At 41.8% G+C, this 288,358-nt stretch overlaps 1 protein-coding gene across 2 annotated transcripts; it reads right to left on the reverse strand.

The window, feature by feature from the left end:
- Positions 1 to 539: 539 nt before the first annotated feature.
- Positions 540 to 150,373, reverse strand: LOC129562439 (ras and EF-hand domain-containing protein-like). 2 transcript variants are annotated; one of them, XM_055435518.1, is made up of 3 exons: positions 150,111 to 150,373; positions 46,996 to 47,243; positions 540 to 945 (listed from the first exon to the last, which is right to left on the reverse strand). In XM_055435518.1, the coding sequence occupies exons 1-3, from the start codon at positions 150,347 to 150,349 to the stop codon at positions 659 to 661; spliced, it is 774 nt and encodes a 257-aa protein (XP_055291493.1). In that variant the 5' UTR covers positions 150,350 to 150,373; the 3' UTR covers positions 540 to 658. The 2 variants fall into 2 exon arrangements, with proteins under 2 accessions (XP_055291493.1, XP_055291495.1); XM_055435520.2 differs by lacking the exon at positions 540 to 945 and adding an exon at positions 32,717 to 33,301.
- Between the last annotated feature and the right edge of the window lie 137,985 nt (positions 150,374 to 288,358).

Here is a 288,358-nt window from a genome sequence, read left to right on the forward strand (position 1 = left end):
TGTCACCCTCAACAGAGCCCAGGTCATCAGCCACCCAGCCTCATTTCCCAGCTCAACTTAAAAAGGAAGGCAACAGCTTTTCATTCAAGGGTCATCATGGTAATAATTCATTCTGAGGTAAAAAGGAAGTTCAAATTAAGCCTAATGAGATTCCAAGTTTTCAACAGAGTATGTTTTTAAAGTACAAGCAGAAAGACTGATCAAACTTTCAATGAAGTATTTTCTTTTTCAAACAAGTAAAGTCCAAATTAGGGAGCACAGAGGATTACACCCTATCAATCTGTAATGTCTGATACCAGAAAAGTGTTCTCATTAAGGTGAAGCCATTGTAGATATGCTAGAAATTAAATCCATACAAGGTACAGACTTAAAACACTTTTTAACCAATCACTCTGCTCTTAATAGTACAAGGGAAGTCATCAGTCATAAGCATTTGAAGCACTTAACATTATTGGCCCTGGAGAGGGAGGTGGCAGCCCACTCCGGTGTTCTTGCCTGGAGAATCCCATGGGCAGGGGAGACTGACGGGCTGCAGTCCATGGGGTCGCAATGAGTCGGACACGCTGAAGTGACTAACACTAACATTATTGGCAATTCTGGAAATGGTACAATGTTTAGCTCAATAAAAAGAGACAATACCTGATATGTCCTCTGGAGCTCAGAATTCAAATATGCAGATTGGCATCCACCGAGGCCTAAAGATGTGTTCTCTGAACCAGAAAGGACTCACCGTGTTGGCCAGTTCTAGATAGCTTCCTCCTACGGAGTTGCCAAAGCGTGGGGACTGCGCAAGCAGCTTGCTGAGCGCAGCAGCCTGCTGGTGCAAAGAGCTTCCCCCATACTCCAAAAGCTTCTGCAGGGCTGGCTGACTCTGCAAGTCCGGGCTCTGGAGGTCCCTGGCTCCCGAGTCGTACTCCCAGCTCTCCCTGGCTGCTGATAAGGCACCTAGGTCCAGAAGAGACAGCAGGGTGGGGGTGGGGGGGGAGATGTTTCCTGCGTTAGCCTGTGGGTGGCCAAGAGGCAACGATTTGGAAATCCACGCGTCAGAACACAAGTGGCGCCCGGCTGCACACTAAGCATTTTCCCTTTCAAAGTGACACATGGGGTGCCTGGAGATAAAAGCCGTTTCAGGCAAAGCATTTAGAAATAACTACCCAATGAATATGCGCCTTCTCCCAGTCCAACAGAAATGTTTAGCGAAAAGCACCGATGAGCCGAAAAATGGGAAGCCAGATCACAGCTACAGCTGTCTGTGATTTAGTGTTCTGTATGATGAGCCTTCTGTCATCCTTTTCCCTACTTGAGCAGGAAGGAAGCAAGTGGAAAGATAGAAAGTTAGATACAGCACTTTATCATCATTTTCTGGTGTCGACATACTCTTACCTGGAAGAAACTACGGGAAGCTAGACTGTATCTGCCATGCGGTTGCGCTCTCAGCAACAGAATGTGAACACAAGTGATAAACATAGCTTCAGAGCCTAGCTCATAAAACCCCCAGAGTGTGATTCTTCCTGCCCTTTGCCTCTGGCCTGGTTCAGATGGGCATGGCACCGCTGGAATCTGTGTAGTACAGATGGCAAAGCCGCATGACAGAAGATGCCTGAATCCGTGAACTACCTCCTGCAGCAGGGCTGTCTGCTGAGCCCAGGTACCATTTTACCTTTATGTGATCAGGAGAAGGAAACTTCTTTTGTGTTGGATTCACCATATATTTTTGGTTTGTGAGAGGAGTTAGGATTACCTTAACTATCACAGCAGATTAGAACCTAATAAAAGAGCTAACCATTAGAACAGCACAGGAAAGTACAGTGAAAAGTAAACCTAGAGAAGGTCTAACCCAACAACCCTCATGAGGGATGAGGGGTGCTCAGGGAAAGACTTACTGGAGAAGAAAGACTGATGCTTCAGCTGCTACCTTTGCTAGAAAAAATTAGACTTGGGGCGATGCTTGCTTCTTTGTGTTTACTTTTGATTTGAAGTCCCTTGTGGGTGCAGCTGGCTGGTGGATAGTCAGTCACATGCACCTGTCTCAGCTGCAAGAGAGGCTGGGAAATGTGTTTTCTGGCTTCCTCTTTGGGGAGATAGGACTTGTAAGATGAGACCTTTTCCCAAGAAAAGGATGAATATGCAAAAGACCTGGGCAGTCAGAAAACTTGACAAAGAAAGGGCTACTCACAGGCACTGTGCTAGGTGATGGGGATAGAGCAGTGAGCATGAGGAACTGCAGTCCCTGCCTGTGGAGTTTTCATTTCAGTGGGTCTTGATACATGACTTTTAATTGCAAAAAAAAGGGATCCATTAAAATGATTCCATTTGTACTATAAAAGGAGAACATATGCAGGTTCCTCTGCAATTTACTTGAGTATAATTGCATTCAGAAAACTACAAATTATGTACAGCAGGTTCTGATGTGAATCTCCAATCTCCTCTTATTGGGGATTGGTGAATCTCACCAAGGTAGTTAGGAAAACTGTCTTGTCTGGAACCACTTCAGATATTTTTCCTCTACTGTTCATATTCTGCTGATCTTCTTTAGTCAATCTGACCCAACACTCTTTTCATACAATGATATATAGCAGGGTGACATGTCTTTACCAAAGCAAACAATTCTGTTATTATGTTTGCAACTGCCCAAAGTTTATTTTAACATTAAAGTCTATTTACTGAATTCCAAGGGCGGCTTTGCTTTCCATTTCAACACAGACTTCAAACTGCTTGTCCTGCTTCTGTATGCTCCACTGAACGCTCTCTGTCTGCCTGGCCTCCTCACATTCTCTGTCCTGGCTCCAGTAATGTGTGGCCAGAAGACTGAGCTCAGAAATGGGTTGAATCAGTGGTAGCCTGGTAGGTCACACATAAGGCAAGTAGCATAGGGTTGGGCACTTGTCTTTTGTGTTTGGCTATGGTATCCCCCGGAGAAGGCAATGGCAAGCCACTCCAGTACTCTTGCCTAGAAAATCCCATGGATGGAGGAGCCTGGTGGGCTGCAGTCCGTGGGGTCGCTAAGGGTCGGACACGACTGAGTGACTTCACTTTCACTTTTCACTTTCACATGTTGGAGAAGGAAATGGCAACCCACTCCAGTGTTCTTGCCTGGAGAATCCCAGGGACGGGGGAGCCTGGTGGGCTGCTGTCTATGGGGTCACACAGAGTTGGACACGACTGAAGTGACTTAGCAGCAGCAGCAGCATGGTATCCCCAGCACCTTGCACATAGCCTGTGACGTATCTGGTGTTTATTACACATTTATTGAATGGGTTGCTGAATCACCCACAGTTGTAGTACCCCAGGATTTCACTTCTTAATCAGGAAAAGCAACATGAAGCTTAATTTAAAAAATCAAAATAAATGATACACTTAAACTTTCTTTATGCAAAGTTGTTTATGAGAACTTTGTTTAAAACACACCAGCTCTTGGATCAGACAGATCAAGGAAGCTTCATTTGAATTTATTATGCTGTATTAACAGACCCAAACCCAGTTTCGGGCAGAGTCATATCATCAGGTTAGCTAAGCTCCATGTTAATCAGAAAGATCAAAAGGTCCTCACACTATTACCTTAACAACTTTTGCTGACGTGATGCTGAGAACGCAGATCCTCTGCCAAGGAGCCAAGACAATCATATTAGCATCTACATAAATGGACCACAAACAACAAAGTGCATTTTAAAACAATACGTAGATGTGTATAACTGAGACACTTTGCTGTACAGCAGGAATTAATACATTATAAGTCAACTACATTTCAACTAAAATACACAGTAGACTATTCCCATTACTCTCTTTCAATCTGTCATCACATTAGATTTTTCTATACAAAACCCAACAATCCTGAGGCAAAATCAGTTATTTAACTTGGAAGAACTCATGGAAAAATTCCAAAAATGTAGGTCTAGTAACTTTTGCTCTATGAAATATGATAGTGCTTGATGTTTTTAGGCTCACCCTCAGCCTCACGCAGTCTCTTTTCACTCTCTTGCTAACCTCAAAAGAAGCCTATTGACCACAGGGCGGTGGCTGTGTTTTCTTTCCCTGAACATGAACACCATTATCGTCTACAGTGCCACATGCTCACTGAGCTCTCTGGTGCCTCTTCTTAGAAGGACACTACCCCATCAGGAGGGTGCCATCACCATGACCTAATCTAACTCTGTTCTCCGCTCTACTGTCCCCAAGGCTCCATCTCTGACAACTAACACACTGGGGTTAGAGCTTCAACATATGAATTTGGTGGGGGGGGGCACAAAATATTCAGACCATGATAAGCACTGAGCAGAGGTTCTCCAGGCTAGTAAGGAAAATGACTGTACAGCTCCCCTCTAAATACCAAAGGCCAAAGCACTCCCTGGGCCTAGAGATCTCTGTACACAGAGAACCAAAGGAGGTTGTGATGTCTGCCTCTATAACCCTCTCGGGTGCTCTGAAGGAAGAGGTAAGGTGTGTTTTTTAAAAGCTGAATATTTAGTGTTTAAAGGTGGCAGAGCACAGATTCCAAATGTTTCTCTTATCAGAAAAGCATAAGAAACAAGTGGCAATTTGATATGTTTATAAATACATCACTGGGAAAACCCTGCTTTCAGAAAGGATGCTGGAACAGAAAATCTGCCAAACACCGAGATCCTTGCTCTGCTGGGTACTTGGAAGCTATAAGCTAGGGCTTTAATCCCATTTTCAAAGTGTCACCCAGGTTTGGTTCTAAAGCCTGCAATTAGCATGCTTATGTACCAAAGGTGCTATGCCACCTTCCATGAACCAAATCCCCATGAGAATAAGGTGACCAACATGTGATACACCTGATATTTATGTTAAAGACACAATAATCATGAAAGATAAAATTTATTCAAAGCCACTAAGGACCAGGTGTTGTCCTAAGAATCTTACATATGTTATCTTACATAGATCTATCAACAGCCTATGAACAATGAATTCATTTTTCCATTTTAAGAAAAAGATATTTTCTTTCATTTTAGAGACTTTGCTCATTTACACAGAACAGTGGTTAAAAGCTGGGGTTTTGCAGTCAGATTCCTTGAGGTCAAGTCAAGAGTCACCATGACCAACTATGTGACTTCAAGAAAATTATGTAACCTAAGCTTCAGTTTTCTCATCTTCATAATGGGCATGTCTAGTGCTAATTCACTTCAGTCATGTCCAACTCTTTGCGACTCCATGGACTGTAGCCCACCTAGCTCCTTTGTCCATGGGATTCTCCAGGCAAGAATACTGAAGTGGGTTGCCATGCCCTCCTCCAGGGGATCTTATCGACCCAGGGATCAAACCTGTGTCTCTTACACCTCCTGCACTGGCAGGCAGATTCTTTACCACTAGTTCAACAGTATGCATTTCATAGACGTGTTGTGAGAGTTAAGATTCAAATATGTAGAACATTTCAGACAATTCCTGGTATATGACAAACTGACCAAGAAATGTGAGCAATTATCTGGCCACAGCTCATGATTTTAGTTATTTGTAATCCATTTTGGACAATTTAATAGCGAACAAACACATGAGGGAAATTGTATACCATCCAGGTTCTGAATGGTACCTGTTAAAATGACCCGTTCTTAAAAAATACATCTTTGGCACCTATCCTATGACTAAAACGCCACCAATAGCTTTGTAGTATACTTAATATCAGCATTAAAGACAATGAAAATAGCCAATTAGGTCAGGGCCAAAGTTATGTTTCCCTGAGAATGGAACATTCCATTAATAAGTCAAAGTCTTTGGTTATCAGGTTTGATAGATTTTGTTTCCTCTATTCTACTTGGCCAACTCATATCCAGAGGATACCTGGCCTTCCCAAAACCTGTGGCCAGAACCATGAGGAAATCTGTCCAGCCCAGCAGTGGTGGCAGCAGGGGCAGAGTAGATATTTATTCATCAGACTTGTGCTCTGGCCATCCTAACCACTCCTGTTTTCTACCTCTAGTTCTTTCTTTTCCATCCTTCATTTGAACGCCAGAGGCCTCTCATTACACCACAGGCAGGTGATAACACAGAGCAAACGTTTAGGGGATCCTGAGACATGTACTAACAGTGTTTTGTGATACTGTTTGTATTTAGTGCTCATTAATCTTGCATTTATGTGGATTGTTTAGAGAGAACTCCCTAATTTATTACCCTCAGTGGCAAGAGAGAAAATACTCCTTTTAACTGGAAGCAGCTACCTTTCTGAATTCAGACCTAATACACCAACAGAAAGAAGCACAGGGAATTTGAACAAATTGACAGCCAGGTGTCAGCTGTCCCTGTCACAGCACATTTACAATTCCTAGATAATACTGACATCAACAAAAGCAGTAGTAAATCATATAGTCCAAAACAGAATCACCATATGAGTCTTTGGTCATTTATTAATGTCAACTCTTGGTACAAAATTCAGGAGCTTAATTCCCATGAGGGCCTCCAACTTTCTCCAGCACAAATTACATTGCAAACACAGGCTGACTATCTTAAAATCTGTGTCTGTAGTTTCAAGGAGAATTGGGTAGAAAAGGATAGCTAAAAGAACCTGTGTCCTTCTGGGAAAAAACAAAAAGTAATTCGAAGCACATATCTTACTAAGGGGAGGGAAATAATATTACCTCCCTGGTGACGAGAGTCAGTTCTTTGGCCTTTGGCAATCTTTAGGAAGTAAGCCTATTAGGGTTCTATTTTGAATACAGATCACAAGTCTTCTCTGGGGACAATGCACTGAATTTCAGTGGCACATCAGAGTGGAGGATACATTTTGAAATGCAACTCCCTTCCCCAACCTACCCACAACTCCAAAACTACTGACAGGTGACAAGAAAGAAAGAAATGAAACAATGCAATTTTTTATTGAAGTACGCTTATCAACATCATCATCATTAGTGGATACTTCTTAATGTTCCACTCTGTACAAGCAAGTTCAACAGTCCTTGATGTGTTTAAGTAAAGGCTTGAGAACACTAACTGGGAGAGAGTTTAGGAACAGTCAAAGGGATAGCTGGAACAAACAGCTTTTAAAATTCTTCTTCAGCTCTAGAGTCTACTATTCTGTTGTTCACCAAATTTAATATAAAAAGCAAAGTGTCTTGACTCTCATCACTACTATTCAACATAGTTCTGGAAGTTTTGGCTACAGCAATCAGAGCAGAAAAAGACATAAAAGGAATACAAATTGGAAAAGAAGAAGTAAAACTTTCACTGTTCGCTGATGACATAATCCTCTACACAGAAAACCCTAAAGATTCTACCAGAAAACTACTAGAGCTAATCAATGAGTACAGTAATGTTGCAGGATATAAAATCAACACACAGAAATCCCTTGCATTCCTATACACTAATAATGAGAAAATAGAAAGAGAAATTAAGGAAACTATTCCATTCACTGTTGAAATGAAAAGAATTAAATACTTAGGAATATATCTACCTAAGGAAACAAAAGACTTGTACATAGGAAACTATAAAACACTAGTGAAAGTAATTAAAGAGGACACTAATAGATGGAGAAATATACCATGTTCGTGGATTGGAAGAATAAATATTGTAAAAATGAGTATACTACCCAAAGTAATTTATACATTCAAAGCAATCCCTATCAAGCTACCAATGATATTTTTCCCAGAACTAGAACAAATAATCTCACAATTTGTATGGAAATACAAAACACCTCGAATAGCCAAAGCAATCTTGAGGAAGAAGAATGGAACTGGGGGAATTAACCTGCCAGACTTCAGGCTCTACTACAAAGCCACAGTTATCAAGACAGTATGGTACTGGCATAAAGACAGAAATATAGATCAATCGGACAAAATAGAAAGCCCAGAGATAAATCCACGCACCTATGGACACCTTATCTTTGACAAAGGAGGCAAGAATATAAAATGGAGAAAAGACAGTCTCTTTAACAAGTGGTGCTGGGAAAACTGGTCAGCCACTTGTAAAAGAATGAAACCAGAACACTTCCTAACACCATACACCAAAATAAACTCAAAATGGGTTAGTGAGTTAAATGTAAGACCAGATTCTATAAAAATCCTAGAGGAGAACGTAGGCAAAACACTCTCTGACATAAATCACAGCAGGATCCTCCAAGACCCACCTCCCAGAATATTGGAAATAAAAGCAAAAATAAACAAATAGGACCTAATTAAAATCAAAAGCTTCTGCACAGCAAAGGAAACTATAAGTAAGGTGAAAAGACAGCCTTCAGAATGGGAGAAAATAATAGCAAAGGAAACTATAAGTAAGGTGAAAAGACAGCCTTCAGAATGGGAGAAAATAATAGCAAAGGAAACTATAAGTAAGGTGAAAAGACAGCCTTCAGAATGGGAGAAAATAATAGCAAATGAAGCAACTGATAAAGGATTAATCTCCAAAATATACAAGCAGCTCCTGCAGCTCAATTCCAGAAAAATAAATGACCCAATCAAAAAATGGGCCAAAGAACTAAACAGACATTTCTCCAAAGAAGACATAAAGATGGCTAACAAACACATGAAAAAATGCTCAGCATCCCTCATAATTAGAGAGATGCAAATCAAAACCACAATGAGATACCATTTCACACCAGTCAGAATGGCTGCATCCAAAAGTCTACATGCAATAAAGAGGGTGTGGAGAGAAGGGAACCCTCTCACACTGTTGGTGGGAAGGCAAACTAATACAGCCACTATGGAGAACAGTGTGGAGATTCCTCAAAAAACTGAAAACAGAACTGCCATATGATCCAGCAATCGCACTCCTGGGCATACACACCAAGGAAACCAGAATTGAAAGAGACACATGTACTCCAATGTTCATTGCAGCACTGTTTATAATAGCCAGGACATGGAAGCAACCTAGATGTCCATCTGCAGACGAATGGATAAGAAAGCTTTGGTACATATCCACAATGGAGTATTACTCAGCCGTTAAAAAGAATGCATTTGAATCAGTTCTAATGAGGTGGATGAAACTGGAGCCTATTATACAGAGTGAAGTAAGCCAGAAAGAAAAATAACAATACAGTATACTAACGCATATATGTGGAATTTAGAAAGATGGAAATGATAACCCTGTATACGAGACAGCAAAAGAGACACAGATGTATAGAACAGTCTTTGGGACTCTGTGGGAGAGGGTGAGGGTGGGATGATTTGGGAAAATGGCATTGAAACATGTATGTTGTCATATATGAAACGAATCACCAGTTCAGGGTTGATGCATGTTACAGGATGCTCGGGGCTGATGTGCGGGGATGACCCAGAGGGAGGATAAAGGGAGGAGGGAGGTGTGAGGGGGGTTTAGGAGGGGGAACTGATGTACACCCGGGGCGGATTCATGTCAATGTATGGCAAAACCAACCAATATAATATTGTAAAATAATTAGCCTCCAATAAAAAAATAAATTAATTAAAAAGCAAAGTGTCTTCCCTTCAGCAATGAACAAAGATGCTGAGGTAATCATATTTAACCTTTTAAAAAATTCAAAATAATATTTGGCATCTTATCTTGATTTGTCTAAACTGGACATGTGAAGGCAATAAGCAAGTTGGTGGGTAATTCAGGGCTAAAGAATTCAAAAGGGATTTTATGGAAAGTGTGTTAAAATGAGGAAGCACTAGGGTAAAGAAGGGTTAACTAAGTTTCACTTGATGCTGAGGCTGGCTTGGAACTGGGGTCTAACACCTACAGTCTACAAGAGTTCAAGATTTTTTTTTAAAGATTTTGTCTCTCTTGGTTAGAAGGCAGAGATTGTATTTTGGATCAATTTATCCTTCTTTTACAAGATGTATTAATGGACCATGTATTCAGTAAACCCTTGGTAGTCACTGATTGTTAAGTATCATAAGACTAAGTGGGGATAATGCTAATCTGGACCTGTTCTCTGTGGTGAGAAGAATCATACATGTGCCTTACTGGCGTGCCCCATAGGGGTCCTCATGTTTCTGGCTGAAAATTAGCCTGATCAAAATGGGAAAATGCCAGGGTGGGGAACACACAAATAGGAGTATAGAAAGTAAATGGTGATTTCAGCTTCTCAGTGAAAAAAATAGAATTCTTTTATTCTATATTACTGAAAAGTTGGTGGTTTTGATTTAAGCTTTTAAAATATGATAGATTTATGATAGATTATATTAATTTCCTAATGTTAAAGCAAGTTTGCATTCAAGAGACAAATATGACATAGTTAAAATATGTGCTATCTTGTTTACGTATTACTGATTTTGATTTGCTAGCATTTTATTTACAATTTTTACATCTCTGTTCAAAAGTAAAACTGGCCTATAATTTTTCTTTCACTGTATTTGTTATGCTTTGGTATCAGGGTTCTTATATCTTTCCTTTTCTCCTTTGCTTTTCACTTCTCTTCTTTTCACAGCTATTTGTAAGGCCTCCTCAGACAGCCATTTTGCTTTTCTGCATTTCTTTTCCATGGGGATGGTCTTGGTCCCTGTCTCCTGTACAATGTCACAAACCTCCGTCCAGAGTTCATCAGGCACTCTATCTATCAGATCTAGACCCTTAAATCTATTTCTTACTTCCACTGTATAATCATAAGGGATTTGATTTAGGTCATATATGAATGGCCTAGTGGTTTTCCCTACTTTCTTCAATTTCAGTCTGAATTTGGCAATAAGGAGTTCATAATCTGAGCCACAGTCAGCTCCTGGTCTTGTTTTTGCTAACTGTATAGAGCTTCTCTATCTTTGGCTGCAAAGAATATAGTCAATCTGATTTCGGTATTGACCATCTGGTGATGTCCATGTGTAGAGTCTTCTCTTGTGTTGTTGGAAGAGAGTGTTTGCTGTGACCAGTGCATTCTCTTGACAAAACTCTGTTAGCCTTTGCCCTGCTTCATTCTGTGCTCCAAGGCCAAATTTGCCTGTTACTCCAGGTGTTACTTGACTTCCTACTTTTGCATTCCAGTCCCCTATAATGAAAAGGACATCTTTTTTTGGGTGTTAGGTCTAAAAGGTCTTGTAGGTCATCATAGAACTGTTCAACTTTGGCTTCTTCAGCATTACTGGTTGGGGCATAGACTTGAATTACTGAAATATTGAATGGTTTGCCTTGGAAACGAACAGAAATCATTCTGTCGTTTTTAAGATTGCATCCAAGTACTGCATTTCAGACTCTTTTGTTGACCATGATGGCTACTCCATTTCTTCTAAGGGATTCCTGCCCACAGTAGTAGATATAATGGTCATCTGAGTTAAATTCACCCATTCCAGTCCATTTTAGTTCACTGATTCCTAGAATGTCGACGTTCACTCTTGTCATCTCCTGCTTGACCACTTCCAATTAGCCTTGATTCATGGACCTAACATTCCAGGTTCCTATGCAATATTGCTCTTTACAGCATCGGACCTTGCTTCTATCAAAAGTCACACCCACAACTGGGTATTTGTTTCGCTTTGGCTCCATCCCTTCATTCCTTCTGGAGTTATTCCTCCACTGATCTCCAGTAGCATACTGGGCACCTACCGACCTGGGGAATTCCTCATTCAGTATCCTATTATTTTGCCTTTTGATACTGTTCATGGGGTTCTCAAGGCAAGTATACTGAAGTGGTTTGCCATTCCTTTCTCCAGTGGACCACATTCTGTCAGACCTCTCCACCATGACCCGTCAGTCTTGGGTGGCCCCACATGGCATGGCTTAGTTTCATTGAGTTAGACAGCGCTGTGGTCCATATGATCAGATCAACTAGTTTTATGTGAAAAGAAGAGAAGCGAAAAGCAAAGGAGAAAAGGAAAGATATAAGCATCTGAATGCAGAGTTCCAAAGAATAGCAAGGAGATATAAGAAAGCCTTCCTCAGCGATCAATGCAAAGAAGTAGAGGAAAACAACAGAATAGGAAAGACAAGAGATCTTTTCAAGAAAATTAGAGATATCAAGGGAACATTTCATGCAAAGATGGGCTCGATAAAGGACAGAAATGGTATGGACCTAACAGAAGCAGAAGATATTACGAAGAGCTGGCAAGAATACACAGAAGAACTGTACAAAAAAGATCTTCACGATGAAGATAATCACGATGGCGTATTCACTCACCTGGAACCACACATCTTGGAATGTGAAGTCAAGTGGGCCTTAGAGAGCATCACACAAACAAAGCTAGTGGAGGTGATGGAATTCCAATTAAGCTATTTCAAATCCTGAAAGATGATGCGGTGAAAGTGGTGCACTCAATATGCCAGCAAATTTGGAAAACTCAGCAGTGGCCACAGGACTGGAAAAGGTCATTCTTCATTCCAATCCCAAAGAAAGGCAATGACAAAGAATGCTCAAACTACCACACAATTGCACTCATCTCACACGCTAGTAAAGTCATGCTCAAAATTCTCCAAGCCAGGCTTCAGCAGTATGTGAAGCGTGAACTCCCAGATGTTCAAGCAGGTTTTAGAAAAGGCAGAGGCACCAGAGATCAAATTGCCAACATCCGCTGGATCATGGAGAAAGCAAGAGAGTTCCAGAAAAACATCTATTTCTGCTTCATTGACTATGCCAAAGCCTTTGACTGTGTGGATCACAACAAACTGTGGAACATTCTGAAAGAGATGGGAATACCAGACCACCTGACCTGCCTCTTGAGAAACTGTATGCAGGTCAGGAAGCAACAGTTAGAACTGGACATAGAACAACAGACTGGTTCCAAATAGGAAAAGGAGTACGTCAAGGTTGTATATTGTCACCCTGCTTATTTAACTTATATGCAGAGTACATCATGAGGGCCGCTGGGCTGGAAGAAGCACAAGCTGGAATCAAGATTGCTGGGAGAAATATCAATAACCTCAGATATGCAGATGACACCACCCTTATGGCAGAAAGTGAAGAGGAACTAAAAAGCCTCTTGATGAAAGTGAAAGAGGAGAGTGAAAAGGTTGGCTTGAAGCTCAACATTCAGAAAACGAAGATCATGGCATCTGGTCCCATCACTTCATGGGAAATAGATGGGGAAACAGTGGAAACAGTGTCAGACTTTATTTTTTTGGGCTCCAAAATCACTGCGGATGCTGATTGCAGCCAGGAAATTAAAAGACGCTTACTCCTTGGAAGGAAGGTTATGACCAACCTAGATAGCGTATTAAAAAGCAGAGACATTACTTTGCCAACAAAGGTCCGTCTGGTCAAGGCTATGGTTTTTCCCGTGGTCATGTATGGATGTGAGAGTTGGACTGTGAAGAAAGCTGATCGCCAAAGAATTGATGCTTTTGAACTGTGGTGCTGGAGAAGACTCTTGAGAGTCCTTGGACTGCAAGGAGATCCAACCAGTCCATTCTAAAGGAGATCAATCCTGGGTGTTCATTGGAAGGACTGATGCTGAAGCTGAAACTCCAATACTTTGGCCACCTCATGCGACGAGCAGACTCACTGGAAAAGACTCTGATGCTGGGAGGGATTGAGGGTAGGAGGAGACGGGGACGACAGCGAATGAGATGGCTGGATGGCATCACCGACTCGATGGACATGCGTTTGAGTGAACTCCGGGAGTTGGTGATGGACAGGGAGGCCTGGCATGCTGTGGTTCTTGCGGTCGCAAAGAGTCGGACACGACTGAGCAACTGAACTGAACTGAAGCCATAAAACGAATTTCAACAAATTTAAAAGAATTGAAATAACATAGATCATTTGTTCTGAATATAATACAGTGAATCTATAAATCAAAACACTATGGAAACACCATATAATAGGAAATTAAGGAACATACTATGAAATAGTTCATGGATCTAAGACGAAATTATGAACATTTCAAAATAATTTGAATTGAAAGATTATGAAAATATCAATTGAGATGGAGCACTTAGAGAAATTTTATAGGTTTTAATGCATATATTAGAAGATAAAAGGAAAAGGGCTGGTGAGCATCCATGCCAAGAATTTAGAAAGAGAACAGCAAAATGAACACAGGTAGAAGAGAAGAAAGGATATAATAAAGGCAAGAACCAAAATCAATGAAATTGAAAACAAGTAAACAATTTGGAGGCACAGAAGAGACTAAAGATGGTTTTTCTAAAAAGACATATGAAATTGATAACTTCCTTGGTGGGGGTGGGGTGGGGTGTGGAATGCTAAAGTGAAAAAAGATAAGGCAAATAGTTGTTAAGGTAAAAAATGAAAAAGAGATTAAAAAAACAAAAATAAAGAGAGCAGGGATTGAATACTGAGTGGGAAAGTTTTTTGCCAAGTAGGCAACCGATTAATCATGGATTCCAAGAAGGCTGTCTAGTTTGAGGCTGGAGGAAAAGAAGACCATGAACTCTCCTGGTACAGTATTAGGAATGCAAAGTACCTGGGTGCTGTCTATTTGCAATTTCTGGGTTTGTTTGGCTGTGCACTCGGCTGGCTGAAGGTCATGTGGCATGTTTGTAGGGTGTCCAGGGGCCTCTGATTTGTACGTGTACCAACTGGGTCAAGATTATGTCACCCAACTAAGTCTACCCTGTTGGCAGGCTAAGTAGTTAAATAAAGGCTTATTATACCCAATATCAGGGCTTTCCTGCTGGCTAAGATGGTAAAGAATCTGCCTGAAATACAGGAGACCTGGGTTCAATCCCTGGGTCAGGAAGATCTCCTGGAGAAAGGAACGGCAACCCACTCCAATATTCTTGCTTGGAGAATTCCACGGACAGAAGAGCCTGGAGGGCTATAGTCCATGGGGTTGCAAATAGTCAAGCATGACTGAGCAACTGACACTTTCACTTTTCATAACCAATATCAGGAGTGAAAAGGAGACATCGTTACAGATGCTGCAAACAGAAAAAGGAAATATTATAAATAGTTTTATGCTGGTATACTGAACTGAACTGATGCTGGTATACTTAACAGTTTAGAGGACATAAGGAAATTTCCAGAAAGTAGAGCTTACTAAAACTGATTCTTTAACAGATATAAAACATGAATGGTTTTATAACTACTAATGAAATTAAAACAGTAATTTTTTAAAAAAATTTTTCCACAGAGAACACTTGAGGCCCAGTCAACTTCACTGGCAAGGTCTACCTAACACTGAAGTAAAGTGAAGTGAAAGTGGCTCACTCGTGTCTGACTCTTTGTAATTCCATGGACTATACAGTCCATGGAATTCTCGAGGCCAGAATACTGGAGTGAGGAGACTTTCCCTTCTCTAGGGGACCCTCCCAACCCAGGGATTGAACCCAGGTCTCCCGCGTTGCAGGTGGATTCTTTACCAGCTGATCCACGAGAGAAGCCCAAGAATACTGGAGAGGTAGCCTGTCCCTTTGCCAGTGGGTCTTCCTGACCAAGGAATCAAACCAGGGTCTCCTGCATTGCAGGCAGATTCTTTACCAACTGAACTACCAGGGAAGCACACCTAACAGCGAAAGAGCAATTAACTCGAGTCTCACGTAAACTTACAAAGAACCTTGATCAGTTCAGTTCACTTCAGTTCAGTCACTCAGTCGTGTCCGACTCTTTGCGACCCCGTGAATCACAGCATGCCAGGCCTCTCTGTCCATCACCAACTCCCGGAGTTCACTCAAACTCATGTCCATCGAGTCGGTGATGCCATCCAGCCAACTCATTCTCTGTCGTCCCTGTCTCCTCCCACCCTCAATCCTTCCTAGCATCAGACTCTTTTCCAGTGAGTCAACTCATCGCATGAGGTGGCCAAAGTATTGGAGTTTCAACCTAAGCATCAGTCCTTCCAATGAACACCCAGGATTGATCTCCTTTAGAATGGACTGGTTGGATCTCCTTGCAGTCCAAGGACTCTCAAGAGTCTTCTCCAGCACCACAGTTCAAAAGCATCAATTCTTTGGCGATCAGCTTTCTTCACAGTCCAACTCTCACATCCATACATGACCACGGGAAAAACCATAGCCTTGACCAGACGGACCTTTGTTGGCAAAGTAATGTCTCTGCTTTTTAATACGCTATCTAGGTTGGTCATAACCTTCCTTCCAAGGAGTAAGCGTCTTTTAATTTCCTGGCTGCAATCAGCATCCGCAGTGATTTTGGAGCCCAAAAAAATAAAGTCTGACACTGTTTCCACTGTTTCCCCATCTATTTCCCATGAAGTGATGGGACCAGATGCCATGATCTTCGTTTTCTGAATGTTGAGCTTCAAGCCAACCTTTTCACTCTCCTCTTTCACTTTCATCAAGAGGCTTTTTAGTTCCTCTTCACTTTCTGCCATAAGGGTGGTGTCATCTGCATATCTGAGGTTATTGATATTTCTCCCAGCAATCTTGATTCCAGCTTGTGCTTCTTCCAGCCCAGCGGCCCTCATGATGTACTCTGCATATAAGTTAAATAAGCAGGGTGACAATATACAACCTTGACGTACTCCTTTTCCTATTTGGAACCAGTCTGTTGTTCTATGTCCAGTTCTAACTGTTGCTTCCTGACCTGCATACAGTTTCTCAAGAGGCAGGTCAGGTGGTCTGGTATTCCCATCTCTTTCAGAATGTTCCACAGTTTGTTGTGATCCACACAGTCAAAGGCTTTGGCATAGTCAATGAAGCAGAAATAGATGTTTTTCTGGAACTCTCTTGCTTTCTCCATGATCCAGCGGATGTTGGCAATTTGATCTCTGGTGCCTCTGCCTTTTCTAAAACCTGCTTGAACATCTGGGAGTTCACGCTTCACATACTGCTGAAGCCTGGCTTGGAGAATTTTGAGCATGACTTTACTAGCGTGTGAGATGAGTGCAATTGTGTGGTAGTTTGAGCATTCTTTGTCATTGCCTTTCTTTGGGATTGGAATGAAGAATGACCTTTTCCAGTCCTGTGGCCACTGCTGAGTTTTCCAAATTTGCTGGCATATTGAGTGCACCACTTTCACCGCATCATCTTTCAGGATTTGAAATAGCTTAATTGGAATTCCATCACCTCCACTAGCTTTGTTTGTGTGATGCTCTCTAAGGCCCACTTGACTTCACATTCCAAGATGTGTGGTTCCAGGTGAGTGAATACGCCATCGTGATTATCTTCATCGTGAAGATCTTTTTTGTACAGTTCTTCTGTGTATTCTTGCCAGCTCTTCGTAATATCTTCTGCTTCTGTTAGGTCCATACCATTTCTGTCCTTTATCGAGCCCATCTTTGCATGAAATGTTCCCTTGATATCTCTAATTTTCTTGAAAAGATCTCTTGTTTTTCCTATTCTGTTGTTTTCCTCTATTTCTTTGCATTGATCACTGAGGAAGGCTTTCTTATATCTCCTTGCTATTCTTTGGAACTCTGCATTCAGATGCTTATATCTTTCCTTTTCTCTTTTGCTTTTCGCTTCTCTTCTTTTCACAGCTATTTGTAAGGTCTCCTCAGACAGCCATTTTGCCTTTTTGCATTTCTTTTCCATGGGGATGGTCTTGGTCCCTGTCTCCTGTACAATGTCACGAACCTCCGTCCAGAGTTCATCAGGCACTCTATCCATCAGATCTAGTCCCTTAAATCTATTTCTTACTTGCACTGTATAATCATAAGGGATTTGATTTAGGTCATATCTGAATGGTCTAATGGTTTGCCCTACTTCCCTTCCTTTAGGGGATCTTACTGACACAGGGATCGAACTCCTGCATTTGCAGGTGGATTCTTTACCATCTGAGTCACCCTTATACTCCCATTAAGTCAAGCTTAATAACTGAGTTGTTCAAATCTTTGTCAATTGAGTTGACATACAAAAGGCAATGTGAAAATGTTAATGGTTACACCATTAGATTCTAGACCTAGTTACTGTTATCCAAATGAGATACATTGAAAAATCCCTTGAAGAATAACATGCTGCTACTAAGTCGCTTCAGTCGTTTCCGACTCTGTGCGACCCCATAGACGGCAGCCCATGAGGCTCCGCCATCTCTGGGATTCTCCAGGCAAGAACACTGGAGTGGGTTGCCAGTTCCTTCTCCAATGCATGAAAGTGAAAAGTGAAAGTGAAGTCACTCAGTCGTGTCCGACTAACAGAGTCTAAGTTAAAAGATAGTATATTAAAAAGCAGAGACATTACTTTGCCAACAAAGGTCCGTCTAGTCAAGCCTATGGTTTTTCCAGTGGTCATGTATGGATGTGAGAGTTGGACTGTGAAGAAAGCTGAGCGCCGAAGAATTGATGCTTTTGAACTGTGGTGTTGGAGAAGACTCTTGAGAGTCCCTTGGGCTGCAAGGAGATCCAACCAGTCCATTCTAAAGGAGATCAGTCCTGGGTGTTCATTGGAAGGACTGATGCTGAGGCTGAAACTGCAATACTTTGGCCACCTCATGCGACGAGTTGACTCACTGGAAAAGACTCTGATGCCGGGAGGGATTGAGGGTAGGAGGAGATGGGGACGACAGAGAGTGAGATGGCTGGATGGCATCACTGACTCGATGGACATGAGTTTTTGTGAACTCTGGGAGTTGGTGATGGACAGGGAGGCCTGGTGTGCTGTGATTCATGGGGTCGCAAAGAGTTGGACACGACTGAGTGACTGAACTGAACTGAAGTTAAAAGAAAGGCAAAGTGTGTTAGAAAAATAAAAGCATTCTGACTGCGATGGTTTTGACATTAAAGCAACCGAAATAGGTTAGATTAGTAACTAAATTTACTTTTTAGAAGTTAAGGGAGTTCAGAGTTCTAAATCTCTACCTAGAGGTTACTAACAGAAAAGCAAACAATCGTAAAGGTTGGAATTCTAAGTTTTTGTTAATACAGAAAGAGAAAAAAAGGAAAGAATACAGCAGTGTGAATTAGCAGGAAAATGGTCTAGGAGCCAGGAGAGGTCCTGGCTAGTTCCAGCCATGCCACCAACTAACTCTGTGACCTGACAATTGTCATTGAACCCTTCAGTTCTCCTCTTTCTCGTCTATACTAAACAGACGGTGAAACTTGATGGTATTTAACAGAGTCTCTGTGCTGTAATCTTATATTAATAATTCAAGAGCAAAATCTTATCAAGTACTTCTTAAATCAGATAAACCAAAAAACACTATAAATACGAAGAGAGAAGTTCAACATGTTATTTTTTTTTTGCAGTAAAATTTATATAGAACTGACTGATAAGCATTTATAAATGAGAGCTAAATAAATATACAAGGTATTGGATTAAATGCTCCTTCAACTAGATTTTCTTGTAGATAGCAAACTTAAATGGATCAACTGGAAACCACACAAAATTCTTCTGAAACAAACATAAAAATTTAACTGATTTAAACAGTCATTCATTAATACCCTTTCATTTATGTTCTCCTGTGAACTTGCAGTAGTTTTATAAAAGATAAAACAGGAAGCAAAGTAAGCCTTCCTGAGCTTTTTGTTGTTAAAATGTTGAGTGACAGCTTCTCTAGAGTAAACAATGGACAATGAAATAGACTGGCCAAACTAAACACTTTCTGTGAGCACACTGAGCCTTTATCTCAGCCAACTAATCATTTTTATTCCACGAAAAGTATCTAAAATCATGCCAAGTTGTATCACTGCCACTGAAATTGGAATGGTTTCAACATCCCGTAAAAACAGTGACAGTTAATGAACTGCTGCAGTTAATTCATGCTGGAAAGAAAACTAATGAACAGTTTTATTGCATTCTATGTGGTTCAAAAGATACAATCAACACAGGTAATCAGTGGCACCCTTCATGTTAGGATTACCACCTGAGATAAACACACCTGGATTTCCATGAATTTTCTGTTTTAAGCTAACTAAAATGAAGTGATTAATGCCAGTGGGAAGGAGGCTAAAACAATATATTCAAAAAGAGTAGCATCAAATAGCTTGAAATGCTCATAAAAAACAAAATCAGGAGGCAAAATAGAATGAGCACTACTTTAGACATCATCTCACAAGAATTTAGACCACTACAGAACAGCGTATTTTATTACATGAGGTAGTACTCTGCAAAAGAAATCTAAAATATTTAACATCTCAAGAAATACACAAGAATCCAGTGATCTTATGCATGTTTGCTTAGAAGTCTGAAAAAGAAATATACCATATTTTCTTTCTTCTGCCTGCAGTGACTGCAGAATGGAGTGATGAAAGCCAGTGTGTCATAAATAGAACTTTGCATCTTAATGGCAGAATTTAAAGTTTACATGCACACACATACACACAACTGAGGTTCAAATATACTCACTACAGAAACATTTTCATTCTGATAGAAAAATAATATGCAAATTACTTGATCATTCTCACTGTCTCAGATGATGCCAAAACCATTCGCTGTCTTTGTTTTTGTCAGCTGTTTTGTACTTATATTTTAATGTGTCTTCAATCTTCTGATAACACAGAACACCTTAAACAACCAATGAAGACATAACTTGGTGATGCTGGGGACGGGAGGAGAAACAATTTAAATATCCTATCACACTATGTTATTGAGATGATCTCTTATAGTCTCTTCATGGTAAATGACATGACTTCTCAGACTAAACCCAAATGGATTTTCTATTTCAGTGTTTCATACTTTCCCAGGTTTGGGGAAGTGAATATGTTTTGTTTTAATGGATGCTGTTGATCTTCAGGTTTCTAAATCTGTGAGATACACGAAGGACATTACTATGCTACATCCTTAAATATGGTCATAATTTGAAAGCAAGATTTGCCAAATACAAGCTTTGTTGTTTAGTCGCCCAGTCATGTCTGACTCTTTGTGACCCAATGGATTGCAGCACGCCAGACCTCCCTGTCCTTCACTATTTCCTGAAGTTTGCTCAAAACTCATGTCCATTGAGTCAGTGATGCCAACCGACCATCTGTCACCCCCTTCTCCTACCCTCAATCTTTCCCAGCATCAAGGTCTTTTCCACTGAGTCAGCTCTTTGTATTAGTTGACAAAAGTATTGGAGCTTCAGCTTTAGCACAGGTCATTCCAATAAATATTCAGGGTTGATTTCCTTTAGGATTGACTAGTTTGATTTCCTTGCTGTCCAAGAGACTCTGGAGAGTCTTCTCCATCACCACAGTTTGAAAGCATCAGTTCTTCAGCACTCAGCCTTCTCTATGGTCCAACTCTCACATCTACACATGACTACTAGAAAAACCATAGCTTTGACTGTATGGACCTTTGTTGGCAAAGTGATTCTCTGCTGCTGGATAATCAAGATATTCCAGGAGGATTGCTTCCCTGTACATGCTGAGTTGGAACTTCTATCCTCTTATATTTTTTTTAAAATGCCAAAGCCATCGCAATAGCCACTTCAGAAAATGCCCTTCCTAGTGACCTTCACAGTGTCTGGGTGGCCTCAGGCCCTCTGGACTCCTTGACCCTGATGGGCTCTGTAGGTTACTACCTGGCACCACGGCAGTTGTCACTCAAATGTCAAGAGCCTTTAAACAGCCCAAGAAAACAAACTAGAGAGAAAGAAGTTCCAAGGTTCATACACTTTTATAGGGACCCTTTAAAAGTGTTTCTGTCTTTTCTACCAAAGTACCCAAAGGCAGAGGAGAGTGTATATATACATATATATAAATTGATTTCTGTGTCTAGGTCTTCTCATACTATGTTAAACAGAAGCAGTAATAGGAGGCATCCTTGTCTTGTTCCTGAATTTATCAGGGAGGCTTTCAGCTTTTCACCATTGAGCATTACGTTGGTTGTATATCTGTTATGAAAGTGAAAGTCACTCAGTCATGTCTGACTCTTTGCAACCCCATGAACTACACAGTCCATGAAATTCTCCAGGCCAGAATACTGGAGTGGGTAGCCTTTCCCTTCTCTAGGGGATCCTTCCAACCCAGGGATGGAACCCAGGTCTCCCGCATTGCAGGTGGATTCTTTACCAGCTAAGCCACAAGGGAAGCCAAGGAATACTGGAGAGGGTAGCCTATCCCTTCTCCAGTGGATCTTCCCAACCCAGGAACTGAACAAGGGTCTCCTGCATTGCAGGCAGATTCTTTACCAACTGAGCTATCAGAGAAGCCCCAGGAAGCCTCATCTGTTATAAATGGACCTTATTATGTTACAATATATTCCCTCTATACCCATGTTGACTGCAGCCATGAAATTAAAAGACGCTTACTCCTTGGAAGGAAAGTTATGACCAACCTAGATAGCATATTAAAAAAGCAGAGACATCACTTTGTCAACAAAGGTCCATCTAGTCAAAGCTATGGTTTTTCCAGTAGTCATGTATGGATGTGAGAGCTGGACTGTAAAGAAAGCTGAGTGCCGAAGAATCGATGCTTTTGAACTGTGGTGTTGGACAAGACTCTTGAGAGTCCCTTGGACTGCAAGGAGACCCAACCAGTCCATCCTAAAAGAGATCAGTCCTGGGTGTTCATTGGAAGGATTGATGTTGAAGCTGAAACTCCAATACTTTGGCCACCTGATGCGAAGAGCTGACTCATTTGAAAAGACACTGATGCTGGGAAAGATTCAGGGCAGGAGGAGGGGACAACAGAGGATGAGATGGCTGGATGACATCACTGACTTGATGGACATGGGCTTGGGTAAACTTCGGGAGTTGGTGATGGACAGGAGGCCTGGCGTGCTGTGATTCATGGGGTCGCAAAGAGTCGGACACAACTGAGCAACTCAACTCAACTGAACTGAACTGATACCCATATTGATGAGGGTTTTTGTCATGCAGGGATATTGAATTTTGTCAAATGCTTTTTTTTTTTTTGCATATATTCCCTTTTGCTAATGTGGTGTACCACAATGATTCATTTGCATATGTTGAACAATTTTTGCAGCCCTGGAATCACTACAACTTGATCATGGTGTATGAATCTACTTTGTATTGTTGGATTCAGCTTGCTAATATTTTGTTGAAGATTTTTTGCATCAGTATTCATCAAAGATGAATGGTCTGTGTGTGTGTGCTAAGTCCCTTCAGTTGTGTCCAACTTTTTGTGACCCTATGGACTGTAGCCCACCAGGCTCCTTGGTTCATGGGATTCTCCAGGCAAGAATACTGGAGTGGGTTGCATGCTCTCCTCCAGGGGATCCTTCTGACCTAAGATTGAACACACGTATCTTACATCTCCTGAATTGGCGAGTAGGTTCTTTACCTCTAGCGCCACCTCTTTTTTTGTAGTCTTTGTCTGTTTTTCCTATCAGGATAATGGTGGCCTCATAGAATGAATTTGGGAATGCTACCTCCTCTTCAGTTTTCTGGAGTAGTTTGAGAAGGATAGGCATAAGTTCTTTTTTATGTTTGGTAGGAGAAGGAAATGGCAACCCATTCCAGTGTTCTTGCCTGAAGAATCCCAGGAATGGGGGAGCCTGGTGGGCTACAGTCCATGGGGTCGCACAGAGTCAGACATGACTGAAGCAACTTAGCAGCAGCAGCAGTTTTTCCAAACTTAAGTTTGGTACTAAAGCCATCCAGTTCTGGGCTTTTATTTGCAGGAAGTTTGTTTGTTTGTTTTTAATTACAGATTCTGCTGTTGCTGCTACTAAGTTGCTTCAGTCGTGTCTGACTCTGTGCGACCCCATAGACGGCAGCCACCAAGCTCCCCCATCCCTGGGACTCTCCAGGCAAGAATACTGGAGTGGGTTGCCATTTCCTTCTCCAATGCATAAAAGTGAAAAGTGAAGATGAAGTCGCTCAGTCGTGACCTACTCCTAGCAACTCCATGGACTGCAGCCTACCAGGTTCCTCCATCCATTGGATTTTCTAGGCAAGAGTACTGGAGTGGGTTGCCATTGCCTTCTCTGAATTACTGATTCTATTTACCCTCTAATGATCTTTTCAAATTATCTTTTTTCTTGACTCAGTCTTGGCAGGCTGTATATTTCTAGATATTTGTCCATTTCTTCTAGGTTGTCCAATTTGTTGGTATGTAACTATTTATGGTATTATCTTAGTTTTTTTTAAAAAATAATCTCTCTGGTATCTGTTGTTTTTTCCTCTTTCATTTCTTTTTTGTTTATTGGGTCCTTTGCTTTTTATTCCTGGTGAGTCTGGTTAGAGGTTTATCAGTTTTGTTTATCTTTTCTAAAACCCAGCTATTGGCTTCATTGACAATTTCCATTATTTTTTGATCTTTATTAATTTCTTCTCTGATCTTTATTTCCTTCCTTTTGCTGACTGTGGGCTTTCTTTGTTCTTCTTTTTATAATTCTTTAGGTGGTAAGTTAGGTTGTTTGTTGGAGATTTTCCTTCTTTCTTGAGGAAGGCTGTATCTTGGTCTTATTTCATTTAGCATAATGCCATCATGGTCCATCCATGTTGCTGCAAATGGTAGGATTTTCTTCTTTCTCATGGTTGAATACTATTCCATTGTACACATATACCACATCTTCCTATCCATTCAAGTATCAATGGACACTTAGATTGTTTCCATACCTTGACTGTTGTGAATAACACTGCAATGAACATGGAAGTGCAGATATCTTTTCAAATTACTGTTTTCATTTTCTTCAGATATATATCCAGAAGTGTGATTTCTGAATCATAAGTTAATTCTGTTTTTAATTTTTGGTGGAAACTCTATCCTAATTTTGACAGTGGTTGTACTAATTACATTTCTACCAACAGTGCATAAGTTTCTCTTTGCTTCACATCCTTGTGGACATCTATCCTTGTCTTTGACAATAATCATTCTAACTATCATGATAGGAGATATCTCATTGTAGTTTCAATTTGCATATTTCTGATGATTAGTGACGTTGAGCATTTTTTCATGTGTCTGTTGGTCATCTGTATGTCTTCTATGGAAAAATGTCTATTCAAGCCCTCTGCTCATTTTTAAGCGGATTTTTTTTTTTGGCTATTAAATTGTATGAATTGCTTATGGATGTTGAATATTAGCTTATCAGCTAATGGTTTGCAAATATTTCACTCTATAGTGGTTCTTCGGAGAAGGCAATGGCACCCCACTCCAGTACTCTTGCCTGGAAAATCCCATGGATGGAGGAGCCTGGTGGGCTGCAGTCCATGGGGTCGCGAAGAGTCGGACATGACTGAGCGACTTCACTTTTCACTTTCATGCATTGGAGAAGGAAATGGCAACCCACTCCAGTGTTCTTGCCTGGAGAATCCCAGGGACGGGGGAGCCTGGTGGGCTGCTGTTTATGGGGTCTCACAGAGTCGGATACAACTGAAGCGACTTAGCAGCAGCAGCAGCAGGGTGCCTTATTATTTTGCCGATCATTTATTTGCTGTACAGGAGCTTTTAAGTTTGATGCACCCCTACTTGTTTACTTTTTGTTTTTGTTACTGTGCTTTTAATGTCATATTCAAAAAATCATTGCTAAGATAACATCAAGTCGTGTCCAACTATTTGTGCCCCCATGGACTGCAGCATGCCAGTCTTCCCTGTCCATCACCAACTCCTGGAGCTTGCTCAAACTCATGTCCACTGAGTTGGTGATGTCATCCAACCATCTCATCCTCTGTCATCCCCTTCTCCCCCACCTTCAATCTTTCCCAGAATCAGGGTCTTTTCAAATGAGCCAGTTCTTTGCATCAGGTGGCCAAAGACTCCAATAGGAGTCTCAGCTTCAGCATCAGTCCTTCCAATGAATATTCAGGACTGATTTCTTTTAGGAATGACTAGTTGGATCTCCTTGCAGTCCAAGGGATTCTCAAGAGTCTTCTCCAACACCACAGGTCAAAAGCATCAATTCTTTGGCACTCAGATTTCTTTATAGTCCAACTCTCACATCCATACATGACTATTGGAGAAACCATAGCTTTGATTAGATGGACCTTTGTTGGCAAAGTAACGTCTCTGCTTTTTAATATGCTGTCTAGGTTTGTCATAGCTTTTCTTTCAAGGAGCAAGCGTCTTTTAATTTCATGGCTGCAGTCATCATGAGCAGTGATTTTGGAGCTCCCCAAAATAAAGTCTCTCATTGTTTCCCCATCTATTTGCCATGAAGTGATGGGACCAGATGCCATGATCTCACTTTCCTGAATGTTGAGTTTTAAGCCAACTTTTTCACTCTCCTCTTTCACTTTCAACAAGAGGCTCTTTAGTTCTTCTGCACTTTCTGCCATAAGTGTTGTGTCATCTGCATATCTAAGGTTATTGCTATTTCTCCTGGCAATCTTGATTCCAGCTTGTGCTTCATCCAGTCCAGTATTTCTCATGATGTACTTGGCATATAAGTTAAATAAGCAGGGTAACAATATACATTCTTGAAGTACACCTTTCCTGATTTGGAACCAGTCTGTTGTTCCATGTCCAGTTCTAGCTGTTGCTTCCTGACCTGCATACAGATTTCTCAGGAGGCAGGTCAGGTGGTCTGGTACTCCCATCTCTTTAAGAATTTTCCATAGTTTGTTGTGGTCCACACAGTCAAAGGCTTTGGCATAGTCAATAAAGCAGAAGGAGATGTTTTTCTGGAACTCTCTTGCTTTTTCTTGTTGGTCTATATAGTATTCTTGCCTGGAGAATCCCATGGACGGGGGAGCCCGGTGGGCTGCCGTCTATGGGGTCGCACAGAGTCGGACACGACTGAAGTGACTAAGCAGCAGCAGCAGCTATATATCTGGTTTTAATGCCACTACCATACTGCTTTCATTGCTTTACCTTTATAACAGTTTGAAATAAGAAAGTATGATGGCTTTGCAGTTCTCTCTCAGGATTGCTTTGGCTATTTGGGGTCTTCTGTGGTTCCATATGAATTTAAAGGTATTTATATTTCTGTTAAAAATGCCATTGGGATTTTGATATGGGTTGCAGTGAACTTATAGATGGCTTTAGGTCTTTTGTCTTGCTTCATATTCATAATACTTTCACAAACATCTTAAGGGTAATTCCTTATGTATATCACATATCTACTACTATATAACAAGCTGTCACAGAACAGTGGCTTCAAATGGTAAAGCTTATTGTTTCTTTTGATTCTGGGGTCAATAATTTGGGTTGGGCTCACCTGGGCAGTTTTGTGTCTTATCTTAGGATTAGGATCATTAGCATGACCTGCAGTCATATGGCAGCTTGACTGGGGCTGGAGAAAATAAGATGTGCAGGCTCATGTGTCTGTGGTCTCAGTACTGGTTACTGGTTGGGCCTCTCTGTGTGGTCTCTCATCATTTGCTAGTCTAGCCCAGATTTCCCTTCATGGTTGTAGGAATGTTCCAAAGAGGTGAAGCAGGAAGTTGAAAGGCATTTTGAAATCTAGGCTCCAGAACTTGCACAGTTTCACTCTTGCCACATTCTGCTGCTCGAAATAAACCACAAAGCCAGCACATATTCAAGCAGTGGGAGAAAAGAGCTACAAAATATTGTGGCCATATTTTTCATTCAAGCACAGTAAGCCTTCTTCTTTTGTCAATTTAGGAGCAAGTGTCATAATGAAGATATCTACTGCTGCTAATGCTGCTAAGTCACTTCAGTCGTGTCCGACTCTGTGTGACCCCTTAGACGGAAGCCCACCGGGTTCCCCCGTCCCTGGGATTCTCCAGGCAAGAACACTGGAGTGGGTTGCCATTTCCTTCTCCAATGTGTGAAAGTGAAAAGTGAAAGTGAAGTCGCTCAGTCGTGTCCGACCCATAGCGACCCCACGGACTGCAGTGTACCAGGCTCCTCCATCCATGGGATTTTCTAGGCAAGAGTACTGGAGTGGAAGATCGCTACTAGCCACTAGCTAAATGAACTCAATGTTCTGGTTACTTTCATTATACCCAGCGTGAGGCTGTATCCCCAGAATAAGAATATGTTTAAAGGAAAAAAATTAATCTTGATAAAACTGATATATCACTCATTACTTGTACTAATTTTTTTTTTAAATTGCCCAGGTCCAAATATATATGTCTTATTTCAAAGGAATAGCTATACCTTAAAGAAAAAGACCCAAGCTTTAAAGGATGACAATAAATCAACAAATAGTTACTAAGATTAGGTACTGTGAGTACCAGTTTTGCTCACTGATACATTAATTTATTGATCAAATATTCATCTGTTGTCTGGCATGTGTGAGACCCTGTGCTATTTGCCCAGGATACATAATCTAGTAGAGGAGACAGACATATAAATGTACAATTATAACACAGGATGATTCACAATTACAATGATAGACAGACATAGGATATAACAGAAGGGGGCTTCCCTGGTGGTTTAGTGGTAAAGAATCTGCCTGCAATGCAGGAGACGTGGAGACATGGGTTTGATCCCTGGGCGGAGAGATCCCTTGGAGAAGGAAATGGCAATGCATACCAGTGATCTTGCCTGGAAAATCCCACTGGACAGAGGAGCCTGCCAGGCTACAGTCCATGGGGTTACAAAAGTGTTGGGCACGAGTGAGCAATTAAACTACAGTATAACAGAAGCACATTTAAAAACAGAGTACATTAAAAAGATTTTACAGTTTGGTTGTGTGAGAAGACACACATGAATCTCCTAGTTGCTAAATATATATGTATACATGTCAGCTTTATGTAGCATTATTAAAGCCTTTTGAGAATTGCAAGAGTGCACACTCAAAGAAAAGAAAAAGGCAAGAGGTACATATAGGACCACGTGGGGGCAAGAGGTACATATAGGACCATGTGGGGGGCATCTGCTCCTTTTGCCTGCCCAGCATCCACTTACTTTGCTTGTGGTGATAGCACCTTGATTTTCTCACTGCTTTCTTCAACTCTCGGTCCATATGATGTCGATAGAAACAACTCCACTCCAAACTTACAGGTTGAGTGCATGGTCCAGGCCTGGCCAGTCAGACCACTGCATTCTTCTGGCCACAGGGAACCAAGAAGACCTAGTGAGATCAATTCCCAGGATTTCTGTGGAGCTGCTGCAGAGAAAGGAGAAGGCAATGGCACCCCACTCCAGTACTCTTGCCTGGAAAATCCCATGGATGGAGGAGCCTGGTAGGCTGCGGTCCATGGGGTTGCTAAGAGTTGGACATGACTGAGCGACTTCACTTTCACTTTTCACCTTCATGCATTGGAGAAGGAAATGGCAACCCACTCCAGTGTTCTTGCCTGGAGAATCCCAGGGGCAGGGGAGCCTGGTGGGCTGACGTCTTTGGGGTTGCACAGAGTCGGACACGACTGAAGTGACTTAGCAGCAGCAGCTGCAGAGAAAAAATCACTCTTTTCTCCCGTAGTTACTCAACAGAATGGGAGTAATCCTGGGGCTGCTGTATGCAGGGGCTCTGCAGGCCCCAACCAGGAGCCACAGAATAAAGCCACTTCTGAGGGAAGAGGGCTGAGATGTGGAGAGAGGCAGACTGATGACATCTGAGTCTCTGGGTCTACTCATGCCAGATTCAACTGCCTAGACTTCTCCTATGTAGTCACAGTTTCACTCTCTCCCTTCCTTCCTCCCTTTTCCCCTTCCTTCCTTTCTCGCTCCTGCTCCGTCTCCCCTTCCCCTTTTCCTTCAAAATACTAGTGTTGAGGGTTTGCCACTTGTACTAAAAAGCTCTAATACAGTTCAGAAGGAACAAAACTGAAAATGTAGGCTTGAGGAGAATGTTCAATAAGAAGGTTAGTACTCCTGAAGCTAAGTGTCCTTGTGAAGAGGTAATGGGGAACAAGATGAACTTAGGATGAACCCCCTGGATGGTGAGTAGTCTCAACATCCTAAAGAGTTCAGAGTCTCTTAGGTTGACAAAACAGAACCAGTGCGCTTTTACCATAACCACATATTTAAAGTATTTCGAAGTCATAGTAGCATCAACCGGAATCAGGCAAAAAGAACTGTCTGGAGGAAATTGCCAGTAATTCAGAGAATGTCAAAGAGGACCCAGATCTGGACCATGGCAGTCCCACCTGAGAAGTATGAACGGATGAATCAGTTGGAATTGGGAACTACTCAAGACCAGGAAGGACAATGATTAATAAAAATGGATATACCTGGACTAAGTTAATCAGGAACTGAATCTACCCAAACAGTCTAAAAACAGTCAGTCTACAGCCAGCTGTTGACAGTATGCTTAGTGTGCAACGGAAGAAGGTAATGCAGTATCTATCACTTAAAGACCTTATAGGCCCTGAGGAGTAGAATAAACTAAACAAACATATTGATTGCCCTATCACATAGGGCTTAAATTATGTAAAAAGCCACCAGTACCACCAACAAAAAAATAAACTTCCTGAAACCTTTAACTGGGCTAAAAACTGCTGTGACTTTAGTCTGCCTTTATGCTAGCTGGGCAGTATTTTTTAACAATGAATCACTCTCAGAAGTGTTAAGTCACTCTGTGGTAATTATTAATTTCTCATTCAGAATGCATAGAGGGCTGAAGTCAAGTTTTCTTAATTTACCAGAAGAACACTACCTACCAGTGTCAGTTCAACTGAATTGGAAAATGCACTCTTTTCTCACTTAATTTAACCTGTTTTAAGAGTTTAGAAAAATATTTATACACACAGACAAAACCCCAACAATATTTAAGAGTAACCAGTCCAGTCTAAAGGAAATCAGTCCTGGGTGTTCATTGGAAGGACTGATGCTAAAGCTGAAGCTCCAATACTTTGGCCACCTCATGCAAAGAGTTGACTCACTGGAAAAGCCTGATGCTGGGAGGGATTGGGGGCAGGAGGAGAAGGGGACAACAGAGAATGAGATGGATGGATGCCATCACCGACTCGATGGACATGAGTTTGAGTGAACTCTGGGAGATAGTGATAGACAGGGAGGCCTGGCATGCTGTGATTCTTGGGGTCGCAAAGAGTCGGACACGACTGAGCGACTGAACTGAACTGAACTGAACATTCATTCTGAAAAAATTAGGCTGTTTCAAGACTAAGACAGATTTTGTGCATAAAAGAAAGAAACTCAACCAGAATTCAGGGGGTTACTTGTGTCTTTAAATGTGCCAAGGAATCAAGGTATATCCTTACATTTCCTCCCTCAGATCTATGGGGTTTGGAGTCCTCCCTGTCTGAAGTATATATTCTTTGATCTAACTTTTTACTTTGACTCCCCATTAAGGAAAACTCTTGCTATCAGTTCCTCCAAGAAACTTTAGTACTTTATATGTTCCTTTGGAACCACAGGGGCACTATCAGAGCAGTAATGAAGCTGATATATCAGGTGGGAATATATTTCAAGGAAAGGCCAATAAAATGTCTTTGAAGGTACAGCTTATTGGAAACTGTGCCCAGTGTTCTAATCTTAGCATAAATTAAATTTACTTGCATTAATTAGCAGGTTTTAATGTCTGCTTTCTTTTAATGTTTTAAATGCATTGAGATTTAATTCAAAGAAGTTCCTGGGCTCTCTGAGACCTAACCAAAGGAAGAAAAACAAGTTCCCTTAAAGATCTGAAGAGCACAGACTTGCAACAATCTCATTAGGCAAGCTTGCAGGCTTATACCAGCTCTCCTCAGGCAATTCAGCAGTTTTGTGTGTTTTTTAGTGGTCATCACCCTGAAGCAGTACCTCTTTCACATAATCCACACATTTGACAGGAATATGTGGAAATCATGTTTAAAGTTCACAGCTTAGTTGAAGTAAAAAGCTGTTTGTTTATTTAAAAGGGCATGTTTGAATTAAGGCTCTGTTGGAATTGCTAACATACAAAAATACTTAATGCTGGGAATTTTAAAAAACTCCAAAGTCTCCCCTCATCACACAGAAAATTTTATTTTTTTATTTTATTTTTTTTCTTTTATTTATTTATTTTTTATTGGAGGCTAATTATTTTACAATATTATATTGGTTGGTTTTGCCATACATTGACATGAATCCACTCCGGGTATACATGAGTTCCCCCTCCTAAAACCCCCTCCCAGCTCCCTCCTCCCTTTATCCTCCCTCTGGGTCATCCCCGCACACCAGCCCCGAGCATCCTGTAACATGCATTAACCCTGAACTGGTGATTCGTTTCATATATGACAACATACATGTTTCAATGCCATTTTCCCAAATCATCCCACCCTCACCCTCTCCCACAGAGTCCCAAAGACTGTTCTATACATCTGTGTCTCTTTTGCTGTCTCGTATACAGGGTTATCATTTCCATCTTTCTAAATTCCACATATATGCGTTAGTATACTGTATTGTTATTTTTCTTTCTGGCTTACTTCACTCTGTATAATAGGCTCCAGTTTCATCCACCTCATTAGAACTGATTCAAATGCATTCTTTTTAACGGCTGAGTAATACTCCATTGTGGATATGTACCAAAGCTTTCTTATCCATTCGTCTGCAGATGGACATCTAGGTTGCTTCCATGTCCTGGCTATTATAAACAGTGCTGCAATGAACATTGGAGTACATGTGTCTCTTTCAATTCTGGTTTCCTTGGTGTGTATGCCCAGGAGTGCGATTGCTGGATCATATGGCAGTTCTGTTTTCAGTTTTTTGAGGAATCTCCACACTGTTCTCCATAGTGGCTGTATTAGTTTGCCTTCCCACCAACAGTGTGAGAGGGTTCCCTTCTCTCCACACCCTCTTTATTGCATGTAGACTTTTGGATGCAGCCATTCTGACTGGTGTGAAATGGTATCTCATTGTGGTTTTGATTTGCATCTCTCTAATTATGAGGGATGCTGAGCATTTTTTCATGTGTTTGTTAGCCATCTTTATGTCTTCTTTGGAGAAATGTCTGTTTAGTTCTTTGGCCCATTTTTTGATTGGGTCATTTATTTTTCTGGAATTGAGCTGCAGGAGCTGCTTGTATATTTTGGAGATTAATCCTTTATCAGTTGCTTCATTTGCTATTATTTTCTCCCATTCTGAAGGCTGTCTTTTCACCTTACTTATAGTTTCCTTTGCTATTATTTTCTCCCATTCTGAAGGCTGTCTTTTCACCTTACTTATAGTTTCCTTTGCTATTATTTTCTCCCATTCTGAAGGCTGTCTTTTCACCTTACTTATAGTTTCCTTTGCTGTGCAGAAGCTTTTGATTTTAATTAGGTCCTATTTGTTTATTTTTTGCTTTTATTTCCAATATTCTGGGAGGTGGGTCTTGGAGGATCCTGCTGTGATTTATGTCAGAGAGTGTTTTGCCTACGTTCTCCTCTAGGATTTTTATAGAATCTGGTCTTACATTTAACTCACTAACCCATTTTGAGTTTATTTTGGTGTATGGTGTTAGGAAGTGTTCTGGTTTCATTCTTTTACAAGTGGCTGACCAGTTTTCCCAGCACCACTTGTTAAAGAGACTGTCTTTTCTCCATTTTATATTCTTGCCTCCTTTGTCAAAGATAAGGTGTCCATAGGTGCGTGGATTTATCTCTGGGCTTTCTATTTTGTCCGATTGATCTATATTTCTGTCTTTATGCCAGTACCATACTGTCTTGATGACTGTGGCTTTGTAGTAGAGCCTGAAGTCCGGCAGGTTAATTCCCCCAGTTCCATTTTTCTTCCTCAAGATTGCTTTGGCTATTCGAGGTTCTTTGTATTTCCATACAAATTGTGAGATTATTTATTCTAGTTCTGTGAAAAATATCGTGGGTAGCTTGATAGGGATTGCATTGAATGTATAAATTACTTTGGGTAGTATACTCATTTTCACAATATTTATTCTTCCAATCCACGAACATGGTATATTTCTCCACCTATTAGCACACAGGAAATTTTAAGTCAGAATTTCTGTATGTGATTTAAATTTGTTAAATTTTAAGATGAAAAAATTTTAATCACAAAATTTTTAAATTAAAATTACAAATAATTATAATGAATCTAGATTATTCGTTTTCCAGTGGTAAATTAGGCAGCACATACACAACCTTGTAACTATTTGGCATAAGGTATGCTGTCACTTTGCTGCCAGAGAGATGGGTTTCTCTAACAGGCCTTTTCCACAGATCTTTCAAGACCTTGGGGACCATGTGTCTGCAATTGCTGCGAATGGCCTCTAGAGGGCAGTGTTCTTTTCACTTAGCATCTTGGTTGTGAGACCAAGTTCTTAAGCAAAAGTTGCAGGAGACTCAAAGGATTATCTCTTTCAGTAAGTAATGTCTTAAGGTTCTCAACTCCTTAGTACCGCTCTTGTTCAGTTGCTCAGTCGTTTCCCATTCTTTGCCACCCCACGAACCACAGCACACCAGGCTTCCCTGACCTTCACCATCTCCCAGAGCTCGCTCAAACGCATGCCCACTAAGTTGGTGATGCCATCCAACCTTCTTGTCCTCTGCCGTCCCTTCTCCTCCTGCCTTCAGTCTTTCCCAGAATCTGGGTTTTTTCCAGTGAGTTGGCTCTTCGCATCAGGTGGCTAAAGTATTGGAGCTTCAGTATCAGTCCTTCCAATGAACATTCAGGACTGATCTCCTTTAGAATGGACTGGTTGGATCTCCTTGCAGTCCAAGGGACTCTCAAGAGTCTTCTCCAGCACCACAGTTCAAAAGCATCAATTCTTTGGCATTCAGCCATCTTTATGGTCCAGTACCTCTGTGGCTTAGAGCAAATCACTTAACTTCTCTGAGCATTAGTTTCCTCCTCTACATAAGGAGGATTGTATTTTAAACTTGGAATGTAGCCACATGGATTAGAGATGATAAAAATAATTAAAGTAATGCTATTATTTATTGAGAAGCTAACATGAACAGCCACTATGTAGGAACTTTAAAAGTGATGTTTCACTAAGTTCTTCCAAACAGTGCAGATATTACTACTGTACCTTTAGATATAAGAAAAGTGTTCAGAATAATCAGGAATGTGACCTAAGTCCCACACCAACTCAGTGGTGAACTGGATTTATCATTCTAGCATATAATACATGCTCCTAGAAAACTGCCTTGTGCATAGTAAATTCTGGTAATTTTTAACTATTTTTATTATTCTTGTTGCAATAACTATTAAATTTTACATAACTGGTGGTTTCAAGACATGAAAGTTTGAAATATTACTTTAAGATGACTTAAAATAGATATAAAAATCTATTATCCTAGTTGATCAGATATCATTTTTCCCCAAAGTATATTTGAGAAATGCCAAAAGGAAGATTTGCAAATAAAAGTTTAATGTCAATTAAATGTGAAGAATGCTGTGCATTTTGTTCTTCTCTTGGAGATTCACAGGATTAAAGACTCTGAGATGTCTCACAGTGAAGAACACTACTCGTCTAATTTAACCCAAACTTTTCAAATGTATTTGCTGAAGAAATTCTTTCTTCACATAAAATTTATGAGCATCTCTTGTAATTAGTGTTCTGAGAAAAACGTGGGAAAAAAAATGAATCTATCAAAATTCCTCTTCCAAGTCAAGCATGTAATGTTTTGACAGGTTTTCTTTTTCTGTTAATTCAACTCCCTGCTGTGGATGTGCTGTGAAATGTCAGGGCTGCCAATAAAATCTTTCTGACACTCAACTGTTAAATCTAAGTTTTCCTCAGGCTCTTCTCACAACAGCACTGACATTTTTTCTACTTCTCTTCACAGTGTACTCACAGGTAAAATCTCAACACTTTGCTGAAACTCCTGCTCATAGTCTTTCTTAGATCCCCTTAAGGACCTTGTCTTTTGTACCATTCAATGATCTATAAAGCTTCACTGACTAATTTAAACTTCATTGCTACTTAATTTGCTATATGCTTATCACTCCACAATTAAATTGTAAGTTGCATAGTGTCTGGAACTATGCATTGCACTTCTGCGAAGCCCTGAAACAGCATGAACACAGTGCATTGCTCATTCATTGACTCAACAAATATGCACTGAGCATGTCCTGTGGGCCAGGTACTGACTAAGTGTTAGTTGCTTAGTCATGTTTGACTCTTTGCAACGTTATGGACTATAGCCTGCCAGGCTCCTCTGTCCATGGAATTCTCCAGGCAAGAATACTGAAGTGGGTTGCCATTCCCTTCTCCTGGGCATCTTCCTTGCCCAGAGATTGAACCTGGGTCTCCCACATTGCAGGCATATTGTTTACCATCTAAGCCGGGGTTTAGCAGGAACCCAGCAAGGCCATAAGTATTCTAGTGGAGCTTTTATTGCACTGGAGGAGACAGATAGTGTTCAAATAAGCACATAAAATGATGTCAGATAAGAATCAATGGTATGATGCATAAGGGCATGTGGAAGAGTATATGAGAAGTCACATTAGCTTGGAAATGCCTCTCTAAAGAGGGACTATTTAAGCTGAAATCTGAATAACAGGAAAGAGCCAGCTATGCAAAGAGAAGGTCAAAAAGAAGAATGTTCTAGATGAGAAGAAAAAGTGAGGACAAGGGCTGGAGGTTGGCTAAATTTGCTAAGTTAGGGGAATAGCAGGAAGGCCAGTGTGGGCAGAGCCTGCATAAGAGGTCAGAGTAATCACTGTAAGATCGAGTTAGAGTGGTGGGTACAGGCTAGAATGTGGTAAGGAATTTGGACTTTAAGTCCTATGGAAGCCATTGAGCATTGAAGACACAGGAATGACCTAAGCATCTTTTTATAATGCTAAAAAAGCATTCTGAGAGAAGAACTACACAAAAAGGGTCTTCATAACCTGGATAGCCACACTGGTGTGGTCACTCAACCAGAGCCAGACATCTTGGAGTGTGAAGTCAAGTGGGCCTTAGGAAGCATTACTATGAACAAGCTAGTGGAGGTGATGAAATTCCAGCTGAGCTATTTCAAATCCTAAAAGATGATACTGTGAAAGTGCTGAACTCAATACGCTAGCAAATTTGGAAAACTCAGCATTGGCCACTGGACTGGAAAGGGTCAGTTTTCATTCCAATCCCAAAGAAGGACAATGCCAAAGAATGTTCAAACTACCACACAATTGTACTCATTTCATATGCTATCAAAGTGTTTCTCAAAATCCTTCAAGCTAGGCTTCAACAGTATGTGAAACGAGAACTTCCAGACAATACAAGCTGGATTTAGAAAAGGCTAGGAACCAGAGATCAAATTGCCAACAACAACTGGATCACAGAAAAAGCAAGGGAATTCCAGAAAAACATCCACTTCTGCTTCATTGACTACACCAAAGCCTTTGACTGTGTAGACCACAACACACTGTGGAAAATCTTAAAGAGATGGTAATACCAGACTACCTTACTTGCCTTCTGAGAAACTTGTATGCAGATTAAGAAACAACAGTTATAACCAGACAAGGAACAATGGACTGGTTCAAAACTGGGAAAGGAGTTCGTCAAGGCTGTATATTGTCACCCTACTTATTTAACTTCTATGCAGAGTACATCATGTGAAATGCCAGGCTGGATGAAGCACAATCTGGAATCAAGATTGCCGGAACAAATATTAACAACCTCAGATATGGCTATTATACAACTCTAATGGCAGAAAGTGAAGAAGAATTAAAGAGCTTCTTGATGAGGGTGAAAGAGGAGGGTTCAAATGTTGGCTTGAAACTCAACATTCAAAAAACAAAGATCAAGGGATCCAGTCCTATCACTTCATGGCAAATAGATGGGGAAAAAGTGGAAACAGAGACAGATTTTATTTTCAGGGGTTCCAAAATCACTGTGGACAGTGACTGCAGCCATGAAATTAAAAGATGCTTGCTCCTTGGAAGAAAAGCTATGGCAACCCTAGACAGCATATTAAAAAGCAGAGACATCATTTTGCTGACAATGGTTCATATAGTCAAAGTTACAGTTTTTCCCAGTACTCATGTATGGATGTGAGAGTTGGACCATAAGAAGGCTGAATGTCGAAGAATTGATGCTTTCGAATTGTGGTGTTGGAAAAGACCATTGAGAGTCCCTTGGACAGCAAGGAAATTCAACCAGTCAATACTAAAGGAAATCAACCTTGAATATTCACCGGAAGGACTGAGGCTGAAACTGAAGCACCAATACTCTGGCCCCCTGATGTGAAGACCTGATTCACTGGGAAAGATTCTGACTCTGGGAAAGATTGAAGGCAAGAGGAGAAGGGGGCAACAGAGGATGAGATGGTTGGATGGCATCACCGACTCAATGGACATGAGCTTGAGCAAACTCCAGGAGATAGTGAAGGACAGGGAAGCCTGGCGTGCTGCAGTCCATGGAGTCACAGAGTAGGACATGACTGAGTGACTGAACAATAACAACAAGGGAGGTATGAGAGGGCAGTTATAGGCTTCTTTATTTATTTAAAAAATATTTATTAATTTATTTGCCTGCATCGAGTATTAGTTGTAGCACACAGGCTTCTCTCTTGTTGTGGCATGCAGGCTCATCTGCCCTGCTGCATGTGGAACCTTAGTTCCGTGACCAGGGAGCAAACCTGCATCCCGTGAACTGGAAGGTGCACTCGTAACCATTAGATCACCGAGGAAGTCTCAACAGGCTCTTTTAGCAACCAAGGCAAAACATGATGGTGACTTAGAAAAGGGTGGTAGCAGGAGAGACAAGGATGTGGACAGACTAGGGAAGTACTTGAGATAAGGAGTCTTGCTGGGTTGAGCAAAGTAATTAATGGATGGTGATAATTCCTGCCTGGGGCTATGTGGGAGACAAATGACTCAAGGGTAAGGAAAGGACGGGAATCACAAATCCTTTTTGACCATGTTAAGGTTGAGTGGGGTTCTCAAGGCAAGTATACAGAAGTGGTTTGGCATTCCCTTCTCCATGAACAGTATGAAAAGGCAAAAAGATAGGATACTGAATGAGGAATTCCCCAGGTCGGTAGGTGCCCAGTATGCTACTGGAGATCAGTGGACAAATAACTCCACAAAGAATGAAGGGATGGAGCCAAAGCAAAAACAATACCCAGTTGTGGATGTGACTGGTGATAGAAGCAAGGTCTGATGCTGTAAAAGGCAATATTGCATAGGAAACTGGAATGTTAGGTCCATGAATCAAGACAAATTGGAAGTGGTCAAACAGGAGATGGCAAGAGTGAACATAGACATTCTAGGAATCAGTGAACTAAAATGGACTGGAATGGGTGAATATAACTCAGATGATCATTATATCTACTACTGTGGGCAGGAATCCCTTAGAAGAAATGGAGTAGCCATCATGGTCAACAAAAGAGTCTGAAATGCAGTACTTGGATGCAATCTCAAAAATGACAGAATGACCTCTGTTCATTTCCAAGGCAAACCATTCAATATTACAGTAATCCAAGCCTATGCCCCAACCAGAAACGCTGAAGAAGCCGAAGTTGAATGGTTCTATGAAGACCTACAAGACCTTTTAGAACTAACACCCAAAAAAGATGTCCTTTTCATTATAGGGGACTGGAATGCAAAAGTAGGAAGTCAAGAAACACCTGGAGTAACAGGCAAATTTGGCCTTGGAGCACGGAATGAAGCAGGGCAAAGGCTAATAGTTTTGCCAAGAGAACGCACTGGTCATAACAAACACCCTCTTTCAACAACACAAGAGAATACTATACACATGGACATCACCAGATGGTCAACACTGAAATCAGATTGATTATATTCTTTGCAGCCAAAGATGGAGAAGCTCTATACAGTTAGCAAAAACAAGACCAGGAGCTGATTGTGGCTCAGATCATGAAATCCTTATTGCCAAATTCAGACTGAAATTGAAGAAAGTAGGGAAAACCACTAGACCATTCAGATATGACCTAAATCAAATCCCTTATGATTATACAGTGAAAGTAAGAAATAGATTTAAGGGTCTAGATCTGATAGATAGAGTGCCTGATGAACTCTGGACGGAGGTTCATGACATCGTACAGGAGACAGGGACCAAGACCATCCCCATGGAAAAGAAATGCAAAAAGGCAAAATGGCTGTCTGAGGAGACCTGACAAATAGCTGTGAAAAGAAGAGAAGTGAAGAGCAAAGGAGAAAAGGAAAGATATAAGCATCTGAATGCAGAGTTCCAAAGAATAGCAAGGAGAGATAAGAAAGCCTTCCTCAGCAATCAATGCAAAGAAATAGAAGAAAACAAGAGAATGGGAAAGACAGGAGACCTCTTCAAGAAAATTAGAGATATCAAGGGAACATTTCATGCAAAGATGGGCTCGATAAAGGACAGAAATGGTATGGACCTAACAGAAGCAGAAGATATTAAGAAGAGGTGGCAAGAATACACAGAAAAACTGTACAAGAAAGATCTTCTCAACCAAGATAATCACGATGGTGTGATCACTGACCTAGAGCCAGACATCTTGGAATGTGAAGTCAAGTGGGCCTTAGAAAGCACCACAATGAACAAAGCTAGTGGAAGGGAAGGAATTTCAGTTGAGCTATTTCAAATCCTGAAAGATGATGCTGTGAAAATGCTGCACTCAACATGCCAGCAAATTTGGAAAACTCAGCAGTGGCCACAGGACTGGAAAGGTCAGTTTTCATTCCAATCCCAGAGAAGGCAATGCTAATGAATGCTCAAACTACCGCACAATTGCACTCATCTCACACATTAGTAAAGTCATGCTCAAAATTCTCCAAGCCAGGCTTCAGCAATACATGAACCTTGAACTTCCTGATGTTCAAGCAGGTTTTAGAAAAGGCAGAGGAACCAGAGATCAAATTACCAACATCTGCTGGATCATGGAAAAAGCAAGAGCATTCCAGAAAAACATCTATTTCTGCTTCATTGACTATGCCAAAGCCTTTGACTGTGTGGATCACAATAAACTGTGGAACATTCTGAAAGAGATGGGAATACCAGACCACCTGACGTGCCTCTTGAGAAACCTGTATGCAGGTCAGGAAGCAACAGTCAGAACTGGACATGGAACAACCGACTGGTTCCAAATACGAAAAGGAGTACGTCAAGGTTGTATATTGTCACCCTGCTTATTTAACTTCTATGCAGAGTACAGAGGAACGTTGGGCTGGAAGAAGCACAAGCTGGAATCAAGATTGCTGGGAGAAATATGAATAATCTCAGATATGCAGATGACACCACCCTTATGGCAGAAAGTGAAGAGGAACTCAAAAGCCTCTTGATGAAAGTGAAAGAGGAGAGTGAAAATGTTGGCTTAAAGCTCAACATTCAGAAAATTAAGATCATGGCACCTGGTCCCATCACTTCATGGGAAATAGATGGGGAAACAGTGGAAACAGTGGCAGACTTTATTTTTGGGGGCTCCAAAATCACTGCGGATGCTGACTGCAGCCGTGAAATTAAAAGACGCTTACTCCTTGGAAGGAAAGTTATGACCAACCTAGATAGTATATTAAAAAGCAGAGACATTACTTTGCCAACAAAGGTCCGTCTAGTCAAGGCTATGGTTTTTCCCATGGTCATGTATGGATGTGAGAGTTGGACTGTGAAGAAAGCTGAGCGCCAAAGAATTGATGCTTTTGAACTGTGGTGCTGGAGAAGACTCTTGAGAGCCCCTTGGACTGCAGGGAGATCCAACCAGTCCATTCTAAAGGAGATCAATCCTGGGTGTTCATTGGAAGGACTTATGCTAAAGCTGAAACTGCAATGCTTTGGCCACCTCATGCGACGAGTTGACTCACTGGAAAAAACTCTGATGCTGGGAGGGACTGGGGGCAAAAGGAGAAGGGGATGACAGAGAATGAGATGGCTGGTTGGCATCACCGACTCGATGGACATGAGTTTGAGTGAACTCCGGGATTTGGTGATGGACAGCGAGGCCTGTTGTGCTGTGATTCATGGGGTCGTAAAGAGTTGGACATGACTGAGAGACTGAACTGAACTGAAGGTTGAGTGGTTATAAGATATCTGCTGCTGCTGCTGCTGCTGCTAAGTCACTTCAGTCGTGTCCGACTCAGGAATATGTCAATTTTACCTGATTGTGAAGCTCAAGAGAAAGGGCATACATTTGAGAGTCACTGGCACAAAAACAGTATTTAAAATCATGTGACCATAATGAGGTCACCTAGGGTGAAAATGTAAACCCAAGGCACCTCAAAATTTGGAAGTTGTTCAGGAAAGAGAAGTTAAAAAAAGAAAGAAAGGAAGACGGAGAGAAAGAGAAAAGGAATACAAAATGGTAGGCAGAAACCCAGGAGAATGTTGTGTAGAAAAGTCCAAGAAAATAAAGTGCAACTGAATGAAGAAGTAGTCAGCTGAGCCAATGCAAAGATGAGGACGGCGGAGAGCCACGGTGTCGGCCACCATGGACGCAGTACGAGCAGGGTCAGTGGCGTGCTGGTGACTAGAGCTGGGACGATGGGGCTGAAGGAAGAAGGAGAGGTGCGGACTAACAAGCATTCAAGGAGACAAACACTTCAAACACTTTAGCTGTGAAGAGGAGCACAGAACTGGGGCAAGAGTTTAGAAGGGACATGCAGTCAAGAAAGGGCTTCTCCCCGACCCAGAGACAGGAGATACTAGACTTTATTTATATAGAATCAGAAGGAAGGATTGATAATATAGAAAAGAGAGAGACTAATTAAACACATATCAGTTCAGTTCAGTTCAGTCGCTCAGTCGTGTCCGACTCTTTGCGACCCCATGAATCACAGCACACCAGGCCTCCCTGTCCATCACCAACTCCCAGAGTTCACTCAAACTCATGTCCATCGAGTCGGTGATGCCATCCAGCCATCTCATTCTCTGTCGTCCCCTTCTCCTCCCGCCCCCAATCCCTCCCAGCATCAGACTCTTTTCCAGTGAGTCAACTTATCGCATGAGGTGGCCAAAGTATTGGAGTTTCAGTTTCAGCATCAGTCCTTCCAATGAACACCCAGGACTGATCTCCTTTAGAATGGACTGGTTGGATCTCCTTGCAGTCCAAGGGACTCTCAAGAGTCTTCTTCGGCACCACAGTTCAAAAGCATCAATTCTTTGGTGATCAGCTTTCTTTACAGTCCAACTCTCACATCCATACATGACCACTGGAAAAACCATAGCCTTGACTAGATGGACCTTTGTTGGCAAAGTAATGTCTCTGCTTTTTAATATGCTATCTAGGTTGGTCATAACTTTCCTTCCAAGGAGTAAGCGTCTTTTAATTTCCTGGCTGCAATCAGCGTCTGCAGTGATTTTGGAGACCCCAAAAATAAAGTCTGACACTGTTTCCACTGTTTCCCCATCTATTTCCCATGAAGTGATGGGAGCAGATGCCATGATCTTAGTTTTCTGAATGTTGACCTTCAAGCCAAACTTTTCACTCTCCTCTTTCACTTTCATCAAGAGGCTTTTGAGTTCCTCTTCACTTTCTGCCATAAGGGTGGTGTCATCTGCATATCTGAGGTTATTGATATTTCTAGCGGCAATCTTGATTCCAGCTTGTGCTTCTTCCAGCCCAGTGTTCCTCATGATGTACTCTGTATAGAAGTTAAATAAGCAGGGTGACAATATACAACTTTGACGTACTCCTTATATATCTTTATTTAATTATTATAGATTTTAAAATATATTTGATTCAAATTAGACTGAATAGGAAGTTGTTTTCCAACACGAGTATAATCCCGGCAATCTCCAGGAAATAAAATTGAGGGGCAATAATAATAATAACAATATTAACATAACTTGCATTGAGGTCTTGTAGCTTATCTTGCCAGAGAGGGCAATGGCACCCCACTCCAGTACTCTTGCCTGGAAATCCCATGGGTGGAGGAGCCTGGTAGGCTGCAGTCCATGGGGTCGCTAAGAGTCGGACATGACTGCGCGACTTCACTTTCACTTTTCACTTTCACGCATTGGAGAAGGAAATGGCAACCCACTCCAGTATTCTTGCCTGGAGAACCCCAGGGATGGGGGAGCCTGATGGGCTGCTGTCTATGGGGTCGCACAGAGTTGGACACGACTGAAGAGGCTTAGCAGCAGCAGCTTATCTTGCTGGGCCAGGCATCATTTCACATGCTGTCCATATACACTGGCTTCTTTATTCCTCCAAATAACAGTGATTGTTCTCATGTTACACTTAATGAGGAAACAGAGATATGCAGAGATTAAGTGACTTGTTAAGAGTTGTGTAAGCAGTAAGGGATAGAACCAGGTGGTGGTGGTTTAGTCGCTAAGTCATGTGCGACTCTTGTGATGCCGTGGACTATAGCCCTCCAGATTCCTCTGTCCATGGGATTCTACAGGCAAGAATACTGGAGTGGGTTGCCATTTCTTTCTCCAGATAGAACCAGGATTCCCACTCAAATAATCTACCTATGAAGCCTTAACTACCAGGATAAACTGGTAAATGGTGTGTTGGTGTTCCCTCAGTTCATGATGTATTTTATGGTTCACCTCCTTTCAGTTACCTCTTCTTTCTCTCAAGGTATGTGGTTATAAAAAAGGGTTAAAAGGAATTGTTTTTCAATTCTTTCTTTCGATGAGGCAATGTCATGTGATAGTCAAATCAATTAGATGTGGGCAGCAATTCCATCAAAACTATTCCTTTCAAGGTATTTTATAAATACTTGCCACACATTAAAATACAATTTTCAACAGTGAGTATATATTTTTTCCATACAAGTATTTCTTCTATAAACACATTTGATACACATTTATATACTACTTTAATGGCCAAATGGTATTCAACTGTTGAGACATATCACCATTTACTTAACCTTTCAAATATATACATATGTGTGTGCTTATGTACTTACAGAAGTTCAAGTTCTTGGCAGAAAAATAGAAAATACAGCTTAGCAAAAAGAATTCCATCTATCCTATCATTTAATAAATATTATTGAGTGTCCATTTTACATCATGCAACCATTATAAATCATGCTTTCTAATGCTGTTTAAAAGCATGGGGAAAATCATGATGGAAAACTGCAGGAAAACTATATGGAAAGCATGTGAAAAAAATAAGTAAAAAACAAATAAATCACACATCCACACACCACATGAGCGAGAGGGAGAAATGTAAGCAGTAGTTATTATTTCCAGGTGGTGAGATATTAAGGATAATTTTTATTTTCTTCTGTTTGCCTTTCCCCCTTATTTTCTATAATGAACATACATTACTTTAACACTCAGGAAAAAATGTTAGTTCAAAAATTAAATATTTCTACATATTGCACTGAGGGCACATGCATTATCAGATATCTAACTTGCAGCTAAAACTGAATCCATTAAGATAGTAAGGTGTAGAGAATAGGAGGACATTTTTATTATTTCAATTACTCAGTAATAATGCTCCCAATCATTCCACTGCCTGGAACACTGTTCAGAGTGTGCATATTTCTGTGTGTGTTTTGTGGCATTACAGAATCATCCAAGATAACTAGTATATATTTAACAAATGATAGACAATTAACATGGAGCTTCACTTCTTGCCACTAGGTCTACTGAGCAGAGAAAGAAATAGAGAAGGAGATGCAGGAGACATTTCCAATGGAAAAAAGTCCCCTAAACTATAAGTAAAAAATTGCTCCCATATCCCTTGGTTCAGGCTATCCCTTTAAGATGTACTTTTTTCTTTCTTTCCTTTTAAAAAATATTTACTTCTTTGACTGTGCTGACTCCTAGTTGCTACATGCAGGATCTTTAATGGCCACATGTGAACTCTTAGTTGCAGCATATGGGATCTAATTCCCCGACCAGGGATTGAACATGGGCCACCTGCATTGGGAGTGTGGAATCTTAGCCTCTGGACCAACAGTGAAGTCCCTAAAATGCATTTAAAAAAATCTTAAACTTCTTATTCTGAAAATTTGTAAATATACTAAAAATATGTACATCTGAGTTCTCAAAAATAGGTACAATAAACCCCATGATTCCATCACTAATCTTCAATAATTATCAACATTTTTGAGAATTTCCTTTCTACTTGCTTATCTTATGTCAACTAAAAAAAGATGTACAACTTGAGAGTTGTGAGGTAAGTTTTATTTGGGGCACAATGAGGACTGCAGCCCGGGAGGCAGCATCTCAGATAGCTCTGAGAGACTGCTCCAAAGCGGCAGTGGGGGAAAGTCAATATATAAGGTTTTGGTGAAGGGGGAGTTCAATACTATGAAGCACTCATTTTACAAAAGGTTTCTGATGTCACCATGAAGGGATTTAGATATGAGGAAATGCAAGGATTGAGTCGTAAAATCTGTTCCTAAAAACATCCAACTATCTAAAGACCTGTCCCACTGGATTCCCTGGAGCACAGAGTACCTCACTCCACCCTGAACTCCCTCAGGGATTGTTGAAGGTCAACAGCTAGAGCAGCATGAGGTTCAATCTCCGTAGAGACAGATGGCAAATGCCTTTGTTGTTCAGTCATTGGCAATGCTCTTGGTAAGTGCCAATTTGTAGTTGACACTTACATTAGTAGAAAACAATAATACTTGTGAACAGGAAAACTAAACTTGTAGAAATATTTTTAAGCACAAATCAAAAAAGAAATAGTTAAAACCTCACTATGCAGACCTGAAAAGCTTTCCAATGCCTGCTGATGCAATTACCACCTTTCCCATCCAGTTTGCCCTTCCTGCCCAATAGTTATGTGAGTGTATTATTACATGTGGGAAATGGAATAACTAAAATAAAGCAAGCAGCAAACCAGGAACTGGGAAGCCACAAAACAGAACTGGGCTTCCCCAGTGGCTCAGTGATTAAGAACCCACCAGCCAATGCAGGAGACTCAGGTTCCATCCCTGGGTCAGGAAGATCCCTTGGGGGAGGAAATGGCAACTCACTCCAGTATGCCTGCCTGGGAAGTCCCATGGACAGACTAGCCTGGCAGGCAAGAGTCAACATGACTTGGCAACTAAGCAACAACAACAACAACAAGAGGACAGAACTGTAACAGGAAGGCAAGAAGGAAGGCACAACTTTTGAAAGAAGGACACAGCCCAAGGACACAACATAAACTGAATCAAATGGGACCAAGATGGCAGACAAGACTAGACTTTGATCCTCAATCAGCAAGTGAAATGACACACCCAGAGGCGCCATGACCATTCCAAGGCACTATCAAAAGACCGAGGAGTGGGCAGTGGTCCAATTCCTGGAAATCTCCACCCCTTCTCCAAAACAGACAAAATAATCCTCCCACTCATTAGCATATAAAATTACCCAGCCTATAGAAACTAACCATGCCACATTTTGAGGCCCCTGCACCCACCCTCTGCAATGGTCCATACTCTGTCTGTGGAGTGTGCGTCTCTCTGAATCTGAATACATCCATTTCTTACTTATCACTTTGTCTCTCACTGAATTCTTTCTGAGATGAGACATCAATAACTTGAGCTTCATTAGGTCCTGAAACCAGGTACCATGAGTTTTGGCTGAGTTCAAATCCCAGCCATGTGGGTTCGAGTCCCAGACAGGATTCTGGCTGGATTTGAGTTCCAGCACAAGGGTTCAAGTCCCAAGCTGAGATAAACAGTTTCAGAACTGGAGGATTAGCAAGTTATCATCTGGGGCAAGTGTGGCCGAGGAGACGGCCTGGGGACAAGCCATCAACAGGCTGGGCAGTCCTGTCTACTGAAGGTCACAACACAGGGTTAAAGGTGCACTATCAAACTGTCACTGGGTTGTACCTACCCAGACTGTTGTCACTGCTCGTGGGCCAGGAGGCAATTCTGTCCCTCAGCTTCTTCTTTTTCCAGGAGTTATCTGACTTCTCAGAAAGGCCTATTTCCTCCTTCCTGATTTCTCTGATGAGCTGCATACGGCACCGTGTAAAATCCTGAAAGGAAATCTTCCCATTTTCATCAGTGCCCAGTTGGTTCATGATCTCTGCTACAGACTCTTCCATATTCAATTGGCGACAGACCATCAACAAGTCATTTCTACAGAAGGGAGTTGAACAGAACAGCTTGTTAGGAGAGACATTTGAGCTAGAGAAAATAGTTAATAAAAAAAAAAAGTATTTCTTGAACATATCCACATGTAGGAAACCTATGTCCACCTTTCTCATTGCTTCTGGGAAAGTGTGCAAAAAGATCTGTTTCACCTGGGTTGTTCTAGACAAGAACTCTATTATTATTTGAAAGAGAGAGGTAACTTTAAATCTTTGTTCTCTTTTTTCTTCCCAGTGTCCATATCCTTTCCTCCTTGTCTTTCTTTTGAAATTGACAAAGCACCTTAGATAGCACTAATCTCACCATAATATAAAGTTTCAGAACACAGGAAAGATACTGTTGCCACACTTGTCAGAGTTGAAAATCTAGACAACTTGTAAAAGGAACACCAAAGACTTTCATGAGCTTGATTTTCAGTTTTCTGGACCAATCAGCTAATTTTAGTACTTTAAAATGTTATTTAATCTCGACTTTCATGACTCAGTTCAGTTCAGTCGCTTAGTCGTGTCCGACTCTTTGTGACCCCACAGACTGCAGCATGCCAGGTCTCCCTGTCCGACACCAACTCCCGGAGTTTACTCAGACTCATGTCCATTGAGTCGGTGATGCCATCCAACCATCTCATCCTCTCATCCCCTTCTCCTCCTGCCTTCAATCTTTTCCAGCATCAGGGTCTTTTCCAATGAGTCAGTTCTTCACATCAGGTGGCCAAAGTATTGAAGTTTCAGCTTCAATATCAGTCCCTCCAATGAACATTCAGGATTGATTTCCTTTAGGATGGACTGGTTGGATCTCCTTGCAGTCCAAGGGACTCTCATGACTCAGTGCTCCAAATCTTTGTTTTTTTTTCTGATTTTCCTTGGGTATTTTCTACATTCCCTTCAGCAATTAGCAAACCTTAAGCCTTAAAGCAGGGATCAAACTCCCAAATGTCTTCTAAGTCTAGGACATAATATAAATGGGTAAAGTGGGTGGTGAAGGACAGGGAAGCCTGGTGTTCTGCAGTCCATGGGGTTGCAGAGTCGGACACGACTGAGCAACTGAACAACAAAAATGGGTGGATCTAAGACAAGAAGAGTTGGAATCTGTGGCTAGACTAGGGAAGTACATCCAACATACAGGTTTTCAAGTTGAAGAAAGAGAAAGGAAAGGAAAAGAATAAAAAGGAAAAGAATAGCACTATGCTGGCCAAGAACATTTATCTGGAGGAAATCATTTGACTTGCTTTTTTCTTTCCTTCTAAACTCTTCGGGAAAATACTTTGTTCAGATTACTCTAACCCTAAGACTCAATAAAAGTCAAAGGATTATGAACTTAAGAGCTGGAAGTAAGCTATGGTCACAAACAAACCTAATTAGTGTTCCTGTTTCAATATACCACCACATTCAGTCATCTGGAGACCTGGAGACCATGACCAATTTGATATTTATCAACATAGGAGATGAAAGAGATGCAGCTTCCATCCTCGGGTCGGAAAGATCCCCTGAAGAAGGAAATGGCAACCCACTCCAGTGTTCTTGCCTGGAGAATCCCAAGGACAGCAGAGCCTGGTGGGCTGCTGTCTATGGGGTCGCACAGAGTCTGACACGACTGATGCGACTTAGCAGCAGCAGCTCCTCATACTGGTCCTGTGTGTCTAACTTATCATCAAATTTGTTCTGTCCCTGAAATGCTTTTATCTTTACTCTTTACTATGCTTTTTAATATATATAACACTCTCCAAGACCTTCTCAGTTTATACCAGGACTATTAATTAGATTCTTCAGCTGATCACACTGCTCCCATATGCCATCCCATTTTCATGTTTCATAAAGAATTTTGACACACAGCTACAAGTTTTACTTTGTTTTTATGTCTGAGTATACATACACACACTCACATAGACATATGGAAGGTAGTATGGTAGTTTAAATTAGTCATAAGTTTTCATTTTCTGGTATAACCATTACACATCCAAACCCTTGCCTTGCTCTTGGAGATAGGGACACTCATGGTAGGTGTGTTCTTCCCCATTCTTTTAATATCAGACTTGACATCCAACCTAGCCTCTGAGATGTATGTGTTTACCCAGTTAATGCCCAGTTGGGCTAGTCCCCTTTTGCTTCTGCCATCATTAAGACAAGAACAACCCATAGTGAGTATTAACCCTCTAGCCTGGGCCCCAAAATAAGCAGAGATATTACTTTGCCAACAAAGGTCCATATAGTCAAGGCTATGGTTTTTCCAGTGGTCATATATGGATGTGAGAGTTGGACTGTGAAGAAAGCTGATCGCCGAAGAATTGATGCTTTTGAACTGTGGTGTTGGAGAAGACTCTTGAGAGTCCCTTGGACTGCAAGGAGATCCAACCAGTCCATTCTAAGGGAGATCAATCCTGGGTGTTCATTGGAAGGGCTGATGCTAAAGCTGAAACTCCAATACTTTGGCCACCTCATGCGACGAGTTGACTCACTGGAAAAGAGTCTAATGCTGGGAGGGATTGGGGGCGGGAGGAGAAGGGGACGACAGAGAATGAGACGGCTGGATGGCATCACCAACTCGATGGACATGAGTTTGAGTGAACTCTGGGAGTTGGTGATGGACAGGGAGGCCTGGTGTGCCTCATGGGGTCCCAAAGAGTCGTATTCGACTGAGTGACTGAACTGAACTGAACTAGTTGATCTGCAGACTCATAGCATAAGAATCACTTTCAGCTGACCCAAAGATATGTGATCAAGAACAAATTTTATTTATTTTATTTATGCCAGTGAGACTTTGTGATTGTTCCCCAGCAATAGCTAACTGAATACACTGAAATAAATTTTAATATATTCATATGTTTACTTTTTTTTTTTGCCCTGCCCTGAATACCACATGTCTGATACTTGGCTGGATTCATCCAAGACAGGAATATATTATCATATGTGAAACGAATCACCAGTCCAGGTTCGACGCATGATACAGGATGCTCGGGGCTGGTGCATGGGGATGACCTGGAGGGAGGATATGGGGAGGAGGGAGGTGGGAGGGGCATTCAAGAAGGGGAATACATGTACACCCGGGGTGGATTCATGTCAATGTATGGCAAAACCAACCAATATATTATTGTAAAGTAATTAGCCTCCAATTAAAAAAAAAAAAGAAAGCAGGAATGCAAACAAAAAGAAAGGGTCAATGTTCAGGTTCTACATTCTAAAATAAGAATTTCTTCATTATGCTTTTAGAGCATAATCTTAATGATTAGACTTGGTAGGAGATAAAAAGTTTTCTAAATTTCAGAGGTTAACATAAAAAGATGTTAACACTGTTTTCTGAATAGTAGGAATATGGTGTTTTTATTTTCGCCTAATTGTATTTGTAACTTTCCAGAACATACTACGTAACTTTTTCTGGTAGTTCAGATGGTAAAGAATCTGCCTGCGATGCAGGAGACCGGTTCAATCCCTGGGTTGGGAAGATCCTCTGGAGTAGGAAATGGCAACCTACTCCAGTATTCTTGCCTGGAGAATTCCATGGACAGAGAAGCCTGGTGGGCTAAGTCCATGGGGTCGCAAAGAGTCGGGCACGACTGAGCAACTGAGCACACACAGAACATCTACACTACTTTCATAAACTGCTATGTCATTTTTTAGGTTTTAAAAATGAGGATAATAATAGCATCTAGCTCTTAGGATTGTTTTGAGGATAAATGAGATAATGCATGTAAACCAGTTAACTTCTGGCACAATAAATACTCAATAAATAATAGCCACCATTATGATTATTTTATAATTATTGATCATAAATCTTTAACAATGTCCCAGTTTCACAATTAAGTCTCTATAATTAAGCACAAACTGCTCAGAGGAAAAATAATACTTATTGAACTGAACTGACTCCCTCAGTAAGTGGAGTGATCTGTCTGCAGAGGCTCGCTTCCTCCCTGCCTGTGGCCCACCTACATACACTTGGGCACCCTGGTGAGAAACCCAAGTCTGGCCAAGCGTGAGAGGCCCTATTCCACAAAAAGCAGCTCCAAAAGGGATCTGTGCTCTAGAAATGTCAACTCAGAGAAGAATGTGTAATATTGCATTTTAATTTAAAAAGGGTGGCCTATTAGACTGACATGAAAGATTAAAAGCAAAATACAGTGCATTCAACTAAATTAAGTCGAAATGTAATCTTTAAACAGTAGCGCTAGTTTCTAAAAACTAAATGACAGCTAAAGTTTCTCGGAACATAAATATAGAACTAGCAATGATAGCTAACAAATCTATACGGGGAAATACTATTGCTTCCATTTTACAGGTGATGTGAAGGCAGAAAGAATCCCAGAGCTAACGTGTGGCAGAGCCAGGAATCCAAATCAAATCAAAGCTCTTGGCCTTTCCATTCTATCAAATACTGACCTGGATGTCAGTGATACTTAAACTTTCATCTTTGAAAACAAACAAGGATAGCAATAATAGAAGCAGCTCAATAATCAACAGTTGCTAATTAACAGTTCAGTTCAGTTCAGTCGCTCAGTCGTATCTGACTCTTTGCGACTCCATGAACCACAGCACGCCAGGCCTCCCTGTCCATCACCAACTCCCAGAGTCCACGCAAACCCATGTCCACTGAGTTGGTGATGCCATCCAGCCAGCTCATCCTCTGTCATCCCCTTCTCCTCCTGACCTCAATCTTTCCCAGCATCAGGGTCTTTTCCAATGAGTCAGCTCTTCATATCAGGTGGCCAAAGTACTGGAGTTTCAGCTTCAACATCAGTGTTTCCAGTGAATATTCAGGACTGATTTCCTTTAGGATGGACTGGTTGGATCTCCTTGCAGTTCCAGGGACTCTCAAGAGTCTTCTCCAATACCACAGTTCAAAAGCATCAGTCCTTCAGTGCTCAGCTTTCTTTATAGTCCAACTCTCACATCCATACATGACTGCTGTACTTTTGTCTTAAACCAGAAAGACTACATTACATCCATGTATGTACTACCTGTCTATGTTAAATATTGAGGAGAATAATGTTATACTTTGTTATCAACATGAGAAAACAGTTACAAGAGGGAAAAAAAAGGAAAGCGAGTTCCCTGGTGGTCCAGTGGTTAGGACTTGGCACTTTCACTGAGGGAACTAAGGTCCTGCAGGCTGCATAACGCGGCCAGGGAAGAAAAAGTCCAAATGCTCTCCTTTACAAATAAGAAAGAGCTCAGAAAAGCTACTATCAACTTACTATCAGTCATTGTGCAGAGGTTCTCTCAAACAGCTGGAAATGAATGACACACCCCTATGATCATGCCCCTTTGCATTAAAGTTTTGCCATTCCTCCCATCAGCAAGTAGTAGCTATTTCCCTGACCTTGAATTTGGGCTGGCCTTGTGACTTTCTTCTACTAGTGGAGTGTGGCAGAAATAACTAACATTCTGGGATCCATGAACACAGGCCTTATGATGCCTTATAGTTTCCACTTCAAGGTCCAAATACTTTCAACTTCATGCTGTCCTTGCTGCCCACTCAACAACACAAGTGGTCTCTTCCTTCTGCTAGCATTTAGCACCAGTATCATTTATTCAGTGACTATGTAAAGCCATGGGACAACTTTAAGGTTGTTGTCCTCAACTTTCATTTCCATTACTCATTTTAAAACATTATCTTCACACACTTAAGTCTTATTTCCCCAAACTGACAGGCTCCTGGAAGCCAGTGGTCATGGATCAATCTCCCTTAAGATCCATGCACCTAGCTCATCTCCCTGTACACAGCAGAATGTCAAAATACGTGTTTTGATAGATGAATTTGTGAACTCTCAGAAGTTAAACATGATCATTCTTTTGGAGGGGGCTCCTCACTTCACCTGATATCTTCCCACAATACATTTGTATCTTCTCACAGAAGACAGTGACACATGGGATGCTTGGTGAATTTGAATGACTAATGGGCACAGTGAAAACCAACAGAAACTTTGTAGCCTTAGTGACAGCAGTATGACAGTTTTTCTGCCCCAGGCCAGGAACATTTCTCAGAGGAAGACATACTAAGCAGTGGCTGTCCAAAACTAACACAGTCCAATATTTCAGTAGTAACAACGTCATCATGTAAAGCACCTGCCTTTAAAGTAAAAACCAACAAACTTGTGTATATTATTTCAGGAAATGCACTCACTCATTGTAGAAAATGTAGAAGAGCAAAAAGAAGAAAACACAAATTACACGTTATCCTTCAACCCAGCAATAACTACAGTGAACCTTTTAACTAATTTCACAAAAATTCTGGTAAACATTTTTTCCTCTAAGTTTCCTCTAAATAAATAAATTTCCTCCAAATAAAATTTTCCTTTCATCATTGCTACAACTGCTTCAAAAAGTTTTCATATTTATTCATATATGCATATCTTATCTTCAGAGGATAAGATAATCTAACCTCAGAAGTGAGGCAAACAAGGAGTAGATTCTGGTTTAGCAGAGGAACTGGTCAAGTCAGGTAATATTTAGTGCTGCAGTGAACAACAATCACCACGCAGAAATGAAGATCTACGCTTCTAGCTCAAAACCACGTGGTTTTACAAAGCAGAGCTATTACTTCCTGTATATGAAAGTTTTTCTGTCTCTTGGTTATTTTTTTTTTCTTTTAACATATAAAGAAGTAGAGTAAGAAGTGAAAATTCAATGAAGCTATTCCTCATTCAGCGAAATTCACAGCTTAATACCAGGGATAAATAATGGGAAAGATGGGCTTAGGTCTTTCAAGCTCAGATGCAGAAAAAAACACTATTCTTCCCTGCAATGACTTCCATGGTGGTTCACAGTTCTCAACAGTCACCTTTGGAACTAGTAGGTATGCCATAAATAGTTGCTTATGGAAGAACTCAAAAAGAGTCTAAAGTTCATTTTGCCCCTAACCATTCGAGTCACACAGAACTGTCATTTAGGAGACTCTAATTCCAGTTCCATAAATATTCAGAGTGTGAAAAATCATAAATAGTTTATTATAAAATAGGCTTCTGGGCTATAGCTGGTAATTTCTGAATGTAGTTGTTGGAGGGAGCAAAGCGCGTCCCCTTCATTGTTGTCTCTGAGCTTATTTATCTAAAGTGAAGAACAAAACAAACAACTAAATATGCAAACAAACCCACTGTTAAGATAAAAGGAGAGCAGATGATCAATCTAAGGGACTTCAACAAATTCCGGAAAGAGAGTAAAGAGATGGGCGATGATAGCCAGTATGCTGCGTGATGAGAATGAGAATCAGGGCTGCAAACAGTGGGGCTACCTTACTGTTCACAGCATGGATCAAACAGATTTTGTCCAAAAGTGATGAATCAGGATACTTACACAGTGGTATAAGCACAGTATGGGAAAAAAATCATCAAGAGAACTAAAAGCACAAATGGTAAAAACTGCCCCAGGGGAGTGGGCTTGGGCACGGAGAGGTGCATGGGGCAAGAGATCTGTGTTTTGTCATATGTTCTTCTGTACCACTTTATTTTTTAACTTTTTTTTTTTTACCATATGCATGAATTATTTTGATAAAAGTAATGTTTTCAAATGTAAAAAATTCAAATGTCATTTAGTTTGAGCTATAACAAGCAAAAGTTTAGAATTTAAATATACAACAAATTCCTACAATATAATAAGAAAAAGATGATAACCCAGTTGAAAAATGGGCAAATGATGAGAACAGAAAATTAACAAAAACTAATTAATAAAGATATGGACATATTCTCAACTTCAACAAATACAAGGAAAACGCAAATCAAACAAACAATGGGATACTATTTTAACATATGTCTCTTGTGTCTCCTGTATTGACAGGTGGATTCTTCGCCACAGAGCCAGTCCTGAGTGTTCGCTAGAAGGACTGATTTTGACGATGAAACTCAAATACTTTGGCCACCTGATGTGAAGAGCTGACTCTTTGGAAAAAACCCTGATGCTGGGAAAGATTGAGGTCAGGAGGAGAAGGGGATGACAGAGGATGAGATGGTTGGAGGGCATCACCAACTCAATGGATATGAGTTTGGGTAAACTCTGGGAGTTGCTGATGGACAGGGAGCCCTGGCATGCTGCGGTCCACGGGGTTGCAAAGAATTGGACATGACTGAGCAACTGAACTGAACTGAACTGAGCCAGCAAGGAAGCCCTTAACATGTACAGGATTGGAAAAAATGTTATTCTGACAATACCAAATGCTGACAAAGAAGCAGAAATTTTCACGTGGTTGTGGTGGGGAAAAAAAATTGGTACCCCTTCTTTAGAAAGAATATTGGCAACAGCTAAAAAAATGCCCACCTTTCAACCAGAAATCTAACTTTTAGTTATATATGTTAGAGACTTACACAAGGACAGAAGGGGACATGCACACTATCTGTAATAGCAAAGATTTGGAAAAAGCTTAGTATTAGGTTGGTACAAAAGTAATTGAAGTTTTGGGCCATGAATTTTAAATCATTTATAAATCATTGTAACTAGGCTTAAACACACTTTTATTAATCAAAATAGGAACTGTTACAATCAACATATTTTTGCCAATTAGAAATACATTTATTCCTGTAGCATAAAAATCCATGCTTCGGGATTTGACAAACTCTTGGAAAGCATTTTCTGTCTCTTGCTGGTTGTGGAAATGTTTTCTGTGGAAAAAGTTGTTGAGATGCTTGAAGAAGTGACAAGTTGATTGGCAAGAGGTCAGGTGAATATGGCAGATGAGGCAAAACTTCACAGTTCAATTCTTTCAACTTTTGAAGCACTGGTTGTGTGATGTATGGTCGGGCACTGTAGTGGAGAAGACTTAGCCCCATTCTGTTGACCAATATGGGCTGCAGGCACTGCAGTTTTCAGTTCATCTCATCAACCTGCTGAGCATATTTCTCAGATGTAATGGTTTTACTGGGATTCAGAAAGCTGTAGTGGATCAGATGGGTGACAGACCACCAACAGTGACCATGACTGTTTTTTGGTGTAGGTTTGGCTTTGGGAAGTGCTTTGGTGCTTCTTCTCAGTACAACCACTGAGCTAGTCATTGCTGGTTGTCATATTAAATTCACTTGTCACACGTCACAGTCCGATCAAGAAATGGATCACTGTTGCTAGAATAAGAGAAGATGACACTTCAAAATGACAATTTTTTTTTTGATTGTGGTCAGCTCATGAGGCACCCCTGAAGGAGAGCCACTCCACTCCACTGGAGTGGCAACCCACTCCAGTATTCTTGCCTGGAGAATCACATGGACAGAGGAACCTGGAGGGCTACAGTCCATGGGGTCGCAAAGAATCGGATATGACTGAAGCAACTTAGCATGCACACACACATGAAGCATGCACTTAGCAAGCTTTTTCACCTTTCCGATTTGCTTCAAATGCCCAATGATCGTAGAATGGTCAACAGTGAGTTCTTCAGCAACTTTTTGGGTAGCTGTGTGAGGACCAGTTTCAATGATAGCTCTCAGTTGGTCATTGTCAACTTTCGAAGCTGGCCACTGCACTCCTTGTCTTCAAGCCTCTTGTCTCCTTTGCAAAACTCCTTGAACCACCACTGCAATGTTAGCAGTTCCTGGGCCAAATGCATTATTGATGTTGGGAGTTGTCTCTGTTGCTTTACAACCCATTTTCAACTTGAATAAGAAAATCACTTGAATTTGCTTTTTGTCTAACATCAACTCCATGGTCTAAAATACATATAAAATATCCAGCAAGTAATAAGTCATTAGCGAAAAAAAAAAAAAAAAGAGAAATGCCCATTAAATTACATATAACCTCATTTATTTGAGAATGTATTCCAATATCAAAGGGCAAAGTTCAACAATGCAAAACCACAATTACTTTTGCACCAACCTAATATAATACTGTGTGCCAGGGCCTGAGCTAGTGGATAAGTAAATTGAGGAATCATCAGCTAATGATATATTATAAAACAGTTTTCAGAAAATATCCCAAATATTCAGAAAATATACCAAATCCCAAATATTTATAATATATCATAATTAACAAATCTCACAAACAGCAGTGAGTAAAAAATCTCAAATTGATGAATAACATGAATGACATACGGTACTTAACTAAAGTTTAAAAATATACCCAAAATACTACAAATTATATATGAATTTACACATAGGCAAATAATAATAATAAAAGTCAGGAAGCAATAATATCAACCATAAAGTGGTGAGAGAGAAAGGAGGATAGGATTGGGGAGGGTATAAAGGGGTTTTAACATGCATTTTACTTCCCTGGTAGCTCAGATGGTAAAGCGTCTGCCTACAATGAGGGAGACCCGGGTTCAATCCCTGGGTTGGGAAGATTTCCTGGAGAAGGAAGTAGCAATCCACTACAGTATTCTTGCCTGGAAAATCCCATGGGTGGAGGAGCCTGGTAGGCTACAGTCCATGGGGTCACAAAGAGTTGGACATGACTGAGTGACTTCACGTTCATGTATAATGTCATATTAAAAATCATAGGCAAATATGACATAATGTTTATACCTTTCCAATCTGGGTAATGGATGTATGCTTGCTGTACACTTTGTAATTTTCAATATTTAAAATCTGTCTTAATAGGAAAAAAAAATCTAACACATGAAAAGCGAACTTAACACAAATTTGGTCTGAGGCCATAGTTGGATAAAAGGTCGAAATGAACAATGTCATTGAATCAGTAAGCACTTATAGAACACACCTGTTGGAGTTAATCAAATTAGATGATCCAAAATGACACTGTTCATCCTTAGAGGCTACAGGACATCTGATTATTATCCTGGTATAATTTTCTAAAAGTGGAATTACTCATTGTTAAATGGTCTAATCTGTCAACATAGTTTTTCAAATATCCTTTGAAAAACATCTACCAATTTTTAGCCCCAGCAGCCATGGGAGCTACTGCCCACACTTCAGCTACTTTTCTAGAGAGCAGAATCCAATTCTCTAATGCTATGGTTTTACTTTCTTTTCTGCAAAAGCATGCATACCACCCAACCCAAGAGATATATCTCCTTCTTGCTTGTCAGAGTTCAACACTGACAGCTGCCTTTACTTGAAACACCTTTCATTAGCCTGTGTAACAGCCCTGTCTTCTAGTTCCCTTACTCCCACGTGACTGCTGCTTCTAAGTTCCTGACATTAAATAGCCATGTTACCCAGGTCTTGTCCTTTTCCTCTGTTTTTTCACTTTATAGACTCTCGATAGCTGATCTAACCTAAATTTATGGCCTTATATATCACTGAACTAACAGAAGCAGAAGATATTAAGACGTGGCAAGAATACACAGAAGAACTGTACAAAAAAGATCTCCACGACCAAGATAGTCACGATAACGTGATCACTGACCTAGAGCCAGACATCTTGGAATGTGAAGTCAAGTGGGCCTTAGAAAGCATCACTACGAACAAAGCTAGTGGAGGTGATGGAATTCCAGTTGAGCTATTTCAAATCCTGAGAGATGATGCTGTGAAAGTGCTGCACTCAATATGCCAGCAAATTTGGAAAACTCAGCAGTGGCCACAGGACTGGAAAAGGTCAGTCTTCATTCCAATCCCAAAGAAAGGCAATGACAAAGAATGCTCAAACTGCCGCACAATTGCACTCATCTCACACACTAGTAAAGTCATGCTCAAAATTCTCCAAGCCAGGCTTCAGCAATATGTGAACCATGAACTCCCAGATGTTCAAGCAGGCTTTAGAAAAGGCAGAGGCACCAGAGATCAAATTGCCAACATCCACTGGATCATGGAGAAAGCAAGAGAGTTCCAGAAAAACATCTATTTCTGCTTCATTGACTATGCCAAAGCCTTTGACTGTGTGGATCACAATAAACTGTGGAACATTCTGAAAGAGATGGGAATACCAGACCACCTGACCTGCCTCTTGAGAAACCTGTATGCAGGTCAGGAAGCAACAGTCAGAACTGTACATGGAACAACAGACTGGTTCCAAATAGGAAAAGGAGTACGTCAAGGCTGTATATTGTCACCTTGCTTATTTAACTTATATGCAGAGTACATCATGAGGAACGCTGGGCTGGAAGAAGCACAAGCTGGAATCAGGATTGCTGGGAGAAATATCAGTAATCTCAGATATGCAGATGACACTACCCTTATGGCAGAAAGTGAAGAGGAACTCAAAAGCCTCTTGATGAAAGTGAAAGAGGAGAGTGAAAAGTTGGCTTGAAGCTCAACATTCAGAAAACTAAGATTATGGCATCTGGTCCCATCACTTCATGGGAAATAGATGGAAAAAGAGTGGAAACAGTGTCAGACTTTATTTTTTTGGGCTCCAAAATCACTGCAGATGCTGATTGCAGCCATGAAATTAAAAGACGTTTACTCCTTGGAAGGAAAGTTATGACCAACCTAGATAGTATATTAAAAAGCAGAGACATTACTTTGCCAACCAAGGTCCGTCTAGTGAAGGCTATGGTTTTTCCGTGGTCATGTATGGATGTGAGAGTTGGACTGTGAAGAAAGCTGATCGCTGAAGAATTGATGCTTTTAAACTGTGGTGTTGGAGAAGACTCTTGAGAGTCCCTTGGATTGCAAGGAGATCCAACCAGTCCATTCTAAAGGAGATCAATCCTGGGTGTTCATTGGAAGGACTGATGCTAAAGCTGAAACTGCAATACTTTGGCCACCTCATGCGACGAGTTGACTCACTGGAAAAGACTCTGATGCTGGGAAAGGTTGGGGGCGGGAGGAGAAGCGGACGACAGAGAATGAGATGGCTGGATGTCATCACTAACTCTGTGGACATGAGTTTGAGTGAACTCCGAGAGTCGGTGATGGACAGGGAGGCCTGGCGTGCTGTGATTCATGGGTTCATGGAGAGTCAGACGTGACTGAGCGACTGAACTGAACTGAACTGATATCAGTAGGACCAGTGACTTTCAAATCTCTCTTTTCAGTTAAGTAGCAATTCATTTCAACTGTACAGCTATATTTCTGTCTCATACTTCAGGAATATGTGAACCGTGAACTCCCAGATGTTCAACCAGGTTTTAGAAAAGGCAGAGGCACCAGAGATCAAATTGCCAACATCCGCTGGATCATGGAGAAAGCAAGAGAGTTCCAGAAAAACATCTATTTCTGCTTCATTGACTATGCCAAAGCCTTTGACTGTGTGGATCACAATAAACTGGAAAATTCTGAAAGAGATGGGAATACCAGACCACCTGACCTGCCTCTTGAGAAACCTGTATGCAGGTCAGGAAGCAACAGTCAGAACTGTACAAGGAACAACAGACTGGTTCCAAATAGGAAAAGGAGTGCGTCAAGGCTGTATATTGTCACCTTGCTTATTTAACTTCTATGCAGAGTACATCATGAGGAACGCTGGGCTGGAAGAAGCACAAGGCTATGGTTTTTCCGGTGGTCATGTATGGATGTGAGAGTTGGACTGTGAAGAAAGCTGATCGCCGAAGAACTGATGCTTTTGAACTGTGGTGTTGGAGAAGACTCTTGAGAGTCCCTTGTACCGCAAGGAGATCCAACCAGTCCATTCTAAGGGAGATTGATCCTGGGTGTTCATTGGAAGGACTGATGCTAAAGCTGAAACTGCAATACTTTGGCCACCTCATGCGATGAGTTGACTCACTGGAAAAGACTCTGATGCTGGGAAGGGTTGGGGGCGGGAGGAGAAGGGGACGACCAAGAATGAGATGGCTGGATGGCATCACTGACTCTGTGGACATGAGTTTGAGTGAACTCCGGGAATTAGTGATGCACACGGAGGCCTGGCGTGCTGTGATTCATGGGGTCGCGGAGAGCCGGACACGACTGAGCGACTGAACTGAACTGAACTGAACTGAACATTTATCTTGTACTCAACATTCAAAACTGAATTCATCATCTTCTATCCCTTTACAAGTTGATTCTTCCTATCTACATAAATTACACCACTGGTTACCCACAGCAGAAGTCTAGAAATGTTCTAAGTTATCTCCTTCTTGCTTATCCCACACCAGTCACCAAAACTGATTCTGTTATTCCAAACAGTTCTCATTCCATCCCATCCTGTTCATCCTGGTCACCATCACCATCTTTCATTTGAATGACTACAATGGTCACCCTCTTTACAACTGGTAGTCCACACATTAATTTTCCTTGCTTAAAATCCTTTATTTGTTCCCCTCAAGACTGTCAGCTTCATATGCATGTTTCTCATTTCAGAGTCAAGGCCCTATCTCTCTAGCTTCACTCTCCTGCTAAATTTGGCATCCTGCATTCTAGCCCACTGAATTTCTCTGGGGTTCCATAAAAAGCACTGTTGTTTTACATGCCTCTACATGTCCCTCTGCCTGGACAATCCTCCCTTTATGCTTCTCCAAATGCCAGCCCATGCTTCGTAATTCATTTGAATATCATCTCCTTCAGAAATCTTCCTTAAATATCCCAGGTAACCCCCAGTTTAATTTGATGCCCCTTCTCTATATCATGAAGGCATCCATGCTTGATATGATCACTTACCCCACTGTACAATAATTACTGATTTATTTTGTCTCTCTTCTACTAGACCAGTAGAAGACTCTTCTGGAGAAGACTCCTGAGAGTCCTTTGAATTGCAAGGAGATCAAACCAGTCAATCCTAAAGAAAATCAATGCTGAATACTCAATGGAAGGATTGATGCTGAAGCTGAAGCTCCAATACTTTGGCCACCTGATGCGAAGAGCCAACTCACTAGAAAAGACCCTGATGCTGGGAAAGATTGAGGGCAGGAGGAGAAGGGGGTGACAGAGGATGAGATGGTTGGGTGGCATCACCGACTCAATGGGCATGAGTTTGAGCAAGCTCTGGGAGCTAGTGATGGACAGGGAAGCCTGGCATGCTGCAGTCCATGGGGTTACAAAGAGTTGGACATGACTGAGCAACTTAACGGACTGATATATGAGAGAATCTGTATCCTTCAAGCCAGTAATCTAATCTTTCTAGGCTAGTGGTACTCAACTTCAGTAACATATGATGATCTCCTGGGGTGATTAAAACATACTGATGCTCCTGTTCCACAACTGATAAAATAAATCAGGATGGGGAGGAGAGAGAAGCATTAGTATTTATTAAAAGGCTTCCTAAGTGATTTAGAGTAGAACTTCTGTACCAACAGGGGCTTCCCTGACAGCTCAGTTGGTAAAGAATCTACCTGCAACGTAGGAGACCCTGGTTTGTTTTCCTGTGTTGGGAAAATCCACTGGAGAAGGGATAGGCTACCCACTCCAGTATTCTTGGGCTTCCCTTGTGGCTCAGCTGGTAAAGAATCCGCCTGCAATGCGGGAGGCCTGGGTTCGACCCCTGGGTTGGGAAGATCCCTTGGAGAAGGGAAAGGCTACCCACTCCAGTATTCTGGCCTGGAGAATTCCGTGGACTGTACAGTCTATGGGGTCACAAAGAACTGGACACGACTGAGCCACTTTCACATTCACTTTTTCTATACCAACAGTTTGAAAGGATGAGAACTTTGAGGCAATTGAAAAATATTAAACCAACCAAAGAAACAAACTAGATTTTGATAAGCTGTATACTTGCAAGAAGAAAAGGAAGAAAGGTTTTAGAAAAATTATCTACAGAAGTGGAAACCAAATGATTCCTGTAGTATTTAAACTCCAGGAGGATGAAGAATTTTATTTTGTTCACTCTTGTACTCCTAATACCAAAAACAGTACCTGGCACAAAACAGGTGATAAATAAATGACTGATGAATGTATAAGTTTTTCTTTTGCTTTCAATCAACCAGAAGCCCCGATTTTAAACATTCCAGTTATCTGAAATTTTATACAGAAGGAAGGCAAGTTGGCAAATATATTTGTTACAAAGAATTAAGAACTCCAAGATAACTTTGTCGACTCTGGAACTGCAGGTGCCCTTTGGTGGCAGCTGTGTTGACTCCACTCTAGTACTCTTGCCTGGAAAATCCCATAGATGGAGGAGCCTGGTGGGCTGCAGTCCATGGGATTGCTAAGAATCGGACATGACTGGGCGACTTCCCTTTCACTTTTCACTTTCATGCATTGGAGCAGGAAATGGCAACCCACTCCAGTGTTCTTGCCTGCAGAATCCCAGGGACGGGGGAGCCTGGTGGGCTTCTGTCTATGGGGTCGCACAGAGTCGGACACGACTGAAGCGACTTAGCAGCAGCAGCAGCAAGGAAGGAAATGACAAAACTGGATATAAAAAAGTCTGAATATAGAAAGTCCATTATGTTATAAATCTTGTTAGCTTTCTTTGCAGCTAATTTTCAAGTTTGGGGCTCACTCTTATTCACAGAACACACATATAAACCCCACTCTTTGATTAAGGAAATCTGACCAGATTCAAATTCATGTCCGGTACTCTACCCACTGATGAAAACATTACAGTTGAAAGATTTATCATAAGACTTTAGGGAGCAGGATGCATATATTCCCTAGAGGAAGCACTAACTTTGTCTTCTTGGGTTTGAGTTACTGTAACATTAATTCTTTCTGATGTCTAGCCTGAACTTTCTGAGAGTTCACTGAAATAATGAATAGCCAAGATCAGTCAATGACATGATGGTTTCCCCTTTTCCAGGTAAAACATCAAGATGACTAAAAGCCAGTACTCAAGGAGAAAGCGTCTGCAAGCAAGTAAAATACTACTTTTACATATTTTTTAAAAGCTCTTTTATTCTATAATTCTTTTAAATGTGACTCCCAATGCTTTTACTCTTCATTCTTTTGGCAACCTGTCACTTTGGCTTTTTCTATTGATAGTCCAGTGGGAGAAAATATTTTAATGTGTTTTGTCCTTGGATTATTTTTTTAATCAGTAAATTAACATTATTAAGCAAGATTCAGCCTAGCTTCATAGCGATTTACAAAAGCTTCTTCAAAGAAGTTGCTGACATTTCTGTGGGAAAATACGCATTCAAGGCACTGATGGTTCAGGGACTTGCTAGGTGCTTTAGAAAAAGGATTTCATTTAAGCCTCATAATAACTTTAAGAGATATTACCACCATTTTACAGGGTCTATCAGTTTTGTGTAAAAGGGATCTTGTCTGAAGTTCCTGGCACCATACTTGGTCCATCACAGGTACTTCAAGTTGGTGGATGCATGAGAGAACAGAAGGAATCTCTTCTGTAATCTCAGTGACAGACATGGAACCTTGCAGTGAGCACTCAAAAATCCTGAGGGTTAGTCGCTCAGTCATGTCCAACTCTTTGTAACCCCATGAACTTTAGTCTGCCAGGCTTCTCTGTCCATGGGATTCTCTAGGCAAGACTACTGGAGTGGATTGCCATTCTCTTCTCCAGAGGAACTTTCTGACCCAGGGATTGAACCCGGGTCTCCTTCACTGCAGGCAGATTCTTTACCATTTGAGCTACAGGGAAGTCCTTACTAATTGAAAAATCCTTACTAATTGAATATACTAACAGTAATAGTATGACAAATGGTTAAGTGCTTATGTTTTAAAAACTAATTAATTTATTACTTTTGGCTGTGCCATGTCTCAGTTGTGGCATGCAGGCTTCTCGCTAGTTGTGGTGAACAGGTTCAGTAGCTGCAGCACATGGCCTTAGTTGCCCCATGGCATGTGGGATCTTAACTCCCTAACCAGGGATCAAACCAACATCCCCTGCATTGGAAGGCAGATTCTTAATCACTGGACTGCCAGCGAAGTCCCCTTGATTCTTAACATGTAGATGTGCCCACAAAACCCTAATAAGGCCAAGAGGTATAGACAGAGAAGATACACAGAGAAGGCTGATAGATATAAGTTTGGGGGCCATAAAAGAATTTGGGAAGAGTGCCACTTTTATAAAAATGTATTTCTAAGTGTATATTAACAACATCCTGAGAACAGTTATCCTTTCAGTTCATTTTAGATCACACTTTCTCTCTGTCATCTAACACCCCTCAGTTCTTCCTGTTTCATATGTCATGGGGACCCGTACGTCTGACCTCCTAACTCTCATTGACTGTGCTCACAACCAGGGAAGGCTTGTCAGATCCATACTCACAACAGATGTTTTCAGTGTTTCTTCTGGCTCCTTGAGTCTTATTTTGGCCCAGATAGAAACCCAAACCTCTTTCTAAGGCTGACATTACAGGACTTGCAAATGTTCCCTAATTTTATTATGTATATACTCTCTTGTGTGTTTGCACTCAGTCACTCAGACTTGTCTGACTTTCTGAGACACCGCGAACTGTAGTCCACCAGGCTCCTCTGTCCATGGAATTTTACAGGCAAAATACTGCAGTGGGTTGCCATTTCCACCTTCAGGGATCTTCCTGACCCAGGGATTGAACCTGAGTCTCCTGCTGCTGAGCCATTAGGATATACTCCCCAGCAGCACTTAAAACCATTCAGTATGCAGAGATTTTTCTTGCTCAGTGCAAAGCCATTGTGTCAAAATTCTCCTAAATATCTTCGGAGGTCTCCCTGGTGGCTCAGATGGTAAAGAATCTGCCTGCAATGCAGGAGACCCTGGTTTGATCCCTAGGTTGGGAAGACCCCTGGAGAAGGGAATGGCAACCCACTCCAGTGTTCTTGCCTGGAGAATTCTATGGACAGAGGAGCCTGACGGGCTACAGTCCATGGGGTTGCAAAGAGTCAGACACAACTAAGTTACTAACACACTAAATATCTTCCAAAGTACTTTAGTTTTAGGAAATGGTAGTAAATGAAAAATAATATGGGAGGAAATGTTATTTACATTTTTCTTTGAAGGACAAAAAAAAAATTGCAAGATTCTTTCCACGAGTAACTTTCTCATTCAACTCACTCAGATTCTAACTAAAATATTATAATGTGAAAAGCCGAGAAGGCCTTATAGTCTGATCACAGAAATGAGAAGTGAAGGATTTAATCCCAGTATGTGCAGCAGTCTGAGGCAAGAAATGTTGTCACTGTGCCTCCTTCCCATTCATATCTTACACAGGGATGTCACAGCTGTCCCACTATGAAAACAAGCCAGTGCTGTGATGCTCAGAGCACTGCATCTACCTTACAAGCTAGAGAGTCACCAACATTTGAAGAATTTTCTAGATTATTTTAGAAAATCTAAACTGTGATAGGTTAATATTTTGTAGAAAAAAAAGAAATGAGTTTTCTGAAAAAAGTAATCTGTCATGTTGGTATAAAAGTTTCTGAACACATACTTGCAATTCCTATGCTCGCCGTGTTTCGGTCAGGTAAGAAAAGTGCTGCTCTATGGGCCACTCTTGGAGCAGTCTGCTCTGGATACCACGATGTGACCAAAGCAATCCCTGACCCCATAAACAAGAGGCCAACACGGGACGAGTGCTACCAAACAGCAGCAAGGCCGCTGTCCTTGACAGCTCACCATCTCTGCTCACCTGGACTCACCATTCTAAGAAATGTAAGCACCCACTGTGACAACATTTAAGTCTGTGTTCAGTCTTGGTGAACACTGTACTGAGAAATCACCTACAGAAATGGCATCATAACTTTATGGTTTATCAGTTCAGTTCAGTTCAGTTGCTCAGTTGGTCTGAATCTTTCGGACTCCATGGACTGCAGCATGCCAGGCCTCCCTGTCCATCACCAACTCCTGGAGCCTGCTCAAACTCATGTCCATTGAGTCAGTGATGCCATCCAGTCATCTCATCCTTTGTCGTCCCCTTTTCCTCCCACCTTCAATCCTTCCCAGCATCAGGGTCTTTTCCAGTGAGTCAGTTCTTCCCATCAGGTGGCCGAAGTATCGGAGCATCAGTTTGACCATCAGTCCTTCCAATGAATATTCAGGATTGATTTCCTTTAGGATGGACTGATTGGATCTCCTTGCAATCCAAGGGACTCTCAAGAGTCTTCTCCAACACCACAGGTCAAAAGAATCAATTCTTCGGGTCTCAGCTTTCTTTATAGTCCAACTCTCACATCCATACATGACCACTGGAAAAGCCATAGCCTCGACTAGATGAATCTTTGTTGGCAAAGTAATGTTTCTGCTTTTTAATATGCTGTCTAGGCTGGTCATAACTTTTCTTCCAAGGAGCAAGCGTCTTTTAATTTCATGGCTGCAGTCACCATCTGCAGTGATTTGGGGGCTCCAAAAAATAAAATCTGTCACTGTTTCCACTGTTTCCCCATCTTTTTGCCATGAAGTGATGAGACCAGATGTCATGATCTTAGTTTTCTGAATGTTGAGTTTTAAGCCAACTTTTTCACTCTACTCTTTCACTTTCATCAAGAGGCTCTTTAGTTCTTCTTTGCTTTCTGCCATAAGGGTGGTGTCATCTGCATATCTGAGGTTATTGATATTTCTCCTGGTCATCTTGATTCCAGCTTGTGCTTCTTCCAGTCCAGCGTTCCTCATGATGTAATCTGCATATAAGTTAAATAAGCAAGGTGACAATATACAGCCTTGACATACTCCTTCCCCTATTTGGAACCAGTCCGTTGTTCCACGTCCAGTTCTAACTGTTGCTTCCTGACCTGCATATAGATTTCTCAAGAGGTGGGTCATGTGGTCTGGTATTTCGTCTCTTTAAGAATTTTCCACAGTTTGTTGTGGTCCACACAATCAAAGGCTTTAGCATAGTCAATAAAGCAGAAGTAGATGTTTTTCTGGAACTCTCTTGCTTTTTCGATGATTGAATGGATGTTGGCAAGTTGATCTCTGGTTCCTCTGCCTTTTCTAAATCCAGCTTGAACATCTGGAAGTTCACGGTTCATGTACTGTTGAAGCCTAGTTTGGAGAATTTTGAGCATTACTTTACTAGCATGTGAAATGAGTGCAATTGCAGTAGTTTGAGCATTCTTTGGCATTTCCTTTCTTTGGGATTGGAAAACTGACCTTTTCCAGTCCTGTGACCACTGCTGAGTTTTCTAAATTTGCTGGCATATTGAGTGCAGCACTTTCACAGCATCATCTTTTAGGATTTGAAATAGCTCATCTGGAATTCTATCACCTCCACTAGCTTCTGTTCATAGTCATGGTTCCTAAGGCCCACTTGACTTCACGTTCCAGGACGTCTGGCTCTAGGTGAGTGATCACACCATCGTGATTATCTGGATCATGAAGATCTTTTTTGTATAGTTCTTCTGTGTATTCTTGCCACCTCTTCTTAATATCTTCTGCTTCTCTTAGGTCCATACCATTTCTGTCCTTTATTGTGCCCATCTTTGCATGAAATGTTCCCTTGGTATCTCTAATTTTCTTCAAGAGATCTTTAGTCTTTCCCATTCTATTGCTTTCCTCTATTTCTTTGCATTGATCACTGAAGAAGGCTTTCTTATCTCCCCTTGCTATTATAAATATATTTAAATTAATTTTAAAAAATACAATATTAAAATGCATTTATAAATCAAGCCTTTTGATTCATAAATATAAATGTATTTAAATCAAATAAATTTAAAGCTAAATTCTTGAAAAAAATATCTTTCAACTAACCACAGTATCCCTGGTGGCTCAGACAGTAAAGAATCTGCCTGCAACGCGGAAGACCTGGGTTCGATCCCTGGGTTGGGAAGTTCCCATGGAGGAGGGCATGGTAACCCACTCCAATATTCTTGCCTGGAGAATCCCCATGGACAGAGAAGCCTGGCAGACTACAGTCCATGGGCTTGCAAAGAGTTGGACACAACTGAGCAACTAAGCACAGCACAACCACAGTATTATATATTCAAGACAGCAGCTGTGAGCTAGGTGTTTTATGCAATCGAACAGAAAAGTTCTTCATATTTAAGAAGTTTGGAATACAAACTATAGCTCAGATTACAAAATACTAAGCACAGGGAGAAAGATTTATAGATAAAAAAATCAAAGGGAGCTCACTCTGGTTTGTGCCTGAACCCATCAGTGTTACAATGGTGGCTAAAGGGGAGGTGGTAAACTTCCAACAGGAGTCATAAAAAGCTGTCTGGATAAGGAGAATAGAAAATGAAGGAGAGGAACCAGAATAGGGGAGGAAGCCGCAGAGGGAGTCACACCCCTCGCTCTAGGGCACCCCAGAAGAGCTGGTGGGGAGCCAGACCCAGGAGTGAGAGTTATACGGGGCTGGTAGGGTTGGAAGTGATACCTGTAAGACAACACCAACACTCCAGCTTTAAATGTCAAAACTTTAGTTTGTTTCCCTGTGTGATGGAGGAAAGATTCCTTCCCATGTAGATTTTCAAAACAAGGAAAGGAAACTAACCCCTCTAATGCCACCGCACCTCCTAAACTCCGAAAGGCTCTGAAACATCAGAAGCTCCCTTAATCCCCTCATCTATGGGGACACTTATACAAAAATAAGCCTATTTCCTATTGAGGCTTAAGTGATGACCTCAAATAGCTGGAAAAAAAATATACAGCACCCAGGAGTGTTGAAAAATGAGTCCTTGTCACAGACAGAAAGCCACCAACATAACACACGTGAACTGGAGGTTTGAGACTGTGATTAGATAAAAGCACCCTTCAATGACAAAGGATTTAAAAGTATGAACCACTCTTACACCCTGCTGAGGGGAGCAGAACTTGTCTGACATCTCCTGTATTTGCACAGTATTTGTCAGAATAAAAAAATGCACAGACTGCTTGATCCAGCAATTCCATTTCTAGGAATGTGTCACACCAAATATGGTAATGTATGAAAAATGATGAGGGTACAGTTATTTGATGCAGTTCTGTCTGTAGTATTAGCAAAAGGTCAGAAATCATCTAAATATCTGCCTGTGTGTGCTCAGTCTCAGTCGTATCCGACTCCTTGTGACCCCATGGACCCGCCAGGCTCCTCTGTTCATGGGATTCTCCAGGCAAGAATACTGGAGTGGGTTGCCATTTCCTTCTCCAGGGGATCTTCCTGACCCAGGGATAGAATCCACGTCTCCTGCACCTACTGCACTAGCAGGTGGATCCTTTACCACTGAGCACCCGGGAAGCCCATCTGACAGTAGGGGTCTGGCAAACAAACTGTGGTCAGTCCATACAATGCAATGAATAGTAAACCACCTTTGAAAAGAATAAGGCAGCTATGTATCATGATGGCACAATTTCCAATATAGGTTAAGTTAAAAAAGGGAGGTGAAGGGCAGTGTATACTCTCTGATTATACGTATAAAGGCAGAGGTATGCACTTGATACGAACAGATTCTCTCTGGAAAGACACCTGAGGAACTGTCACCAGGGATCTGCCTCCCAGAAAGGACACAGTGTCTAGAGGACAGAGATGGGACAGGAACTTACCCCACCTTCTGTCTTTGGGGCACACTGTGAATTTTGATTCACATGATACACATGTAAGGAATCCTGGTATCTACAGAGCAGTAGTAGAGAAAAGTGAACCAGGATCTTAGCTTTGTCACCCAGTGTCCCACCAAGAGGAAAACCAGATGCCAGGTGCCATGTATCAGCTTACAGGTTACCATTTATTATAGTCAAGATTTTTTAGTAGCTTGTAGCTTATACTTGCCCTTAACAACTCACTTCTATTGTCCAAAACTCATTAGAAAATCTTTGGTAGGAGACTTTTGTAATAAAGATATCACTATATAAGATATCAAAACAGGACTTAATTATCTGGTAGTTGGAGAGAACTGGAATTCTTTTCACTTTCCAAACTTTGTAAAGATGTTTGAGAAAAGTGTCATTCCATGAAATGGTGTTTTCTCAAAGTGTAAAGCACTTTGAAAAACATGCTCATAATCCACCAGGCAAAGTGATTTGGGGAAAAGAGTCTTAGGATTTATACTGCAAATTTTAAACAAAAGCTGTGGTACATATACACAATGGAGTATTACTCAGCAATTAAAAAGAATACATTTGAATCAGTTCTAATGAGGTGGATGAAACTGGAACCTATTATACGGAGTGAAGTAAGCCAGAAAGAAAAACACCAATATAGTATACTAACACATATATATGGAATTTAGAAAGATGATTAACGATAACCCTGTATACGAGACAGCAAAAGAGACACAGATGTATAGAACAGTCTTTTGGACTCTGTGGGAGAGGGCGAGGGTGGGATGATTTGGGAGAATGGCATTGAAACATGTATATTATCATATGTGAAATGAATTGCCAGTCCAGGTTCAATGCATGATACAGGATGCTCGGTGCTGGCGTACTGGGATGAACCAAAGGGATGAGATGGGGAGGGAAGTGGGAGGGGGGTTCAAGATGGGGAACACATGTATACCCAGGGCAAATTCATGTCAGTGTATGACAAAACCAATACAATAATGTAAAGTAACTAGCCTCCAATTAAAATTAATTAAAAAATGAATAAATAAAATTTAAAAAGTTAACAATATTATTTCAAGTATCCAGTTTATGTCTGCATGACTATATCTTCTTTTTGAGCATTAATGTATGATTTTCAGGGAACGGTGTCATTTTTCTTCTGAAGATTTAGAAAATCAAGATGCTCTTTAAGGTCCATTCTTCTTCTAAAGAACTATGCTTTAAAAGCTAGACAATTCAAGGGCTAATTACTCCAAACCAATGTATAAAATTAAAAGTTCACAAGTTTGTCTTGGAAACTACAACCAGGAAAAAAAAATCACACTTGTTAGAAGTCTTACTTCTTGCCTTCCCTATCTAATGTGATATTTGTTCATCCTGAAAATTCATGGTGACATTAAACACAAGCAGTACTTTCTACGTTAATTACAGACACATCATCTTCTCTGCAATTTACATCTTAGAATCCAGCTCTGTGGTGTTTGATTTCCCTCCAGATGAAGGAAAGAAGTTGCCCACTAAAACTGTCTTGAATGTGGGTATTTACTCTTAGCCAAAAAATCAAGTGTCACAAACTCATTTATACCATGGAATAACAATTCTAATCCCATTGGAGAATCTCCTAAAATTACCCAAATTAGACACATTCTGTTGGGACATAATTAACTCTTGCCTATGTAAATTAATGCAGAGTGTTCTCAAGCTGAAACTCTGTTGTGTTCCTCTGCCCTCTCCTCTGAACCAGCAATAAAAATAATTCACTATAATCCTGTTTGTAGTCTATGTCTGTACCTACTAGTAAAAGCATAATTAAACCATATCTTGTTCAGATCAGTTCAAATATAGCTGACTATTCATTCAGAATAATGTTTTAAGATAGTTTTCACTCATAGAAAAGCAAATAAGAAACGAATCAAAAAGTAAAGATTACTTTTAAGTTTAAGGCCAGGCATCTTCCCTGGTAGCTCAGTTGATAAAGAATCCGCCTGCAATGCAGGAGACCCCAGTTGATTCAATTCCTGGGTCGGGAAGATCTGGTGGAGAAAGGATATGCTACCAACTGGAATGTTCTTGGGCTTCCCTTGTGGATCAGCTGATAAAGAATCCACCTGCAATGCGGGAGACCTGGGTTGGATCCCTGGGTTGGGAAGATCCCCTGGAGAAGGGAAAGGCTACCCACTCCAGTGTTCCTGCCTAGAGAATTCCATGGACTGTATAGTCCATGGGGTGGCAAAGAGTTGGACACGACTGAGCAACTTTCACTTTCATGTTCCATAGAGACTCGGGTGTCCCTGCTCTCCTACCAGCGGGTTCCAGCAGAGGCCTTCAGGCACAGAAGCTCAGTGAGATCTGCCTGGAGCCACAAGAAGAGCTTCCTGAGATGGGAACAAGGGCCATCACCAGTCTGCCTTAAAGGTTCCACACCTTGAGCCTTGCCCATGGCTTGACATGAGGTGCCTGGCAAAGTGTTAGAAGTTTTACAGCGGTTTCTTGTCTTATTTAATTCTCAGAACAATGCTGCAATGTATTCCCTAAAAAAATTTTTACATAGTCTAACTCATTTATTTTTCCAAAGGAAAATGTGGATTAATACTAACAGTATTGAAATGACTTGTCCACTGTGACACAAATAATGCCTGTAGCAGAGCTTCTCACACAGCTAGGTAGATGTGTAAAAAAATATGGTTTCTCTTTTTGCATAAATGATCAAATCATCTTTAAGAATCCTCCATTCTCTCCCCCAAATGAAATTTTATTTTGGGGAAAAAATGTAAAATTCACTTGTATGGTTTAAAATTTAGTTTGAGCAATTAGGTCTCTTCTAGTACCCTGGTGGGCTCAGTTGGTAAAGACTCCGCCTGTAATGAAGGAGACCTGGATTCAACCCCTGGGTTGGGAAGATCCCCTGGAGAAGAGAATGGCTACACACTCCAGTGTTCTGGCCTGGAGAAGTCCATAGACTGGATAGTCTATGGGGTCACAAAGAGCCGGACACGACTGAGCAACTTTCACCTCCCACCAGTATCCTTAAGAATTGCTTAGACTTTCAGGTTTCTTCAGTCTTCTTTCTCATACCCATGTGGTACCCTGGGTTAGCCTGTCCTTGTGCCTATGGACTGGAGTCATTCTGGAATCCATACAGGGTCCTGTCACTCCCTTTGGTTTTTATTCCAATGCCCTTGCCCTCTTGATAATCCCCAGTGTGCCAGCAGATGGCTTAACCTGGAGTAGGGTTTAATTCCCAAGGTGGTCTCTCCTGACTTCGTCAGGGGCTAGTAGTTGATCAATGATTGTTAGCATCCTGACTCTCTCTTCCTTTCTGTGTAGCCTTATGTTCTAAGGAGGGACTTAAGTGGTGGCAAAGTGGAGAGTGGGTCTATCCGGACTACATGAACTAGGCGCTCCGTTTTTTTTTTTTTGGGGGGGGTGCTGTTACAGAGATGCAGAGAGGTCTGCAGTGAAAGGAGGAGTCAAGATGAGGTCAAGTCAGCCACTGATCACAACATAAGTATTATTACTGCCAGAAAATTCAAGCAACCAATCCAAAACCAAACAGCAGTAGAATTAGAAGTTTAAACTCAGATTACGTCTGGCTCTTAAAATCTATGTGCATTCCGCTGTAGGAAAATAAACAATACCACCTAAATACCAGTCTTAGCAGAAAAGATGAGTAAACACTATAGACTTAGTGAAAACAGATGTAGCCCCTGCATATAAATACTGACATCCTGGGCAACATAAGAAATACTGATAATAATAAATAATTCAAGAGAAAATGGCAGAGTACAAACTTATGTCTACAATGATTATAATTCCAGAATAAGTTAATATAATTATTTATTGAGTACTTACTTTGTGCTCAGCACTTGACATAATCCTCACACTAAACATGCAAAGGGGATATTATCCTCTTTTTGAAGTTAAGGATATAACTAAGGATCATGCAAGTTGAGTAACATCTTAGCTATAAAGCGTCCAAGCTTAGTCTAAAAACCACCTGATCTCAAAGGTCCTGCAGGAAATGTTTTTTTTTTTTTCTTTTTTTAAAAAATGAAGCAGTTTAAGGAGAAGCTGGCTGGTAAGTATATTATGGCAGTGGGCAGAGTAGAAAGCATTCTTCAGACTCAGAGACAGGCTGAAATCCTACCTTTGTTATTTCTCAGGTATGTGACTTAGTTACTGAACCTCTCTCAGTCCCCACAATTTTGCAAAACCTGGCACCATTTTCCATTTAGGATGATGTCTGAGAAAGTGGTGAGCCCAGTGCCTTCCCTACAGCAGGGCCTAGACATTCAATACACTCTGCATTATTCTGTCACTCACTTGGCCAGGCAGAGACTTCAGGGTGAAGTATGTGAGAGGTGCAGTCTCCGGATTCATAAAGCTGGTTAGAGGTCCTCAGCTCACAAATTAGGAAACTGAGGCCTGGAGGCTAAATTAGCTATGAGTTAGTGGCAGAGCTGGGACTAGAGTTTAGAGCTCTTGATTCCCAACCCCAGTGTGCTTTCCAGCTCAGCCAAAGGCCTGGTTAGGAGAGGGATCAGGGAGAGCAAATGGAGATTCATTAATACAAATGCCTAATATTATTCCAGTAAACAACTTCAAGCCCATCTGAAAGATTTATGCACCAGACAGAGAAAGTTCCTCATCTAACACTCATGCCCAATACTTCAATTGTAAGGGATTCGCTGGTTTCTTAAAGAAAAAGCTGTACTTAGGACAGTAGTGTAAGCCAAAGGAAGGCCAACTTCTGGGGCGAGAAAAATAAACTTAATACACAGGGTATATCATTTTACCCTGTGTCCCAATTTTTCTGAATTCTACCTTTGGTATATACATTACACTATTTTCTGTGCTCATTTTATTTTCAGAAGAAAAAAAAAAAGGACAGGAAAGTGTTCCCGTCAACTACTAGATCCTTCTCTTATAGATACAAAATGTATCATTTAACGCTATAAACTTTTTAATGTGCTGTGTTGTGTTAAGTCACTTTAGTCCTGTCTGACTTTTTGCGACCCTATGGACCATAGCCCACCAGGCTCCTCTGTCCATGGGATTCTCCAGACAAGAATACTGGAGTGGGTTGCCATGCCCTTCTCCAGGGGATCTTCCCAACCCAGGGACTGAACTCTTGCCTCTTATATCTCCTGCACTGGCAGGCAAGCTCTTTACCATTAGTGCCACGTGGAAAGCCCAAACTTTAGAATAGTTCTGTTCAATCCTTCTTAACCCAGCATTTTCCAATCTTAACCTGACGACGGAATAGCCCACTGAGTGTGAAGCAAATATCCCATAGGATATCCACGGGCCTGAGGTTCTCAAAATGTGGTCCCTGGGACAGCAGCATCTGCACCACCTGGAGACTGGTTAGAAATGTGGATTATCAGCCATGAACACAGACCTACCAAATTATTAGAAGCTGCTGGGGTGTTTTATCAAATTCTTCAGGATATTCTGATAAGAAAGTTTAATAACTGCTAATTGAGGCAAACTGAAGGTTGCTGATCATGAATATTGGTTATTTTAGGGGTTCTCTTAGGGGCAGTGGATTTCAAACTGCTCCTCAGAATCAAAGGGAGCCAGGATGCAAGAGACAGATGACAGTAAGCCAGGTCAGGGCCATTGCCACCCCATCCCCACCCTGCATGGCCATTTTATATAAAGATTAATGCCCTAGGGTGAAACAAGGGCTGGGATTCCACTGCAAAACCCTGTAGCTATCCTTGTCTTCCGCACTTGGGAATTAAAAACATGTATTTGTACTTTTCTGGAAAGTGGCCAACTAGAAAAGGCTTGATGTGTGCTCTCACCTTGATTTCCAAACCTTATTAAAATAAACTGATCTTGCATAAAAGCCTTCTTGGGAACAATGAAAATGCAACTTGCAGATTCTGTTAGTAACACTGTTCAATATTTGAGCAAAAATCATCATCATACTTTTTACCAATTGAAATTTGGTAATTTTAAAGACAAATAGGAGTCATGTGCTCCTCATTCACTCCCAGCCCACTCCAATACTCAGGACAACTTACACGTCAGATCATGAGACAAGGCTGTTAAAGTGGTCTGTGTCTCTTCTCTAACATGTAAATGAGAGGTCCATACATGGCAGACATTTAATAAATGTCATCTGAATAAGTGATTTTTCAATACGTTCAACAGGTTTTTCTGTTTTAAGAGAAAATATTTAATACATGCACCTTGATTCTCGTATTTATAGAGAATTCTTATATGTAAAAAACAATAACTCAGTATTTAAATGAGCAAAAGACGAACTGGCATAGAAAGCAGACGTTATCCAAATGGACAATAGGTATAGAATTTCAATCCCATAAGTAATCAGCGAAATTCAGATTGTCAAGAGATTACCAAGACAATGTCTCATATCAAAAATAACCACAATCCCAAGTATGGGAAGGATGTGGAACAAGTAGAATTATTCATACACTGCAAGCAGTTAAAATGTCGAAAAACTATCCACCAGCATCTACTAAAGCTAACAAATGCATAGACTGGGACCTAGAAATTCCACCCTAATTACAAAGCTATCTGAAACACATGATGTGTCCTTCAGAAAACAAGTCAAGAATGTTCTTGCACACACCAAAAACTACTGCTCTCTATTTTCTGTCAACAAGAGAGTGGATAAAGAAACTGTGCTATGGGGACTTCCCTGGTGGTCCAGCAGTTAAGACTGTGCTGCCAATGCAGGCGACACAGGTTCCATTCCTGGTCAGGAAACTAAGATCTGACATGCTGTGTGGTGTGGCCAAAAGATTAAAATAATAATAATAATAAAATAAAGAAATTGTGCTACACTCACACAGTGGACTTAAGTCATGAAAATGAATGAACTACAACTATAGGTACAAACACAGATTATTTGGTACTATGGATTTCACAGGTAATTTCCTTTTCATTGTATTATTTTGTGACATTAACAATAAGTAAAGCATATGCTAATGATAAAAATTTGTTTTAATATAGGAAATAAGAACAAGAAAAATTATCTACGTTTTTTTAGTATACAATGATATTATGTCCCGTTCCAAACATGTACATTATGCAGACATTGCTCCAGGTATATCTATGCATGGACAGACAGCTAGATCAACATTTGCTTCTGTCTATGTTATGATATTTATTTCTCAAATTAGATATATCTGTATCTATCTCCTCCTCTCTTCCCCCTAAATGGCTTCATGCTGTATGAACTGTTTTGTAATGTGGGTATTCATGTAGCCAAAAAATAATAAACATCTTTCCATGACAATAAGTCAGGCTATCCTGTAGGGCTTCCCAGGTGGCACTAGTGGTAAAGAATCCAATGTATTAGATGCAGGAGATGGGAGTTTGATTCCTGGGTTGGGAAGATCCCCTGGAGGAGGGCATGGCAACTCACTCCAGTATACTTGCCTGGAGAATCCCATGGACAGAGGAAGCCTGGAGGGCTACACTCCATGGGACTGCAAAGAGATGGACATGACTGAGCTACTGAGCACACACACGGTGTATGTTTTAATACTAACAAGGCCTCTGTTGTATAGCCATAGCATAATATGTTTTAAAACTCTATTTATTTAGTTGTTTTCATCATTTTTCTCCTATAAGCACTTGTCTGATTACTTTTTTAGGTTAAAAGGTGGGATTGCTGGGTCAAAACAAGCATGCATAGAAAGGACTTTTCCACATGTTAAACATTCCTATGGTTGGTGGTTTAGTTGCTAAGTTGTGTCCGACTCTTGCAACCCCATGGAATATAGACTGCCAGGCTCCTCTGTCCAAGGGATTCTCTAGGCAAGAATACTGGAGTGGGTTGCCATTTCCTTCTCCAGGGGATCTTTCCGACCCAGGAATTGAACCCGAGTCTCCTCCATTGCAGGCAGATTCTTTACCCACTGAGCTATGAGGGAAGCCTAAACAGTTCTATAGAAAGGCTGAATCAATCTTACTTTTACCAAAATGAATCCTCCTTTTTTTGTGGTCACACCTACACCAACACTGGGCATGATCTTACTTAAAAATATTTTCCTGGAGCTTTTCTGATGGTCCACTGGTAAAGAATCCACCCGTCAATGCAGGGGACAAAGGTTTGATCCCTGGCCTGAGAAGATCCCATGTAATATGTGGCAACTAAGCCCATGAGCTGTAACTACTGAGCCCATGCACCCTAGAGTCCATGTTTCACAATAAGTGAAAAGCTTATGAGAAGCTTTTCAATGAGAAGCTCACCCACCACAACCAGCGAAATCTGGGGTACAGCAATGAAGACCTAGCACAGTCAAAGGTAAGTAATTAAATACATAGAAAAATACTTTTTCAAATAAAATAAAAATATTTTCCAAAAAAAGGAAAAAATAGCATTTTGGCTTTTATTCACTAAAATTGACAAAGATCAAATTTTTGATAACACTTCAGGTGAGAGTGTGGGATAACAGCCACTCTCATATACTCTTAGTATAAGCATACAATCTCCGTGGAGAAAGTCTGGGAATATCTATAAAACTAAATATATATATATTGATGACCCAGTAATTCCACTCTTAGGGAATGAACATATTGATATTCTCATATATCATAGGTCATACATAGGTCATTCTCAAATGACCTATGTATAAAGATCTTACTACAGTATTATTTTATAAAGGAAAATGATGGGAGATAATTGAAATATATGTCAATAGAAGACTGGTAACATGAATTGTGGCACATTTACATAACGAAATACTATACAAATGTTAAAAAGAATAAAGTCCCAACTTTTCTGTATGGTTGAAAAGTTTTATTAAAAAAATGTTAGGAGGACAAAGAATGAGGTAGATATATATGCATCCATGTGGAAAAACTTTGCAATAATAGCTGTTATGTGAAAAAGCATGGTGAAGAAGATTGTGTGTAATATTATGAATGTATATATTTTCCATACATATACAAACATATATAAATGTATGCACATATATGTATACATACACCCATGTTCATGGACAATCATTAAAGAAGTCCATAAAAAACTGTTAACAGTAGTTGCCTTTGAGAAAGAGAGAGGAATGGCTGGAGAAGAGCATGGGAGGAGAGAAATATATATTTCATTGCATAAAATTTTGTGTTCTAAAATTTTATAGCATGGATATATATTACCTGTTCAAAAATAAATAGATAAATTTTACATCTGGTTTTAGTTTATATTTCTGACAACTAGAGTTGAACAGATTTTTATCTACCTATTGGCTTTTTTATCTACCTTTTCATTTTTTTACATTTTGATTTATCTACCTTTTTTTTATTACCTTTCTATTTACCTATTGGCTATTTATTTCTATACACCAGCAAATTTGGAAAACTCAGGAGTGGCCACAGAACTGGAAAAGGTCAGTTTTCATTCCAATCCCAAAGAAAGGCAATGCCAAAGAATGCTCAAACTACCACACAATTGCACTCATCTCACATGCTAGTAAAGTCATGCTCAAAATTCTCCAAGCCAGGCTTCAGGAATACGTGAACCATGAACTTCCAGATGTTCAAGCTGGTTTAAGAAAAGGCAGAGGAACCAGAGATCAAATTGCCAACATCCGCTGGATCATGGAAAAAGTTAGAGAGTTCCAGGAAAATATCTTTTTCTGCTTTATTGACTATGCCAAAGCCTTTGACTATGTGGATCACAAAAAACTGTGGAAAATTCTGAAAGAGATGGGAATACCAGACTACCTGACCTGCCTCTTGAGAAACCTGTATGCAGGTCAGGAAGCAACAGTTAGAACTGGACATGGAACAACAGACTGGTTCCAAACAGGAAAAGGAGTATGTCAAGGCTGTATATTGTCCTCTGCTTATCTAACTTCTCTGCAGAGTACATCATGAGGAACGCTGGGCTGGAAGAAGCACAAGCTGGAATCAAGATTGCTGGGAGAAATATCAATAACCTCAGATATGCAGATGACACCACCCTTATGGCAGAAAGTGAAGAGGAACTCAAAAGTCTCTTGATGAAAGTGAAAGAGGAGAGTGAAAAAGTTGGCTTGAAGCTCAACATTCAGAAAACTAGGATCATGGCATCTGGTCCCATCACTTCATGGGAAATAGATGGAGAAGCAGTGGAAACAGCGTCAGACTTTATTTTTCAGGGCTCCAAAATCACTGCGGATGCTGATTGCAGCCATGAAATTAAAAGACGCTTACTCCTTGGAAGGAAAGTTATGACCAACCTAGAGAGCATATTAAAAAGCAGAGACATTACTTTGCCAACAAAGGTCCATCTAGTCAAGGCTATGGTTTTTCCAGTAGTCATGTGTGGATGTGAGAGCTGGACTGTAAAGAAAGCTGAGCGTCAAAGAATTGATGCTTTTGGACTATGGTGTTGAAGAAGACTCTTGAGAGTCCCTTGTACTGCAAGGAGATCCAACCAGTCCATCCTAAGGGAAATCAGTCCTGGGTGTTCATTGGAAGGACTGATGGTGAAGCTGAAACTCCAATATTTTGGCCACCTGATGTGAAGAGCTGACTCATTTGTAAAGACCCTGCTGTTGGGAAAGATTGAAGGCAGGAGGAGAAGGGGACGACAGGGATGAGATGGTTAGATGACATCACTGACTCAATGGACATGGGTTTGGGTAAACTCTGGGAGTTGCTGATGGACAGGGAGGCCTGGCGTGCTGCGGTTCATGGGGTCGCAAAGAGTCGGACACAACTGAGTTTCTGAACTGAACTGAACTTTGAATCCAGGTCTACAGATCCCCTTCCCTCCTCTATTTTTTTCTGTTTTAAGATCCTGTCTCTCTCTCACCCTCATTCATTCTTCATTCTTTAATTACTGTTAGATTTCTTCTTGCTAGTGGTGTCAGGCCGTTATGAGGAGGGTCAGGGATGGTCACAAAACAGGGCCTCAGGGTAGATTCTGGGAAGGCAAGGGCTCTCCTGGTCTTCTGGATTCAGGGATATATTAAAGCTGTTGGAGGTGGTGTTTCTTGATGAAGGTGAAAGAGGAGAGTGAAAAAGCTGGTTTAAAACTCAACATTCAAAAAATGAAGATCATAGCATCTACTGCCATCACTTCATGGCAAATAGATGGGGAAACAATGGAAACAGTGACAGACTGTATTTTCTTGGGCTCCAAAATCACTGCAGATCATGACTACAGCCACAGAATTAAAAGAAGCCTGGTGTGCTTCAGTCCATGGGGTTGCAAAGAGTCAGATGACTGAATGAATGAACAACAACAACAACACTATCAGAAAATTCTTAAAAAGACAGGACTACCAGGCCACTTTACCAGCTTCCTGTGAAACCTGTATGCAGGTCAAGAAGCAACAGTTAGAACCAGACATGGTTCCAAACGGGGAAAGGAGTATGTCAAGGCTGCACACTGTCATCCTGCTTATTTAACTTATATGCAGAGTATATCATTCGAAGGGCTGGGATGGATGAATCACAAGCTGGAATTAAGGTTGCCAGGAGAAATATCAACAACCTCAGATATGCAGATGATACCATTTTAATGGCAGAAAATGAAGAAGAACTAAAGAGCCTCTTGATGAGGGTGAAAGAGGAGAGTGAAAAAAGCTGCCTTTAAATTTAACATTCAAATAATTAAGATCATGGTGTACAGTGCCATCACTTCATGGAAAATAGAAGGGGAAAAGTGGAAACAGTGACAGATTTTATTTTCTTGGGCTCCAAAACCACTGCAGATGGTAACTGCAGTGATATTAAAAGACACTTGCTCCTTGGAAGAAAAGCTATGATAAACTGAGACAGAGTATTAAAAAGCAGAGACATCACTTCGCTGACAAAGGTCCATATAGTCAAAGCTATGGCTTTTCCATTAATCATGTACAGATGTGAAAGTTGGACCATATAGAAGGCTGATTGCCAAACAATTGATGCTTTCAAACTGTGGGGCCAGAGAAGACTCTTGGGTGTCCCTTGGACAGCAAGGAGATCAAACCACTCAATCCTAAAGGAAATCAGTCCTGATATTCATTGGAAGGACTGATGCTGAAGCTCCGACACTTTGACCACCTGATGGGAAAAGCTGACTTGTTGGAAAAGACCCTAATGCTGGGAACCACTGAGGGCAGGAGAGGAAGGGGGTGACAGTGGAAGAAATGGCTGGATGGCATCACCGACTCAATGGACATGAGTTTGAGAAAACTCTGGGAGATGGTGAAGGACAGGGAAGCCTGGCGTGGCGTGCTACAGTCCATGGGGTTGCAAAGAGTTGGACACGACTTAGCACCTGAACAACAAAATTGGCTATTTGTACTTTTTCTTGTCTAAATCGCCTTTTCATGCTCTTGTTTATGATGTGCCTTTCTAAAAACTCCTGTAATGGTTTTAAAATTCATAGGCATCTTGGGCAAATCTATTCACAATGTAGAATTGCTTGTTACTATGCTACCATCGGCCGAGCTTTCATTTAGGGAAAAGCTGCTACAGCTTATCCCCTTGCCACCAAAGCAGTCAAGGCTTCTCCTTGGCACCATGCAGCAAGGGAGGGCCACTGTGGCACAAAACAGCTTCTGCATGTGAAAAGCCACAATGAAGATGAACCTTGGAGAGAATGAATTTTCATCTTTGAGATCTAAAATGCAATAATCATTTGTGTACATTTTTCTAGGTTTATGCTATGTGTAATGGACAACATTACAATGCGATATTAAAGTGAAAATAAGAAATAATCTTCCTAGTGATAAAGGACAGTAGACTTAAATATTACAGAGTTGAGAAGGCAACTGCATGCTGCTTTTGTGGTCATTTTCCCAAAGTGTATTTTTTTAGGTATAGAATTTGAAACTGCATGGTAGTTCTGTCTAAAGCCACCTTTTTTCCTTTATGGTTGATATATTCAGGTATGATCTCAGTTTTTAAATACAGTAGGACAAAGTTAGAGTGAATAGTCATAGGTTAACTTTTCCAAGGAGTTGGAGGGCCCAGCCTCAAAGTACCTTCCTAACATTCAGTCAACCTCCATCCGTGTGTAGTGTGTTCACTGATTTAAAACTTGGCCTAGTGCACATGGAACCTTCTCCAGGATAGATCACATCCTGGGCCATAAATCTAGCCTTGGTAAATTAAAAAACTCACTGGAAAAGACTGATGCTGGGAGGGATTGGGGGCAAGAGGAGAAGGGGACGACAGAGAATGAGATGGCTGGATGGCATCACCGACTCGATGGTCATGAGTTTGAGTGAACTCTGGGAGTTGGTGATGGACAGGGAGGCCTGGCGTGCTGTGATTCATGGGGTCGCAAAGAGTAAGACACGACTGAGCTACTGAACTGAACTGAACTGAACGGGAATTCAGAAACACTGAAATTATTCCAAGCATCTTTTCTGACCACAATGCAGTAAGATTAGATCTCAATTACAGGAGAAAAACTATTAAAAATACCAACATATGGAGGTTGAACAACACACTGCTGAATAACCAACAAATCACAGAAGAAATAAAAGATGAAATCAAAATATGCATAGAAACGAATGAAATGAAAACATAACAACCCAAAAACTGTTCAGTTCAGTTCAGTCGCTCAGTCGTGTCCGACACTTTGTGACTCCATGAATCACAGCACGCCATGCCTCCCTGTCCATCACCAACTCCCGGAGTTCACTCAAACTCATATCCATCGAGTCGGTGATGCCATCCAGCCATCTCATTCTCTGTTGTCCCCTTCTCCTCCTGCCCCCAATCCCTCCCAGCATCAGAGTCTTTTCTAGTGAGTCAACTCTTTGCATGATGTGGCCAAAGTATTGGAGTTTCAGCTTTAGCATCAGTCCTTCCAATTAACACTCAGGACTGATCTCCTTTAGAATGGACTAATTGGATCTCCTTGCAGTCCAAGGGACTCTCAAGAGTCTTCTCCAGCACCACAGTTCAAAAACATCAATTCCTCGGCACTCAGCTTTCTTCACAGTCCAACTATCACATCCATACATGACCACTGGAAAAACCATAGCCTTGACTAGACGGACCTTTGTTGGCAAAGTAATGTCTCTGCTTTTTAATATACTATCTAGGTTGGTCATAACTTTCCTTCCAAGGAGTAAGCATCTTTTAATTTCATGGCTGCAATCAGCATCTGCAGTGATTTTGGAGACCAAAAAAATGAAGTCTGACACTGTTTCCACTGTTTCCCCATCTATTTGCCAGGAAGTGATGGGACCAGATGCCATGATCTTAGTTTTCTGAATGTTACTGACTTTGTAAACCAGTAACTTGAACTTCACAATTATCTACAACTAGTAGAAATTTCGTAAAATAATTTTAAATGTGACTTTTTCCCCCTTCTGTGCTTTCTTGCAACAATTATTTCAACAAACTATCCTAGAGCTATTACTCAGGGAAAATACTAACATTTACTCCAATTTCACAGCAGCAATAACTGGGAGGAGAAATAACCTATTAAATGGGTCAATCACTTCTTATTCACACATATTAAGTTTCCTAGGCAATATGATTCTGTCTAGGTATCAATAATTTTTAAACCCCATCTGTTAATGATAAAAGTTTAGTTTTTCCAAGCTCACATATACAAGACCCTTAAGCTCAGTTGGGTCAGATTATGTAATGTAATAAATACACTGTGACTATCTATCAGTCTTCATTTCGTTTTCTTCTTTTTTAAAAAGAATATCCACTTTTCTTCTATTCTTTTTAAAAATAATTATTTAGTCTGTGCTGGGTCTTCATTGCTGCACGGGCTTTTCTCTAGCTGTGGCTTCTCTTGTTGCTGAGCATGGGCTCCAGGGCATACAGGCTCAGGAGCTGTGGTGCATGGACTTAGCTGCTCTGAGGCATATAGGATCTTTCTGGATCAGGGATTGAACCCATGTCTCCCACATTGGCAGGTGGACTTTTTACCACTGAGTTGCTAAGGAAGCCCTTCTTCTTTATTTAAGAAACATCCAAGTAGCTAATATATATGTTTGGCTCTAGCAACTGACTCCTTCCTCAATGCCTTTGGCAGTTAATTTCTATTTTTGTTCATTTCCACACAATTTTTCAGGCTATGAGGGTGGGTAGTGAGTGTTTAACAATGGGCTGGCTCCCTTGAGGGAAAAAACCCAGATCTGGAGTGCGTGCTGATTTCCATGGTATAAGCACTTCTGCCACTGCTGATTTGAAACTGTCACTATCATCTCACTGAAAGTGAACTTGGGAGAGATGTGCAGTGCCGCGATAGAGTTTTTCACCAGAGAGATATAAGAGGCATAAAGAACCTCAGAACCTAGATAAAAGGGAGTTCCCTGGTGGCCCAGTGGTTTGGACACTGTGCTTCCACTTCAGGGAGCCCAGGTTTGATCCCTGCTTAGAGAACTAAGATCCTGAAAGTGGGGTGGGACAGCCAAAAAGAAAAAACAATACACACAACAGTAAATAATTAGGAAGTCATGAACTTTGAATGTTTATTATCTTGGTGTTAATATAATTCAATTGTAAGCTTATATGATTTGATTTTTAACAATGGTTCTATGTAACAGTGACCACACAAAATTCCTCAAAAATTAGCGATTGGCTTTTGTTAGCTAGCATGAGCCAGGTCTAATACACCACTGATACAGGATCTATGAAAACTCATCTGTTGCCATCAGTATTCTGTGACCAGGTTGTCACAGAGGACCTGGACCACCTGAGTAGTGTTACGTACACCTGGATGAGCCCAGTGGGGGAGCATAAAGATGGAAGAGGCAGCCTAAGCTGGGATGTCTGACATGCCACTGTAGACAAGCAGTCAGTGGGTCCCATGCAAACTAACTAGGACGAACGGCAGACATCCAGTTAAATGTGGTACATTGAATATGCTCATTACCTTACTTGTTTCCCTTTGATTGTTCCTGAAGCCACTGTAAAATGATAAAGGAATAAAAAAAGAGCATAAAACTATGGTCGGTTCTCCTTATTTGCAGATTCTCTGTTCTGTAAACTTATTTCTAAACCTGACATCAATACACATGGTGCTCTCACTGTCATTTGTAGACATGCTCAAGGTGGTAAAAATCTGAAGTCTCCTGATGCTCATGTTTTCAACTGAGGTTGAACAAGGAGATGCTCTGCCTTCTTGCTTCAGCTCTCACAGTGTAAACAAGCGTCATTTTAATAACTATTTAGTGACACTTTCTTTAGGTTGGTGATTTCACTGTTTAAAATGGCCACCAAGTACCGCTGAAGGGTTGTCTAGGTTCCTCAGCATGAGAAGGCTGTGAGGCACCATATGGAACGTGTGTGATGGATAAACTTCACTGAACGTTAAGTTCAATGTTAATGAATCAATCCTATATATAAATAAGATGTCTTCAAACAGAAATGCATAAAACTCAAGGTTATGTATCCATCAGTTGATGAGATTTGCAGGTACCTAAACCTGTATTTCTCCTCGGAGCAATGGTTCAGTTCAGTTCAGTTCAGTCGCTCAGTCGTGTTTGACTCTTTGTGACCCCATGAACCACAGCATGCCAGGCCTCTCTGTCCATCACCAACCAACTTCCGGAGTCCACCCAAACCCATGTCCATTGAGTCAGTGATGGCTTCCAACCATCTCATCCTTTGTTGTCCCGTTCTCCTCCTGCCCTCAATCTTTCCCAGCATCAGGTCTTTTCCAATGAGTCAGCTCTTCGCATCAGGTGGCTAAAGTACTGGAGTTTCAGCTTCAGCATCAGTCCTTCCAATGAACACCCAGGACTGATCTCCTTTAGGATGGACTGGTTGGATCTCCTTGCAGTCCAAGGGACTCTCAAGAGTCTTGTCCAACACCACAGTTCAAAGCATCAATTCCTTGGCACTCAGCTTTCTTTTTAGTCCAACTCTCACGTCCATACATGAACACTGGAAAAACCATAGCCTTGACTAGACGGACCTTTGTTGGCAAAGTAATGTCTCTGCTTTTTAATATGCTGTCTAGGTTGGTCATAACTCTCCAAGGAGTAAGTGTCTTTTAATTTCATGGCTGCAATCACCATCTGCAGTGATTTTGGAGCCCCGAAAAATAAAACCTGACACTGTTTCCACTGTTTCCCCACCTATTTGCCATGAAGTGATGGGACCAGTTGCCATGATCTTAGTTTTCTGAATTTTGAGCTTCAAGCCACCTTTTTCACTCTCCTCTTTCACTTTCATCAAGAGGCTCTTTAGTTCTTCTTTACTTTCTGCCATAAGGGTGGTGTCATCTGCATATCTAGTTTTATTGATATTTCTCTCGGCAAACTTGATTCCAGCTTGTGCTTCCTCCAGCCCAGCGTTTTTCATGATGTACTCTGCATATAAGTTAAATAGCAGTGTGACAATATACAGCCTTGACGTACTCCTTTTCCTGTTTGGGACCAGTCTGTTGTTCCATGTCCAGTTCTAACTGTTGCTTCCTGACCTGCATACAGGTTTCTCAGGAGGCAGGTCAGGTGGTCTGGGATTCCCATCTCTTTCAGAATGTTCCACAGTTTATTGTGATTCACACAGTCAAAGGCTTTGGCATAGTCAATGAAGCAGAAATAGATGTTTTTCTGGAACTCTCTTGCTTTTTTGAGTCTGGAGCGACTTTATAGAACATAATTTCTGCAAACAATGAGAACTGATTGTGTAACACAAGGACACATTAGAACTCAATTTCAGAAGTTAACAAGCAGACGGATGAGTGGATTCAGCTCACCAGAAAAGCCAGAGTGAAATGACACCTTGGACAGGCTCAGAAACAGGAGAGCCAAAGAGTGAAGGTAAAGCCCCAAACAGGTAGATTAGTTGATGGTAAGAAGCTGTGAGATCCCCAGTTTCCTTCCCAACCCAGCACAGTCGAGTTCCCTCATCCCAGGAAGAAAACTAGGAATTTATTTTCTAAAGAAGTTGATCCCTAATTGATTCCGGATTCAGTTTCACCACTCAGAGGATAAGGGTTCTGTCCTGAAAACAGGACATTAAGTCTACATGTTGAATGATAGCACATTGGGCTCCTGATACCCCACTCAGCTCTGAGAACCCTTGCTATCAGTATTATACCATCCAGGCAGGAGATGGAAGAACGTCCCTCTGGAGATATTACCTGGGCCAAGAGAAAATACCTTCAGGGACTTTCCTGATGGTCCACTGGTTAAGACTCTGCCCTTCCAATGCAGGGGGCGTGAGTTCAATCCTTGGTCAGGAACTAAGATCCCACATGACAAATAGCATGGCCCCCAAAAGGAAGAAATATGCCTTGCATATTGCAGGCAGCTATGGTGAAGCCCACTGACTCATAAGTCCTCCCTTCCTAAATAAACACACACACACACACACACACACATACACAGTTTCTAAGTAACTCTGCTGTGCCTTACTCTTCAGTATGAGGAGATAGGCAGCAACAACTGGATATTTGAAGAGAGCATCTAACATAAAAGATAAAGACAAAAATGAATGCAAAAAGAAAAAACTGCTCAGAGAAAACTGAGAAATCATGCTGGAACATAAGAAAACATCCTCAGAACTATCATGGGACTCTGTATAAACAATGATATGATATTCATGGAAGCAGAAAAGGGAGGTTTCAAAAAGATACCCAGAGGATAACAACATGAAAAAATATTAGAAATTAGAAGAAGAAACTACAATTTTAATAAAAGAAATGAAAGGTAACTTTGGGACAATCCAGGAAATAGGACAGCAACACTAGAAATAAAAACGAAAGAACTGGAAAATATAAGAGACAAAGTAAAATTATTAGATCATTTTAGAATATTTAATATCAAAATTACAGGGTTTCCAGAAAGAATCACAGAGAAGATAAGAGAGGAGGAAAACTAACATAAATATGTTTTACATATTTCCCAGAGCTGAAGGATATCAGTTTCCATAAGAGAGGGTCCTTCTTGTGACAGGATAATGAACTTAAAAAGAAGTCTTGACACCCACAGAAGACACATAAACACGAAATTTTGGAACACTGGGTAAAGAGGATTCTAAAAGCTTCCAGAAGAGTAAAAGAGAAATAACAAGAGATCTCATACAAAGGATTGGATATCATAACAGAACTTACTTTGCAATTCTGGGTTCTGGAAGACCCTGAAACGATCACTTCAAAATTCCTAGAGAGAATAATTTCCAACTTCAATTCCTATGCCCGGTCTATCAATCAAATGAAGTGCAGAATTATGACATTTCTCAAAACATTTATGTGTCATGGATGTTTTCTCAGGAATCTACTGGGAAGGAGTCCACAAAAAAGCTTTCACAAAGAAGGACAGAAACACGGTATACCAGTTGCCTAGAACTGGTAAAAGTAGAATTAGCAAAAAAGTTGTTTTTTTCTCTCACATAACAAGCAATCTGAACATCAATCCAACAAAAATTTATAATTAGGAGAATGGGTAAAGGGGAGGTAGTGTATGTTTGGGGAGGGACACTAAATTCACATATTCCTTTGTAGAAAATCAATATATAGTATCTATGATAAAGTAAAATGGAAGAAACAGCAACACAAGCAAATTATTATGGAGGTAAATGAAAAGACATATATAACAGTATTATAAGTGTTGTACAAAAAAGAACAGGACATAAAAAGGGGCAGACAGAACACTGCTGTTTTTCACTATCAATTTCGAATATCTATCTGATATTTGTTGTTCATGTATCTTTGATTAAGCGCCTGCGTGTGTGTGTGGGGGGGGGTCACGGTGGACTCAAAGGCAGAGGCCAAGCGAAGGATCTGCTGTCATGGGAGCTGGCAACGCTCTGAAGCCCTCAGCATCATTAAGTCTGTCAGAAGAGTGTAGAACCCCAGCCATTAGGCAGAAGTTCAAACCTAGAACTTCCCTTCCTAGAGGGGAGAAAATAAGAACTAGGCAGGCCAAGTTCTCCTTGGACTGAGGGCTGGTAGGTTTCCAAGGCAGGGAGTCAGGCCCAGGAAACAATGTAATACTGAAACTTGGGGATCAGAACTGGGACACCAGTCTGGAGCTGATATGACCGCAATGTGGGTGGATGCTGAGGCCCACAATGCTTGCGGCTCACTCTCTACCTTTGTCTTATCTGAGTTAAGCACTGGCCAAGCCTGGAACAACAAGGGTAGTAAAACTAGAAACCTGGGTGGCCTGATAAAACACTAAATCAACACTACCCTCTAGATCTGAGAGCTTTAGGTCATTCTTTCCCTTTACAATGTCTGTTAGTTGCTACCTGGATGCCATAAGTAGCTCAATGAAATTTACCCTGAGGACTAGTTAAATTGTGCTACATCCATACAATGAAATAATATGCAGCCATTGAAACAAACACTGAAGGTTCTGGGAAAACCTCCTTTCTAGATACAGATTCCACAATTTCCTATTTCTTTTTTCCATCTTCCTCATGCCTGGAATATGGAACCTGAATATGTAGCAACATCTGCATGGTAGAGCATCTTACAACCCAGTGGCAGCAGATATTCTAAGCCTAACAGAGCCTAAAAATGAAAAAAAAAAGAAAAGAAAATGATTCATTGAAGGCACCCCTGAGCCACTTATACCAGAATTCATGATGCCTGAAACAAAATAACTAAACACATTATTTACACAGGAGCCCTCCCAATATTATGGGAATGAATTTGATTGGAAACTATAACTTCTACGCTTTTTAAAATAATTCAGAATCTCAAAATTCACTCCTCTATAACCCCCAGGGAGTGGAAAATGAGTTCAACATTCTCCCCCAGGATTCCTGTTTGGAGTAATTATCTCTCCACAAACAAAATCTACAAAATTCATCCTCAAATAAAATTGCCTTTGAAGACCTTGGAGAACTCCAAGTGTGCATCCTTAATCACACACTGCCTTATCACAACCTAATTGGCTTTTTTCCTATCCCTATTGTGCAGATCGGAAAACCGAGGGATACACCTTCCCCAGGTCCAAATAATTCATTAGGATAATAAATGACAAAACACACTTATCAATCCTGAGAAGTTTGCAAAAAAAATAACTTTGACCATATCACATAAAGGGTGTTTATATTTGATTTATAAGTGCTTGAAGTGAAGTCGCTCAGTCGTGTCTGACTCTTTGCGACACCATAGACTGTAGCCCACCAGGCTCCCCTGTCCATGGGGTTTTCCAGGCAATTGTACTGGAGTGGATTGTCATTTCCTTCTCCAGGGGATCTTCCCAACTCAAGGCTTGAACCCAGGTCTCTCACATTGTAGACAGACGCTTTGCCGTCTGAGCCACCAGGGAAGTCTTATAAGTGCTTAGCCAATTTAAATGAATTGCTTACTTTGGAAAAGCTATAATAAGAAGTTTGTGTCATTTTGCTAAAATGCAACTGAAGCAATTAAAAACATTTCCCAAATGCTTATGTGGACCATTGCTGATGCAAGCTGCTGCTGTTCAGCAGTTGATTGTAGAGTTCCCACTGATTTCTCTACATTTAAGAAACATTCTGTTGACAACTCATAAGAAAACCAAGTTATTCAATTTAGTGGATCAGTACAGAAAACAAAACCCTGATTGCCAAGCAGGATATTTTGATATGCTTGTGTTTCCTCTAATCTAAATTTGCTAGCTTTAAATGTTGCTTTTAAACTAACACCCACAAATGGCATTTTATATGGCCTGCTTTATTCATTAAAACAAACTGAAGATCATTATGGAGTCACTTTGAAAGGTAGTTTGGGCTTCTTATTTAATTAATCCATTACACTTAACCTTCCAGTATTTTATTCTCTGAAAGTCCTACAACCATTATTAACACTCTACAAATATGTTTTGCATTATTAAATTTAAGAATTTAGTGCCCAATAAAATTCTCAGCACGAATATTGTTACTAGATGAGTTCATTAAACCTAACCATACTAATTAACAGTCAAGTGTTGAGGTACACTTATAAATCCGTGTGTCTCCCACATTCATAACACCTCTGCTAATTCTAGTGAAAGAACATAAACAGTCTCAGAGGAAAAACACGCCCAGGAAAGTCACAGAATCCATATGTACTTCTGTGAAAATCAGCTCCTTCAAAATAAATGTCCAGGTTTGTCTGAAATTGGCTCCTCATCACATCATCTGTCAGTCATTTTCAACTAAGTGTACAATGGGTTCTAGCTCCTCCCTCCCTTAGGCTTGTAAGGACATGACTGCAAATAGCATGCATTTTAGTGTTATAATAAATTACGTCTTAGCCGCAGCCCAGCGTTTTCAGAGGGATTCTACATACATATAAAATCTTTAGCCTCTGGCACAAGGACGATCTTTTAGCCACAAGAAGAAAGTGTGGAAGGAAGTCCTTGGTCCTAGTTCACACCCCAGGCAGTGGCTGCAGGGATACAGTAGCAGAACTCTGCCTTTATGGACCGACGCTGCGAGGGCTGTTACCCGCTGAAGGCTCCCGACTTTCTGGGAATTTCCCTCTATGTAATGGAGCCAACTTGACCAAAGTTATGTCCCTTCCCCAGAGGCAGTCAGTATCTAATGACTGGTTGACAAAGACCTGGTCCCGTTTCCTCAACTGTTGTATAGGCTAAGGTCCACCTTACTTCCAGAGCTTCCCGTAAGACCAGCTGAGACACCTCTTGAAAAAGGATCACAGTTCCACCTCTCCCTCTGCCTGCTCCTGCTTATTTCAACTCTCTCACAAGTATGAATCCCAAAGGTGCTCCCCAACAAACCTCTGCATGCAAATCTCTGAGTCAGTTGCCTAGGGAACCTGGCCTAAGACATCCCCATTTGAAGAGCCCAAATTCAAGGAAGGTTTTAAGGGGAACCCCATCTACATAGTTTGGCTTTCTGTAGGGAAGTAAATTAACTGTAAGCAAACACAGTTGAATTTTCTAGATTATGGGTTCAAGTCTTCACAGTCCATAAGACATTTAATGAAGTTTAAGCCTTCTATTAGAATAACTGTCTTTGAGGCCCCTAGGTTCACTTATTTTAAAATAACAAGATGGTATCAGCCTGAATTGCTTCCCAGTTGAGTTGCTAACCTAGACCTATTACACAGGTACAGTGGGTCAGAACCTACTGCATCTCTATTCACACTCTAAGTATCCTGCTATCCAGCAGTTTTCTTTCACTTACTCAAAGGGGAAAAACTTTACATCTATTTTTTTGCGAGGGAGGTGCTATAGACTGAATTTTGTCCCTTCCTCAAATATTGAAGCCCTAACCCCCCGCGACACTGTATCTGGTAATGGTGTCTTTAGGAGGTAATTATGGTTAAATGTGAAGTCAAGTAGGCCTTAGAAAGCATCACTACGAATAAAGCTAGTGGAGGTGATGGAATTCCAGTTGAGCTATTTCAAGTCTTGAAAGATGATGCTGTGAAAGTGCTGCACTCAATATGCCAGCAAATTTGGAAAACTCAGCAGTGGCCACAGGACTGGAAAAGGTCAGTCTTCATTCCAATCCCAAAGAAAGGCAATGACAAAGAATGCTCAAACTACCGCACAATTGCACTCATCTCACACACTAGTAAAGTCATGCTCAAAATTCTCCAAGCCAGGCTTCAGCAATATGTGAACTGTGAACTCCCAGATGTTCAAGCAGGTTTTAGAAAAGGCAGAGGCACCAGAGATCAAATTGCCAACATCCGCTGGATCATGGAGAAAGCAAGAGAGTTCCAGAAAAACATCTATTTCTGCTTCATTGACTCTGCCAAAGCCTTTGACTGTGTGGATCACAATAAACTGTGGAACATTCTGAAAGAGATGGGAATACCAGACCACCTGACGTGCCTCTTGAGAAACCTGTATGCAGGTCAGGAAGCAACAGTCAGAACTGTACATGGAACAACAGACTGGTTCCAAATAGGAAAAGGAGTACATCAAGGCTATATATTGTCACCTTGCTTATTTAACTTACATGCAGAGTACATCATGAGGGCCGCTGGGCTGGAAGAAGCACAAGCTGGAATCAAGATTGCTGGGAGAAATATCAATAACCTCAGATATGCAGATGACATCACCCTTATGGCAGAAAGTGAAGAGGAACTCAAAAGCCTCTTGATGAAAGTGAAAGAAGAGAGTGAAAAGGTTGGCTTGAAGCTCAACATTCAGAAAACTAAGATCATGGCATCTGGTCCCATCACTTCATGGGAAATAGATGGAAAAACAGTGGAAACAGTGTCAGACTTTATTTTTTTGGGCTCCAAAATCACTGCAGATGCTGATTGCAGCCGGGAAATTAAAAGACACTTACTCTTTGGAAGGAAAGTTATGACCAACCTAGATAGTATATTAAAAAGCAGAGACATTACTTTGCCAACCAAGGTCAGTCTAGTGAAGGCTATGGTTTCTCCTGTGGTCATGTATGGATGTGAGAGTTGGACTGTGAAGAAAGCTGATCACTAAAGAATTGATGCTTTTGAACTCTGGAGCTGGAGAAGACTCTTGAGAGTCCCTTGGACTGCAAGGAGATCCAACCAGTCCATTCTAATGGAGACCACCCTGGGTGTTCATTGGAAGGACTGATGCTAAGGCTGAAACTGCAATACTTTGGCCACCTCATGCAACAAGTTGACTCACTGGAAAAGATTCTGATGCTGGGAGGGATTGGGGGCGGGAGGAGACGGGGACGACCGTGAATGAGATGGCTGGATGACATTACTGACTCTGTAGACATGAGTTTGAGTGAACTTCGGGAGTTGGTGATGGACAGGGGGCCCTGGCATGCTGCGGTTCATGGGGTCACAGAGAGTCGGACACGAGTGAGCGAGTGAACTGAACTGAACTCATGGTTAAATGAGGTCATGGGGTGGGGGCCCTAATCCCAGAGGACTGTGACCTCTCAGAGGAGGAAGCGAGTGACCCTCCTTTCTCTGCCATGTGAGGGTCCAACGAGAAGGTGACCAACTGTAAAGAAGGAAGAGAGCTCCTGCCAGAAACCAGATTGGCTGGCACCTGGATCTGAGACTTCTTAGCCTTTAGAATTGTGAGACGGTAAATTTCTGTTTAAGTGACACAGTCTGTGGTATTTTGTTATGTGAATATGATTATTAGTCAGGCCAAGCTGATTGTATGGGGGAGTGGTGTGAAATACAAGGAAACGATACCCCTGTTACTCCTCACGATTGCATTATTTGTTTCCCTTTGCAGCCCTGCTTCTCTCCTTCAGCTCAACTCTCTCAGCTCCTTTTCCCTCATCCAGTGTCAGTGCCTCAGGGTACACAGGATGCACACACAACTCAAAGGGCACAACTCCAGGGTACACAGGATGCACACACAACTCAAAGGGCACAACTCCAGGGTACACAGGATGCACACACAACTCAAAGGGCACAACTCCAGGGTACACAGGATGCACACACAACTCAAAGGGCACAACTCCAGGGTACACAGGATGCACACACAACTCAAAGGGCACAACTCCAGGGTACACAGGATGCACACACAACTCAAAGGGCACAACTCCAGGGTACACAGGATGCACACACAACTCAAAGGGCACAACTCCAGGGTACACAGGATGCACACACAACTCAAAGGGCACAACTCCAGGGTACACAGGATGCACACACAACTCAAAGGGCACAACTCCAGGGTACACAGGATGCACACACAACTCAAAGGGCACAACTCCAGGGTACACAGGATGCACACACAACTCAAAGGGCACAACTCCAGGGTACACAGGATGCACACACAACTCAAAGGGCACAACTCCAGGGTACAAAGGATGCACATATAACTCAAAGGGTACAACTCCAGGGTATACAGAAAAAAGGCACAACTCAGAGGGTATAACTCAAGGGTACACAGAACGTACATATAACTCAAAGGATACAACTCCAGGGTATACAGAAAAAGGGCACAACTCAAAGGGTATAACTCAAGGGTATACAGAATGTACATATAAACAAGTGAATGGACAAAGAAATCAACACGTGAATGAGGTTAGCAACCTACAGAAGTAGCAAGGTCCAGACTTTGCTACTTTGTGGTTAAGACTTTGCCTTCCAATGCAGGGGCTGCAGGTTCAGTCCCAGGTAGGGGAGCTAAGATCCTACATGCCTTGAGGACAAAAAGCAAAACATTAAAATAACAGAAGCAATATTGTAACAAATCAATGAAGACTTTAAAAATGGTCCACATAAAAAAAAAAAATGTTAAAAAAAAAAAGAAATAATACATTCTGTGAGAGTATCCTATGGTTATGGAAACACTAAAACTCAATCGTATACTCAGGCAATACAGTTAAAACAAGTTTTGTGTCTTTCATGAATTTTGTTAACGTGGATTAGTTCAGTTGAGCCAGTTCATCTTTAAAGGAATGATAAAATCTAGTTTTAGACCGTCAAGTTTCCATTAAGGGATGAAGCCGAGTAAAGTTCTTTCTGTGTGGACAGCTGGTCTCCCTTGATGATCCGAGCGGACAATACTGAGGTGAGCTGGAGCAGGATTAAAGAGCAGCCTCAAATGCTACATTGAGATGGGACTTTATTCTGTATGCAATCAGACCCAGCCCAGCTAGGGTAGTGACATGAGTGTAATTCTATGTTGAGAGGATGACTCTGGCAGCCCACACAAACCAGGAAGACAGTAAGCTATTCCAGTTGTTGCAGATGAGGGTCTGAAATGGCTGAGGGAAATTAGACAGTGTGTATCTGAGAGGCACTGCACAGAGAATCAACATGTCATGTGACTGTTTGCAGAAGGACACGGGAAAGAAAGCTTAGGGATCTGACTGTGGAAAAAGAGAGAAGCAGCTGGTACAGAGGTTAGATGACTGCTTACTGTAGAGTGTGGTGGGGATCAGAGAACTGGCAGCTGGAACTGACTGTGAAGTGGTTGCAAATGGGGAGCAGGGCTCTGAGGGAAGCTGGGCTGCAGGAGTAAGCCTTAGAGTTCCTGAGTGAGCGAGTGAAGTCACTCAGTCATGTCCAACTCTGCGAGCCTGTGGACTGTAGCCCACCAGGCTCCTCCACCCATGGGATTTTCCAAGCAAGAACACTGGAGTGGGGTGCCATTGCCTTCTCCAGGAGATCTTACTGACCCAGGGATTGAACCCATCTCTCCCTCACTGCAGGCAGACTCTTTACCTTCTGAGCCAGCAGGGAAGCCTAGAGCTCCTGGTGCAGGGTTAATCCCTGAAATTATGGAAATGAATATGAACACTAAGAGAAGCATGTGGAAAGAGGAAAGACAGAGCGGGACCAGCCTGTGGAAAGCAGAAATGTGAGTGATGCCAAGAGAAGAGGTCTGAGGGGGAGAACAGCCAGTGGTGACAGGGGAGGATGAGGCACAGGAGGTGGTGAAGCCTGAGGGGGATAGATAATCTGCTGAAGGAAGAGGGACGGGAAAGTTGGGGGTGGGAGGCAGATGCACTGGGCAGAGCTGAGGGCCTAACAGGTGGGTGCACACGGTGGGTGTCTGTGAGGGCCTCAGGAATGGTGTATCACGTATTGAGCGGCCCAACGACCAGCAGTGTACTGGCTCAGGGTTCTGGAGGCAGCAGGTCCAAAGTCAAGATGCTGGCAGGACCATGCTTCTTCTGAAGGCCGTAGGGAAGGGTCTGCTCGAGGCCACTGCGAGCTACTAGGAGTCACGTGGCTTGTGGCCAGGAACTGACATCTTCACACTACGGTGTTCCTGTGCACATGTCTAGGTCCAAATTTCCCCTTTTTATAAGGACGCCATCATATCGGATTTGGTGCTCAGCCGACTCCAATATGATTTTATCTTAAATAATTAAATCTACAATGATCCTACTTCCAAATAAGGTCACATTCCGAGGTCCTGGAGGTTAGTACTTCAACATACAATTGGACTTCAGAGGATGAAGGGCTTTCTGAGGCACTGGGGAAAAGGGAGGCAGAAGTGCTGTGCAAGGGCACCTGGACACTAACTCTGAATCCCCCCATCCACTCCTGCATAAGGCCAAAGGTTGGGGGCCTTAAAGAGGTCCACCCTGAAGCAACAGCTTCGTAGTTGAGAGTATGGGTTCTGAAGTGAGAGGGTCTGAGTTTTAAGCTCAGTTTGGTCACTTATTCATCACGTGATCAAGTTATTAAAACTCACTTTCCCTCAATTTCCTATTTATAAAATGGCAACAGTAGTAAGATCTAACCCATGGGATTATGAGAACTAAACAGAATAATAAACAGCACACCTAATGAAGCTAGTACAATTATTTTTCTCCTTTTATAGATGAAGGAGAAACATACAGGTTAACTAACTTGCCCAAGATCGTGCATCTAGTAAAAGAGTGTATGGAAATAAAAAATTTACAATTATGTTTTATTGCTTCCGCGATTAGCTGATGCATCTGCCCACTAATGGGATATTAGCATTTAAATAAAGTAAATGAATAGAAAAGAAAAAGAAAACCTTTTTCCTAATCTATCAACTTTTCTTTCAGGGAGGGTGATAGAGAATAATTAGCTACAATATCAGGTACAAAGAGAAGGCTCCATTATACAGAAGAATTAGAAGTGGAAATAAAATGTCCAACTCCTCATTTTCAAATACAGAACTTCTACCAATACAAAATTTGAACAAGAGAAAGAGAATAATGAAATAAGAAAATAAAAATTAAATAAACTTGAGGTTAAGTCAGCTTCTATTTCTTCTTGTCTTTCCTTCCATTTTCTTCAGTTTCTATGTTACTCTGGAGAATCTAAGATAATATTGAAAGAAGCACATATGGGGTAAAAGATTTTCAGCATTTCCATCAACTTAATGCTTTAAAAATATTTTTCTAGTGTTCTTAAAAGTTTATCATAAAGATAAGTAAATTCTGTCTGCAATGATAAACATCCAGTGTTATGTTTACCCTTAGGAATAAAGTAGCAAGAACAATTTTATTTTGTTCCCAGTGCTGTTATCTTACAGAGGAAACAGAGAAAGACAAGCAAAGGCAAACACAAGAGAGAGGCAAGGAAGACAGCTTCTTACAAACTGGGCTTTCCCATCTATGTGTCCCCTGGCTGCCCTCTGTACAGTCTCACACACAGTCATGCGCTAAATAAACGCTGGCTGACGTGGCTGACTGTGGCACAGAAGGGGAGTGGGGAAAACCCATTTCCGTTAGAACTCCTTTACCCTATGTGTGCTCTGTGTCGTCCAAGGGTAAAGACAGTGAGCTGTGAGGCATTGACTCACAATGACAGATAACTACCTTAGAATTATGGAGGAACAATACATCTAAAGTTCTAAATGAATGGGGTCATCGAATATTTGCATTTCACAAAAATCTGGGTGACAGATGATACACGCACACTCATACATGGACACACATACAAAACACTTGGAGATAAAGCAGAAATCCTGCAGCACTCATAATGCTGTCTGTTATTGCTCAGAACTCCCTGTGCATACTTCTGAAATCAATTCTCCAGTCTCCCTACCCCTTTGGTCCCCTTTTGATTCTTCAGATGCTTTTTGTACAAAGAGCTCCTTTATCTACTCTCCAGGTAATAGAGCTATTCCAGAACTCTGACTAAAGCATTTTATTATTGATTGGATTGCTCTTGGGTATAGAATGAGTGGATAAATGCATTCTGTGAATTTTGGAGGGGGATGAGAGGCAGAAAGACCCCCAACTTTTGCAGCTAGTGCTATTTCACGCCACATGTCTGTCCCTTCGGTGCCTCATGGGACTCTCTTTGAAGACCACTGAAGGTGTCCTAAAATCGACGCAGAAGTTGTTAGCATCACCCTTCTACAAGACCTAGTGACAGGGCAAGCAGAACTCTGAGGATCTGGGGAGGAAGATACCTGTCATGTGTGGAATGCCTCAGAGGAAGCCCAGTCCTGGTCTTAGGGCTCTGATAACTCATTGTGACTTTAAGCAGATGATTTGTGCCTCCCATCCTTAGTTTTCTTATTTGCATTAAAAAAAAGCATTTTTACTGGAAATTCTTTAGGTACTTTCCACATCTAGCACTTTGTGATTCTATACTGAAGAGATGCATCCTCAAGGGCCCCGTTTGCCATATGATGAAGCACAAAAGCCAAGGCAGGTTAAGAACATCACACATGGAGCAGATAAATCTTTTTAAAAATCCCAATGGCTCCATCTTATCAGCAACGTGACTTTCAGAAAGTAAGTCAGTCAGTCAGTTCAGTCGCTCAGTCGTGTCCGACTCTCCGCGACCCCATGAATCACAGCACGCCAGGCCTCCCTGTCCATCACCAACTCCCGAAGTTGGCTCAAACTCATGTCCACAGAGTCGGTGATGCCATCCAGCCATCTCATTCTCCGTCGTCCCCTTCTCCTCCCACCCCCAACCTTTCCCAGCATCAGAGTCTTTTCCAGTGAGTCAACTCGTCGCATGAGGTGGCCAAAGTATTGCAGTTTCAGCTTTAGCATCAGTCCCTCCAATGAACATCCAGGATTGATCTCCTCTAGAATGGACTGGTTGGATCTCCTTGCAGTATAAGGGACTCTCAAGAGTCTTCTCCAACACCACAGTTCAAAAGCATCGATTCTTCGGCGGTCAGCCTTCTTCACAGTCCAACTCTCACATTCATACATGACCACAGGAAAAACCATTGCCTTGACTAGACGGACCTTGGTTGGCAAAGTAATGTCTCTGCTTTTTAATATACTATCAAGGTTGGTCATAACTTTCCTTCCAAGGAGTAAGCCTCTTTTAATTTCATGGCTGCAATCAGCATCTGCAGTGATTTTGGAGCCCAAAAAAACAAAGTCTGACACTGTTTCCACTGTTTTTCCATCTATTTCCCATGAAGTGATGGGACCAGATGCCATGATCTTAGTTTTCTGAATGTTGAGCTTCAAGCCAACCTTTTCACTCTCCTCTTTCACTTTCATCAAGAGGCTTTTGAGTTCCTCTTCACTTTCTGCCATAAGGGTAGTGTCATCTGCATATCTGAGGTTATTGATATTTCTCCCGGCAATCTTGATTCCGGCTTGTGCTTCTTCCAGCCCAGCGTTCCTCATGATGTACTCTGCATATAAGTTAAATAAGCAAGGTGACAATATACAACCTTGACGTACACCTTTTCCTATTTGGAACCAGTCTGTTGTTCCATGTCCAGTTCTAACAGTTGCTTCCTGACCTGCATACAGGTTTCTCAAGAGGCAGGTCAGGTGGTCTGGGATTCCCATCTCTTTCAGAATGTTCCACAGTTTATTGTGATCGACACAGTCAAAGGCTTTGGCATAGTCAATAAAGCAGAAATAGATGTTTTTCTGAAACTCTCTTGCTTTCTCCATGATCCAGCGGATGTTGGCAATTTGATCTCTGGTGCCTCTGCCTTTTCTAAAACCTGCTTGAACATCTGGGAGTTCACGGTTTATATACTGCTGAAGCCTGGCTTGGAGAATTTTGAGCATGACTTTACTAGTGTGTGAGATGAGTGCAATTGTGCGGTAGTTTGAGCATTCTTTGTCATTGCCTTTTTTTGGGATTGGAATGAAGACTGACCTCTTCCAGTCCTGTGGCCACTGCTGAGTTTTCCAAATCTGCTGGCATATTGAGTGCAGCACTTTCACAGCATCATCTTTCAAGACTTGAAATAGCTCAACTGGAATTCCATCACCTCCACTAGCTTTAGTGTTCTCTGATTATCAACTGTGAAATGAGAATGTACTTCACACAGTTACTGTAAAGATTAAATGTGGTAATTCCTGGAATATTAGCTCTTATTACCCTAGGATTGCATTATGTCATAATGGTCTATAGCAGAACCATTCTATTATATTGGGCCTGAGTTATATTCAAAATTACATTCAGAATAATGTAGATATATCTTGGAATCTTCTAGAAAGAATCCTATAAACAAATAAGCTTCACGTATCTGTTGAACACTTTTCTCAACACCATTAGGCACTGTGGGGAAGCTAAAAAATTACAATATGGCCCCATCTTTTAAGAAATTTTTATATTTTTTTGGAGAAATCACTAGAATATAGGTTTAATGTTATAATGTTAACATTATATATAATATATATAACATATATAATATTAAAGTATCAACCTAATATAGTGGCTGGGAAGTAACCCACAGCAAGGTGTTGGGGCAGTATCTTCTAAGACCACAGTTCTTGAAACCAAAGAACAGATACAAAGAACATAATCTCCAGGAGCCAAGGCTCACTCTGGGTGGACATTCCACAATGTAGGCCCAAGGTCTGAGTGAACGAGACCATGAACAAACCAAACTGAGAAACCCAAAGAGTCACATGAAAAAGTGGAAAAGTGGGAACCAAAGATCAGTATGTAAAAGCCTGAAGAGCCCAGGTGATGTTCAGTTAGATAATTCAAATCTACAGGGTCTGGGTGTGAGACCAGTGGTGGGTAACTGCCCCAGAGTGAGCTGCACTCAAGCCTGAGAACTGATGGTGAAGGCATGCTGATGGCATGTCAGGCGGCTAACAAGGGATAGACAGAGGGTTACACGGAGGTGATGAGACATCTGGGGCTCTGAAATAAGAGTAGAAGTTATATAGGTAGGTGTAGCTAGAGGAGATAGGAAAAAGAAACATCTGAATAAAACAGAACTGAATGACTAAATAGTAAGGACAAACCTTTATTATATGAAACGCCACAGAGGAGGCAGGGATGAATAAAACATGGCAGGTGCTCTCAGAAGTCCTCTCAATGCCATGATTATCTCACAATCAACAGTACTAGGAAGCAAAATCCAATGATCAATTACAGATTTTCCACTAGTGCCTCTGATGTTGTTGTTTAATTGCTAAGTCATGTCCAATTCTTTGCGACCCCATGGGCTGCAGCACACCAGATATCCCTGTCCTTCACTATCTCCTGGAATTTGCTCACTCATGTCCATTGAACTGGTGATGCCATCTCATCCTCTAATGAGAAAGGCAGAAGCAAAATCCTAGGCTGGGATCACAGTAAATCAACTGATTCCATCTCTTTGAGCTTCTGTATCCATACTTGTAAAATAAGGACAATAATAGTTTCTATCTCATAGGGTCATTGCAAGGAACCAATGAGATAATGATGGATGGTGCTGAGCAAAGGCAAGCACACAGTAGGTGCTTGCTGTTGCTGCTAAGTCGCTTCAGTCTTGTCCGACTCTGTGTGACCCCATAGATGGCAGCCCACCAGGCTCCCCCGTCCCTGGCATTCTCCAGGCAGGAACACTGGAGTGGGTTGCCATTTCTTTCTCCAATGCATTAGAGTGAAAAGTGAAAGTGAAGTCGCTCAGTTGTGTCCGACTCTTTGCGACCCTAACTAGCGTTAATTGTTATTATTACCGGTCACTTTAACACATCTGAGCCATCATTCCTGTTGCTGCCTTCATGTGTAACCTCACCTTTTCTCACCCGTTGCTGTGACAGCCTCCAATTGGTCTCTCTCTTTCCAGTCAAGCATTTTTCCTCAATGTAGCCTCAGTGTTCTTTATTAAAGATCAATCAGATATTTTATTACTCTACTTAGAATTCCTAAATAGATCTCCACTGTGTTTAGTAAAAAGTTAGAGATTCCTTCAGAATTTCAGGTCCTTTGGCATCTGATTCCTGCTATTCTCTCCTGACTCCCTTTAATATTATACTTTCACTATGTTCTCCATGTCTTTCATCTCTGGGCCATTGTGTGTATTGCCAATCTTGTCTAGATTGCCCTATCCCTCTTTTTTTTTTTTTTTTTTGCCTGGTTCTGTCTTAGTTTCAACCTTCCCTGACTTTTCCTCTTCATTGCATCCCCAGTCAGGCCACAATACCTTGATCTCATTTTTATCACAGGTACATAACACTCTACAGTGTGGCTGTTCATTTATGTATCTGTTGCCCCAGCTAAGTGTTTCCATGACAAACTCAAACCTTATCTGTCCCTGGATCCTCAGTGCACAAGCTCCGTATGTTCTCAGTAGACACTTGTTCAAAGAAACAAGAAAGAAAGGAATGACTATCATATGACCCAGCAATCCCACTCCTGGGCATACAACTGGAGAAAATCATAATTCAAAAAGATACATGCACCTCCAAGTTCACTGCAGCACCATTTACAACAGCCAAGACATGGAAGCAACATAAATGTCCATCAACAGAGGATTGGATAAAGAAGATATGGTACATACATACAATAGAGAATTAGTCATAAAAAAGAATGAAATAATGCCATTTGAAGCAACATGGGTGGACTTAAGAGATTGTCATACTGAGTGAAGTCAGACAGAAACACAAATATCATATCTCTTTTATGTGGGATCTAAAAAATGGCACAAAGAACTTATTTACAGAATGGGAATAGGATCACAGATGTAGAAAATAAACCTATAGTTACAGGGGGAAAGGAGGGATAAATTGGGAGATTGGGACTGACGTATACAAATTACTATATATAAAATAGATTACTAATAAGGACCTACTGTATAGCAAAGGAAACTCTACTCAATACTCTGATAATGACCTATATGGGAATGGAATCGAAAAAAGAGTGGATTCACTTTACATCTGAAACTAACACAACATTGTAAATCAGATATATTCCAATACAAATTAAAAAAAAAAAAGAGAGAGAGAAATGGAAGGATAGAAAGAGAAGGGAAATAGCCAGAAAGAGAGAATGAGAAGAGAAGAGGAAAGGAGAGAAGGCAAGAAGAAAAGAAAAGATGCCTATGTTCTTTAAGGGAACAAGTAAGAACCTATCTTCAGTAAATTTGTTGGTAAATGAAGAAAGAGGAACAGGAGAGAATGGGAAAGAGAGAAAGAGAAGAAAGAAAAAGAGGATTTTATCAGAAGTTTAACATAACAATTACTATGGTTGATAATGAAAGATTATCACTTCTTTTTTCCTATTTCTGCTGGAATCATGGTGTGACGGGGACAAAAACTGTTAATGCCTGAGAGCTTACAGCTTCTTCTCTTCACCCCCATCTCCACTGTGTATTTGCTGATTAGGTTAATACGGCAGGTGAATAATCAAGGAAGACATGGGGAATTAGGAGCAAACAAGATCTCTGTGTCACAGAGGAAAGGAAGCAGTGTACAACAGGTGTTGGTAAACATTTGCTATAAAGAGCCAGGTAGTAAACATTCTACACTTTGAGGGACACATGTGCTCTCTGTCACAAATTATTTTTCCTTTTCTGTACAACACTTAAAAAAATGTAGAAGCCATTCTTATCTTGAGGACTGTACAAAGGAAATTACAGGTCACACTTGGCCGGAGGCCAGAGTCCGCACAGTTCCGAAAGCAGAAAGAACAGAGAGCCGAAAGTCCAGGAAAGAGCTTCAGTTGAAAGTGGGGCATGGGAAGAGAGATATTGGGTAGTTATAATATTAATACAAGGTAAAAGATATTGAAACATTGGAATTATTAAACCTGTAGCTGTAGGTTATGAACTGGATCTCTTTTGTTGTCCTTCAAAGGTTACTGGATAAAGTTTCTTTGAAGGAAGAAAGAAGCAAGCAAGACTGGGTCATGTGGATCCCAGATTTATCTGGCTAACAGATTTATCTGGGTAACAGTCCGCATCTAGACCATACAACCTGAGGATGATTAAAGGAAGGAAGGAAGGGATGGATGGTCATCTGTATGGTGTTTGGCCCTCAAACCAATGCATGGTTTCACTACAGGAGCTCAAAGCCCGTCTATCTCCTCCTTATTGTTGCTACTGATTCCTGGCTCTTTAATTTACATTAGAGGAAAACCTATTGTTCATCAGTTATTACAACTCTTTTAAATTAATGGCTCATATAGTATTATAATTGTCCATATTGGAGGCCTTGAGTTGGTTTCTAGGCCAATGACCCAATGGCAATGATAACAACAATAATAATGTAAAAGTGGGCTTTAGACTGTACCTCACTTATCCCCGTAATAATCCTACAAAGGAAACACAACTGTAGATGAGGAAACAGGTTCATTTGAGTAACTCATCCAAGGTCAAGGCAAGTCAAGGGTGGAGTTGTATATTTAACAATGACATGATGTGATACATAATCCTTAACCATTCACTCTCCCTGAATGACCACAAGTATTTCAGGTACAGCCCAGGCACACTTCAACTCTCTCCACCTTGGAGTACCCACTTTGTTTTTTCCTTTGTCTTTCTGGGTCCTAAATCGGGTCCAGTGGGTCTTGGGAACATGATATGCAGTAACTGGTCCAGTCCTCCCTTCACCCCCCTTTCCTCAACTTTGATTAAACCTCTCTCCTTGAGGACTTGCAGGTACCTGTGTCCATTATGTTCCCACTTTGAATTTTCTATGGCTGAATTCATAGCTCAAAGAGGTCTCAGAAATATCTAGCCCCCTCCACCTCCTCTGACAGATGAGGAAGGAAGGCCACATGTTCGATATTAATACATTCTGACATTCTCTTAGACTTGGCTTATTCCCCAAGGATTTTTTTTTTTTTAAAGATTTATCTTAAAAAAAAAAAAAAACACCAACTTGAAATACTATTAAATTGACTAGAATTAAAATAAACACACCCTCCCCACATTTTCTCTCCAGATCAGCTCTCTGAGAGATGGAAGACGCTTCCTCTGAGACTGCGACACACAGGCTCTGCGCTCGTGCCAAGCGTCCCGTGTGACTGCCCAGGCGCGGGCGGCCCACCGGGTGTGCATCTAAGGCACGCCGGCTGCCTCACCCGGGCAGTGCCTGGGGTGGCGCCAGCAAACACTGCGGCTTTGCTGGCCTCCTTCCGGAGTCCTGTGGGGCTGGAATCTGGCCATTATTTGGGGAAAGGTGGAAAGGGGAGAGGGAAGAGGAAGGGATTGAGGAAAATGAAAACTCCCTGAAAGTAGTGGAACCGAAGTGTGGATTTCCCCATCACTGTAAATAAAACGAGGAACACACACGACATCTCCCAACAGGATGTTTCCGTCATGTGCCTACTCTCAGCTTCCTAAAGGTTTTAATTATGCTGAGGCTTAGAGTCCTTTTTTGACAGACCCACACTGTTAGTGGGTCACTTGGTTTGCTTGTCTTTTCTTCTGCTTTCTCGTGCGTAACCTCGGAAGGAAGAACATATGGGGAAGAGCTGTGAGTCTGGTAAGGACACATAACTTGTGAAAATATCATGGTTCCAGATGCAACTGGCTTCACATCAGAAAAATCTTTCCAGGGTGAACATTTTGTTTAAATATTAAACTTAAGTAAAGCCAGACATAAGAATATGGTCTAAGTAACAAAGAGAGGTGGTAGTTTGAGCATTCTTTGGCATTCCCTTTCTTTGGGATTGGAATGAAGACTGACCTTTTCCAGTCCTGTGGCCACTGCTGAGTTTTCCAAATTTGCTGGCATATTGAGTGCAGCACTTTCACAGCATCATCTCTCAGGATTTGAAATAGCTCAACTGGAATTCCATCACCTCCACTAGCTTTGTTCGTAGTGATGCTTTCTAAGGCCCACTTGACTTCACATTCCAAGATGTCTGGCTCTAGGTCAGTGATCACGTTATCTTGACTATCTTGGTTGTAAAGATCTTTTCTGTACAGTTCTTCTGTGTATTCTTGCCACCTCTTCTTAATATCTTCTGCTTGTTAGGTCCACACCATTTCTGTCCTTTATCGAGCCCATCTTTGCATGAAATGTTCCCTTGGAATCTCTAATTTTCTTGAAGAGATCCTTTGTTTTTCCTATTCTGTTGTTTTCCTCTATTTCTTTGCATTGATCGCTGAGGAAGGCTTTTTTATCTCTCCTTGCTATTCTTTGGAACTCTGCATTCAGATGCTTATATCTTTCCTTTTCTCCTTTGTTTTTCGCTTCTCTTCTTTTCACAGCTATTTGTAAGGCCTCCTCAGAGAGCCATTTTGCCGTTTTGCATTTCTTTTCCATGGGGATGGTCTTGGTCCCTGTCTCCTGTACAATGTCACAAACCTCCGTCCAGAGTTCATCAGGCACTCTATCTATCAGATCTAGTCCCTTAAATCTATTCCTCACTTCCACGGTATAATCATAAGGGATTTGATTTAGGTCATATCTGAATGGTCTAGTGGTTTTCCCTACTTTCTTCTATTTAAGTCTGAATTTGGCAATAAGGAGTTCATGATCTGAGCCACATTCAGCTCCTGGTCTTTTTTTTGCTAACTGTATACAGCTTCTCCATCTTTGGCTGCAAAAAATATAATCAATCTGATTTCGGTGTTGACCATCTGGTGATGTCCATGTGTAGAGTCTTCTCTTGTGTTGTTGGAAGAGGGTGTTTGCTATGACAAGTGCGTTCTCTTGGCAAAACTCTATTAGCCTTTGCCCTGCTTTATTCCGTGCTCCAAGGCCAAATTTGCCTGTTACTCCAGGTGTTTCTTGACTTCCTACTTTTGCATTCCAGTCCCCTAGAATGAAAAGGACATATTTTTTGGGTATTAGTTCTAAAAGGTCTTGTAGGTCTTCATAGAACCATTCAACTTCGGCTTCTTCAGTGTTATTGGTTGGGGCATAGGCCTGGATTACTGTAATATTGAATGGTTTGCCTTGGAAACGAACAGAAATCATTCTGTCATTTTTAAGATTGCATCCAAGTACTGCATTTCGGACTCTTTTGCACATCTCTCACGCTAGTAAAGTCATGCTCAAAATTCTCCAAGCCAGGCTTCAGCAATATGTGAACCGTGAACTCCCAGATGTTCAAGCAGGTTTTAGAAAAGGCAGAGGCACCAGAGATCAAATTGCCAACACCCGCTGGATCATGGAGAAAGCAAGAGAGTTCCAGAAAAACATCTATTTCTGCTTCATTGACTATGCCAAAGCCTTTGACTGTGTGGATCACAATAAACTGTGGAAAATTCTGAAAGACATGGGAATACCAGACCAGCTGACGTGCCTCTTGAGAAACCTGTATGCAGGTCAGGAAGCAACAGTCAGAACGGGACATGGAACAACAGACTGGTTCCAAATAGGAAAAGGAGTGCGTCAAGGCTGTATATTGTCACCTTGCTTATTTAACTTATATGCAGAGTACATAATGAGGAACGCTGGGCTGGAAGAAGCACAAGCTGGAATCAAGATTGCCGGGAGAAATATCAATAACCTCAGATATGCAGATGACACTACCCTTATGGCAGAAAGTGAAGAGGAACTCAAAAGCCTCTTGATGAAAGTGAAAGAGGAGAGTGAAAAGTTTGGCTTGAAGCTCAACATTCAGAAAACTAAGATCATGGCATCTGGTCCCATCACTTCATGGGAAATAGATGGGGAAACAGTGGAAACAGTATCAGACTTTATTTTTTTGGGCTCCAAAATCACTGCAGATGCTGATTGCAGCCATGAAATTAAAAGACGCTTACTCCTTGGAAGGAAAGTTATGACCAACGTTGATACTATATTAAAAAGCAGAGATATTACTTTGCCAACAAAGGTCCATCTAGTGAAGGTTATGGTTTTTCCCGTGGTCATGTATGGATGTGAGAGTTGGACTGTGAAGAAAGCTGATCGCCAAAGAATTGATGCTTTTGAACTGTGGTGTTGGAGAAGACTCTTGAGAGTCCCTTGGACTGCAAGGAGATCCAGCCAGTCCATTCTAAGGGAGATCGATCCTGGGTGTTCATTGGAAGGAGTGATGCTAAAGTTGAAACTGCAATAGTTTGGCCACCTCATGCGACGAGTTGACTCACTGGAAAAGACTCTGATGCTGGGAAAGGTTGGGGGCGGGAGGAGAAGGGGACGACCGAGAAGGAGATGGCTGGATGGCATCACCGACTCGATGGACATGAGTTTGAGTGAACTCCGGGAGTTGGTGATGGACAGGGAGGCCTGGCGTGCTGTGATTCATGTGGTCGCGGAGAGTCGGACACGACTGAGTGACTGAACTGAACTGAACTGAACTGAACAAAGAGAGGCAGTGATGACCTCAAGTGAAAGGGAATTCATAAATGCTTCCCCAGACTGTCAGACCCTGACACAGAATGACAGCTGGAGGTTCAGTGACCTCCCCGCCCCCCAAGGTGTTTTACTTTTCAGCTTTGATACACTGCATTTAGCTGTGTATCCAGACTCCAGATTCTTTGAAAATTAGTCTTTATATTGATACTAGGAACAAATATTTTATTTTGGATTTCTTCTTTAATGTTTCTTTTTCCTGACTTTACAAAATTATCCACCTTAAAGAATCCTTACTGTAAAGCCCTTAGATCTTGATGCTAACAATAAAGGAGAGAAAGAAAAAAAAAAAAGAGATGATCTTTAAAGAAATCTCCAAAGCAGCTACACAAATGAAGACACAGCATTTGATCCTGACCTTGTCAATCTTGTTTTGATTTATGACTTTCTAGTGAAGAAGGCTTGCAACATAGATTCAACTTTTAATTACTCCGTTTTGTGTCACATTTACTGCATATAACAGGTAAGAGTTAACACTGTCTGGTGCTTTGATTAACTGTTACCATTCAATAACTCCTCAGTGCCTGCTCAACCTCTCATGGTCACCAGGAAAATCCTATGGGGGTCGGCTAACCTGTTTACTGGGAATAAAACAGCACAAACAACTCATGAACAAATCAACTGAACAATGACTCTCAGGGTAGGCAGATGTTTACTGGAAGCCAGTTGGATATTTATCAGCAACAGGGATTTAAGTGAGAGAAAAACAGCTAATTGTAAAAGCTAGAGAATAGTACCTACGAGGAAAGCTAAAAGAAACAAATTTCTTAACCTGGAAAAGACAAAGCTGAAGAATGTTCTAATAAAGATCTTCCTGTATACGCAAAAAGTGGAAAAGATGGTTGAGGCAAGGAAGCAAGAACAAGAATAAAATGAGGCCGATACACCAGTGTGAGGGATCCAATGCTGTAAGTGGGAACCGAGAAAAAGGGTTTTGCCCTTCTTTCCCGCCTTTCTTCATTCCTGTCTCGCGTCCACAGTAAGACCTAGGTTTCCACCCCCAGCAAGACACTGGCTGAGTGCTGCCTCAGCAGAGGGCAGTCACCCACTCTTCTGGGATGATTTCTGTGCAGATTTATCGAAAAACAAAGCAATAAGTTGGGATTTCACTTAAGAGTCTCCTCTTCCTTTATGAGGGAAGCAGAGCAGGGTAAAGTGAAATAGGAAAAAAGCAATATTCAAACTCAGAGCAGTCACTGAGTAGATTCTGAGAGGAGGCTGCTTAAGAGTGACAGCTGCTAAGCCCCAAGACAGTCTGCACGACAAACATGAGGCACAAACTTGTCTTTTTGGCCACATCTGTCTAATCTGATCCTAGCATCATCTTCAAATCACAACAAATAAATAATGATTTTAAAAGTACAGACACTAAGTCGTGTCTGACTCTTTGTGACCCTTTGGGCTGTAACCCACCAGGCTTCTCTGTTCATGGAATTCTCCAGCAAGGATACTGGAGTGGCTTGCCATTTCCTCCTCCAGGGGATCTTCCCAACCCAGGGATCAAACCCGCGTCTCCTGCAACTCCTGCACCGGCAGGTGGATTCTTTACCACTGCGCCACCTGGGAAGCCCTACATGATCTTCAAATTATAACAAATAAGTGATGATTTTAAAAGTACAGATGAGAGATGTCATTTATAGTTCTGTGTGGGACAAAGAAAAGAACATCTTTGGACGAGGAGGCCTGGGTGGTCCCACACATTGTTGAAGTATTGAACTGCATCTGGAGTCTGACTTCTTTAACTGTAAAAAGTTTACTTTTTTCCTTTATAAAAGGGGACATAACTCATGATGCACAATTTAAGAACACACTGCCGGGACTTCAGTGGATTTTTTAAAGATATGATTTTATGGACATTGGAAGGGTCTCTTCCTGTATACTCCTAAGGCCCTAAGAAAGAAATTTCTTCATAACTCTTCCCTTGAGTTAGCGTAGACATTCACAGCTAAAATCTAATACTGGGCTGAGGAGGAAATAACATTAACATGTTACCTTGTTCTTAATAGTTTACTTTGAGTTTGTTTATTAATTTGAGCCTAGAGAACAGCCTCGCTGCAGCTGGGCGGCCACAGGGTGCTCAGGTTGCAGAAGGGCCTGGGTGGGGAGGTGCAGGTGAGCTCCAGCGGGCCTGGGCCTGGGGACTTGGCAGCTTGAGACAGTTCCTTTGGCAAATATAACTGTCTGTGACTGACGTGATGCCCCCCAAACTTGACAGCATCATGCACAGAAATGTGTGTGAACTCCGGGAGAGAAAGCATTTTGGCTGAGACCATTTGCTTACTATGACTCTTAGGGGACAGGCACACTTTGAAGCCTTTTAACAGATGTTCCCACTACGTTAAGAAATGCTTGGAAGGTAGTGCAGAATTTCCACAACCCTCTCAAAAGTTGATTTTGAATTTCTTTTCATAAGCATTTTCTAACATGTTCCCTTAAATGGCCTCTTCCATTGTACACATGTACATACATGCCCAAGAAATGAGTTGTCTCGAGATGGAGGTCTTCTGCAATGCACCACAAGCAACTCTGGGAAAGGCTGCTGATGCAAGTTTCTAAGACACAGTCACAAAGACTCACCCTTCTATTCTGAAAGAGGCTGGTTAGTCTTCATTGTATTAACAGAAGGGCCTTGTAGGTTGCAATGCACTCTTTCTGAAGACAGTCACTACCTTCCATTTCTTGGCTTCTTTCTCCTTGATTTTCTCTCTGATCCAGTTTTTCTGCTTCATTTAGTCTCAAGCATCGTTCCTTTTCCACAACTGTATATTTTTCTTTCCTACCTGTGACATTGGAGAAGGCACTGGCAAGCCGCTCCAGTACTCTTGCCTAGAAAATTGCATGGACAGATGAGCCTGGTGGGCTGCAGTCCATGGGGTCGCTACTAGTCGGACACGACTGAGCAACTTCACTTTCACTTTGCACTTTCATACATTGGAGAAGGAAATGGCAACCCACTCCAGTGTTCTTGCCTGGAGAATCCCAGGGATGTAGGAGCCTGGTGGGCTGCCGTCTATGGGGTAGCACAGAGTCAGACACGACTGAAGTGACTTAGCAGCTTAGCAGCACCTGTGACATAGGCTAGCATGGGACACCACATAGTTTGGTCCCCTTAAGTGGAACTCAGAAAGTAAAATAAGACTTCCTACCTGGTGGCATACTCTTAACCACACCTGATTAGATGTTCTACCCATTCATCTCTTCCCCAGACCCCTGAGATGAACCCAAATATCTGTGGAGGGCATAGAGTGGGTGGTAGGGGTAGTGGAGACATTATAGAAAGGTGATAGGGCTTTATTATAACAATAGCTAACATCTATTAAGCTCTTACTATGGTCTGAATACTGCTTTATATGCTCTACATTTATATCAAGCTCTACACTTCAAAAATATGTTTTCAGCTTCATACTAAAAAGCAGAAAGGAGAACATATCCCATGTCTGAACCCTTTCCTTTATATGACCTACACAAAATAATTCAGAGAACCTCTTCTCAAGCAAACATTGCAATGTTTCTATATTTGCAAATAAATACACACATACTCATATACATATCAAATTGTCAAAAAGCAAAGGGCTAAAGGTATAGAAAAAATAACACCAAGAAAAAAACCTTTTAAATACCTTGACTGAGGTCCACGTATTCCCTCCCGAGGGGCCTGCCTTCCCTCTGTACTACAACAATGGCGAAAGTCACTCAGTCGTGTCTGACTCTTTGCAACCCCAAGGACTATACAGTCCGTGGAATTCTCCAGGCCAGAATATTGGAGCGGGTAGCCTTTCCCTTTTCCAGGGGATCTTCCCAACCCAGGGATTGAACCCAGGTCTCCTGCATTGCAGGCAGATTCTTTACCAGCTAAGCCTCAAGGGAAGCCCCACTATAACAAAAGTCCCTAAGATAAAAGTGCGTCTTGAAGAGGAGGTGAAGAAGGAATAAAAATTCAACAACTAGCATTTTAAATTCAATTTACAGGCTATTCAGAACAGTTACCTACCTTACTGGTCACCATGACAAGCCCATGAGGCAAATATCATTTATATAATTCCTGTTCCACAGATTAAGAATACTGAGGTTTGGAATAGTCATATCATTTGCCCAAGTCACACATCAAAGTGTTTCAGTTATCTACTGCGGTATAACAAACTATCCCCAAATTTAATGGTTCAGAAACATTAACTTATAATTACTCATGATTCTCTGGGTTGGCTGGGCACTTCTTCTGCTTCACAGAGTATCCATCTGGAGCTTGGCTGGGGCTAGAATAATCAAGCGGGCCTCACTCCCATGTTCGGTCATAGCTCTTGGCTATTGGTGGGGGCACCGTGGCTCCCCTCTGCCTGGGCTCTCATCACCCAAGACCTCTCTTCTAGTGGTCCCTCTACTAGGACAGTCCAGACTTCTTTATATGGCAGGATTTCCAAAGGGAAAAAATGGAAACTGTCAAGTCTCTTAAAGCCTAGGCTTAGAAGTCACACGGCATCACTTCCACTGCATTCTACTGGTCAAAGCAAGCCATGGTCACCTAGATTCAAGGGGAAGGAAATAGATTCAATCTGTTGAGATTGGAGCCATATGCACATCCAGGAATAGGAAGAATTGTGGGCAGCTATATTTACAGACTACCACATCAAGCACAGTATAGTTGGAACTTAGGAAAATCAGTGAGAATACCACTACTCTACTAATTCTTTAACGTTCAAGTCTAGGGTTAGCTTTCATGACAGACACACAGGAAAGGAATTCCCTACATGCTCTCAGACTAATGCTGGCATCATTGCATCTTGTCTTCCTGTGTCATTTATTTGGAAGGCAGAAATTAACCTAGGTCCATATATAATTGTTTGTTAACTTGACTTAATAAGCTGTCTAATGCAAACATTCTCAATAAGGATTTTAAGAGCAAGGTATGAGGTGACAAATTACTGGCTACACAATGGGACTTGCTGATGAATGTTAATGGCAAAGAGCCACTTGGCAGTGGAAATCATGGGAAGAAGGTTTTTTTATGTGACTGACTCACACTGAATTTTCCAGCTTGAAGTCACATTTAATGGTCATCCAATTAAACTCTCTCCTTAGACAGTTACATGGTTATAGCTGAGATTCTTTAAGGCATAAAATTCCTCCATGCCTAACTCACCTGACATACCCACTGTCTGGGTCCTCAGCTCCTGTGCATGTGTGTGTGTGTGCGCGCACACACACACACACACACACAGTCCTACCATTATAAAATGTTCTAGAACAGCTACTTTAAATAAGTAAAAATTAAAGTTGACATTTTTTTTTTCAGATTTTCACAAACCTGAAGTAACCAGAGACCCCATGGAAAGTCACAGTCTAAGCTGCCATCACTTCACAAGTGAGCAGCAGTGGCCATGGCGCTTCCACAAGGGAGGTGAGATCATTCCTTCTCTGGTACTGAGGGCTTCCCTGCTAGTTCAGCTGGTAAAGAATCCACCTGCAATGCAGGAGACCCTGGTTTGATTCCTGGGTTGGGAAGATGCGCTGGAGAAGGGATAGGCTACCCACTCCAGTATTCTTGGGCTTCCTCTGTGGCTCAGCTGGTAAAGAATCCTCCCACAATGCACGTGGCCTGGGTTCAGTCCCTGGGTTGGGAAGATCCCCTGGAGAAGGGAAAGGCTACCCACTCCAGTATTCTGGCCTGGAGAATTCCATGGACTGTATAGTCCATGGGGTCGCAAACAGTTGGACATGACTGAGCGACTTTCACTTCACTGGTACTGAGCCACCAGGAGAGGTGCTGCCCTCCTGTGAGAGCAGGCTGGGTTTATAAGGGACTTCCAGCTGCTTTTCAGGCGTTTTCTGTGTCATCAAAGTTACACCAGATGAAATAACAAGAAGAGAGTCACAGAAGAGAAGATCCCTGGGGTAAGGGTACAGGGACTAATTCAAAAATTATTAAAGGAATAAACATATAATAAAGAGCATTTGAAAAAGAATCCCACCAAACTGTTCATATTCCTATTAAAAATGGACTGTTCTGTTTGTTTTTCAGGAGTCTGTAACAACTAACATAATTTAGACAATAAGCATTTGTACTAGTTCACTCACATTTAATCATCACAGAAGTCCTCTGAAGTGGCAAGCACAGGTCCAAAACCCCTCTTCCAAATCTCTTGGGGTTAGATATGATGCAAATTTCAGAAACTTTTGCATTTTAGAAAGGTGGTATGTTTTACAAAAAGGTATATAGTATCCCCAGAGTGATCCAGGAAATCACTGATAATCATACACATATAATCACATACAATCAGTCACACATATGAATAATCACATGAAGTGGAATAAAAATCGAATATGAGTAGACTCCGGTCAGTCAGGTCAAGTTTTGCTTCCATGTGAGTTTGCAGCAACCTTATGAAAAGAGCTGTCAGTTTTGGAGCTTTCTGGATTTCAGAAATGCAAATAAATGAGTATGAAACTGTACAATTTTCCCTATATATTACAGAAATGAAGAAATGGGGCATAGAAAAGTTAAATAACTTGCCCCAAATCATACAGCAAATAAACTAAAACTCAATGAATGCCTGACTCCAGCACTCAAAATTTTAAAAAGGGTTAAATGATACATCATTTGATATAGACAAAATGACATATGCAACATTTATGAAAACCAACACATAACAATTAACATAATAAACATTAACCTGCTCCCCAACTTACAGAGATGAGTACTGACCTCAACCCCCAGGCACAGCATCCCAAGGCAGGCTGAGGCTAAGTCCTACTGCTGTGTTACAGTAGGTCGCCCTGGTGGTGCAACACAGGCTGGGTTTTAATGGCTTCAATGTCAGCTTCCTGGGTGGGTCCCACGAGATCATGCTGGGGAAATTAAGTTCTTTTATCACATCAAGGGACTTATGAAGAGGAGGGGTAAATTCACATTGCTTTCAAGTTGTAAAAATGATGCAACTTGAGGTGTACATAAATGAAGATTCTTACACAAAGCACCACACAGGTGAAAACATAGCATTGTACGATGTCAGAACAGACTGGGGTGTGCTGCTTGAGCAGCCAGCGTAACAGGCGTGCAGGCTGGGCTGGCCTGGCTGTGAGCCAAGAAGATGGGAAGAGAAAGGCAGGCTGGAGGGGTTACACACAGGGAGAGCCCCAACCAGCAGGGGCCTGGTGCAGCCATCCACAGATAAAGGCAAAACCCAAAGGGGCCTGGCTTCTGTACTAAGATCTCAGTTTTAGCACTTCAGTTGACCAGAGGGATCTTCAACTCACCTAGATCATAGGTTCAGAGGATGAAATGCTTTTCACCTCCGCAAAGTGGAACTGGCTTTGAGGGAGAGTTTTCCTGAGAACAAATATCCCAGTGGTGCCAGACACCAGCCTCTCTCAGACGGCTTGTTCAAGAAGACTGGTCAAGCTGAGAGGGCCAGGTGAGACCAGGGCCAAGGGTGTACGTGTGTGTGTAAAATAGGAAGATCGTGGAAAAAGAGAGCTTCTGAAAAAATCAGAATTCTATGTTCATAGAATCTTATATGAACTATTTTGTTGTTCAGTTGCTAAGTCATGTCCGACTTTGTGACCCCATGGATTGTAGCACGTCGGGCTCCTCTGTCCTCCACTGTCTCCTGGAGTTTGCTCAAATTCATGTCCACTGAATCAGTGATGCTATCTTACCATCTCATCCTCTGCCTCCTCCTTTTCCTTTTGTCTTCAATCCTTCCCAGCATATCTGAACTATAAACACTGTTATTCTCTGACTGGTGGGAGAGGAGGAGTAATCCAGATTTAAGGCACCTTTTGCAGTGGAAGTAGCCAGTTAATCATGCGCTACCTCAGGAATCTGTGTTCCTACCAAACCAGTGCACCTTTAGATCAATGATATGAAAGGGCAGATAAATGCTTCAAAGGAAACCAGATGACTCAGACACCCACTTCAAAAACTCAATCAGTCAATCCCAGATTTACTCTGGAAACACACAAGCACACATGTGGCACACACGTACCTTCTGTGGCTGCAGACATTTAAAAAAAGGGAAACTAGATATTCTAGGGCAGGGAACTGAGTTGTGAACTTTTGCTTCATTCACAGGATACTCATGGAAAGCTGAGGGAAAAGGAAAGCCAGAAACAACAGAAAGTAGGCTGCCTAAGAGAGTCCTCTGCGTGAAAACAGATACAGTTTTTGTGTCTAAACTATAAAAGAAAAAAAAAAACTTTAAGGAAACAAAAGAATGAGCTCCCAAGTGGTTGCAATTGAAATTGATTCCAGCTTTTCATTCTTGCCACAGTTGGATTTGGGTAAAATCTTATTTATATAAAGGGAACTCTCTTTCCACTGGAAATCCCGACCATCTGGGGAGCCAGGAAAGAGGGTCAAGCCTGAGGCATGTGACACCTCCTCAAAGGCACACTGTCAATGAAGACCCCCCAATGGAAGAGGCAAGGTAATCTTTTGAATGGAACCCTTCGATCTTATGTTCAAATAATATGTGGCTGGATATCTCTTTCCCTGTGAATTTTCTTAGCAGTCCTCCTTCTTTCTTCTCTTTCCCCCAAACACTCACAGCATACACTGTGAGCCTCTTAGAAACTCAGATTCTCAGGTCCCACACAACTGTGGAGTCAGAATCTGCAATTTAACCCTATCCTCAAATCACTTCTATGAACATAGAAATCTGAGAAATATTGGTTTATGGAACTTTATCACATTTGTTCTATTTAAGAAACATTCACAGTATTACTACAAGCCAAGCACTTGGAAAAAAAGACATTTTTACTCCTCAGAACAACCTCATTCATAATAGTATAGAAGATCCCACTATGCCCTCGTTTTACAGATGAGGAAGCCGAGGTATGAAAGTATTAAGTACTCGCCAAAGGCCACACAGCTAGTATGTGAGAGTCAGGACTAGAACTCCAGAACCCATTCTGTATGTCACAAGTCTATATTGCTTGCCTCTTGGAGACATATAATACATAATTATACATGATATTAAAGGATGGACAATTTGCACCATTAAAAAATATACACAGATATGCTGAAAACAATAACAGTTCTGGAAGCTACAGATTACACTAGACTGTCAGGAGGGATTTTTTCCAAAAGGACTGCTAATTCAGGAAGAGCTACAAGAAGTAAGGGGTTTCCCTGGAGGCTCAAGATGGTAAAGAGTCTGCCTGTGATATAGGAGACCAGGGTTTGATCCCTGGGTCAGGAAGATCCCCTGGAAAAGGAAATGGCAACCCACTCCAGTATTCTTGCCTGGAGAATTCCATGGACAGAGGAGCCAGGCAGGTTACAGTCCATGGGGTCGCAAAGAGTCGACACAACTAACCAACTAATACTTTACAAGAAGTAAAAGCTTATTCCCATGAGATGATCAAAAATCCAAGACAAGTAGAAGGGACAACTTATTTAGTAAATATATAAACAAAAATTACTATACTTTAGTGATACATTTTAAAATGTTTTTAGAAGTGAAGGTCAGTTTGAATGATAAAGTAAAAGGGTTTAATCCACATGTTTGGGAACCTTACCCAGTCAATACCCATACAATGCATTAGAAACTGAGGGAAATGCGTAAGATTTGAATACTGGTAGTTTTTTGCTTGACTTGTCAAAATCATGTCAAAATTCTTCAAAACTAGTTGCAGACCACTCTCAAAGCTGGGTCTCTGGCCTTCTGGAACTGTCTATGTGGTGTGACTTCAGCAGACCCAGCCATTCACTTACTTCCTACTTTCTTTGCAGAGCCTTTCACTTTTTGGAAACACCTTGCAACTATGATCTCAAATCTGCCCATAGACTTGAGTTTCCTGGCTGCCTATTTCATAGTCCCCTAGGCAGTGTCCAACAGAAATACCAGGAAATAGCACTTCGGGCTGCAATATTTTCCTGAAGCCTCCAGAAAGGGGATTTCACCCTAGTCAAAATAACACTTTTAACACATTTGGAAAAGTCATTAACTTTTGGATAGTGTTGGATAGCTATCATCTCAGAATCTGTATATTTACTCAATCCTGAGTCCAGGGGGCATGTATAAAGAACAGAGGAGTTATATCAGATCTTAATATGGTAGGAAAAATCCCAACAGCAATTTCTTCTTTAGCAACTCCAGAAAAACTTAGAAACCTCTCAAAAAGGGTGCTTTTATGTTTATAGAAATAAACTACCTATGCCAATAAAAATAAGTGTACTAGTGTGCCAGTAATGCAAAAATGCAACTTTGGTTTAAGCGTAAGAAGCAAAGAAGCAAAAAGGATTTCACTGATTCTTTTCACAAATATTTACTGAGTGCCTACAAGGTGCCAGGTTCTTGTGCTAGGCCTGAGGATTTAACGGTGAGCGAAAACAGATAGTCCCTGTTCTCAAGAACTCATAGTTGAGTGAGCCACAAGCACATTCATCAACCAGTTCCCACAAGTGAACATATTGTTACAAACTGAAATAAGAGCTTGGAAGGCAAGAAAGATGGGAAGGAGGGCCAAGGAAAGGCTGGAAAACTGATGCAGAAGCTGAGTTCAGGAGTTTGAGAACAGCTGGATGTAGTCAGTTATTACAAGAACTGTATGGGAACTGACAGCAGAATAAAATGGAGAAGCTGAAATTCAAGGACTTAAGTCATTGGTGGACAGAGAGCCAGGAGGAGAGAGAACTAGATGAGGCAGGGGAAGAAGGAGGGGGTGGAACCACATAGGGTCTGTGTTGGCCAAGTTAAGAACGTGAGTTATCCAAAGGGCTTTCAGCAGGGGTGACATGCACAGACAGACCCTTCAGAAAGATTTCCCCTGGCTACAGTGTGGAAGACTGGAGGGGAGGAGGGCCTCAGGAGACACAAGGTAGGTTAGGAGTATCTGCAGAACTCCAAGTGAGAGAAATAGGCTGGTAGGAGAAGACATAGAAAGAAGTGGACAGATTTGAGAGATTTAGGAGGTGAACGAATAGGACTTGGCTACTGTACAGTACAGGAGACTACTCAATATTCCATAACAACTCATATGGGAAAAGAATCTAAAAAAGAATGGCTATATGGATATATGTATAACTGAATCATTTTTCTGTACATCTTAAACTAATACAACGTTGTTAATCAACTATATTCTTATATAAAATAAAAATTAAATTAAAAAATAGGACTTTGGTGGTAAAACCAGTACAGGAGTTGATGGAAAAGGAGGTGTCAAGGATGATACTAAGATTTCTTCTGCTTTGTGTAAGTGGGTATATATGTGGACACATTCGCTGACAGCAAGACTAGTGGGGATGGCATGAATCCAATAGTGGGCTTGTGCAATTCAATATGTTTTAGAAAAATCTAGGGGGAACGTGATTTATAGGCAGTTCAGTTCAGTTCAGTCGCTCAGTTGTGTCTGACTCTTTGTGACCCCATGAATCACAGCACGCCTGGTCTCCCTGTCCATCACCAACTCTCGGAGTTCACTCAAACTCATGTCCATCGAGTTGGTGATGCCATCCAGCCATCTCATTCTCTGTCGTCCCCTTCTCCTCCCACCCCCAATCCTTCCCAGCATCAGAGTCTTTTCCAGTGAGTCAACTCGTCGCATGAGGTGGCCAAAGTATTGGAGTTTCAGCTTTAGCATCAGTCCTTCCAATGAACACCCAGGACTGATCTCCTTTAGAATGGACTGGTTGGATCTCCTTGCAGTCCAAGGGACTCTCAAGAGTCCTCTCCAACACCACAGTTCAAAAGCATCAATTCTTCGGCAATCAGGCAGGTTTATTTATTTCCCTGGTGGCTCAGACGGTAAAGCGTCTGCTTACAATGCAGGAGACCTGGGTTCGATCCCTGGGTCAGGAAGATCCTCTGGAGAAGGAAATGGCAACCCACTCTAATACTCTTGCCTGGAAAACCCCATGGACGGAAGAGCCTGGTAGGCTACTCAGTCCATGGGGTCGCAAAGAGTTGGACATGACTGAGGGACTTCACTTAAGAACTTAAGGTTTATTTATCCTATAGGTCTGAGGCTCAGAAGAGAAGTCTGAGCTAGACATTTACTATGGCAATCAATGACAACTTCTCAAAGATAACTGAAGGTGAACAATAAATAAGAGAAATGCTTAGACACAATGTATGAGATTAAAAGAGGGCGTGGTAAAGGTTGACGTGGAATTCTGGCCCTCAATAGTTAAACAGAAGAGGTGAGCTTGCAAATGAGATGGAAAGGAGAAGCCAGACAGATGGGAGAAGAGCAAAAAGACTGTGGGGCCACGGGAGCCAGGTAGAGAGGGGCTGTGTGAGGTGGGCAATGGTCAGCATGGTCGATTGCTGAGAGGGAATTAATACACACACAGCAAGGACTGAAAGTGCCTGTTTTACCTATTGACAAGGTCACCAGTGACCTTAGCATGGTTTCACTATCATGAAAAGTATAGACTGATGAGTGACAGATGCCAGAACTGAGTGGGTTGTGGACGTTATGGGGAGTAAAAAAATGGACGAAATAAGTGAAGACAATCCTACAGCAACAAGCAGGAAACTCTGACTTGGACGAAAACCCAAAGTCCTTACAGTAACCTACCAGGCCATACAACCTACCCTTCTTCCTGCATCTTCCACTTCTCTCCTTTCTCACGCCACCCACACTGGCTTCCGTATTCTCTGGATACACCAACTTCTGCCCCATGCTTTTCCATTTGCTGTTCCTTCAGCTGGGAACCTTATTCCTCCTGGTAAAGAAATGGCTGCTCCCTAACTCTTCAGGTTTTTCCTAAAAAATTATTTTCTCAGTGAGGTCTCCCCTAACTATCCTATTAAATATTAAAATTAACTTCTTTGCCTATGCTTCCTGTTCCCTTCCCTGCTTCATTGGGTGCTTCTTACCATCTGACAGATCATATTTTTTGTGTTTACTATTTACCTCACCCCTTCTCCTAAGAATGCAAGTTTCTTGAGGACAGAGAATTTTGTTTATTTTGATCACTGCTGTGGTCTGTGATTAAACCAGCATCCATTACTTAGGAAGCAATCAGTAAATATATGTTGAAAAAAGAAAATATTTGAATAAATAAATAGCTTTAATATATACCATCAATTATCAACCAGAAAAACAAAGAGGTTTAAAAAAGTTCCATTCATGACAGCAACAAAATTTGGAGGAAAAGATAGCGGAAAAAAAAAGTAATGTGCAAATATGAGGAAAACCACTAAGTGACAAAAAAAAAAAAAAAAAGACTTCAGTAAAAGTAGAGATCTCTCTTATGAAGAAATTGACTTGAAGAGATATCAATTCTTACTATATTAATTTAGAAATGTATCACAAGTTCAATTTAAAGTCAATGGAATTTCTACATCAAACTAAAAAGCTTTTGCACAGTGAAGGAAACTATCAGCGAAATAAAAGGCCACCTATTGAATGTGAGATATTTGCAAATGATATATCTGATAAGGGGTTAATATCCAAAATATACAAAGAACTCACACACCTCAATATCAAAACAATAAACAATTCAATTTAAAAATGGGTAGAGGACCTGGGCTTCCCTGGTGGCTCAGACAGTAAAGCGTCTGCCTTCAATGTGGGAGACCCGGGTTCGATCCCTGGGTCGGGAAGATCCCCTGGAGGAGGAAATGGCAATCCACTCTAGTACTCTTGCCTGGAAAATTCCATGGACTGAGGAGCCTGGTAGGTTACAGTCCATTGGGTTGCAAAGAGTCAGATACGACTGAGCGACTTCACTCACTCACTCACTTAGAGGACCTGAACAGACATTTTTCCAAAGAAGACATACAGATGACCAACAGGCACATGAACATATAATCAACAGTAATAATCAGGAAAATGCAATTCAAAACCACAATAAGATATCATCTCATATCTGTCAGAATGGCCATGATAAAAAAGACAATAGATAACAAGTATGGATGAGAATGTGGGGAAAAGGGAACCCTTGGCACTGTCAGTGTGAATCTAAATTGGTACATTCACTAAAGACAACAGTATGAAGGTTCCTTAAAACATTAGAAATAGAAGGATCCAGCAATTCCACGCCTAGGCATTTATCTGAAGTAAAGGAAAGCACTAATTTAAAAAGGCATCTGTACCCCTATGTTCATCTTCAGTTCAGTTCAGTTCAGTTCAGTCTCTCAGTCGTGACCGACTCTTTGCGACCCTATGAATCACAGCACGCCAGGCCTCCCTGTCCATCACCAACTCCCGGAGTTCACTCAAACTCATGGCCATCGAGTCGGTGATGCCATCCATCCATCTCATTCTCTGTCGTCCCCTTCTCCTCCCGCCCCCAATCCCTCCCAGCATCAGAGTCTTTTCCAGTGAGTCAACTCGTCGCATGAGGTGGCCAAAGTATTGGAGTTTCAGCTTTAGCATTAGTCCTTCCAATGAACACCCAGGATTGATCTCCTTTAGAATGGACTGGTTGGATCTCCTTGCAGTCCAAGGGACTCTCAAGTCTTCTCCAGCACCACAGTTCAAAAGCATCAATTCTTTGGCGATTAGCTTTCTTCACAGTCCAACTCTCACATCCATACATGACCACTGGAAAAACCATAGCCTTGACTCATAACATTTACAATAATCAAGATATGAAAGCAACCTAAGTGCCCATCGATAAATAAGCGGCTAAAGAAAATACACACACATATATAATGGAATATTACTCAGCCATAAAAATGAAATATTGTCATTTGACAACATGGAAGAATCCATAAAGCATTATACCAAGTGAGAAAAGTCAGCCAGAGAAAGACAAACACCATATTGAGAGGGTAACAGGCAGGAAGGCCAGGGGTCTCCAAACGGAGGAAATAGGCAAGTGTCAGACATTTATATCTCTCTTAGCAGGAGGAGGAAACAAACTAGTGATATTTTTTTCCTTCTCTATACAAATTTAAAAAAAGGTTTCTCTTAAAATACTGTGTTGCCATAATGACACCTGGTTTCACCTGAAGTTAACTATTCTCAAACCTTGAGCTAACCAATGCATTTTTCTTATGGAGATGTTTGTCTTAAGGTAGTTAATGTACTATGCATTTACCCCAAACTCTGTCTTCAAGTCAGTTCGCCTAATGGCTCTGAATCTACTTGACAAACCAATATGTTATACTCACATATTGTTCCCCTAATCTATGTAAACGAAACTATTTGTATGGTAATCTGCCTCTCTACAAGATTCAAGTCAGTCATTTTATGGCCCGGGATGAATCGTCTGGTGCCAAGACTATCCCAAAATGCATCTTATGGATGAGGGGCCTGGTGCCATTCTGAGTTTTAAAATATTCCTTTCTTTCATTAACAGACTGCCAGTGACTATATAACATCCAGCTGAAGATTAGCAATGGGGTACTCTTTCTGCCCCCTTCTGATGCCTATGTCAGAAGCTTTCTCTATCTCCTCTATACTTTAGTAAAACTTTATTACACAAAAGCTCTGAGCGATCAAGCCTCGTCTCTGGCCCCGGATTGAATTCTTCTCCTCTGGAGGCCAAGAATCCCGGCGTCTTTTCGTTCAGCAACAACCTTTGAATATGATTTCACTCACATGTGGAAGATAAAAACAAAACAAATGAACACACATAATGAGACAGAAACAGAGTCACAGATACAGAGAATAAACAGATGTTTGCCAGAGGGGAGGGGGTTGGGAGAGGAGGAAAATTGGTGAGCGAGATTAAGAGGTACAAACCTCTAGTTACAAAACAAAGGAGTCACTAGATGAAAGGGACAGCATGCAGAATACAGTTGAAAATAATATAACACCTTTGTATGGGGACTGATGGTAACCAGACTTGTCATGGCCATCATGTTGTATTGTATAGAAATGTTAGGTAGGTAGAATAGGGAAAAGGAGTCCAAAATGACGGTGGCTAAAAGTCAAGGAAGGGAAAAACCTTTAAAAATAGAACAGAGGAAGGTCAAAGGAAGGTCCAAGGACTGGAGTGAGGACTTCAGGTTGAACAGCACTCCTGACTAAGCCCAATTTGCTAGGGCAGGCCCAGGGGGAAGAAAAAACATATAAAAAGAGGAGCCAAAGGGCTCTCTCTCTCCTGTGTGCTGGGGCGCTCTTCTCTTCGTGTCTTTGGATCGACGTGCCCTCACACCTCGAAGATGGATTTTCCTGCTATCTTCTAAATAAAATAGAGCTGTAACACTGCGCTGTAACACTGATTTATCTAAGAGCTATAACCGCCCGTTTGAGACCTGAGAGCTATAACATGGTCTGTCCAAGACCCAAGAGCTGTGACACACCGAGGGGGCTTTAATATCTGTCACTCCAAATCTTTGTTGTGATGAGATGAAGAACTGAGAGCAGCATTCACTCGCCTGACAGAAATATCGAATCATGATGTTGTACACCAGGAACTAATATAATATTGCAGATCAATTATATTTCAAAAGCAAACAAACAAACCATAGAGAAAGAGGTCAGATTTGTGGTTACTGGAGGTGGGGGTGGAGGAAAGGGAAACTGGGTGAAGGTGAACAAAAGGTACAAAATTCTCTCAATAGCTATAAAATAAATATTAGGCCTGTACTGTACAACATAAGTATAACTGACACTGCGATACATTATACATAAAAGTTCAGTTCAGTTCAGTTCAGTCGCTCAGTCGTGTCCGACTCTCCGTGACCCCATGAATTACAGCACGCCAGGCCTCCCTGTCCATCACCAACTCCCGGAGTAGTAGTTAAGAGTAAATCCTTTGAGTTCTCATCACAAGGAAAAACGCTCTTTCCTTTTTCTTTTATTTTCTATCTATATGAGATGACAGATGTATACATGTGGTAATTATTTCATGATGCATGAAATTCAAATCTTTATGATCTATAACTTAAATTTATATAGTGCTCTGTTAATTATATATCAATAAAACTATAAGAAAAAAATGCAGTGGAATTTCTAAAGTTCTTTCAGAGGAGAAAAAAATGCCTAGAAATAGTCAAGATACTTTTATGGGGTGAGGAGAGATGAGGGAAGCCAATCCATATGGAATATTTAACCATATTATGAAATAACAGTATGAATACAAGAACAGATCAATAAAATGCAGGATCTATATTCAGATGCAAATAGATATACTTGTAAAGTTATTATATAATAAAGTATACTTTCAGATCATTAGGGAAAGAATGGATTTATTCAATGGAACTAGAACAAGTGACTCATCATTGGGGAAAATGATGTTTCCTGTCTTGTAAATCATATACATAAATTCAAGAAGAATTGGATATTTATAAGATGAATCCATAAGAAAATAATGTCAGTATTTATCTACTGAGCTCAATAGTTAGAGACTTCATATGTGCAGAAGTAAAAGAAGAAAATGATAGATTTGGCTACATAAAAATTTAAAACTTATGTTTTGCAAAATATATCACAAATTTTAAAGCAAAAATTTGGGGAAAACATTTGCAACCCGATGAAAAATTAATATCCCTAATATACAAGGACTCCTTATAAACCAAAATGAAAAATACAAATTCTCTAACATAAAAATGAGCATTTTGAAAAAAATACACAAATTAGAAACAGGTAGTAAGTAAATAAATGGAAAAGGATGTCCAAATTTACTAGAATTCAAAGAAGTGTAAAATCAAATAATATGATACCAGATGTCAGATTGACAAAGGCTAAAAAAGATAATAATGTATAATATTACCGAATACATGAGGAAGTGGGCACTTTTATAGAATGCTGATAGCAATGTACATTCTGGAAGGCAATTAGTAAAATATTAACCTAGATATTCATATAGGGGTTTATTAGTTTTCTAGTGTTGCCATAACAAAGTACCACAAACTAGGTGGCTTAAACAACAGAAATTTACTTTCTCTCTATTCTGCAGGTTAGAGGTCCAGATCAAGGTTTTAGAAGCGCTGATTTCATTCTGAAGCCTGTCTCTCCTTGGCTTACAGATAACTGTCTTCTCCCTTTGTCTTTACATGGTCTTCACTCTGCATGTCTGTGTCCTAATCTCTTATAAGAGGACCTCACTCCATGTTGGTTTAGGGCCTACCCCCACAAGGCTCATTTAACCCTAATTATCTCTTTAGTCACATTCTGAGGTACTGGGGAATAGAACTTCAACATATGGATTTGGGGTACACAACTGAGCCCACATCAGAAAGGATTTTAAAAGATGCATATATAAGAACATTCACCACAGCACTGCTTATTAAAAGTCAGAAAGTGAGGTAGGTAGCCTTCTACAACTGATCCCAGGCTCCCAGCAGTGGCACCCTTGTGTAATCCCCTCCCCTGGAGTGTCAGCTGGACCTTGGGACTTGCTTCTCAAGGACAGGATACAGCTAACATGATGGATGTCACTTCTGGAGATCATGGTAGAAAAGACTGTGACTTCTGTCTTGCTGGTTCTTCTTGTCTGATTGCTCTGGGGAAGAGAAGCATCAGGGAAGGAGCAGAGGTGACTGCACATCAACAGTGAGGAAGGAACTGAAGTATTCTATCCACAGGCTCTCCAGGAGCTGGATCCTGTCAACAATCACTGAGGAAGCTGAGATCTGCCCAGCTGAAACTTGAGATGATTCTGTCTCCAGCCAATACTGTGCCTGTAGCCTCTTAAGAGACTTCAAACAGAGGACCCAGCTAAGCCATGCTTGGATTCAAGACCTATGAAACTGTGAGATGATAAATATGTGTTGTTTTAGCCACAGAGTTTTGGGCTAATCAACAAATAACCTAAAAGTAAAAAGTAAAATAAAATTTCTGTATAGAGATACCTAGTACAAATTATCAAGCAATCCCCTGGAGAGGGAAACCCATTCCAGTAATCTTGCCTGGGAAGTCACATGGACAGAGGAACCTGGAGGGCTACAATCCACTCGGTCACAAAGAGTTGGACACAACCGAGTGACTAAACAACAACAAAATCAACTTATACACACACACACACACACACACACCATCAGTTCAGTTCAGTCGCTCAGTCGTGTCCGACTCTCTGCGACCCCATGAATCACAGCATGCCAGGCCTCCCTGTCCATAACCAACTCCCGGAGTTCACTCAAACTCATGTCCATTGAGCCGGTGATGCCACCCAGCCATTTCATTCTCTGTTGTCCCCTTCTCCTCCTGTCCCTAATCCCTCCCAGCATCAGAGTCTTTTCCAGTGAGTCAACTCTTCGCATGAGGTGGCCAAAGTATTGCAGTTTCAGCTTTAGCATCAGTCCTTCCAATGAACACTCAGGACTGATCTCCCTTAGAATGGACTGGTTGGATCTCCTTGCAGTCCAAGGGACTCTCAAGAGTCTTCTCCAACACCACAGTTCAAAAGCATCAATTCTTCGGTGATCAGCTTTCTTCACAGTCCAACTCTCACATCATACATGACCACTGGAAAAACCATAGCCTTGACTAGATGGACCTTTGTTGGCAAAGTAATGTCTCTGCTTTTTAATATGCTATCTAGGTTGGTCATAACTTTCCTTCCAAGGAGTAAGTGTCTTAATTTCATGGCTGCAATCGGCATCCGCAGTGATTTTGGAGCCCAGAAAAATAAAGTCTGACACTGTTTCCACTGTTTCCCCATCTATTTCCCATGAAGTGATGGGACCAGATGCCATGATCTTCGTTTTCTGAATGTTGAGCTTCAAGCCAACTTTTTCACTCTCCTCTTTCACTTTCGTTTTTTTAAAATTAAAAAAAAAATTTATTTACTCTTTCACTTTCATCAAGAAGGTTTTTAGTTCCTCTTCACTTTCTGCCATAAGGGTATCATCTGCATATCTGAGGTTATTGATATTTCTCCTGGCAATCCTGATTCCAGCTTGTGCTTCTTCCAGCCCAGCGTTCCTCATGATATAAGTTAAATATAAGTTCCTCTGCATATAAGTTAAATAAGCAGGGTGACAATATACAGCCTTGATGTACTCCTTTTCCTATTTGGAAGCAGTCTGTTGTTCCATGTCCAGTTCTAACTGTTGCTTCCTGACCTGCATACAGGTTTCCCAAGAGGCACGTCAGGTGGTCTGGTAATCCCATCTCTTTCAGAATGTTCCATAGTTTATTGTGATCCACACAGTCAAAGGCTTTGGCAGAGTCAATGAAGCAGAAATAGATGCTTTTCTGGAACTCTCTTGCTTTTTCCATGATCCAGCGGATGTTGGCAATCTGATCTCTGGTTCCTTTGCCTTTTCTAAAACCAGCTTGAACATCTGGAAGTTCACAGTTCACGTATTGCTGAAGACTGGCTTGGAGAATTTTGAGCATGTCTTTACTAGCGTGTGAGATGAGTGCAATGGTGTGGTAGTTTGAGCATCCTTTGGCATTGCCTTTCTTTGGGATTGGAATGAAGACTGACCTTTTCTAGTCCTGTGGCCACTGCTGAGTTTTCCAAATTTGCTTGAATATTGAGTGCAGCACTTTCACAGCACACACCATGGACTACTTAATTTTAAGTGGTGATATGAGATCCATATTTACATGGTAAATTTACATGACATCAGTTCAGTTCAGTTCAGTTGCTCAGTTGTGTCCAACTCTTTGTGACCCCATGAACCGCAGCTCACCAGGCCTCCCTGTCCATCACCAACTCCTGGAGTTCACCCAAACCCATGTCCATCGAGTCAGTGATGCCATCCAGCCATCTCATCCTCTGCCGTCCCCTTCTCCTCCTGCCTTCAATCTTTCCCAGCATTAGGGTCTTTTCCAATGAGTCAGCTCTTCGCATCAGGTGGCCAAAGTATTGCAGTTTCAGCTTTAGCATCAGTCCTTCCAATGAACACTCAAGACTGTTCTCCTTTAGGATGGACTGGTTGGATTTCCTTGCAGTCCAAGGGACTCTCAAGTGTCTTTTCCAACACCACAGTTCAAAAGCATCAATTCTTCCATGCTCAGCTTTCTTTATAGTCCAACTCTCATTTTACATGACTACTGGAAAAACCATAGACTTGACTGGAAGGAACTTTGTCGGCAAAGTAATGTCTCTGCTTTTTAATATGCTGTCTAGGTGGGTCATAACTTTCTTCAGTAAGCAAAAAAAAAAAAAAAAAGATCACAAAATAGCCTGCCTAGTTAAGTCCCATTTATATAAATACAATAGTATGCTCTAGGGCATAAGTAAAGAAGATAAAACTCAAGAGATCTTAAATAATAAAGAAATGTATTGCATAGCAGGAAGGCTAGAGGCAGGGTGGTTCAATCAATATCATCAAGGCTCTAGCTTTTACCATGGTGCTCCTCTCCGTTAAAAGTGTAGCCTTCTTTCTAACATTAATCCCTCTTTGGATCCAGAATCAACAGTTTGTGCATCCTCTTCCTGTCATCTCACATTTGGGAGGGAAAGAGAGAAGGAGTTGCTTTCAGACACTCTACCAGAAGAATGTGGAAACCTTTTCTAGCAATCTCCAGCACACTTCTTCTAGATACTCATTAGTGCAAATCTCATCTCATGGCCTTTTCTAACTCAAATGCTTCCGAGAGGCTGGGATTACCCTTGGATCTGTCAGGCTTACCCTTACATTTGGAGGTGGGACACTGCCACACATTCTTGTAGGTTTCTTGTAGGAAGAGTGGCTGCTTGCGCTTTTGTTAAGGATCTTTGGGGAGGAAGGGAAGTAAGGATAGACGTGGGCAACAAATAATGAGCACTACATCATATTTGTGCGTGTGTCTCTTACTATCTCTGAGTAGATGATATTAAGAGTGATCTCTTTTTCTTTGCATTTTTCCTTATTTTTTTTTTTTGCAATAAGGTTCATGGCCTACGAAGTCCAATCTACTTAAACACTGATATCCTTTTTGTGAGCTGCTTATATGGGTTCTGTTTTGAGCTTACATGCCTATACTTTATTGTGGTTGCAATCTCAGGGAAGAAAGAGTGCAGGGAAAAGATGAATGAGCAAACAAAGTGGGGAGAGCTAAGGTAAGGGGTGTGTACACAAGCTGACCACAGCTCTGCAGCACACAGAACTGGTTCTCTGGGCTTACAGAGGCCAGAGGAAGCTACTGTTTCACAGCAGTTCCTCAGGGGGAAGGAAGGAGGAGCCATTAACAGCTGGTTCCTTCCAGTTTCCTGTCTCTCACAGGTTGCTGCCCCACAGGGTGTGACCTCCACAACACCTCAGGGTTGATAGAGTCAGTTCCTAGGCAGGTTGAGAAGAGGAGGAGGAGGAGGAAGAGGAGGAGGAGGAGGAAGAGGAGGAGGAGGGGGAGAAGCAGTCTGGGGCTCTTGAAGTGGAGACAAGGGTCTGGAATTCTCAAGGAGGAGGAAAGGACAACCTTTTTCTCTACATTCCTTAGTCACATGAAATGTCTTTTTTTTATAAGCCCAGAACTGACGATTACACAACAAACAACTCAGTTTGAACTCTGTACTAAGGATTATATGACAATGTATCCTGTTTGAGGACAGTTTCTCCTTCCTGAAAACCATCTGTCTAATCCTGTTATCTTAAAATGTAAATTATGGGAGAGGGTCTAGTAAAATCTTTACAACCTTGAGACATTATTTTGATAATAACCAATTAAAAAAGTATCTAACTCCCTTGGTAACATTAGCAAGGGGTACACTCTTCACCCCCTTCTGATATCCATGTCAGAAGCTCTCTCTGTCCCTTTTTATACTTTAACAAATCTCTGCTATACAAAAACTTTAGAGTGATCAAGCCTGGTCCCTGGTCCCGAAGCTAAGTCTTCTTCTTCGGAGATCACGAATCTGACATCGTTCACTGTGAGCTATCTGGGTGACGCACCTGGCAACACCAGGCAGGAGGCTAGAGTCTCTGGAGGGGCGGTTGTCTCTCTGTCATCAGGGCTGTCCTTGGCTCCTCTGTCAGTGGGGGAGGGCAGGGCAGCACGGAAGCCATTGATAGAGCCACTCTGGCTGAAGACAGAGCCACGATCGAGGAGGGCAGGTGAAGCTAAGCGACGATTCTGGGCCAGCAACATATTCCTTGCAATAAACTTACTAGAAAAACATCCTCCTATAAGCCCAGCTGTTTTCTTCCCTTCACTGAACCTTCCTAGATGCTTTGCACTTTTCCTTGTCATGTGTGTACTTATTGCATAAGACCAAATACTCCTTAAGAGAAGAGGTTCTAACACATCCATCTTTGAATTCTTCTGTGCACACTGTGGGCATTCAATAAACATTTTAAAATAAAAATTGATATTCTTAAATTTGCTCTGGTATGACAATCATCAGATGCTATAGGTACTGAAAACTGAGACGGAATCTAGAAAGTAAAAAACCACTATGGATAGCAAATTATTCCTTTAAGGGAATGTGTATTGCATATTACCAAAATACGGACTTCAATAAACTAACTTACATGGCAATAGTCTTTGTGTTTTCCTCATTTCATGTTATTTTACTGATGGTAATTCTGGAAGCATGTAAGCATACAGTTAGAGGCAAGTTAACATTGGCACAGGAATTTTTCTCTATTTTAGGAATGAGAAAAGTAAAAAGCCTATCTTGCAAGTGTAGAAGCAGCAACATAATTTTATGTTAAGGTAGTGGGTTGCACGGAGTCGGACACGACTGAAGCGACTTAGCAGCAGCAGCAGCAGCAGTATTAATACATCACTTAATTCATTCAACAATGGTTTAACATCTATGTACATAGCATTTATATACAAGGAATAGTATCTTGTGGTGTGAGAACTACAAAGGAATGGTTGTTATAAAGTTTATAATCTGGTAGGTGAAACAAGTTGAAGAGAAGTTACTATAACACAAGTAAATTTTCTTTTTTTTATTCTACTATTAGTTGAAACTGTTTGTTCACTGTGAAACCTAGTAACCAGAGAGGAATAGCCTAAGAAAAGTGGACTATAAATATTAACTTGAAAACATTTTTATAACATTTATATAGCTTGAAAAGGTCAGGATAGAACCATATGGGCAACTGCCAAACGGTTTTTTTTTTTTTTAATAACAACCAGAATACACAATTACAAGTAGTTTTTTTTTTAGTTTACTTCATCCCATAACCTTTACTCAGGAACCAACAGAAAATCTAACCAATGGTTCAATGCTTTTGAAAATACTACTAACTAGATGGTATTGAAGCCGACTGGATGAAAACAACTCCCAATATAGGGAAACTATGGATTTATCATTACGGAGAAGGAAATGGCAACCCACTCCAGTGTTCTTGCTTGGAGAATCCCAGGGATGGTGGAGCCTGGTGGGCTGCCATCTATGGGGTCACACAGAGTCAGACATGACTGAAGTGACTTAGCAGCAGCAGCAGCAGCAGCATGGATTTATCAGAGTTAGTTCACAAGCAAACATCAACAGTTGCCCAATGGGACTAATTTATTATTATTATTTTTTTTTATTTTTTTTTTAGCATGTTTATTTTATTTTTTTTTATTACAGTTAAAAGTATTTTTATTAAAAAAGCACAAATGCAAAGAAATGAACAGAGGAAAATTTATGCGTCGAATCTGGACTGGTCACTTATGATAATATACATGCTACAATGGGGCTAATTTAAAAGGCATTCTTTTCCAAAAGAACATGCTACCAATAAAATCCTAAACTAGCACCAACAGTCCATAAAATAAAAATATTTCAGTCATTACCAAAAAAAAAAAAAAAAGATTTGTTAAAATCACTTTACAAAAGAAGACTGCTTGAAGAGGTTTGTGTGACTTGACTAAAGTCATATGACTAGTTAGTTAAAGGGGCACACAACGCCCGTCAAACTAGTATTCTAGATTGTGTAAAATGCACACAATATGTATGTTCATATATAAATTCCTCAGCTTCTTTTTTATGAAGCAGAATTGCTTTACATGATTTACAATGTTGTGTTAAAATGGTATATAACAGTCACTCAGTTATATATATATTCTTTTTCATATTTTTCCCACCATGGTTTATTATAGGATATTGAATATAATTCCCTGTGCTATAAAGTAGGACCTTGCTATTTAACTTACATGTAGTATATATCATCTGAAATGCTGGGCTGGATGACTTATAAGCTAGAATCAAGATTGCCAGAAGTACCAACAACCTCAGATATACAAATGATAACACTCTAATGGCAGAAGACAGAAAGTAAAGAGGGACTAAAGAGCCTCTTAATGAGGGTGAAAGAGAAGAGAGAAAAAGTTGGCTTAAAACTCAACATTCAAAAACTAAGATTATGTTACCCTTTCCCATCACTTCATGGCAAATAGATGGGGAAAAGTAGAAGCGGTGACAGATTTTATTTTCTTGAGCTCCAAATCACTGCAGATGGTGACTGCAACCATGAAATTAAAAGACACTTGCTCCTTGGAAGAAAAGTTGTGACAGATCTAAACAGTGTATTAAAAAGCAGAGACATTACTTGGCCAACAAAGGTCCATATATTCAAAGATATGGTTTTTCCAGTAGTCATGTATGGATGTGAGAGTTGGACCATAAAGAAGGTTTAGAACTGAAGAATTGATGCCTTCAAATTATGGTGCTGGAGAAGACTCTTGAGAGTCCCTTGGACAGCAAGGAGATCCAACCAGTCAATCCTAAAGGAAATGAGTCTTGAATATTCATTGGAAGGATTGATGCTGAAGCTGAAGCTCCAATACTTTAGCCAACTCATTGGAAAAGAACTTGATGTTAGGAAAGATAAGAAGACAAAAGGAGAAAAAGGCATCAGTGGATGCGATGGTTAGATAGCATCATCGACTCAATGGACATGAACCTGAGCAAAATTTGGGAGATAGTGAAGGACAGCGAAGCCTGGCGTGCTGCAGTTCACGGGGTTGCAAAGAATCAGGCACAATTTAGCCACTCAATAATAACAACAAAAACAGTATTAATAGTTGGTATCTGCAAAATCCCAAACTCCTAATTTATCCCTCCCTGACCCCTTGGTAATCATATATCTCCTCCCCTTGGTAATCATATATCTGTTTTCTTCGTGAGTCTGCTTCTGTTTTATAAATAGGTTTATTTGTATCATATTTTAGATTCCACATATAAATGATATCATATGGCATTTGTCTTCTTTCTGACTTACTTCACTTAGTAGGATAATCTCTAGGTTCATCCATGTAGCTACAAATGGCATTATTTCCTTCTTTTCTATGGCTAAATAATATTCCATTGTAAACATATACCACATCTGCTTTATCCACACATTTGGTAATGGAAATTTACGTTCTCAGCTTCTTCTAAGTTGGACAAAACCTAATAATATTTTTTGAAGTATTCTAAAGTGTTTGAAATTATCATTACACATGAACAATTTTATTTGATCAATATTTAATAAGTTTCTATTACATGCTAGGCACTGAGTCTATAAAGATAAGACAAGAAACGTATATAGGCTCTGCCTTGACTGTGGGGAGCAAAGAATTGGAAACAGTGAGAATAACAAATGTGAGCATTGCTGGCCTAGAACTGCATGTAAGGCCCTGAGACATGACAGAAAGTCTCCAGAGAGCAAGAGCTGCGTGAGAACTAAGTCTAGAAAAAGTGAGAAGGTGCTCATCACACAGACGAGGATTGGGGGAAGAGCACTCAGAGAAGGAGCTGCAAGTGCAAAGCACTGACACTGGAACAGCTGGGTGTGCTGGAGAAGGCAGTGTGAATAGTACTGTCAAAGGTGGTACAGTGACCACTCCAGAAGGCCCAGGGGCTTCACCTCAAATGGCCCAAGGAGGAGTCTCAACTTATCTGCACAGAACAGGCAACTGTTGAAGGACTTTATGAAGAGCTGCCTGCTCAGTTTTATGTTATATTGATAGAAAGATGACTTTAATGTCCATGTTAAGTGGCCTGGAGGAGCCAAACTTGCAGGTTAGGACACTAGGAGAATAATTCTGGTGAGAGATGAAGGAACTTCGGAAACCAAGAAGCGGGAGGGAGATGAGCAACACTGATTTCTCCCTTTGCTTATGATAAATATAAAAACTGCTTACATGTTTTTAGAGGAGTAAGTACTTCCCCAACAATATTATCACAATGATTTCCACTCTGTTTAACATGAAGTACACTCAGGTTAGGGCTTCCTCTGTGGCTCAGTGGTAAAGAATTCATGAGCAATGCAGGAGACGCAGGAGACGCAGGAGACGCATGTTCTATCTCTGGGTCAGATCCCTGGAGGAGGGCATGGCAACCCATTCCAGTATTCTTGCCTGGAGAATCCCATGGACAGAGGAGCCTGAAGGGATGCAGTCCATATGGTCACAAAGAGTTGGACATGACTGAAGCAAGTGGGCATGCACACACACTCAAGTTAAGACTACGGTATATAAAACAGTCAAAGTAAAAATCTTGCCTTAAAGCACTAACCTCTAATGTAGAATATTCTGTTAAGCTTATTAGTCTCAGAAATAAGTTCTGATTTTTTGTAAATAAGTGAAAATTCTGACATTTAAAGGAAATGTAGTCACACTTTTACAAAAATGCCCTCCATAGGCTGTCTATGTTTTTACCTCCTTTATCTGTATCACGAATATATGTGTGTTGAACTTTTAAATAATAGACAATAGGTGTCTTAATCTGTGACACTTGCATACTGTTTCATAAATGCCCAATTAACACCAACATCAAATCAAACATTTTCAAGTATCTTCTACATTGGGATGTGAATATTTAAAACATTAAACAAAGAGCTCATCTGCCTAGAATTTTCCAAGCAAAAGTTTCACAACTAAATTTTCAACTGAGGGCTACACTTAAACTCAGCTAACAACGGTCACATCAGACAAACACATTTAACACCTACTGGTCAACCTAGCAATTGGTTCCATTTACATTTTCATTTCGTTAAGAGAACAGGGATCCAAATATTTGAACAATGAATAGGTCCAGAGAGTCCTTCTGCCTACCAACTCTTTTCCTCCGGTCAGTTAGAATCATCAATAATCAACTGCACGACTTCAGTAATTACTCATTTACATATTTAAACTGGCATTTTGAAATGACAATGAGAAGCTGACAATTAACTGTTCTCTAAGGAAATGCCCTTTCTCTCCATATGGTTTCTACTCTGGGACTGACACTTAGATTTTCAATTTACCAAACAACGGAGAGTCTCCCCAGCTGAGACCCCCATGGAAATTTATTTAGAATGCAAATACCTCAACTTCTGTACCAAGAATTCAAATGCCATTCCCACTGATGCTAAGAAGCCAGTTTTAAAATGAAAATTCATCTGCACCATAGACTTTGGATAAATTAAACAGGAAATAACTGTAAGGCTTTAGGGGTTTGAATAGGTTTTATTGTGATAGCTGTGCAGCATTTATGGGGTGGAAAAGGCCCTTGAGGAAGGGCCACAGGTGCATTCTTTTTCCTCAGAGGCTCTGTTATCTTGGCTCTCTGTCTTAAAATAGAGATGATAAACTCCTGTTGCAAGAACCAAATAAGATAAGGTTTAGAACAATTGATTGTAAGCTATAAAAACTTCTATAAACATTTGCTATTATTACTTTAGTTGTTCACTAACCTGCCTACTCCAAATTAAAAAGCTATAAAACAAAGGGCTGGTGGAAAAAAACAAAACTATCCTGAAAAATATATTTACTAAAAATGTACATGAACAAACTGACCTGTGGATTCAACACAATCCCAATGAAACATCTCAGCTGCCTGTGTTGAAGAAATTGACAAGCTAATCCTAAAATGTATAAGGGAACTTAGAGGACTAAGAACAGCCAATCTTGAAAAGAGAAGAACAAAACTGGAGGATTCACACTTCTCAATTTCAAAACTTAAAGCAACAGTAATCAGAATAGTGTGGTACTGGTATACGGATAGGCACACCTACAGACAGAAAAGAACTGAGAGTTGAGAAATAAACGTTTATGTTTATGGTCAATTGGTTGGTGATAAGAGAGTCAAGAAAATAGGAAAGAATAGTCTTTTCAACAAATGGTGCTTGAACAACTTGATAGCCACGTGCAAAAAAATGAACTTGGATCCTTCTTCACACCATACACAAAAATAAACTCAAAATGGATCACAAACCTAATGTAAGAATGAAACCTATAAAACTCTTAGAAGAAAACAGGAGTATATCTTTGTGACTGTGGATTAGGCAAAACTTTCTTAGATATGACACTGAAACACAAGCAACTAAAAGTTACACAGTGTATGATTCCACTTACATGAAATATCCATAATAGGCAAATCTATAGAGACAGAAAGTAGATTAATGGTTGCCTAGAGCTGGGGAGGTTGAGGGAAGTGAAACAGGGGAGTACTGCTATCATAACAATATTAAAGCTTCCTAATTGCCACCCCAGTACTCTTGCCTAGAAAATCCCATGGATGGAGGAGCCTGGTAGGCTGCAGTCCATGGGGTCACTCAGTTGGACACGACTGAGCAACCTCACTTTCACTTTTCACTTTCACGCATTGGAGAAGGAAATGGCAACCCACTCCAGTGTTCTTGCCTAGAGAATCCCAGGGACGGGGGAGCCTGGTGGGCTGCCGTCTATGGGGTCGCACAGAGTCGGACATGACTGAAGTGATTTAGCAGGAGCAGCAGGAGCAACCAGGAACATAAGATGCTCTTCTTTTTATCCAATCATTTTAAATCTTACTAGAGGAATGTTACGATGTAGACATGTCATCAGGAAAATAGAAATGATACTCCTTAGTTATGGGATGTGCGTGTGTGCTCAGCCGCTTCAGTCGTGTCTGACTCTTTGTGACTCCACGGACTGTAGCCTGCCAGGCTCCTCTGCCCACAGGATTTTCTAGCCAAGAATACTGGAGTTAGTTGCCATGCCCCCCATCCAGGGGATCTTCCCGACCCAGGGATTGAATCCACATCTCCTGCATTGCAGGCAGATTCCTTACCCACTGAGTCACCTGGGAAGCCCAGTTATGGAGTACTGGATGATTCTGATTTGATTTTTTTATATATTTTTCAAATTTTCAGCAACAAAAATATCTTTTATATAACTAGGAAGAAGTAATTTTTAAAGGAAAATATATAATAAAATATACTTATATTTAAATTATCTCATAAACAAGGAAAATGCCTGAAAGATTTTTCAATATACATGACATACCACTGTTTATTCTTGGTTATTTATTCATCAGAATTTACTGATTGATGGCTATGTGGCAAATACTGTGCTAGATCCTGAGTGTACAGTTAATAAAACATGATTCTGTCCCTCATGAAGGCTCTATTTAGTGGGAGAATGACAATAAATTGGCAAACAAAGCAATAAACAAATGCAATACAGGTTGAAAAAGGTTCTTTGGAAGAAAGCCATTGGTATTATGGTGGAGAATAATGCCGGGGTAGAGATGACTCATTTCATTTACTATTTTCTTATTTCTGTCATACCATTCAACGGGTAGGATCTCAGTTCCCTGACTAGGAACTGAACCCAAGCCCTCGGCAGTGAAAGCACAGAGTCCTAACCACTGGACCCCCAGGGAAGTCCCTAACTCACTTTGATACAGTGGTCATGGAAGCTCTCTCAAAGGCAATAAAGTCTGAGCTGAGGTTTGAAGACCAGGCATAAGTGAAAGCGATGGTTTATGATATTTGTCAAAATGTGCAATATAAACAGTTTCTTAAGCTGAAGGATAAAGACAAAAGTTTTAGAATTCCAAAGGGAAATTAATGTCAGCCAATAGAGTAAAACCACCATCTCCAATCATATGATATCTAGGGCCCGCAAAACTCAATATCAGAAACTGTGGCGTGAAGTCATCGTGAGGTTAGTGAAGGTGCCAGATGAGCCGGCAGCAGTCACTGTGTAGCCCGAACCCCTCCCTCTTCAAGTTGTGGCTTGGCTCCACTTCATGGCAGTTTAAATATCCACAGGAATGATTCTGGATTCCCCTGGCAGCCTGGGAGTTCCTGGGCAGCAGCAGCAACTCCAGGAATCTCCGGTTAGCTAATACATTTTTTGTCAGTTCGATGGGAAAGGATGGGCCTAGAGGATATTTAAGACACAAAGCTCTAACTTTTTATCTCCCTTCTTCCTGAAATAATCAATCTGATTTCAGTGTCGACCATCTGGTGATGTCCATGTGTAGAGTCTTCTCTTGTGTTGTTGGAAGAGGGTGTTTGCTATGACCGAAATCAGATTGATTATATTCTTTGCAGCCAAAGATGGAGAAGCTCTATACAGTTAGCAAAAACAAGACCAGGAGCTGAATGTGGCTCAGATCATGAACTCCTTATTGCCAAATTCAGACTTAAATTGAAGAAAGTAGGGAAAACCACTAGACCATTCAGATATGACCTAAATCAAATCCCTTATGATTATACCGTGGAAGTGAGGAATAGATTTAAGGGACTAGATCTGATAGATAGAGTGCCTGATGAACTCTGGACGGAGGTTCGTGACATTGTACAGGAGACAGGGACCAAGACCATCCCCATGGAAAAGAAATGCAAAAAGCGAAATGGCTGTCTGAGGAGGCCTTACAAATAGCTGTGAAAAGAAGAGAAGTGAAACGCAAAGGAGAAAAGGAAAGATATAAGCATCTGAATGCAGAGTTCCAAAGAATAGCAAGGAGAGATAAGAAAGCCTGCCTCAGTGATCAATGCAAAGAAATAGAGAAAAACAACAGAATAGGAAAAACAAGGGATCTCTTCAAGAAAATGAGAGATTCCAAGGGAACATTTCATGCAAAGATGGCTCGATAAAGGACAGAAATGGTATGGACCTAACAGAAGCAGAAGATATTAAGAAGAGGTGGCCAGAATACACAGAAGAACTGTACAAAACAGATCTTCATGAACAAGATAGTCATGATAACGTGATCACTGACCTAGAGCCAGACATCTTGGAATGTGAAGTCAAGTGGGCCTTAGAAAGCATCACTACTAACAAAGCTAGTGGAGGTGATGGAATTCCAGTTGAGCTATTTCAAGTCTTGAAAGATGATGCTGTGAAAGTGCTGCACTCAATATGCCAGCAAATTTGGAAAACTCAGCAGTAGCCACAGGACTGGAAAAGGTCAGTCTTCATTCCAATCCCAAAGAAAGGGAATGCCAAAGAATGCTCAAACTACCGCACAATTGCACTCATCTCACACGCGAGTAAAGTCATGCTCAAAATTCTCAAAGCCAGGCTTCAGCAATATGTGAACCGTGAACTCCCAGATGTTCAAGCAGGTTTTAGAAAAGGCAGAGGCACCAGAGATCAAATTGCGAGCATCCCCTGGATCTTGGAAAAAGCAAGAGAGTTCCAGAAAAACATCTATTTCTGCTTCATTGACTCTGCCAAAGCCTTTGACTGTGTGGATCACAATCAACTGTGGAACATTCTGAAAGAGATGGGAATACCAGACCACCTGACCTGTCTCTTGAGAAACCTGTATGCAGGTCAGGAAGCAACAGTTAGAACTGGACATGGAACAACAGACTGGTTCCAAATAGGGAAAGGAGTACGTTAAGGCTGTATATTGTCACTTTGCTTATTTAACTTATATGCAGAGTACATCATGAGGAATGCTGGGCTGGAAGAAGAACAAGCTGGAATCAAGATTGCTGGGAGAAATATCAATAACCTCAGATGTGCAGATGACACCACCCTTATAGCAGAAAGTGAAGAGGAACTAAAAAGCCTCTTGATGAAAGTGAAAGAGGAGAATGAAAAGGTTGGCTTGAAGCTCAACATTCAGAAAACAAAGATCGTGGCATCTGGTCCCATCACTTCATGGGAAATAGATGGAAAAAGAGTGGAAACAGTGTCAGACTTTATTTTTTTGGGCTCCAAAATCACTGCAGATGCTGATTGCAGCCATGAAATTAAAAGACGCTTATTCCTTGGAAGGAAAGTTATGACCAACCTTGATAGTATATTGAAGAGCAGAGACATTACTTTGCCAACAAAGGTCCGTCTAGTCAAGGCTATGGTTTTTCCTGTGGTCATGTATGATGTGAGAGTTGGACTGTGAAGAAAGCTGATCGCCGAAGAATTGATGCTTTTGAACTGTGGTGTTGGAGAAGACTCTTGAGAGTCCCTTTTACTGCAAGGAGATCCAACCAGTCCATTCTAAAGGAGATCAATCCTGGGTGTTCATTGGAAGGACTGATGCTAAAGCTGAAACTGCAATACTTTGGCCACCTCATGCGACTAGTTGACTCACTGGGAAAGACTCTGATGCTGGGAAAGGTTGGGGGCGGGAGGAGAAGGGGACGACAGAGAATGAGATGGCTGGATGGCATCACTGACTCTGTGGACATGAGTTTGAGTGAACTCCGGGAATTGGTGATGGACAGGGAGGCCTGGCGTGCTGTGATTCATGGGGTCGTGGAGAGTCGGACATGACTGAGCGACTGAACTGAACTGAACTTCCTGAAATGGTATGCCTTGACATGTCCCCAGGGCCTCAGACTCTCTTCTCCTTGTCCTTCCTCTGAACACAACACCTCCAGTTCACTCCTCTTTGAGGATGAGGGCTAGGGTAAAGGACTGGAGCCAATACAGTTGAATTTGGGTTAATATGGAAAGTTTTATTACATGTATTGGTTGCTACTTGAGTACCCAATATCCATTTCTCACTCTTAATAACAGAACTCAGCTTCTGTATAGGAGGCAATGTATCCAAATGGATGACATGTTTCCTTAAACTCTACTACATGTACAGTTTGACCAATTAAGGGATCTAGCAAAGCTGTGCTTTGATGATACAGGCATCATCCACTTCAGCTTCCTCTTATACATTCCTCCCCAGAACTTGGAGATGAAGTTGGAGACACAGCAATCACTTTAGGACTGTGAGATAACCATGAAGATGAATACTCCATGTGAAGAACGGTGATAGAGAAAGACAGATAGAAGCTGCACGTTGACCCCATTACGGAGCTGCTGCCTCAGCATGGCTGGCCCACCTCCAGACATCTACGTGTTACAGTCAACCCCTATTTGACTTAATATTCTATTCAGTTCAGTTCAGTTCAGTTCAGTCGCTCAGTCGTGTCCGACTCTCCGTGACCCCATGAATCACAGCATGCCAGGCCTCCCTGTCCATCACCAACTCCCGGAGTACACTCAAACTCATGTCCACAGAGTCGGTGATGCCATCCAGCCATCCCATTCTCCGTCGTCCCCTTCTCCTCCCGCCCCCAACCTTTCCCAGCATCAGAGTCTTTTCCAGTGAGTCAACTCGTCGCATGAGGTGGCCAAAGTATTGCAGCTTCAGCTTTAGCATCAGTCCCTCCAATGAGCATCCAGGATTGATCTCCTTTAGAATGGACTGGTTGGATCTCCTTGCAGTACAAGGGACTCTCAAGAGTCTTCTCCAGCACCACAGTTCAAAAGCATCGATTCTTTGGCGATCAGCCTTCTTCACAGTCCAACTCTCACATCCATACATGACCACGGGAAAAACCATTGCCTTGACTAGACGTACCTTGGTTGGCAAAGTAATGTCTCTGCTTTTTAATATACTATCAAGGTTGGTCATAACTTTCCTTCCAAGGAGCAAGCGTCTTTTAATTTCATGGCTGCAATCAGCATCTGCAGTGATTTTGGAGCCCCAAAAAACAAAGTCTGACACTGTTTCCACTGTTTCCCCATCTATTTCCCATGAAGTGATGGGACTAGATGCCATGATCTTTGTTTTCTGAATGTTGAGCTTCAAGCCAACCTTTTCACTCTCCTCTTTCACTTTCATCAAGAGGCTTTTGAGTTCCTCTTCACTTTCTGCCATAAGGGTAGTGTCATCTGCATATCTGAGGTTATTGATATTTCTCCCAGCAATCTTGATTCCAGCTTGTTCTTCTTCCAGCCCAGCGTTCCTCATGATATACTCTGCATATAAGTTAAATAAGCAAGGTGAGAATATACAACCTTGACGTACACCTTTTCCTATTTGGAACCAGTCTGTTGTTCCATGACCGGTTCTAACTGTTGCTTCCTGACCTGCATACAGGTTTCTCAAGAGGCAGGTCAGGTGGTCTGGGATTCCCATGTCTTTCAGAATGTTCCTCAGTTTATTGTGATCGACACAGTCAAAGGCTTTGGCATAGTCAATGAAGCAGAAATAGATGTTTTTCTGAAACTCTCTTGCTTTCTCCATGATCCAGCGGATGTTGGCAATTTGATCTCTGGTGCCTCTGACTTTTCTAAAACCTGCTTGAACATCTGGGAGTTCACGGTTTACATACTGCTGAAGCCTGGCTTGGAGAATTTTGAGCATGACTTTACTCACGTGTGAGATGAGTGCAATTGTGCGGTAGTTTGAGCATTCTTTGGCATTCCCTTTCTTTGGGATTGGAATGAAGACTGACCTCTTCCAGTCCTGTGGCCACTGCTGAGTTTTCCAAATCTGCTGACATATTGAGTGCAGCACTTTCACAGCATCATCTTTCAAGACTTGAAATAGCTCAACTGGAATTCCATCACCTCCACTAGCTTTGTTAGTAGTGATGCTTTCTAAGGCCCACTTGACTTCACACTCCAAGATGTCTGGCTCTAGATCAGTGATCACGTTATCGTGACTATCTTGGTCGTGAAGATCTTTTTTGTACAGTTCTTCTGTGTATTCCTGCCACCTCTTCTTAATATCTTCTGCTTCTGTTAGGTCTATACCATTTCTGTCCTTTATCGAGGCCATCTTTGCATGAAATGTTCCCTTGGAATCTCTAATTTTCTTGAAGAGGTCTCTTGTTTTTCCTATTCTGTTGTTTTTCTCTATTTCTTTGCATTGATCACTGAGGAAGGCTTTCTTATCTCTCCTTGCTATTCTTTGGAACTCTGCATTTAGATGCTTATATCTTTCCTTTTCTCCTTTGCTTTTCGCCTCTCTTCTTTTCACAGCTATTTGTAAGGCCTCCTCAGACAGCCATTTCACTTTTTGCATTTCTTTTCCATATTCTATTATGTACAGCCAAAATGAAATCCTAACGCCTACAGCTATTGATGTTAGCACAAACATGACATCTTTTAAAGAATTCATGGTTTTAAGTTAGAAAGCCATACTCTCAAATTTAATATAAGAGAAAATTCACAGCATTCCACACCTTACCACACAATATAGACAGGTCTGCTACGCTGCTACGTCACTTCAGTTGTGTCCGACTCTGCGACCCCATAGATGGCAGCCGATCAGGCTCCCCTATCCCTGGGATTCTCCAGGCAAGAACACTGGAGTGGGTTGCCATTTCCTTCTCCAATAGACAGGTCATTAAAGTCATTAAATAGTGGCAGCATTAAGGAGTGACACTGGAAATGGAGTCATTATCATTAACCTCATTCCTTCAGCACACCAAATAAACATGTGCTCCAGGAAAGCTGTGCTTGATGTGTAAAGACACTTCTGGACAAGGTCTTTGCTTCCTCTTCTCAATGAAATTGCCACCCTGAACTCCTCCTATATGGAAATTCTGTCACAGCATAAAAATTACTTCAACACCAACTCTGCCCATAGATAAAGTTTTGGCTCTGCAATATGTGAACCATGAACTTCCAGATATTCAACCTGGTTTTAGAAAAAGCAGAGGAACCAGAGATCAAATTGTCAACATCCGCTGGATCATCAAAAAGGCAAGAGAGGACCAGAAAAACATCTATTTCTGCTTCATGACTATGCCAAAGCCTTTGACTGTGTGGATCACAATAAACTGTGGAAAATTCAAGAGATGGGAATACCAGACCACCTGACCTCTTGAGAAACCTGTATGCAGGTCAGGAAGCAAAAGTTAGAACTGGACATGGAACAACAGACTGCTTTCAAATAGGAAAAGGAGTACATCAAGGCTGTATATTGTCACCCTGCTTATTTAACTTATATGCAGAGTACATCATGAGGAACGCTGGGCTGGAAGAAGCACAAGCTGGAATCAGGATTGCTGGGAGAAATATCAATAACCTCAGATATGCAGATGACACCACCCTTATGGCAGAAAGTGAAGAGGAACTAAAAAGCCTCTGATGAAAGTAAATGAGGAGAGTGAAAACGTTGGCTTAAAGCTCAACATTCAGAAAACTAAGATCATGGCATCTGGTCCCATCACTTCATGGGAAATAGATGGGGAAACAGTGGAAACAGTGTCAGACTTTATATTTTTGGGCTCCAAAATCACTGCGGATGGTGATTTCAGCCATGAAATTAAAAGACGCTTACTCCTTGGAAGGAAAGTTATGACCAACTTAGACAGCATATTAAAAAGCAGAGATATTACTTTGCCAACAAAGGTCCGTCTAGTCAAGGCTATGGTTTTTCCAGTAGTGATGTATGGATATGAGAGTATGGACTACGAAGAAAGCTGAGTGCCAAAGAATTGATGCTTTTGAACTGTGGTGCTGGAGAAGACTCTTGAGAGTCCCTTGGATTGTAAGGAGACCCAACCAGTCCATCCTAAAGGAGATCAGTCCTAGGTGTTCATTGGAAGGAGTGATGCTGAAGCTGAAACTCCAGTACTTTGACCACCTGATTCGAAGAGCTGACTCACTGGAAAAGACCCTGATGCTGGGAAAGATTGAGGGCAGGAGGAGAAGGGGATGACAGAGGATGAAATGTTTGGATGGGATCACCGACACAATGGACATGAGTTTCAGTAAATTCTGGGAGTTTGATGATGGACAGGGAGGCCTGGTGTGCTGCAATTCACGGGGTCACAAAGAGTCAGACATGACTGAGCGACTGAACTGAACTACTACTGAACATAACTTCCAATTTTCAAGCAGATATATTAAAGTGATGTAGCTCAAAGGATAACGTTTTTTCCAACTTTTACTCCAGTGAATTTCTACCTCCCTCTAAAATTCTTTCTTTAACATCATGCCCTTCACCTTCCAAAACAAAGTTCTCAAGCAAAATTCGTTATCCTTCAGGGTCCCCATTCAAAATAATATGAACATTTATATAGAAAGTGCAGTTGAGATAAAGCAACAATATTAATAGGATTAAAGGAAAGGAAGGAGAGAAAAAGAAGTAGTGAAGTTACTCAGTTGTGTCCGACTCTTTGTGATCCCATGGACTGAAGCCCACCAGGCTCCTCTGCCCATGGGGATTCTCCAGGCAAGAACACTGGAGTGGGTTGCCATTTCCTTCTCCAGGGGATCTTCCCAACCCAGGGATCGAACCCTGGTCTTCCACATTGCAGGCAGATGCTTTAGCCTCTGAGCCATCAAGGAAGCCCCAGAAGGACAGAATTTTGGTCGTTTTCCATATGCACTCTTGCCCATATGAAATTAATATCTTTTTGCATTCTAACATGAAGAATGCAGATAGCTTTTATTATTGCAAATGAGATAATGCCCTTTCAGGTAGGGAAATAACAACAACAAAAAACTAAAGTATACGATGAATTTTTTTTATTCTGGAACTAAAAAAGGGAAAGACTTCCAGATGAAAATGTATACAAAGTCAACTGGAGTTACATATTTCTTCATTTCAGGACATAATTACTCCATAAAGTGTTCTGATATCTTTCTAATGTTTTCCAATGAAACTTCAAAAAAGTAATAAAATTCAGCTAGGAATTATCATAATTGAGTCAAGGCCGGAAGAATTTTAACTTTTTTTTTCCACACGTCTAATCCCGTTTCAGAGATTTTTTTTTTTTTAATTTGGGGGTGGGGAGGGATTCCCTACTCTTTTTCTCTGTGTAAGCAAGTACAATCAGTAGGAGGCCCTGATTGTAGGAAAACCCTGGGATTTTCAGAATATTTTCACCATCACCAAGACAAAGGCTAAAGAAACATGTAACACAATTTAGGCTGCCTACAGTGTCAGACTTTATTTTTTGGGCTCCAAAATCACTGCAGATGCTAATTGCAGCCATGAAATTAAAAGACGCTTACTCCTTGGAAGGAAAGTTATGATCAACGTTGATACTATATTAAAAAGCAGAGACATTATTTTGCCAACAAAGGTCCGTCTAGTCAAGGCTATGGTTTTTCCCGTGGTCATGTATGGATGTGAGAGTTGGACTGTGAAGAAGGCTGATCGCGGAAGAATTGATGCTTTTGAACTGTGGTGCTGGAGAAGACTCTTGAGAGTCCCTTGTACTGCAAGGAGATCCAACCAGTCCATTCTAAAGGAGATCAGTCCTGGGTGTTCATTGGAAGGACTGATGCTAAAGCTGAAACTGTAATACTTTGGCCACCTCATGCGACGAGTTGACTCACTGGGAAAGACTCTGATGCTGGGAAAGGTTGGGGGCGGGAGGAGAAGGGGACGACAGAGAATGAGATGGCTGGATGGCATCACCGACTCTGTGGACATGAGTTTGAGTGAACTCCCGGAGTTGGTGATGGACCGTCGGACACGACTGAGTGACTGAACTGAACCCCTTTGAAGGCAATTCAAATTTCGGCGCGTACAAGCTTCAGCGCCCAGTGTCGACCTTTCATATAAGCATTCTGGAAGACGTTACGATTGCCTTCCTCACCATTAGTGTCTGATACGTGATAAACATTTGGGCAGAGTTATTATTTTGCCAAATCTTGCCACTTGACGTTGCAATACCGCCCCTTCAGGGGAGCTGGAAGCCAGCACAGAGAGGGTTTGAAGTGATCACGCAGAGGCGCCCCGAGGCCCCTTGGGAAGCTCACCTGGTTAGAGCCCTGAGCCGGCTTAGGGGGTAGTGTCTATATTCCAGCCTCAGCTCCCAGTCCCCACTTTGCGCCCGAACGCTTCGCTACGAAGCTAAGCTAAGAGGTTTAGATCAGTACTGACCTGCAAACTATTAATATGCCCACTTTGGGGGCTCCGAAGTTTGGAACGCAGGGTCTCTGTGGCACACGAAAGTTTTTCACAGCTTGTTTTCCTACTCAGCTCTGTCGCTGAGCGCGTATCCCTCTCCCGGTGCGGTCCCGGGTCTGTCCGCCGAGCAACCGGACAAGACCGCTGCCCGGTGGCCACAGCGTCTTGACACCCTGAGGCCGCAGGGCAGCCTCTTCTACCTGGGCAAGCGGCCAGCACTCGTCTCCCCAGAGGCAGAAGCGCTCCCAGTCCCGGGGAAGGACCCGCATCCGAAAGAGAGGTCTCCCTGTGCCCAGACAAAGGCAGCGCTGGGGAAAGTTGCACCAACCGGCACCTCCAGAAGGCGAGCTGTGTAGCTCCTCGACCTCAGTGGCCGAGCAGGCGACGCGCTCTTAGAGTCCCGGGCAACCTTTCCCGTGAGCTTCAGAGCAACTTGGGGGAAGCTGTGGGCAAGGGGCAGAGGAGGGGTCCCGGGCAGCGCGGAGAGGCGGGTCGCGCCCGGCCCGTCCCGCGGACCTCCCCGAGTACCTGCTGATGTAGCCGTCGCCGTCGCCGTCGCAGGTCTGGAAGAGGCGCCGCATCCTCTCCTCCTCGCCGGTGCTCGATGTGTCGCTGCTGCTGCTCCCGCCGCTGGCGCTCCCCGCCGCCGCCGCCATCACGCGCCCGCCCCAGGCTCGGGAGGCGGAGGCCGCGCGGCCGCTCGAGGAACCCGCCGGCGCGCACGGCGCTCGCAGCTCCAGGCCCGAGCCTGGCTGACGACGGAGCATGCCCAGTGGCCGCCGGGGCGCTCCGGCCGAGGGATTCCAGCGCTCCGGGTTTTGTTCCGGATGGGAAGACGGGCGCTCTGCAATCGCAGGAGCAGGCACCTCAGGGGAGAGTGAGGAGGGGGAGGTGGCTCGTGCAGTAGGGAGCGCAGGGTGGTGACGGGGAAGCGGGGGTGGGTCCCGGGCAGGGGGGTGAAAGTCTTCGGCTGATGCAATCTGCCCAGAGTATCGGAGTGGGACTTTAAGTTCAGATTTGTTTTCCCCGAAGTCAGGTGGTCCAGCCTGGGCCTTTGAGGTCGTTCGTTATCTCCTTTTTTCCAGGCCCGAGGACTCCTTCATTCCCAGCCCATGTGCTACACCTAAGTGAGTGAGTGAACCCTCAGAGTGTGCTAGCCAGCGCTGGTCCCTGCAACTACATGGGAGACCCTGAACAATAACTGTCTAACTGAGCCTAGCCGACCCCCAGAGATACTAAAAGGGTTGTTGTTTTAGGCCATAAGTTTTGAGGTGGTTTGTCATGCCACAATAGTGAAAGTGAGAATCACTCCTTCGTATCCAATGCTTTGCTAGTCATGGACTGTACAGTGCATGGAATTCTCCAGGCCAGAATACAGGAGTGGGTAGCCTTTCCCTTCTCCAGGGGATCTTCCCAACCCAGAAATCCAACCCAGGTTTCCTGCATTGTGGGCAGATTCTTTACCAGCTGAGCCACAAGGGAAGCCCAAGAATACTGGAGTTGGTAGCCTATCCCCTTTCCAGGGGATCTTCCTGACCCAGGAATCAAACAGGCGTCTCCTGCATTGCAGGTGGATTCTTTACCAAATGAGCTATCAGGGAAGCCACGCCACGATAGATAATGGAACACATCCATTAGCCTTGAGTCTGTCTGCCAGGTCAGAAGGAAGATGTGTCTATCCTCTTCTCTCCTGCCTCTATGCGATTCACCACCCAGTCCTATTTTAGTTCTTTTTAATTTTGTACATTCCCAGTATTTCAGAGCACTTATAATCTTATGATGAATAGTCTTTTCTCATCTGAGAAAAGTCTTGTTAATATATGCAATAATGTTTTCTTAAAAGATGCTGTTAGCAATACAGATATTCCCATCTACCATTGAACAAAGACTAATGCCCAAGTTTCAATAAATAAATATTTTAAATCCTTATTTTTCCAACTTTTCATAGAATAAAACTTTTATTACTGCTTGACAAGGAACAGTCAGACACGAATTGTTACCTTAAAGTTCTCCTAGAGAGTTGATAATGGGTGAGGGGTGGGAAGGATAAAGCATTCTTATAAATATGCATGAAGGTTCTGGAAACCCGAAGAGTTTTCCAGGCTCTGAGCAAATCTCTTCCTAACCACACCCCGTTGACACAGAAAGTGGAGTGTAAACCTCAACCAGTTATACATCAAAGCAAAGAATGTTTTTCTCCTGAGAGAACACATGCATGACAGCTCTGGAAGGTTTAAATTTAAATCATCTTGAATTAAATCTGAACACTTAAAAAGTGGATCTTGACAAATTTCCTAAACAACCTGCCTTCATGCTTGAGTAACTCAGAAATGGCTGAACAGATAGGTTCAACTTTCCAGAAAAGAATTTGCTTCTGAGCTAATATGAAGCATATGAAATTTCAGCAGAAAAGTTTACTAGGAGAGGGAGAAATTTGTAAGATATTGAAAATGGACATGCAGTATGAACATAAAGATGATAAATGTAAAGTAGGAACTTGGAATGAGAGTGATACCCATAACCATAAATCTAACAGTACTGGTTATGTCATAATTTCAAAGGTTTTATGTATTTATCTGCGATGAGTGCATAGCTCAACATTGCTGTTCTTATCCAGTTATTTTTCCTTCTCAGTTTCCGTTTGGTTATAATAATATTTCATATTTATGTAGAACATATCAAAAGACACTGTTTATATTATAAAATATACTGTCTTCCATGTCTAATGTTTCCAGTTAAAACAACTATAAGTGAAGCGCTGTGCAAACTTGATTATTGTGTACTTGCTCTTCCAAATTCTGTTTACCTGAACTAGAACTACACACTAGAGGTGGATTGAAGACCCTATGGCACCCTCTCCCAACCTTTCTTTCACATGTTATTTTGAGCCCAGCTAAGTTCCATGTCCCTTAAGAAGCCTTCCATTGCCTCCCAGGTCACACTGGTCTCTCAGAGCTCTCCTAGCATGAAGCACACATTTTGACAGCAGATTCGTGTAGCTTAATGGTGACTCGCCTTCCCACCCAGAGTATCAACTAGAACAGTGAGGTAGAGTTGAGGAAGTTTGATTCTCTTTCATTGAGCCTGTATTACAGATCAGTAATCATATTTAAATACTTTAATGCTACCTAGTAGGGGAAAGTATTTTTCATTCCTGTTTAGGGGGAAGGGAATGGTAAGTGAGGGGGAGTTAAAGTCAAAATGTTTAAGTAATGTGACCAAATAAAGGTTCTGGAATTGAACTTACATCTTCCTGTCAAGCTCATGTTCTTCATATTTACTTCACATTGTCTTACTATCAGGGCCAGGGCAATTCGTGTTAGGCATTATACTTTTTGAGTGACACTGACAGTGATAAAATTTACTTTTATATATTTGTTGTTCATATATTTACAATCATATTGGACATTAACATGAGATGTTGCCATCTGTCTCAGGTTGGTTTTCTGGGGAGCAGACTCCAAAACAGAGTTCCACATGCAGAATGCTTACTTGGAAAAGCCCTTGGTGCCCCAACATGTGTGGAAAGGAGACAAAGGCATCAGTGTAGAAAGAGGAAGTCCTGCTATGCTGCAGCCCCAGAGCAGCCTGTCTGACCTCACAGAAAGCTCTGGCCTGGCGCTAAGACAGCCTGTGTTGCTTCCCTATTGTGCTTGTCTTAGTCTCTCAGTTGTGTCCGACTCTTTGTTACCCATGGACTGTGGCCCTCCATGCTAGTCTGTCCATTGGATTCTCCAGGCAAGAATACTGGAGTGGGTTGCCATGCCCTCCTCCAGGGGATCTTCCCAACTCAGGGATCAAACTTAGGTCTCCCGCATTGCAGCCGGATTCTTTACCATCTGAGCCACTAGGGAAGCTCAAGATTACTGGAATGTGTAGCCTGTCCCTTCTCCAGTGTATCTTCCCAAACCAGAAATTGAACAGGGGTCTCTTACATTGCAATGGATTCTTTTCCAGCTGAGCTACCATGGAAACCCTGCTTCCCTATTACTGTTGTAACAAATTATCATAAACTTATTTCTTAAGCAGCACTAATTTACTATCTTATAGTTCTGAGGGTCAGAAATTTGAAATAAATCTCACTGAGCTAAAATCAAAGCATCAGCAGGGCCACATTCCTTCTGCAAGCTCTAGCAAAGAGTCCATTTGCTTACCTTTTCTAGCTTATTCTCTTTTTCCATAGCCAAGAGCTCCTCTTATTATGTCCATCATTCATTCTGTCTTCCAAGCCAGAAACCCCAAGTCCTTACCTCCCTCTGCCCCTCACTTCCCACCACATCCTGCTGAATCTGCCGCCTTAATACCTCCTTGAATTAATCTTTTTCCTCCATCCCCATTACCACAGCTTTTATAGTGACTCATTTATGTCTTTTAAATGATCTGGCCTTCCAACCCAACCTCCCAAGCCCTCATTATAAAATGAAAATATGATCAGGTCCCTCCTGGCTTAAATTCTATCTCATTGGATCATTCTTGCCCTTAGGATAAAATCCACCCTCCCAGCAGAACCTTCTAGGCCTTCCATGATCTGACCCCTTTTCTCTCCTCTTGCTTCTTCCCTTGCCCCCATGCTGTCATGAAAGTCATATTAACTTTTCTTTTTCCTACATAAGCTATCCTCACTTGTGTTTATATACCATTGCAAGAGTCTCATACTTTCAGACTAGAAATGAATGAAGGAGGTAGGGAGCTCATACCCGGACTCTAGCAGATTGTAAGGAACAAGATAGCCAGGGACAACATGGGCAGTGGCAGTTACTAAGAGGAGAAGAAAGGAGGCCAAGGCCTAGAGATCCTTGATTAATAAGAAAATAAGAGTGGGGTTTAGAAGTGGGAGCACGTCTATCCTAGCTCAGTTGGTAAAAAATCCTCCTGCAGTGCAGGAGACCGGGTTCAATTCCTAGGTCTGGAAGATCCCCTGGAGAAGGAAATGGCAATCCCCTCCAGTATTGTTGCCTGGAGAATCCCACAGACAGAGGAGCCTGGTGGGCTATAGTCCGTGGGGTTGCAAGAGTTGGACATGACTAAGGGACTAAACTACCCCCACCACTCGAAGAAGAGGAAAGGCAAGGGAAATGTTTGGAGGAGAAAGAGGAAATGTCACAACTGACAGAGTTAAGAAAACCATGAACCCCCTTGTTCCCCACAGCTCTCCAGTAGGCACTGGGCAATGACTTTTTTTCTATCTTATCAGGCCCTTTCCTCTCTAGTTAGTAATGAAATTAATAATGGCTAGTATTTACTAAGAACTTAATATGCACCAATCATTTTTCTTAAGTGCTTTAAATAATATTTAATTCTCACATCAATGTTAAGAAGCATGTTGTTTTATTTCCATTTTACAAATGATGGCACTGATGTACATATGTCAAATGGCATAGTTGCACAGCTAGGAAAAGGAATGATTTACTCATATATATGCCTAGAATCATGTTTAGAGAAAACTGACATATCTTAACATGCCTATCTCTTTTATCTGTGGGTAAGGACTTTGTTTACAGGGTAGATTTTTTTTTATTGAAGACAATTATTTTATGATTGATACTAAATGTATCAAATTTTATCTCTTTTATTTAATGATTGCCATGTGCATGCAATGAACTTTCGCCTTGAGAAAAACTGGAGTATGATGATTATCTTTGTTATTCTTTTCTCCTTTACAATAGATACATGGAATCAGAAATGGTTAATAATGGTAATTTGAGGTTTCTTAACTGAGCTGAATTTAATGCAAGCATAATTCAGTCAATTGATTCACTGGCCTTGTAGAGGCATGACATTTTTCAAGACAGAACTAAAGATACAATTTATTAATGACATCATTCCAAATTTCTAGGTGTATAAACAAAAATTTTAAACATGAAGAATTCTCAAAGCTATGAGAAACCATGAACCAGACTTAATAGAATGTATCAGTATCAACACTTCACTGGCATCAGAGCCCAATGTCACATCAAATAAATAAGATGCCAGCTGCCTAACAAAAGGAGGTTTTTAGCATCTAAATGTTTCTCCTTCTTTCTTCCCTAATACTAAAGATATTTAGGAGGAAATATTTTAAAAACAAATATAAATGACAGTCTCTAACAAACACAACACCTATCAGAGTCTCAGAATTAAAAGTGCTGATAAAAACACCTTACATATTCTTCCCCGGAGAGTCCATTTTTGCATATGTATTTCTCATACAACTGTTTTTCAATCTAGTGTATCAGTTCAGTTCAGTCGCTCAGTTGTGTCTGACTCTTTGTTACCCCATGAATTGCAGAACGCCAGGCCTCCCTGTCCATCACCAACTCCCAGAGTCCATCCAAACCCATGTCCATTGAATTGGTGATGCCATCCAACCATCTCATCCTCTGTCATCCCCTTCTCCTCCTGCCTTCAATCTTTCCCAGCATCAGGGTCTTTTCCAATGAGTCAACTCTTTGCATGAGGTGGCCAAAGTATTGGAGTTTCAGCTTTAGCATCAGTCCTTCCAATGAACACCCAGGATTGATATCCTTTAGAATGGACTGGTTGGATCTCCTTGCAGTCCAAGGGACTCTCAAGAGTCTTCTCCAGCACCACAGTTCAAAAACATCAATTCTTTGGCACTCAGCTTTCTTTATAGTCCAACTCTCACATCCATACATGACCACTGGAAAATATCTTACATCAGTCTCCATGTGAACAAATCACATGGAATAAGATAATTATATTAAAAAATGCACTCTAATTGAGAGAAATGAGGCAATGGGAGAGTGGAAGGATGTAAGGAAGAGATATTTGAAAACAGTGGCCCATATTTTAAGAAATATGGTTTATTTTGAAAGAGCTCATTCTGTCTGTACTTAGAAATAATCCTTATATTCCACCCAGAGCAAAATTAATTTGGGTGCACTTTACCATCAAACTTGTATGTGATGTTATTTCCTTGTCATCTGGTGGTCTGGACATTGACTTTCTGAGAGTTGGCAACTGATAATATTTAGAAACATGTTAATTCTTTCTGTGAATGGGAATGTATGTTAACCTGCTGGTGCTGTGTACAAAATACTACTCTTATGTCCAACAGGAACTGCTGGTCAACAATTACTTAAATTAAGTGTCAGGAGTAGAAAATGTCCTTGCCTTATGTAAAAACAGCAACCATATGATACTTCATATTTTTTGTGTGTGATCCTATTGAAATCCAAGGTAATAGGCTGTGTCTGGCATACAACACAGTAAGAAAAAGCATGTTGGCATGGCATCTTCAGGCATCTGGGTGACTCAATGGGGTTACTGCTCAGAGCTGATAAGAAACTGTCTGGTGGATTTCATCAAAATAGACACTAGTTCTGGGTAATTGAGACCAAAGAAATGACATTTCTTCTCACTGGAGAATCTTGAAGAGGGAATTTGAGATCAATGTGAACTGTGTCTTCAGTGCTTCCCTTTACTGGGTGAAGGCAAAGTCTTGCCCTACATAGGGTCACTCATGGGACCATGTGAGGGGCAGTGTTTTAAAGGGCAACTGGGAAACATTTGGATACTTAAATGCCTTTTCTGAAAGTAACCATGACAGCACACGTAAAGGTTCTTTTTGGTGTTACCATTCATGAGTGTAGCTAACAGAGAAAGTGGAGAATTTACTGCCAAACCTGCAAATTTGGCAAAAAAATCATCCAATCTTTGAACTGGGCCCAAACTGAGTGGTAGAGTGTCTTATTAGAATTCTAGTCACTCAACCTAATGACACAAGGAAGCTATTCAGATTAACAAAAACAAAAGAAGTCATATGTGGTGAGTAGGTGAGGGAAAAGTAAGTGCATTTATTGATGCAATTAGCCACTTTGATGGAAAAATCAATCAGTGAAAAAAGTTGGAATAGCCTGCATGAGTTTTGATAAGAGTTTAGTTTAGCAAATATTTATTTCCAACTATGTGATCATCACTGTTCTAATTGATGGAATAAGATGTGGTCCTGCCTCAAATATCTCAAATAGATAAATGAATACTTGTAGTTCAGTATTCTGGTAATGGGTACATGGACAGAAATCAGAATTTCCATAGACCTTTGAATTAAAAAATTAGGAATGGGGAAAGAAAGAGAATCAGGATATGTGTCATATTTTCAGTGATTAAAAAAGTGGAACTTAAAAATGAATCACCAGAAATTCCCTGGTGGTTCAGTGGTTAGGATTCTGTATTTTTACTACCAAGGGCCTAGGTTCAATTCCTGGTCAAGGAACTAAGATCTTACAAGCCGTGTGATGTGGACAAAAATTAAAAATAAAAAATTTTCAAATTAAAAAGAAAAAAGTGAACAAGATGGCCTTAAGTTTCCCCTGAGTTTGACTGAACTTTACAAAGACTTGTTTCTGACACTAGGCACTGATCTCCCTTTTCTTAGAGCAATTACTTTAGAATACTTGTAGTTGTCCATTTTTTCCTGCCCCTTGAAATATAAACCTTCATAAAAGCCCCTTGCCAGTTTTACAACCCAAGACTCTGTTTCTCAATGACCCTGGAACCATTCCTTTGAGTTGTAATCATCAAGGAATATGGTACCCTCAGACTCAATTTCTGCGGGAGGGAGGAACCTAAGTTCTGTGGCACCAATTGACAAATACATGGCCTAATCATAGAGAAAGCTTGACAAACTCAGGAATAACTCAATGCACTGGACGTATCCCATTGATCGACCTCCTTCTAAAGTCCCCAAGCACTCTTCCACTTGTTCATCTTACTCTTAAAAACATTTCTGCCCTTTGTTTAGTCAAGTTGAGTTCAGACTTGGTTCTGGATCCTCTCCTCTATTGCAGTAGTTTTGAATTAGATCTTCTTTACCTGTTTAACTTTGGTGCAATTTTGCTCTGACAATAGAAGATCAGCAAGGAGATAAGAAAGGAGGATCACTCCAAGCACAGAGCAAAGTGTTGATCAAGGCATGGAAGTATCATATTCTGCTATGTATTGGGGGAGATTTACCCATATTTGCTACATATGTGATACTACAGTACTCTCTGCCCACACTCTGCCTTTTGTGCACTTATATATGAGAATTTTCCACCTTCTGGTGGCTCAGATGGTAAAGAATCTGTCTGCAATGTGGGAGAACTAGGATCGATCCCTGGGTCCAGAAGATCCCTCAGAGAAGGGAATGGCTGCCCACTCCAGTATTTTTGCATGGAGAATTCCATGGACAAAGGTGCCAGATGGGCTACAGTCCATAGGGTTGCAAAGAGTTGGACACAACTGAGAGACTAACACACACACACCATCAATAGGGCTAGGACACAGGTGCACTTGTGAGAATCCCACCTATTATCTTCGACTCTCTCCCTCCCAGCCTGGAGGAATCTTATCCCCAAGACTTACATCTTCAATCCTCTCTTATTACTATTTCCCTTTGCTCCCTTTCTCCATATACACTCCTAGGTTAGTAGTTTTGAATACAAACCACTCTGCCTTTTTCCTATTCTGGGGCAGGAAAGTAGTCTGTCTGTCTATCTGAGTTGGATTGGTGCCCAGAACTCCTAATTGTCTGTTTAGGGCTTGCCCCTTCTACTGCACCCTGAGCTGCTGAGCACCTGTAGACAACTTGCTAGATCATTCTAGGTTTCAGATTCCTTATCTGAAACATAGGGTAAAATTCAGCTGAGTAACTACTTTGTCGTTGTTGTTTAGTCAATTAGTTGTGTCCGACTCTTTTGCAATCCCATCCACTGTAACCCACCAGGCTTCTCTGTCCTTGGGATTTATCAGGCAAGAATACTAGAGTGGGTTGCCATTCCCTTCTCCAGGAGACCTTCCTGACTCAGGGATCGAACCTGGGTCTTCTGCATTGGCAGGAAGATTCTTTACCACTGAGGCAACTACTTTACAGGGCTATTATGAAGAGAAATGAAATGCATAAGCACTCTGGTATAGTCTGACAGTTTGTGTTCTATAAACACTAGGTCTCTAGCCAGTTCTCTTTTCTTCTTTCTCTATTTTTGCATTTATCACACTGCACTGATATCATTTATCTACCTCAGTTCATTGCAAGCTCCTTTTCTGCAGGTTTCTTCAGGGATTTATTTAATTTCACCCAGCATGGTTGCCCAATAAATGTATGTTAAATAGATGAAATATCAAAGTCTTTTAAACAAGGTATAAAACAGCTACAGGTTTTGTGGGAATCAAAACTGTTTAAGATAACCCCCTGAGGGAGGAGGTAACAGGAAGTTTTTGTTCAATGTGCACATATTTCTATTTGGGAAAAATGAAAAACTTCTGGAAATGGGCAGCAGCAATAGCTGCACAATTTGTGAATATGCTTAATGCCATACAACTCTGTACTGAAAATGGTAAATTTTATGTTTTATACGTTTTTCTTTCCATCAGTGGAGAAGGCAATAGTTTCAAGTCTCTCCTTTGATAGAAATCCTTATTGTTGTTTAGTTACTAAGTTGTGTCCAACACTTTGTGACCCTTTTGGACTGTAGCCCACCAGGTTCCTCTATCCATGGAATTTCCCAGGCAAGAATACTGGAGTGCATTGCCATTTCTTTCTCCAGGGCATCTTCTCAACCCAGGGATTGAACCTGCATTTCCTGCATTGCAGGTGGCTTCTTTATCGCTGAGCCATTGGGGAAGGCCTTTATATGTTTTTATCTAGTGCGTGTAAGCGAAATCACTTCAGTCCTGTCCAACTCTTTGTGACCCTATGGACTATAGCCAGTCAGGCTCCTCTGTTCATGGATTCTTTAGGCAAGAATACTGGAGTGGGTTTCCATGTCCTCCCCCAGGGGATCTTCCCAGGGATCAAACCCCCATCTCTTATGTCTCCTGAGTTGGCAGGTTGGTTCTTTACCACTAGTGCCACCACGGTAATAGTAATTAATTCATCCATAGAGAACATCTGTAGTATTGTAGGAGAATGGAGTCCATATTTAGACCAATTGGAGACTTGACTTGGATCTGAAAGTTACTCCGCAACAAAAGGAAGATGGAATGTGACTCTCTGAGCTCCACACGTGTGGCAGGCAGGGGCAGTAGCCAGAGTCACACAGACACTCTTTCCATTAGTGCAGAGAGGAGCTATAGCTTAGAGAGAAATGACTGGAGGGGAATTCCCTGGTGGTCCAATGGTTAGGACTTGGTACTTTCGCTGCTGTGGGCCTGGATTCAATCCCTGGTTGGGGAACAAAGATCCTGCAAGCTGAGCGGCATGGCAAAGAAAAGACTGGTTGGAAGTTCCCTGGCTTCCAATGCAGGGGGCACAGTTTCGATGCCTGTTTGGGGAATTAAGATCCTACGTGATGCCTACTAAGACCAAAAAACAAAACTGAAAAAGACTGGCAACTGGTGGCAGCCATGTTGGGAAGAATATATTCAAGAACTTTAAATACACTGGACAGCCCTGTAGTTTAAACCTGAATGCTGAGGACTTGCAGATACAGAGACTAAGAGAATTTTGTATTTACAATTTTATCAAAGCACTGAACCCTGGTACTTAGGCCTTCCCTTGAGCTTGGACAGTCTACTCATGAGTCACTGATAACCTCCCCAGCATCAAACCTCATTTCTGTCTCCTTCCTGCTGGAGGCCTGTGGCCTAGCGTGTCAGACTACAGCATTTTCTGTTGTTCAGTGGCTCAGTCATGTCCAACTCTTTGTGACCCCTGGACTACAGCATGCCAGGCTGCATCACAAACTCCCAAAGCTTGCTGAAACTCGTGTCCATCGAGTCAGAGATGCCATCCAACCATCTCATCCTCTGTCATCTCCTTCTCCTTCTGCTCTCAATCTTTCCCAGTGCAGGGTCTTTTCCAATGAGTTAGCTCTTCCCATCAGGTGGCCCAAGTATTGGAGCTTCAGCTTCAGCATCAGTCCTTTGAATGAATGTTTAGGGTTGATTTACTTTAGGATTGACTGATTTGATCTCCTTACAGTCCAAGGGATTCTCAAAAGTCTTCTCCAACATCACAGTTCAAAAGCATCAGTTCTTTGGCACTTAACCTTCCATATGGTCCAACTCTCACATCAGTACATGACTCCTGGAAAAAGCATAGCTGTGACTGTATAGACCTTTTTTGGCAAAGTAATGTCTCTGCTTTCTAATACACTGTCTAGTAAGAAGCTTCTAATTTCATGCCTGCAGCCAGTGTCTGCAGTGATTTTGGAGCTCAAGAAAATAAAGTCTGTCACTGTTTCCACTGTTGTCCTGTCTATTTGCCATGAAGTGATGGGACCAGATGCCATGATCTTTGTTTTTTAAATGTTGCATTTTAAGCCAGGTTTTTCACTCTCCTCTTTCACTTTTATCAACAGGCTCTTTAGGTCTTCTTCGCTAGAAGCCATAAGGGTGGTGTCATCTGTGTATCTGAGGTTATTGATATTTCTCTCTGCAATCTTGATTCCAGCTTGTGCTTCATCCAGTCTGGCATTTCACATGATGTACTCTGTATAAAAGTTATATAAGCAGGATGACAATATACAGCCTTGGCGTACTCCTTTCCCAATTTTGAACCAGTCCATTGCTCCATGTCTGGTTGTAACTATTGCTTCTTGACATGCATACAGGTTTAACAGGAGGCTGGTAAAGTGGTCTGGTGTTCCCATCTCTTTAAGAATTTTCTATAGTTTGTTGTGATCCACACAATCAAAGGCTTTAAGATAGTCAATAAAGGAGAGGTAGATGTTTTTCTGAAATTCTCTTGCTTTTTCTACGATCCATTGGATGTTGGAGATTTGATCTCTGGCTCCTATGCCTTTTCTAAATCCAGCTTGTAAATCTGGAAGTTCTTGATTCACATACTGTTGAATCCTAGTTTGAAGGATTTTGAGTATTACCTTGCTAGCATGTGAAATGAGTGCAGCTGTGCAGTAGTTTGAACATTCTTTGGCAGTATTCTTATCCATGGAACAGTTAGCCAGAGGGAGCTTGCAGGTAAAGAATCCTCCTCTATTTTTAGGCAACAATCTATGGAAAAATAAAGATTCCTCAAGTCTAGAGTGTACAGCTAAGCACAGGCAAGCACTGCCTCAGATAGAACCTGACCTTTGCCAGGCTTCTTGTTAGAGTGTGCAGTCAAGCTGGGGAGGTCCCAAAATACTAACTCCTCTGACCAAGCCCACTAGTATCAAAGAGGAGGAATTTGACTCCTAGTCCCCTTTCTGTCCATCTTCCCTATTTGAGGAGAGAGAAATTAGAAATTATGCAAGTAAATGTGGATTAGGGATCATTTCTTTACATTATGAAAGTTTTTTGTGCATGTGTGCTCAGTTGCTTCAGTTGTATCCGACTGTGACCACATGGACTGCAACCCGCCAGGCTCCTCTGTCCATGGGATTCTCCAGGCAAGAATACTGGAGTGGGTTGCTATGCCTTCCTTCAGGGGATCTTCCTGACCCATGGGTGGAACCTGGGTCTCCTGCAGATACTACAGTGCAGGTGGATTCTTTACCATTGAGCCACTGAGGAAGCCCAGAGTCCTTAATGATTTACTTAAATAGATGATGAAGGTTCTCCAAAGTCTCTTTGCTGGTGATTTTAAAACCCATAACTAGTGTTTTATTGCCACCTCGTAGCAAAAGTTGGGCTTTGCAATGGACATTTAATTTTCAGAGCTTCCCTGGTGGCTCAGATGGTGAAATATTGGTCTGCAAAGCAGGAGACCTGGGTTTGATCCCTGGGTTGGGAAGATATCCTGAAGAAGGGAGTGGTTACACTCCAGTATTCTTGCCTGGAGAATTCCATTTTAAAAATAATAGGTAGTGTTTTATTGTCACCTCTTGGCAAAAACTAGGCTTAGCAATGGACATTTAATTTTCAATCAGCTCTAAATTCTAACTTTATTTGCTGCCAAAATACTGCTTAGAGACAGATAGCATATGAGAAATCTTAGATAATCTAAGGAGACTAAATAATAGAAATTCAAATTTACAGGTTATTTCAGAATGCTTTCTAAGCCCTTAAATTTCCAGGTTTACCCAAAGGGCACGTATAACTGAGACTTGGTTTTGAGGTTGTGATGACAATAAAAACAAACACTGTAATTATATAGCTGACATTCACTGAGTGCTTCAGTTCAGTTCAGTTCAGTTCAGTCGCTCAGTCGTGTCCGACTCTTTGCGATCCCATGAATTACATCATGCCAGGCCTCCCTGTCCATCACCAACTCCCGGAGTTCACTCAGACTCGAGTCCATTGAGTCGGTGATGCCATCCAGCCATCTCATTCTATGTCGTCCCCGTCTCCTCGCACCCCCAGTCCCTCCCAGCATCAGAGTCTTTTCCAGGGAGTCAACTCTTCGCATGAGGTGGCCAAAGTATTGGAGTTTCAGCTTTAATCACCAGTCCTTCCAATGAACACCCAGGATTGATCTCCTTTAGAATGGACTGGTTGGATCTCCTTGCAGTCCAAGGGACTCTCAAGAGTCTTCTCCAGCACCACAGTTCAAAAGTGTCAATTCTTCAGCGATCAGCTTTCTTCACAGTCCAACTCTCACATCCATACATGACCACTGGAAAAACCATAGCCTTGACTAGACGGACCTTGGTTGGCAAAGTAATGTCTCTGCTTTTTAATATGCTATCTAGGTTGGTCATACCTTTCCTTCCAAGGAGTAAGCATCTTTTAATTTCATGGCTGCAATCAGCATCTGCAGTGATTTTGGAGCCCCCAAAATAAAATCTGCCACTGTTTCCACTGTTTCCCCATCTATTTCCCATGAAGTGATGGGACCAGATGCCACGATCTTAGTTTTCCGAATGTTGAGCTTCAAGCCAACCTTTTCACTCTCCTCTTTCACTTTCATCAAGAGGCTTTTGAGTTCCTCCTCACTTTCTGCCATAAGGGTGGTGTCATCTGCATATCTGAGGTTATTGATATTTCTCCTTTCAATCTTGATTCCAGCTTGTGCTTCTTCCAGCCCAGCGTTCCTATGATGTACTCTGCAGTCAGTTCAGTCAGTTCAGTCAGTTCAGTCGCTCAGTCGTGTCCGACTCTCCGCGACCCCATGAATCACAGCACGCCAGGCCTCCCTGTCCATCACCAACTCCCGGAGTACACTCAAACTCATGTCCACAGAGTCGGTGATGCCATCCAGCCATCCCATTCTCTGTCGTCCCCTTCTCCTCCCGCCCCCAACCTTTCCCAGCATCAGAGTCTTTTCCAGTGAGTCAACTCGTCGCATGAGGTGGCCAAAGTATTGCAGCTTCAGCTTTAGCATCAGTCCCTCCAATGAACATCCAGGATTGATCTCCTTTAGAATGGACTGGTTGGATCTCCTTGCAGTATAAGGGACTCTCAAGAGTCTTCTCCAACACCACAGTTCAAAAGCATCGATTCTTCAGCGATCAGCCTTCTTCACAGTCTAACTCTCACATCCATACATGACCACGGGAAAAACCATTGCCTTGACTAGACGGACCTTGGTTGGCAAAGTAATGTCTCTGCTTTTTAATATAGTATCAACGTTGGGCATAACTTTCCTTCCAAGGAGCAAGCGTCTTTTAATTTCATGGCTGCAATCAGCATCTGCAGTGACTTTGGAGCCCAAAAAAACAAAGTCTGACACTGTTTCCACTGTTTTTCCATCTATTTCCCATGAAGTGATGGGACCAGATGCCATGATCTTTGTTTTCTGAATGTTGAGCTTCAAGCCAACCTTTTCACTCTCCTCTTTCACTTTCATCAAGAGGCTTTTGAGTTCCTCTTCACTTTCTGCCATAAGGGTAGTGTCATCTGCATATCTGAGGTTATTGATATTTCTCCCAGCAATCTTGATTCCAGCTTGTTCTTCTTCCAGCCCAGCGTTCCTCATGATGTACTCCGCATATAAGTTAAATAAGCAAGGTGAGAATATACAACCTTGACGTACACCTTTTCCTATTTGGAACCAGTCTCTTGTTCCATGTCCAGTTCTAACTGTTGCTTCCTGACCTGCATACAGGTTTCTCAAGAGGCAGGTCAGGTGGTCTGGGATTCCCATGTCTTTCAGAATGTTCCTCAGTTTATTGTGATCGACACAGTCAAAGGCTTTGGCATAGTCAATGAAGCAGAAATAGATGTTTTTCTGAAACTCTCTTGCTTTCTCCATGATCCAGCGGATGTTGGCAATTTGATCTCTGGTGCCTCTGCATAGAAGTTAAATAAGCAGGGTGACAATATACAAACTTGACGTACTCCTTTTCCTATTTGGAACCAGTCTGTTGTTCCATGTCCAGTTCTAACTGTTGCTTCCTGACCTGCATACAGGTTTCTCAAGAGGCAGGTTAGGTGGTCTGGTATTCCCATCTCTTTCAGAATATTCCACAGTTTATTGTGATCCACACAGTCAAAGGCTTTGGCATAGTCACTGAAGCAGAAATAGATGTTTTTCTGGAACTCTCTTGCTTTCTCCATGATCCAGCAGATGTTGGCAATTTGATCTCTGGTTCCTCTTCCTTTTCTAAAACCTGCTTGAACATCTGGAAGTTCACGGTTCATGTATTGCTGAAGCCTGGCTTGGAGAATTTTGAGCATGACTTTACTCGGGTGTGAGATGAGTGCAACTGTGCAGTAGTTTGAGCATTCTTTGACATTGCCTTTCTTTGGGATTGGAATGAAGACTGACATTTTCCAGTCCTGTGTTCCAAAAATATTATAATAGTTTTCAGTACTACTCATTTACCAACAACAACTCTCTGAGGTAAGTTCTCTTGTCTGTGTGTTAGTCACTCCACCATGTCTGACACTTTGTGACCCCGTAGCCCACCAGGCTCCTCAGTCCATGAAATTCTACAGGTAAGAATGGTAGCCATTTCCTTCTCCAGGGGATCTTCCCAACCCAGCGATCAAACCTGGTCTCCTGCACTGCAGGTAGATTCTTTACTGTCTGAACCACCAGGGAAGCCCAGGTTTTCTTATCTACAATTTTTAAAAGAGAAAACTGAAATAAAGTGAAGTTAATAATCTGCACAAGGGACTTTCCTGGTAGTTCAGTGGCTAAGACTGCGATACTACTGCAGAGAGACCAGGTTTGATCCATAGTTGGGAACTAGATCCCACATGCTGCAAAGAAGAGTTAGTTTTGTTTTTTATTACAGTGTATATCTATTATAAGTAAATAAAATAGAAGCATAAATATTGAAAGCTAAACTAAAATTATAAGCAATTTCAAGCTCCTACTATTAACAATCACTTTTATTGTGTCTGAATGCATGGATTTATCTGTGTATATTCTTTTGGAAAAAATACAGATCCTATTAAAAATAGAATAATAATATCCCAAACTGTTTTAGACCTTGCAGTTTTTTTCTCAATACATTACGGATATCTTACTATGCTGACATACGTATTTTTACAGCAAAATTAGTGGCTGCATCCTATACAAAATCATTTACTCAGTTAACCTCATACTTTCAAATTGCCTTTGCATCTTTGTTGAAATCAATTAGGCATATGTGTGTGGGTCTAGTGCTAGATTCTCTCTTCTGTTCTACTACTGATCTATTTTCTTTCTTGATTCTAATATCGCAAATTGATCAGTGTAATTTTATACTAAAACCTGAAGTCAGATGGTGTAAGTTAGCCCACTTTGTTTTTTTTTCAAAGTTGTATTGGTTGTTCTATGTCCTGTGCATTTCAACGTGAATTTTAGAATTAGCTGTCAACATCTACAAAGGAGCCTGCTGAGATTTTAATTGGGATTGCATTAAATCTATATACAAATAGGTGAGAATTGATATTTTATCCGTGTTTATATATAAACATGGCATCTATCTCCATTTAGGAGTTCTTTAATTTCTCTCATTATATTTTGTAGTTAGTAGAGCGTGGCTGAGAGTAGCTACCCCATGACCGAGGTCAGGGGCAGTGGCCGGGTGGAGCTACCCCATGCCCAAGGTCAGGGGCAGTGGCCGAGAGGAACAACCCCAAGTCCAAGGGGTGGCGGCTGCACGGGCACAGGAGGGCTGAGAGGAGCTACTCCACATTCAAGGTCAGGAGGGGCGGCTGCGAGGAGATACCCCTCGTCCAAGGTAAGGTGCAGTGTCTGCACTTTGCTGGAGCAGCCATGAAGAGATAACCCACGACCAAGGTAAGAGAAACCCAAATAAGATGGTAGGTATTGCGAGAGGGCATCAGAGGGCAGACACACTGAAATCATAATCACAGAAAACTAGTCAATCTGATTACACGGACCACAGCCTTGTCTAACTCAATGAACCTAAGCCATGCCGTGTGGGGCCACCCAAGATGGGTGGGTCATGGTGGAGAGGTCTGACAGAATGTGATCCACTGGAGAAGGGAATGGCAAACCACTTCAGTATAGTTGCCTTGAGAACCCCATGAACAGTATGAAAAGGCAAAATGATAGGATACTGAATGGGGAATTCCCCCAGTCAGTATGTGCCCAGTATGCTGCTGGAGATCAGTGGAGAAATAACTCCAGAAAGAATGAAGGGATGGAGCCAAAGCAAAAAAAAAAAAAAAAAAATACCCAGTTGTGGATGTGACTGGTGATAGAAGCAAGGTGCGATGCTGTAAAGAGCAATATTGTGTAGGAACCTGGAATGTTAGGGCATGAATCAAGGCAAATTGGAAGTGATCAAACAGGAGATGGCAAGAGTGAACGTCGACATTCTAGGAATCAGTGAACTAAAATGGACTGGAATGGGTGAACTTAACTCAGATGACCATTATATCTCCTACTGTGGGCAGGAATCCCTTAGAAGAAATGGAGTAGCCATCATGGTCAACAAAAGAGTACAAAATGCAGTACTTGGATGCAATCTCAAAAACGACTAATGATCTCTGTTTGTTTCCAAGGCAAACCATTCAGTATCACAGTAATCCAAGCCTACGCCCCAACCAGTAATGCTGAAGAAGACGAAGTTGAACGGTTCTATGAAGACCTACAAGACCTTTTAGAATGAACACCCAAAAAAGATGTCCTTTTCATTATAGAGGACTGGAATGAAAAAGTAGGAAGTCAAGAAACACCTGGAGTAACAGGCAAATTTGGCCTCGGAGCACGGAATGAAGCAGGGCAAAGGCTAACAGAGTTTTGTCAAGAGAATGCACTGGTCATAGCAAACACCCTCTTCCAACAACACAAGAGAAGACTCTACACATGGACATCACCAGATGGTCAACACTGAAATCAGATTGATTATACTCTTTGCAGCCAAAGATGTAGAAATTCTATATTAGCAAAAACAAGACGAGGAGCTGATTGTGGCTCAGATCATGAACTCCTTATTGCCAAATTCAGACTTATATTGAAGAAAATAGGGCAAACCACTAGACCATTCAGATATGACCTAAATCAAATCCCTTATGATTATACAGTGGAAGTAAGAAATAGATTTAAGGGACTAGATCTGATAGATAAAGAGCCTGATGAACTCTGGACGGAGTTTCGTGACATTGTACAGGAGACAGGGGCCAAGACCATCCCCATGGAAAAGAAATGCAAAAAAGAAAAATGGCTGTCTGAGGAGGCCTTACAAATAGCTGTGAAAAGAAGAGAAGTGAAAAGCAAAGGAGAAAAGGAAAGATATAAGCATCTGAATGCAGAGTTCCAAAGAATAGCAAGGAGAGATAAGAAAGCCTTCCTCAGTGATCAATGCAAAGAAATAGAGGAAAACAACAGAAGAGGGAAAACGAGAGATCTTTTCAAGAAAATCAGAGATATCAAGGGAACATTTCATGGAAATATGGGCTTGGTAAAGGTCAGAAATGGTATGGACCTAACCGAAGCAGAAGAGATTAAGAAGAGGTGGCAAGAATACACAGAAGAACTGTATAAAAAAGATCTTCACGATGAAGATAATCACGATGGCATGATCACTGACCTAGAGCCAGATATCTTGGAATGTGAAGTCAAGTAGGCATCACTATGAACAAAGCTAGTGGAAGTGATGGAATTCCAACTGAGCTATTTCAAATCCTGAGAGATGATGCTGTGAAAGTGCTGCACTCAATATGCCAGCAAATTTGGAAAACTCAGCAGTGGCCACAGGACTGGAAAAGATCAGTCTTCATTCCAATTCCAAAGAAAGGCAATGCCAAAGAATGCTCAAACTACCACACAATTGCATTCATCTCACATGCTAGTAAATTCATGCTCAAAATTCTCCAAGCCAGGCTTCAGCAATATGTGAACCGTGAACTTCCAGATGTTCAAGCAGGTTTTAGAAAAGGAAGAGGAACCAGAGATCAATTGCCACCATCAGCTGGATCATGAAGAAAGCAAGAGAGTTCCAGAAAAACATCTATTTCTGCTTCATTGACTCCGCCAAAGCCTTTGACTGTGTGGATCACAATCAACTGTGGAACATTCTGAAAGAGATGGGAATATCAGACCACCTGACCTGCCTCTTGAGAAACCTGTATCAGGTCAGGAAGCAACAGTTAGAACGGGACATGGAACAACAGACTGGTTCCAAATAGGAAAAGGAGTACGTCAAGGCTGTATATTGTCACCCTGCTTATTTAACGTATAGGCAGAATACATCATGAGGAACGCTGGGCTGGAAGAAGCAGAAGCTGGAATCAAGATTGCCGGGAGAAATATCAATAAACTCAGATATGCAGATGACACCACCCTTATGGCAGAAAGTGAAGAGGAACAAAAAGCCTCTGATGAAAGTGAAAGAGGAGAGTGAAAATGTTGGCTTGAAGCTCAACATTCGGAAAACTAAGATCATGGGATCTGGTCCCATCACTTCATGGGAAATAGATGGGGAAACAGTGGAAACAGTGACAGATTTTATTTTGGGGGGCTCCAAAGTCACTGCAGATGCTGATTGCAGCCATGAAATTAAAAGATGCTTATTCCTTTGAAGGAAAAGTATGACCAACCTAGATAGCATATTTAAAAACAGAGACTTTACTTTGCCAACCAAGGTCCGTCTAGTCAAGGCTATGGTTTTTCCAGTGGTCATGTATGGATGTGAGGGTTGGACTGTTAAGAAAGCTGATCGCCGAAGAATTGATGCTTTTGAACTGTGGTGCTGAAGAAGACTCTTGAGAGTCCCTTGTACTGCAAGGAGATCCAACCAGTCCATTCTAAAGGAGATCAATCCTGGGTGTTCATTGGAAGGACTGATGCTAAAGCTGAAATTCCAATACTTTGGCCACCTCATGCGAAGAGTTGACTCACTGGAAAAGAGTCTGATGCCAGGATGGAGTTGGGGTGGGAGGAGACAGGGAAGACAGAGAATGAGTTGGCTGGATGGCATCACCGACTCGATGGACATGAGTTTGAGTAAACTCCGGGAGTTGGTGATGGACAGGGAGGCCTGGCATGCTGTGATTCATGGGGTCGCAAAGAGTCGGACACGACTTAGCGACTGAACTGAACTGAATGGAACTGTGGGCAAGAATCCCTTACAAGAAGTGGAGTGGCCATCACAGTCAAAAAAGAGTCCAAAATGCAGTACTTGGGTGCAGTTTCAAAAATGACAGAATGATATGTGTTCATTTCCAAGCCAATTCATTCAATATCACAATAATCAAAGTCTATGCCCCAACTACTAATGGAGAAGGAAATGGCAATCCACTCCAGTACTATTGCCTGGAAAATCCCATGGACAGAGGTGTCTGGGGGGTCGCAAAGAGTCGGACACGACTGAGCGACTTCACTTTTCACTATGCCCCAACTACTAATGCTGAAGAAGCTGAAGTTGAATGGTTCTTTGAAGACCTGCAAGACCTTCTAGAACTAACACCCTAAAAAGATGTCCTTTTATTCATAGGGGACTGGAATACAAAAGTAGGAAGAGAAGAGATACCTGGAGTAACAGGTAAATATGGCCTTGGATTACAAAATGAAGCAGGGCAAAGGCTAACAGAGTATTGCCAAGAGAACGCCCTGGTCATAGCAAACACCCTCTTCTAAGAACACAAGAGATGCCTCTACAGATGAATGTCACCAGATCATCAATACCAAAGTCATATTGATTACATTCTTTGCAGACAAAGATGGAGAAGCTCTATACAGACAGCAAACATAAGACCAGGAGCTGACTGTGGCTCAGATCATGAACTCCGTATTGCAAAATTCAGACTTAAATCAAAGAAAGTATGGAAAACAACTAAACCATTCAGATATGACCTAAATCAATCCCTTATTTTTACACCGTGAAAGTGACAAATAGATTCAAATGATTAGATCTGATAGAGTGCCTGAAGAACTATGGACAGAGGTTTGTGACATTGTTCAGGAGGCAGTGATCAAGACCATCCCCATGGAAAAGAAATGCAAAAAGGTAAAACGGTTGTCTGAGGAGGCCTTACAAATAGCTGAGAAAGGAAGAGAATCTAAAGGCAAAGGAGAAAAGGAAAGATATGCCCATCTGATGCAGAGTTCCAAAGAATAGCAAATAGAGAGAAGAAAGCCTTTAGTGATCAATGCAAAGAAATAGAGGAAAACAATAGATGGGAAAGACTAAAGATCTCTTCAAGAAAATTAGAGATACCAAGGGAATATTTCTTGCAAAGATGGGCACAATAAAGGACAGAAGTTTCGATGAGACCTAACAGAAGCAGAAAATATTAAGAAGGGGTGGCAAGAATATCCAGAAGAACTATACAAAAAGGATCTTTGCAACCCAGATAACCATGATGGTATGATCACTCACCTGGCGCCAGATATCCTGGAATGTGAAGTCAAGTGGGCCTTAGGAAGTATCACTACGAACAAATCTAGTGGAGGTAATGGAATTCCAGTTGAGCTATTTCAAATCCTAAAAGATGACGCTGTGAAAGTGCTGCACTCAATACGGCAGTAAATTTCGAAAGCTCAGCAGTGGTCTCAGGACTGGGAAATGTCAGTTTTCATTCCAATCTCAAAGAAAAGCAATGCCAAAGAATGTTCAAATTACCAAACAATTACATTCATCTTACACACTAGCAGAGTAATGCTCAAAATTCTTCAAACAAGGCTTCAATAGTACATGAACTGAGCACTTCCAGATGTTCAAGCTGGTTTTAGAAAAGGCAGAGAAACCAGAAATTGAATTGCCAACATTTGTTGGATCATCAAAAAATCAAGCGAGTTCAAGAAAAACGTCTACTTCTGCTTTATTGACTATGCCAAAACTTTGACTGTGTGGATCACAACAAACTGTGGAAAATTCTGAAAGAGATGGGAATACCAGACCACCTTACCTGCCTTCTGAGAAATCTATGTGCAGGTCAAGAAGCAAGAGTTAGAGCCTGACATGGAAAAAGAGACTGGTTCCAAATTGGGAAAGGAGTACGTTAAGGCTGTATATTGTCACCGTGATTATTTAACTGATATACAGAGTACATCATGAGAAATGCCAGGCTGAATGAAGCACAAGTTGGAATCCAGATTGCCAGCAGAAATATCAGTAACCTCAGATATACAGAGGACACCATCCTTATGGCAGAAAAGTAAAGAACTAAAGAGCCTCTTGATGAAAGTGAAAGAGGAGAGTGAAAAAGCTGGCTTAAAACTCAACATTAAAAAAAACCCGAAGATCATGGCATCTGGTCCCATCACTTCATGGCAAATAGTTGGGGAAACAATGCAAACAGTGACAAACTTAATTTTCTTGGGCTCCAAAATCACTGCAGATGGTGACTGCAGCCATGAAATTAAAAGACACTTGCTCCCTGGAAGAAAAACTATGACCAACCTAGACACCATATTAAAAAGCTGAGACAGTACTTTGCTGACAAAGGTCTGTGTAGTCAAAGCTCTGGTTTTTCCACTAGTCATGTATGGATGTGAGAGTTGGACCATAAAGAAAGCTAAGCACTGAAGAATTGATCCTTTTGAACTGTGGTGTTGGAGAAGGCTCTTGAGAGTTCCTTGGACTGCAAAATCAATCCAGTCAATCCTAAAGGAATTCAGTCCTGAATATTCAGTGGAAGGATCAGTTCTAAAGCTGAAACTCCAGCACTTTGGCCACCTAATGGGAAGAACTGCCTCATTGGAAAAGACCCTGATGCTGGGAAAGATTGAAGGCAGGAGGAGAAGGGGACGACAGAGGATGAGATGGTTGGATTTCATCTCTGACTCAATGGACATGAGTTTGAGTAAGCTCCGGGATTTGGTGATGTACAGGGAATCCCAGTGTGCTTCAGTCCATGGGGTCACAAAGAATCGGACATGACTGAACTGAAGTGAGGCATAAGTGATGTGTGATTTTACGCAGCAACTCCTTAAAAGAAAAACAACCTATGTTGATTTTGTAAACATATTCTACCAGATTCTGTGAGATAATATGCAAACTACTGAGCAATGTACCCAGAGCTCAATTCTAATAATGAGAGATACTAATTTTCTACTTTTTGGAAATGGTTAATGTGGACTTGTTTCTCCCCATACACTATTTACCTATGGAGACTTTCCAGGCATGTATTAGGTCTTTGATTTCTGGTCCCCCATGCTATAAATGCCTGATAGAGAGCCTGTGAAACACATTTTGAGTTTCCTGAGTGTTACGTGCCCAAGTTTTAGAGTTCAGAATACCTGGACCAAATTCCAGTTCAGCTACTCAGAAATTAAGTAATCTGCCTTAAGGAGCTAAGCCTGGGCTCACTCCCTTGCTAATTATTATTGGTCAATTATTGTGGTTTTGTTTGCATGTGTATAGGAAAATGCCTTGAGATAGCCATGTAAAAGTGCTAGAGTTTTACATAATTTATGTTTCTTTGAATCCACACAGCCCCCCAAGATTGTTGTGTTTGACAGATGAATACATGTAAGGTGCTAACTGACAAGTAATCACCAAGTTTTTAGTCCTTTTATGTATAAACAATCAGGTAAGATTTTAAAAGTTTGCCCATAATAACTATCAAGTGGTGTTGGGTGAACTTTTTCATGACACTAATTAAAAAGTTTATGAAATATTATTTTTTCTTGTTTGAGTCTATCAAAAATGACTAATAGTGTAGCATTGCATTCCTTCCTTCTCTTGGTTCTCAAAATACATATCCTAGTAAATGTAATTTGCAAACACCTGAATTTTTAAAAATTAATTAATTAATTTTAATTGGAGACTAATTATTTTACAATATTGTAGTGGCTTTCACCATACATCGACAGAAATCAGCCATGGGTATATACGTGACCCCATCCTGAACTGCCATCCCACCTCCCTCCCCATCCCATCCCTCAGGGTCATCCCAGTGAACCAGGCCTGAGCACCCTGTCTCATGCATTGAACCTGGACTGGCGATCTATTTCACATATATTAATATATATGTTCCTTTTTTAAAAAAAATAATTTTAATTGGAGGCGAATTACTTTACAATATTGTAGTGGTTTTTGCCATACATTGACATGAATCAGCCATGGGTGTACATGTGATCCCCATCCTGAATCTCCCTCCCACCTCCCCCTGCATCCCATCCTTCAGGGTCATCCCAGTGCACCAGCCCTGAGCACCGTGTCTCATGCATGGAACCTGGACTGGCGACCTATTTCACATATGGTAATATATATGTTTCAATGCTATTCTCTCAAATCATCCTACCCTAGCCTTCTCCCACAGAGTCCAAAAGTCTGTTCTTTACCTTTGTGTATCTTTTTCTGTCTTGCATATAGGGTCATCATTACCATCTTTCTAAATTCCATATATATGCATTAATATATTGTATTGGTGTTTTTCTTCCTGACTTACTTCACTCTGTATAATAGGCTCATTAGAACTGATTCAAATGCTGAGTAATATTCCATTGTGTATATGTACCACAGTTTTCTTATCCATTTATCTGCCAATGGGCATCTAGGTTGATTCCATGTCCTAGCTATTGTAAACAGCACTGTGATAAACATTGGGATACACGTGCCTCTTACAATTCCGGTTTCCTCAGTGTGTATTCCCAGTAGTGCGATTCCTGGGTCATATGGCAGTTCTATTTCCAGATTCTTAAGGAATCTCCACCCTGTTCTTCATAGTGGCTGTACTAGTTTGTATTCCCACCAATAGTGTAAGAGGGTTAACTTTTCTCCACACCCTCTCCAGGATTTATTGTTTGTAGACTTTTGGATAGCAGCCATTCTGACTGGCAGGAGATGATACCTCACTGTGGTTTTGATTTTCATTTCTCTGATAATGAGTGATGTTGAGCATCTTTTCACGTGCTTGTTAGCCATCTGTATATCTTCTTCAGAAAAATGTCTGTTTAGTTCTTTGACCCATTTTTTGATTGGGTTGTTTATTTTTCTGATATTGAGCTGCATGTGCTGCTTGTATATTTTTGAGATTAATTCTTTGTCAGCTGTTTCATTGTTATTGTTTTCTCCCACTCTGAAGGCTGTCTTTTCACCTTGCTTATAGTTTCTTTGGTTGTGCAAAAGCTTTTAAGTTTAATTAGGTCCCATTTGTTTATTTTTCTTTTATTTCCATTACTCTGGGAGGGGGGTCATAGAGGATCCTACTGTGATTTATGTCAGAAAGTGTTTTGCCTATGTTCTTCTCTAGGAGTTTTATAGTTTCTGGTCTTACATTTAGATCTTTAATCCATTTTGAGTTTATTTTTGTGTATGGTGTAAGAAAGTGTTCTAGTTTCATTCTTTTACAAGTGGTTGACCAGTTTTCCCAGCACCACTTGTTAAGAGATTGTCTTTTCTCCATTGTATATTCTTGCCTCTGTCAAAGATAAGGTGTCCATAGGTGCAGGGATTTATCTCTGGGCTTTCTATTTTGTTCCATTGGTCTATATTTCTGTCTTTGTGCCGGTTCTATACTGTCCTGATGACTGTAGCTTTATACTATAGTCTGAAGTCAGGCAGGTTGATTCCTGCAGTTCCATTCTTCTTTCTTAAGATTGTTTTGTCTATTAGAGGTTTTTTGTATTTCCATACAAATTGTGAAATTATTTGTTCTAGTTCTGTGAAAAATACCATTGGTAGATTAATAGGGATTGCACTGAATATATAGATTGCTTTGAGTAGTATACTCGTTTTCACTATATTGATTCTTCCGATCCATGAACACGGTACACTTCTCCATCTATTTGTGTCATCTTTGATTTCTTTCATCAGTGTTTGCTGTTGGTTTATCATAAATGGCTTTTATTATTGTGAGGTATGTCAAACTACTTCAGTATACTTGCCTTGATAACCCCATGAACAGCATGAAAAGGCAAAATGATAGGATACTGAATGAGGAATTTCCCAGGTTGGTAGGTGCCCAATATGCTGCTGGAGATCAGTGGAGAAATAACTCCAGAAAGAATGAAGGGATGGAGCTAAAGAAAACCAATACCCAGTTGTGGATGTGACTGGTGATAGAAGCAAGGTCAGATGCTGTAAGAGCAATATAGCATAGGAACCTGGTACGTTAGGTCCATGAATCAAGGCAAATTGGAAGTCAAACAGGAGATGGCAAGAGTGAACGTCGACATTCTAGGAATAGGTGAACTAAAATGGACTGGAATGGGTGAATTTAACTCAGATGACCATTATAGTTACTACTGTGGGCATGAATCCCTTAGAGTAATGGAGTAGCCATCATGGTCAACAAAAGAGTCTGAAATGCAGTACTTGGATACAATCTCAAAAACTACTAATGATCTCTATTCGTTTCCAAGGCAAACCATTCAGTATCACAGTAATCCAAGCCTATGCCCCAACCAGTAACACTGAAGGACCTACAAGACATTTTAGAACTAACACCCGAAAAAGATGTCCTTTTCATTTTGGGGACTGGAATGCAAAAGTAAGAAGTCAAGAAACACCTTGAGTAATAGGCAAATTTGGACTTGGAGCATGGAATGAAGCAGGGCAAGGGCTAATAGAGTTTTGCCAAGAGAACGCACTGGTCATAGCAAACACCCTCTTCCAACAACACAAGAGAAGACTCTACACATGGACATCACCAGATGGTCAACACCGAAATCAGATCGATTATATTCTTTGCAGCCAAAGATGGAGAAGCTCTATACAGTTAGCAAAAACAAGACCAGGAGCTGACTGTGGCTCAGATCATGAACTCCTTATTGCCAAATTCAGACTTAAATTGAAGAAAGTAGGGAAAACCACTAGACCATTCAGGTATGACCTAAATATAATCCCTTGTGATCATACAGTGGAAGTGAGAAATAGATTTAAGGGACTAGATCTGATAGATAGAGTGCCTGATGAACTATGGACGGAGTTTCGTGACATTGTACAGGAGACAGGGACCAAGACCATCCATATGGAAAAGAAATGTGAAAAGCAAAATGGCTGCCTGGGGAGGCATTACAAATAGCTGTGAAAAGAAGAGAAGCGAAAAGCAAAGGAGAAAAGGAAAGATATAAGCCTCTGAATGCAGAGTTCCAAAGAATAGCAAGGAGAGATAAAAAAAGCCTTCCTCAGCGATCAATGCAAAGAAATAGAGGAAAGCAACAGAAGAGGAAAGACTAGAGATCTCTTCAAGAAAATTAGAGATACCAAGGGAACATTTCATGCAACAATGGGCTCGATAAAGGACAGAAATGGTATGGACCTAAGAGAGGCAGAAGATATTAAGAAGAGGTGGCAAGAATACACAGAAGAACTGTACAAGAAAGATCTTCATGACCCAATAATCATGATGGTGTGATCACTCACCTAGAGCCAGACATCTTGGAATGTGAAGTCAAGTGGGCCTTAGAAAGCATCACTACGAACAAAGCTAGTGGAGGTGAGGGAATTCCAGTTGAGCTATTTCAAATCCTGAAAGATGATGCTGTGAAAGTGCTGCACTCAATATGCCAGCAAATTTGGAAAACTCAGCAGTGGCCACAGGACTGGAAAAGATCAGTCTTCATTCCAATCCCAAAGAAAGGCAATGCCAAAGAATGCTCAAACTACTGCACAATTGCACTCATCTCAGACGCTAGTAAAGTCATGCTCAAAATTCTCCAAGCCAGGCTTCAGCAATATGTGAACCGTGAACTTCCAGATTTTCAAGCAGGTTTTAGAAAAGGCAGAGGCACCAGAGATCAAATTGCCAACATCCGCTGGATCATGGAGAAAGCAAGAGAGTTCCAGAAAAACATCTATTTCTGCTTCATTGACTATGCCAAAGCCTTTGACTGTGTGGATCACAATAAACTGTGGAACATTCTGAAAGAGATGGGAATACCAGACCACCTGACCTGCCTCTTGAGAAATCTATATGCAGGTCAGGAAGCAACAATTGGAACTGGACGTAGAGCAACAGACTGGTTCCAAATAGGAAAAGAAGTATTTCAAGGTTGTATATTGTCACCCTGCTTATTTAACTTCTATGCAGTGTACATCATGAGGAATGCTGGGCTGGAAGAAGCACAAGCTGGAATCAAGATTGCCGGGAGAAATATCAATAACCTCAGATATGCAGATGACACCACCCTGATGGCAGAAAGTGGAAAGGAACTAAAACGATGAAAGTGAAAGAGGAGAGTGAAAAAGTTGGCTTGAAGCTCAACATTCAGAAAACAAAGATCATGGCATCTGGTCCCATCACTTCATGTGAAATAGATGGGGAAACAGTGGAAACAGTGTCAGACTTTATTTTTTTGGGCTCCAAAATCACTGTGGATGCTGATTGCAGCCATGAAATTAAAAGACGCTTACTCCTTGGAAGGAAAGTTATGACCAAACTAGATAGCATATTAAAAAGCAGGGACATTACTTTGCCAACCGAGGTCCGTCTAGTCAAAGCTATTTTTTTTCCAGTGGTCATGTATGGATGTAAGAGTTGGACTGTGAAGAAAGCTGAGAGCCGAAGAATTGATGCTTTTGAACTGTGGTGCTGGAGAAGACTTTTGAGAGTCCCTTGGACTGCAAGGAGATCCAATCAGTCCATTCTAGAGGAGATCAGTCCTGGGTGTTCATTAGAAGGACTGATGCTAAAGCTGAAACTCCAATATTTTGGCAACCTCATGCGAAGAGTTGACTCACTGGAAAAGACCCTGATGCCTAGAGGGATTGGAGGAGGGAGGAGAAGGGGACGACAGAGAATGAGATGGCTGGATGGCATCACTGACTCGATGGACATGAGTTTGAGGGAACTCCTGGAGTTGCTGATAGACAGGGAGGCCTGGCCTACTGTGATTCATGGGATTGCAAATAGTCAGACACAACTGAGCGACTGAATTGAACAGAACTGATGTTCCTTTTAATCATAAGCAGGTGTTTAATTTTGTCAAAATCTTTCTCTGCATCTTTTGTGATAATCATATGTTTTTTATCTTTCAATTTGTTAATTTGGTGTATCACATTAATAGATTTGTGAATATTGAATAATCTTGAATCCCTGGGATAAAGTCTGCTTTTTCATGATGTATGATCTTTTAAATATATTCTTGGATTCTGTTTACTAGAATTTTTTGAGGATTTTTGTATCTATATTCATGAGTAATATTGGCCTGTAGTTTTCTTTTTTTGGTGGCATGTTTGTCTGGTTTTGGTATTAGGGTGATGGTGGCCTCATATAATGAGTTTAGGAGTTTACCTTCCTGTGCAATTTTCTGGAAGAGTTGAGTAGGATAGGTGTTAGCTGTTCTCTACATTTTTTCGTAGAATTCATTTTGAAGCCATCTGATCCTGGCTATGAATCCCTTATGTATTTGGTTGTCATGTTTTGATTTTCATTTGTTTCTATGCACATTTTGATTTCCTTTTTGATTTCTTCCATGATTTGTTGGTTATTCAGAAATGTGTTATTTAGCCTCCATATGTTTGTATTTTAATAGTTCTTCCCCCCCTCTCCGTAGTTGACATCTATCTTACTACATCGTGATCAGAAAAGTTTCTTGAAATGATTTCAATTTTTTTGAATTTACTGAGGCTAGATTTATGGCCCAGGAAGTGATCTATCCTGGCAAATGTCCTGTGTGCACTTGAGAAAAAGGTGAAATTCATTGTTTTGTAACTGTCTTATAGATATCAGTTAGGTCTAATTGGTCCATTGTCATCATTTAAAATTTGGGTTTCCTTGCTAATTTTCTGTTTGGTTGATCTATCCATAGGTGTGAGTGGAGTATTAAAGTCTCCCACTATTATCATGTTACTGTTAATTTTCCCTTTCATTCTTTTTTTTTAATGTTATTTTATTTTTAATTAGAGGATAATTACTCTACAATGTTGTGATTGTCATACATTAACATGAATCAGTCATAGGTATACATATGTCTCCTTCTCCTCCTAAAACTCCTTCCCATCTCTCTCCCCATCCCACTCCTCTAGGTCATCACAGAGCAACAGCTTTGGGTTCCTTACATTACACAGCAAATTCCCACCAGCTATCCACTTTATATATGGTAATATATGTTTCAATACTACTATCTTAAGTCATCTCACCCTCTCCCTCCCCTACCATGACCAAAAATCTGTAAAGAAGTTGACATATTTAAAACAAATGGCTTCACAAGGACACTAACCAGATTCAGTAATAGAAAAAAAAAAATGCAGTTTTCAGTTTCCTGAAATAAGCATTTCTCATGATTCAACCATGAGAATCAATCAGCCAAATGCTTTCACTTATAAATGTTAAAATTGTGTAAATTTTTACTTCAAAGGAAGTGCTTAAAAAAATATTGCAAATCCCCATGGACAAAGGAGCCTGGTGGTCTACAGTCCATGGGGGTCGAAAAGAGTCAAATATGGCTGAGCAACTAAGCACAGCACAGCATGGGATGTAAGACACCGAGAGTGAACCCTGATATGAACTATGGCCTTTTGGTGATTATTTTTTTTTGTAATTAATTTATTTTTTATTGGAGGCAAATTATTTTACAATATTATATTGGTTGGTTTTGCCATACATTGACATGAATTCGCCCCGGGTTTACATAAGTTCCCTCTCCTGAACCCCCTTCCCACCTCCCTCCTCCCTTTATCCTCCCTCTGGGTCATCCCCGCATGCCAGCCCCGAGCATCCTATAACATGCATTGACCCTGAACTAGTGATTCGTTTCACATATGAAAACATACGTGTTTCAATGCCATTCTCCCAAATCATCCCACCCTCACCCTCTCCCACAGAGTCCCAAAGACTGTTCTATACATCTGTGTCTCTTTTGCTGTCTCGTATACAGGGTTATCATTTGCATCTTTCTAAATTCCATATATATGCGTTAGTATACTGTATTGGTGTTTTTCTTTCTGGCTTACTTCACTCTGTATAATAGGCTCCAGTTTCATCCACCTCATTAGAACTGATTCAAATGTATTCTTTGTAATGGCTGAGTAATACTCCATTGTGGATATGTACCAAAGCTTTCTTATCCATTCGTCTGCAGATGGACATCTAGGTTGCTTCCATCTCCTGGCTATTATAAACAGTACTGCAATGAACATTGGAGTACATGTGTCTCTTTCAATTCTGGTTTCCTCAGTGTGTATGCCCAGGAGTGCGATTGCTGGATCATATGGCAGTTCTATTTCCAGTTTTTTGAGGAATCTCCACACTGTTCTCCATAGTGGCTGTACTAGTTTCCATTCCCACCAACAGTGTAAGAGGGTTCCTTTCTCTCCACATCCTCTCCAGCATTTATTGCAAGTGGACTTTTGGATAGCAGCCATTCTGACTGGTGTGAAATGGTATCTCATTGTGGTTTTGATTTGCATCTCTCTGATTATGAGGGATGTTGAGCATTTTTTCATGTGTTTGTTAGCCATCTTTATGTCTTCTTTGGAGAAATGTCTGTTTAGTTCTTTGGCCCATTTTTTGATTGGGTCATTTATTTTTCTGGAATTGAGCTGCAGGAGCTGCTTGTATATTTTGGAGATTAATCCTTTATCAGTTGCTTCATTTGCTATTATTTTCTCCCATTCTGAAGGTTGTCTTTTCACCTTACTTATAGTTTCCTTTGCTGTGCAGAAGCTTTTGATTTTAATCAGGTCCCATTTGTTTATTTTTGCTTTTATTTCCAATATTCTGGGAGGTGGGTCATGGAGGATCCTGCTGTGATTTATGTCAGAGAGTGTTTTGCCTACGTTCTCCTCTAGGAGTTTTATAGTTTCTGGTCATACATTTAGCTCTCTAATCCATTTTGAATATATTTTTGTGTATGGTGTTAGGAAGTGTTCTAGTTTCATTCTTTTACAAGTGGCTGACCAGTTTTCCCAGCACCACTTGTTAAAGAGACTGTCTTTTCTCTATTTTATATTCTTGCCTCCTTTTTCAAAGATGAGGTGTCCATAGGTGCTTAGGTTTATCTCTGGGCTTTCTATTTTTTTTTCATTGATCTATATTTCTGTCTTTATGCCAGTACCATACTGTCTTGATGATTGTGGCTTTGTAGTAGAGCCTGAAGTCCGGCAGGTTAATTCCCCCAGTTCCATTTTTCTTCCTCAAGATTGCTTTGGCTATTCAAGGTTTTTGTATTTCCATATAAATTGTGAGATTATTTGTTCTAGTTCTGTGAAAAATATCTTTGGTAGCTTGATAGGGATTGCATTGAATGTATAAATTACTTTGGGTAGTATACTCATTTTTACAATATTTATTCTTCCAATCCATGAACATGGTATATATTTCCATCTATTAGTGTCCTCTTTGATTGCTTTCAGTAGTGTTTTATAGTTTTCTATGTACAAGTCTTTTGTTTCCTTAGGTAGATATATTCCTAAGTATTTAATTCTTTTCGTTGCAACAGTGAATGGAATACTTTCCTTAATTTCTCTTTCTATTTTCTCATTATTAGTGTATAGGAATGCAAGGGATTTCTGTGTGTTGATTTTATATCCTGCAACGTTACTGTAATCGTTGATTAGCTCTAGTAGTTTTCTGGTAGAGTCTCTAGGGTTTTCTGTGTAGAGGATCATGTCATCAGCGAACAGTGAAAGTTTTACTTCTTCTTTTCCAATTTGTATTCGTTTTATGTCTTTTTCTGCTCTGATTGCTGTGGCCAAAACTTCCAGATCTATGTTGAATAGTAGTGGTGAGAGTGGGCACCCTTGTCTTCTTCCTGACTTTAGGGAAAATGCTTTCAGTTTTTCACCATTGAGGATAATGTTTGCTGTGGGTTTGTCATATATAGCTTTTATTATGTTGAGATATGTCCCTTCTATTCCCACTTTCTGGAGGGTTTTTATCATAAATGGATGTTGAATTTTGTCGAAGGCTTTCTCTGCATCTATTGAGATAATCATATGATTTTTATTTTTCAGTTTGTTAATGTGGTGTATTATGTTGATTGATTTGTGGATATTGAAGAATCCTTGCATTCCTGGGATAAAACCCACTTGGTCATGATGTATGATCTTCTTAATGTGTTGTTGGATTCTGATTGCTAGAATTTTGTTAAGGATTTTTGCATCTATGTTCATCAGTGATATTGGCCTGTAGTTTTCTTTTTTTGTGGGGTCTTTACCAGGTTTTGGGATTAGGGTGATGGTGGCCTCATCGAATGAGTTTGGAAGTTTCCCTTCCTCATCAATTTTCTGGAAGAGTTTGAGTAGAATAGGTGTTAGCTCTTCTCTAAATTTTGGTAGAATTCGGCTGTGAAGCCGTCTGGACCTGGGCTTTTGTTTGCTGGAAGATTCTTGATTATAGCCTCTAGTTCTGTGCTTGTGATGGGTCTGTTCAGATTTTCTATTTCTTCCTGGTTCAGTTTTGGAGAGTTGTACTTTTCTAGGAATTTGTCCATTTCTTCCAGGTTATTCATTTTATTGCCATATAATTGCTGATAATATTCTCTAATAATCCTTTGTATTTCTGTATTGTCAGTTGTGATCTCTCCATTTTCATTTCTAATTTTATTGATTTGGTTCTTCTCCCTTTGTTTCTTGATAAGTCTGGCTAGTGGTTTGTCAATTTTATTTACCTTCTCAAAGAACCAGCTTTTGGCTTTGTTGATTTTTGCTATGGTCTCTTTTGTTTCTTTTGCATTTATCTCTGCCCTAATTTTTACGATTTCTTTCCTTCTACTGACCCTGGGGTTCTTCATTTCTTCCTTTTCTAGTTGCTTTAGATGTAGAGTTAGGTTATTTAGTTGACTTTTTTCTTGTTTCTTGAGGTGTGCCTGTATTGCTATGAACTTCCCCCTTAGCACTGCTTTTACAGTGTCCCAGAGGTTTTGGGATGTTGTGTTTTCATTTTCATTCATTTCTATGCATATTTTGATTTCTCCTATGATTTGTTCATTATTCAGTAGCGTGTTGTTCAGCCTCCATATGTTGGCATTTTTAATAGTTTTTCTCCCGTAATTGAGATCTAATCTTACTGCATTGTGGTCAGAAAAGATGCATGGAATGATTTCAACTTTTTTGAAATTACCAAGGCTAGATTTATGGCCCAGGATGTGATCTATCCTGGAAAAGGTTCCGTGTGCACTTGAGAAAAAGATGAAATTCATTGTTTTGGGGTGAAATGTCCTATAGATATCTATTAGGTCTAACTGGTCTATTGTATCATTTAAAGTTTGTGTTTCCTTGTTAATTTTCTGTTTAGTTGATCTATCCATAGATGTAAGTGGGGTATTAAAATCTCCCACTATTATTGCATTATTATTAATTTCCCCTTTCATACTTGTTAGTAATTGTCTTACATATTGCGGTGCTCCTATGTTGGGTGCATAAATATTTATAATTGTTATATCTTCATCTTGGATTGATCCTTTGATCATTATGTAGTTTCCTTCTTTGTCTCTTTTCACAGCCTTTGTTTTCAAGTCTATTTTATCTGATATGAGTATTGCTACTCCTGCTTTCTTTTGGTCTCTATTTGCATGGAATATCTTTTTCCAGCCCTTTACTTTCAGTCTGTATGTGTCCCTCGTTTTGAGGTGGGTCTCTTGCAGACAACATATATGGGGGTCTTGTTTTTGTATCCATTCAGCCAGCCTTTGTCTTTTGGTTGGGGCATTCAACCCATTTATGTTTAAGGTAATTATTGATAAGTACGATCCCGTAGCCATTTTCTTTATTGCCTTGGGTTCGAGTTTATACACCCTTTCTGTGTTTCTTGTCTAGAAAAGATCCTTTAGCATTTGTTGGAGAGCTGGTTTGGTAATGCTGAATTCTCTCAGCTTTTGCTTGTCTGTAAAGCTTTTGATTTCTCCTTCATATTTGAATGAGATCCTTGCTGGGTACAGTAGTCTGGGCTGTAGGTTATTTTCTTTCATCACTTTAAGTATGTCTTGCCATTCCTTCCTGGCCTGAAGAGTTTCTTTTGAAAGATCGGCTGTTATCCTTATGGGAATCCCCTTGTGTGTTATTTGCTGTTTTTCCCTTGCTGCTTTTAATATTTGTTCTTTGTGTTTGATCTTTGTTAATTTGATTAATATGTGTCTTGGAGTATTTTGCCTTGGGTTTATCCTGTTGGGGACTCTCTGGGTTTCTTGGACTTGGGTGATTATTTCTTTTCCTATTTTAGGGAAGTTTTCAACTATTATCTCCTCAAGTATTCTCTCATGGTCTTTCTTTTTGTCTTCTTCTTCTGGGACTCCTATGATTTCAATGTTGGAGCGTTTAACATTGTCCCAGAGGTCTCTAATATTGTCCTCATTTCTTTTAATTCGTTTTTCTTTTTTCCTCTCTGTTTCATTTATTTCTACAATTCTATCTTCTAGCTCGCTTATCCTGTCTTCTGTCTCTGTTATTCTACTGTTTGTTCCCTCTAGAGTGTTTCTGATCTCATCTATTGCATTATTCATTGTATATTGACTCTTTTTTTTTTCCCTCTCAGTCCTTATTAAACCTTTCTTCCATCTTCTCAATCCTTTTCTCCAGGTTATTTATCTGTAACTCCATTTTGCTTTCAAGATTTTGAATCATTTTCACCACCAAAATTCGAAATTCTTTATCAGGTAGATTCCCTATATCTTCCTCTTTTGTTTGTGTTGGTGGGCATTTATCTTGTTCCTTTACTTGCTGGGTATTTCTCTGCCTCTTCATCTTGCTTATTTTGCTTTGCTTGGGGTGGCCTTTCCTTCTTCTGGCAGTTTGTGGAGTTCTCTTTATTATGTAATTTCCTCACTGTGTGGGGTGTTGGACGGGTGACTTGTCAAGGTTCCCTGGTTAGGGAAGCTTGTGTCGGTGTTCTGGTGGGTGCAGCTGGATTTGTTCTCTCTGGAGTGCAATGAAGTGTCCAGTAGTGAGTTATGAGATGTCAGTGGGTTTGGAGTGACTCTGGGCAGCCTGTATATTGAAACAGGGCTATTTTCCTGTGTTGCTGGAGAATTTGCGTGGTATGTCTTGCTCTGGAACTTGTTGACCCTTGGGTGGTGCTTGGTTTTAGTGTAGGTATGGAGGCGTTTGATGAGCTCCTATCGATTAATGCTCCCTGGAGTCAGGAGTTCTCTGGTGTTCTCAGGATTCGGGCTTAAGCCTCTTGCCTCTGGTTTTTGGTCTTATTCTTGGAGTAGCCTCTAGACGTCTCTATCTGTCATTTCCAAGGTGATTCCCTCTGTTTTAGCTTCTGTTTGCTTGTCTCTTCAGTGTCTAATTTCCGTCCTGATACTAGGGGGTGGGTGGACACTTTTTAAGGCTCAGTTGTTCAGTCCTGTTCTGGGAAGGGAGGAACGCTGCAGTCGAATATCTCTGGCGTCTGTGGGGAGTGCTTGCAGTGTCTCGGCCACACTGGGTTTGCCCCCGCTCACAGCACGTATGCTGTCCCAGTCTATACTGCACAGGCTCTAGGTTGCTCTGCTGGGAACTGTCTGAGGCCGGCGCCGGGTTGTATGCACTTCCCAGGTCTGAGCGGCTCAAGTTCAGGTTCTCAGGTACTCGACAAAGGCCTAGACTTGGTTGGGCCTGCGTTTTGTGCCTTCCCCGGTCCGAGCAGCTCAGGGGACCAGGTGTTTGGCGAGCGCGGTCTCTGCGACTTATCGCCTCCCCAGTCCCCGCCACTCAGTTTTCTGGGTGTACAACCTGCGCACCTTCTCAGGGGGATATCGACCGGCCCGAGCCCAAGAAGTCCTGAATAGCAACAAGCCTGTCTGCAGTTTGTATCAGATGCCTTTCTGGGGCCGCGGTTGCCCGCTCCGGCTCTGGCTGCGTTCCCTGCCTGTCTCGGCGGGGGATGGGGGATGAGCCAGCCGCAGTCGGCTCACTCTGCTCAGTCCTTTATTCTGTGAGCGGGGCTGGCCGAGTCGTAGGTTAGAGCTTTCCGCCTTTTCGTGGGGAAGCTATCCCACAGTCTGCTTTGCTCTCCCCAGTTCTCTCAAATTGTTCTCGTGGCATTCAAGCCAGTCCTCTCTCTAAGCAGTTCAGCCGGCTCCTCCCTGCCCAGCCCCCGCTTGCTAATGGCGTCTGCAGGCGTCTGTGCTGCTTCTCCGCTGGGAGTTACCGTTTGGTGGGTAATCTGTGGGTTTTTAAAAAATCTTAAAAAAAAAAAAGAGGGTTATGTGGCCCTCTGAGCTTCCAAGGCTCACCACAGATTCGCCAGTGAGAGTGTTTCCTGGTGTTTGGAAAGTTCTCTCTTTTTAAAGCCTTCCTTCCCGGGACGGAGCTCCGTCCTTACTTCTTTTGTCTCGCTTTTTATCTTTTATGTTTTTTCCTACCTCCTTTCGAAGACAATGGGCTGCTTTTCTGGGTGCCTGACGTCCTCTGCCAGCATTCAGAAGTTGTTTTGTGGACTTTACTCTGCGTTCAAATGTTCTTTTGATGAACTTGTGGGGGAGAGAGTGGTCTCTCCGTCCTATTTCTCCGCCATCTTGTTCCTTCCTCCCCCTTTCATTCTTATTAGCATTTCCCTTACGTATTGAGGTGCTCTTATTTAGGGTGTATATATATTTACAATTATTATATCTTCTTGGATTGATCCTTTGATCTTTATGTAGTGTTCTTCTTTGTCTCTTTTCACAGCCTTTATTTCAAAGTCTATTATTCTGATATGAGTATTGCTACGCTTGCTTTCTTTCAGTCTCCATTTGCATGAAATATCTTTTCCTAGCCCTTCACTTTCAGTCTGTTTGTGTACCTTGGTTTTTGGTGGTTCTTTTGTAGACAACATATATAGGGGTCTTGTTTTTGTTTCCACTCAGCCAGTCTTTGTCTTTTGGTTGGGGCATTCAATCCATGTACATTTAAGGTAATTATTCATAGGTATGATCCCGTTGCCATTTACTTTATTGTCTTGGGTTCGAGTTGATAAGCCTTTTCTGTGTTTCTTGTCCAGAGAGGATCCTTCAGCATTTGTTGAAGACCTGGTTTGGTGGTGCTGAATTCTCTCAGCTTCTGCTTGTCTGTAAAGCTTTTGATTTCTCTTTCATATTTGAATGAGATCCTTGCTGGGTATAGTAATCTGGGCTGTAGGTTTTTTTCTTTCATCACTTTAAGTATGTCTTGCCATTCTCTCCTGGCCTGAAGAGTTTCTATTGAAAGATCACCTGATATCCTTATGGGGTTACACTTGTGTGTTGTTTGTTGCTTTTCTCTTGCTGATTTTCATATTTGTTCTTTTTCTTCAGTTTTTAAAAAATATAAATTTATTTATTTTAATTGAAGGCTAATTACTTTACAATATTTTATTGGCTTTGCCATTCCTTGACATGAATCCGCCACGGGTGTACATTTGTTTCCCATCCTGAACCTCCCTCCCACATCTCTCCCCATCCCATCCTTCTGGGTCATCCCAGTGCAACAGTCCCAAGCATCCTGTATCATGCATCGATGCTGGACTGGTGATTCCTTTCACATATGACAATATACATGTTTCAGTGCCATTCTCCCATATAATCCCAGCCTCGCCCTCTCCACGGAGTCCAAAAGACTGTTCTATACATCTTTGTTTCTTTTGCTGTCTCGCATACAGAGTTATCATTACCATCTTTCTAAATTCCATATATATGCATTAGTATACTGTATTGGTGCTTTCCTTTCTGGCTTACTTCACTCTGTATAATAGGCTCCAGTTTCATCCACCTCATTTGAACTGATTCAAATTTATTCTTTATAATGGCTGAGTAATACTCCATTGGGTATGTGTACCACAGCTGTCTTATCCATTCATCTGCTGATGGACATCTAGGTTGCTTCCATCTCCTGGCTATTATAAACAGTACTGCGATGAATGTTGGGGGGTACACGTGTCTCTTTCAATTCTGGATTCCTTGGTGTGTATGCCCAGCAGTGAGATTGCTGGGTTATATGGCAGTTCTATGTCCAGTTTTTTAAAGGAATCTCCACACTGTTCTCCTAGTGGCTGGACTAGTTTGCATTCCCACCAACAGTGTAAGAGGGTTCCCTTTTCTCCACATCCTCTCCAGCATTTATTGCGTGTAGACTTTTGGATAGCAGCCATTCTGACTGGCGTGAAATGGTACCTCATTGTGGTTTTGATTTGCATTTCTCTGATAATGAGTGATGTTGAGCATCTTTTCATGTGTTTTTTAGTCATCTGTGTGTCTTCTTTGGAGAAATGTCTGTTTAGTTCTTTGGCCCATTTTTTGATTGGGTCGTTTATTTTTCTGGAATTGAGCTGCAGGAGTTCCTTGTATATTTTTGAGATTAATTCTTTGTCAGTTGCTTCGTTTGCTATTATTTTCTCCCATTCTGAAGGCTGTCTTTTCACCTTGCTTATAGTTTCCTTTGCTGTGCAGAAGCTTTTAATTTTAATTAGGTCCCATTTGTTTATTTTTGCTTTTGTTTCCAATATTCTGGGAGGTGGGTCGTAGAGGATCCTACTGTGATTTATGTCGGAGAGTGTTTTACCTATGTTCTCCTCTAGAAGTTTTATAGTTTTTGGTCTTACGTTTAGATCTTTAATCGATTTTGAGTTTATTTTGGTGTATGGTGTTAGCAAGTGTTCTAGTTTCATTCTTTTACAAGTAGTTGACCAGTTTTCCCAGCACCACTTGTTAAAGAGATTGTCTTTTCTCCATTGAATTTCTTGCCTCCCTTGTCAATGATAAGGTGTCCATAGGTGCGTGTATTTATCTCTGGGATTTCTATTTTGTTCCACTGATCTTTATTTCTGTCTTTGTGCCAGTACCATACTGTGTTGATGACTGTGGCTTTTTAGTAGAGCCTGAAGTCAATCAGCTTGATTCCTCCAGTTTCATTCTTCTTTCTCAAGATTGCTTTGGCTATGCGAGGTTTTTTGTATTTCCATACAAACTGTGAAATTATTTGTTCTAGCTCTGTGAAAATTACCTTTGGTAGCTTGATAAGGGTTGCACTGAATCTATAGATTACTTTGGATAGTATATTTATTTTCACTATATTGATTCTTCCGATCCATGAACACGGTATATTTCTCCACCTGTTAGTGTCCTCTTTGATTTCTTTCACCAGTGTTTTATAATTTTCTATATATAGATCTTTTGTTTCTTTAGGTAGGTATATTCTTAAGTATATTATTCTTTTCGTTGCAATGGTGAGTGGAATTGTTTCCTTAATTTCTCTTTCTATTTTCTCATTATTTGTGCATAGGAATGCAAGTGACTTCTGTGTGTTGATTTTATATCCTGCGACTTTACTATATGCATTCATTAGCTCTAGAAATTTTCTGGTGGAGTCCTTAGGATTTTCTCTGTAGAGGATCATGTCATCTGCAAACAGTGAGAGTTTTACTTCCTCTTTTCCAATATAGATTCCTTTTATGTCTTTTTCTGCTCTGATTGCTGTGACCAAAAGTTCCAAAACTATGTTGAATAGTAGTGGTGAGAGTGGGCACCCTTGTCTTGTTCCTGACTTTAGGGGAAACACTTTCAATTTTTCACCATTGAGGATAATGTTTGCTGTGGGTTTGTCATATATAGCTTTTATTATGTTGAGGAATGTTCCATCTATTCCTGCCTTCTGGAGGGTTTTGATCATAAATGGATGTTGAATTTTGTCAAAGGCTTTCTCTGCATCTATTGAGATAATCATATGGTTTTTATTTTTCATTTTGTTAATGTGGTGTATTACATTGAATGATTTGTGGATATTGATGAGTCCTTGCATCCCTGGGATGAAGCCCACTTGGTCATGATGTATGATCTTTTTTAATGTGTTTGATTCTTTTTGCTAGAATTTTGTTGAGGATTTTTGCATCTATGTTCATCAGTGATATTGGCCTGTAGTTCTCTTTTTTTGTGGCATCTTTGTCAGGTTTTGGTATTAGGGTGATGGTGGACTCATAGAATGAGTTTGGAAGTTTCCCTTCCACTGCAGTTTTCTGGAAGAATTTGAGTAGGATAGGTGTTAAGTCTTCTCTAAATTTTTGGTAGAATTCAGCTGTGAAGCCATCTGGACCTGGGCTTTTGTTTGCTGGAAGATTTCTGATTACAGTTTCAATTTCCGTGCTTGTGATGGGTCTGTTAAGATTTTCTATATCTTCCTGGTTCAGTTTTGGAAAGTTGTACTTTTTAAAGAATTTGTCCATTTCTTCCAAGTTGTCCATTTTTATTGGCATATAATTGCTGATAGTAGTCTCTTATGATCCTTTGTATTTCTGTGTTGTCTGTTGTGATCTTTCCTTTTTCATTTCTAATTTTATTGATTTGGTTTTTCTCCCTTTGTTTCTTGATGAGTCTGACTAGTGGTTTGTCAATTTTATTTACCCTCTCAAAGAACCAGCTTTTGGCTTTGTTGATTTTTGCTGTGGTCTCTTTTGTTTCTTTTGCATTTATTTCTGACCTAATTTTTAAGATTTCGTTCCTTCTGCTAACCCTGGGGTTCTTCATTTCTTCCTTTTCTAATTGCTTTAGGTGTAGAGTTAGGTTATTTAGTTGGCTTTTTTCTTGTTTCTTGAGGTGTGCCTGTATTGCTATGAACCTTCCCCTTAGCACTGCTTTTACAGTGTCCCAGAGGTTTTGGGTTGTTGTGTTTTCATTTTCATTCGTTTCTATGCATATTTTTATTTCTTTTGTGATTTGTTGGTTATTCAGCAATGTGTTGTTCAGCCTCCATATGTTGGAATTTTTAATACTTTTTCTCCTGTAATTGAGATCTAGTCTTAGTGCATTGTGATCAGAAAAGATGCTTGGAATGATTTCAATTTTTTTTGAATTTACCAAGTTTAGATTTATGGCCCAGGATGTGATCTATCCTGGAGAAGGTGCTGTATGCACTTGAGAAGAAGGTGAAATTCATTTTTTTGGGTTGAAATGTCCTATAGATATCTATTAGGTCTAACTGGTCTATTGTATCATTTAATGTTTGTGTTTCCTCGTTAATTTTCTGTTGATCTATCCATAGGTGTGAGTGGGATATTAAAGTCTCACACTATTATTGTTTTATTGTTTATTTCCCCTTTCATACTTGTAACCATTTATCTTACATATTGTGGTGCTCCTATGTTGGGTGCATATATATTTATAATTGTTATATCTTCTTCTTGGATTGATCCTTTGATCATTATGTGGTGTCCTTCTTTGTCTCTTTTCAAAGTCTTTGTCTTAAAGTCTATTTTATCTGATATGAGTATTGCTACACCTGCTTTCTTTTGGTCTCTATCTGCATGGGATATCTTTTCCAGCCCTTCACTTTCAGTCTGTATGTGTCCCTCGTTTTGAGGTGGGTCTCTTGTAGACAACATATATGGGGGTCTTGTTTTTGTATCCATTCAGCCAGTCTTTGTCTTTTGATTGGGACATTCAATCCATTTACATTTAAGGCAATTCAGTTCAGTTCAATTCAGTCGCTCAGTCGTGTCCGACTCTTTGCGACCCCATGAATCACAGCACGCCAGGCCTCCCTGTCCATCACCAACTCCTGGAGTTCACTCAAACTCATGTCCATCGAGTTGGTGATGCCATCCAGCCTTCTCACTCTCTGTCGTCCCCTTCTCCTCCTGCCTCCAATGCCTCTCAGCATCAGAGTCTTTTCCAGTGAGTCCACTCTTCTCATGAGTTGGCCAAAGTATGGGAGTTTCAGCTTCAGCATCAGTCCTTCCAATGAACACCCAGGACTGATTTCCTTTAGAATGGACTGGTTGGATGTTATTGCAGTCCAAGGGACTCTCAAGAGTCTTCTCCAACACCACAGTTCAAAAGCATCACTTTTTTGGCGATCAGCTTTCTTCAGAGTCCAACTCTCACATCCATACATGACCACTGGAAAAAATATAGCCTTGACTACCGGACCTTGGTTGGTAAAGTAATGTCCCTGCTTTTTAATATGTTATCTAGGTTGGTCACAACTTTCCTTTCAAGGAGTAAGCATCTTTTAATTTCATGGCTGCAATCAGCATCCGCAGTGATTTTGGAGCCCCCCAAAATAAAGTCTGACGTTGTTTCCACTGTTTCCCCATTTATTTTCCATGAAGTGATGGAACCAGGTGCCATGATCTTAGTTTTCTGAATGTTGAACTTCAACTCAACCTTTGCACTCTCCTCTTTCACTTTCATCAAGAGGCTTTTTAGTTCCTCTTCACTTTCTGCCATAAGGGTGGTGTCATCTGCATATCTGATGTTATTGATATTTCTCCCGCCAATGTTGATTCCAGCCTGAGCTTCTTCCACCCTAGCGTTCCTCATGATGTACTCTGCATATAAGTTAAATAAGAAGGGTGACTATATAAACCTTGACATACTCCTTTTCCTATTTGGAACCAGTCTGTTGTTCCATGTCCAGTTCTAACTGTTGCTTCCTGACCTGCATACAGGTTTCTCAATAGGAAGGTCAGGTGGTCTGGTATTCCCATCTCTTTCAGAACTTTCCACAGTTTGTTGTGATCCACACAGTCAAAGGCTTTGGCATAGTCAATGAAGCAGAAATAGATGTTTTTCTGGAACTCTCTTGCTTTCTCCATGATCCAGCGGATGTTGGCAATTTGATCTCTGGTGCCTCTGCCTTTTCTAAAACCAGCTTGAACATCTGGAAGTTCATGGTTCACATATTGTTGAAGCCTGGCTTGGAGAATTTTGAGCATGACTTTACTAGCATGTGAGATGAATGCAATTATGCAGTAGTTTGAGTATTCTTTGGCATTGCCTTTCTTTGGGATTGGAATGAAGACTGATCTTTTCCAGTCCTGTGGCCACTGCTGAGTTTTCAAAATTTGCTGGCATATTGAGTGCAGGACTTTCACAGCATCATCTTTCAGGATTTGAAATAGCTCAACTGGAATTCCCTCACCTCCACCAGCTTTGTGCGTAGTGATGCTTTCTAAGGCCCACTTGACTTCACATTCCACGATGTCTGGCTCTAGGTGAGTGATCACACCATCGTGATAATCTGGGTCATGAAGACATGTTTTGTATTGTTTTTCTTTGTATTCTTGCCACCTCTTCTTAATCTTTTCTGCTTCTGTTAGGTCCACAGCATTTCTGTCCTTTGTCGAGCCGAGCCCATTGTTTCATGAAACGTTCCCTTGGTATCTCTAATTTTCTTGAAGAGATCTCTTGTCTTTCCTATTTTGTTGTTTTCCTGTATTTCTTTGCATTGATCGTTGAGGAAGGCTTTCTTATCTCTCCTTGCTATTCTTTCAAACTCTACATTCAGATGCTTATATCTTTCCTTTTTCTGTAGATAAGTATGATCCTGTTGCTATTTACTTTATTGTTTTAAGTTTGAGTTTATACTCCCTTTCTGTGTTTCCTGTCTAGAGATGGTCCTTTAACATTTGTTGGAGAGCTGGTTTGGTGGTGCTGAATTCTCTCAGCTTTTCCTTGTCTGTAAAGTTTTTGATTTCTCCTTCATATTTGAATGACATCCTTGCTGGGTACAGTAATCTGGGCTGTAGGTTATTTTCTTTCATCAGTTTAATTATGTACCACCGTTCCCTCCTGGCCTGAAGAGTTCCTATTGAAAGATCAGCTGTTATCCTTATGGGAATCCCCTTGTGTGTTTTTGTTGTTTTTCCCTTGCTGCTTTTAATATTTGCTCTTTGTGGTTGATCTTTAGTTTGATTTATATGTGTCTTGAGTGTGTTTCATGTTGGGTTTATTCTGTTTGGGACTCTCTGGGTTTCTTGGACTTGGGTAGCTATTTCCTTCCCCATTTTAGGGATGTTTTCAACTATTATCTCCTCAAGTATTTTCTCATTCCCTTTCTTTTCGTCTTCTTCTTCTAGGACTCCTATGATTTGAATCTTGATGCACTTAACGTTGTCCTAGAGGTCTCTGGTTTTGTCCTCATTTCTTTTAATTCTTTTTTCCTCTCTGCTTCATTTATTTCCACCATTCTATCTTCCATCTCAATTATCCTATCTTCTGCCTCTGTTATTCTACTGTTGGTTCATCATACCTTTCCTTCCAAGGAACAATATATTTTTTTGCAATTTAATGGCTGCATTTTTAATGTTGTTATGCTTTGGCCCAACTGTTTCATTCTTTCTGGAACTATTAGTAATTGCCCTCTGCTCTTCCTCAGTAGCATATTGGACACTTTCTGACCTGAGAGGCTTATCTTCCAGTATCATATATTTTTGCATTTTAATAGAGTTTATGGGGTTCTGGTGGCAAGAATACTGAAGTGGCTTGCCATTTCCTCCTTCAGTGAACCACATTTTGCCAGAACATTTTAAATGACCTGTCCAATATGGGTGGCCCTGCATGGCATGGCTCATAGTTTCATTGAGTTATGCAAGACCCTTTGGTACGAAAAGGCCGTGATCCATGAAGGGGCAGGAAGCTCTTAGAATTACCTTATTTTTTAATGCACTCTATTTTTTCCCTCAGCTAGATTCTAAGTGTAATTTGTCTTTTTGATTCATTGACATATTTCAGAGATGTAGAATAGTGCTGTTTATTTTTGAAAGATTCACAATATTTCTTTATGTATAAAGGGTGTTGATGATTTTTTAGAATAATTTTCACAATTCACAAACTCACATAATTATTTTACTGTAGAGTACTTTATATAAAGGAAATGTCTGCCAATTATTCTCTTTATGATCTCTTCAACTTTCTGTTTATGTTGATCCCCCAAATGTGCACAATTTTACCTCAGCATTTCCTATTATATTTCTTCCTTGTGTTTAGGTATTTATATATATATATATATGTGAACCCAGCCAACTACACAACTGTTCAGTCATCCAGGCACTTATCAGGTGCCTGATACTACAGTAGGCATGATGGGATACAACATATATGCATCACACAGGGACACAATAAATATTTCTGATACACCAGAAAGGAACAAATATGAAAAATATTTATATAAAGGAAATGGTAAATCTGATGAAAGTTACAGAATATTATGCATTGTCAAATACAGATGTCAGTTTCTATAAATTCACCATATAAAAGTGGAGAACAGTGGCCTTCAGTGAGGAGAAATACATGAACATTAAAATCATCTAGTGAATGTTATCTGGCAATAAAAACATACCCTCTGTGCACTAAAGCACTAAACTTATTTTTCTTAAACTCCTAGAAATTAAAGACTAAATGCCAGTTCTTTCAAAGGGTAAATAAAATTAAGAAACCTTAAGCCAGAGTCATCAAGAAAAAAAAATTGAGGTGGGCCCAATGAATAAAATCAGAAATGAAAAAGGAGAAGGTACAACAAATACCACAGAAATACAGTGGACTATAAGAGTCTACAGCAAGTATGAGAGAGGAACAAGATGGCGGAGGAATAGGATGGCGAGACCACTTTCTCTCCCACAAATTCATCAAAAGAACATTTGAATGCGGAGTAAAGTCCACAAAAAAACTTCTGAATCTTGGCAGAGGACATCAGGCACCCAGAAAAGCAGCCCATTGTCTTCGAAAGGAGGTAGGAAAAAACATAAAAGATAAAAAGAGGACAAAAGAGGTAAGGACGGAGCTCCATCCCGGGAAGGGAGGCTTTAAAAAGAGAGAAGTTTCCAAACACCAGGAAACACTCTCACTGACCAGTCTGTGATGAGCCTTGGAATCTCAGAGGGCCACATAAAAGGGAGTAAAAAAAAGAAATAATTAAACGCACAGATTACCTGCCAAACGGTAACTCCCAGTGGAGAAGCAGCACAGATGCCTGCATCTGCCATTAGCAAGCGGGGGCTGGGCAGAGAGGAGTTGGCTGAACTGCTTAGAGAGAGGACTGGGCTTGAATGCCGCGAGAACAATCTGAGAGAACTGGGGATAGCAAAGCAGATTGGGATAGCTTCCCCACGAAAAGGTGGAAAGCTCTAACCTAAGACTCTGCCAGCCCCGCTCACAGAACAAAGGGGTGAGCAGAGCGAGCTGGCTGTGGTCGGCCTATCCCCCATCTCCCACCGAGACAGGCAGGGAGGTCAGCCAGAGCTGGAGGGGGCAACCGTTGCCCCAGGAAGGCATCGGATACAAACTTCAGGCAGGCTTCTTGCTAATTAAGACTTCTTGGGCTCGGGCCAGTTGATATCCACCCTAGGAGGTGAGCCGGTTGTACACCCAGAAAACCGAGTGGCAGGGACCTGGGAGGCGATAAGTCGCAGCGACCGTGCTTGCCAAACACCTGGTCACCTGAGCTGCTTGGACCAGGGAAGGCACAAAACGCAGGCCCAACAAGGCTGCGCCTTTGTGGAGTACCCGAGAAACTGAACTTGAGCCACTCAGACCTGGGAAGTGCATACAACCCAGCACCGGCCTCGGACAGTTCCTGGCAGAGCAACCTAGAGCCTGTGCAGTGTAGACTGGGACAACACACGTGCTGTGAGCGGGGGCAAACCCAGTGTGGCCAAGACGCTGCGAGCACTCCCCACAGATGCCAGAGTTATTTGTCTGCAGCGTTCCTCCCATCCCAGAATAGGACTGAACAACTGAGCCTTAAAAAGTGTCCACCCGCCCCCTAGTATCAGGGCAGAAATTAGACACTGAAGAGACAAGCAAACAGAAGCTAAAACAGAGGGAATCACCTTGGAAATGACAGATAGAGAAGTCTAGAGACTACTCCAAGAATAAGACCAAAAACCAGAGGCAAGAGGCTTAAGCCCGAATCCTGAGAACACCAGAGAACTCCTGACTCCAGGGAGCATTAATCGATAGGAGCTCATCAAACGCCTCCATACCTACACTAAAACCAAGCACCACCCAAGGGTCAACAAGTTCCAGAGCAAGACATACCACGCAAATTCTCCAGCAACACAGGAAAATAGCCCTGTTTCAATATACAGGCTGCCCAGAGTCACTCCAAACCCACTGACACCTCATAACTCATTACTGGACACTTCATTGCACTCCAGAGAGAACAAATCCAGCTGCACCCACCAGAACACCGACACAAGCTTCCCTAACCAGGGAACCTTGACAAGTCACCCGTCCAACACCCCACACAGTGAGGAAATTACATAATAAAGAGAACTCCACAAACTGCCAGAAGAGGGAAAGGCCACCCCAAGCAAAGCAAAATAAGCAAGATGAAGAGGCAGAGAAATACCCAGCAAGTAAAGGAACAAGATAAATGCCCACCAACACAAACAAAAGAGGAAGATCTAGGGAATCTACCTGATAAAGAATTTCGAATTTTGGTGGTGAAAATGATTCAAAATCTTGAAAGCAAAATGGAGTTACAGATAAATAACCTGGAGAAAAGGATTGAGAAGATGGAAGAAAGGTTTAATAAGGACTGAGAGGGAAAAAAAAAGAGTCAATATACAATGAATAATGCAATAGATGAGATCAGAAACACTCTAGAGGGAACAAACAGTAGAATAACAGAGGCAGAAGACAGGATAAGCGAGCTAGAAGATAGAATTGTAGAAATAAATGAAACAGAGAGGAAAAAAGAAAAACGAATTAAAAGAAATGAGGACAATATTAGAGACCTCTGGGACAATGTTAAACGCTCCAACATTGAAATCATAGGAGTCCCAGAAGAAGAAGACAAAAAGAAAGACCATGAGAGAATACTTGAGGAGATAATAGTTGAAAACTTCCCTAAAATGGGGAAAGAAATAATCACCCAAGTCCAAGAAATCCAGAGAGTCCCCAACAGGATAAACCCAAGGCGAAATACTCCAAGACATATATTAATCAAATTAACAAAGATCAAACACAAAGAACAAATATTAAAAGCAGCAAGGGAAAAGCAGAAAATAACACACAAGGGGATTCCCATAAGGATAACAGCTGATCTTTCAACAGAAACTCTTCAGGCCAGGAGGGAATGGCAAGACATACTTAAAGTGATGAAAGAAAACAACCTACAGCCCAGATTACTGTACCCAGCAAGGATCTCATTCAAATATGAAGGAGAAATCAAAAGCTTTACAGACAAGCAAAAGCTGAGAGAATTCAGCATCACCAAACCAGCTCTCCAACAAATGCTAAAGGATCTTCTCTAGACAGGAAAGAGAAAGGGTGTATAAACTCGAACCCAAAGCAATAAAGAAAATGGCAATGGTATCATACTTATCAATATTTACCATAAACGTAAATAGGTTGAATGCCCCAACCAAAAGACGAAGGCTGGCTGAATGGATACAAAAACAAGACCCCCATATATGTTGTCTACAAGAGACCCACCTCAAAACGAGGGACACATACAGACTGAAAGTGAAGGGCTGGAAAAAGATATTCCACGCAAAGAAAAGAAAGCAGGAGTAGCAATACTCATATCAGATAAAATAGACTTTAAAACAAAGGCTGTGGAAAGAGACAAAGGAAACTACATAATGATCAAAGAATCAATCCAAGAAGAAGATATAACAATTATAAATATTTACGCACCCAACACAGGAGCACCGCAATATGTAAGACAATTACTAACAAGTATGAAAGCGGAAATTAACAATAACACAATAATAGTGGAAGATTTTAATACCCCACTCATACCTATGGATAGATCAACTAAACAGAAAATTAAAAAAGAAACACAAACTTTAATTGATACAATAGACCAGTTAGACCTAATAGTTCTCTATAGGACATTTCACCCCAAAACAACGAATTTCACCTTTTTCTCAAGCACACACGGAACCTTTTCCAGAATAGATCACATCCTGGGCCATAAATCTAGCCTTGGTAAATTAAAAAAAATTGAAATTATTCCAAGCATCATTTCTGACCACAATGCAGTAAGATTAGATCTCAATTATGGGAGAAAAACTATTAAAAATGCCAACATATGGAGGCTGAACAACACGCTGCTGAATAATGAACAAATCATTGAAGAAATCAAAAGAGAAATCAAAATATGCATAGAAATGAATGAAAATGAAAACACAACAGCCCAAAACCTCTGGGACACTGTAAAAGCAGTGCTAAGGGGGAAGTTCATAGCAATACAGGCACACCTCAAGAAACAAGAAAAAAGTCAACTAAATAACCTAACTCTACATCTAAAGCAACTAGAAAAGGAAGAAATGAAGAACCCCAGGGTCAGTAGAAGGAAAGAAATCGTAAAAATTAGGGCAGAGATAAATGCAAAAGAAACAAAAGAGACCATAGCAAAAATCAACAAAGCCAAAAGCTGGTTCTTTGAGAAGGTAAATAAAATTGACAAACCGCTATCCAGACTCATCAAGAAACAAAGGGAGAAGAACAAAATCAATAAAATTAGAAATGAAAATGGAGAGATCACAACTGACAACACAGAAATGCAAAGGATTATTAGAGAATACTATCAGCAATTATATGGCAATAAAATGAATAACCTGGAAGAAATGGACAAATTCCTAGAAAAGTACAAAACTGAACCAGGAAGAAATAGAAAATCTGAACAGACCCATCACAAGCACGGAACTAGAGGCTGCAATCAGAAATCTTCCAGCAAACAAAAGCCCAGGTCCAGACGGCTTCGCAGCCGAATTCTTCCAAAATTTGAGAAGAGCTAACACCTATTCTACTCAAACTCTTCCAGAAAATTGCTGAGGAAGGGAAACTTCCAAACTCATTCTATGAGGCCACCATCACCCTAATCCCAAAACCTGGTAAAGACCCCACAAAAAAAGAAAACTACAGGCCAATATCACTGATGAACATAGATGCAAAAATCCTTAACAAAATTCTAGCAATCAGAATCCAACAACACATTAAGAAGATCATACATCATGACCAAGTGGGCTTTATCCCAGGAATGCAAGGATTCTTCAATATCCGCAAATCAATCAACGTAATACACCACATTAACAAACTGAAAAATAAAAATCATATGATTATTTCATTAGATGTAGAGAAAGCCTTCGACAAAATTCAACATCCATTTATGATAAAAACCCTCCAGAAAGTGGGAATAGAAGGGACATATCTCAACATAATAAAAGCTATATATGACAAACCCACAGCAAACATTATCCTCAATGGTGAAAAACTGAAAGCATTTCCCCTAAAGTCAGGAACAAGACAAGGGTGCCCATTCTCAACACTACTAGTCAACATAGTTCTGGAAGTTTTGGCTACAGCAATCAGAGCAGAAAAAGACATAAAAGGAATACAAATTGGAAAAGAAGAAGTAAAACTTTCACTGTTCGCTGATGACATGATCCTCTACACAGAAAACCCTAAAGACTCTACCAGAAAACTTCTAGAGCTAATCAATGAATACAGTAAAGTTGCAGGATATAAAATCAACACACAGAAATCCCTTGCATTCCTATACACTAATAATGAGAAAATAGAAAGAGAAATTAAGGAAACTATTTCATTCACTGTTACAACGAAAAGAATTAAATACTTAGGAATATATCTACCTAAGGAAACAAAAGACTTGTACATAGAAAACTATAAAACACTAGTGAAAGTAATCAAATAGTACACTAATAGATGGAGAAATATACCGTGTTCATGGATTGGAAGAATAAATATTGTGGAAATGACCTTATCTTTGACAAAGGAGGCAAGAATATAAAATGGAGAAAAGACAGTCTCTTTAACAAGTGGTGCTGGGAAAACTGGTCAGCCACTTGTAAAAGAATGAAGCTAGAACACTTTCTTATACCATACACCAAAATAAACTCAAAATGGATTAGAGCGCTAAATGTAAGTCCAAAATCTATAAAACTCCTAGAGAAGAACGTAGGCAAAACACTCTCTGACATAAATCACAACAGGATCCTCCAAGACCCATCTCCCAGAATTTTGGAAATAAAAGCAAATATAAACAAATGGGACCGAATTAAAATCAAAAGCTTCTGCACAGCAAAGGAAACTATAAGCAAGGTGAAAAGACAGCCTTCAGAATGGGAGAAAATAATAGCAAATGAAGCAACTGATAAAGGATTAATCTCCAAAATATACAAGCAGTTTCTGCAGCTCAATTTCAGAAAAATAAATGACCCAATCAAAAAATGGGCCAAGAAGTAAACAGACGTTTCTCCACAGAAGACATAAAGATGGCTAACAAACACATGAAAAAATGCTCAACATCCCTCATAATCAGAGAAATGTAAATCAAAATCACAATGAGATACCATTTCACACCCGTCAGAATGGCTGCTATCCAAAAGTCTACATGCAATAAATGCTGGAGAGGGTGTGGAGAGAAGGGAACCCTCTTACACTGTTGATGGGAATGCAAACTAGTCCAGCCACTACGGAGAACAGTGTGGAGATTCCTCAAAAAACTGGAAATAGAACTGCCATATGATACAGCAATCGCACTCCTGGGCGTATACACCGAGGAAACCAGAATTGAAAGAGACACATGTACTCCAATGTTCATTGCAGCACTGTTTATAATAGGGACATGGACGCAACCTAGATGTCCATCTGCAGACGAATGGATAAGAAAGCTTTCGTACATGTACCCGATGGACTATTACTCAGCCATTAAAAGAATGCATTTGAACCAGTTCTAATGAGGTGAATGAAACTAAAGCCTATTATACAGCGTGAAGTAAGCCAGAAAGAAAAACACCAATACAGTATACTAATGCATATATATGGAATTTAGAAAGATGCAAATGATAACCCTGTATACGAGACAACAAAAGAAACACAGATGTATAGAACAGTCTTTGGGACTCTGTGGGAGAGGGTGAGGGTGAGATGGTTTGGGAGAATGGCATTGAAACATATATATTATCATATGTGAAAGGAAGCACCAGTTCAGGGTCGATGCATATTACAGGATGCTGGGGGCTGGTATGCGGGGATGACCCAGAGGGAAGATAAGGGGAGGAGGGTGGTGGGAGGGGCGTTCGGGAGGGGGAACTCATGTACACCCGTGGTGGATTCATGTCAATGTATGGCAAAACCAGCCAATATAATATTGTAAAATAATTAGCCTTCAATTAAAAAAAATAAAAAAAAAAGAGTCTACGGCAAGTAACTACACACCAATCAAATGGAAAGACTAGAATAAATGGAAAATTCTTAGAAATATACAATCTTCCAAGACTAAACCAGTAAGAAAGACAAAATATGAACAAACCAATTACCAGTAATGAAATTGAATCAGTTATTTTAAAACTCCCTAAAGAATAAAAGTCCAGGACAAGATGGTGTCACAGGTGAATTCTACCAATTTAGGGATGAGGTAACACTAATATTTCTGAAACAATTCCAAAAAATTGCAGTAGAAGGAACACTTCCAAACTCAATCTAATTGCCACCATCCCCTTGATATCAAAATCATAAAAGATACCACACACACAAAAATAAAATTAGAATCCAGTAACACTGATGAACATAGACACAGAAACCTCAACAAAATACTAGCAAACCAAATGCAACAAAACTTTAAAAGGACCAAACACCGTGGTCAAGTGGAACCACCCAGCATAGTCAAGTTGCAACCCTTGCATGTTAGGGATGCAAGGATTTTTCAATACCTACAAATCAATCCTTGTGATACACCACATTAACAAATTGAAGGATGAAAGCAGCGTGATTTCATCTATAAAGGGGGGAAAAAGCTTTTAGACAAAATTCAAGACCCTCTTATGATGAAAACAAATCAAAACAAAGCACTCCAATAAGGGGACATAGGGGGAACCTACCTAAACATGATAAGGATCATATATGACAAACTCACAGCAGGCATCATTCTCAACGGTGAAAATTTAATGGCATTTCCTCTAAGATCAGGAATGAGACTATGATGTCCATTCTCACCATTTGTTTAAATTTATTTATTTTTTTAATTGAAGGATAATTTCTTTACAGAATCTTGTTTTCTGTCAAACCTCAACATGAATCAGCCACAGGTATACATATATAACCCTCATTTTGAAACTCCCTTCCATCTCCTTCCCCATCCCACCCCTTTAGTTTGATACAGAGCCCATGTCTGGGTTTCCTGAGACATACAGCAAATTCCCGGTTGCTATCTATTTTACATATCATAATGTAAGTTTCCATGTTACTCTCTCCATACATCTCACCCTCTCCTCCTCATTCCCCATGTCCATAAATCTATTCTTTATGTCTTTCTCCATGGTTGCCCTGTAAACAAATTCTTCAGCACGATTTTTCTTGATTCCATATAAATGAGTTGGAATTTATCTCTTTCTGACTCACTTCACTCTGTATAATAGGTTCTAGGTTCATCCACCTCATTAGAACTGACTCAAATGGGTTTCTTTTAATGGTTGAGTAATACTCCATTATGTATATGTACCACAACTTCTTTATCCATTCATCTGTTCATGGACATCTAGGTTGCTTAAATGTTCTAGCTATTGTAAATTCAGTTCAGTTCAGTCGCTCAGTCATGTCAGACTCTTTGTGACCCCATGAACCTCAGCATGCCAGGCCTCCCTGTCCATCACCAACTCCCGGAGTATACCCAAACCCATGTCCATTGAGTCGGTGATGCCATCCAGCCATCTCATCCTCTGTCGTCCCCTTTTCCTCCTGCCCTCAATCTTTCCCAGCATCAGGGTCTTTTCCAATGAGTCAGCTCTTCACATCAGCTGGCCAAAGTATTGGAGTTTCAGCATCAGTCCTTCCAATGAACACCCAGGACTGATCTCCTTTATGGTGGACTGGTTGGATCTCCTTGCAGTCCAAGGGACTCTCAAGAGTCTTCTCCAGCACCACAGTTCAAAAGAATCAATTGTTCGGTGCTCAACTTTCTTTATAGTCCAACTCTCACATCCATACATGAGCACTGGAAAAAACATAGCCTTGACTAGACAGAACTTGGTTGGCAAAGTAATGTCTCTGTTTTTAATATGCTGTCTAGGTTGGTCATACTGTTCATGGGGTTCTCAAGGCAAGTATACTGAAGTGGTTTGCCATTCCCTTCTCCAGTGGGCCACATTCTGTCAGACCTCTCCACCATGACCCGTCCATCTTGGGTGGCCCCACACAGCATGGCTTAGTTTCATTGAGTTAGACAGGGTTGAAGCTGAAACTCTAATACTTTGGCCACCTCATGCGACGAGTTGACTCACTGGAAAAGGGTCCAGTGAGGGATTGGGGGTGGGAGGAAACAGGGACGACAGAGAATGAGATGGCTGGATGGCATCTCCGACTCGATGGACATGAGTTTGAGTGAACTCCGGCGGTTAATGATGGACAGGGAGGCCTGGCGTGCTGTGATTCATGGGTTCTCAAAGAGTCAGACACGACTGAGTGACTGAACTGAACTGAACTGAGGTTGGTCATAACTTTCCTTCCAAGGAATAAGCGCCTTTTAATTTCATGGCTGTTGGGGCTCCCCACCTCAACATTGTGGATTTAAGAGGCTGGTCCTTCCGGAAGTGTATAAATTAGCCTGGGATAGTACCTGCACGCTGAATTTACTAATTAAGAAATGAGAAACCAGAACTATAAAGGTGGCATAGAAATACAAGAAACTATTCTTAAGTAATCTTTTAAAACTTTGAACAGAGTTACAGATTTTACCATTTGTTATAAACTGGTAAATATAATTTAACCAGAACCAAAAGAAAATTAGTATTGTGTGAATTCTGAAGCATTTTCAACATGTTGTAGGAATAATGTGGACTTTCTTGAGTTTTACACATTCATAAGTAAATGGTCTGTATCTCGTGCCTTTGTTGATTTTCTGTGAGCTGTAGTTTCTGGGAAGTGAGCAGCTCTCATTCAAGTAATCCAGTCATTCATGTCCCTCCTTCATGAGGATTCAGTACGGCTGTGGTGCTATTATCCCTCTGATAGGAACTCTAACTCGGTGTAAAGCCCCAAAGGTCTGTTACTTATTTTTATTTTATACTGTACTATATTTTATTTAGTGTTGTGTTTGTTTTAGGTGTATAGCAAAGTGATACAGTCATATATATATGACTTTTGTTAATTCCCGTCTTTTGATGGGGTGCTCATGGTTTATAACATAAATAGCATTATTTTCTTTTTTAGGGCTGAATAATACTTTATAATAAGTATAAACTTTTCTTTTTTTCCCCAATTGTCCATCAGTGAACACTGCAGTAGCTTCTGCCTTTTGGCTATTGTGAATAATGCTGCTGTGAATTTGGGTTCATAGCAAATATCTCTTTGAGTCCCTGATTTCAGATCTTCTGGGTATATACCCAGGAGTAGGATTGCTGAATCATGTGGTAATTCTGTTTTCCATTTTTCTGAGAAACTGCCATTACCATACTGTACCATCTGTAATGGCCACAACTATTTTGCAGTCCTACCTGCAATGCACAGAGCTCACCTTTCTCCACATCCCTTGTCAGCATTTGTTGTTTCTGTTTTTGTTGCTCAGTGGCCGTTCTAATGCGGAGAAGGCAATGGCAAGCCACTCCAGTACTCTTGCCTAGAAAATCCCATGGATGGAGGAGCCTGGTAGGCTGTAGTCCATGGGGTCGCTACGAGTCAGACATGACTGAGCGACTTCACTTTCACTTTTCACTTTCACACATTGGAGGAGGAAATGGCAACCCACTCCAGTGTTCTTGCCTGGAGAATCCCAGGGACGGGGGAGCCTGGTGGGCTGCCGTCTATGGGGTCACACAGAGTCGGACACGACTGAAGTGACTTAGCAGCAGCAGCAGCAGCATTATTTTGAGAGAGGGATAACTTAGGTATGGCATTGGGTTTTTTTTTTTTTCTTTTTGCAGCTTGAGGCAGTTGCAAAATAACTTAATGTAGCTTTTTATAACTGTGTATTCTATAGTGTTTTTCATTTGGTGAAATTTTAACTGTTAATATTTTTGGCATTGTGATTTGTACCATTTATTAAATAAAAATGAAAAAAAAAATAATTTCATGGCTGCAACCACCATCTTCAGTGATTTTGGAGCCCAGAAAAATAAAGTCTGACACCGTTTCCACTGTTTCCCCATCTATTTGCCGTGAAGTGATGGGAACAGATGTCATGATCTTCGTTTTCTTAATGTTGAACTTTAAGCCAACTTTTTCACTCTCCTCATTCACTTTCATCAAGAGGCTTTTTAGTTCCTCTTCACTTTCTGCCATAAGGGTGGTGTCATCTGCATATCTGAGGTTATTGATATTTCTCCTGGCAATCTTGATTCCAGCTTGTGCTTCCTCCAGCCCAGCGTTTCACATGATGTACTCTGCATATACATTAAATAAGCAGGGTGACAATATACAACCTTGACGTACTCCTTTTCCTATTCGGAACCAGTTGTTGTTCCATGTCCAGTTCTAACTGTTGCTTCCTGACCTGCATACAGATTTCTCAAGAGGGCAGGATAGGTGGTCTGGTATTCCCATCTCTTTCAGAATTTTTCACAGTTTATTGTGATACACACAATCAAAGGCTTTGGCATAGTCAATGAAGCAGAAATAGATTTTTTTCTGGTACTCTGTTGCTTTTTCCATGATCCAGCGGATGTTGGCAATTTGATCTCTGGTTCCTCTGTCTTTTCTAAAACCGGCTTGAACATCTGGAAGTTCACGGTTCATGTATTGCTGAAGCCTGGCTTGGAGAATTTTGATCATTACTTTACTAGCATGTGAGGTGAGTACATTTGTCTGGTAGTTTGAACATTCTTTGGCATTGTTTTTCTTTGGGATTGGAATGAAATCTGACCTTTTCCAGTCCTGTGGCCACTGCTGAGTTTTTCAAATTTGCTGGCTATTGAGTGCAGTACTTTCACAACATCATCTTTCATCATCAGTTGAAATAGCTCAACTGGAATTCCATCACCTCCATTAGCTTTGTTCGTAGTGATGCTTCCTAAGGCCCACTTGACTTCACGTTTCAGGATGTCTGCCTCTAGGTGAGTGATCACACCATCGTGATTATATGGCTCATGAACATCTTTTTCTGTACACTTCTTCTGTGTATTCTTTCCACCTCTTCTTAATATCTTCTGCTTCTTTTAGGTCCCTACCGTTTGTGTCCTTTATTGAGCCCACCTTTGCATAAAATGTTCCCTTGGTATCTCTAATTTTCTTGAAGAGATCTCTTGTCTTTCGTATTTTGTTGTTTTCCTATGTTTCTTTGCATTGATCACTAGGTAGGCTTTCTTATCTCTCCTTGATATTCTTTGGAACCCTGGATTCAAATGATATATCTTTCCCTTTCTCCTTTGCTTGTTGTAAATAGTGCTGCAATGAACAGTGGGATACATATGTCTCTTTCAATTTGGTTTCCTCAGGGTATATGCCTAATATTGGGATTGCTGGGTCATGTGGTGGTTTTATTCCTAGTTTTTAAAGGAATTTCCATGCCGTCTTCCATAGTGGCTGTATCAATTTACATTCCAACCAACAGTGCAAGAGTGTTCCCTTTCCTCCACACCCTTTCTAGCATTTATTATTTGTAGATTTTTTGATGATGATCATTCTGGCCGGTGTGAGGTGATACCTGATTGTAGTTTTGATTTGCATTTCTCTAATAATGAAGAATGAAAGTGAAAGAGGAGAGTGAAAAGGTTGGCTTGAAGCTCAACATTCAGAAAACAAAGATCATGACATCTGGTCCCATCACTTCATGGGAAATAGATGGGGAAACAGTGGAAGCAGTGTCAGACTTTATTTTTTTGGGCTCCAAAATCACTGCAGATGCTGATTGCAGCCGTGAAATTAAAAGACGCTTGCTCCTTGGAAGGAAAGTTATGACCAACCTAGATAACATATTAAAAAGCAGAGACATTACTTTGCCAACCAAGGTCCGTCTAGTCAAGGCTATGGTTTTCCCCATGGTCAGGTATGGATGTGAGAGTTGGACTGTGAAGAAAGCTGAACGCCGTGAATTGATGCTTTTGAACTGTGGTGCTGGAGAAGACTCTTGAGAGTCCCTTGGACTGCAAGGAGATCCAACCAGTCCATTCTAGAGGAGATCAACCCTGGGTGTTCATTGGAAGGACTTTAGCTTCTGCTAAAGCTGAAACTCCAATACTTTGGCCACCTCATGCGACAAGTTGACTCATTGGAAAAGACTCTGATGCTGGGAAGGATTGGGGGCGGGAGGAGAAGGGGATGACAGAGAATGAGATGGCTGGATGGCATCCCCGACTCGATGGACATGAGTTTGAGTGAACTCCGGGAGTTGGTGATGGACAGGGAGGCCTGGAGTGCTGTGATTCCTGGGGTAGCAAAGAGTCGGACACGACTGAGCGACTGACTGAACTGAACTGAATAATGAACAATATTGACCATATTCACACGTGTTTGTTACCCATCTGTATGTCTTCTTTGCAGAAATTTCTGTTTAAATGTTTTCCCACTTTTTGATTGGGTTGTATGTTTTCCTGGTATTGAGTTGTATGGGCTGAATGTATATTTTTAAATTAATCCTTTGTCAGTTGTGGCATTTGCAATTAATCTCTCCCATTCTGAGGGCTGTCTTTTCACCTTGCTTATAGTTTCCTTTGGTGTGCAAAAGCTTTTAAGTTTAATTTGGTCCCACTTGTTTTCAGTTCAGTTCAGTTCAGCTCAGTTCAGTTCAGTCGCACAGTCGTGTCCGACACTCTGCGACCCTATGAATCACAGTACGTCAGGCCTCCCTGTCCATCACCAACTCCCGGAATTCACTCAAACTCATGTCCATCGAGTCAGGGATGCCATCCAGCCATCTCATTCTCTGTCGTCCCCATCTCCTCCCACCCCCAATCATTCCCAGCATCAGAGTCTTTTCCAGTGAGTCAACTCGTCGCATGAGGTGGCCAAAGTATTGGAGTTTCAGCTTTAGCATCAGTCCTTCCAATGAACACCCAGGGTTGATCTCCTCTAGAATGGACTGGTTGGATCTCCTTGCAGTGCAAGGGACTCTCAAGAGTCTTCTCCAGCACCAAAGCTCAAAAGCATCAATTCTTTGGCGATCAGTTTTCTTCACAGTCCAACTCTCACATTCATACATGGCCACTGGAAAAAACATAGCCTTGACTAGATGGACCTTTGTTGGCAAAGTAATGTCTCTGCTTTTTAATATGCTATCTAGGTTGGTCATAACTTTCCTTCCAAGGAGCAAGCGTCTTTTAATTTCACGGCTGCAATCAGCATCTGCAGTGATTTTTGAGCCCAAACAAATAAAGTCTGACACTGCTTCCACTGTTTCCCCATCTATTTCCCATGAAGTGATGGGACCAGATGTCATGATCTTTGTTTTCTGAATGTTGAGCTTCAAGCCAACCTTTTCACTCTCCTCTTTCACTTTCATTAAGAGGCATTTTAGTTGCTTTCACTTTCTGCCATAAGGTTTGTGTCATCTGCATATCTGAGGTTATTGATATTTCTCCCAGCAATCTTGATTCCAGCTTGTGCTTCTTCCAGCCTAGCGTTCCTCATGATGTACTCTGCATATAGGTTAAATAAGCAGGGTGACAATATACAACCTTAACGCACTCCTTTTCCTATTTGTTTACTTCTGTTTTAATTTCCATTACTGTAGGAGGTGGGTCATAGCGGATTTGATTTATGTCATTGAGTGTTCTGCCTATGTTTTCCTCTAAGAGATTTATAGTTTCTGGTCTTATGTTTAGGTCTTTAATCCATAATGAGCTTATCTTTGTGTATGGTGTTTGAAAGTGTTCTAATTTCATTCTTTTAGATGTAGTTGTCCAGTTTTCCAAGCACCATTATTGAAGAGGCTGTCTGCCCCATTGTATATTCTTGCCTCCTTTGTCAAAAATAAGGTACTCATAGGTGCATAGGTTTTCTTCTGGGCTTTCTGTCTTTTTTCATTGGTCTGTATTTCTTTTTTCGTGCCTGTATCATACTGTCTTTTCTTTTTAAGATAATAACGAATGTTTATTATTATTATTTTTTAATTTATTTTATTGGAGGCAAATTACATTAATATATTGGTTGGTTTTGCCATACATTGACACGAATCCGCCCAGGGTGTACATGTGTTTCTCCTCTTGAATCCCCCTCCCACCTCCCTCTTCCCCATATCCTCCCTCCAGGTCATCCCCATGCACCAGCTCCAAGCATCCTGTATCATGCGTCGAACCTGGACTGGTGATTCATTTCACATATGATAATATACATGCTACAATGCCATTCTCCCCAATCATCCCACCTTCACCCTCTCCCACAGAGTCCCAAAGACTGTTCTATATACCTATGTCTCTTTTGCAGTCTCGTATACAGGGTTAAGGTTACCATCTTTCTAAATTCCATATATATGCGTTAATATACTGTATTGATATTTTTCTTTCTCGCTTACTTCACTCTGAATAATAGGGTCCAATTTCATCCACCTCATTAGAACTGATTCAAATGCATTCTTTTTGACGGCTGGAAAATACTCCATTTTGTATATGTACCATAGCTTTCTTATCCATTCATCTGCAGATGGACATCTAGGTTGCTTCTGTGTCCTCGCTATTATAAACAGTGCTGCAATGAACATTGGAGTACGTGTGTCTCTTTCAATTCTGGTTTCCTCAGTGTGTATGCCCAGGAGTGCGATTGCTGGATCATATGGCAGTTCTATTTCCAATTTTTGAGGAATCTCCACACTGTTCTCCATAGTGGCTGGACTAGTTTTCTTCCCCACCAAAAGTGTAAGAGGGTCCCCTTCTCTCCACACCCTCTCCAGCATTTATTGCATGTAGACTTTTGGATAGCAGCCATTCTGACTGGTGTGAAATGGTATCTCATTGTGGTTTTGATTTGCATTTCTCTCATTATGAGGGAGGTTGAGCATTTTTTCATGTGTTTGTTAGCCATCTTTATGTCTTCCTTGGAGAAATGTCTGTTTAGTTCTTTGGCCCATTTTTTGATTGGGTCATTTATTTTTCTGAAATTGAGCTGCAGGAGCTGCTTGCATATTTTGGAGATTAATCCTTTATCAGTTGCTTCATTTGCTATTATTTTCTCCCATTCTGAAGGCTGTCTTTTCACCTTGCTTATAGTTTCCTTTGCTGTGCAGAAGCTTTTGATTTTAATTCGGTCCCATTTGTTTATATTTGCTTTTATTTCCAAAATTCTGGGAGGTGGGTCTTGGAGGATCCTGTTGTGATTTATATCAGAGTGTGTTTTGCCTACATTCTCCTCTAGGAGTTTTATAGTATCTGGTCTTACATTTGGCTCTCTAATCCATTTTGAGTTTATTTTTGTGTATGGTGTTAGGAAGTGTTCTAGTTTCATTCTTTTACAAGTGGCTGACCAGTTTTCCCAGCACCACTTGTTAAAGAGACTGTCTTTTCTCCATTTTATATTCTTGCCTCCTTTGTCGAAGATAAGGTGTCCATAGGTGCGTGGATTTATCTCTGGACTTTCTATTTTGTTCCCTTGATCTATATTTCTGTCTTTATGCCAGTACCATGCTGTCTTGATGACTGTGGCTTTGTAGTAGAGCCTGAAGTCTGGCAGGTTAATTCCTCCAGTTCCATTCTTCTTCTTCAAGATTGCTTTGGCTATTCGAGGTTTTTTGTATTTCCATACAAATTGTGAGATTATTTGTTGTAGTTCTGTGAAAAATATCGTGGGTATCTTGATAGGGATTGCATTGAATGTGTAAATTACTTTGGGTAGTATACTCATTTCCACAATATTTATTCTTCCAATCCACGAACACGGTATATTTCTCCATCTATTAGTGTCCTCTTTGATTACTTTCACTAGTGTTTTATAGTTTTCTATGTACAAGTCTTTTGTTTCCTTAGGTAGATATATTCCTAAGTATTTAATTCTTTTCGTTGTAACAGTGAATGGAATAGTTTCCTTAATTTCTCTTTCTATTTTCTCATTATTAGTGTATAGGAATGCAAGGGATTTCTGTGTGTTGATTTTATATCCTGCAACTTTACTGTATTCATTGATTAGCTCTAGTAGCTTTCTGGTAGAGTCTTTAGGGTTTTCTGTGTAGAGGATCATGTCATCAGCGAACAGTGAAAGTTTTACTTCTTCTTTTCCAATTTGTATTCCTTTTATGTCTTTTTCTGCTCTGATTGCTGTAGCCAAAACTTCCAGAACTATGTTGAATAGTAGTGTTGAGAATGGGCACCCTTGTCTTGTTCCTGACTTTAGAGGAAATGCTTTCAGTTTTTCACCATTGAGGATAATGTTTGCTGTGGGTTTGTCATATATAGCTTTTATTATGTTGAGATATGTCACTTCTATTCCCACTTTCTGGAGGTTTTTATCATAAGTGGATGTTGTATTTTGTCAAAGGCTTTCTCTGCATCTAATGAGATAATCATATGATTTTTATTTTTCACTTTGTTGATGTGGTGTATTATGTTGATTGATTTGTGGATATTGAAGAATCCTTGCATTCCTGGGATAAAGCCCACTTGGTCATGATGTATGATCTTCTTAATGTGTTGTTGGATTCTGATTGCTAGAATTTTGTTAAGGATTTTTGCATCTATGTTCATCAGTGATATTGGCCTGTAGTTTTCTTTTTTTGTGGGGTCTTTACCAGGTTTTGGGATTAGGGTGATGGTGGCCTCATAGAATGAGTTTGGAAGTTTTCCTTCCTCAGCAATTTTCTGGAAGAGTTTGAGTAGAATAGGTGTTAGCTCTTCACTAAATTTTTGGTAGAATTCAGCTGTGAAGCCATCTGGACCTGGGTTTTTGTTGGAAGCTTTCCGATTACTTTCTCTATTTCCGTGCTTGTGATGGGTCTGTTCAGATTTTCTATTTCTTCCTGGTTCAGTTTTGGCAAGGTGTAGTTTTCTAGGAATTTGTCCATTTCTTCCAAGTTATTCATTTTATTGCCATATAATTACTGATAGTATTCTCTAATAATCCTTTGTATTTCTGTATTGTCAGTTGTGATCTCTCCATTTTCATTTCTAATTTTATTGATTTGGTTCTTCTCCCTTTGTTTCTTGATGAGTCTGGCTAGTGGTTTGTCAATTTTATTTACCTTCTCAAAGAACCAGCTTTCGGCTTTGTTGATTTTTGCTGTGGTCTCTTTTGTTTCTTTTGCATTAATCTCTGCCCTAGTTTTTTATGATTTCTTTCCTTATACTAAACCTTGGGGTTCTTCACTTCTTCCTGTTCTAGTTTCTTTAGATGTAGAGTTAGGTTATTTAGTTGACTTTTTTCTTTTTTCTTGAGGTGTGCCTGTATTGCTATGAACTTCCACCTTAGCACTGCTTTTACAGTGTCCCAGAGGTTTTAGGTTGTTGTGTTTTCATTCATTTCTATGCATATTTTGATTTCTCTTTCGATTTCTTCTATGATTTGTTCATTATTCAGCAGCATGTTGTTCAGCCTCCATATGTTGGCATTTTTAAAAGTTTTTCTCCTGTAATTGAGATCTAATCTTACTGCATTGTGGTCAGAAAAGATGATTGGAATGATTTCAACTTTTTTGAATTTACCAAGGCTAGATTTATGGCCCAGGATGTGATCTATCCTGGAAAAGTTCTGTGTGCACTTGAGAAAAAGGTGAAATTCATTGTTTGTGGGTGAAATGTCCTATAGATATGTGTTAGGTCTAACTGGTCTATTGTATCATTTAAAGTTTGTGTTTCCTTGTTAATTTTCTGTTTAGTTGATCTATCCATAGATGTAAGTGGGGTATTAAAATCTCCCACTATTATTGTGTTGTTGTTAATTTCCCCTTTCATACTTGTTAGTAATTGTCTTACATATTGTGGTGCCCCTATGTTGGGTGCATAATTATTTATAATTGTTATATCTTCTTCTTGGATTGATCCTTTGATCATTATGTAGTTTCCATCTTTGTCTCTTTTCACAGCTTTTGTTTTAAAATCTATTTTTATCTAATATGAGTATTGCTACTCCTGCTTTCTTTTGTTCTCTATTTTCGTGGAATACCTTTTTCCAGCCCTTCACTTTCAGTCTGTATGTGTCCCTCGATTTGAGGTGGGTCTCTTGTAGACAACATATATGGGGGTCTTGTCTTTGTATCCATTCAGCCAGCCTTTGTCTTTTGGTTGGGGCATTCAACCCATTTACGTTTAAGGTGATTATTGATAAGTATGATCCCATTGCCATTTTCTTTATTGTTTTGGGCTCGAGTTTATATACCCTTTCTGTGTTTCCAGTCTAGAGAAGATCCTTTAGTATTTGTTGGAGAGCTGCTTTGGTGATGCTGAATTCTTTGCTTGTCTGTAAAGCTTTTGATTTCTCCTTCATATTTGAATGAGATCCTTGCTGGGTACAGTAATCTGGGCTGTAGGTTAGTTTCTTTCATCACTTTAAGTATGTCTTGCCATTCCCTCCTGGCCTGTAGAGTTTCTGCTGAAAGATCAGCTGTTATCCTTATGGGGATCCCCTTGTGTGTTATTTGTTGTTTTTCCCTTGCTGCTTTTGATATTTGTTCTTTGTGTTTGATCTTTGTTAATTTGATTAATATGTGCCTTGGAGTATTTCACCTTGGGTTTATCCTGTTAGGGACTCTCTGTGTTTCTTGGACTTGGGTGATTATTTCCTTCCCCATTTTAGGGAAATTTTCAATTATTATCTCCTCAAGTCTTCTCTCATGGTCTTTCTTTTTGCCTTCTTCTTCTGGGACTCCTATGATTCGAATGTTGGTGCGTTTAATATTGTCCCATATGTCTCTAATATTGTCCTCATTTTTTAAAATTCTTTTTTCTTTTTCCGTCTCTGCTTCATTTATTTCTACAATTCTATCTTCTAGCTCGCTTATCGTGTCTTCTGCCTCCTTTATTCTACTGTTTGTGCCCTCGAGAGTGTTTCTGATCTCATCTATTGTATTATTCGTTATATATTGACTCGTTTTTATTTCCTCTAATTCCTTATTGAACATTTCTTCCATCTTCTCAATCCTTTTCTCCAGTTTGTTTATCTGTAACTCCATTTTGCTTTCCAGATTTTGAATCATTTTCACAATTAAAATTTGAAATTCTTTATCGGGTAGGTTCCCTATTTCTTCCTCTTTTGTTTGTGTTGGTGGGCATTTATCCTGTTCCTTTACTTGTTGGGTATTTCTCTGCCTCTTCATCTTGCTTATATTGCTGTGTTCAGGGTGGCCTTTGTGTCTTCTGTCAGTTTGTGGAGTTCTCTTGATTATGTAGTTACCTCGTTGTGTGTGGGGTTGGATGGGTGACTTGTCAAGGTTCCCTGGTTAGGGAAGCTTGAGTCGATGTTCTGGTGGGTGGAGCTGGATTTCTTCTCTCTGGAGTGCAATGAAGTGTCCATTAATGAGTTTGAGATGTCAGTGGGTTTTGGGTGGCTTTGGGCAGCCTGTATATTGAAGCTCAGTGCTATTCTCCTGTGTTGCTGGATAGCTTGAGTAGTATGTCTTTCACTGAAACTTGTTGACCCTTGGGTGGTGCCTGGTTTCAGTGTATGTATGGAGGCATTTGATGAGTACCTATCAATTAATGTTCTCTGGAACAGGAGATCTCTGGTGTTCTCAGGATTTGGCCTTAAGCCTCTGCCTCTGGTTTTCAGTCTTATTCTTGCAGTAGGCCCAAGGCTTCTCCCTCTGTTACTTCCAAGGCAGTTCCTTCTGTTGAAAAAGCTCTTCTGTTTTCTGGTCTCCTCAGTGTCTAATTCCCGTCCTGACACCAGGATGCAGTGGTGGACACTCCCCCCGCCCCAGCTCACCTATTCAGTCCTGCTATGGGGAGGGAGGAACAGCTAACAAATATCCCTGGCGTCTGTGGGGAGTGCTCTCGGTGTCTCGGCTACACTGGGAATGCTCCTGCTCGAGGCGTGTGTGCTTTCCCTGTTTAAGCTGCTTAGGCTTTAGTTTGCTCTACTGCGAGCTGTCCGTGGCTGGCGCTGGACTGCATGCACTTCCCAGGTCTGAGTGGCTCATGTTCAGGTCCTCGGGTACTCGACAAAGGTGCAGACTTGGCTGGGCCTGCGTTTTGTGCCTTCTCCCGTCCTAGCAGGTCAGGTGACCAGGCGTTTGGCGAGTGCGGTCGCTGCGACTTATCACCTTCCAGGTCCCTGCCGCTCAGTTTTCTGTGAGTACAACCAGCGCACTTTCTCAGGCGGATATCAACCGGCCGGAACCCAAGAAGTCCTGGCCAGCAAGGAAGCCTGCCTGCAGCTTGGCACAGGAAGCCTCTCTGGGGCCGCGGCTGCCCCTGCCCAGGTGCAGGCTGCCCTCCCCGCCCGCATCGGTGGGGGCTGGGAGAAGGGCTGCCCACTCCCGGTTCGCTCCGCTCAGAGCCTAGTTCTGTGGGTGGGGCTGGTGGAGGCCTGGCTTGGGGCTTTTCCCAGGCTTTTTCCAGCCCTCCCGCCCTTCAGCTGCAACCTCTGCTCTGGTATCTTAAGTTCCAGCCCTCAGTTTGCCCTGGGGCGTTCAAGCCCGGTCTCCCTTAAGCACCGCTGCCAGTTCTCCCTCTAAGCTTTGCCGCTGGTTCTCCCTCTAAGCTTTGCCGCTGGTTTTCCCTCTAAATCCGCGGCCAGTTCTCCCTCTAAGCGCAGCAGCCTGTTCTCCCTCTAAGCGCCGCTGCCCGCGCCTCCCTGCCCAGCCCCCGCCTGCTAGTGGGGGGCGCGGGCATCAGCGCTGCTTCTCCGCTGAGAGTTTCCTCTGGGCACTTAGTCTGTGAGTTTTAATTGTTTATGTCTTTTGTCTCCCAGTTTATGAGGCCCTCTGAGATTCCACTCACCAGTGTTTCCAGGTGTTTGGAAACTTCTCTTTCTTTTTTTTTTTTAAAGCCTCCCTTCCCGGAACGGAGCTCCGTCCCTCCCCCTTTTGTCTCTCTTTTTATCTATTTCCTACCTCCTTTCATTGACTATGGGCTGCTTTTCTGAGTGCCTGATGTCCTCTGCCGGTATTCAGAAGTTTTTTTGTGAGATTTACTCAGCGTTCAAATGTTCTTTTGTTGATTTTGTGGGGGAGAAAGTGGCCGCCCCATCCTATTCCTCCACCATCTTCTTTCGAATCCTCATATCTTCTTTAATAACAATTCATACATTTTCCTTAAGCAACCAATATCTGACTTTTATATTGGCATTCTATAGATTGGTGAAGATACGTATCAGTGATAATATTAAAAAAAAAAAATGTGTTCTTACCCTGAACATCTCAGGATGGCACCAGACACTATTCATGGATAGTCAAAAATCTCTTTAGTTTCTGTGTAAGAGGAAGGTCCTCTCAAGTAGTGAATGTTTCAGAAACTTAATTTATTTGAAAATGACCTAGCTATTCAATACACTGTCATCACTTAGTTTAGCACAATGATAGAAACTCAGGTAACCAAAATCTGGACAAACTATTGTACGTTCAGTTCAGTTCAGTTGCTCAGTCATGTCTGACTCTTTGTGACCCCATGGACTGCAGGACGCCAGTCTTCCCTGTCCATCACCAACTTCAGGGGCTTGCTCCAACTCATGTCCATCGAGTCAGTGATGCCATCCAACCATCTTATCCTCTGTCGTCCCCTTCTCCTCTGCCTTCAATTGAGACTATTATAGACAGATATTTTAGAGTATAATTATTGTTAATAGTTTATCTAAAAGCTCATATCACATTGTAAGAATAGGTTAGCATAAGAACGGCCATCTTAGAGGCTGGAAAAACCATTTTTACTGAGTACGTGACTTGAGGGAAGAAGAACTAGATAAAACCTGGGAGACAAGTTAATCTTAAGTATCAGGAAGGCAAGTTAATCTTAAACACCAAGGATGTGGGCGGCTTCGACACTGAAAATTAGGTAAACAGGTCTGATAAACTTATCTCCTTAAGACCCCAGGAGAGAGATAGGCACAGCTGTGTGTGTGTGTAATGAAAAAATTCCTGTGTTTCAGGTAATTTAAAAATATCATGATTTGAAAATGCTATATAACCCCTTGGCTCTGAGTGCTCGGGGTCCTTATTGAAACCCGCTGCGTCGGGCGGACACTTGGACCCCAGCTAGCTGGAAATAAACCTCGTTGTGTGTCTTGCATTATCGTGAGTGTCCTCTGTTCCTTTGAGGGAAGGGTGACTCCGGACTCTAACAGCATTTACATTTTTTAGGAGATTTTTTGTTGTTGGTTTTAGAGGTACTTTCTTTGCTGACAAACTTGTGACAGATATAACAATATAGCAATTTTAAACTTATACTGAACCTAGGCACTATTATAATTTTGTGCTTAATGTTAATGACTCTTAGACATGTCTATAGTAGAGTAGCGAAAAAAAATACTAGACCTTTAATATTGACTATGTCCCAGTTCACGTGAATCTGAAATTCATTTAGGTTAATTTTTTCTTGTATTTACAACTGTTTGATTTGTAAGGGCTTTCTTTTCTTTAGATCATTTAAATAAGAACTGACAACTTCAGTAATATTATCAAAAAACAGAAGACTCACACTGAGACATACATAAATACAGACAGACAGAGATCTGGTTTTCCACCTGAGATTTAAAATATTTCTTTGAGCCCCCTTTCTTTGGAGGTGGTAAGAACTAGAGTAGGTTGCCATTCCCTTCTCCAGGAGATCTTCCTGACCCAGGGATTGAACCCAGGGCTCCCTCATTGTAGGTGGACACTTTACTCTCTGAGCCACCAGGGAAGTCCTTCAAGTCCATGGAAAGTGTTAACTTCAAGCTTTGCCCTAGGCAGGCCTCTGGAACAAGCTAATTGTTTTTAATTGCATATGCAAAAGAACAAACTTTACCATTTCCAAGGGAAAAAAAAAGTTTCATTGTAACCAATTTTTCTGATTCTATAGAATATCATGGCTGTCCTAGGTCAGGTCATATTTCCTTTCAGTAGTCATAGTTTTATCCCTAAATTTTAGATAGATCAGCTGATAAAAATCTTGATTATCTCTGTGGGGTGGATTTGCTGTCATTGTGTTTCACCTGGCGGCAGTAGCGAGGCCCAGTGGGCTTCTCCTGGAAGTGGGTGTGGGGGCGGGGCACACTGGGAGCATGTTGGGGTCCGGCTGCTCCAGATCAGTGCGTCTGGGGAGGGGCGCACCCTGAGCTTGCCAGAGGCGGGGGACACCTGGGAGTGCCTCTGGGGCAGGAGGGTGAGGGAAATGGAGAGAACCGCTCTGTCACATGGCTGGGGTTTTATGGTCATTGGGTTAGTTTCTGATTTGTCTCTTGCCAGTCATTCTGAATTGGGATACTTCCTGGGGGCACACGCATCACTCAGCCGAGATGGATTCCAGTGAGGATCCTGGGAAGTTGGTAGGACCTCTGGACTGGAGTCTCCCATATCCTTTTGACCTCTCCAGAATCCTGGTGGGTGGTAGCTTGTTAGTTCTTTGTTCCTTACCAGGACCTCCTGTTGTAAGATGACTCCTGCAAGTGTTTTCTCTTCTTTGTTGGCTGGCAAGGGTGGGTGGTCAGTGGTTCATTTAACAGTTTGTCTTTTGGTTCTCTCGAATAAGGTCCTTCACAGAGTAAATGTTTACAATTGTAAAAGTCAATGTTTTCAATAATTTATAATTATAATTTGGTAAGTTGGCTTTTTTGTTATGTGTTAGAACCCATCACCAGGAGAAGGCAATGGCAAGCCACTCCTGTACTCTTGCCTAGAAAATCCCATGGATGGAGGAGCCTGGTGGGCTGCAGTCCGTGGGGTCGCTAAGGGTCAGACACGACTTCACTTTCACTTTTCACTTTCACACATTGGAGAAGGAAATGGCAACCCACTCCAGTGTTCTTGCCTGGAGAATCCCAGGGATGGGGGAGCCTGGTGGGCTTCCGTCTATAGGGTCACACAGAGTCGGACACGACTGAAGTGACTTAGCAGCAGCAGCAGACCCCATCACCAGACCAAAGGTCATGTAGATGTTTTGTTGTTCTCTACAATTTTATAGGTTTTTAAATTGAATTACGGTGTTAGTTGCAAAGTTTGTGTTTCTGTTCATTTCATTCCATCTTTTTTTTTAACAGTTATTTATTTTTACTTGATTGATCATCGCTTTACAATATTGGTTGGACTTGTCATATATCAACATGAATTAACCATAGGTTGTACCTATGTCCCCTCACTCTTAAATCTCCCTCCCACGTCTCACCCATTCCCACCTCTCTAGGTTATTACAGAGCCCCAGTTTGAGTTCCCTGAGTCATACAGCTAATTCCCACTAGTTGTCTCTTTACAAATATTGATGTACATGCATCCATGCTGCTCTCTCCATTCATCTCACCCGCTCCCTCTTGTTCCCCACTCTTATCCATAAGTCTGTTCTCTATGTTTGCATCTCCATCACTGCTATGTGAATAGATTCGTCAGTACCATCCTTCTAGATTCCATGTTTTTCTCTTCCCTGTTTAATATGCTCTAGGTTCATCCACTTCATTATAACTGACTCAAATGGTTCCTTTTTATGGCTGCATTTCATACAGGTCCTGACTGTTCCTTAGCCATGTTTTGAGAAGGGTCGTGGAGCTATTCTGCTCCATTTCAGTTTGGGCTGGCAGTCTGAGTGCTCACAGCAGAGCTGCTTCTGGGTGAGCTCTCTAGTCTCTGTGAGCCCGGGGCTGCCCGCTCTTCTCTGGCGGCCCGCAGAGGGCGCCAAACCCCCCTCTGACCCGCGGGCGCAGGACACTTTGCCTTCAGACTGGGCTCGGGGACCAGCTTGGGGAGCTTTGTCTGCTCAGGACTGTCAGGACTCCAGCTTCCAGATGACGCGGCTGGCTGCGTCCAGGCTGAGAGGAGCGGGCTTGCCTCAGTTCCCGCCAGCAAGGAGGTGCTGCAGGAGGGACAAATGAGGACGAAGTAGACGTTTCCTGTGTTGAGCCAAGTGCTGACCGGAGGTCCATCTCAGAGGACTTGTGGGGGAAAGAGCTCCATGTGTAAAATGGTGCGTTTTCAGTTCGATTTGTGTGAGATGATCTAGAGGATGACCTTGACTGATGTTCTTCAGTGTAGGTGGCCAGTTTTCCTGTCACTGTTTCTTGAGAGGCCTGTCCTTTCCTCTTCACTCTTTCCTGGTTTGATTTTCATGAACTGACCACGTACATGTGGGTTCATTCCTGGGCTCTCTATTCTTTCTTCGAGTCCATGTGTCTGTGTTCGTGCCAGTTCCTCACTGTGGTGGTTACTCCAGATCCATGATGTCGTTTGAAGTCGGAGGGGAAGATACCTCCAGCTGTGTTCCTCTTTCTCAGAGTCTTTTTGGCTGTTTAAGGTCCTGTTCGATAGTAGCAGCCTAATATTAGGAATATTTCTATTTTTATGAAAAATGCCATTGAATATTATTTTGTGATTGCAGTCAGTGTCTTTGTTGATGGCTTTGGTTGGAATGGACATTTTAATTCCTCATTGTTCCAGTGCATGACCGTGGAGTAGTTTTCTGTTTATTTGTGTTTTCTTTGGTTTCTTTATCAGTGCTTTCTAGTTTTCTGACTACTAGTATTTTATGTCCTTGATTAAGTTTATTCTTTTTGATGCAATTCTAAGTGGGATTTTCTTCATTTTTGTTTCTGATTGTTATTAGTGTATAGAAATGCAAGTGATTTTTGTATATTGATTGTAGTATTTTATATGATTGTCAATTGATCTGAAATTATTCAACTTGACTGAATATAGTCTAACAACTTTTTGTGAAGTTATGGGGAAAATTTTCTTTGTAAAATCTGTTTCTCTTGCAATAGGTCATCCAGAGGACCCAAGACATGGGGGTTCCTAATAGACTTCCCACAGTATTTCTTCATTCCTTGTGGACTCCTTCAAGGGCAGTGAGCATCACAGCTTCCCTTGAAATTCGTCTGGGTAAGTCTTGGCCTGTATAAGAAAGTTTCATGCCTGTCTAATCTGATTTTCTTTTATAGTATTGACTTGGCTGTTTTGAAGCATAATTTACTTTCCAGTCATTTAAAAGGTACAGAAAACTCCTAGCAATGGGAAAAAGTGCTCGCATTTGCCACATCATCTAAAATACTCTATGTGTTTTATCTCTAATGGGTGCATTCTCCTGCAGAACCAGCACATATCCTCCAAAGTCAGGACATCATATGGTTTCTACATTATAATTAATCCACAGCCCCTCTTCCCTTTCAGCAATGGTTCAATTTTCTTCCCACCCTTTTCCTCACCCTTTTTTTTTAAGAGTGTTACTGAGTTTTTCAGTTATTTGGAAAAACTTGACAGATTTAAAGCAGACATGGTGGATGTGGGTTGTGAGTGGCCTTTTGTATATGGATTTTTTTTCACTAAAGATGGTTTTAATGTTTATTCATGTTGTAACATGTATGAATCCTGCATTCCTTTTTTTGGTCAATGTAATTAAAAATTAATAACATGCCATTTACCATTTAGATATTTGAAAGCATATGGTGTTGTAGTATGAACTACCTTTTCTTGTTTTGTAAACCAGTTTAATAATGTGTGCCTTGTGTGTGCTTTGGAGAAACTCACGAAACTGAGTCAGTGACTGAAATGGCCCAAGATATCACCTTAGATATCATCTTCATCTAAAACCAAAACAGGGTCTTCCTGGTGGTCCAGTGGCTAAGACTGGACACTCCCAAAGAAGGAGGCCCAGGTTCGATCCCTGATTCGAGAACTAGATCTCCCATGCCACAATGAATAGTTTGCATGCTGTAGCTAAATTCCTGGCTTGCCTCAACAAAGGTCGACCTGGCACAGCCAAATAAAAAAACAAATAAATATTAAAAAAATAAAACCAAAGGAAAATAAGGGTATGGTTGTTGTATAGATTTACTTCTTAACTTTCCCTATTGATAAAAAAAAAAGAGTTTCACAAAGACTGTCATCCTTCTATGTGGTATATACCGAGGATTCCTTTGAAATAAGATTTCTTTTGTAAATGTGACTCACAGAAGAGCTGTCTTGAAATTAGGTTTCAGAGATGATCATGTGTCCTCTTTAAAAAAAAAAAAGTTATTTAGGTCCAACTAAGTCTCATGCTGAAGAGTATATTTTGGGGTAGCATTTGCTCCCCTTCACTTTGGATGTATCCAAATTTGCTTAAACATTCATCTACCAAAGACATCCTGATATTTGAAAGTTTTTAGCTGTTTCAAGTAGAGCTGTTGTATACAATTATGTGATACTTTTTGTCTGGACACTTTTTCAAAGCTGTTTCCTAAGTGCGAGACTTGTAGTATTCAGGTCACAGGTGAGCCTTGGTTAGCTGTGGAACAATCCAGCTAAGTTTCTCTGGCATGTGGGATCTTTGTGCATAAGGGATCAAACTTGAGTGTCTTGCATTGTCAGGCAGCTTCTTTACCACTGAACCACCAGAGAAGCCCCACCCCCCCTTTTTTGAGTTTACTGGATCTAATAGGTGTGCAGTGCTATTTCACTGTTGTTTTAGTTTGTAATTTCCTCATGATGTATGATTTTGAGTGTTTTTGATATGCTCATTTACTATTTGTACCTTTTCTTTGGCCAGGCATTCAGATTTATACATTTTTAATGAGGTTGTTTGTTCCAGAATTTTGCGTATAGTTGGAGTACAATCCTTTATCAAATATGTATTTTGTAAGTATATTTTTCTGTGTCTTGTGTTTAAGTTTTTGAATCAGGTTTTTCATCTTTTAAATTTATAATTTTTTAAAGTTCACTTTATAAATTTTATATCCGTTTTTGGATAGACTTTAGTTTTTTTTTTTCTTTTTGGTTAAATTTCATAAGCAAAGCTGAGGTACTGTAGACACAGTTTTAAGCAAAGCTTTGGAACCATAGATACAGTTTTGCCTTTTGTCTGCTGAGAAGTTTGGGTGAGGTTGGTGTAAATTGTAAAATTCTGTCTACATTCATTTGATTGGATATGGCTTCCAATTCTCTGTATAATTGGATTTGGAGATGTCAGGGGAAGTCAGTTTCCCCAAGGGAAACTTGATGGGTTGCATGCAATATGTACTGTGTTTGATCCCTGGGAATAACTTTCTGCTTTTTCTGGCTTTGGATTTGACTTGTTTGGATATCTCATACTCGTGGAATCACAGAACGTTTGTCATTTTTTGGTCTGGTTCATTTCACTGAATAAAATGACCATAAGGTTCATCCACATTGTAGCACTGTCAGAATTCAGTTCAGTTCAGTTCAGTCGCTCAGTCGTGTCCAACTCTCTGCGACCCCATGAATCACAGCACGCCAGGCCTCCCTGTCCATTACCAACTCCTGGAGTTCACTCAAACTCATGTCCATTGAGTCGGTGATGCCATCCAGCCATCTCATTCTCGGTCGTCCCCTTCTCCTCCCGCCCCCAACCTTTCCCAGCATCAGAGTCTTTTCCAGTGAGTCAACTCATCGCATGAGGTGGCCAAAGTATTGCAGTTTCAGCTTTAGCATCAGTCCTTCCAATGAACACCCAGGATTGATCTCCTTTAGAATGGACTGGTTGGATCTCCTTGCAGTACAAGGGATTCTCAAGGGTCTTCTCCAGCACCACAGTTCAAAAGCATCCGTTCTTTGGCGACCAGCTTTCTTCACAGTCCAACTCTCACATCCATACATGACCACTGGAAAAACCATAGCCTTGACTAGACGGACCTTGGTTGGCAAAGTAATGTCTCTGCTTTTTAATATACTATCAAGGTTGGTCATAACTTTCCTTCCAAGGAGCAAGCGTCTTTTAATTTCATGGCTGCAATCAGCATCTGCAGTGACTTTGGAGCCCAAACAAATAAAGTCTGACACTGTTTCCACTGTTTCCCCATCTATTTCCCATGAAGTGATGGGACCAGATGCCATGATCTTTCTTTTCTGAATGTTGAGCTTCAAGCCACCCTTTTCACTCTCCTCTTTCACTTTCATCAAGAGGCCTTTGAGTTCCTCTTCACTTTCTGCCATAAGGTAGTGTCATCTGCATATCTGAGGTTATTGATATTTCTCCCAGCAATCTTGATTCCAGCTTGTGCTTCTTCCAGCCCAGCGTTCCTCATGATGTACTCTGCATATAAGTTAAATAAGCAAGGTGACAGTATACAACCTTGATGTACACCTTTTCCTGTTTGGAACCAGTCTGTTGTTCCATGTACAGTTCTGACTGTTGCTTCCTGACCTGCATACAGGTTTCTCAAGAGGCAGGTCAGGTGGTCTGGTATTCCCATCTCTTTCAGAATTTTCCACAGTTTATTGTGATCCACACAGTCAAAGGCTTTGGCATAGTCAATGAAGCAGAAATAGATGTTTTTCTGGAACTCCCTTGCTTTCTCCATGATCCAGCGGATCATGGCTATTTGATCTCTGGTGCCTCTGCCTTTCCTAAAACCTGCTTGAACATCTGGGAGTTCACGGTTCACATATTGCTGAAGCCTGGCTTGGAGAATTTTGAGCATGACTTTACTCGTGTGTGAGATGAGTGCAATTATGTGGTAGTTTGAGCATTCTTTGGCATTGGAATGGAGACTGTTCTTTTCCAGTCCTGTGGCCACTGCTGAGCTTTCCAAATTTTCTGGCATATTGAGTGCAGCACTTTCACAGCATCATCTTTCAAGATTTGAAATATCTCAACTGGAATTCCATCACCTCCACTAGCTTTGTTCGTAGTGATGCTTTCTAAGGCCCACTTGACTTCACATTCCAAGATGTCTGGCTCTAGGTCAGTGATCACATTATCGTGACTATCTTGGTCGTGAAGATCTTTTTTGTACAGTTCTTCTGTGTATTCTTGCCACCTCTTCTTAATATCTTCTGCTTCTGTTAGGTCCACACCATTTCTGTCCTTTATCGAGCCCATCTTTGCATGAAATGTTCCCTTGGAATCTCTAATTTTCTTGAAGAATTACCGACTTTGAATGGCCAAATCATATTCCATTGTGGGTATCCCACAGTTTGTTTATAGAATTGGCTGTCCATGACACTTAGATTGCTTCTGTCTGTTGGCCAGTATGAATCATGCTGTTGTGAGTTTGACTGCAGAAATATGCATTTTCAGCCCCTTTTCCCAAACCTTTAGGGTACATAGGATGAATTAGAATTGAAATATATATTTATTCCATGTTTTGGATTTGGAGCAATTTCTGAAATGTCTTGTGCAGTGGCGGAACCATTTCAGTTTATCTTTTTGTATGGTAGAATACTGTTCAAGCTTTTGAATATATCCTGTGTTGCATATTCATTCACCCACCAATGGACACTTGAATGGGTTCTACCTTTGGGCTCTTGTGAATAAGGTCACTGTGAATATTTGTGTACCAGTTTTTGTTTGAATTATTAACAAATACATAGTATTATATATGAAGGAAACCACAAGGACCTACTGTAGACTTTCAGAAAGTGTATTGAATATCTTATATAACGTATAATGGAACAGAACCTCAAAAGGAATATATGAAAAAGACATAATACCATGAGAATAATTGTGCCAACACTATGAGTTATCATAGCCCTAGTCAACATGTCTTTATACACGCTACTAAACTATTCACCTCTGTAAGACTATTTCACTGCTTGATTATCTACAAATAGAGAATTCAAACAGAGAAGAAACAAACTTTCTGTCATTGCTCATCATCATTCATGCAGTCTTACTACCTGTAACACTCATTGTATAAGTGTTGGACTAGGAATTTACATTCGTGTAAACCAAGAGTTTGTGGAGGTGTAAAGAAGTATAACTTGTTAAATTTCTTCACGAAGGAGTATAGAACTCTATGTACATGAAGTTAATGAAAGTCAAATGGTTTAATTGAGCCACATTCTTACTAGAGGGATGAGCTTCCACCCCACCCAATGTTAGCTCACAGTTAAATCCTGCAGTCATCTGGCCTCAGTGTCTGCTTCCTGCCATGCAGAAAGAAAAGGTGAGGAAGTCCTGACAAAATCGTTGCTATTTTTCTTTTTCTGATTTGTATTTTGTCACAGGGCTTGGTAAAAAGTGGGCCTAGAGTTGGTGATGCACAGGGAGGCCTGGCGTGCTGTGATTCATGGGGTCTCAAAGAGTCGGACACGACTGAGCGACTGAACTGAACTGAACTGAACCTGTTTTTAGAGTTGTATCCCAAGGCTTGCTCTGGAATGTTACATATGTTGACAAACTGCTGATCATTTTCCACAAAGGACAACGATCTGCACTTCACTATCTGTTGCTTGAGCTGGAATAGTAGGCATCCCTTGAAGTGCAGTCCTTCATCTGGAAGCAGGCATAGCTGAAGCAGTAGCATAAGATGAACACATTTATCATGTGGACATCACATCCCATGAATTTGTAACCATTTTTCAGTTATACCCATCATCATTGGAGGAACTGACTTGTCCCAGTAATAGCTGGAGTCCCCAGCATCACAGTTCCTTGACTAAAGAATACGCTTACGAGTTCTTCTTCCAATGTTCTTTCTCCTACTTCGGTCATTAACACGAGAAGCTGATGGCAGTGGTTCTTGAAATGTCTATCGATTCCTAGGTGGCACGGTCGGTAAATAATCTGCCTACCAGTGCAGGAGATGTAAGTGATGTGGATTTGATCCCTAGGTCGGGAAGAGAAGGATTCATACACTCATTTTTTGTGAACAAGTTTTCTACTCATGAGTTTTTTTCTTCTGTATACAGAATATATATGTGGACTCTCAAGAAAGCTGAGCGAAGAATGGATGCTTTTGAACTGTGGTGTTTGGGAAGACTCTTGAGAGTCCCTTGGACTGCATGGAAATCCAAGCAGTCCATCCTAAAGGAAATCAGTTCTGACTGTTCTTTGGAAGAACTGATATGGAAGTTGAAACTAGTATTTTGGCCACCTGATGCGAAGAGTTGACTCATTTGAAAAGATCCTGATGATGGGAAAGATTGAAGGCAGGAGGAGAAGGGTATGACAGAGGATGAGATGGTTAGATGGCATCACCAACTCAATGGACATGAGTTTCGGTAAACTGTGGGGGTTGGTGATGGACAGGGAGGCCTGGCGTGCTGCACTTCAATGGGGTCACAAAGAGTTGGACAGGACTTAGTGACTGAACTGAACTGAACTGAACAGAAAAACAAATGCTGTTCAAGGACACTGAAAGAACCCTAATGTTGAACATCAGATCTGTATTGTGAGCAATGTTTATAAATCCATGAGTTGAAGTGCAGTAGTATCCCTTGTTGTTCCCTCAGTGAAATATGTTGAGAAAAGCTCTTCATTCATGGTATAGATTCATGAAGAAGCTAAATAGCATTAATCCTTTACATTGACAACTGTGAATTTAAATTGACTGTGAATCCTAAGTGACAGCCACACATACCAACATGATTTATCAGTATTATATCAATATTTTCAGTCCTACTGTATTTCACCACAAATATCAATATACAAACAATTGTACATGAATCTAAGACATAATTCAGGGCAAATACAAAATATTCCATCCTTGAGAAAGGGAGCAAAAAATCTATGTGCTTTTCCTATTTCATTTTTATGTATGAGATCCTTAAGTATTTTATTCACCACACCCAACTGAATGATTCACAAATGTTTCAGAGAGGAAAGGATCATTTCTCTGTAACAATGAGTAGTTCAACTCATCTCAAAGGAAATACCGGACGGTAATAACTATGGAAGTTGATCATTCATATTTATATTACTCATTCGTTAGCTTGACAAAGGTACTAGATCTGTTATCACATTAAAAAAAAAATCATATCCGCATGTGAGAGTGAGAGTGGCTCAGTCGTACCTAACTCTTTATGACCCCATACTGTCCATGGAATTCTCTAAGCCAGAATACCGGAGTGGGGGCAGCTTATCCCTTCTCACGGGGATGTTCCCAACCCAGAAATCAACCCAGGGCCTCCTGCATCGCAGGTGCATTCTTTACCAGCTGAGTTATTAAGGCCTCCCCGGTGACTCAGTTCATAAAGAATATCTGCATTAGTTCAGTTCAATTCAGTTGCTCAGTCATGTCCGACTCTGCGACCCCATGAATCACAGCACGCCAGGCCTCCCTGTCCATCACCAACTCCCGGAGTTCACTCAAACTCATGTCCATTGAGTCGGTGATGCCATCCAGCCATCTCATTCTCTGTCATCCCCTTCTCCTCCTGCCCCCAATCCCTCCCAGCATCAGAGTCTTTTCCAGTGAGTCAACTCGTCGCATGAGGTGGCCAAAGTATTGGAGTTTCAGCTTTAGCATGAGTCTTTCCAATGAACACCCAGGATTGATCTCCTTTAGAATGGCCTGGTTGGATCTCCTTGCAGTGCAAGGGACTCTCAAGAGTCTTCTCCAACACCACAGTTCAAAAGCATAAATTCTTCGGTGATCAGCTTTCTTCACAGTCCAACTCTCACATCCATACATGACCACGGGAAAAACCATAGCCTATCTGCATATGTGTCTATAAATTTGGAATTAGGAATCTATGAGCAAGACTGGTCATAAGCAGTCTGTCTGACTTTCTTCTACAAGGATATTTTCACTGTTCTTGTGCTAGCAAAAATGGAAAGTATTAGATTTGGTTTCTAAATGAGAATTACAGTGAGAAACTAGTGGCTAATATCACAGCTGGCCATTTAAGTACTTGATGGGAGAGGCAATCCTAGCTCTACCAATAGTATCCATCATGAAATTAGCTATTGTCTTGTAGCCGTGTTCCTTGAATTTGTAGTGTTATTTACTGTGCTATTGAAGAATATGCCTTCACCCTGTCAATAACACATATTTCCATAACACATAGCGATGCGCTAAACCGATGTGCATCCTACAGTAAATCCCAGCCCCGATGCCTTATAGGAGCCTCTCCGGACATTGTCATAAGTGAGTCTAATTTTTTGTGAGACCATGAAAACTCTGTGTTTTTATTCCGCTTGTGCTTATGACCGGAGGTCTGAGAAGGCACTTCTGAAGGTTTCTTCCTACCAGTCATTGTCATTTTTAGAGAGTCTTTAAATGTTTAGTCACTGAGGTGTTGCTTCGATACTTGTCCTGGGCTGAGTAGCAACATGCCCCGTCTCCCGAAGTGCAGTAGAAGTCATTCCCACTTCCCAACATGTCTGCCTTCTGTCCTCTGGAGTATGTGTTGCTTGACCTCACCAAAGCCTGGTAGATGGAAATCGTCAGGATATTCTAGAAACCCTTTTGATTGCAGTCTCTTCAGGGGGTTACAACTGCTACAAACCTCAGGATTTTACAAAGCACTTTTTACAACCTCAGATGAAGAAGAAGTCAACACGCGTGACAGTCACAGGCTTCAGTGACCTGTATATGATCGAGGGCTTTGCTTTCATAATCATCCTGTTTCTTTTACCAACTAAGATGTCACTGTATTTTTTTTAATCATCATTTTATCTTTGAGGTTTTTAGACATATTATGGATTTTCCTATGTATCTTCACTTATTTTGAGGGTCTTAGGTTAGTAGTAGTTACTAAAACTGACTTCCAGTCAGTTAACTGTGGTAGAATAGGAAAAAGAATGACCAACTATATATTATTAACGTGATGTATTAATATATGATTAGTTTTATTGTTTGCAGGCATCCAATTCTAACTTTCTGAAATAAACATTCAGAAAAATCATGTCCTTTTGAATGTCCATTGGACTGTATAGGAGCACGGCAATGTTGTTACATAACATTGGTTAGTTTCCATTAGTTTCTCCTGTTTGATGTAGATATCGGCCTTTGGTTCTATCACTGGCATTACAAGTAAAAGAAAAAATTAATTAGAGCTCCAATGTTATTTTTACTGTTAGCAATAAGTATAGCATAATGTGCGGCCTAGCAAGAGCTAGTGAGCCTCTGTCTGTCTGGAACATTCTTGGATCCTGTGGGGAAAACACCCTGTGCATGCCCCTGGATACCATGCCTAGGGGACAAAATTTGCATGTCTCTCCCAGGGAGCTGTAACACGGTGTGACCTAGCAACTTCTTGTAAATCCATCCCATTGCTATTTTCCTCCTTCTGACAGAGCTAGCTTTGCTCCTCACTTTGGTATATCACAAGCAAGGGGCCTGTCCGTAACTCCTCGCCTGGGGCCCATTGGATGTTCAAGGTGCCCTCGACTGGGTGACCCCAAGATGGAACCTGGCCCCATCAGACACACTCCCACAGCCTTCTTCCTCATGGGTAGCACCACTCTGACCCAGGAATGTGTTTGCAAGGCTCGGAATGTGCAGGGAGACACAGGGCCCTGACTCTGGAATTGAGGCCTGCATTTTGATGTCTAAGAAGCAAAACACTTGCTGCAAAGAGAGGCCTGAAAATACACTCTCTGGGGATGCCTTTCTTTCCTCCAAGGAAGATAGCTTTCCCAGTCTCCTGCGTGCTGAGTGTCACACAACTGGAATGCACTTGCTTGGAAGTTATGATTCAGTGGCAATTGCCCCTGAGGCCCTGTGCCCAGGTAGGGCTCCAACACTCACAGCAATCAAAGTAACTTCCAAATGAGTCAGCTCTTTGCATCAAGTGAACAAAGTATTGGAATTTCAGGGTCAATATCCTTCTTTCCAATGTATATTCAGACCTGATTTCCTTTAGGATGGAGTGGTTGGGTCTCCTTGTTGTCTAAGCGACCTTCGAGCCTCTTCCTCAACAGCACAGTTCAAAAGCATCAAATCTTCGGCTGTCAACTTTCTTTGTAGTCCATCATTGACATACATCCATACATGACATATGGAAAACCATAGCCCTGACAGACGGATCATTGTTGGCAAAACACAGTCTCAGCTTTTTAATGTGCTATCTAGTTTGGTCATCACTTTCTTTCCAAGTCATAAGCATCTTTTAATTCCATGGCTGCAGTCATCATCTGCAGTGATTTCCAAGCCCCCCCCCCCAAGTAAAGTCTGCCGCTGTTTCCAGTGTTTTCCCATCTGTTTGGGATGAAGTGATGAGACTGGATGCAATGCTTTTAGTTTTCTGAATGCTGAGCTTTCAGCTAACGTTTTCACTCTCATCTTTCACTTTCATCAAGAGGCTCTTTAGTTCTTCTTCCCTTTCTGCCCTAAGGGTGGTGCCATCTGCATATCTGAAGTCATTGATATTTCTCCCAGCAATCTTGATTCCAGCTTCTGCTTCATCCAGCCCAGCGTTTCTCATGATGTTCTCTGCATAGAAGTTCAGTAAGCAGGGTGCCAAGATACAGCCTTGACATATTCCTTTTCCTATTTGGAATCAGTCTGTTGTTCCATGTCCAGTTCTAGCTGTTTCTTCCTGACCTTCATACAGATTTCTCAAGAGGCAGGTCAGGTGGTCTGGTATTCCCATCTCTCTCAGAATTTCCCCCAGTTTATTGTGATACACACAGTCAAATGCGTTGGCATAGTCAATAAAGCAGAAACAGATGTTTTTCTGGCACTCTCTTGCTTTTCCCGTGATCTAGCGGATGTTGGTCATTTGATCTCTGGTTCTTCTGCATTTTCTAAAACCAGCTTGAGCATCTGGAAGTTCACGGTTCACATATTGCTGAAGCCTGTCTTGGAGAATTTTGGAATGGGTGAATTTAACTCAGATGACCGTTATATCTACTACTGTGGGCAGGAATCCCTTAGAAGAAATGGAGTAGCCATCATGGTCAACAAAAGAGTCTGAAATGCAGTACTTGGATTCAATCTCAAAAACGACAGAATGATCTCTGTTCATTCTCATATTTCTAAGGCAAACCATTCAGTATCACAGTAATCCAAGCCTATGCCCCAACCAGTAACGCCGAAGGAGCCGAAGTTGAACGGTTCTATGAAGACCTCCAAAACCTTTTAGGACTAACACCCAAAAAATATGTCCTTTTCATTCTAGGGGACTGGAATGCAAAAGTAGGAAGTCAAGAAACACCTGGAGTAACAGGCAAATTTGGCCTTGGAGCACGGAATGAAGCAGGGCAAATGCTAATAGAGTTTTGCCAAGAGAACGCACTTGTCATAGCAAACACCCTCTTCCAACAACACAAGAGAAGACTCTACACATGGACATCACCAGATGGTCAACACCGAAATCAGATTGATTATATTCCTTGCAGCCAAAGATGGAGAAGCTCTATACAGTTAGCAAAAACAAGACCAGGAGCTGACTGTGGCTCAGATCATGAACTCCTTATTGCCAAATTCAGACATTGAAGAAAGTAGGGAAAACCACTAGACCATTCAGATATGACCTCAATCAAATCCCTTATGATTATGCAGTGGAAGTGAGAAATAGATTTAAGAGACTAGATCTGATAGATAGAGTGCCTGATGAACTCTGGACGGAGTTTCGTGACACTGTACAGGAGACAGGGATCAAGACCATCCCCATGGAAAAGAAATACAAAAAGCAAAATGGCTGCCTGGGGAGGCCTTACAGATAGCTGTGAAAAGAAGAGAAGCAAAAAGCAAAGGAGAAAAGGAAAGATATAAGCATCTGAATGCAGAGTTCCAAAGAATAGCAAGGAGAGATAAAAAAAGTCTTCCTCAGTGATCAATGCAAAGAAATAGAGGAAAACAACAGAATAGGAAAAACAAGAGGTCTCTTCAAGAATATTAGATACCAAGGGAACATTTCTTGCAATGATGGGCTCGATAAAGGAGAGAAATGATATGGACTTAACAGAAGCAGAAGAGATTAAGAAGAGGTGGCAAGAATACACAGAAGAACTGTACAAAAAAGATCTTCACGACCCAGATAATCACGGTGGTGTGATCACTGACCTAGAGCCAGACATCCTGGAATGTGAAGTCAAGTGGGCCTTAGAAAGCATCACTACGAACAAAGCTAGTGGAAGTGATGGAATTCCAGTTGAGTTATTTCAAATCCTGAAAGATGATACTGTGAAAGTGCTGCACTCAATATGCCAGCAAATTTGGAAAACTCAGCAGTGCCTACAGGAGGACTGGAAAAGGTCAGTCTTCATTCCAATCCCAAAGAAAGGCAATGCCAACAAATGTCTATGTTAGAGTAGCGGGGAAAAAATACTAGATATTTAATATTGAATATTTCCCAGTTCACGTGAATCTGGATTCATATAGGTCAATTTTTTCTTGTATTTACAAGTATTTGATTTGTAAGGGCTTCCTTTTCTTTAGATCATTTTAATAAGAACCCACAACTTCAGCAGTATTCTCAAAAAAGAGAAGACTCACATTGAGACATATATCAATCCATACAGACACACACAGAGAGATCTTTTAGTTTTCCACCTGAGATTTAAAATATCTCTTTGAGTCCCTTCTTTTGGGGTGGGGGTGGGGGCAGGGGTTTGAAGTTCTCATTTGCCCATGGCTGTGGTCTCAGGCAAAGTGGGCAGTGTTTATCAAGGTGTGGAAATAGTTAACTTCAAGCTTTACCCTAGGCAGGCCTTTGTAACAAGATAATTGTTTTTATTTTTTAAAAATTAATTTATTTTAATTGGAGGCTAATTACTTACATTATTGTATTGGTTTTGCCATACATTGACATGAATCTGCCCCAGGTGTAGGTGTACATGTGTTCCCCATCTTGAATCCCCCTCCCTCCTCCCTCCCCATCCCATCCCTCTGGTTCATCCCAATACAACAGCCCGAGTACCCTGTATCATACGTTGAACCTGGAGTGGCAATTCGTTTCACATATGATAATATACATGTTTCCATGCCATTCTCCCAAATCATCCTACCCTTGTCTTCTCCCACAGAGTCCAAAAGACTCTTCTATACACCTGTGTCTCTTTTGCTTTCTCGTATACAGGGTTAAGGTTACCAAATTTCTAAATTCCATATATATGCGTTAGTATACTGTATTGATGTTTTTCTTTCTGGCTTACTTCACTCTGTATAATAGGCTCCAGTTTCATCCACCTCATTAGAACTGATTCAAATGTATTCTTTTTAATTGCTGAATAATACTCCATTGTGTATAGGTACCAAAGCTTTCTTATCCATTCGTCTGCAGATGGACATCTAGGTTGCTTCCATGTCCTGGCTATTATAAACAGTGCTGCAATGAACATTGGAGTACATGTGTCTCTTTCAATTCTGGTTTCCTTGGTGTGTATGCCCAGGAGTGTGATTGCTGGGTCGTATGGCAGTTCTATTTCCAGTTTTTTGAGGAATCTCCACACTGTTCTCCATAGTGGTTGTACTAGTTTGCATTCCCACCAACAGTGTAAGAGGGTTCCATTTTCTCCACACCCTCTCCAGCATTTATTGCATGTAGACTTTTGGATAGCAGCCATTCTGACTGGTGTGAAATAGTACCTCATTGTGGTTTTGATTTGCATTTCTCTGATTATGACTGATGTGGAGCATCTTTTCATGTGTTTGTTAGCCATCTGTATGTTTTCTTTGGAGAAATGTCTATTTAGTTCTTTGGCCCAGTTTTTGATTGGGTCATTTATTTTTCTGGAATTGAGCTGCAGGAGTTCCTTGTACATTTTTGAGATTAATCCTTTGTCTGTTGCTTCATTTGCTATTATTTTCTTCCATTCTGAAGGCTGTCTTTTCACCTTACTTATAGTTTCCTTTGCTGTGCAGAAGCATTTAATTAGGTCCCATTTGTTTATTTTTGCTTTTATTTCCAATATTCTGGGAGCTGGGTCATGGAGGATCCTGCTGTGATTTATGTTTTATAGTTTCTGGTCTTAAATTTAGATTTTTAATCCATTTTGAGTTTATTTTTGTGTCTGGTGTTAGGGAGTGTTCTAGTTTCATTCTTTTACAAGTGGTTGACAAGTTTTCCCAGCACCACTTGTTAAAGAGATTGTCTTTTCTCCATTGAATATTCTTGCCTCCCTTGTCAAAGATAAGGTGTCCATAGGTGCACGGATTTATCTCTGGGCTTTCTATTTTGTTCCATTGATCTATATTTCTGTCTTTATGCCAGTAGCATACTGTCTTGATGATTGTGGCTTTGTAGTAAAGCCTGAAATCTGGCAGGTTGATTCCCCCAGTTCCATTCTTCTTTCTCAAGATTTGCTTTGGCTATTCAAGGTTTTTTGTATTTCCATACAAATTGCGAAATTATTCGTTCTAGTTCTGTGAAAAATACCATTGGTAGCTTGATAGGGATTGCATTGAACTTATAAATTACTTTGGGTAATATAGTCATTTTCACAGTATTTATTCTTCGAATCCATGAACATTGTGTAATTTTCCATCTATTATTGTCCTCTCTGATTTCTTTCACCAGTATTTTATAGTTTTCTATATATAGATCTTTTGTTTCTTTAGGTAGATATATTCCTAAGTATATTATTCTTTTCATTGCAATGGTAAATGGAATTGTTTCCTTATTTCTCTTTCTATTTTCTCATTATTAGTGTATAGGAATGCAAGGGATTTCTGTGTTTTGATTTTTTATCCTGCAACTTTACTATATTCATTGATTAGCTCTAGTAATTTTCTGGTAGAGTCTTTAGGGTTTTCTGTGTAGAGGATCATGTCATCTGCAAACAGTGAGAGTTTTACTTCTTCTTTTCCAATTTGTATTCCTTTTATGTCTTTTTCTGCTCTGATTGCTGTGGCCAAAACTTCCAAAACTATGTTGAATAGTAGTGGTGAGAGTGGGTACCCTTGTCTTGTTCTTGGCTTTAGGGCAAACACTTTCAATTTTTCACCATTGAGGATAATGTTTATTGTGAGTTTGTCATAGATGCTGACTGCAGCCATGAAAGTAAAAGACGCTTACTCCTTGGAAGGAAAGTTATGAGCAACCTAGATAGTATATTAAAAAGCAGAGACATTACTTTGCCAACCAAGGTCCGCCTAGTCAAGGCTATCGTTTTTCCCGTGGTCATGTATGGATGTGAGAGTTGGACTATGAAGAAGGCTGATCGCCGAAGAATTGATGCTTTTGAAATGTGGTGCTGGAGAAGACTGCTGAGAGTCCCTTGTACTGCAAGGAGATCCAACCAGTCCATTCTGGAGGAGATCAGTCCTGGGTGTTCATTGGAGGGACTGATGCTAAAGCTGAAACTGCAATACTTTGGCCACCTCATGCGACGAGTTGATTCACTGGAAAAGATTCTGATGCTGGGAAAGGTTGGGGGCGGGAGGAGAAGGGGACGACAGAGAATGAGATGGCTGGATGGCATCACGGACTCTGTGGGCATGAGTTTGAGTGAACTCTGGGTGTTGGTGATGGACACGGAGGCCTGGCGTGCTGTGATTCATGGGGTCGCAGAGAGTCGGACACAACTGAGCGACTGAACTGAACTGAACTGAACTGTCATATATAGCTTTTGTTATGTCGAGGAATGTTCCTTCTATTCCTGCCTTCTGGAGGGTTTTGATCATAAATGGATGTTGAATTTTGTCAAAGGCTTTCTCTGCATCTATTGAGATAATCATACGGTTTTTATTTTTCAGTTTGTTAATGTGGTGTATTCAGTTCAGTTCAGTTCAGTCACTCAGTCGATTTGCAGATATTGAATAATCCTTGCATCCCAGGAATAAAGCCCATTTGGACATGATGTGTGATCTTTTTAATGTGTTGTTGGATTCTGATTGCTAGATTTTTGTTAAGGATTTTTGCATCTATGTTCATCAGTGATATTGGCCTGTAGTTCTCTTTTTTTGTGGCATCTTTGTCAGGTTTTGGTATTAGGGTGATGGTGGACTCATAGAATGAGTTTGGAAGTTTACCTTCCTCTGCAATTTTCTGGAAGAGTTTGAGTAGGATAGGTGTCAGCTCTTCTCTAAATTTTTGGTAGAATTCAGCTGTGAAGCCCTCTGGACCTGGGGTTTTGTTTGGTGGAAGATTTCTGATTACAGTTTTAATTTCGGTGCTTGTGATGGGTCTGTTCAGATTTTCTATTTCTTCCTGGTTCAGTTTTGGAAAGTTGTACTTTTCTAAGAATTTGTCCATTTCTTCCAACTTGCCCTTTTTATTGCCATATAATTGCTGATAGTATTCTATAATGATCCTTTGTATTTCTGTGTTGTCGGTTGTGATCTCTCCATTTTCATTTCTAATTTTATTGATTTGGTTTTTCTCCCTTTGTTTCTTGATGAGTCTGGCTAGTTGTTTGTCAATTTTATTTAGCCTCTCAAAGAACCAGCTTTCGGCTTTGTTGATTTTTGCTGTGGTCTCTTTTGTTTCTTTTGCATTTATTTCTGCCCTAATTTTTAAGATTTCTTTCCCTCTACTAACCCTTTAGAGTTAGGTTATTTAGTTGACTTTTTTCTTGTTACTTGAGGTGAGCCTTTATGGCTATGGACTTTTCCCTTAGCACTTTTTTTATAGTGTCCCACAGGTTTTGGGTGGTTGTATTTTCATTTTCATTCGTTTTTATGCATGTTTTGATTTCTTTTTTGATTTCTTCAGTGATTTGTTGGTTATTCAGCAGCGTGCTGTTCAGCCTCCATGTGTTGGAATTTTTAATAGTTTTTCTCCTGTAATTGAGATCTAATCTTACTGCATTGTGGTCAGAAAAGATGCTTGGAATGATTTCATTTTTTTTGAATTTACCAAGGCTAGATTTATGGCCCAGGATGTGATCTATCCTAGAGAAGGTTTCGTGTGCATTTGAGAAGAAGGTAAATTCATTGTTTTGGGGGTGAAATGACCTATAGATATCTATTAGGTCTAACTGGTGTATTGGATCGTTTAACGTTTGTGTTTTCTTGCTAAGTTTCAGTTTAGTTGATCTATCCATAGGTGTGAGTGGGGTATTAAAGTCTCCCACTATTATTGTGTTATTTGTTAATTTCCCCTTTCATACTTGTTAGCATTTTGTCTTATATATTGTGGTGCTCCTATGTTGGCTGCGTATACATTTATAATTGTTATATCTTCTTCTTGGATTGATCCTTTGATCATTATGTAGTGTCCTTGTCTCTTTTCACCGCCTTTGTTTTAAAGTCTATTTTATCTGGTATGAGTATTGCTACTCGCCAAAGAATTGATGCTTTTGAACTGTGGTGTTGGGGAAGACTCTTGAGAGTCCCTTGTACCGCAAGGAGATCCAACCAGTCCATTCTAAGGGAGATCGATCCTGGGTGTTCATTGGAAGGACTGATGCTAAAGCTGAAACTGCAATACTTTGGCCACCTCATGCGACGAGTTGACTCACTGGAAAAGACTCTGATGCTGGGAAGGGTTGGGGGCGGGAGGAGAAGGGGACGACCGAGAATGAGATGGCTGGATGGCATCACCGACTCTGTGGACATGAGTTTGAGTGAACTCCGGGAGTTGGTGATGGACAGGGAGGCCTGGCATGCTGTGATTCATGGGGTCACGGAGAGTCGGACACGACTGAGCGACTGAACTGAACTGAACTCCTGCTTTCTTTTGGTCTCTATTTGCATGGAATATCTTTTTCCAGCCCTTCACTTTCAGTCTGTATGTGTACCTCGTTTTAAGGTGGGTCTCTTATAGACAACAAATATAGGGGTCTTGTTTTTGTATCTATTCAGCCAGTCTTTTCTTTTGGTTGGGGCATTCAACCCATTTACATTTAAAGTACTTATTGATAAGTATGATCCTGTTGCCATTTACTTTATTGTTTTGGGTTCGAGTTTATACACTCTTTCTGTGTTTCCTGTCTAGAAAAGTTCCTTTAGCAGTTGTTGGAGAGCTGGTTTAGTGATGCTGAATTCTCTCAGTTTTTGCCTGTCTGTAAAGCTTTTGATTTCTCCTTCATATTTGAATGAGATCCTTGCTGGATACAGTAATCTGGGCTGTAGGTTATTTTCTTTCAGCACTTTAAGTATGTCCTGCCATTCCCTCCTGGCCTGAAGAGTTTCTATTGAAAGATCAGCTGTTATCCTCATGGGGATCCCCTTATGTATTATTTGTTGCTTTTCCCTTGCTGCTTTTAATATTTGTTCTTTGTGTTTGATCTTTGTTAATTTGATTAATATGTGTCTTGGGGTATTTCGCCTTGGGTTTATCCTGTTTGGGACTCTCTGGGATTCTTGGACTTGGGTGATTATTTTCTTCCCCATTTTAGGAAAAATTTCAACTATTCTCTCCTCAAGTATTTTCTCATGGTCTTTCTTCTTGTCTTCTTCTGGGACTCCTATGATTCGGATGTTGGGGAGTTTAACATTGTCCCAGAAGTCTCTGAGATTGTCCTCATTTCTCTTAATTTGTTTTTCTTTTTTCCTCTGTTTCATTTATTTCTACCATTCCATCTTCTATCTCACTTATTCTATCTTCTGCCTCCATTATTCTACTGTTGGTTCCCTCCAGAGTGTTTTTGATTTCATCTATTGCATTATTCATTGTATATTGACTCTTTTTATTTCTTCTGGATCCTTGCTAAACCTTTCTTGCATCTTCTCAATCCTTGTCTCCAGGTTATTTATCTGTAACTCCAATTTGTTTTCAAGATTTTGGATCATTTTCACTACCAGTATTTGGAATTCTTTATCAGGTAGGTTCCCTATGTCTTCCCCTTTTGTTTGGGTAGGTGGGCATTTATCCTGTTCCTTTATGTGCTGAGTATGTCTCTGTCTCTTCATCTTGCTTATATTGCCGTGCTTGGGGTGGCCTTTCCAACTTCTGGCAGTTTGTGAAGTTCTCTTTATTGTGGAGTTTCCTCGCTATGGCTGAGGTTGGACGGGTGGCTTGTCAAGGTTCCCTGGATGTTTGTGTTGGTGTTCTGGTGGGTGGAGCTGGATTTCTTTTCTTTGGAGTGCAATGAAGTGTTCCGTAATGAGTTGTAAGATTTCTATGGGTTTGGAGTGACTTTGGGCAACCTGTATATTGAAGCTCAGGGCTATATTCCTGTGTTGCTGGAGAATTTGTGTGGTATGTTTTGCTCTGGAACTTGTTGACCCTTGGGTGGTGTTTGGTTTCAGTGTAGGTATGGAGGCGTTTGATGAGCTCCTATCGATTAATGTTCCCTGGAGTCAGAAGTTCTCTGGTGTTCTTAGGATTTGGACTTAAGTCTCCTGCCTCTGGTTTTCAGTCTTACTCTTGCAGTAGCCTCAAGACTTCTCCATCTGTCACTTCCAAGGTGGTTCCCTCTGTTTTAGCTTCTGTTTGCTGGTCTCTTCAGTGTCTAATTTCCTCCCTGACACTAGGGGGCAGTGTTGGACACTTTTTAAGGCTCACTTCTTCAGTCGTGCTGTGGGAAGGGAGGAGCGCTGCAGGCAAGTATCTTTGGCGTCTGTGGGGAGTGCTCGCAGTGTCTCAGCCACACTGGGTTTGGCCCCACTCACGACGCATGTGTCATCTGAGTCTACACTGCACAAGCTCTAGGTTGCTCTGCCAGGAACTGTCTGAAGCTGGCACTGGATTGCATGCACATCCCAGGTCTAAACAGCTCAGGTTCAGATAGTCGGGTATTCCACAAAGGCACAGACTTTGTTGGGCCTGCGTTTTGTGCCCTTCCCCGGTCTGAGCAGCTCAGGTGACCAGGTGTTTGGCGAGCGTGGTTGCTGCGACTTGTCATCTCCCAGGTCCCTGCCACTTGGTTTTTTGGGTGTACAACTGGCACACCTTCTCAGGCAGATGTCGACTGGCCAGAAACGCAAGATGTCTTGGTTAGCAATGAAACCTGTTTGCTGTTTGGTATCAGATGCCTCCCTCCCCTGCCTGTCTCGGTGGGGGATGGGCTGTCTGCAGCTGGCTAGCTCTTCTCAGTCCTTTGTTCTGTGAGCGGGGCTGGTGGAGTCTTAGGTTAGGGCTTTTCGCCTTTTTGCTGGTTAGCTATCCCACAGTCTGCTTTCCTATATCCGGTTAGATCTCTCAGATTGCCCTCGTGGCATTCAGGCTTGTTCCTCTCTCTAAGCAATGCAGCCTATGCCTCCCTGCCCAGCCCCCACTTGTTAATGGCGGATGCAGGCATCTGCACTGCTTCTCGGCTGGGAGTTACCATTGGGCACGTAATCTGTGGGTTTTAATTATTTCTTTCTTTTTTCTCCCAGTTATGTGGCCCTCTGAAGTTCCAAGACTCGCTACAGACTTGCCAGTGAGAGTGTTTCCTGGTGTTTGGAAACTTCTCTCTTTTTTAAGCCTCCCTTCCTGGGACGGAGCTACATCCCTACCTCTTTTGTCTTTCTATTTATCTTTTATGCTTTTTCCTACCTCCTTTCAAAGACAATTGGCTGCTTTTCTGGGTACCTGATGTCCTTTGCTGGTATTCAGAAGTTGTTTTGTGGAATTTACTCAGCATTCAAATGTCCTTTTGATGAATTTGTCCTATTCCTCCACCATCTTATTCCCTCCTCATAACTAGCTAATTGTTTTTAATTGCATATGCAAAAGAACCAGCCTTACAGTTTCCAAGAAAAAAAAAAGTTTCATTTTAACCAATGTTCTCTGGTTCTGTAGAATATCATGGCCATCCTAAGTCAGGTCATCTTTCCTTTCTGTATTCATAGTTTCATCCCTAAACTATAGAGAGATCAGCTGATAAAAACTTGGCTTGTCTCTGTGGGTGGATTTGCTCATCACTGTGTTTCACCTGGTGGCAGCAGTGAGGCCTGCCACGAAACTTTCCTGGAGGTGGGCGTGGGGGCGGGGCACTTCAGGGTGGCACGTCGGGGGCGGGGGGCGCGCTCCTGGGCAGCGTGTCGGGGGTGGGAGGTGCCAGTTGTGCTCTCAGGGGTTGCCCTTGTATCTGGGAATGCCCATTTCGTGCGCTCCTAGGTCCCCATGGATCTGCATCCAGTGAGCAGCGTGGAGGGTTGTGGACCACAGGTGAGGGAACTGAGACTTTTTGGCGCAGGGTCGAGCAGGGAACCATGTATCCACCCTCTCTCTTGGACCAGTCTCAGAACCCCCTAACCTGGCAGTCCCAGAAAGGCCTCGCTTTTGGGGTCAAGGTCTTCAGCGCTTTACCCTTTCGCATTTCCCAAGCAGCCTAGTGACTGCTGGAAGTCCAAGGGATTTCTCCTGCCTGGTGATTTCACCTCCAGAACCCTTTCTCTGGCTGGCTGGCCCAGCCCTGCTTCTGGCACGTTGCAGCCCAGAGGGCCCTTGACGATCTGCTGGGATGGAAAAGGGAAGGGCCCATGAATTGCATCCTATAAACTTAGTAGGGTGCGTGGATTTAAAAACCTGGTGGCCACCCAGGCAGAAAAGAAGGGAGGAGGGCACCTTGCTGCCCTTTCATGGTGGAATCTGTTGCTGTCCTGCTGAGAGGGGGCCTTTCCATGGGGACCCTGTGCAATAAGTTTGGTGTTTTGGAACTGAATCATTAGAACGTGTAAAACTTTTAAATTATGTGGTGCTTTAATTAAAACACAAACACACAAGCTCCAAGTTTTTTGCAAATTGAAGCCTAAAAATTGAAGGCCTATTTTCCTTCCCTTGTGGCATTCTATGAAGAGATGTGCGTTTTTTTTAAGTAAAGAGTCAGAAAAGTGAGGGAAACAGAAAACTCAGAGGTGCCCCTGTAGTTTGGCAAAGGCCTTAGGAGGTCACTTGTAAATGCTGCTGGCTGTCAGGAAGCAGTCTCTTCCTGTGGCTGATGGGCACAGAGTTCTGCAGGCTTGTCCACTGCATGGATGTTCTTGTTTGTGGAAATGCAGCTCGGAGCCATCTCCTGATGTGTAAGAATTTCCCAGACTAGACCCCTAGGCAAATCCCGCAGGTCCGGGGGCTCCTTCCTTCATTGTACTTGTCTGTTTGACTGAAAACCAGCAATAACATCTTTTTCTTTCAATTGGTCTTTCATGCAGGCCTTGGATATTTCCCCTCCCCCTCAATGGGCTTGGGTTCCAGGGATGAATTATAGTCAGTTGTCCATGATTTTGCAGATGAGGAAACTGAGAGCCAGAGAGGGTGGAGGACTGTCCAAGAGAGATGGAATATCCTTCCAAGAACCCTGGCTCCTGGATTTTTAATGAGCTTCCTACCCAGCATGGTCATTCATTGGCAAGTGTTGACATTGAGAAGAAACTATTGGTGGAAATGTAAAAGGCTTTTTTTTTTTTTTAAAGAATGTGCCTACCAGCTGTGCATCTTATGGAGTATTTTCATTGTACTCCCCAACCCTTGGAAAGTGCTGGACACAGGGCAGATGCTTCCTCATTTTGATTGAATAAGTTCAATTTCAGATAATTATATCCATAGTGTCAGCAACACTGTGATGTATATTAGAAGAGTGATTGTCACAGCTGGTACTTCACAGATCAGCAAAGAAAGAAAAGTTTTTATTAGGAAGACTGTAAGAGAATCGCTCAGTTTTAAGTGTATCCCACATGAGCTTGAGTGAACTCTGGGAGTTGGTGATGGACACGGAGACCTGGGTGCTGTGATTCATGGGGTCGCAAAGAGTCGGTCACGACTGAGTGATTGAACTGAACTGAACAAGGATATTTAAAAAAAATGAAACAAATCTCTCCGATCATCACCAAGGCTATCGGAGGTCTGTTGAGGACCCTGTGCAAGGGAGGTTCTACCTCTTGGGACAGACCTGCTTCAGCATCTCCCTAAGCCAGCAACCTGGGACAGCTGAGTACACTTGAAGGTCCTTCCTTGACCTTGCAAGCTTTTTGGAAGACAATTTTTTGACAGACAGGGGTGGGGGAAGGTTTTGGGTTGTTTTGAGTGCAGTCCATTTATTGTGCACTCTATTTCTGTTTCTGTTCCCTGGTGGCTCAGTTGGTAAAGAGTCTGCCTGCAATGCAGGAGACTCGGGTTCAACCCCTGGGTCAGGAAGATCTCCTGGAAAAGGAAATGACAGCCCACTCCAGTAGTCTTGCATGAAGAATTCAGTGGCCTGAGGAGCCTGGTGGGCTCTAAAGGGTTGGAAACGGCTGAGTGACCGAACACTTATTTCTATTATTATTTCATCAGCTCCACCTCAGATCATCAGGTATTAGATCCTAGAGGTTGGGGGCCCCTGCTTTAGTTCCCTCTTTCATCTTCTCCACAGCTCCAGCCTGCTTCCTCCTTCTCTTCCACCTGCAGAACTACCTGCCGGGCTTCTCTGAATGTGGCTAAGAGTCTCCTTCCCTCACTTCCTTTCCTCTGAGTCCGTTCTCCGAAGTGGGTTTCCCTGATCTCCATTTAGGCACTTTTGCCGCAGGTGGTGCTAGTGGTAAAGAACCCATCTGCCAATGCAAGAATCCTATCCCTGGGTTGGGGAGATCCCCTGGAGGAGGGCACGGCAACCCACTCCAATATTCGGGCCTGGAAACTTCCCATGGAGACTCACGTGATTGTTTTGGCTCTTTGGAGTCCCTTGTCATTCCACGTGTATGTTAGGGTCAGCTTGTGTATTGCTTCCTTAAGGCCTCGAGAGGGTAACAGGCAGGAAGGCCAGGGGTCTCCAGACAGAGGGAATAGGCTGCAAGTGTCAGACGATTTTTGTTTTTTTTCCTCTCTCTCAAGCAGCCAGAGGAAGCAAACTAGTGTTACATTTCCCCCCACTTCTCAATATAAAACGAAAAGGAAGTTTCTCTGAAAATTCTGTGTTGCCATGACGACTCCTGGCTCCACCTGAACTTAACTTTTCTCACACCTTGAGCTAAGCAATACATTTTTTCTTAAGGAAATGTTTGTCTCAAGCTATGTTTATATACTATTTATTTCCCCTAGACTCTGTCTTCAGGTCAGTTCCCATTAAAGCCTCAGAACTGACTTAACAAACCAGTATGTTTTACTCATACCTTGTTCTTCTAATCTATCTTAATGAAACTATATATTTGCTTGGAAATCCACCTTTCTTCAAGATTCATGTCAATCATTTTATAGCCCGGGGTTGCCTCAGTGCCTGCCAGCAGGGAGGTGCTGCAGGAGGGACAAATGAGGACGAAGTAGACGTTTCCTGTGTTGAGCCAAGTGCTGACCGGAGGTCCATCTCAGAGGATTTGTGGGGGAAAGAGCTCCATGTGTAAAATGGTGCGTTTTCAGTTCGATTTGTGTGAGATGATCTAGAGGATGACCTTGACTGATGTTCTTCAGTGTAGGTGGCCAGTTTTCCTGTCACTGTTTCTTGAGAGGCCTGTCCTTTCCTCTTCACTCTTTCCTGGTTTGATTTTCATGAACTGACCACGTACATGTGGGTTCATTCCTGGGCTCTCTATTCTTTCTTCGAGTCCATGTGTCTGTGTTCGTGCCAGTTCCTCACTGTGGTGGTTACTCCAGATCCATGATGTCATTTGAAGTCGGAGGGGAAGATACCTCCAGCTGTGTTCCTCTTTCTCAGAGTCTTTTTGGCTGTTTAAGGTCCTGTTCGATAGTAGCAGCCTAATATTAGGAATATTTCTATTTTTATGAAAAATGCCATTGAATATTATTTTGTGATTGCAGTCAGTGTCTTTGTTGATGGCTTTGGTTGGAATGGACATTTTAATTCCTCATTGTTCCAGTGCATGACCGTGGAGTAGTTTTCTGTTTATTTGTGTTTTCTTTGGTTTCTTTATCAGTGCTTTCTAGTTTTCTGACTACTAGTATTTTATGTCCTTGATTAAGTTTATTCTTTTTGATGCAATTCTAAGTGGGATTTTCTTCATTTTTGTTTCTGATTGTTATTAGTGTATAGAAATGCAAGTGATTTTTGTATATTGATTGTAGTATTTTATATGATTGTCAATTGATCTGAAATTATTCAACTTGACTGAATATAGTCTAACAACTTTTTGTGAAGTTATGGGGAAAATTTTCTTTGTAAAATCTGTTTCTCTTGCAATAGGTCATCCAGAGGACCCAAGACATGGGGGTTCCTAATAGACTTCCCACAGTATTTCTTCATTCCTTGTGGACTCCTTCAAGGGCAGTGAGCATCACAGCTTCCCTTGAAATTCGTCTGGGTAAGTCTTGGCCTGTATAAGAAAGTTTCATGCCTGTCTAATCTGATTTTCTTTTATAGTATTGACTTGGCTGTTTTGAAGCATAATTTACTTTCCAGTCATTTAAAAGGTACAGAAAACTCCTAGCAATGGGAAAAAGTGCTCGCATTTGCCACATCATCTAAAATACTCTATGTGTTTTATCCCTAATGGGTGCATTCTCCTGCAGAACCAGCACATATCCTCCAAAGTCAGGACATCATATGGTTTCTACATTATAATTAATCCACAGCCCCTCTTCCGTTTCAGCATTGGTTCAATTGTATGAATATATCTTTCTTCCCACCCTTTTCCTCAGCCCCCCCTTTTTTTTAGAGTGTTACTGAGTTTTTCAGTTATTTGGAAAAACTTGACAGATTTAAAGCAGACATGGTGGATGTGGGTTGTGAGTGGCCTTTTGTATATGGATTTTTTTCACTAAAGATGGTTTTAATGTTTATTCATGTTGTTACATGTATGAATCCTGCATTCTTTCTTTCCCCCATAGTGATTAAAAATCAATAACATGCCATTTATCATTTAGATATTTGCAAGCATACCGTGTTCTCATGTGAACTACCTTTACTTGTTTTGCAGACCAATTTAACAACGTGTACCTTTTGCGTGCTTTGGAGAAACTCACGAAACTGAGTCAGTGACTGAAATGGCCCAAGATATAACCTTAATAGCATCTTCATCTGAAAACAAAAGAGCGGATTCCTGGGGGTCCAGTGGCTAAGACTGGACACTCTCAAAGAAGGAGGCCCAGGTTCAATCCCAGATTGAGGACTAGATCTCCCATGCCACAATGAAGAGTTTGCATGCTGTGCTAAATATCTGGCTTGCCTCAACGAAGGTCGACCTGGAGCAGTCCAATAAAAAAACAGATCAGTTCAGTTCAGTCGCTCAGTCGTGACCGACTATTTGCGACCCCATGAATCACAGCACGCCAGGCCTCGCTGTCCATCACCAACTCCCGGAGTTCACTCAAACTCATGTCCATCGAGTCGGTGATGCCATCCAGCTATCTCATTCTCTGTCGTCCCCTTCTCCCGTCCCCAATCCTTCCCAGCATCAGAGTCTTTTCCAGTGAGTCCACTCTTCGCATGAGGTGGCCAAAGTATTGGAGTTTCAGCTTTAGCATCAGTCCTTCCAATGAACACCCAGGATTGATCTCCTTTAGAATGGACTAGTTGGATCTCCTTGCAGTCCAAGGGATTCTCAAGGGTCTTCTCCAGCACCACAGTTCAAAAGCATCCGTTCTTTGGCGACCAGCTTTCTTCACAGTCCAACTCTCACATCCATACATGACCACTGGGAAAAACATAGTCTTGACTAGACGGACTTTTGTTGACAAAGTAATGTCTCTGCTTTTTAATATACTGTTTAGGGTGGTCATAACTTTCCTTCCAAGGAGTAAGCGTCTTTTAATTTCATGGCTGAAATCAGCATCCGCAGTGATTTTGGAGCCCAAATATATAAACTCTGACACTGTTTCCCCATCTATTTCCCATGAAGTAATGGGACCAGATGCCATGATCTTTGTTTTCTGAATGTTGAGCTTCAAGCCACCCTTTTCACTCTCCTCTTTCACTTTCATCAAGAGGCTTTTGAGTTCCTCTTCAATTTCTGCCATAAGGGTGGTGTCATCTGCATATCTGAGGTTATTGATATTTCTCCTGGCAATCTTGATTCCAGATTGTGCTTCTTCCAGCCCAGCGTTCCTCATGATGTACTCTGCATAGAAGTTAAATAAGCAGGGTGACAATATACAACCTTGATGTACTCCTTTTCCTATTTGGAACCAGTGTGTTGTTCCATGGCCAGTTCTAACTGTAGTTTCCTAACCTTCATACAGGTTTCTCAAGAGGCAGGTCAGGTGGTCTGGTATTCCCATCTCTTTCAGAATTTTCCACAGTTTATTGTGATCCACACAGTTAAAGGCTTTGGCATAGTCAATGAAGTGGAAATAGATGTTTTTCTGAAACTCTCTTGCTTTCTCCATGATCCAGTGGATGTTGGCAATTTGATCTCTGGTGCCCCTGCCTTTTCTAAAACTTGCTTGAACATCTGGAAGTTCATGGTGCCCATATTGTTGAAGCCTGGCTTGGAGAATTTTGAGCATGACTTTACTAGCGTGTGAGATGAGTGCAATTGTGCGGTAGTTTGAGCATTCTTTGGCATTGCCTTTCTTTGGGATTGGAATGAAGACTGTTCTTTTCCAGTCCTGTGGCCACTGCTGAGTTTTCCAAATTTGCTTGCATAGTGGATGCAGCACTTTCTCAGCATCATCTCTCAGGATTTGAAATAGCTCAACTGGAATTCCATCACCTCCACTAGCTTTGTTCGTAGTGATGCACTCTAGGGCCAACTTGACTTCACATTCCAAGATGTCTGGCTCTAGGTCAGTGATCACGCCATCGTGATTATCTTGGTCATGAAGATCTTTTTTGTACAGTTCTTCTGTGTATTGTTGCCACCTCTTCTTAATCTCTTCTGCTTCTGTTAGGTCCATACAATTTCTGTCCTTTATCGATCCCATCTTTGCATGAAATGCTCCCTTGGTATCTCTAATTTTCTTGAAAAGATCTTGTTTTTCCTATTCTGTTGTTTTCCTCTATTTCTTTGCATTGATCACTGAGAAGGGCTTTCTTATCTCTCCTTGCTATTCTTTGGAACTCTGCATTCAGATGCTTATATTTTCCCTTTTCTCCTTTGCTTTTCCCTTCTCTTCTTTTCACAGCTATTTGTAAATCCTCTTCAGACAGGCATTTTGCTTTTTTGCATTTCTTTTCCATGGGGATGGTCTTGGTCCCTGTCTCCTGTACAATGTCACGAACCTCCATCCAGAGTTCATCAGGCACTCTATCAATCAGATCTAGTCCCTTAAATCTATTTCTCACTTCCACTGCATAATCATAAGGGATTTGATTGAGGTCATATCTGAATGGTCTAGTGGTTTTCCCTACTTTCTTCAATTTAAGTCTGAATTTGGCAATAAGGAGTTCATGATCTGAGCCACAGTCAGCTCCTGGTCTTGTTTTTGCTAACTGTATAGAGCTTCTCCATCTTTGGCTGCAAGGAATATAATCAATCTGATTTCGGTGTTGACCATCTGGTGATGTCCATGTGTAGAGTCTTCTCTTGTGTTGTTGGAAGAGGGTGTTTGCTATGACAAGTGCGTTCTGTTGGCAAAACTCTATTAGCCTTTGCCCTGCTTCATTCCGTGCTCCAAGGCCAAATTTGCCTGTTACTCCAGGTGTTTCTTGACTTCTTACTTTTGCTTTCCAGTCCCCTAGAATGAAAAGGACATCTTTTTTGGGTGTTAGTTCTAAAAGGTCTTGTAGGTCTTCATAGAACTGTTCAACTTCAGCTTCTTCAGCATTACTGGTTGGGGCATAGGCTTGGATTACTGTAATATTGAATGGTCTGCTTTGGAAACAAACAGAAATCATTCTGTCGTTAGATAATAAAAAAATAAAACCAAAGCAATGGAAGGGTGTGTTTGTTTTACAGACTTACGTCTTAGATTTCTCTATTGATAAAATAGAGTTTCACAAGACCGTCATCCTTCTATGTGGTATACACCAAGGATTCCTTTGAAATAAGATTTCTCTTGTAGATGTGACTCACAGAAGAGCCTTCTTGAACTTAGGTTTCAGAGATCGTCATGTGTCTTCTTAAAAAAAAAAAAGTTAATTAGGTCCAACCAGTTCTCATGCTGAAGAGGTATATTTTGTGGTAGCATTTGCTCCCCTTCACTTTGGATGTATCCCAGTTTGCTGACATAGTCCTCTACTTAAGACATCCTGATATTTGAAAGTTTTTAACTGTTCCAAGTAGAGTTGTTGTGTAAAATTGTGTGATGCTTTTTCTCTGGACACTTTTTGAAAGCTGTTTACTAAGTGCTAGACATGTAGTGTTCATATCACAGGTGAGCCTTGTTTAGCTGTGGAAAAATCCAGCTATGGTTCTCTGGCATGTGGGATCTTCCTGGGTAAGGGATCAAACTTGGGTGTCTAGCATTGTCAGGCAGATTCTTTACCACTGAGCCACCAGAGAAGCCCCACCCCACTTTTTTTGAGTTTACTGGATCTAATAGGTATGCAGTGCTACTTCACTGTTGTTTTAGTTTGTAATTTCCTAATGATATATGATTTTGAGTGTTTTTGATATGCAGATTTACTATCTGTATATTTTGTTTGGCCAGGCGTTCAGATTTATACCTTTTTAATGAGGTTGCTTGTTCCAGATTTTTGGGTATAGTTGGAGTACAATCCTTTATCAAATATGTGTTTTGTATATATATTTTTCTGTGGCTTGTGTTTAAGTTTTGTGAATCAGGTTTTTCATCACTTAAATATATAGTTTTTTAAAAGTTCATGTTATAAAATGTATATCCTTTTTTGGATAGACTTTAGTGTTTTTTTGGGAGTATTAAATTTCATAAACAAAGCTGAGGTACTGTAGATAGAGTTTTAAGCAAAGCTTAGGTACCATAGATCCAGTTTTGCCTTTTGTCTGCTGAGAAGTTTGAGTGAGGTTGGTGTAAATTGTAAAACAGTCTACATTCATTTGATTGGATATGGCTTCCAATTGTTTGTATTATTGGTTTTAGAGATGTCATGGGAAGTCAGTTTCCCCAAGGGAAACTGGGTGGGTTGCCTGAAACATGAACTGTGTTTGATCCCTGGGAATCACTTTCTGCTTTTTCTGGCTTTGGATTTGACTTGTTTGGATATCTCATACTCGTGGAATCACAGAATGTTTGTCCTGTTTTGGTCTGGTTTATTTCACGGAATATAATGACCATAAGGTGCGTCCACGTTGTAGCATTGTCAGAATTACCGACTTTGAAAGGCCAAATCATATTCCATTGTGTGTATCCCACAGTTCGTTTATAGAATTGTCTGTCCATGGACATTTAGATTGCTTCTGTCTGTTGGCCAGTGTGAATCATGCTGTTGTGAGTATGACTGCAGAAATATACATTTTTTTCAGCCCCTTTTTCCAAACCTTTAGGGTACATAGGATGAATTAGAATTGAAATATTTATTTATTCCATGCATTAGTTTTGGAGCAATTTCTGTAATGTCTTGTGCAGTGGCAGAACCATTTCAGTTTATCTTTTTGTATGGTAGAATACTGTTCAAGCTTTTGAATATACCCTGTGTAGCATATTCATTCACCCTCCGAACGGCTTCTATCTTTGGGCTCTTGTGAATAAGGTTGCTGTGAATATTTGTGTACCAGTTTTTGTTTGAATTATTAACAAATACATAGTACTATATATGAAAGAAACCTCAAGAACCTACTATAGAGTTTCGGAAAGATGTCTTAAGTATTGAATATCTTATGATAACATATAATGGAACAGAACCTCAAAAGGAATATATGGAAAAGACATAATACCATGAGAATAATTGTGCCAACACTGTGAGTTATCATAGCCCTCATCAACATGTATTTATACACGCTACTAAACTATTCACCTCTGTAAGTCTATTTCACTGCTTGATTATCTACAAATAGAGAATTCAAACAGAGAAGAAACAAACTTTCTGTCATTGCTCATCATCATTCATGCAGTCTTACTACCTGTAACACTCATTGTATAAGTGTTGGACTAGGAATTTACATTCGTGTAAACCAAGAGTTTGTGGAGGTGTAAGTAAGTATAACTTGTTTAATTCCTTCACGAAGGAGTATAGAACTCTATGTACATGAAGTGAATGAAAGTCAAATGGTTTAATTGAGCCACATTCTTACTAGAGGGATGAGCTTCCACCCCACCCAATGTTAGCTCACAGTTAAATCCTGCAGTCATCTGGCCTCAGTGTCTGCTTCCTGCCATGCAGAAAGAAAAGGTGAGGAAGTCCTGACAAAATCGTTGCTATTTTTCTTTTTTGATTTGTATTTTGTCACAGCGCTTGGTAAAAAGAGGGCCTAACCTGTTTTTAGAGTTTCATCCCAAGGTTGCTCTGGCATGTTACATATGTTGACAAACTGCTGATCATTTTCCACAAAGGACAATGATCTGCACTTCACTATCTGTTGCTTGAGCTGGAATAGTAGGCATCCCTTGAAGTGCAGTCCTTCATCTGGAAGCAGGCATAACTGAAGCAGTAGCATAAGATGAACACATTTATCATGTAGACATCGCATCCCATGAATTTGTAACCATTTTTCAGTTATACCCATCATCATTGGAGGAACTGACTTGTCCCAGTAATAGCTGGAGTCCCCAGCATCACAGTTCCTTGACTAAAGAATACGCTTACGAGTTCTTCTTCCAATGTTCTTTCTCCTACTTCGGTCATGAACACGAGAAGCTGATGGCAGTGGTTCTTGAAATGTTTATCGATTCCTAGGTGGCACGGTCAGTAAATAATCTGCCTACCAGTGCAGGAGATGTAAGTGATGTGGATTTGATCCCTAGGTCGGGAAGAGAAGGATTCATACACTCATTTTTTGTGAACAAGTTTTCTACTCATGAGTTTTTTTCTTCTGTATACAGAATATATAGGTGGACTCTCAAGAAAGCTGAGCGAAGAATGGATGCTTTTGAACTTTGGTGTTGGAGAAGACTCTTGAGAGTCCTTTGGACTGCATGGAAATCCAAGCAGTCCATCCTAAAGGAAATCAGTTCTGGGTGTTCATTGTAAGGACTGATGTTGAAGTTGAAACTCCAATATTCTGGCCACCTGATGTGAAGAGCTGACTCAGTTGAAAAGACCCTCATGTTGGGAAAGATTGAAGGCAGGAGGAGAAGAGGACGACAGAGGATGAGATGGTTGGATGGTATCACCGACTCAATGGACATGAATTTGGGTAGACCCTGGGTATTGGTGATGGACAGGAAGGCCTGGCGTGCTGCACTTCAGTGGGGTTGTAAGGAGTCGGACATGACTGAGTGACTGAACTGAACTGCACTGAACAGAAAAACAAATGCTGTTCAAGGACACTGAAAGAACCCTAATGTTGAACATCAGATCTGTATTGTGAGCAATGTTTATAAATCCATGAGTTGAAGTGCAGTAGTATCCCTTGTTGTTCCCTCAGTGAAATATGTTGAGAAAATCTCTTCATTCATGGTATAGATTCATGAAGAAGCTAAATAGCATTAATCCTTTACATTGACAACTGTGAATTTAAATCGACTGTGAATCCTAAGTGACAGCCACACATACCAACATGATTTATCAGTATTATATCAATATTTTCAGTCCTATTGTATTTCAACTACAAATTTCAATATACAAACAATTGTACATGAATTCAAGACATAAAATCAGGGCAAATACAAAATATTCCATCCTTTGAGTAAAGGAGTGAAAAATTTATGTGCTCTGCCTATTTCATTTTTATGTATGAGATTCTTAAGTATTTTATTCACCAAACCCAACTGAATGATTCACAAATGTTTCAGAGACGAAAGGATCATTTCTCTGTAAGAATAAATAGTTCAACTCCTCTCAAAGGAAATACCGGATGGTAATAACTATGAAGGAGGGCTTTGCTTTCATAATCATCCTGTTTCTTCTACCATCTAAGATGTCACTGTATTTTTTTAATCATCATTTTATGTTTGATGGTTTTTAGATATATTATGGATTTTCCTATATATATCTTCACTTAATTTGAAGGTCTTACTTTAGTAGTAGTTACTAAAACTGAGTTCCAGTCAGTTAACTGTGGTAGAATAGGAAAAAGATTGACCAACTGTATATTATCAACATGTTGTATTTATATATGATTAGTTTTATTGTTTGCAGGCATCCAATTCTAACTTTCTAAAATAAACATTCAGAAAAATCATGTCCTTTTGAATGTCCATTGGACTGTATAGGAGCATGGCAATGTTGTTACATAAAATTGGTTAGTTTCTATTATGTTTCTCCTGTTTGATGTAGATATCAGCCTTTGGTTCTATCACTAGCTTTGCAAGTAAAAAAAAATAATTAGAGCTCCTATGGTATTTTTACAGTTAGCAATAAGTATAGCATAATATGTGGCCTAGCAAGAGCTAGTGAGCCTCTGTCTGTCTGGAACATTCTTGAATCATGTGGGGAAAACACCCTGTGCGTGCCCCTGGACACCGGGCCTAGAGGCCAAAATTCGCATGTCTCTCCCGGGGAGCCCTAGCGCGGCGTGACCTAGCAACAGCTTGAAAATCCATCCCATTGCTGTTTCCTCCTTCTGACAGAGCTAGCTTTGCTCCTCGCTTTGGGATATCTCCAGCAAGGGGCCGGTGAGTAACTCCTCACCTGGGGCCCATTGATTGTGCAAGATGCCCTCGACCAGATGACCCCAGCATGGTACCCGGCCCCCTCAGACACACTCCCGCAGCCTTCTTCTCATGGGCAGCACCACTCTGACCCAGGAATGTGTTTGCAAGGCTCAGAATATGCAGGGAAACACAGGGCCCTGACTCTGGAATTGATGCCTGCAGGTTGACGTCTGAGAAGCAAAACACTTGTTACAAAGAGAAACCTGAAACACTCTCTGGGGATGCTTTTCCTTCCTCCAAGGAATACAGCTTTCCCAGTCTCCTGCGTGCTGAGTGTCACACAGCTGGCATGTGCTTGCTTGGAAATCATGATTCAGTGGCAATGGCCCCTGAGGCCCTGTGCCCAGGTAGAGCTCCCACACTCACAGGCAAATCAAAGCAACTTCCAAATGAGTCAGATCTTCGCATCAAGTGGCCAAAGTATTGGAGTTTAAGGGTCAATATTTGTCTTTCCATTGTATATTCAGACCTGATTTCCTTTAGGATGGAGTGGTTGTGTCTCCTTGTAGTCTAAGCGACCTTCGAGCATCTTCTTCAATAGCATAGTTCAAAAGCATCAAATCTTCGGCTGTCAACTTTCTTTATAGTCCATCATTGACATACATCCATACATGACATATGGAAAACCATAGCCCTGACTAGATGGATCATTGTTGGCAAAGCAGTCTCAGTTTTTTAATGTGCTATCTAGTTTGGTCATCACTTTCTTTCCAAGTTGTAAGTATCTTTTAATTCCATGGCTGCAGTCAACATCTGCAGTGAATTTCCCAGCCCCCAAAGTAAAGTCTGCCACTGTTTCCACTGTTTACCCATCTGTTTGACTTGAAGTTATGAGACTGGATGCAATGATCTTAGTTTTCTGAATGCTGAGCTTTCAGCTAACATTTTCACTCTCCTCTTTCACTTTCATCAAGGGGCTCTTTAGTTCTTCTTCCTTTTCTGCCCTAAGGGTGGTGCCATCTGCATATCTGAGGTCATTGATTTTTCTCTCTGCAATCTTGATTCCAGCTTCTTCTTCATCCAGCCCATCATTTCTCACGATGTACTCTCATAGAAGTTCAATAAGCACGGTGCCAAGATACAGCCTTGACATATTCCTTTTCCTATTTGGACCAGTCTCTTGTCCCATGTCCAGTTCTAGCTGTTGCTTCCTGATCTGCATACAGATTTCTCAAGAGGCAGGTCAGGTGGTCTGGTATTCCCATCTCTCTCAGAATTTACCCCAGTTTATTGTGATCCACCCACATGATAGATAAGGCACTGACATCAGATGAAGAGGGCGCTGATACCTGACTAGGAAGGTAGTGAGTGGTGACTCGGAAGGCAGTGACACGTGACTGAGAGGACACTGACCCATGTCTGACAAGGCGCTCACATGTGACTGGGAAACCATTAACATGTGACTGAGAAGACGCTTACACATGACTGGGATGGCATTGACAAGTGCATGGGAGGCACTGACATGTGACTGAGAAGGCACTGAATCGTGACTCAGAAGGCACTGACATGTGACTTAGAGGGCACTGACACGTGACTGAGGCCACTGTTAGGTGACTGAGAAGGCATTGCCATGTGAATGGGAATGTCTGACACGTAACTACGAAGTCAGTGACACGTGACTGGGAAGCTTTGACGCATGACTGAGAGGGCACTGACACTTAATTGGGAAGGCACTGACACGTGACTGGGAAGGCACTGACATGTGACTCGAAATTCACTAAAAGATGACGGAGAAGGCACTGACACTTGACTGAGTGGGCACTGACATGTGACTGAGTGGCCACTGATGTGACTGCGAGGACATTGAGATGTAACTGAAAAGGCACTGACACGTGACTGAGAGTGAACGTACAGGTGACTGGGAAGGCACTGAAACTTGACTGGAAGGCACTGACACATGACTGAGAGAGCACTGACACTTGACTGAGAAGGAACTGACATGATTTTAGAGGGCACTGATGTGACTGGGAAGGCACTGACACATGACTGGGAAGGTACTGACCCGTGTTTTGAAAGTCAATAACACGTGAAGGAGAAGTCACTGACACGTGACTGAGAGGGCACTGGCATATGACTGAGGAGGCGCTGACACGTGACTGGGAAGGCACTGAACTTGATTCCAAAGTCACTGACATGTGACTGAGAAGTCACTGACATTTGACTGAGAGGGCACTGACATGTCACTGAAAGGACATACACAAGTGACTGAGAAGGCACTGACACGTGACTCTGAGGGCACTGATACATACCTGGGAGGGCATGACATGTACTGACACATGACTGGAAGGCACTGACACATCACTGAGAAGTCACTGACACATGACTGAGAAGGAACTGACACGAGATTAGAGGGCCCTGACTTGACTGGGAAGGCACTGACACGTGTCTGGGAAGGCACTGACACATGACTGGAAGGCACTGACACGTCACTGAGCAGTCACCGAAACATGACTGAGAAGGAACTGACATGAGATTAGAGGGCCCCGACTTGATTGGGGAGGCACTGACACATGACTGGGAAGGCACTGACACGTGACAGAGAAGGCACTGAAACGGGACTGAGAAAGCAGACATGTTACTTTGAGGGCTCAGACATATAACTGGGAAGGCACTGACACATGACTGAGAAGGCACTGACACGTGACTAAGAAGTCACTGACATTTGACTGAGAGGGTACTGACATGTAACTGAGAGGACACAGACACATTACAGGGAGGAGAGTGACACGTGACTGGGAAGGCACTGACACGTGACTCAAAATTCACTAAAACATGATGGAGAAGGCACTGACACGTGACTGAGTGGGCACTGACACGTGACTGAGTGGCCACTGACGTGACTGGGAGGACATTGAGACTTAACTGAAAAGGCACTGACATGTGACTGAGAGGGCACTGACACGTGATTCGTAAGTTACTAACACGTGATGTAGAAGTCACTAACCCGTGACTGAGAGGGCACTGACACGTGAATGAGAGGGCACTGACATGTGACTGAGAAGGCACTGACCCATGACTGGTAAGGCACTGATATTTGACTGAGAAGGCACTGACACGTGAATAGGAAGACACTGACAAATGACTGGGAGGGCACTGACACGTGATTGAGAAGGCACTGACACGTGACTGAGTGATCACTGACACGTGATGAGAAGGCGCTGACATGTGAATGGGAACCTCTGACACGTGACAGAAGGCAGTGACACGTAACTGGGAAGCATTGACACGTGACTGAGAGGGCACTGACACATGATTGAGCGCACTGATCCGTGACTGGGAAGGCAATGACCCATGACTCGGAAGGTACTGACCCTTGAGTGGGAAGGCACTGACACATGACTGAGAAGGCACTGAAACGTGACTGAAAGGCACTTTTGTGACTGGGATGGCACTGACACGGTACTGAAGGCACTGACACGTGACTGAGCACTCACTAACACGATACAGAGAAGGAACAGACACATGACTTAAAGGGCACTGACGTGACTTGGAAGGCACTGTCACGTGACTGAAAAGCATTGACACATGACAGGGAAAGTACTGACACATGATGGAGAGGGCACTGACACCTGATAGGGAAGGTAGTGAGAGGTGACTTGGAAGGCAGTGACACGTGACTGAGAGGGCGCTCACATGTGACTGGGAAGCCACTAACATATGACTGAGAAGACACTGACACGTGACTGGGATGGCATTGACAAGTGCATGGGAGGGCAATAACATGTGACAGAGAAGGCACTGACACGTGACTCAGAAGGCAATGATATGTGACTGAGAGCACACTGATATGTAACTGAGATGGCACTAACACGTGACTAGGAAGGCACTAGCACGTGACTGGGCAGCATTGACACGTGACTTGCCTGGAGAATCCCATGGAGAGAGAAGCCTGGTGGGCTACAGTCCATAGGGTCACAAAGGGTCAGACATAACTGAAGTGACTTAGCACACACATACAGGGTTAAGGTTACCATCTTTCTAAATTCCATATATATGCGTTAGTATGCTGTATTGATGTTTTTCTTTCAGGATGACTTCACTCTGTATAATAGGCTCCAGTTTCATCCACCTCATTAGAACTGATTCAAATGCATTCTTTTTGATGACTGAAAAATACTCCATTGTGTATATGTACCAAAGCTTTCTTATCCATTCATCTGCAGATGGACATCTAGGTTGCTTCCATGTCCTCGCTATTATAAACACTGCTGCAATGAACATTGGAGTACACGTGTCTCTTTCAATTCTGGTTTCCTCTGTGTGTATGCCCAGGAGTGCGATTGCTGGATCATATGGAAGTTCTATTTCCAGTTTTCTGAGGAATCTCCACACTGTTCTCCATAGTGTCTGTACTAGTTTGCATACATACCAACAGTGTAAGAGGGTTCCCTTTTCTCCACACCCTCTCCAGCATTTATTGCATGTAGACTTTTGGATAGCAGCCATTCTGACTGGTGTGAAATGGTATCTCATTGTGGTTTTGATTTGCATTTCTCTCATTATGAGGGAGGTTGAGCATTTTTTCATGTGTTTGTTAGCCATCTTTATGTCTTCCTTGGAGAAATGTCTGTTTAGTTCTTTGGCCCATTTTTTGATTGGGTCATTTATTTTTCTGGAATTGAGGTGCAGGAGCTGCTCGTATATTTTGGAGATTAACTCTTTGTCCATTGTTTCATTTGCTATTAATTTCTCCCATTCTGAAGGCTGCCTTTTCACCTTGCTTAGAGTTTCCTTTGCTGTGCAGAAGCTTTTGATTTTAATTAGGTCCCATTTGTTTATTTTTGCTTTTATTTCCAATATTCTGGGAGGTGGGTCTTGGAAGATGCTGCTGTGATTTATGTTGGAGAGTGTTTTGTCTATGTTCTCCTCTAGGAGTTTTATAGTTTCTGGTCTTATATTTAGATCTTTAATCCATTTTGAGTTTATTTTTGTGTGTGGTGTTAGGAAGTGATCTAGTTTCATTCTTTTACAAGTGGCTGACCAGTTTTCCCAGCACCACTTGTTGAAGAGACTGTTTTTTTCTCCATTTATATTCTTGCCTCCTTTGTCAAAGATAAGGTTGACACGTGATTTTAAGGGCACTGACACGTGACTGAAGCCACTGACACGTGATGGAGAAGTCGCTGATATGTGAAATGGAACGTCTGACACGTGACTTAGAAGGTAGTGACACGTGACGGGGAACACAGTGACACGTGAATGAGAGGGCACTGACACGTGACTGGGAAGGCACTGATACATGACTGGGGAGGCAATGACATGTGATTCGGAAGTCAGTGACACGTGACTGAGTTGTCGTTGACATTTGACTGAGAAGGCACTAACACGTCACTGACAGGACACAGACACTTGTTAGTGAAGACCGTGACACGTGAATAGGAAGGCACTGACATGTGATTCAAAAGTCACCAAGACGTGACGGAGAAGTCACTGACATGTGACTGAGAAGGCACTGACATGTAACCGAGAGGACACAGACATGTGACAGGGAAGACAGTGACACGTGATTGGGAAGGCACTGACATGTAATTCGAAAGACTATAACACGTGAAGGAGAAGTCACTGACACGTGACTGAGAGGACACTGACACGTGACTGAGAAGGTGCTGACACATGACTGAGGAGTGCACTGACACGTGACTGGGAAGGCACTGAACATAATTCCGAAGTCACTGACATGTGACTAAGCAGTCACTGACATTTGACTGAGAGGGCACTGACACGTAACTGAGAGGACACAGACACGTGACAGGGAAGACCGTGATACGTGAATGGGAAGGCACTGACATGTGATTCGAAAGTCACTAAGACGTGACGGAGAAGGCACTGATATATGACTGAGAAGGTACTGATATTTGACTGAGAGGGCACTGACATGTAACTGAGAGGGCATAGACACGTGAGAGGGAAGGCACTGACACATGACTCAGAGGGCACTGACACATTTCTGGTAGGGCATGACACGTACCTGGGAGGGCACTAACACATGACTGGAAGGCACTGACATGTGAATGAGAGGGCACTGACATGTGAGTGATAGAGCACTGACACTTGACAGAGAAGGAACTGACATGAGATTAGAGGGCCCTGACGTGACTGGGAAGGCACTGACACGTGACTGGGCAGGCACTGATACGTGACAGAGAAGGCACTGAAACGAGACTGAGAAAGCAAAGACACATTACTTTGAGTGCTCAGACACATAACTGGGAAGGCACTGACATGTGACTGAGCAGTCACTGACACGTGACTGAGAAGGAACTGACAAGTGACTTAGAGCAGACTGACATATCTTCTGAAGGCTGTGACACGTGATTGAGAAAGCACTGACACGTGACTGGAAAGGCAGTGATATGTGACTGGGAAGGCATGGACACGTGACTGAGAGGGCACTGACACAACATGAGATTAGAGGGCACTGACATGACTGCGAAGCCACTGACACGGGACTGAGCAGTCACTGACACATGAATGGGAAGGTCCTGACACGTGACTTAAAGGGCACTGACGTGACTGGGAAGGCACTGATACGTGACTTGCAAGGCACTGACACGTGACAGAGAGGGCACTGACCCCTAACTTAGAAGGCAATGACATGTTATGAGAGGGCACTGACCCGTGACTGGGAGGGTACTGGCATGTGACTGAGAAGGCAGTGACACGTGATGGGGAGGGCACTGACACGTGACTGGGAGGACACTGACACATAACTTAGAAGGCACTGACAGTTGATTGAGAGGGCACTGACATGTGATGAGAAGGCGCTGATATGTGACTGTGAAATCACTGACATGTGACTGAGAAGGAACTAACACGTGACTTAGAGCCCACTGACATGTCTGGGATGGCACTGACACATGAATCAGAAAGCACTGAGAGGTGACTGGAAAGAGACAGATCGTGACTGGGAAGGCACTGACATGTGACTGAGAGGGCACTGACACATGACTGAGAAGACACTGACACGTGACTGGGAAGCCACAAATATGTGACTGAGAAAGCACTGACACATGACTGGGATGGCATTGACACGTGATTGGGAGGGCACTGACACTTGACTGAGAAGGCACTGACACGTGACTGAGAAGGAACTGACAAGAGACTTAGAGCGCACTGATGAGTCTGGGAAGGCACTGACACATGACTGAGAAAGCACTGACACGTGACTGGAAAGGCAGTGATACGTGACTGGGAAGGCACTGACACGTGACTGAGAGGGAACTGACACATGACTGAGAAGGAACTGACATGAGGTTAGAGGCCACTGATGTGACTGGGAGGTCACTGACATGGGACTGAGCAGTCACTGACACATGACTGGGAAGGTCCTGACACGTGACTTAAGGGGCACTGACATGCCTGGGAAGGCCTAACCCATTATTGAAAAGCCATGACACATGATGGGAAGGCACTGACACGTGAATGGGAAGGAACTGATATGTGACTTGGAAGCCACTGACACGTGACTGGGAAGGCACTAACACGTGACTTAGACAGCACTGACATGTGACTAAGAAGGCACTGATACATGATGGGGAAGGCAGTGACACGTGACTGGGATGCACTGACATGTGACTGAGAAGGCACTGAACCATGACTGGAAAACACTGACATTTGACTGGGAAGACACTAACACGTAACTGAAAGGCACTGACACGTGACTGGGATGGCACTGACACAGAACTGGGAAGGCACTGACACGTGACTGAGAAGGAACTGACACGTGACTTAGAGGGCACTGATGTGACTTGGAAGGCACTGACACGTGACTGAGAAAGCACTGACACGTTACTGGAAAGGCACTGACACGTGACAGGGAAGGCACTGACAGTTGACTGAGAGGGCACTGACACGTGACTGAGAGGGCACTGACATGTGACTGAGAAGGCGCTGACCTGTGACTGGGAGGGCACTGATAAATGACTGGGAATGCACTAACAAATGACTGGGAATGCACTAACATGTGACTGGGAAGCACTGACACGTGACTGAGAGGGCACAGAAACGTGACAGGGAAGGCAGTGACACCTAACTGGGAAGGCAGTGACACGTGATTCGTAAGTCACTAACACATGACGGAGAGCGCACTGAAACGTGACTGAGAGGGCACTGACACATGACTGAGAGAGCTCTTGTGACTGGAAAGGCACTGAGAAGAGTCTGGGAAGGCACTGACACGTGCTTCGCAAGTCACAAACACCTGACGCAGAAGGCACTGACACGAGACTGAGTTGGCACTGACATGTGACTGAGAGGGCACTAACACATAACTGAGAGAGCACTGACATGTGTCGGGGAAGGCAGTGACACGTGACTGGGAAGGCACTGACATGTGACTGGGAGGAAAGTGACATGTAACTTAAAAGGCACTGACACATGACTGAGCATGCACTGACACGTGACTGAGAATTCTCAGACACATGACTGGGAAGGCACTAACATGTGACTGAGATGGCAGTGATACGTGACTGAGAAGGCACTGAGATGTGACTCAGAAGGCACTGACACGTGACTGAGAAGGCACTGACATTTGAGTGAGAGGGTACTGACACGTGACTGAGAGGGCACTGACACATGACTTTGAGGGCATCGACACATGATTAATTGGGCACTGAGACGTGACTAAGAAGACAATGACATGTGACTGAGAGGGCACTGACACGGGACTGAGAAATCACTCACATTTGACTGAGAAGGCAATGACACTTAACTGAGGGGACAAAGACATGTGACAGGGAAGACAGTGACACGTGACTGGGAAGGAACTGACACGTGATTAGAAAGTCAGTAACACGTGACTGAGAGGGCACTGACACGTGACTTTGAGGGCATTGACACATGACTGATTGGGCACTAAGACGTGACTAGGAAGGCAATTACACGTGACAGCACTCACTGACACATGACTGAGAAGAAACTGACATGTGACTTAGAGCACACGGACGTGTCTGGGAAGGACTGACACATGACTGGGAATGTACTGACAAGTGACTGAGAAGGCTGTGACATGTGACTGGGAGGGCACTGACATGTGACTGAGAAAGCTCTGACACGTGCCTGGGAAGGCACTGACACGTGACTGGGAAGGCACTAACACCTGACTGGGAAGGCAATAACACGTGATTTCGAAGGCACAGACACGTGACTGAGAAGGCACTGATATGTGACGGAGAGGGCACTGACACGTAATTTAGAGGGCACTGACACGTGATGGGGAAGGCAGAGACACGTGACTGGGAAGGCACTGACACGTGATTCTGAAAGGTTGTTGCAGAATCACACAGACACCAGGATCTCAGCCTCCGGAGGAGAAGAATTCAATCCGGGGCCAGAGACGAGGCTTGATCGCTCAAAGCTTTTGTGTAATAAAGTTTTATTATATAAAGGAGATAGAGAGAGCTTCTGACAGAGACATCAGAAGGGGGCAGAAAGAGTACCACCCTGCTAATCTTCAGCTGGATGTTATATAGTCACTAGCGCTTACTCCTTGGAAGGAAAGTTATGACCAACCTAGATAGTATATTAAAAAGCAGAGACATTACTTTGCCAACAAAGGTCCGTCTAGTCAAGGCTATGGTTTTTCCCGTGGTCATGTATGGATGTGAGAGTTGGACTGTGAAGAAAGCTGATCGCTGAAGAATTGATGCTTTTGAACTGTAGTGCTGGAGAAGACTCTTGAGAGTCCCTTGGACTGCAAGGAGATCCAACCAGTCCATTCTAAAGGAGATCAATCCTGGGTGTTTATTGGAAGGACTGATGCTAAAGCTGAAACTCCAATACTTTGGCCACCTCATGTGACGAGTTGACTCACTGGAAAAGACTCTGATGCTGGGAAGAATTGGGGGTGGGAGGATAAGGGGATGACAGAGAATGAGATGGCTGGATGGCATCAACGACTCGATGGACATGAGTTTGAGTGAACTCCGGGAGTTGGTGATGGACAGGGAGGCCTGACGTGCTGTGATTTATGGGGTCGCAAAGAGTTGGACACGACTGAGCGACTGAACTGAACTGAACTGAACTGAGCAATCTGTTAATGAAAGAAAGGAAGTCTTAAGGCTCAGAATGGCACTAGGCCCCTCACCCATAAGATACATTTTGGGATAATTTCGACACCGGACGATTCATCCTGGACCATAAAATGATTAACTTGAATCTTGTTGAAGGGAAGATTACCATACAAATAGTTTCGTTTTACATGGATTAAGGGAACAATATCTGAATATAACATACAGGTTTGGCAAGTAGGTTCTGAGCCATTTGGCAGAACCGACTTGAAGATAGAGTCTGGGGCAAATGCGTAGTACATTAACATAGCTTAAGACCAATATTTCCATAAGAAAAATGCATTGGTTAACTCAAGATTTGAGAATAGTTAACTTCAGGTGTCATTATGGCAGCACAGTATTTTAAGAGAAACTTCCCTTTAAATTTGTATATATATATATATATATAAAATCGCTAGTTTGTTTCCTCCTGCCACTTAAGAGAGATAAAAATGTCTGACAGTTGCAGGCTATTTCCTCCGCTTGGAGACCCCTGGTCTTCCTGCCTGTTACCCTCTCAATTACTAATGCACTAACACATTATGGAGAAGGCACTGACTTGTGATTTAGAGGGCACTGAAACATGATTCGTAGGTCACTAATGTGACGGAAAAGGCACTGAAATGTGACTGAGAAGGCACTGACACGTGACTGGGAAGTTACTGACACGTGACGGAGAAAGCTGTGAAAAGTGACTGTGAGGAGACGTAACTTACTTAAAAGTCACTGACACGTGACTGAGAAGGTGCTGATATGTGAATGGAATCGTCTGACACGTGACTGGGAAGGCAGTGACACGTGACTGAGGGCACTGACATGTGACTGGGAAGGTAGTGACACATGACTGGGACAGTACTGACACATGACTGGAGGACACAGACGTGACTAACAAGGCACTGACACGTGACTCAGAGGTCACTGACACGTGATGAAAGAGCTATTGTGACTGGGAAGGCACTGACATGTGACTGGGAAGGCACTGACACGTGATTCACAAGTCACTAACTCGAGATGCAGAAAGCACTGATATGTGACTAAGATGGCACTGAGACGTGATTCATAAGTCACTAACACGTGATGCAGAAGATACTGACACGTGACTGAGAAGGCACTGATATGTGACTGAGAGGGCACTGACACGAAACTGAGCGAGCACTGACACGTGACTGAGAAGACTGGGACACATGACTGGGAGGTCACTGACATGTGACTGAGAAGGCACTGACACGTGACTGGGAAGTTACTGACACGTGATTGATAAAGCTGTGAAAAGTGACTGGGAGGGCACTGACATGTGAATGGGAGGACACTGACATGTAACTTAGAAGTTACTGACACATGACTGAGAGGGTACTGACAAGTGAATGAGGCCACTGACACGTGACTGAGAAGGCGCTGACATGTGAATGTGATCGTCTGACACGTGACTGAGAAGGCAGTGACACATGACCGGGAAGGTACTGACACGTGACTGGGAAGGTAGTGACACATGACTGGGAGGGCACTGACACATGAATAGAAGACAGTGACACGTAACTGACAAGGCAGTGACACGTGACTGAGAGGGCACTGAAACTTGACTGAGAGAGCTCTTGTGACTGGTAAGGCACTGACACGTGACTGAGAGGGCAGTGACATGTGACTGAGAAGGCTCTGATATGTGACAGAGAAGGCACTGACACGTAACTGAGAGAGCACTGACACGTGATGGGGAAGGCAGTGACACGTGACAGGGAACGCACTGACAGGTGATTCGGAAGTCAGTAACACGTGACAGAGAAGGCACTGAAACATGATTGAGAGGGCACTGACACGTGACAGGTAAGGTACTTACATGTAACTGGGAAGGCACTGACATGTGATTGGAAGGAACTGACATGTGACTGAAAGGGCACTGACTCGTGACTGGGAGGGAACTGACCATGTGACTGTGGTCATACATCCATAGTCTCCAGGGTAAAACCCTCTGACACTGTACCTTTGGTCACTCGTCCACAGACTTCAGGGTGATCCCACCATACCTGTCCGAGGACCGGGGATCACAGGTCTACAATCTTCAGTGTAACCACTCCTAACAGACCTACACCTGTGGTCACATGTCCAGTTTCCAGGTTGACACCCTCCCAGACCCTTTTCCTTAGATCTGCTGCTGCTGCTGCTAAGTCGCTTCAGTCGTGTCTGACTCTGTGCAACCCAGTAGATGGCAGCCCACCAGGCTCCCCTGTTCCTGGGATTCTCCAGGCAAGAATACTGGAGTGGGTTGCCATTTCCTTCTCCAATGCATGAAAGTGAAAAGTGAAAATGAAGTTGCTCAGTCGTGTCTGACTCTTAGCGACCCCATGGACTGCAGCCTACCAGGCTCCTCTGTCCATGGGATTTTCCAGGCAAGGGTACTGGAGTGGGGTGCCATTGCCTTCTCTGTTTCCTTAGATCACACATCTGCAAATCCTAGGGTGTCCTCTCCAAGGTACTGTACTTGAGGTCACATATCTAAAGTCTCTACTGTGACTGTCCTCCCAGACACTGAAATTAGGTTCACGTGTCCACAATTTCCAGGCTATGACCCTTTCCCAGACCTTGTACCTGGTTCACACATCCACAGTCTCCAGGCTTACACCCTTTTCAGATCTTGTTCCCGGGTCAAAAATCCAAAGTCTCCAGTCTGACACCCTTTCCCAGACTCTGTACCCGGGGTCACACTTCCATAATATCCATGGTGACACTCCTGCCCAATCCTGCACATGGTGTCACATGTCCACAGTCTCCAGCATTACCTCCCTCCCAGACCCTGCACCTGGGATCATACCTCCACAGTCTCTAGTGTGAACCCCCACCCAGACTCTGTACCTGGGGTCAAATATCTGCAGTCTCTGTGTGGCACCCCTTACAGACCCTGTACCTGCAGTCACACTTCGACAGTCTCCAAGGTGACCCACTTCCAAACACACTGCACCTGGGGTCAAACGTGCACAGTTTTCAGGGTGACACTTCTCCCAGATACTGAACCTGGGGTCACACATCCACAGTCCATGGAGAGGACTCACAAACACAGCACCTTGGTTCTCCTATCCAAAATCTCCTATGTGAGCCCCCACCAAATCCTGCATTTGGGTTCACATGTCTACAGTTCCCCTGGGACAAACTCCTAGACCTTGTACCTGAAGTCACATGTCTTCAGTCCCCAGGGTGACCCCTCCCAGGCACTGTATTTGGGGTCACATGTCCACAGTCTTGATCATCCTCCCAGAACCTGTACTTGGGGTCACATGTCCACAGTTCCCAAGTGACCCCACCTCTCAGATCCTGTGCTTGGAGTCACATGTCCACTGTCTCCAGGGAGACAACACCTCTCAGACCATGCACCTGGGGTCACTCTTTCACAGTCTCCAGGGTGAGCCCTTCCTGAACCTGTACCTGGGGTCACATTTTACTGTCTATAGGGTGACACATATACCCAGAGGCTGTACCTGGAATAAGACGTCCAGAATCTCCAGGGTGACCTCCTTCCAGAACCTGTACCTGGGGTAACATGCCCAGAGTCTTCAGACTGACACCCTACCCTAGACCCTGTACCTGGGGTCACATGGCCATAGTCATCATGATGAACCCCCTCATAGACCCTGTGCCTGAGGTCACATCTCCACCATCTCCAGGGTGAGCCCCTACCCAGACGATGTACACGGGGTCTCATATCCAGTCTCCAGCCTGATTCTACCTCCAAGATTCTATACCAGGGTTCAAAACTCCACAGTCTCCAGTATGACCCCACCTCCCAGACACTATACCTAAGGTCACACATCCACAGTTTCCAGGTTAACCCTACTCTCCGGCCCTGCAACTGGAATCACAGGTCCACAGTCAGCAGGGTGCCCCACATCAGCAAACCCTGAACCTGGGGTCACATGTCAGTCTCCAGGGAGAACTTTCCTGCCAGATGTTGAACCTGGGGCCACACATCCAGTCTCCAAGGTGACTCCACCTCCCAGACCCTTCACTTAGGGTCACAGGTCCACAGGCTCGAGGGTGACCCCATGGAAAAACCTGCACCTCTGTCACGTGTCCAGAGTCTCCTTGGTGACACCCCCACCATGACCTGGGTTCACATTTATAGTTTCCACAGTAAGCTCCCCTCCCAGACCCTGAACCTAAGGTCACACTTCCAGGGTCTCTGGGGTGACAAACCTCTCAGACCCTGCACTTGGGGTTACATCACCACAGCCTCCAGGGTGACTGAACCTCACCAGTACTTGTGCCTTGGATTACATGTCCACAGTCTGTAGGGTGACCCCACCTCACCAGAACATTTACCTGTGGTCACACCTCCACAGTCTTCACAGTGATCACCACTCCCAGATGGTGAATATCTGGTCACACGCCCATAGTCTCTAGGGTGACATCAACCAGGACACTGAATCTGTGGTCACATGTCCACAGATTTCAAGGTGACCCCACAACTACAGTCTGAGCACCTGGGGTCACACATCCAGTCTCCAGGGTAACCTTCCCTTCACAGACACTACACCTGCGGTTACATTTCCAGTCTCTACCGTGACCATCCTCCCAGACCCTGTACCTGGGGTCACACGTCTATAGTCTCTAGAGTGACACCATCCAGGACACTGAACCTGTGGTCACATGTTCACCGATTTCAATGTGACCCCACAACTACAGTTTGAGCACCTGGGATCACACATCCATAGTCTCCAGGGTAACCTTGCCTCACAGATATTACACCTGGGGTCAAATTTCCACAGTCTCTACTGTGATCATGCTCCCAGACGCTATATGTTGGGTTACATGTCCACAGTCTCCAGGGTGACAATCCTCCCCATATCCTGTCTGGAGTGACACATCCACATTCTCCAGGCTGACCCAACCTCCCTGACCCTGTACTGGGGTACCACTGTCTCTCAGTTCAGTTCAGTTCAGTCGCTCAAACGTGTCCGACTCTTTGCGACCCCATGAATCACAGCACGCCAGGCCTCCCTGTACATCACAAACTCCCAGGGTTCACTCAAACTCATGTTCATCGAGTCAGTGATGCCTCCTAGCATCAGACTCTTTTCCAGTGAGTCAACTCGTCGCACGAGGTGGCCAAAGTATTGCAGTTTCAGCTTCAGCATCAGTCCTTCCAATGAACACCTAGGATTGATCTCCTTTAGAATGGACTGGTTGGATCTCCTTGCAGTCCAAGGGACTCTCAAGAGTCTTCTCCAGCACCACAGTTCAAAAACATCAATTCTTTGGTGATCAGCTTTCTTCACAGTCCAACTCTCACATCCATACATGACCACGGGAAAAACCATAGCCTTGACTAGACGGACCTTTGTTGGCAAAGTAATGTCTCTGCTTTTTAATATGTTATCAATGTTGGTCATAACTTTCCTTCCAAGGAATAAGCGTCTTTTAATTTCCTGGCTGCAATCAGCATCTGCAGTGACTTTGGAGCCCCCAAAAATAAAGTCTGACACTGTTTCCACTGTTTCCCCATCTATTTCTCATAAAGTGATGGGACCAGATGCCATGATCTTCGTTTTCTGAATGTTGAGCTTCAAGCCAACCTTTTCACTCTCCTCTTTCACTTTCATCAAGAGGCTTTTGAGTTCCTCTTCAATTTCTGCCATAAGGGTGGTGTCATCTGCATATGAGGTTATTGATATTTCTCCTGGCAATCTTTTTTTTAAAAAATTTATTTTATTGGAGGCAAATTACCTTACATTAATATATTGGTTGGTTTTTGCCATACATTGACATGAATCCGCCCCGGGTGTACATGTGTTCCCTTTCTTGAACCCCCCTCCCACCTCCCTCTTCCCCATATCCTCCCTCCATGTCATCCCCGTGCACCAGCCCCAAGCATCCTGTATCATGCGTCAAACCTGGACTGGTCACTTATGATAATATACATGCTACAATGACGTTCTCCCCAATCATCCCACCTTCACCCTCTCCCACAGAGTCACAAAGACTGTTCTATATGCCTATGTCTCTTTTGCAGTCTCGTATACAGGGTTCAGGTTACCATCTTTCTAAATTCCATATATATGCGTTAGTATACTGTATTGATGTTTTTCTTTCTGGCTTACTTCACTCTTTATAATTGGCTCCAATTTCATCCACCTGATTCAAATGCATTCTTTTTGATGGCTGAGTAATACTCCATTGTGTATATGTACCAAAGTTTTCTTATCCATTCATCTGCAGATGGACATCTAGGTTTCTTCCATGTCCTCGCTATTATAAACACTGCTGCAATGAACATTGGAGTACATGTGTCTCTTTCAATTCTGGTTTCCTCGGTGTGTATTCCCAGGAGTGTGATTGCTGGATCATATGGCAGTTCTATTTCCAGTTTTTTGAGGAATCTCCACACTCTTCTCCATAGTGGCTGGACTAGTTTGCATTCCCACCAACAGTGTAAGAGGGTTCTTTTTTCTCCACACACTCTCCAGCATTTATTGCATGTAGACTTTTGGATAGCAGCCATTCTGACGGGTGTGAAATGGTATTTCATTGTGGTTTTGATTTGCATTTCTCTGATTATGAGGGATGTTGAGCATCTTTTCATGTGTTTGTTAGCCATCTTTATGTCTTCTTTGGAGAAATGTCTGTTTAGTTCTTTGGCCCATTTTTTGATTGGGTCACTTAGTTTTCTGGAATTGAGCTGCAGGAGCTGCTTGTATATTTTGGAGATTAATCCTTTATCAGTTGCTTCATTTGCTAATATTTTCTCCCATTCTGAAGGCTGTCTTTTCACCTTGCTTATAGTTTCCTTTGCTGTGCAGAAGCTTTTGATTTTAATTCGGTCCCATTTGTTTATTTTTGCTTTTATTTCCAAAATTCTGGGAGGTGGGTCATGGAGGATCTTGCTGTGATTTATGTCAGAGTGTGTTTTGCCTACGTTCTCCTCTAGGAGTTTTATAGTATCTGGTCTTACATTTAGCTCTCTACTCCATTTTGAGTTTATTTTTGTGTGTGGTGTTAGGAAGTGTTCTAGTTTCATTCTTTTACAAGTGGCTGACCAGTTTTCCCAGCACCACTTGTTAAAGAGACTGTCTTTTCTCCATTTTATATTCTTGCCTCCTTTGTCGAAGATAAGGTGTCCATAGGTGTGTGGATTTATCTCTGGGCTTTCTATTTTGTTCCATTGATCTATATTTCTGTCTTTATGCCAGTCTTTATGCTGTCTTGATGACTGTGGCTTTGTAGAAGAGCCTGAAGTCTGGCAGGTTAATTCCTCCAGTTCCATTCTTCTTCTTCAAGATTGCTTTGGCTATTCGAGGTTTTTTGTATTTCCATACAAATTGTGAGATTATTTGTTCTAGTTCTGTGAAAAATATCGTGGGTATCTTGATAGGGATTGCATTGAATGTGTAAATTACTTTGGGTAGTATACTCATTTTCACAATATTTATTCTTTCAATCCACGAACACGGTATATTTCTCCATCTATTAGTGTCCTCTTTGATTACTTTCACTAGTGTTTTATAGTTTTCTATGTACAAGTCTTTTGTTTCCTTAGGTAGATATATTCCTAAGTATTTAATTCTTTTCGTTGCAACAGTGAATGGAATAGTTTCCTTAATTTCTCTTTCTATTTTCTCATTATTAGTGTATAGGAATGCAAGGGATTTCTGTGTGTTGATTTTATATCCTGCAACTTTACTGTATTCATTGATTAGCTCTAGTAGCTTTCTGGTAGAGTCTTTAGGGTTTTCTGTGTAGAGGATCATGTCATCAGCGAACAGTGAAAGTTTTACTTCTTCTTTTCCAATTTGTATTCCTTTTATGTCTTTTTCTGCTCTGATTGCTGTAGCCAAAACTTCCAGAACTATGTTGAATAGTAGTGTTGAGAGTGGGCACCCTTGTCTTGTTCCTGACTTTAGGGGAAATGCTTTCAGTTTTTCACCATTGAGGATAATGTTTGCTGTGGGTTTGTCATATATAGCTTTTATTATGTTGAGATATGTCCCTTCTATTCCCATTTTCTGGAGAGTTTTTATCATAAATGGATGTTGTATTTTGTCAATGGCTTTCTCTGCATCTATTGAGATAACCATATGATTTTTATTTTTCCGTTTGTTAATGTGGTGTATTACGTTGACTGATTTGCGGATATTGAAGAATCCTTGCATTCCTGGGATAAAGCCCACTTGGTCATGATGTATGATCTTCTTAATATGTTGTTGGATTCTGATTGCTAGAATTTTGTTAAGGATTTTTGCATCTGTGTTCATCAGTGATATTGGCCTGTAGTTTTCTTTTTTTTGTGTGGGAATTTTACCAGGTTTTGGGATTAGGGTGATGGTGGCCTCATAGAATGAGTTTGGAAGTTTCCCTTCCTCAGCAATTTTCTGGAAGAGTTTGAGTAGAATAGGTTTTAGCTCTTCACTAAATTTTTGGTAGAATTCAGCTGTGAAGCCATCTGGACCTGGGCTTTTGTTTGCTGGAAGCTTTCCTATTACTTCCTCTATTTCCGTGCTTGTGATGGGTCTGTTCAGATTTATTATTTCTTCCTGGTTCAGTTTTGGCAAGGTGTACTTTTCTAGGAATTTGTCCATTTCTTCCAAGTTATTCATTTTACTTCCATATAATTGCTGATAGTATTCTCTAGTAGTCCTTTGTATTTCTGTGTTGTCAGTTGTAATCTCTCCATTTTCATTTCTGATTTTATTGATTTGGTTCTTCTCCCTTTGTTTCTTGATGAGTCTGGCTAGTGGTTTGTCAATTTTATTTACCTTCTCAAAGAACCAGCTTTTGGCTTTGTTGATTTTTCCTACGGTCTCTTTTGTTTCTTTTGCATTTATCTCTGCCCTAGTTTTTACGATTTCTTTCCTTCTGCTAACCCTGGGGTTCTTCATTTCTTCCTTTTCTAGTTGCTTTAGATGTAGAGTTAGGTTATTTAGTTGACTTTTTTCTTGTTTATTGAGGTGTGCCTGTATTGCTATGAACTTCCCCCTTAGCACTGCTTTTACAGTGTCCCAGAGGTTTTGGGTTGTTGTGTTTTCATTCATTTCTATGCATATTTTGATTTCTCTTTCGATTTCTTCTATGATTTGTTCATTATTCAGCAGCGTGTTGTTCAGCCTCCATATGTTGGCATTTTTAAAAGTTTTTCTCCTGTAATTGAGATCTAATCTTACTGCATTGTGGTCAGAAAAGATGCTTGGAATGATTTCAATTTTTTTGAATTTACCAAGGCTAGATTTATGGCCCAGGATGTGATCTATCCTGGAAAAGTTCCGTGTGCGCTTGAGAAAAAGGTGTTTTGGGGTGAAATGTCCTATAGATATCTGTTAGGTCTAACTGGTCTATTGTATCATTTAAAGTTTGTGTTTCCTTGTTAATTTTCTGTTTAGTTGATCTATCCATAGATGTAAGTGGGGTATTAAAGTCTCCCATTATTATTGTGTTATTGTTAATTTCTCCTTTCATACTTGTTAGTAATTGTCTTACATATTGCGGTGCCCCTATGTTGGGTGCATAAATATTTATAATTGTTATATCTTCTTCTTGGATTGATCCTTTGATCATTATGTAGTTTCCTTCTTTGTCTCTTTTCACAGCTTTTGTTTTAAAATCTATTTTTATCTAATATGAGTATTGCTACTCCTGCTTTCTTTTGGTCTCTCTTTGCATGGAATATCTTCTTCCAGCCCTTCACTTTCAGTCTGTATGTGTCCCTCGATTTGAGGTGGGTCTCTTGTAGACAACATATATGGGGGTCTTGTCTTTGTATCCATTCAGCCAGCCTTTGTCTTTTGGTTGGGGCATTCAACCCATTTACGTTTAAGGTGATTATTGATAAGTATGATCCCATTGCCATTTTCTTTATTGTTTTGGGCTCGAGTTTATATACCCTTTCTGTGTTTCCAGTCTAGAGAAGATCCTTTAGTATTTGTTGGAGAGCTGCTTTGGTGATGCTGAATTCTTTGCTTGTCTGTAAAGCTTTTGATTTCTCCTTCATATTTGAATGAGATCCTTGCTGGGTACAGTAATCTGGGCTGTAGGTTAGTTTCTTTCATCACTTTAAGTATGTCTTGCCATTCCCTCCTGGCCTGTAGAGTTTCTGCTGAAAGATCAGCTGTTATCCTTATGGGGATCCCCTTGTGTGTTATTTGTTGTTTTTCCCTTGCTGCTTTTGATATTTGTTCTTTGTGTTTGATCTTTGTTAATTTGATTAATATGTGCCTTGGAGTATTTCACCTTGGGTTTATCCTGTTAGGGACTCTCTGTGTTTCTTGGACTTGGGTGATTATTTCCTTCCCCATTTTAGGGAAATTTTCAATTATTATCTCCTCAAGTCTTCTCTCATGGTCTTTCTTTTTGCCTTCTTCTTCTGGGACTCCTATGATTCGAATGTTGGTGCGTTTAATATTGTCCCATATGTCTCTAATATTGTCCTCATTTTTTAAAATTCTTTTTTCTTTTTCCGTCTCTGCTTCATTTATTTCTACAATTCTATCTTCTAGCTCGCTTATCGTGTCTTCTGCCTCCTTTATTCTACTGTTTGTGCCCTCGAGAGTGTTTCTGATCTCATCTATTGTATTATTCGTTATATATTGACTCGTTTTTATTTCCTCTAATTCCTTATTGAACATTTCTTCCATCTTCTCAATCCTTTTCTCCAGTTTGTTTATCTGTAACTCCATTTTGCTTTCCAGATTTTGAATCATTTTCACAATTAAAATTTGAAATTCTTTATCGGGTAGGTTCCCTATTTCTTCCTCTTTTGTTTGTGTTGGTGGGCATTTATCCTGTTCCTTTACTTACTGGGTATTTCTCTGCCTCTTCATCTTGCTTATATTGCTGTGTTCGGGTGGCCTTTCTGTCTTCTGGCAGTTTGTGGAGTTCTCTTGATTATGTAGTTACCTCGTTGTGTGTGGGGTTGGATGGGTGACTTGTCAAGGTTCCCTGGTTAGGGAAGCTTGAGTCGATGTTCTGGTGGGTGGAGCTGGATTTCTTCTCTATGTAATGCAATGAAGTGTCCATTAATGAGTTTGAGATGTCAGTGGGTTTTGGGTGGCTTTGGGCAGCCTGTATATTGAAGCTCAGTGCTATTCTCCTGTGTTGCTGGATAGCTTGAGTAGTATGTCTTTCACTGAAACTTGTTGACCCTTGGGTGGTGCCTGGTTTCAGTGTATGTATGGAGGCATTTGATGAGTACCTATCAATTAATGTTCTCTGGAACAGGAGATCTCTGGTGTTCTCAGGATTTGGCCTTAAGCCTCTGCCTCTGGTTTTCAGTCTTATTCTTGCAGTAGGCTCAAGGCTTCTCCCTCTGTTACTTCCAAGGCAGTTCCTTCTGTTGAAAAAGCTCTTCTGTTTTCTGGTCTCCTCAGTGTCTAATTCCTGTCCTGACACCAGGATGCAGTGGTGGACAATTTTTTTTTTTCCCGGCTCACCTATTCAGTCCTGCCATGGAGAGGGAGGAAGAGCTAACAAATATCCCTGGCTTCTGTGGGGAGTGCTTGCAGTGTCTCGGCTTCACTGGGAATGCTCCCGTTCGAGGCCTGTGTGCTTTCCCCGTTTATGCTGCTTAGGCTTTAGTTTGCTCTGCTGGGAGCTGTCCGTGGCTGGCGCTGGACTGCATGCACTTCCCAGGTCTGAGCGGCTCAGGTTCAGGTCCTCGGGTACTCGACAAAGGTGCAGACTTGGCTGGGCCTGCGGTTTGTGCCTTCCCTGGTCCTAACAGGTCAGGTGACCAGGCGTTTGGCGAGCGCAGTTGCTGCGACTTATCGCTTTCCCGGTCCCTGCCGCTCCGTCTTCTGGGAGTACAACCGGTGCACTTTCTCAGGCGGATATCAACCGGCCGGAACCCAAGAAGTCCTGGCCAGCAAGGAAGCCTGCCTGCAGCTTGGCATGGGAAGCCTCTCTGGGGCCGCGACTGCCCCCGCCCAGGCGCGGGCTGCCCTCCTGGCCCGCGTCGGTGGGGGCTGCGGGCTGGGCCGCCCACTGCTGGCTCGCTCCACTCAGTGCCTGGTTCTGTGGGCAGGGCTGATCGAGGCCTGGCCTGGGCTTTTCCCAGGCTTTTTCCAGCCCTCCCGCCCTTCACCTGAAACCTCTGCTCTTTTATCTTAAATTCCAGCCGTCAGTTTGCCCTGGGGTGTTCAAGCCTGGTTCTCCCTCTAAGCGCAGCCACCAGTTCTCCCTCTAAGCGCCGCTGCCAGTTCTCCCTCTAAGCGCCGCCGCCGGAACCTCCCTGCCCAGCCCCCGCCTGCTAGTGAGGGGCGCTGGCGTCTGCACCACTTCTCTGCTGAGACTTTCCTCTGGGCACTTAGTCTGTGAGTTTTAATTATTTATGTATTTTGTCTCCCAGTTATGTGGCCCTCTGAGGTTCCACTCGCCAGTGTTTCCAGGTGTTTGGAAACTTCTCTCTTTTTTTTTTAAGCCTCTCTTCCTGGGATGGAGCTCCGTCCCTCCCTCTTTTGTCTCTCTTTTTATATATTTCCTACCTCCTTTCGTCGACTATGGGCTGCTTTTCTGAGTGCCTGATGTCCTCTGCCGGTATTCAGAAGTTTTTTTGTGGGATTTACTCAGCGTTCAAATGTTCTTTTGTTGATTTTGCGGGGGAGAAAGTGGCCGCCCCATCCTATTCCTCCACCATCTTCCTGTGCTCCTCTCCTGGCCATCTTGATTCCAGCTGGTGCTTCTTCCAGCCCAGCGTTCCTCATGATGTGCTCTGCATAGAAATTAAATAAGCAGGGTGACAATATACAACCTTGATGTACTCCTTTTCCTATTTGGAACCAGTCTGTTGTTCCATGTCCAGTTCTAACTGTTGCTTCCTGACCTGCATACAGGTTTCTCAAGAGGAAGGTCAGGTGGCCTGGTATTCCCATCTCTTTCAGAATGTTCCACAGTTTATTGTGATCCACACATTCAAAGGCTTTGCCATAGTCAATGAAGCAGAAATAGATGTTTTTCTGGAACTCTCTTGCTTTCTCCATGATCCAGCGGATGTTGGCTATTTGATCTCTGGTGCCTCTGCCTTTTCTAAAACCTGCTTGAACACCTGGAAGTTCATGCTGCACATATTGCTGAAGCCTGGCTTGGAGAATTTTGAGCATGACTTTACTAGCGTGTGAGATGAGTGCAATTGTGCGGTAGTTTGAGCATTCTTTGGCATTGCCTTTCTTTGGGATTGGAATGAAGACTGACCTTTTCCAGTCCTGTGGCCACTGCTGAGTTTTCCAAATTTGCTGGCATATTGAGTGAAACACTTTCACAGCATCATGTTTCAGGTTTTGAAATAGCTCAATTGGAATTCCATCACCTCCACTAGCTTTGTTGGTAGTGATTCTCTCAAAAGCCCACTTGACTTCACATTCCAAGATGTCTGGCTCCAGGTGAGTGATCACGCCATTGTGATTATCTTCATCGTGAAGATCTTTTTTGTACAGTTTTTCTGTACATTCTTGCCACCTCTTCTTAATATCTTCTGCTTCTGTTAGGTCCATACCATTTCTGTCCTTTATCGAGTTCATCTTTGCATGAAATGTTCCCTTGATATCTTTAATTCTCTTGAAAAGATCTCTTGTTTTTCCTATTCTGTTGTTTTCCTCTATTTCTTTGCATTGGTCGCTGAGGAAGGCTTTCTTATCTCTCCTTGCTATTCTTTGGAACTCTGCATTCAGATGCTTATATCTTTCCTTTTCTCCTTTGCTTTTCACTTCTCTTCTTTTCACAGATATTTATAAGGCCTCCTCAGACAGGCATTTTGCTTTTTTGCATTTCTTTTCCCTGGGGATGGTCTTGGTCCCTGTCTCCTCTACAATGTCACGAACCTCTGTCCAGACTTCATCAGGCACTCTATCTATCAGATCTAGTCCCTTAAATCTATTTCTCACTTCCACTGTATAATCATAAGAGATTTGATTTAGGTCATATCTGAAAGGTCTAGTGGTTTTCCCTACTTTCTTCAATTTAAGTCTGAATTTGACAATAAGTAGTTCATGATCTGAGCCACAGCAGCTCCTGGTCTTGTTTTTGCTGACTGTATAGAGCTTCTCCATCTTTGGCTGCAAAGGATATAATCAATCTGATTTCGGTGTTCACCATCTGGTGATGTCCATGTGTAGAGTCTTCTTTGTGTTGTTGTAAGAGGGTGTTTGCTATGACCAGTGTGTTCTCTTGGCAAAACTCTATTAGCCTTTGCCCTGCTTCATTCCAAGGCCAAATTTGCCAGTTACTCCAGGTGTTTCTTGACTTCCTACTTTTGTATTCCAGTCCCCTATTATGAAAAGGACATCTTTTTTGGGTGTTTGGTCTAAAAGGTCTTGTAGGTCTTCATAGAACCGTTCAACTTTGGCTTCTGCAGCATTACTGGTTGGGGTATAGACTTGGATTACCATAATATTCAATGGTTTGCCTTGGAAACGAACAGAGTTCATTCTGTCGTTTTTGAGATTGCATCCAAGTACTGCATTTCGGACTCTTTTTTTAACCATGATGGCTACTCCATTTCTTCTAAGGGATTCCTGCCCATAGTAGTAGATATAATGGTCATCTGAGTTAAATTCTCCCATTCTAGTCCATTTTAGTTCACTGATTTCTAGAATGTTGACGTTTACTCTTGTCATCTCCTGTTTCACCACTTCCAATTTGCCTTGATTCATGGACCTAACATTCCAGGTTCCTATGCAATATTGCTCTTTACAGCATCAGACCTTACTTCTATCACCAGTCATATCCACAACTGGGTATTTATTTCGCTTTGGCTCCATCCCTTCATTCTTTCTGGAGTTATTTCTCCACTGATCTCCAGTAGCATACTGGGCACCTACCGACCTGGGGAATTCCTCATTCATTATCCTATCATTTTGCCTTTTGATACTGTTCATGGGGTTCTCAAGGCAAGTATACTGAAGTGGTTTGCCATTCCCTTCTCCAGTGAACAACATTCTGTCATACCTCTCCATCATGACCCGTCCGTCTTGGTTGGCCCCAACGGCATGGCTTAGTTTCATTGAGTTAGACAGGGCTGTGGTCCATATGATCAGATCAACTAGTTTTATGGGATTATGATTTCAGTGTGTCTGCCCTCTGATGCCCCCTCGAGAAACCTTCCGTCTTATTTGGGTTTCTCTTACCTTGTTCTTGGAAAATCTCTTCACAGCTGCTCCAGCAAAGTGCAGCCGCTGTACCTTACCTTGGACGAGGGGTATCTCCTCAAGGCTGCCTCTCCTGACCTTGAACGTGGAGTAGCTCCTCTCAGCCCTCCTGTGCCCGCCCAGCCACCGCCTCTTAGATGTGGGACAGCTCCTCTCGGCCACTGCCCTGACCTTGGGCGTGGGGTAGCTCCTCTCGGCCACACTTCTGCGCATGGTCGGTTGCGTGGAGCCGGCGTGTCTCGCTTCTGCTCCGCCGGGGGCTGGTGTCTCTCACGTCTAGGATGACCAAAAGTCCCAGACCCTGAACCTGTATTCTGATATCCATGATCATCAGGGTAAATCCCTCCCAGACCCTGCATCTGAGATAACATGTCCACATTCTCCAGGGTGACCCCACCTCCAAGACCCTTTACCTGGGGTCACACGTCCACTCTCTCCAGGGAGACCACACCTTGCAGGCCATGCACCTGGGGTCACACGTTCACAGTCTTCAGGGTGACCCCCTCCCTAACCTGCACCCGGGGTAACATTTCTACTGTCTATACGGTGACACACATCCACATGTGTTCCTGGAATCACATGTCCAGACTCTCCAGGCTGACACCCCAGCCCAAACTCTGTACTTGGGGGTCACATGGCCACAGTCTCCAGAGTGAACCCTCCTGCAGACCGTGTACGTGAAGTCATATGTCCACCATGTCCAGGGTGCCATCCTTCCAAAATTATGGACATAGGGTCACATGTCCCATCTCCAGCGGGAACCCACCTCCCAAAACCTGTACCAGGTTTCAAAACTCCACAGTCTCCACGGTGATCCCACACACCAAATCCTGCACCTGGGATCACATGTCAACAGTCTCCAGGGTGACCCTTCTCCCCAGACCCTGTAACTGGTGTCACACATCCACAGTATCCAGGGAGAGCCCTCTGCCAAGACCTTACACCTTGGGTCACATGTTTAGAGTCTCCAGTGTCCCCACATCACAGACCCATCACCTGGTGTCACATGTCCACAGGCTCCAGGGTGACCCCTTTGAAATACCTGCACCTGGGTCACATGTCCAGAGTTTCCTTGGTGACTCCCCTTCAAGACTCTGTATCTGGGGTCACATTTTCAGTTTCAAGGGTAAACTCACTCCCAAACCCTGCAGATGGAGTCACATGTCCATGTCTCCAGGCTGACCGCACTTCACCAGAGCTTGTACCTTGGGTCACATGTCCAGTCTCTAGGGTAAGCCCACATCATCAGAACTTTTACCCGTGGTCACATCTCCATAGTCTCCTGGGTGACTACCATTCCAAGACTCTGAACATCTGGTCAAACTTACATAGTCTGCAGGGTGACACCACCAAAGATGCTGAACCTGTGGTCACACGTCCATAGGTTTCAAAGTGACCTCACAACACTGGCCCGAGCACCTGGGATCACGTGTCCACAGCCTCCAGGGTAAACTCCCACTCACTTACTACACATTGGGTCACACATCTGCTGTTTCCAGGATAACAGCCTCCCCCACACTGTACCTGAGGTCACATGCCTTCAGTCCCAGGGTGACCCCTCCCAGGCACTGTATTTGGGATCACATGTCCACAGTCTCTACTGTGACCATCCTCCAGACATTTTACCTGGGGTCTCACATCCACAGTTTCTGTCATGATGCCCTTTCCCAGACTCTGTACCTTGGTCACACGCCCACATTCTCCAGGGTGACTCCCTTCCCAGACCCTGTTCAGTTCGTTCAGTTCAGTCGCTCAGTAGTGTTCGACTCTTTGTGACCCCATGAATCACAGAACACCAGGCCTTGCTGTCCATCACCAAATCCCGGAGTTCACTCAAACTCATGTCCATCGAGTTGGTGATGCCATCCAGCCATCTCATTCTCTGTCTTCCCCTTCTCCTCCTGCCCCCAAACCCTCCCAGCATCAGAGTCTTTTCCAGTGAGTCAACTCTTCACATCAGGTGGCCAAAGTATTGGAGTTTCAACTTCAGCATCAGTTCTTCCAATGAACACCCAGGACTGATCTCTAGAATGGACTGGTTGGATCTCCTTGCAGTCCAAGGGACTCTCAAGAGTCTTCTCCAACACCACAGTTCAAAAGCATCAATTCTTCGGCGATCAGCTTTCTTCACAGTCCAACTCTCACATCCATACATGACCACTGGAAAAAACATAGCCTTGACTAGACGGACCTTGGTTGGCAAAGTAATGTCTCTGCTTTTTAATATGCTATCTAGGTTGGTCATAACTTTCCTTCCAGGGAGTAAGGGTCTTTTCATTTCATGGCTGCAATCAGCATCCGCAGTGATTTTGGAGCCCCCCAAAATAAAGTCTTACACTGTTTCCACTGTTTCCCCATCTATTTCCCATGAAGTGATGGGACCAGATGTCATGATCTTCGTTTTCTGAATGTTGAGCTTCAAACCAAACTTTTTCAACTCTCCTCTTTCATTTTCATCAAGAGGCTTCTTAGTTCCTCTTCAATTTCTGCCATAAGGGTGGTGTCATCTGCATTTCTGAGGTTATTGAAATTTCTCCCGGCAATCTTGATTCCAGCTTGTGCTTCTTCCAGCCCAGCATTCCTCATGATGTACTCTGCATATAAGTTAAATAAGCAGGGTGACAATATACAAACTTGACATACTCCTTTCCCTATTTGGAACCAGTCTTTTGTTCTATGGCCAGTTCTGACTGTTGCTTCCTGACCTGCATACAGGTTTCTCAAGAGGCAGGTCAGGTGGTCTGGTATTCCCATGTCTTTCAGAATTTTCCACAGTTTATTGTGATCCACACAGTCAAAGGCTTTGGCATAGTCAATGAAGCAGAAATAGATATTTTTCTGGAACTCTTTTGCTACCTGGGGTCAAATATCTGCAGTTTCCAGAGTGATACCCTCCCAGACCCTGTACCTGGTTTCTCACATCCATGGCCCAGGGTAAACCCCTCCCAGGCCCTGCAACTGAGATAACATGTCCACTGTCTCCAGGGTGACCCCACCTCCCAGGCCCTGCACTTGGGGTCACAAGTCCACTGACCCTGAGTGACCCCACCTCCCAGACCTTGACCTGGGGTCACATACATATTCTCCAGGGTTACCCCGCCTCCAAGACCCAGTACTGGGTTCACATGTCTCCTGGGTGATCCCCTCCAAGACCCTGCATCTAGTGTCACATGTCCACAGCCTTCAGGGTGACCTCCTTCAAATGCTGCATCTGGGGTCACACGTCCACAGTCCCCAGGATGACAACCCTGCCCAGACCCTGTACTTGGGTCATATTGCCACAGTCTCGAGAGTCAGCCTCTTCCCCAGACACTACACTTTGGGTCACATGTCCACAGTCGCCATGGTGATCCCACCACCGAGACCCTGTACCTGAGGTCCCACGTCCACAGTCTCCAGGGTTACCCCAGCTCTCAGACCCAGCACCTGGGTTCACATCCACAGTCTCAAGGTGATCCCCCATCCAGACCCTACACCTGTGGTCACATTTACATAGTGTCCAGGGTTACCCCCTCCCAGGCCATATGCATGTTGTCACAAGTCCACAGTCTCCAGGTCAACCTCTTCCCCAGACACTGCACTTTAAGTCACAGGTTCACTTTCCCGGAAATGAACCAACCTCCCAGAACCTGTACCAGGGGACACGAGTACACAGTCTCCTAGGATACCCCACCTCACAAACCCTGTATCTGGAGTCGCACATCCAAAGTCTCTGGGGTACCCCACCTCCTAGACCCTATACGCGGGGTCAATGTCCACAGTATCCAGGGTGACTCCCTCTCGACCCTGGAATTTGGGTCACATTTCCACAGTGTCTATTGGTGACATCCCTCTGCAGACACTGAACTTGGGGTCACTCGTCCACAGTCTCCACGGTGACCCCACCCACCAGACTGAGAAACTAGGATCATATATCCATAGTCCAGGGTAATCCCCACTTCCCAGACCTTATACCTGAAGTCACATGTCATTAATTTCCATGTTGACTCCCTCCCAGACCATGCATCTGGGTTCACATGACCACCATTTCCAGCGTGATCCACTACCGACACTGCTCCTGGAGTCATATTTCCACAGTTTTGAGGGTGACACTTCTCTCCAGACCCTGTACCTAGGGTTACACCTGCACAGTCTCTAGGTGACACCACACCCCAGAACCTGCACCTGGGGTCACATGTTTCATTTGAGTTGCTGCAGAGGAATCAAGCCTTATCTCGAGTTGAGGGGGAACTCAGCATTATTTCGACTTTTGGCAGCAACTCGGAGTTCTCTCGAGTTGTGATGGGGATCTTGGGATTCCTCTCAAGTGGCAACAGGGGAGTCAGGACTCCTCTCAAATTGAGGTGGGGAACTTGTGTTTCCTCTCGAGTTGCATCAGGGAAGTTGGACCTCCTCTCAAGTTGCAGCAGAAACTCAGAGTTCCCCTCTAGTTGTTGCTGGAAACTCGGGGTTTCCTCTAGAGTTGCCACAGGGGACTCAGAGTTCCTCTCCAATTGTCACAGGAAATCAGTGTTCCTCTGGAGTTCCAGTGTGGGATGCAGGATTCCACTGGAGTCATGGTAGGAAACTCAGGGTTCTTCTTGAGCTTCGTTGGTATTCAGCGTTCCTCTTGACTTGCGATGGGACCACCTGTCGAGTTCCCTTGGGGTAACTCATCTCTAGCAGGATTGTGCAGAGTGGCTCCTATCTTGCTGCAATGATGGGTGGCTACTCACTAGCTCTGGCAGGGACTACTTTCTCCTTGTGGTCCGGGTCAACTCTGTAGTTGTAGGGGTTTCAATTCTCTCCAGTGGTGTTGTGCATGCTCTTCTCTCCTTGTGGTGTGAGGTTCATCTGTATTAGCAGAAGAGGGGTTCCTCTCTCCGTGTGATGTCCAGCGGTCTCCTCTCAAGTTGTGGTGGAGGGCTCCTCTTGAGGGGCGAGGCTGTGTCCTCTCCGGTTGGGGTGTGCATGTCTCCATGAGGGAGATCCTCTCTAGTTTTGGCTGTATAGGTTCCTCACTAATATCAGTGGGATTGCTGTTCTCTAGTTGTGAGGGCCTCAGCTAGACTTCCTTTATGGAGTTTGTCTCCATTGGAGGCAGAAAGTCTTCTCTCTCAGTGTGACATCCTGGGGAACACCACTATAGTTGTGCCTGGGGAATCTGCTTCAGTTTTAGCCGGGGAGCCACTCTGTCATTTGGTCCAGTAGCCCCTTTTCTTGTTACAGCTTAGGGATCATGTGAAATTTCAGCGGGGAACTTGGGGTACCTCTTGAGATGCAGCATGTGACTCGAGTTTCCTTTAGAGTTGTGGTGGAGACTCTTCTGGAGCTGCAGTTGGACAGATCCTCTCTAGTAGCGATGTGCAGGCTGGTCCCTGTCTAAGTGCAATGTGTGGGAGGCTACACTCTAGATGTAGCATGGGCTCCACTCTAACTGCAGTGGGGATGCACTCTTTATTTGCTGTGGGTTGGCTCATCCCTAGTTGTCGTTTGCAGCTACCTCTCTAGTTGTGGCAGGGGAATTCCTCTTTAATTGTGGTAGTTGGGCTCCTCTCTAGATGTGGTAGAGTGCTTTTCTCAAATTGGGAGTTGGGTGACTCCTCTATAGTTAAAATGAGAAGGGACGCTTTTTCTAGTTGTGATGTGCGGAAAGTTTCTATTTGTGGCAGGGCATGCCACCTACTTAGTTGTGGTCTGAGGTTTCCTCTTTTGTGGTGGTAGAATGCTCCTCTCCAATTGTGGTGGGGTAAGCTCCTCTTGGGAATCCTCTGGAGTTGCATCAATGGACTAGTGTCTCTACTTGTGTTGTGATGGGAAACTTGGGGTTCCTCTTGTGCCACTGCAGGTGAATCGGGCCTCATGTCGTTTTGAGGTGGTGAAGTCAGGGTACTTGTTGAGTTGTGGTGGGAAACTTGGGGTTCTCTCGAGTTGTAACAGAGGACTCAGGCCTTCTCTTGAGTTGAGGCACGTAACTTGGGGTTCCTCTTGAGTTGCATTGGGGATCTCGAGGTTCCTCTCGAGTTGCATCTGGGGAGCCGGTCCTCCTCTCGAGTTGAAGGGGGGAACTCCAGGTTCCTCTTGAGTCACAGCTGGGAGTCAGAAGTACTCTCGAGTTGCAGTGAGAAATCAGTGTTCCTCTTGAGTTGCAGTGCAGGACTTACGGCTCCACTGGAGCCGTGGCAGTGAACTCGGGATTCCTCTCAAGTTGCATTGGGGCCTCCTCTCAAGTTCTCTTGGAGTGACTTATCTCTATCAGGGATGTGCAGGGTGGCTCCTCTCTTGCTGCAATGTCAAGACTTGCTAGTTTTGACATCGTACTTCTCTACCAGGCTGGTCGCGGTTAACTCTGTAGTTGTGATGGTTTTGAATCTCTCTAGTTGTAGTGTCCAAGTTCTTCTCTACTTCTGGTGTGAGGTTCATCTTTTAGCAGCAGAGGGTCTCCTATCTATGTGTCATATCCAGTAGGTCCCTTTCGAGTTGTGGTGGTGGGCTTCTCTCCAGGTGCGGGGCTGTGTCCTCTCTGGTTGAGGTGTGGCCATCTCCATGGGGGAGGTCCTCTCTACTTTTGGTACTAGAGGTTCCTCACCAGTATTAATGGGATTGCTGCTCTAGGTGTGAGGGACTCCTCTCGACTTACTTCATGGAGCTCATCTTCATTGGAGGCAGAAGGTCTAGGTGTGATATCCTGGGGGCACCACTCTAGTTTATCTGGGGGAATCCACTTCAGTTTTGACCTGGGAGTACCTCCGTCACATTGGCCAGAGGCGCCTTTTATTCTTACAGCCTCCTGTCAAATTGCCCCTTGAGTAGTAGCAGCTGACTTGGGGTTCCTTTAGACTTATGGTGGAGCCTCCTCTTGAGCTACAGTGGGGCAGATCCTCTCTAGTTGCGATGTGCAGGCTGGCCCCTGTCTAGCTGCAATGTGCCAGAGGCTAGTCTCTAGTTGTGGCATGAGGCTCCACTCTAGTTGCAGTGAGGGTCCACTCTTTATTTGT

This window comes from Moschus berezovskii, chromosome 9, assembly GCF_049115385.1.
Source record: "Moschus berezovskii isolate FMDL1 chromosome 9, NW_MosBer_1.0, whole genome shotgun sequence".
Lineage (NCBI taxonomy): Eukaryota > Metazoa > Chordata > Mammalia > Artiodactyla > Moschidae > Moschus > Moschus berezovskii.

Excerpts from the sequence above, each read along its gene's own strand:
- LOC129562439 (XM_055435518.1), bottom strand. The coding sequence starts at position 150,349 with ATGCTCCGTCGTCAGCCAGGCTCGGGCCTGGAGCTGCGAGCGCCGTGC. Across the intron at positions 47,244-150,110 it reads GGCGACGGCTACATCAGCAG|AAATGACTTGTTGATGGTCT; the intron begins GTACTCGGGGAG and ends TCCCTTCTGTAG. Across the intron at positions 946-46,995 it reads GAGCAGTGACAACAGTCTGG|GTGCCTTATCAGCAGCCAGG; the intron begins GTAGGTACAACC and ends TTCTGGACCTAG.